The following is a 288,358-nucleotide window of genomic DNA, read 5'->3' on the forward strand; positions in this document are numbered from 1 at the left end:
GATTCCCCTCATCTATATGTGTCTAGTTGTAAACCTAAGACCTAGATATGAGACCAAAAAAATCATGTCTGTTCTAGAGCTGTTACAATGTGAGCTTTATTGTCATGGGCAAAGACTATGGCCTTATTACATCTGTTAACTCCGCTTAAAACAAGGTTTGACATAGAGTAGTGGCTCAGAAAGGTTTGAATGAATGAATGGTAACTTTCACTCACAGTTTCCACTTACTCAACAGCTAAGTCTCTATCAGTGTATTTGATGGAAATGCAATACAGAATAAAACTCCAACAGAAATAAGAATTGATCATAAAAAAATGCCAAAGAGAATTTTTATTGCATATATCTACCTCTCCCCAGAGACTTCCGTATGAAACCCGGAATATATCTAGTGAACACGGATCGTGGTACCCATCTTTAGGTGTGCAAAAAAGGGAGAACTTGTTTCATTTTTCTAAAACTAGATTTAATTTCTCCTCTGAATCTATCACCTCCTATTAAGGAAGTGGAAGATTAATCTTTGTCATCGGCGAGTTCCCTTCCTTTTCCCATGGGGTTTTTGTCTAAGTTTCCTGCGAATATAGAAAAGAGGCTTTGGACAAAGCAAAGCACTGTGTCTCCATGGCACTCTCTCTCGTCCTGGGTGATGGCTCCATGTGGGTAAATGATGAATCTTTTCTCCTCCTCCTCTGCAAGGTCCTTCCCTAATTGGTTTATTTCCTTCTTTGGTTCCAGGTCTTTCTAGTGGGTGATGCTGTCAAAAGCCCGATCCCACCTCAATACTGCAGTCATCATGTTTTCCTCTAGAACACCGCTTCTTCTCCAGGAACTCACCTGGGAAGAGTTTCATGTCCTCTCAGCTCTCAGATCCCATAAAACTACTTTTGGTTATTTGCTGTTGCCTTAGCCTTTAACTAAAATAACAATGCACAAGACCTGTCTTTCTGTCTCTGCTCTCATTACTCGCCCTCGGACCCCCTAAGCAGAGAGTCTTTGTATCCAAATATTTACCCTACGCAGTGATAGTCTTTTCTATTTTCCTATGAAGAGCCTCCACGGCTTTTCCATTTCTGAAGAAACATTCCTCTTCTGTGTCCATAAGCACAGGACCGTTGAGCTTCAACGAGTGTGGGTAGACCAAGGAGAAAGTTACAGTATTGAGGGAAAGTCAGCTAGCATTACAAAAATATTATTCCACTCAGTGAGTGTTCTGTAGGCAGATGAGTGGGACTGAACAAAGGAGGAGGGAGGCAGGGCTGGGGAGTGGGCAAAAACAGGGAACACTGTCTGGGCTGTGGAGGGACCAAGTGAAGGTTGCCAGAGGCATGTTCTAGAGTTCAAATCTTAGAGGTTGGGATTAGTCAAGGGGACACAGCAGCCAGGGAAGACTAGGGACCACTCACCAGAACTTGAGTAACAAGTTCCAAATAGAGCCAGATTTATAAGAGGAAAATTTTACAAAAACAAAACAAAAAAACAACAAAAAAATGAGACCTCAGATCCTTGCCACTTGCATCCAGAGTGCATCCATGTTTCCCTGCTCTGGAATCAGAGAAAACCTGGGATTGCTAGATCAGCTAGCTGAGTACCAGAAATAACACTTTCAAAAAAAAAAAAAAAAAAAAAAGAAAGAAAGAAAAAGAAAAAAAAAAAGAAATAACACATTCTGACTTCCAAGGCCAGGTCACAAAGAGCCATGCTGTTTGGGTTTTTGTCTGGGTTTTCGTTTCTTTCTTTCTTTCTTTCTTTTCTTTTCTTTTTTTGAAACATTTGCTCTGGAGTTTCTTCTCAGAAACGAGCCACCATGCTGGGAGAAACCCAAGCCACGTGGAAAGGCCACGTGTGGGCACTTCGGTCAACGGTCCCAGCTGAGCCAAGCCTTTTGAGTCACACAGGCCAGGCGCCAGACTTGTGAGTGAAGGAGCCTCCAAGTGATCCTAGCCCTTGGCCATTGAGTCAGCACCAGTCCCTGGACTCTTCCCAGCTGAGGCCCCAGACAACACGGAGCAGAGAAAACACAAGCCATCCCAACTACGTCCTGTTCAGATTCCTGACCTGCAGAGTCTGTGAGCCTAACAAAATGAATTTTGTTGTCTGCCATGATTTGGGGCTGTTTTTTGCCTTTTTTTTTTTTTTTTTTTTTTTTTTAATGCAGTAATAGATACGTGGAACAGTCTGGAACCAAGAAAAGAAACACCAGAAAAGTAGCAGGCTGGCTGGAGATGCCCATTGCTTTAATAGAAGGCCCACCCAAGAAAAAACAAAAAACAAACCAGCCTCCATGGCACAGAAGAGCTAACATTTATAGACTATCAGTCTGTGACAGGCACAGACCCTTTGAAATGTACTGATTCAGTGAGCTGTACGCTGTACAATGTAAGGTGTATTACTTACTGACATTTGATACAAGAGGAAAAAGAGGCAAACAGAGGTTCGATATCTTGCCCCAAGTGACTCCTCAAAGTGGAGGGCAGTGAATCCAAACCTAGTCTGTCTCCAGCACCCATGTTCTTAAACACATTAGAGAGCCTGGTATATGGGCCAGAAGCTGTGTGGGTCCCGCAGAAAAATCTGCAAACCTAGAGAAGTTTCTATTAGCACTGTTGATTTATAAGAAAAAACAACTACTGGCCTTTTCCCTCAAGAAACTCTATTTAAAGGATAGGAAAAACCACGTTTGACATTCTCATACCATTTCGAACACTATGATCAAATGCAGGTTGGGCTTTACGGCCACTAGGATATGCGGGCTAGTAAGAGTTGTGCTTTTTTATGGAGAAAAGACAACTCTGGATTCAAAGAGAACACTGGGGTATAGACACAACTGGAGAGAAAAATCACAACCGTCAAGTATGAAAAGATGTATTTTGCAATTTCTCTCATGAGACTTCACCTCAGCCCTCTGCAACGGGCCCTGTTACTCCCATCACCAGGACAAGGAAACTGAGACTCAGAAAGCTGAAAGTATTTGTCCAAGGACATATCACATACCCCATAGCCTTATACAAGGATAACAACAACAACAAAAAAAATGCCTTTCTAGACCTCTTTCCCTACAGCGAATCACAACCCACAGACAATGAGTTTGTACAAGTTTTCAATGCCTCCTGTATGATTTTCAGTTTTGTGCACTGTATGTGTGTGCGTATATGTGTGTGTGCATGTGCACGTCTAACACTCTACGCTCAGCAGTTCCTCATCTCAACCTGGATATGATTAAAGTTCTGCTGACAACCAAAGAAATAGTCAAGGCTATTATCCAGCCTTTTATAATAATCCCCATAAACAGAAAAAACCTGCCTGCAGGTCTCGCTAACCGAGGTGAGATTACATTTGCCAAGCTGTTTTGCTTCTTGCTGTTACAAAAGGACAAGTCTGTCTCGTGAGCTCCATTGTGGAAATCCACAAAATCCTTATCCAGCTTTTCAATTCTATTCCGTGATGCTCATATAAGCCACAAAGGGGGAATTTGATTTGCTGTTGCTTAAGCAGGGAAAAAAAAAAAAGAGAGAGAGAAAAACTCACTGATTTAGATGACTTGAGTAGGAAGGCCAGTAGGAAAGGGTGAAAATCCTGAAGTAATGTCATTGAAGAAAAGGATGAGGAAGAAGAGAAGAAAAAACAGGAGGACATGGAAGAGGAGAGAACATTTCTTCCTTTGAACCATAGACCACAGAGCATATAGTATCTGTGAGTATGACTAAACTGTAAGATCTCAAAATAGAGACTTGAAATAAGTTTCTCTCTTGTCCACACAGCTGTCCAGAGCCTGGTGGGGAAGCTTTACTATTGTCCTCAGGGCATCTACTCCTTCCAAGGAACGGAGGGCTGCTCACATCTTACTATCCGGAATTGAATAACCTGGTCGCACTGAGTCACAAGGAAGCCTGGAAAGAAAGCAAGAGAGCAGTGTGGCTAGGAGCTGAGTGAAAACTCAAAGCATTATATTACTAAAAGGAAGAAGAGACAACAGATATTGGGGGGAAATTATCAATTTTTGCCACGGTCCAGGGATTGGGAAACCATAGTCCAAATCGGGCCCACTACCTGTTTCCAAATAGCCTGGGAGTTAATATGGCTTTTACAGATGAATATTTACAGTCAATTATATGCTAAAGGACACTAACTTTGAACCCCAATTAAGCAAAATGTTACTCCCTCCCAAAAAGGGATTTTATTCTTTTCATGAGTAAAACTGTGTTGCAAAATTATACTAGATTATCATTATTTATACTTTGAAACTCATTCATACAAAATCCATGGAAATTTGTTTTCCCCTTCTCATTCACGTTCCAGGATCCTACCCTTGATTTTTCCTGATGGCCCAGAAAGCCTATGGTATTTTCTACCTGGTTCTTTAGGGAAGAATTCGCTGACCACTGTCCTCATCTGGACTGGACTAATTTAGTGACACTTCTGCAACGCGTGGAGGGAAGAATGGGCTGTGGGTGGTATAGGAACCCAGGAGCCTGTGATCCCAAGGAGTCTGGCCGGGGTTTCTAATTGTAGTAAAATGTCCTTAACCAAGACACAAATCTAGCAACTTCTGTTAGCTCAAGCCCTGTGGGAAATAGTAATGTAAGAGAAAACAGTCTCTTCACAGCCACAGTCAAAGCTTGAAAGCTGTTCTCTGATGGTCCTCCACGGTGCGTTACCCTCATACAAGACGCAATTCCCTTAACTGTCAATGACTTGACTGGGTTAGCCCATCTCCCAAACCCATGGCAGGACCACAGCAGTACACGGGAAGGGGTTGGGGAGGAAAGAGGACTGGGTAACAGCACTGTCTCTAGGGCCATTAATACCAGGGACCACAACCTCCATTCCAGCTCTGAAGTCCCCAAGGACACTACTGTCTTACAGCTCGGTGAAACAAGGATCTTACAGATGACCCTGGGCCATCAAGCTCAGGTAGAATTATAGTCATTATATTCTGTCTCAAAAGGCAGGGAATAACACACTTGAGAAAGTCTATCGTCAAAATAGTGAAGAGACAATTTGGGCCATTTAAAGACACAAGTTAGATTACTTAATTCATATGGAACTCATACTCTCCCAAGAACTCACGGGAAAGGATGTGATGATGTCCTTGTAAATATATATATTTTTAAAAGATTTTATTTATTTATTTGGCAGAGAGAGACACAATGAGAGAGGGAACACAAGCAAGAGGAATGGGAGAGGAAGAAGCAGGCTTCCTGCAAAGCAGGGAGCCTAATGTGGGGCTCGATCCCAGGATCCCGGGATCATGACCTGAGCCAAAGGCAGACACTTAAAGACTGAGCCACTCAGGCACCCTGTAAACATATTTCTAGTCTCAGCAAACAAATTCTTTCAACCTAATATTTTTTTTTCCAATCTTATTTATGTTGTGTTATTTAAAAAAGACTGCATACTTATTGATAATATTGTGGCAAAAATTGCCAGTACTTTTCCACTGATTGCAAATATGATTATTTTATATGTAATTGACTGGAAATCAGCTCATTGGTTTAAAGAAAGAAGGAGGAGGCAGAGGAGGAGGTGGGATAAGGTGGAACAGGAGGGGGAGGAAGAGATCAAATGGGCTGTGAAGGAAATAAACAAGATGGCGTATTAAAAAAGAACAAACAGGACTTCCTTTCTGAAAGGTGGTCAGTGACCTCTGAGGAGGTAAAAGTTAACCTGACCCTAAATGATAAAGAGTCCAGGGGTGGAAGAGCAAGAGGTAGGCACCCACACACGAAAAGGACAAGTGAACAAGGGCCATTGGAGGACCACCTTCCCAGTTTTCAGGGCTGTCCCTCTCCCTTTCAGAAGGACAGAGACCACCTGACTCAATGGGTGGAAACATGATGAGGCATGACCTATCAGTCTGTCCCATGCCCCTGGCAACAGTGATGGGTCCCAGGATAAGCACACTGGCCAATCTGGGCCAAGGAGACTCTAGGAGGAGAGAAACACCTCTTCCAGGCTGGTTGATAAACTGCAGGGGTGTGTTTGGGGCCATGAGTCATCCTGCCACCTCACCAGGAGAGCCTGCGTGTGAAGGAAGCCAACAGAGTGGACAGCTGAGGTGAGTAGGAGACACCAAACCATTCGTGATATTGTCATTTGAAGATCTGAGGTCACCATGCCAAGTTTCATCCATGGGTTTTTTTTTTTTTTTTGTTATGTGACCAGCAAATCTCCCTTTCCAGTTTGAGCCAGACAGGAGTTTGGTTTCTGTCACCTGCAAGAGAAAACACCCTGACAGCCCAGGGGGGCTTTGGAAATAATGGAAGTAAGAGTCCTTGTGTATTGAGAGGTACTTGTGCTTCGAGAGTCCTCTCAACATCTTGTTGAAGAACTTGGGTCTTAGGATCTCCATGTTGGGGAGGGGTGAGAGCTAGAGAAGTGTTTGTGGAAAACTAGCCACGAATGATGAGGAGGGAGATACAACTCGAGGGAGTGAACACCTTCTTTCCCTCCCTTTCCACCGTCCTGCCATTAAGGTAAAGAAAAATCAAATCAATGCTCGTGGGAGGAACAAGAGACTGGCGGCGGGAGAGCTTGCCCAAACCTCTTGAGATCTACACGCTGGAGTACTTGTAGTTTTGTCTGCCCAGAATCTCTTTCCCATTTTAGGCTCAGCATCACTCCTGGCAGTCTGGGTGAATTAACCCCACCTTCCTTTCCTATGGTTCACATAGTTTAGGGCGGCTGAGGGAACCTAGAGGAGTGGACTATGTGACCCAGACCTGGCCAATCAGCATGTTCCATCTTCCCGCCATGGTGCTCTTAGTGGCCTGACCAGAACTGATCCAGGGACCTGACCAGGGACACTGGGAAGGAAGTGCTGGCTTTCAGCTGGACTGTTAGGTCCACATGGAGAAGATTCACCTGCAAAGAGGAGCAGAGGATCAAGAAAATGAGAGACAGGCTGACTGAATGCCTTTAAGCCCTTAAATTCAGACACACGTGAAGTGACATTTACCATTTCAACTTTGTGGTCCTATAAGCCAACAAATTCCTCCGTCCCTCCAGAGCCAAGTTCCTCTTTTCACCATTTATTTCCAGGCAAAGCGTGGAGGCTGAAAAAAACAAATCATAAAAAAAGGTGTTGAATGAAAGAAATCTCTGATTTCTTTTGTAAGGGATAGAAAGATGTGTTAATGTGTTTTCCCTCAGACTTTGTAATATGGCTATTTAAATTCTATAACATTCTTAATACTATAATATACCAGATCCATGACAATTAATGTGGCTTTTGTGGGTTGGCCTACAACCAATTAACTGAACTTTTGAGATATAACCTATCTGATAGGATTTGCCTGCATTTAAAAAAAAAGAAATCACTGAGGATCGCCTGGCTGGCGCAGTTGGTGAAGCCTGTGGTTCTTGATCTCAGGGTTCTGAGTTCAAGTCCCACTTTGGGTGTAGAGATTACTTAAAAATAAAATCTTAAGAAGGGAAAGAAAAGGACAGGAAAGGAAAGAGCAAAGAAAAGAAAAGCAATGAAATCACGGAGAAGATTCTGTAAACTCTGAATACCATATAATTCTTCTTAACTCTCTTCCACCAATAATCAGTGAGCAGGACCCAAAGTTATAAACCCCTTGTACTGTAGCCAAGATCTGCCCCCTTCTTCCCACACATCAGGTATTTGTGTGGGATACATGCAATATGAGGGACTACTTTTTACCAGTCATAGAAAATATACACTGAGGGCACCTAGGTGGCTCAGTGGGTTAAGCTTCTCCCTCTCTCTCTGCCTGCCTCTCTGCCTACATGTGATCTCTATCTGTCAAATAAATAAGATCTTTAAAAAAAAAAAAAAAAGAAAAAGAAAAAAATGAAAAGATACACTGAATGTGAGCATGAGAAAATTTGTATTTCCATTATAAATGATGACATAAATTACTTTTTAAATTCAGGAATAATAATATTTTAATGGGAATAGTTCCCTTAACCAGAATGTTATATTTGCAATGGAAATCCAAACCTCAGCTAATCTGCTTATTCAGGAAGAATTCTTCGGTGACAATGGTTTCTCCCCATAGAATAATAAATAAATGTAAGCATACTTAGGAATAAAAGAAGTTATCTTTTATCAGCTGTATATAATTTCTGTAAGATCTCTGGAATTTCCCAAACTATGTTCTTTGGAACCATGAACAAGTGTTTTACACACACACATACACACAAAATCCTGTGGTCAAATAAGATTGTGAAACATTCAATACTACTGTCAATCCGGAAAACTCTCAGGGCATACTAGCACATTTGAAAATGTGAGAAGTCTCGCAGTACAGATACCTGTCCAAATGTGTTTCACACAGCATTTCCCAACATTAAGTTCCTCAAAATGAAATACGGTGTTTTGCTTCCTATCCCAACCTCCAAACCCCAATTCCCCAAAGCAACTTTTGGAACAGCTTGTGGAACTAGTTCCATAAAGCAAAGTTTGGGAAACACTAGTTGAGTGGTTTCTATCTACACAGATTTTGCTGTCTGAATAATATGGAAGACATTTTGAGTGACAATTACACCCATTTGGATTTAACTTCAACTGACTCCATAATTAGAAATTTAAAATGCAAATTTTTCAAAAGCAAACTGCCTTTACCATTTAGAAATGTTGCTGAGACTTACTTGGATTTGCGCACAGTTCTATTACTTTCCAATATATCTGGTATAGGTAATAGGCTCCAAAGACCTATAAATATTGAACACAAATAAGATTAGCCATGTCTAAATTTTATCTATAAACAAGGGTTTGACAATTTTAATATGGCAAATGTGCTCTGGTTCGTTTTCTTTCTCTTTCTTTCTTTCTTTCTTTCTTTCTTTCTTTCTTTCTTTCTTTCTCTTTTTTTTTGTACATGCCTCTTGGGAAAACTGGGAATGGAATGGAAGCTTTTTCATTTACATTCTGCACAAGATGTATATTATGGATTCATGTTAGTATGGGTGAGGACATGAAGCCGTTGCTATTGAGCCTCAGATGTGGTAGCAAAGAATTAAGAGATCATCACCATCTCTCACTAAATATAATGAAAATCTAACTTTACAACACTCCTCTTAAACGAGCTTGCCTCATGCTACTTGGCTATGCATTAAATCTTGGCATACACAAAAAATAAAAACAGGGTAGTTCTAAAGGTTCATTTATGTTGGCTGGATTATGAAGATTAACTCCTCAGATGGTGTTCCAAGAAAGTCATCAAATGTAAGTATAATTGAAAATAAAAACCTAAAAACCATTTAAATATTGATAGGAAAGTGAACAGACAGGATATAGTCAAGACATCGCTCTTTAGATACATAACATCAGTGTCTATCATAAAGGATTAAAAAGTTTAATTCTCTAGGGAATATAATGGAGATTTCAACTTCAGTAAAGCGCATTTCCTGGGAATAATATAGCATAATTATTCTCATAGCAGAGGCACCCGTGCAGATTATACACATTTAATACAATTTAAATTTTAGGTCATTTGTGCTGATGGTGTTTTTAAAAGGTGATAAATTGGGTTTATTATTCTGTAAAATATTCTAACCCCGGGTCCTAGATACAGGGCAGTCCTCTTCTCAAAAGCACCCTGTGGCTTCTGTCACCTTGACGGTTCACATGAATATTAGCTCTGTGCTAAAACGCAGCGTTTCTCACAATGCATGCCACCATTGACACACACGATGACTGCGTGAGGTCCAGGGAGTGGGCGCCATTTTCTTAATGGAGGGTATTATGATCATACAATCACAGCTACCATTTACTGAGCATTTACTATGTGCAGCCAAGCAAAAATTCTCATCTGTCTGTTTGAATGGACTTCACAAGACCACCACGTGGTCGCCGCTGTTCGGACCGCGGAAGAACAGAAAGGAAATTGAGGCACTGAAAGGCTAAGTAAGTTACTCAAAACCACAGAGCTGGAAATGGGCAGAGGCAAGACCAAAATTCAGATCTAGCTGCCAGTCCATGTTTCGTCACTTTGTGAATAGATTTATCGGTTAAGTGGGTTCACTTAATAGAAAATTTAATAAATCTAAATCTGTGAATATGAAATAAAGTCACACAAGCTGTAGGAAAATGTGTGATGTTCAGGTAACAAGGCTTTAACATATAGGATGTGGGTTTTTTGGGTTTTTGTTTTGTTTTGTTTTTTCCTTTCGGCAGGGGTTCGCTAAAGATTAAGGATCCTTAGAGCTTGTGAAGTGATCGTGAAGAGGCAAATGCCAGGACAGGGTTATGATTCTGCTGCAGACCTCCTGAGATGAAGAGCTCCACCCTTCAGCTTACCTGCTTTCAAGGCTGCCCAGAAAACTTCTTCTTGACATAGGAAATCTTCCTACTTTTACACGTTTTTAAGGCATCACATAATCACTTTTCTATGGGAAATATAAATAATTCAAATAACTCTGAAAAAGAAAGGCCTTGATTATTGTATATTACAATTTAAGGAAAAAAAAATCTAATTTAACAAAAAGCTGACAATCAGGTCAGAAGCATTACGGGAAGTTTCTTGCTCGTTTTCTCCAGAGGTTAAACCAGAATATTTTTTAAAGAGGGCAGAAGTTTAAGGTCTAGCTAGGGAATAAAGACATGTTTTGTCTGACACTTCCCAAGTCAAATCCAACATTTATCAAATGATTCTTAAGTGCTGTATTTAAAAAAAATACAGACAGGAGCTGGCAACCTGGGTATATTAAGCTTTCATTATTGTAAATTTGTATTTTAAAAACCCAATGTCTTTTTCGTAAATATGCAAGGGCTTCTCTGACAATTTCTCTTCTTATAAAGCCACCTCTCACTAAAACATGTTAAATAAAACTCCTGTATCTAAAATGAATTCTTGGCATCTGGGAGTTTAAAATCTCCCCCAAATTCAGAGGTAGCTGGGGGGAAGCTGTATAATTATAGTTCATCTGAGTGCAAGTCATAATCAAAAATGTTGAAAACCGAAAAGTGGTATCTTAGAATGGCATTTCAAACAAAAAAAGTACTTACTGGCATTTTAAAATTTTTCCTGCAATTCGTTATTCATTCCATCGGAAGAAAATGTGCACTACCATTTTGGATAAGGCAAACAATACTCAAAATTGTCATTAACTAAAAACAACTGGCCACCACTATGTGAAAAACCAAATGCTTTAATGAGGCTATCAAGAACAACAGTTCAATTGTTTCATTGGATACATTAATATCTATCCATAATATACAGTGCTATGGACCATACAGAAATGATTGCTGTGTCCAACAGCAGGGGACTATATTATTAACATTACAGTACCAAGCGTCCACAAGAGACAGTCATTTGTCTTTTTTTTTTTTCAAGAAATAGGGTATTTTAATATACTGTTATCAACACCAACTTTTCCCCAGTGCATTTTTAAAAAATATTAATAAGTGCATTCCTTTGTGCTTTAATTTTATATCTCTTAACTTCCTATGTATTTTATTTGTTCTTATTGCTTTATTATTTAAAAACAACCAGAAAGAACTTTGTCATCCTGTGTATGACCAGGTTGGTTGTAAGGGTTTTTGGCAAAGTCAAAAGGTTTGGTATTTCCATGGCCTTACCCGGAGGCAGATGGACAAGTTTGGCATTTTGGTCACTCCATACGGAGGCCAACCCCGAGTCACAAGTGTACTCTCAGGGACGGGGGGAGTGGTGTGGATCATTCTCTCGTGGTCACAAACGACGACCCCAAACCACCGCTTCTTGGCTTAACTAGTCCCTAAAACAAATCCACACTCGATTTGGCAAAAAAGAAATAAATAAAACCACCCCCCGAGGCTGCAGCATTCTCCTGGGCTTCCTCACCCGCCACTCCCAGAAATTGTCTCTTAAGAAGAAGGGGATGGGGAAGCAGGTGGCAGTGAGCTCAGGAGTTGCAAAGTCAGGACAGTGGTACGAGATGCCATGCTTCCTCTAACAGAGCTTTGTGTAAGGTCACTTAGCCCTGGCCATAGTCCCTGGGCCAGGGACTCGTCAACCTCGCTCCGTTTTCAAGAACCCTCACCATCAGCTAAAGAAAACAAGCATCATACCGTCGCGATCTTTGACTTCTGCACCCAGCTCCCCTCCCCCCATATAAATATGAAGAGAAAAATAGACAATGCTATGATTGTATCAGTGAACACTATGGTACAGTTAGCTGTTCATGCAGATTTGCATCACTATTCTAGGAAAAGAGCTATACAATTAAGGGGATTGAAAGAATGGGAATTAATTTTCCCTACCCCCTTTGGTAATAAAGCTATAAAACTGATCGCATCATCAATGTTTCCAAGGGTTCTCATTGCCCGACGTGCATGGGAACTATGCAGTTGATTATTTTCATGGAAGCCATCCATTCATACATCTGACAATCACACCTTCTCTTTGAACCCTCCAATATCCATCCGCCAATTCGTATTTGACATTTAAACTCATTTTCTTAAAAAAAAAAAAAATTCCTCCTGAATAAGGTTTCCTGATGAAAAAAGTTGGCACTCTGTCACTAAAATATATTTAATATGAAAAATACCATCTTGAAACTGTCTCCTATATTACGGTTCAGTCAGTGCTAGTCCAAAAAAGACTACTGCTATATTTAAGGCACTTCATTCTGAATGGATATGCTTTATGCCACTTGCTATTCAATTGTAGGCTGCTACTGAGAAATTCCATTCAACAGCCTGGCTCTTAACACCATATGTCAGCTGTATAAAACACGTAGGCCAGATAGATTACATGTAACACTACTATTATTGCAAAGGACCACACAAGTAGATAATGCACTGAAACTAACTTACAACTTTGCTGCTTGTTGAAACACTGTTACCCAGTAACAGTAATTTGCCAATACAGTTATTTCTCTCCTTCCAAAAATTCAGCAGCTGTTTGCTGAAATAAACCCTAATTTAAATGACCATAATGGGCGTATCAACGCTATGGTGATCATTCTCCAAGAATATTGCTACTTTTATATCACTAAAAATAAATATGTAAGTTTATTTTCTCTAGAAAGCCAGTTTTCGCCTATTAATACTATACCTTAAACGTGTGGAAAAAAACAGTTCCAAGTGAGACGGTAATATACAAATATTCGCAAAGCTCTCTTTAAACACAAGACCTTGCATAAAAGTTTTCTTTCACGTGGGTACAAAGAATGCAGAAAACCACCAGTGAGTTGTAAAAATATTGAAAACTTTCCATTTTAAGATGCATATTCTTACAAATTAATACAAACATATTGAAAAGAACGATGATAATAAAGAATCTGTACAAACCAAATTAACAGTAAAACATAATTTAAAAATAAAAATAGGAAAGCCAATTAGAAATGTGCCCAGTTTGGTTTTCTTTATCAAAAGTGAAATGGGAGAGAGAGAGGAAAAAAATTTTAAAAAGGACAACTTTCAGTGCTCCTCAATATTTTGAGAGGACACTCATTTCCTTTCGAAATAAAATATATCTTATGGAAAACTGAATCACACTAACTGATGAGGAAAACTGTAACAGAGCACAGAGTGAAGGACAGCAAGATTAGGGCCCATGTGTCAGGGCCTTGCTCTCTAACCCTTCAATTTCACTTGCACCTAAGTAAGGGATCAGTTACATTTTCTAACCAGACAATCCTCATGAAATTGGGTGCACTTTTTTTTTTTTTTTTTAAACAGAATATTGTATTGCCTTAAATAGCTTGCAGTAGAAAGACTAAATGCTGTTAGTATGGTACTGGATCTTTAAGGCAGTACCAATGAATCAATACATTTACAAAGTAAAAAAAGGTTAGTGTGGATTTCTTCCTTTCTTTCCTCAATCTCTTTCTCTCTGCATTTTTTTTTAAATTTTTGGTTACTTTACATTCTTTCAATTAAACTTTACATTTAATTTCCAAAGATGTCACAGGCATAAAAGAAAAAAAAAATCTCAAACCAAGTTTCCCCTGAATAAAAACGGACAGAAATTTCTCTGATGCAAAATCCTCTTGCTCAGAAAGCTAAAGTCCGGGGTGAATTCAGTTCGCAGATACTGTACACTCATTGTACAATACTTTGGAGGCATCTGTAGTTGTAAAATAGAATATACAAGTCTGTTTCACAAAATTCTAAAAATAAAATATATCCTGGGCTATTGATAAAGCATGAAAAAAACTTTCATATTAAAGGAAAAATTATCAAGAAACCCCCTTCGGGGAAATTATGAAACCTACGAATCAAGAAAGGAAGCAGTTTCGGAAAGCGCAGGGCAGGGCGGCCCGCTAACAAGCGTGCTCGGCTTCTTCCATGCTCATGCTGCTCCTTCGGCTGCTTGCTTTGGAAGCTCCGGGGGACACTGACGAGAGCAGTGGGTCAGTTATGCCAACGGGAGAAAGAGTGTCATCCATTAGGATGTCTTCCAGTTTGGATCCCATTTTCGTGGGGACGCTATAGGCTTGGTTACCCTCGGTCCCAGCGCCAAGGTTGTTGTTGAAGGTGATGGTGCCGTCTGTGAGATCGAGCGTCGTCGTGCAAGGTAGGTCTGCGTGGTGCTGAAGGAGGTCTTGGTTGCAGTTCTCGAGAGTGGGTTCTTGCTTGATGATCCGATTCACCAGGTCGGGGGAGCAGAGGCCCGTGGATGGAATAAGCGAAAGTCCGTGGGCTCGAGCCTGCATTTCAAGCTCCTAAAATGAAAGCGAAAACCCGATGTTTCAAGAGGATTTTAGGGCAATCCAAGGACTGTATGTGGTACTATAAGGGGGTATATGTGTCGTTATGTACTTGTTCAAACTCACAGGCTATACAACACCGACAGTGAACTCTAAGGTCAAGCAGGGACTTTGGGTGATGGTGTCATGCAGTGTAGGTCCACCAATTGTAGCAAATGTACCACTGTGGTGGGGGGTGTGAGTGGGAGGGGGTGGCTACCTGTGGGAGAGCAAGGAGCATACAGGGAGTCTCTTTACCTTCTCCTCAATCGTGCTGTGAACCTAAAACTTCTCTAAAAGTAAAGTAATAGGGGAGTCTGGGTGGCTCAGTCGGTTAAGCGTCTGCTGAAGCTCAGGTCATGATCTCAGGGTCCTGGGATCGAGTCCTGTGTAGAGCTCTCTGCTCAGTGGGGGTCTGCTTCTCCCTCTCCCTCTGTGCTGTCTCTCGCTCTCAAATAAATAAAATCTTTTTTTTTTTTTAAGTCTTTAAAAAATCTGACAGAGGAAAAACAATCAATTATGAAAATAATTTTTTTGCTCTTTTCAATTAATAAATGCTATTTCTTCCAGTAGAATATAGGAACCACCGGTAGTACATGACATGAGTTTTAAGTGCTACACAGATTTCATTAGGTTTTAATACAGAGACTGTCTCTCCCAGATGTTCATATTCCTGAAGATAAATTTTAAAAACACAGAAATAAAAATAAATATAAAAATAAAATTTCAAAATGTGAGCTGATTAAGAGAAAATGTTTGGTAAATAATATAGTCCTGGGGTCCCTAAACTCTGAACACATATTCAGGGGTGCTGCAGTGAACTCACAGGGCACTGTGACATTTTCAGATAACTGGAGAAATAGCATACTACTCTAAGAACTACCAAACTCAAGAAGCCTCATGGTCTCAGCAGTAAACTGTGCGACATGCTTCTCCATTGCATATCATCGTAAAGCCGGGTCTTTGGTGGTCGCTGTGATAAAAAGTAAGAACTGCATGAAAACCAACACGGGATGAGAAATGAGGACGGCACTGTCCAACTGGATTCTGCGGCTGGAGAGGTTGTGCAGTGTGCAACAGATACACACAGCCCATTAGTAGGTAATACAGTTATTAGAACATCAAATAAAAATGCTGTTTTTCTTTCGGCTTCTATGTTTTGTATTTTCAAATAGCAACTGAGTTGTTAGGACCTAAACATTCATTAAGTTGGTTGGACCTAACAAAGAAATGGTAGGTATTCTTTTGGCCTAGTGCACAGCTAAACAGTTACTAAGATACGAAGGGTATCATGACCTAGTACAGTGGGTGGGAAATGGCAAAACTTGTGGAAGTTGTATACGAGGAACTTAAATTTGAGAAGTGTTGCCTAACTCATCTTACCAGGCCCAAGGGAAGTGTTGTGCTTGGCTGGTTTGTTTTTTTAATTCCAAAAGAAAGTTTTTATAAGAAGGATGAATAATTTCTCTCTATACTTTCTCCACATCCTTCCTATTACGGGCTGAATTGAAAAATTTGTTATGTTCCAAGGTGAGGGGGTATCAAGCCCCGCATCAGGCTCCCAGCTCAACGCCCAGTCTCCTCGAGAGGCTGTCCCTCTGCCTCCCTGCTCCACTGTGCTCACCCTCTCTCTTGCTCTCTCTCCCCCTCTCTTCTTTCTCAATCTTTAAAAAAAAAGAAAAGAAAAGAAAAATTCAAATGCTCAAGTCCTAACCCCCAGCACTTCAGAATGTGTGTTTTGAGATGCTGTTTTTTAAAGAGGCAATTAAATTCAATGAGGTCATTTGGGTGGGCCCTAATCCAACCTCCAATAGGACAGATGTCCTTAGAAGAAGAGATTAACATATGATCTCACCGATCTGTGGAATTTAAGAAACAAGGCAGAGGATCATAGGGGAAGAGAGGGGAAAAAAATGAAACAAGACGAAACCAGAGAGGGAGACAAACGGAAACAAACTGAGGGTTGCTGGAGGGGTGGGGGTGGAGGGATAGGGTAACTGGGTGAGGGACTTTGGGGAGGGCATGTGATGTAATCTGCACTGGGTGTTATGTAAGACAGATGAATCACTGACCTCTACCTCTGAAACCAATCAGACATTATATGTTAATTAACTGAATTTAAATTTTAAAAAAAGAAGAAGAAGAGATTAGGACACACGGACACACCTAGGTTAAGACCCTGGAAAGCCTTTCCTGGAAAACCAAAAGGCAGCCTCCCAGAGAAGTACAGAAAAACTAATTCTGCCCACACCCTGACCTTGGGCTTCAGCCTTCAGAACTGCGAGGAGGAGGAGATGCACGTCCCCACCTGACCTGCCCCCACCTGACCTGCGGTGTTTGTTAGAGTGGTCTGAGCGGACTAATGCACTTTCCAAGTGTCACAGCCTCTCCAGGTTTCTCTTTGCAAAATGCCTTCCAAGCAAGCTCTTTGCACTCTCCCTGAGTATCCCTGGACCCTCCTAAAATGAACCCAAATGACTCTCGATGAGTGTTCTTTCTATGCTTGTCGTACTCTAATATAATAACAACAGAATATAAATGTGAAGTCATTTTGCCACACGAAGGAGGGACAAGCAGCCTCCAGCATGATCCAGCCGCTCAACCTTTGCCCACAAGCCTAGAAACGCACTTTCCTGAAAAGTCACGTCCACTGTGTAGTCCAGATTGTTCTCTGGATACCGGACACATAACAGATGGGAGCCCGAGATGTCACAAAAGTACGTTCATGTTCCTTTACTCGATCTCCAGCAACACAAGTCTCTTTGGGCGTCATTTTAAAGCCTTGGGCTGTTTAATAAAATTACGGTTCCAAAGATATTAAGGCTTCATGCTCTTTCTTCTGTGAAAATTTCTGCATGCATCACTTGGAGTGAAAATGAAAGGGAGCCCTTAGGCCCAAGCTTAAAACATGCACTATTGTAAATCTACACCAACATGCTAATACGAACAGCTCCCCCACATGTGTAGTTTGTTTTAAAAAGAAAAAAAAAAGTTGGATGAAAAGAGGCAAACATCTCACTCTGATCTCTTGTTGTTTAATTAAAAATGTTTATCAGCTGATTAAAGCATTACTTAGATTTCTAAACAATGTGCTAAGTCTCATCTGGAGAACTCAGGCTCATTTCATGGTGGGGCCTCCCTAATTAATAATGTTTTCCGTGATATGCGTTAAGTTCTACAGGCTGTCTCATGCTGTCACCGGAAGAAACCTATGATGCTGTCACCGTGGCATTTCCAATCCACATTTTTCACAATATTCATATTCCACACGAAGAGACGAGTTTGGATGCTGAAAACAAAACCTAGTTCTCTTTCAAAATAATTCCTATGTTTTAACATTTGTATAAGGAAATAACACATCAGTATACACTGCTTTTATAAAAGGGTATGTTAAGTTCAAGAGAAATGGACCTATGGCTACTTATGATCATACAAACATAAAACAAACAAAAAAAAGGATTTTCAAATGACATGCAACCTCTGCTTCACTGTGGACATTCTAAGATGCACCCCCTAGAGGAGAATGGTCTTCTGCCTCCCTGCTGAAGATCACTGTCATGTCATGAGAGAAGTGATATTGGGAAATGTCAACCATGTTCTGGGGCATTCAAAAGGTCGGAGACCATTACCATAAATGAATTACTCTGTTAAAGAGGTTGGGTGTCCAGGATTCACACCACCAGATGGAACACACTTCTGTCTGAAGGGTCAGGCTCTGCTGAAACCTGAAAATATGGTAAAAGGCGGTTCCATCTACTCAAGAAGAAGGTACTCTGTTGTCTCTTACCAGTGGACTATGCTCAAGGTCAGCAAGTAAATGAAAATTACTCTTGCCAACTCCTTTGGTCATGAACAGGGAGTCCATTTTTCTTTGTCTTCTTGGTTATGCCCTTACCCTCGGCATGAGAGCCCGAGTGCCTAAGAGGAGAACCATGAGCTCATACTACAGAAGAACTGCCCCATTTCACACTTCATACTACCATGTTTACTCAGTACACAGAATGACAGATGAATTCCACATAACAAAATTAGTATCTCTCCCTCCAAGAATAAGTAGCGTGAGTTAAAGATACAATAATTTCACTGTCTGCAACGACTTCTAAAATTTTTATCTTGGTAAGATCTTCTGGATATCTCCGAGTTCCTTACAAACATAGGCTTTGACCATTGGCTACATAGCCCCACCGAATACTGAGGCATCTTGGTATTTAACACCTTCAATTCTTATTATTTGAAATAATTTTTGCTATTGACTGAATGTTTGTGTCTCGCCCCACCCCAAAATTCCTATGTTGGACTCTAATCCTCAAGGTGATGAATTTGGAGGTAGGACTTTGGGCAGTAATTAAGGTGTGAGAGTCCTCATGAATGGGAGTCATGCCCTTATTAAAAAGAACACCAGAAAGCGCTCTCCCCCTGTTATCATGTGAAGACCCAGGGACACCGCCTCTGTCTATGAAACAGGAAGCAGGCTCTTACCACACACTGAATCTACCTGCACCCTGAACTTGGACTTCCTAGGCTAAGGAACTTTGAGAAATAATGTTTGTTGTGTAGGCTACCCAGTCTGTGGTATTTTGTTACCGCAGTCCAAATGCACTAAGCCAGTTAGGTTCTATAAAGTGGCTCTGAACCTTGAATTAGTATGTACCAAACGATTGCTTCTAAAAGAAATACAGAGTTAGGTTTCTATGAGTATCTTAGTCACATTTTCATTAATGAGTCAACATGTAACCTTGTTTTATGTTTAAAGACACCTTAATACCCAATGTTGATTTATTAATATGGAAATCACAGCCAAGAGCACTGGAACTTACCTACAAAGGAAACTTATCTCCAGAAGACACCTCCCAGCCTTTTTATGCTTAGGAACACCAGATGACTTCAGTAATACTCTTAGGAGCCATTTTAAACAGCAAAATTCACCCATAAAACCCACAGAAATGTGAAAAGCCTGGGACTAAGGACCATGAAAAGGATGCTTATGGTGTGAGCTAAAACAAGACAGTAGGTCATTGCCTTGTTCAACCTTAACTCAGATTAGCCACTCTGCCCATGTCCACGAATGACCATAAGAACACCACGAATGTTGATCTTGGGCTTACGGTAAATTTTTATGAGTGGCAAATTCACAAAGAGGCAATCCATAAATAACGAGTAGCTACTGTATTAGGATCATGTAAATCAAGTCCCCCATGGCTCATTATATCCCCTTTCCTCCCCCCTCCAAGTCAGGGATGTATCGCAAACCCGTCACGACATGTACCCATACCTGTATTCTGAGCAACAAATGCCGGTTGGCGTGCTCCAGCTTCTTCTGTCGGTTTTCAAGTTCTTTTGCGCGCTGCTGTTCTCGCTGCAACTTTCGGATATAGTCCACAGATGCTTTTAAGATGGTTCCCTTGTTCCAGCGCATGTCTCTGTAACGAAGAGGAAGAAAACAACCTTTTTCGGGATTCAAGGCACAATGAAAATTCATCATTCCGGGCATTCAATGTCTAAAGATACCATAACGATGACACGAGATGACAGGTACCATTCACTGAGTGCTTGTCCTGTACTGGACACTGTCTGCCCACCTCTTAGACATTATCCTACTTAACCCAGACAAGCACGTTGGAAGGGAGGGGCGTGGTGCACGGGCTGAAACAGACACTGTTTGGAGGAGTATGCCCTTGTTACAGAGCCACGACAAGGTGGGGTCAGGACTTAAATTTAGTTCTGTTGATTACAAAATCGATATTCTTAAAAACCATATTAAAGAGTTACAGGTTTCTAGGACTATCAAAGTTAACTCATTCAGGCAGGCAGAATAAGCTACAGTTAAGAAAAAAAAATTCCGTGAGATCCTACTACTTGACCATGTGAAGCATAAAAGTGGTATCCTTGGATTTTCTCATGAATATTCCCGGCCAAGTTCTCTAAGCTCTCCCCGTCTCCTCATCTATAAAATGGTAATACTACACATGTATGAACAGCCTCGCATGTACATTACTGAACTCTAAGGAGGCCTCTTAGATGAATGTGCTATGAAAAGTCTAGAAGGCAAATCAAGTAACAGCAGACACTGTGTTAAAGGTTCAACAGAATAATTACAATGGCTATCTTTAAACAATATTTACTATGTGCCAGGTATCTTTTAAGGTTTTTTAGAGCTCATTTGATCATATCATAACCATCTCAGTGGCTAGGCACTAATATTGTCTCCATTTTGTAGGGTAGGAAACAAAGGCACAGAGAGGTGAAGTAATTTACCCAAGGTCACACAGCTAGGAAGTGGCAAAGCCAGAAGCCTAAAGGATCTGGCTCCAGACTCCAGGCACTGAACCATTCTGTCATTCTTCTTATGTGACTGAGTCCTCAAAAGAACCAGACTAGGAAGGAATATTCTGAACACCCTTGCCTTTTTTAAACAGATGAGGAAAATCAACTGTCTTCCCCAAGATCACACATCTAGTAAGGGACTCTTCTGGATTTCAAATCCAGGCAGCGTGGGCTTGGTGCCTTTCAGTTTTTCATGACTGTAACTGTAATGTACTCATGTATCTGAGGAAATTAAGAACACCATTAAAATGTAGGTAAAAGTGAGCTGAAAAATGTAGAGCACTCCAAAAAAAATAATTAAGAATGAAATTATAATTACCTAAGTAGTATTTCTGGGGCACATTAAATTAACCTAAGCTCTTTCATTGACAGTGTTCATGATGACAATGACAAGGACAATGAAAAAATAAACAAAAACAACTTCACGGATGAAAACTCTTCTACCCCACAACCTATGGCTGCTGGAGGAAGATCGGAAGTATCAGCGGGGATGTGTGAATGGAGGGTCATTAAAACAAGTCACCAAGTAATTGATCCTCCTATGGATTAGATGAAGAACAAAACAGAAGTCCTCCCCTGAGAGGCAGACTTACAGACCTCAGAGAATTCCCGGGGGTCGATCCCTGGGGTCTGAGCACTGAAGATGGCTACCCAGGGAGGTGTCCTGAGATACGGGGAGCACGGAGCTGACTTGTTTAATGTTCAGGGCTGAGATCAGAGTAACAGACCCTTTAGAAGCCAGAGAGAAATGTAACCATAATGAAAGATGCCTTAACTAGGCCAGTGAAGTTGAAAAACCTGTACTGACCCATGACACATGTATGCAGTTACTCAGTTTCTAAGAAGTGACTGTTCCAACCAATTATCTTACTAGGTTTTGCCTCCTTGTGAGACCCAATCAATCAATTATGCTTTTAGGCTTAAAGGAAGGGTATTCAAACTCTTTTTTTCCTCGTAATTAGAGAACCACCCTTTTTTTCACACAGAAGTATTAAAAGATCCCCAATATAGAAATCAACAATAGGAGATCTGCTATGGGGGAGGAGAGCATATGGGGCAAGACACTGGTCAGCAGGACTATGTTCCTAGAGCAGCCCCAGAACCTGTTCCAGAAACTGGTATGGAAAACCCCCATTAGAGATTATAGTCCATTTATCTTAAAACAATGCCTACAATTAAAGATCATTATCAGTTCAGATTATAAACACGTAAGTATTCTAATACAATAGAGAAAGAAGATATGCAAATAGAGGCTTTCACTGCAGCCCCATAATTTCATAATACGTTGCTAAAGAGATTCACATGCTACAGTTTAAAAGAATATGCTAAAAAGTGAAAGCTGATAAAGAACAGGAAAATGGGAATTCAATTTCAACTATCATGCAAGACTGACTATAGGAAATGAAGGTCACAGCCCCTTAGTAGGATAAATTTGTGCTGCAGAACTGAGAATCTGAATGTTTTGAGTTTCAAAATGGCTTTCCTTGAAACCTGGGAAAGCAAAATGTTGATGATGGAAATTGTGCTTGAACATCCATCAAGACCACCTTACAATGGGCAATGATTTTATTTTATTTTGTCACAAATTCCCTGACAATAATGTGAATAGCAAATTTAACAAGGCTTGCATGAATAATGCTTGATTTCATCTTTACATTTTATTAGGTAGCCAAAAGGTCATATTCAAAGGCTAATTTCATCGGATGCCTGTGGGAGCCATTAAAATGTATACACTCTAGCCCCTTACTTCAAATGGGCCACTTTCTAATGGATAAAAATTGTGTATTTGTTGTCCTACTTGCTGACGTTGCTGGTAGGGAAATTATCTTTACAACTGTTATCTGTCTGAACAGGGGTGGGAGGTGAGCAGAGACTGGAAGCTGAAACCCAAATTAGCTGACGTGTACTTAAAAGAGGATGAAAATTACTTTTTTCCAGGTTGGTAAAACACAGCGAAGGCATGCAAGTTTTCAAAAAAAAAATTTTTTTTGACCTTTTATCTGTTGACTATTGTTAAACTTGAAGTCTCTAATACCAGCTCTCAGGGCCCATCGGTACTGTATGAGTTGCACACAAGTAGCCAGCAAATGCAGTCTAAACCACTACTGAAATCTCTGTCCTGCATGAACGGTGAAGAGAATTTTTCTAGCAGCTTGGGGATCATTTCCCAAAAAGTCTCAGACTTCAGAAAGCTACCTCCTTATATCCCAAGCTCAGAGCTCATGTCCAGTAACCTTTGAATGCAATTCAGTTGATTTCTCTCAAAATTTTAGTCTGATGAGACTAACCAAAAGAAAGATATGGGAAATATACCAGCCATGGAACCAAAGGCAGAGGGGGTATTTCTTGACTCTAGTTTCTGTAGCTGTGCACTTTTTGCAACATATGAATAAACATTAAGGTACCAAAAAATATATGATGCAGATTAACATGGAATTGTACTCACGGATCATTTGACTTGGGAATCAAAGTACCTAGTTCTTTAATGCGGTCATTTATGTTAAATCGTCTTCTTCGTTCAACTTCAAGAAAAGAGCACAGGAAGGGATGATTAGTAACAGGGCCACATACACATTTAGTAGATCTTGCTAAAGCCATGTGTGCCTTAACTGTGCCGGCCCAAGGCCATATAACCCGAATCGGTATCTCCCCGTTGTTGTCATGTTTTCGGTACTGAGGTTAAAGCACTTCCAAAAAATAGGCTACCTTTGCATAGAACATTATCATTTACAAAGTCCCGAGACTGTAATTTCTCACTTGATCCTGTAACACCACTGAAATTAGAGTTAGTATTCTCAATTATAAATGTCAATACTGCCTGGGGGATATTAGGGACTTGACAAGGACACCTAGCAGTTAAGTGGAAACAGCCAGGACTCAACCCTGAGTATTCTGATTAGGGGGCAGCAAATTTTTACGGGGCCAAATAATGAGTTACTTTTGGCATTGAGGGCCAAATGGCAAAATTGAGGATATTATGTAGATACCTAAAGAATGGAAGAGAAAATACATTTCCATAGACTTTTTTTTTTCTTTACTGACAAAATTCAAAATGTGGTAATATTAACTGGATACAATTTTTTGGGGGGGGGCATGCAAGTCTACCAACAAGAAGCCCAGGGAGCCAGAATTTAGATTTTATATAATTTCTACTTATCGCAGAATATTCTTCTCATGGCTTTTTTTTTTTTTTAAGCTATTTAAAAATGTAGAAAACATTCTTAGCCTCTAGGCTGTACAAAATTCCCTGCTCTGGGCCCAGTGTTGCCCAACAGAAATACAATGCAAGTATTGTATTTCCGTAATTTTCAATTTTCTAGTAGTCACACTGAAAAAGTAAAAAGAAAGAGGTAACACTAATTTGAGTATTTCTGTAAACCCAACAGAGCCAGAATACCATCACTTCAACCTGTAATCTATGTAAATAGTAATAAATTAAATACCGAACATTCTTTTCTTGGCACTACATTTTTGAATCCAGTGTCTTTCTTATACTTCCCGGTGCATCACATTCGAACTGGCCCCATTTCCTGTGGTCAACAGGCAGCTGTGTTGAGTGGCGACAGGATTGAGTAACACAAGCTTAAGAGTCAAGCCCAGTTCGTTTCACTACGCTCTGTGTCCTGGTGGCATCCCTGTTTTATCAGTTCAGTTGCATCGTTAGCTAAATTATCATCTTCTCAGGGGAAGGTGAAACAGTAAAGCATATGCGTTAATAAATGTGTCTAATTTACCTACTCTGGCAAATAAATTCCAAATAACTTAAGGTCTAACAAATTGGAATAAATATGTTAATATTTCACTTTCAAACAGTATGTCCAGATACATATTTATATTTGACCATCTAGCATTCCATACACTTAGGTAAATAATATTACATGTTACTTTCCCAATATTGTTTTTTTTTTTTCCTTAGCTGAGTCATCACTTCTAGGATTCAATCAGTTACTTAAAGTACTGCCTTATCATTAAGCTTTTATAAAATGGAAATAGTGATACTCAATGGTTCTAAAGAAGGAACTTTTAGACCTCTGCTCTTCTGACTAAGCTCCTCCAAAACTCTGATGCATGACATGTCTTCTTACTTTTCTAGGCATATAATAATCATAAAGATTCAAACAGCACTGAAATACATAAGTAAAAGTGCCTTATGATCCAGATATGACCACTGTTAAGCTGCTTATAGATCCTTTAGGATGATTTTTTATTCTCCAAACATGCTGTGTACGGGACCCTTTTTGATCTACACTCGCTTAGTGGTGACCTCATTTAGTCTCATGGTTTCCAACACCACATATACGCTGATGACCTCCCAAGTTGTCTTTCCAGCTCAGACATGTCTCAAAACCCTAGACTCATATGTCTGACTACTAGATGTTTCCACAGGGATGTCTAATAAGCAGCCACAATACACCACATACAAGCTCCTGGTCTTCCAAACTCAAATAACTCTACCTACAGACTTGTCCACCTCATTTAATGTAACTCCCTCCTTCAGTTACTTAAGCCAGAATGTTGGAATCAATTCTGCACCTCTCTTCCTCTCATATCCCGTATCTGATCCATCATCAAAGTCTGTTGGCTCTACTTTCAAAATATTTCTAGAATCTGTGCACTTCCAACGTCCACTCTACCTGAGAGAAGCCACCATCCTCTTTGCCTGGATGACTGCAATGCTCCTAACGGCTATCTCTGTGCCACCCATGCCCACCGCTTCTTACCCACTTTGATCTATTTAGATTCTGTCGAAACACAACTCAGAGCATCCAAGCCCTTGCTGAAAACCCGCCAATCATTTCCCACCTCCCCTAGAACAAAAGCCAAGTCCTACATGGATCTGGTTGGCTTCCATCCCTCTGACCTCATGTTCTCTTCCTCTGCCTCTCTGACCACACCTTCTGTCATGACCTGTGTCCCACCTTCCTTCAGTCCCATGGGCTGCTTGCGAGTTCAACCACTTTAGGACTCTCCACTTTAGGACTTCATACTGCTCTTCACCCTGTCTAGAACACTCTTCCCCCAGATATCTGAATGGCTCTGCCCTCCTGTCCCTCAGGTAGTGACTCAAATTTACCTACAAGCCTCCCTGACAGCCCTATTTAAAACTGAACCACCACCTTGTCCCATGCTCATCCTGACACTCTGTCCCATTGCCTGCACTTTGTCTCCTCACAGAACCTTCTACCATTTATGTGAATATACACATATAAAAATGCATATTTATTCATTGATGCATTCCAAGTACCCATATGAATCTGGCACCCAGTAGGCCTTCAGTAACTAAGTATTAAACAAAGAATGATATGCTTAAAGTAGGATTACAGTAAAAATGAATAGTATATTGTTGACATCATGTAACATTTAGATATACTACACTTCATTGAATGCAGTGCCTTCCCTCCCCAGTTATTTTTTATTATAACTTGTAAAATGTTCGAAAACACATAATAGTGCATAAAGAAAAAAGTAAAAGCCAACTTTTTATACCATGCAACACCTATATGCCTGAAGAAATTATCAATGATAAAGGTAAACTCCTAAATCTTCTTCCAGCACACACACACACACACACACACACACACACACACACACCCCTTTATACACTGTGATCTTTTTATATAATGAGATACTACACATATTATTCTGCCATCTGGCTCTTCTCACTCAGTCATATATTGTGGACATCCATGTAAATCAGGTAAAACAGACCAACTCCCTTCTTTTTAATAGCCACTGAGTATCCTGTATACAGACATCCCATAATATACTTACGAATACTCTAGTGATGGATACTTAGACTACTTTCAATTCCTCTCTTCCTGTCAACGGTATGATGATCATTTTGGCCGGCACTCTCATGTACATTTTATTACTGTTACAATTCTTGCTCTATACTGGTAACACCACCTTACTATATTTTTTTGCTCATCTATTCTGTCTGTCCTTGACTCAAATGGAAGCTCATAAGAGTGGGAAGCCTGTCTGTCTGGTTCACTTCTGTAGAAAAATGCCTCGTATGATATGGGAGGCTCAATAAATAGTTACAAGTAAATAAGCGAATATATTATTGTGCATGTTTTGGCAGCTACTTTCACAAGGTTAGTTTCTAGGAGAGGAAAAGTTATGCCAATGGACAATCTAACCTTGAGTGTTCATTTCTAATGGTTAGATGAGATTTTAAAAGGTTTTTTATAGCCCTCAGAATGTGACCTGATCAGGTGTATACTTTACTGACAACCCTAAACTTGAGAGTTCAGGAGCCTAAGTAAAGGCAATGTTTTTGACAAGATACAACTTAGTTTCCCATATTTCAGTCAGGAGAAGTTTTGGATAATGCTTAATGATCTTAATTCTAAGTTATCTGAAAAGAAGAAATACATTCATTTGAGTCCAATTCCTTGGAAGCTGGAGGAGACCTTAGAAATATTAGTGCGAATCTTTTGGTGGAAAGGAGCAAAGCTTCTTGTACCTGATATAGGAACTGAGAAAGGCAGAATCTATTAAAAGAAAGAACTCAGCCCCCTCTGGGACCGAGCAATTCCGTTTCTCAGTACCTAACCTGGAGAAACAAACTCCCCTGTACACAGAGAGGCATTACGCAAATGTTCACTGTGGCTCTATTTGTAGCTGGGAGAAACTGGAAGCAGTATCAACACTTGGTAGTAGTAGGATTACTGAATGTCACACAGTTACACTGTGGAATAGTATGCAACAGTTGTTAAAAAGGACACAGATAGAGACTAGTAACAGCAAAAGTTCTTCAGGATGGACTGCTGAGTAAGAAAGTCAACAGCAACAAATATGGCTAACATGACACTGGTTGTGTTACAAAAGACACCAAAAAACACTATTTATTCACTGTGTGCATATGTATGTGTGTGTCTTCTTATATACACGGGCAGAGGCTGGGAAGGCCAAGAGCAAACTGAAAACAACAACAATGGTAACAACGAGGATGATGGCTCCAGGGGCCAGAGGAGAACTCTAGTTTTATTCTATCATTTTAAATTCTGGCTCATTCTATCGTTTTTATGAGGACAAAGTATTTATATGTAACCTACATTCTTAAAACCCAATTTAGGAAGAAGAGGACAGGAGGCCGTGAGAGGAAAAATTCACACACTCGCCAATGACTTCCCACCACCAAACCCAATCTTTTTTTTTTTTTTAAACTGTGTAGCCTCTTTTACTTTTGTTTATGAAACAAAAATCTTAAGTTCTCACAGGAAAAAACTTAAGGATTTGATTGAGGAAATTAAAGACATAAAAAATAATTTTAAATATTGGAAGATTTTCTTTAAGTCACAGTTTAAGTCAGAAATTGGGGAGGGTACCTCATTCACAGACTCCCTTCCGTTTTTCTTTTTTTCCTTTCAAATCTCACTGGAGAAGGTGATCCCATAATCCCCTTTTGTTAATAAGTTCCAGTGTGAGCAACACTTATAATTGGGTAGTTGGGGATCAAGTGTCCCTCTCACCAAACACACACACCAAAACTATTACTATAGATAAGTAAACACTCTTCAGAATACTGGGGAAAATTTCAATTTGATGAGAGATAAAATACAGGAAAACCTTAGTTTCTCTGAAAAACATTTTTTCTTCCTTAAATGTACCTTTAACAGCTATGCATATCAATTTCCTCCCACAAGATTTCAAACAATTTTGATATAAGGGGGAACATCCACTTCAATATCAAACATCATGAACATAAAACCAACTTACTCAAATTGTGATTGTCCTTTTTTTGCCTCTCTTTAGCCAACGCTCTCGCTTCAGATTCTGTGGGAAAAATACACGCTGTGCACGTGAATGAAGTAATTAGAAATGGGAACTGTTTAAGGCACGCAATGACGTATACTACAAAACATCTCATTTTCTAGTTAGATATGGAAACTTACCTGACCACACTCTAATAATAAAAAAAATAGGGTTTTTAAAATCATGATTCTTCAAAAGCTTGTATTTTTTCAAAAGCACTATATATCAAATAAATGCAAAGCCATGGCTTCTATAAAATGGTACAAGACCAGTAGCAAAGGTGTCTAACATACTATGAACATACAAGAAGAAAAGTAACTAGAAAACTATGGAAATTTGCTGTTGATATTCTGTTATTAAGAGTTGAATTTTCTTTTCTTTTTTTAAAGATTTATTTATTTATTTCAGAAAGAAAGAGAGAGCATGAGCGGGAGGGGCAGATGGTGAGGGAGAATCTCAAGCAGATTGCATGCTGAGTGCAGAGCCCCATGTGGGGCTTGATCCCACAACCCTGAGATCATGACCTGAGTGGAAACCAGGAGTTGGATGCTTAAGCACTCTGAGCCACCCGATGCCCAGGGATTCAAATTTTCTTTTCATGCAACAGAACTTTTCGTTATTTCTTCCATGCCTTTGTAACACACTGACATGAAAACTGAGGAGAGAAGCTATCATGTCAGATCTCTGACGGTAGAAATGGACTCTTTTTTGTGGGAGGGAGCTTGGAGCTAGGTTCCAACAGAACTTGCTAGAATGAAACGATGACCCTGAGGAACTCAGACCCTACTAGCCTGAGTTCCTAAAAACAAAAATAGGAATAGGGTACAGAGGTGTTTGGTGGCAACTCCATTTTAAAAGATACATTTGCAGTGCAACTTCTGTGAGATCTCTGTGGCGGGATGACTTTGCACCTTACAGAAGGCAAAACAAAACAAAAGGACACTTGTTTGATTAATCCTGGCATTCTGGGACCTCTGTTACTTTCTTTTCACAAGTGACACCTGAAACATTAACACTACCATCATTCAGAATTGTACCCAAAATTAGAAATCTTTTTAGCATAACTCATAGCCACTGAAGCTTATATATGTATATATATTTATTGTATGTGTATTATGTATACCTATATACACATAAATAATTCAGAGCCTGAATTATTTCAATTGGGATGATCAGTCCAAACCATTTTCTATTTTTTTTCATCACATGAGCATTATAGTCAGCTTTTAATTATATACCCTCCCCTTCAGTATTTTAGGTTTTTTTTTCCCTCTTCTTTTCTTTTTTTCTTCAGTTTGCCAGCCCTACAACCACGGTTTTCTGCCCATCCATCTCAACCCACCAACTGTGGGCCAGCTTTGGTCAAGGCAATCCAGTGAACTTCTCCGCCATCTTGTAGCTTCACCCACATCCTCGCCAAGGAGGTAGACTCTTGGCCTTGGTGGGGGGTTGGTTCTTTCCCAAGCTTAGAGAGCCCCTCTACAGCCTCAGGATATTCTATAGTATTCTTCCTCTCCTAGTAGCTAAACGCCCATACGCGGTTAACAATCCTTCATATTAACCCTTTCTGGTTTAAATCACTAAGTGGACTCTGCTTCCTGACTAGATCCTAATGCAGGTGGGAAAGATAATTTTTCCCCTTAGGTCAGACCTGACTCCTAAGCCTTTTCTCTTTTGGCTACTTCATGCTGCCTTTCAAGCTAGCAGTGTTCAGAACCCCAATTCCTGTCCATTTATTCCTTTTCCTGGCATTTTACCTTTTTCCTGTCTGGATTGGTCATTTTCTAAGATAAAAAAGTGATTCTAGAAGTGTATAGTTGATCTGCTTCTTTAAAAAAAAAAATAAATTTATACCCCCTTACCCATTTCTCTCATTCCCACCCCTGGCCTTTGTTGTTTTGTTTTTGAACAATCACACATATAATTCCAAAGTCTACTTTGGGGGCACCGGGGGACTCAGTCAGTCAAGCTTCCGACTCCGACTCTTGGTTCCAATTCAGGTCATGATCTCAGGGTTGTGAGACTGAGCCCCACGTCAGGCTCCGTGCTCAGCTCGAACTCCACTTGAAATTCTCTCCCTCTTCCTTTCACTCCTGCCCCTCTCTCCATTCATGCTCTCTTTCTCTAAAATAAATAATTTTTTTGTAAATCTAAAAAAAAAAGTTTACTTCGCACGTAAGTTGTAAGAATTCTGTTCATGCCACATTAACCATATTTTATCATTATTATTATAGATCTCATATAGCATTATTTTCTGAGACTTCACGGTACTTTTCCTTTCTGGGAGGATAACCACTTTTTGTTGACTTTCAATGGGTTTTACACAGTAATTAACTTTTACCTCTTTTAACACCCCAAATTGTTTTTTTAAACTTCTCCTGCCACAATCTTCTGAAATATTTTTTTAAAAAAGATACCCTTGAACAAACAGGAATTTTTTTGCACCAGGTATATAGCTCATATTCTCAGACCGTTCACCTAATCCTGCAGGATGCAAGGACCAAACATTAAAAAGGGGGATGAGGTGAGGGCCATAAAACTCATCATGGTAGAATGCCAGTTCTAATGGAGTTTTGTCATGTTTTAATGGCCAAATGTCTTCCCTAAGCATTGAACAAAATGGCGAAATAGATAATTTCACACTTGCCTCAGGAACAAACAATACCCATCGCTCCATTTCATAATCTATTTTTTTCCTCTGTGTAATAAATCTTTTGCACATGATGTAGCAAAAATAACAGGAGGCATCTAAAGATGTAAGAAATTCATTCTTACCCTATCCTGACAAATGTGGGCTTGAATGTGTAAAGGAAAATTCAGACCACGGTTCTCAAACTGGAATGCCTCTAGAGGCTTGGCAAGTAACACAAACACCAGACTGGGTGGCGACATTTTATAATTAAAAGTGTTGCCTTCTGCCTCCCCCACCCCAAAGGGGACAGCAGCCAAAGACACAACGATGGGTGTCATGGCATAACAGTGATGCCTTGGAGTGACAGCAGCCCCAACTCCCAGTACCTCAAGAAATACTGGAAACCAGGATTTCCAAGTATAAATCCTCCATCTTAAAAAATGGTTTCACCACTGCGCAGATCTAAGAAGAAAAGTATGTCTACAAACTGGGAAGAGTCTAGAGGTCACAATTCTGATAACTTTGCTTGCCAGAAAATTAACAGAAAATCCCCAGGAAGAGGCACACTTGCCAGTATTTACCTGTGAGCTCCCTTTTTATGTTGGGAAGGTTGGCTGGACAGGAGTTGCTGATGGTGAGGCCTGGGGGTGGCAGGCCTTGGTTGCCATAGAGGTCAATCAGATTTCCAGAGACAGGTAACTATAGAGAGAAACAATAAGAGAACTGAACTGCTTGAACAATTCCTAGGTTATTCAGCTAGAACCCAGATCTATTCCAGACTTGATTTAAAAGAAATGGTTTGAAGTTTAAAAAAAAAAAATCATTTTTTAAAACAGGAAAGCATAATCTGTTTACCTTTCCACTCACTTAGATAATGGGGACCTTTAGCTTATTCCTCTGGAAGAAGAAAGGGCACAGAATCTCACCCCCATAAGACGGTTCTATGATCAGCTTATAGTTCTATTTTGAGCATGGAGGCAATGGACACTGTGGCAACTCATTATCTAGCACATTCAGCAGCACATAGTAGATGTTTTGGAAATGCTGGCTATTACTGTAAAATGGGGTTCTATGGCCTGACTTCTTCACCAAATCAGGTTTTTCATCAAAGTCACTTTTTTCCTTCCCTCTCTTGCCCTCTCCATTTTTTTTAAAAAATCTCTCTTTATTTTATAAGGAAAACCAAGTGCAAAGTGTTTTCTACTGGAAAAGAAATGGTTTCCTCATTGCTAAAGAAAAGCTCTTTTCCTTGAAACTGAAATCTTTCGTAGAGCCACAAGAGGGAGCCCACTGACTTTAATAAAAATAAAAATTTACACTAAAAAAAAAAAAAAAAGTAAAGAAATATCTAGCCCTCTCAAGCTAGATTAGGAGTGCTTTTTTCTCCATTCTGAATTGAATATTTTGAAGTGGTAAACTTTCTGCCCTGGATGCTGATTTCCTTTTTCCGTCTATGCATTTCCCTGCACCTCGTTCATTGAAGGAGTTTGAGGACACCCATGTTTGTGGACATCAGAAGTCCCAGATATTTCATCTTCCTACCCTCTGAAATAAAGTTCTGATTATTAACAAGAGGGACGGAGTTAAGTGACCTCACTACCATCAGTGCAAAAGTTCCCTCTTCCCAGCTTAATTCAAACAATTCCTCTATCATTACCAAGGAAGTCTTAGAGCATTTGGCCCATCCTTGATCGGACACTCTAAATTTTACTCTACATCTGAGAAAAGTAACTTGAGATGGCATTCAAGCTGTTTAGTGACCAAGAGGTATCGAGAAGAGATTCTACTACACACCTCGCCTTCCAATTTCTCCAATGGCCACTAACACACACATAAAAATACCCGCAAAATACAGATACAACTGTGTTTCCTTTCACTGGTTGCCCTCGACTGTCTATTCCCGTCACGGCTTCTAGAGAAGTAGTCCATGAACCCAACCCCAAGCTAAAGAGGAGGGAGTCGCCTGTACTTTCTGACAGGTAAACAGGACACTTGCTCTAATACAACTGGGTCTGAGAACAGGAAGGACAGACTGATCAGCGGAACGGGTCTCTCTCTTGTCCACTCCAACTTTTCTTCTTTTTGAAGGCAGGATTTATATTATGTATATGAAATGTAATACACTTATTCCACCTCACAGATGCATATAAACAATGCACTGTGAGCATTTAGAATGCCCTTGAAGCACAAGTCAATCCCCTCTAGCTAAAAACCTGATGACCAGTGACTTTGATTCTTAGCTGTCATTTTGCTAAGTGGTTTCATTTGAAGTAGGTCACCTTCCTGGGGTCAGCCTTGCTCTGCGAGTGCTCCGTTCCATTCTTGTACAACTTAAGACAGCAAAGTGAAAGGTATACAAATGTCTTAATACAGCACTGTAAAGACAGCATCAAAACTCATAAAGCCTCTAGGACATCTCGTAACCCGCTGCGGGACTCCCAAGATTTATCCTTCTGGACTTTCAGATTCTGGAGGAGCTACTGAGTGTTAATAAGCCAAGAATGTGGCTTCAAAATTCAACGCAACAAGTTAAAAAGAGATATCCATATCTCTAGAAATACGAATCATAGCTATCATCTTTTCAAACGCAAACTGTAAGCAAAACAATGCAACTGTGTTATGATGATGATTTGTTAGGGAAAATGTAATAGGCAAGAGATACATACAGTAAACTTTAAAAAACAGAACAAAACAAAACCCCTCTAATGCATCAACACTGAATGGATAGATATCTAATTATAAGCTTCTCTGGGACAAGACCATGTTCTCTAAACACATTCTAAAGGAAATGAAGTGCATGTGTACTTAATAAATGCAGAACCATATGAAGGGAGGGAGGGAGAGGGACAGACAGAGGGCAAAAGAAACAAAAACTGGGAATGAGACAGAGACAAAGACACAAGGGGAGGGGTGGAAACTGAAGTGAGAGACACATGTACATAGAAGGGGAGAGAGGCGGACAGACGGATGGAGAGGCATTCAGGATGGGGGTGGGGAGGAAGAGCACAAGACTGGGGACACCCAGACACGAATGGGATGGGCAGACGCGATTGCTGTGACTGGCATGGATTGACAGCCCTGCCTGCCTAGAAGGGAGACGAATTAAAATCTCTATAATGAGATGCCTTATCGGACACTCTACTGAGGTCAGACGTCATTACTTTCAGACAAAAAAGCAGCTTATAATCGTCTCCCAACTTCTCTAAAAGATTTCCCACTTTGGCTTCCTTTCCGATACTTGCCGATTAGGAAGTGGCAGCATACATCCTGCCAGAATATTTTGCTGTGGAACATTTCTCTGTGGCCTCCTACTCTGGGTCAGGCACAAAACTAGAAAGGCACTTTGTATATGCTGTCTTAATTGATTTTTACAAAAGAAAAACCATGGTTCTAGCTATGTCTGACTACAGCTTTGTGGTAGGAGGTTTGTATACTATGTTAATAGCAATATTTGGGGGGCAGGGTCAACTGCTGATAAACCAATTCAAAGCTGCAATTTTCAATTAATCTCCAACTAATTCTAAGCAAATAAAATCCCAGCTGCTCATGAGCCAAGTATGGACACTCAAATTTACGAATTAATGGTGCAGGCTGGCTCAGGAGGCAGAGAACTGGGTTAAAACCTGCCTGTGTTACTGACCTGCTGGGTGATACTAACCTCCCTGAGGCATGCCCCACCACACATCTTTGCAAAGCGGCAATCCTATCGCCCACCTCACAGGGTTTTGCACGAATCAGAGGTCAACTGGGTGAGACGCTGTATTTAAGTGATCAGTACTGCCATGTTTAGTAATATAATTTTCTACAAAGTACTGTATCCCTAGTCTATTTTCAATAGGCAAGCTGATTTCCGCTTTGATCGACTGCACCACGTGCCATGTTCATTGCTAAGTTAATTGCTGTCAACTTCTGCACCGATTTTACCAGACTGCAAAGCAAATCCAAACACGGAACTACAGGGTTGGGGTAACCACCCAGAGTTCGAATCAGGGTTTCTCCATTGTCAGTGGAGGGCATCTGTCAATTGTCTAGAGCCATTTTCAGGTGTCACAACTAGGGGGGAGGGTACCACTGACATCTAGTGGGTAAAGGCCAGGGATGCTGCTAAACGTCCAACAATGGGCAGGACAGCCTCACAAAAAAAGAACTATCTATCTCAAATATTAATCATGCTGAAGGTAAGAGACTCTGCCTCGAAATGTGCCTTACGTTCTTTATACTAAGGGCTGCCATTTGTTGAAGCTACTAAAAGGAAGGTTGGTGAAAAATGGCTTTCTAATTTAAAAATCAGTCACACATATTTAAGAAAGGATTGTGTGGTTTCTCTTCTGGGTTAGAAAAACTGCCCCATAAACATGATAACTGGGTCAAAATAATATCTTTGGAGCTAAGGAAGAAGAGGAGGCACCTTCTGCTAATATGGCGACGCTGTGTGTTTGCTGGGTTTTTATCCAGCACATTCACCTGATTGGCAAGACCTTACCTCCAGCATACAAGCAGTACAGAGGACGGAAGCCGCAGCCTAAGAGGGACAAAGAAAGAGAAGGTAGACACGTATCTGTGTCCCCAAGTTGTTCTGAATTGAGTTCTTCAATGTGTTCCTCCACCAAAATGAATATTTTTCCAAGTAAATGATCATTGTAAAATGTTATTATTTTTTTCTTTCTGGATGTTCCCCTTCACTGAATATCAATTGAGCACTGATAGCACAAGTAAACTGGGACTTTTATTCTTTGTTTGTAATGGTACAAGAGGGCCCTTGTGTTCTCAGAATAGTTATTTCTAGACTCCAATTCCCTTAGGATAGTTTCCTCTCTAAGTGCTCCCTCCACTTTAATTTTTTTTTTAGGAAGTTAACTTGAAATAAAGCATATCAAAGAATCAGATAAAAGGGGAAAAACACCCAACATGAAGAACATTAAGTTTAAACGCGACTGGGGGGGAAGAAAATCAAAATGTTAGTGAGTTGTTGGTAGCTTTGTTATTTATTTTGACAATCCAAACCCAGATGTATCAAGAATAAGAGCTAGTAATTAACATTTAGTAAGAACACATCAGAACCAAGATTCTTCTAATTGCTTTTTGTAGATTAGTGCTTATAATTTTCATATGCATCCTATAGTTTTAGATGCTATTATTATTCCCATTTACCAGACAAAGAAAGTGAGGCAAAGAGGTCAAACAGCTTAATCAACAGCAGGCACTGAATTCAGCTATCTGACTTAGTCTGTGATCCTGACCTCTATTGTATACTGGGTCTTCTCTAATAGCAAAATGCTAAAACGGCTTTGTCATGGGCTGGCTCTGATGGGGCTACACCTAGACTTTTTCAGGTGGAAATATAAAAAAGTAATGAATGCCTGGACAATCAGTGATATCTGAGGGTGGCTACGGGTTACTCCTCCCCAGCTGGCAATTAATTCAACTCTGCCCAGCAGATCTTTTCTACCTAAGAACACCCTTAACATGGTCCTTCTGCCCCAGAATTATCCTTCTCCATTCAAGGTCTAACAGGGTCTCCCCTTCCCAGACTGTAAGCCCCCTGAGAACAGGAAGCACTCCCTACTCATCTTCACCTACAGCACCTCGTCTAGGGCTGGTGACATATTAGGTCATTTAATAAATACTAATTAAATCCTAATGTTAGCTTAGAAGCAGTCAGATTTCCATTCTAATGTAGAATGACTGAGGAGAAGACATGGGTGTTTAGTCTAAAGGAGAGAAGCAAGTGGGGGTCTTGAGAACTGTCTTCAGAAGGGTTGTCATGAGGACAAGTTCTCCATGAGGGCAATCTGACCCATGTTTGGAATTCACAGAGAGACACACTATAAGTAATATCTGGATTATTACGTATATTGTTATTCTGAAGTAGAGTTGGACACATTACAGATGCTCAGGACTATCACCTGAATAAAATACTGTCAAAATTATTTGCTGTTGTAAGGAATTATACTGAATTGAGATATTGTTGAGTATAGCTTAGGTTTCCGATGCTAAATGCTATAGTTTATGAGATGACCATGGGAGGTAGGTACAATTATCAGTCCAATTTCAGAGATGGAGAAATGCAGAACTTTAAGAAGCTAAGTAACATGCTAGACCACACGGGGAATGGCAGACTTTAGAGAAGAACTGAGATACACTCTCACATCTCCAATTTCTTTTTTTTTTTTTTTTTTAGATTTTATTTATTTATTTGACAGAGAGAGATCACAAGTAGGTAGACAGGCAGGCAGAGAGAGAGAGGAGAAAGCAGGCTCCCTGCCAAGCAGAGAGCCCGATGCGGGACTCGATCCCAGGACCCTGAGATCATGACCTGAGCCGAAGGCAGAGGCTTAACCCACTTAGCCACCCAGGCGCCCCTCACATCTCCAATTTCTAACCTCTGTGCTTTCCAGCCTGTCTTGTGAGTTAGTGCATATCCTCCATTGGAGGCTTTCCAGAAGATGGAGGTCTAGTTTTTCTGTGTATGGGGATGGTGCACAGAAGATATGCATGAGGATACTAAGGCACTAAGTACTTGACTGGCTCAGACGACTTCCAAGGTCCTCACCATTGGAGAAAATTTTAAAGATCATTTATAAAAAATCATATTAACTTTATTGTCCTCCTAACGTACCTAGATACCACCCGACACCACTGGCAAAATGACTACCTTCATGCAGCAAAGTTCATTTGGGATGACTGGGCCATTGCTAACGATTGCTGCTAGGGCACTGAAAACACCGTAAATATACCCACGTTTCTGGGTATACTTACAAATTTCACAGTGCAAGCTCTCCCAAGTATCTTCCTCATGCTGGTCCTAGGATTCTGACCGCTGACAAGTACAGTCTGCCTCACAAGAGGCACAAAGTTGGAAGCAGGAGGGTTCTACAGAAGCAAACCAAGGGCTCAAAGAAGGTGGGGAGAGTCTGACATGGAAACATCTGTCAAGATGGCGGAACATCCAGTTCTTTCAAAATCGGAGGGTAAATTTAAATGGGCAGGAAGTTGACAGAAACTAAAGATCCTAGAAAAGACTTTGGAGTTTTAAGGGTCCTCCTTACCCTTCAGGTAAATGAACTGAAAGAACTGGACCAAGATGGAAAAAAAGAAAGTACTACCTATCAGACTTTAAGTTCACTAAGAATTTTGGTGTAAATAAGTAAGGGATATCATATTCCCTGGCTGAGAGAATTTGTCATGTGAATTTATTCTTTAAAAAATTTTCTATTGTGGTAAAAACACATATGACATAAAATTTAGCGTCTTAACCATTTTGAACTGTACGGTTTAGTAGCATTAAGTCTATGCACACTGTTGTGAAACAAATCTCCAGAATTTTTTCATCTTGCAAATACCAAACTCTATACCCACTGAAGAACAACTCACCTTCACCCCATCTCCCCTGTGGGAGTCAATCTTTGCAATACAGGTTATTAAAGGCTATGACAGTCTCATGGCATTGCTCTCATAGAAGAGAGGAAAAGACTGGACAAGGTATTCAAAGCCTACTGAGAAGTCCTAACTCTGACACATCGAAGCTACATAATCCTGTGCAAGACCAGCTGACCTTTCTTAATCCTAAAAATGAGGACAATGATACCACCCCAACTTGACTCACAGAATTACTGCAAGGACTAGATTCGGAGACTTATTACAAGGACTAAATAAGATCTACAATAAGACTTTGGTAAAATGGAAACATAAGACACCATTCATTGTAAGGAATGAAAAAAAGAGAAAAACCCAGTAGGGGCAAGATTCCTAATGACAGAGAGAAATAAGTTTAATAAACCACTGATTTATTAACCAAAATCAGAATAAATTTTGCTATTGAAGAAAGGCAAATCGAATATCAGTCACTCTATTACTCGTGAATAGTAAGATACTGCCATTTTAAAAACTGCACTCATTTTTCAGGCCAACTAGAATGCTAGTGTAAATAGTACTATCCATAATATTTCCCTGGGGGGCAGTGTACTAAGTTGGGCATTAGATGTCAGGGGGAATTGGAAGGCCTAATGTCCTATTGAAAGTGGACTTGGACTCCAGGGAATGTAGAGCTTTATCATGGGGTTACCAATAAACCCATGAGAAATTCTCAATTTCTGATGTCAAAGTCACTCATTTGCAATCCTGACAGAATTCTCTGTTATATTCTTAATAAGTTTCTCAATCAGTCACTTGAGGAAATAACCTAAGAGATCAGGAAAAGGAAATATCTGGAAATATCTCAAGATTTTCTTAAGAAAAAAAAAATCACCAATACCGTATTTGCCATTTGCAAAGCAGGATCCATCAATCCCAGGATTTCTTCATTATAACTTGATTCTAGGCTAATGATGTCATCGATTACATCATCCATCTGTAGGAAAAAGGGCAATGTAAGAGAGATCAATAAAAGCAAACACTGTGCAAAGCCACCCAAAGAGAGACCCATGGTCTTTTCTTATCCTAAGCACTAATGCTCTTCAGTTAGATGCTAAGAAATTACCTCCCTCTTCTTCCCAAATATGAACATTACTGTTAGGTCACGGACACTAACAGGGGATAAGGATGCCATCTGCAACCAGCACTTAGTGAGGGATTACTAGGTGCCTGGCACTGGATTTAGGGCTTTGGATAGGTTAAATTATTCTCCCCTCAGAATACCTCTATCAGTGCAGGTACTGTTAGTAAATCAATTTGCCAAGTGACGTAAATGAGAAGCATCTTGCCCAAAGTCATACACGGAAGAGGGTTAGAGCCACAACTTGAACCCATGCTCTCAAGTGCTATGCTTAACTGCCTTCCCCAAACAGGAAAGGTGAACCAGGAAACCTTATCTTGAACGATGGCTGCCATTTCTCTTTTTTTTTCTCTCAAGACTATACCCCATGGCCTTTGTAGACCCTCCCTTCAGTAAGACAATCCAGCTGATAGTTTAGACCTTCACTCTCTTAGGCACATAGGGGGCACTGCGGCTCTCGGGCTGCTGGCTAACCCTGCACTGATCCTGCAATGACTTGTAAAATAAGTTTCTCCTTGTACAGCTGCCAGTGTGCTCGGTACTCCCAGAGGAGTACAGCAGGACGAGGTTATCATTACAGTCATGGAGCTGACATTCCCACTAGATCAATTTTATTCCTGAAGTACCAAAACATCAGTTATGATAATAAACAACAGTGATTACATGTGCATTGCAGCAGTTGCAAAGACAAGGCTGTGAAAACATTTCTTTGTAAACACCTGATGTATTTGAGCTGGCTAGTGTGTGTGTGTGTGTGTGTGTGTGTACACGCATGCACGCACAGATCTAAATAGTGCTTCACAAGTACACAATGAAATCTCAAAACTCAGAGGAATGCTCCTTTACATGTTTTTACCATTTTCAATTAAAGGGGACAGGCTCCAGTGCCACAGGGCTTGGAATCCTCATTCTCCCACTTTGTGTATTAGGGGCAAAGCCCTCAATTTTAAAGAGCCTCAACGGGGCCAATATGGAATATGGGGTTAATAATACTCATTGCCTTACTGGATTCTTGTGAGATTTCAGGATAAACCAAATAAAGTGTTCAGAGTGCTATGGCTAAACATCCACAAAAAATGAGGGTCATTAAGTGACCCCCTTAAGAAGAGTAATTGCAGGTCAGTTTTGATTAATGCCAGTGGTTTATTAAGTTTCATTTCTAGATACACCAGTTTTGTTTGTTTGGTTTCAAGAGATGATTTTCTAATTGAGTTGAACAGGCAAATGGGTCAGAGTACTTATGATCAAGTCCTCTTTCCTTGTAAATTTTTTTAGGGAAATAAATTTAGTGGGCTTGGTGTGATTGTTTTTTAAAATAATTTCTTTTTCTTATAAAAAAGAACCACTAATGCAAATTAATAACAAGAAATATAGAAAAGCAAAAAACAAAAAGAATTTTTCAGTGCTTACTCTTCTTTCTCTTATACATCTAGACACTTATTTTAAAATACATAACTATGTTAATAAATGTAGCATTATTTATTTAAATCTATTTAATAGGCTGTCATAGAAGAATCTCTCATCACTTGGGAAAAATCCATGAAGTATTACTAAATTAATAAAGTTTGAAATGCGTGTTTCCTGAGATTCCATTTCATAAAACAATATTTAGAGCTCTCTCTTTCTCTCTGTTTCTCACACATACACACACACAATCACATGCATATCGTGGTTTTACTAAGAGCCTTTTGAAGTTGCTACCTTACAAATTTGTGTAACACATTCATGATATCTAAATGAAGTACAGCATTATTATATGTACCAAAATTTATGTATTTCAAGTACTTTTAAATGACTTGAAGCAACTTAGGGAAAGTGCATTTTAAGTTTAATTTCCCTGAGTTATTTCATCATGAGACACTATGAAGAAAATGGTCCTGTTCATAGCTTTATTTAAAAAAAAAAATCAACGAGGGGAACGAAACCCTTGAGTCATCAGGAAGGTGTGATGAGCCACAAATATAGATTCTCACTACAAAGTGTGACATCCTTGGGCTGCCGGGTCATTCAGTACCTGCATGCACGATGCTCGTGAATGCGTGTTCATACTTGGGCATTCGCTTTCCGCCCTGTTTTGCTCTTCAAACTTATAAAATCCCTGCAAAAACACAAGCAAAATCAGCCCATGACTTGGATTGGCAAAAGACTTTTCAATGACATGTTCACACGAGGCTGATGGCACGGCAACAAGGTGGACTAATAAGCTTTCAAACAAAGTGGAATCTGACCGAGAAATAAAATAGCGCAGAAAGAACTTCCACCAGATCAGCTTGAGAGATGACAATTATGGACAGAGAAAAATAAGACAGTTGGTTTGGGCACAGGGGAAAAGACTTAGTCCCTCTGGAAATTAAAACTCAGCAACTTCAGAGGAGTCACCTCTGAAATCCCATGAACATTTCAGAGTACAGTAAAACTCCATTAAAATGAGGCTTATCATCTTATAATTTGGAAATGACGGGCATTAAGTTACAACTCTTCCCCTCAGGTATTTTTAGGCTTCCAATTTTGATGCAACAATTAGCTTGAGGTGTGTTTGAATCTCGTCTCCAATCCGGCCTTTACAAAAGCAGGTTTCACGGCAGCGGCAATCTTATTACGAAACGGAATTTATCTAGCAATTAAAACCTTAGATTTTCTGTTAAATTCTCATGCGCTACATTACTCAAATCCATCCACGCACATGCTGTGCTTTTTTTTTTTTTACTTCAACTCAGAGAGAAATAAAAATAATATTCCAGACATTCACAACAAGCGGAACTTCTAAACCGCCTGTCCCACACCTTTTCTATTTTTGCTTTTCCTTCTCCACCTTGCCTTCTCCTCTCTCTGCGTTTTTCCGGCTTTGTAAATGGAAAGGCATTGAAGAGAAGAGAGCGCTCGGCTCACGGAGCGGAAACAGGGTGGGGGGGGGTGGGGGAGAAAGTGTCCTCCTCGCCTCCACGTCCCACTCTGGAGTGCCCAGGTGTCCCAACCTGAGGCACAACCCAACAGGACCCGGTGATGGCGTGAAGAGGCTGGAGCGCGGTGGCCACACGGCAGAATGTGGGACAAAGGCTGGTGCATGTGGCCCCGCAGACAGACTAGAGTCCACAGTCAAGTGTGGGAATAATAGCCAACAGACATTCATTTAGTGTAAGAAGACAGGAGAGGGGAGGAGACATGAATTACCTCTTTTTCACAGTTGGAGTTAAGTGTGAGCATAGCCATGGGGCTGTTGGGTGCGCTGCTCCCCGGCACTGGTGGCATGACATGATCGCCAGGCTGGTTTGGACATGGCAAGCTCAGGACTTGGTTGGCATGTTTATTTGCTAAAGTGGTAGAAAGGTACTGCTTTACCTGCTGCCTTTGGGCTTGCTGTATGTGGTACTTGGTGGGGTTTTCGAGGTGGGTCTGCACCTGAACATAGCCACGGAGGGAAGAGAAGACAGCGCCGTTATTTGTGAGTTTCGGTCGGCTCTTTTCTCACGCACAAACATGAGACTGGCCAAGTCCACCAACAGAATAAATTATTAAGCCCCTGTTATGTACCAGGCACTGTGCTAATGGATTTTGATATTACTGAAGTTTAAAGGCTAACACTCAGGATTTGGGGTAATACTTTGCCCTGTTTTAGTTCCCCTGCTAATTAGCTGCACATCTCTTTGAAACCTTTTGCCCTTTTTGCTCACGTCCAATAATTTAAAATTCACAACCATCTGGAGGGCAACACTTTCCCCAACACGACTGTCAGGGTTTACTGAGATCAGAAGGACAATCTAGAAAAAGGAGCCTAACAATTTATTTTACTTTCCTTGGCAAACAGAACAGCTTTCTGTTTAAAAACAACAAAAACAAACCTCCTTAAGAGCCAGCTGTAAACGGTTGTAGAAAATAAACAGAAACATTCTGATGATTAAATCAACTAGTTGTAGATTAATTCCTCCCACTTTCATTTGGACATGATTATTCAACATTTTAATTAAGATCTTGAACTCAACATAAAAAGCAATTTATGGGAAGCAGTTTCTTTCAAAATGCCTCACACTTACATGTATGTGTTTTTCAAGGCATGACTGTGAAGCCACCAGGATCTTTTTCCTCCTTTCTTAGAAAAACTAATACAGAATTAAAAATGCTTTTTTAAAAAAATCAATAATACTCAATTTAAAGTCACTTTTTCCTTGATAAACACAATTTAATCTTATGAGCTCTGAACAGGAGCTGATGGAGAGAGCACAGCCAGGCACTAGGGGAAAAAAAATACCCTACTAATATTTACTTTGTTCAAAACCACATTGAATTACCTCTTACGGTATCAAACAGTAAACAGCATTAAACTAGCAGACCTGCACTTATTGGAAAGAGTACAATAACATGAAAAGGCAAATTACTCAATTTACTGCATTACATTTCAGACACTACATATGAATAAGAATAAAGCTCACCTGATAGTGATTGTATTCTAGCATTTCCAGCATAACAACGTTTTAGGTGGCCCCAGTCCAACAAGAGAAACGGTAGACTATTCACTCCCTTTACTTTCTGTAATTCCAGTTCGAAGACTGACTGGCATAGAGAAGGCACTATAAACAAGGTATCCCGAGACACCACCGGAAACTTTATCACAGCAGCCCTGCTTATAATAACCTAAGCTAATTAGTTATGCATGTAAAAAAAAACCCATTCGCACAAGGGGCTTTTTTTTTTTTTTTCTTCTTTTGGAAGCCCTACGAGTTTGGTCTTCAATATTGGTATCAATTTTCCCCCCTGGCTTGACGTCATGCTTTTTTCATAAATATAAAAGAACCTTTTTAAGTGATGAGCTATCAAAGTCAAACTCACTGTCAGATCAAGGCCAATTCACTATTCATCTTTAGTTCCAGTAGTATTAATAGACAATGGTATTTCTCTTTCAGCAATAGGTTAAGAGCTAGATGCCCCCTTTGGAGAAGACACCGCCTAAAAGCTACTGTTACACTTGAGACTTTTCTAATGGCCACATAACGGTAACTGCCAACTGCAGGGAGAGTGTCTATGGAGGAGTCTCTGTGCTGCACTTTCAAGTTCAATGGCCTCATCCTGTACCCTGGTTTCAGTGAGCATCTTATTCTTAGCTGCATGGAAATGTAACTTCCCTATTGACCTCACGTCAGAAAAAAGGGAAAGTATTCTAAACAGAACAAGAAACACACACGCACACACGTATAGGACTGGATGTGTATTTATGCGGAGAATAAGAAATAAATGTCTCCCCAATTTAACCAAGTTGGGAAGCATGAAAACTTTACTAAAAATCTTTTATTATAATTCTTAGGGATAGAGAAAAGTAAGAGTTATCATATGCACAACTGATGTATATTTATTTACGCATTTACTTGTTCCATTATTTACTGTTACTATGTGCTGAATGCCAAGCAAGACACGGAATAGACATTGTGCACAAACAGACCTGACAGCTTTATGAAACTTGCAGTCTGGTGTGAGACAAAAGAAGAAAAAGGCAAATGAGTATATATGTAAAAGTTAGGGTAAATGATCGATATTCACTGCTGAAATAGGGAGATATCTTAAGGACAAAAATTTTGAAATTCAGTAATTTGATCCAAATGCCCAGGAAAAATGAAGTCCTTTACGTTGCCAATCTTAAATTGTTTCAAATGACTGATCTAACATGCACACAGAGGTTCAGAGAGACATTTTAAGTGTATGAAAGGGTCCAGACACGATAATGATGAGGACAACAGACATTACTAAAATAAACCCAAAATGAGGGCAATGGGTGTAATGTGCTTATTTCACTATTACACTAAAAAAAGAAAGGGCTACACATTTAAAAATAAATGTTAATTCACTGGCAGATCCTTATTCTTTAATGAATTAAAATTTGATGCTTCAGTATGGAAGGAAGAACCTGCTCTGTGTTCAGCGTTGACAGTGGGCTCTTTACTATATGTAGGTTGCGGTAATCAGAGTGGAATGTATTTTGTCCCTTTCTGCCAGTGTCTTTTTAGTTTTCAAATAAGCTAGGTACAGTTTGGCTACCAACACTATATAGGAGGTAGAACATCTCCAGCTGTTTCCAACCCAAACAGTGAAAACAGGTAACAGCAAGGAGGAAGGTGAGCTCGAGATAATAGGGGGTGGTGAGGTCTGTGGCAAACTAGGACACACACGTCTAAAAGAAAAGAGCTGACATAAGCTGCAGCTGATTGTGCCCATATGGGTATACCACCCCAGTCTAGACCTTCCAGTTTCGACATTCAGCTGGCAAAGAAAACTTTTTTCAGTTAAGTCTCCTAGATGAAAAAAACAAAACAAAACAAAACCTGATGCCCAACTGTTTGACTTCTCATCCTGCATGGGACAAGGCACACATACCTGTGGGCTGGACTCAGTCCATAAGCCAGAATGTGGTCTCCACTTCACACCGTCCTTGCGGATAATCCCCCATCTACATTCCCTGAGGCAGGATGGGGGGGGGGCAGGTTCTGAGGGGGCAAGTTACTGCCTACATCCAGGCATTTCCTGGCGCCCCCCTGACAGTCAGCATGCCTGAGAGCACACTCAGCAGAAGACTTAAGGATTCAAAACTAGTATTCTAATTAAGACTTTGCATCTTCACTGTTAAAGTGACCCTTTGCAAGTCACTAACTCCTCCAGGCTTTCATCTTCTCCCATGCTCAAGAGGGATGGTAACTGGGCCTGCATCATGGAGGTATTACAGCATTAAATGAAATCACACTTCTGACAGGCTTACCAATATATCTGAAAAACAGTAGTTCTCAAACTTTTTTTCATTTGTTTGGTTTGGTTTTAAAACCATTTTTCAGCCCTTCAAGTTTAGATTGTCTCTGTAAGTTATATCCATCAGTGGTTACCATTTTATGAACTAGAGAAGCAAGTTTTAAAAATGTACACAAGCATACATTCCACTGGCCATCAGAAGAATGACATTTTAACACTCGTGAAGTCTTCGTAAAACTCTTCTGTAAAGTCACAAGATGAGCATGAAAGAAGGAAAAGAAGCACTCTGTATTATTAAGAAAATAGTTTTGACCTGGCAGAAGCACTTGCAAAGGGTCCTGGGAGACCCTCCAGGCTCTCTGACTTTGAGAACAGCGAATCTAGAACCTTATCACCTCCCCATTCTAGCCATGCTAGTCACCACTGTGCAGCAGTGGGGTGTGACACAACTTGTGTATCTTGCCTCCCTTGGCTAGAAGACACTAGAGGAAGGCACTCAACCCTCTACCTTCCTCACAGCAATATTATGAGGCTCTAAAGTCCTATGACAATTTTAAAAGCCATATAAATAAGATCTTTTGTCTTCAACCATCCTACACCATAGCTTTTTAGTTAGTGACTTCCCCTGTGTTAGTTTCTAAATAGCCAAGCAAGCGAGCATACAAAGGAAAACATATATGTAACATTAAACATCTGAATGATTTCCTGAGAATTTCGGCATGGGGTTGAGCTTCAAACTAACTACTTGACTTAATGAATTCGGAGAGCAAAGTTAGGTATTGCTGGGCCCTTGAAGCACAGTCAACAAAATAAAGCTAGAGCACTTCTGACTCCTTCAAGAGATACTATTTTGTTGATAAAAGGGATATTTCGTATAAATCAAGTACGTTAGCTGTTTCGTTGTAGTGCAAAACTCCAAAGGCTGTGAAACTCTTTGTCCTTGTCACTGCTACTATCTTTTCGTGCCTTTCCCTTCCTTCATTCAGATCCTGAACTGATACCCAGAGAAGTGGAATGGATCACCTTCTGTCACACTAGCTGTGCCACTTCCCGGGTGACAATGACAGGTTATTTTCCATCAGTTTCATTCGAAAGAGATCCGGAAGCACATCAGTGTGAGATGGTGCCTAGAAATACTACCATCTTCAGTGACAAAAGAATTCACCACAGGGGGGAAAGTCCCATCTTAAGGTCCACGTTCTTCTATTCCTTCTATTTGGAAACCAGAATGTAAATAAAACTGAGGGAAGATTCCCGTAACTCTTTTAGCTCACAAATTTATTATTCTTTTTTAACACGTCAATGGAAAGTTCAGATTTCTCATTTAAGGTTTAGGGAGATGATGTGTCCCGTTGCTCAATAAGGTTCAGGAATCTTAAAGAGATTATAATTCACTCAATTGCTATCCACTACTGACTGCCTCCCACTACCAGTCTTTGATACTGTTTTTTTTAAATGACAATTTATAGAGATGGTCAGTTATGCAATCACCATCCCTGAAAAACATGGTAAAACAGAGAAAGCTAGCTTTTAAAAATGACTTGGGCCAAGTCTTGTCCAGGGTCACATTTGACAGCTGCAAGGCTCTTTTCAGTTCCACAACTGTAATGTTACCACTACAGAAACCTCAAGCTCAAAACACATGTTTTCAGACACTTAGTCATGTTTTTCTGTACAGACTATATAAAGGTGTCCTTAAGAGAAAGTAAGAGTGAGGATATGAATCCTGACCTAAAAGGATAAAAATATCGGATGCAAACAAAAAGCAAAACTAAAGAAGACTCACATAAAGGAGACGTACAGGGGATCAAGGCCTGATGAGCCCAAGACCCTCTCCCTAGCATGGGGGTCTGCCCATCAGCCCAACTGGGCCCGCTCCTTATTTTCGTACGGCCCATAAACTAAGGATACATTTTATATTTTTTAGTGGTTGGAAAAGAATCAGAAGGAGAAAAGTTCATGATACATGAGAATTATGGGAAATCCAAATTTCAGTGGCCATACATAACGTTTTCTTGGCACACAGGCATGCCCATTCATTTACATATGGCCCAGGGCTGCTTTCTCGCTGCAGGGCAGAGATGGGTACAGCCTGTCTGGCTTCCGGAGCCTGAAAACCTCCTACCTAGATTTTTGCAGAAAAGGCCAACCTCTGCTCTATAAGGAAGTCTTACCTAACTGGAGTTCAGCTTTCTTATTAAATATAAGTTTTAAGAAGGAAATGATGAGGTGCCTTTTCTAAGGAGAAATAGTGTATGGAGATACAATTTTGTAGTTGTTTCACCAAAAGTTGTCTAAAATGGACAAGCAGCCATGTAGGAACCCAGGATATGCTTAAATCATCCTTGTTTTAAAGATACACAGAAAATCTGAAAAGAGAGTTCAAAGACGTGCAGGGTTGGAAATCAAACCAAGGTCTTCATCATTCTGTCCCAGTGGCAAACTATAGTGTCGCCCTTGGTCACTGATGGATTTTGATCTAGGGCTTTAACTTAGTTAAGGGGAAAAGATAAAACTATGTAAATCCAGAGGTATAGTCACATACTCTATGTGTGCACACACAAATATATATAAATTTGTATACCATTTCTTTGGTCTGTATCCTTTCATACAATTTCCTATCATATCACTTTGTAGGATCATTAGGCTTCTGAATTCAGAGATATGAGTTATAAATGTGTACAGAAGGAGAGGATGGCAAATCCAGTTTTCTAAAATTATGATGTGTTAATAGAATAAACCAGATCAGCTTTACCAAAAATTCCTAACAGCTCTTTTATCCTTAGCTGATGACCTATAAAACAGTGTGCTTATTATAAATATAAACCACAAGGTGGGTATGCTTTGGGTTCCTGGCTAACAATATTTAGTAGCCTTAGGAAAAAGAGAGTATTATTGTAAGTAAATTTCTACCATATACATGATCTTTCCTCTCCCAGACTAAAATAAACCAAAGGTCTGAGTATAAAAAGAACATCAAGTGTTATCTCATCCAAATAGAAATATGAGATTTAAGAGTGGTAGCTGTCTGCCTGGAGAGTATTTATAATCCCAGAATAAAAAACACCACTTTCAGAATCAAACTCCTATGAGAGAAGCAGCAAAACCCAATAAATGTAATGCTTTACTCACTTTAATAGAAAACTACGCATTTACAGGTCCTATACTCTGAAGGTTATATCAGTCATTGTGCATGTATATGTCATAATAAACAGCAAAATTTTAAAACATATATTTAAAAGAATTAGCGTTCATTCACTCAAAATTCTCTACCCTGTACCAGACACTGTGCATTTTATATTCGCTCCAAGTTTAGGTCATTTAAAAACAAAATGAAGAAATCACTTGGATAACCACAAAGATTTCTTGAAAGCTTCTTCATGAAGTTTTTTTTTTTGTTTTAAATCATATGATAACTGATTGAATCAGAAGCAACTAAAAAGAAATCTCATTTTGATAGTTTGAAACTCTTACTTTGAGTCACTGCTATCTGAGCCTATACCCAACTGCCTTCATACCATAGAAATCAAGAACTAAATATAGGTTTGAGTGCAACCTTAATGTGTATATAAATCACCTGGGATCTTGTTAAATGCAGTGTGATTCTGTAGGTCTGGGGTGGGACCCGAGATCCTGCATCTATAATAAGTTCCCAGGGGATGCCCACCCTACTGGTCCATGGACCACTCTATACCTTGAGCGCAGTGCTGTAATACGTCCTCACCTGGACTTCTCCGCAAAAAGTGATATGTTCATAATGCATTCAATAAATATTGCCTAAGTACCAACCAGACGCCAGACAACTGCCCTCATCTTACCCAGGCTGTTCCTCAGGGAAGGTCCTACAGAGAAGGGGACAGGTAAGCACAGGCCAGAAGGTGGGGAGGAGACGGGCCGGGCAGGTCGGTGGGAGGACCATCCCAGCAAACTGCAACAGTCCTCAGGTATGAACAAAGCTCACCTGCTCCAGGAACAGCAAGAAGGCTCCTACTACACAGTCCTCTCCCGGCTTCCAATTTAACACAAGCACCTCGTTCTCCTCTTACCTCTTTCATCATTCCTTCTCAGTCTCCTTGGCTAGTTCTCTCTTCTGCTCTTAAATCTCAGAGTGTCCCAAGGCTCAGAGCTTCATTTTCTCTTTGGACGCACACAGCCCCAGAGAGCTAATCTCAGGGATTTCAACGCTCGGTTCGGGTATCTCCAAACTCCGGATTCACTTTTACCTGCCTAGACCACAGCACCATTTGGAGCACTGCAGGCATCCTGACCTTTACATGGTCATCATCCCCTCCAAACCAGCTCCTCCACCATCTTCCCCATCTCAGTAGATGGCAACTCCATCTACACAGGAAATCACCTTTTTTTTTTTTCTTGTAGATCAAAAAAGTGGTCCTCATATGGTTGGATCTAGCTGCTCATTCAAAAATTGGTCATCTTTGACTCTTTTTTTTTTCTTCTTCACACCCTCTATCTACTGCATCAAAAAACTTCAGAATATATCCAGAATTTAACAGATTTTCACCACCTCTACGTTACCATCTGATCCATGCCATCATCATTTCTCACGTGGATTACTGAAAGTCACTGGACTCTTCTACTGGCTTTTGTCTGTGCCCTCTTGCAGTTTATTTCAACACATCAAAAGAGTGATCCTTGTAAAATATGTCAGATCATATCAGCATTCTGGGGGGAAAAAACCCTCTGTAATGGTTCCCTATTGATCTCTGAGGGAAAACTTAAAAAAAAAAGTACTTACAATGGCTATTAAGTCCCTAAACCAGTGCCACCCCTCATACTTGTTAGAAACAGAGCCTCAGGCCTCACCCCAGACCTAATGAATGAAACTCTTTGGGTGGGAACCAGAAATCCATGTTTTAACAAGCGATCTGGGTAGATTCCTCTGCACATCAAAGTCTAAAGACCCTGCCCTCTTTGCCTACTTCTCCCTTCACCCTGGGATCATGACCTGTCTGATTTTATCTCCCACAACCATTCTAAGAGTTTATTCAAAATCCCAACCCATTCCCTGCCAGGGCTCCTGATCGCCATATAACCTGCTCTCCTGTGTACAGAACATGGCTTGGCACATAGTAGGCACTCAGCAAGAATTTGGTCAATCAGTGAATGAACGGAGCGACTGTGGCTGAAGGGCATGAATGTGGGGGAGAAGAAAAGCTATAGACAAGGAGTCAGACTGTGCAGGGTTGAAGGCTAGGATTCTGAGAGCCTCTAGAAATGTTCTGAGGAAATGGAGAAGTGACAAATGCCCTCTCTTCCTGACTAATTCAGGAAGCTCTGGAGGAACTAAGTACGCAGGCTAGGCAGTGATTCATAGCCGGCCTCCCTACTCAGAGAGATAAAGGAGACTTTTCTCTTTAGGGTCTTCCCAAAGACTGTCAATTCTTAGAGCTTTCATCTACAAGGCTTAGGGTCCTGAGGGTGTAGGACACATGGCCAGGAGCCTAGAGATTTGCCTCCATGTCTAAACCATGGCACACCATTAGTCACAGTTAAAGTAGAGGTCCCCAAGCACGTGGTCCATGGGCACAGTTCACAGGTGTGGCTTACAATTATCTCAGTATTTAATTAAAAACTGGGAATTTTCACACCAAATTTTGGAATTCTGGTTTCTCTGGATAAATCAGAAGATCTAGCAACACTAAAGCACAGTCTAGTGGGCCACCAATGGACAGAGTGGAACAGCAGCTTCCCTCTTTGGATGGGCCACTTACTCTTCATTTTTCCTGCGTTATACCACTCCCTGTGGCCACAGTAACAGTTGTGTCCTCCACTCACCAATCTCCCTGACTCCTGAAGGCAACTGAACTGCAAACCCTGCTTATCCTTTAAACACTTCCCATTCCAAGGGTCGTTCCAAGTCTGACAGAATGGGTAGCATACATATGCTTACAAAGCCACATTAAAGGAACAGTCTTATGTGATAGAGGAGAGAATATAAAATAAATTGGTATAACCTGAATACATAAAATAAACAGTTGTAAACTTCCTGAAGATACATGCACGCCCATTCAACAATTAAACAATCAAACACCTTTCTAAGGAAAAGATACAGGAAAAGGTTTAAGTACAAGGATGTCCATCAGAGCATTAAGAGAATGGTCCAATTACTACCCTAAAGCCCATGGCTGGGTTCCATAGTAGTTTATGAGGATACGGCCATGTCCATTTGTTTGCATGTAGTCTGTGATGGCTTTCAAGCTAGAACAGTCCTAGAGCAGACTTGAGCAATAGACCTCATGTCCCCCCTTTACAGAAAGTTTGCCAATCTTAAATCTTTAACAACAACAACAAAATGGAAACAAAAATCTAACAGCAGGCAATGGGTTAAATTAATTACAAGATGGCCACGTAAGTTCAGAGTTCCCCCAACCTTGGCCAGTTGGCCCTGGGGTCAGATACTTTCCCGTTATGGGGCTGTCCTACAAACCATAGGACAGTCAGCAGCATCCTTGGCCTCTCCCCAATAACATGCCAATAGTGTCTTCATTGCAACACCCATTGTGACAACCAAAAATGCCTCCAGACATTCCAAACATCCTTAGGGGAGCAAAACTGCCCCCAGTCGAGAACCACTGCATGTAGATGGATACAATACAGTCATTAAAAACCATATCTTACGACACGATTTAATCAGCAGGAATGTTCAGAATGTACACAGAAATCCAAAGCAACTTAGAAACACTAGATACCCTGTGATCCTAAACTGGCTTAAAAATGTTACTTATATACCAGCATAGGCAAAAAAAGACCAATTACCAATCATTCAGTGACCTTAACCATGACTATTCTGGGATGATGCAATTATAGGGGGCTGTTAATTTATAGGGGTGTTCCCCCATCTTCTATAATCTATGGGGCATCAATTGTGTAATTTAAAAAAATCTAGGGGTGCCTGGGTGGCTCCATCATTAAGTGTATGCCTTTGGCTCAGGTCATAATCCCAGGGTCCTGGGATCGAACCCCACATTGGGCTCTCTGCTCGGTGGGAAGTCTGTTTCTCCCTCTCCCATTCCCCCTGCTTGTGCTCCTTCTCTCGCTGTGTCTCTGTCAAATAAATAAATAAAATCTTTTTTAAAAATCCACAAATTGAACAAAAACTAAATTCTGCGGATCTGGATGAATAAAAATATATTCAGGCAGAATTCCTCTACTGAAAATTTTGCAAACAATACATTAATCCATGAAGTTGTTATATAATGATGAAATCTGTCTCATTTCAATTTTCCCTTGATCAGATTAAGAGGACCCTGTTATTCATGAAATTTTTAGTCCAACATTCAAGCCCAACCGTTTGAGTTTGTATAATATTTGACACATTTTTATGGTTTTGTAAAGGGCTGTGATTACGTGGTCCAGTGGTACCCTAATAATAACCCATTGTAAGGGCTCCTAACGGGAGCTGTGAGTGCAGCATTCCACGTGCTATAACTTTTCCATCTGCCCCAGTTTAGCAGGGCCTCAGAACTGCAGACGCCTTTTTGTCTTCATATTTCCCCCCCAAAATGCCCCCATTGTTTGCAGTTTATCGGGTATTAGAGATCATTATGGCACAGGCAGCAAAACTCCTTTTCATAAGGGCCGGCACTCTTAAGAAACTGGCAGTGGTCAAGTTTGTCAAAGATGAAAACATTGCCCTGGGCTTAAGCAAAAGGTCAGTCAGAAATGAGAGCTGAAGGCTGCCGGTTTGAAGGTCAAGTCCACACTAGCTGCAAACCGGCAAAAAGCAGCGCCTCCTAATGACACAGACTTCAGGGTCCGGATCATAAGACCCAGGGGTCTCCTGGTTTTTGAGGAACTGCATTGTCTTAAGAAATTCCTAAGACTCGTTGCCTAGATTATGGGAAGAGGAAAACCTGGTTTGGAATAAACTGCCCCATGGGAGGGCTTTCGGGGCATGCTGGGCTCTGCACTGAGCCCTTCAGAGGGAGGCACGCGGACTCTACCCTCCTTCCCTTCTCGGGCGTTCAGGCAACCAGCACGCACACGGGCACTCACTGAGCGTGTGGAGAACAGCAACCGCAGCTGGGCTCCTGGCGCCACAACAAACCTCTTTAATTTGGGGAAGCAGAGACAAGTGCAACGGAAACAAGTCGACAAAGAGAATTTCACACAGTGACTCAGTGCATTGCAGACAATAAAAGAAAGTTATTGGGAGAAGAGGCTGCTTGGTGGCGGTGGCATTCCAGCTGAAGCCTGCGTGATAGGAAGAAGCCAGGTACGTGGAGAAGCTGAGGAGCTGAAATCCCGGGTAGGAAGCAGCCCGGAGCATGGGAGAAGCAAGGATGTCAAGGCAACAAGAGTGCAGCGGTGCTGGAGCGGTGACCAGGTCGGCATGTGAACTGAGACAGCCAATCGGGGCCCCCCTGATATAGGATTTTGTACACTCTGTGAGGAATCTGATTTTTCTTCTCTGCTACTTACAAGAAACCTTTCTTTCTTTGAAGGTTTTAAGCAGAGAAGTGACATGGTCTGATGAACATCTGTAACACATCACTCTGGGGCTGATGTGGGTGGGAGGTAAGAACGGACACCGGAGGAACAACAGGAACAACTCAGAGCCTCCTACAGCCCCATACATGAGAAAGAATAATGACCTCGACCTCCAATATTAAGATGCCATTGAATATGAAATACATGTTACCAGGTCTTGTGTCTGGCTTGCATCCAATTTCATCTAAGAAAAGCACATACAAAGAACTAACAACAACAAAGAAGATCTTACACGATGCTCTAAAATGTCTCACACCACCACCAAGAAGTTAGGGTAAATGATGCATATAGTTATAAAATACCCCATATAGACCTGTTTGGGGCCCACGAGCTAAGTGTATGGCCAGTTGTCAGAATGCAGTGGAGAGATCTACTATGGTAAATATCTGGCTGAAATTTCAGATAGACCTGAGTTCAAATCCTAGCCAGGTTCTTAAATGCTTTGAATCTCAGTTTTCTATTTGCAAAAATGGGATCATGGATATGTACCTGGTAGCTGCTAAGCTTAATTAGCGTAAGTGACAACATAGCATGAGAAGTGCTGAGCATGAAATAAATGCTCAAGAAATAAACACTGTTCACTATTATTGTGAGCCCCACATTTTTTGTTTTCCCATTCAAGCAGACCGGTATTAGGTCATTTAGCTCATCCATATCGGGGGTAGAGGGGAGTAAATCCACCTCAAAGGAGAGGAGAGGGCAGAAGGGAATGGGGGCCATGTTCAGCCTTTTCCAGGCAAGCTTTTACGACCTCCTTTTTAGCTGACTCAAGTATCACAGATGGATACTAAAGGTAAAAGTAGACAAACAACAATCTTAGTGCCTGGGACACTTGCTGGCAGGAATGTCTCGTGGAAGGCTTTTGTGAAATTATTTCTCTCCTCTACTTGCCAAATCGGCTAGCTCAGTCACTGCTTCTTTTTTTTTTTTTAAAGATTTTATTTATTATTTATTTGACAGAGAGAGATCACAAGTAGACAGAGAGGCAGGCAGGCAGAGAGAGAGAGAGAGAGAGAGGGAGAGGGAAGCAGGCTCCCTGTCAGCAGAGAGCCTGATGCGGGACTCGATCCCAGGACCCTGAGATCATGACCTGAGTCGAAGGCAGCGGCTTAACCCACTGAGCCACCCAGGCGCCCTCAGTCACTGCTTCTTAAACTAGGCTTCAGGGAACCTGGGAACTCCTGAAAACGGCATGCAAACTTTTGAGGTGCATTTTTCCTAGGAAGACGTCTAATAAAAGAAAACAGTCAAAGGTGAAATTCTGTCTAGGATTTACAAGGGAGAGGGAGGTAGTAGGTACATGAGACCAGATGAGCCCTAAGTTGTCACTGTTGAAGCTGGGGATGAAGACGTGCAGGGTCCATTGATTCTATTTTTTTTTTTTTTAAGATTTTATTTATTTGACAGAGATCACAAGTAGGTGGAGAGGCAGGCAGGGGGTAGGGGGGAAAGCAGGCTCCCCACTGAGCAGACAGTCTGATGAAGGGCTCGATCCCAGGACCCTGGGATCATGACCTGAGCTGAAGGCAGAGGCCTAACCCACTGAGCTACCCAGGTGACCCTACACTATTCTATTTTTATAAGAGTTTGAAACAACCTATAAACATTCACGTACAACATACATATTTATGTATAAGGTATTTCATGGGTACTCATTTTTAACTTCATTTCTTATAAAAAGGCAAGTCTTATGGTAACATATTTACTAAGCAAGCACTTAGTTAATCCATCAACATATCATAAGCATAAATGTCTGGTTTTTTGTTTTCGGTTTTTTTTTTTTTTTTCTTGCTTTTCTGGACTTATGCCCAAACTTGCTTCTCAAAATGCTGATTTTATGTTCTATGAACTGATCGTGGATTCAGTATGGTCCCTGCCATTCCTCTGTGGTGGTGTCAGCTTGAGCAACTCTCAGAGAAACATCTTGTTTACAAAAGTAATTTGGATCTGTCCATGGAGTGTTCTCACTGATCAAAGCAGGAATGTGTATTTTAGCCACAAATAAGACATTTATTTGCACATAGGGTACAAAACTGAATTCAGACTGACCTTTTCAGATCAGGATCTGGACTACCTCTTTCAAACAAAATGCCCAGTGATCTGTATTTATGTCAGATAAAAAAGACGAGCAACTGAAGCTTAAGTTTATAAAGGTATTTAGGAGTTGTTTTTATTCATTAAAAAACATTTGCTAAAAAATGATTCATCACACTCTCCAAAGCAAATTCTCAGAGGGACTTGAAATGTATGTGTGTGTGTGTGTGTGTGTGTGTGTGTGTGTATAGAAGTAGGAGGCACTTATTATAAAACCAAAAAATGGGATAGTCCTGTTTGAATTTTTGTGTTTGACAAAAACAACGAATAAAGGGAATGAAGGTAAAAAGGACAAAATACTTCTTTGGGAAAGAAAGGTGAGAATTTTGAAAAGAATAAGAAAATGGGAATATACTGGGACTTCTCACAATGAGGATAAAGAAATAAAAAGTGACACCGAAATAATGATTAGCACTTACTAAGTACAGGGATTTTTTCTAAAAGTTTTCAATGGATGTGCTCATTTCATCTTTGCTCCAACCCTATGACATAGGTAGGAGCTGTCATTATTCCCATTTTAGCGAAGAGAAAACTGAGAATTCTTCCTAGCCACTGCCATGTTACGAGTTATCTACAGAATTCATTTTTCAGGGGCGCCTGGGTGGCTCAGTGGGTTAAGCCGCTGCCTTCGGCTCAGGTCATGATCCCAGGTCCTGGGTTTGAGCCCCACATCGGGCTTTCTGCTCAGCAGGGAGCCTGCTTCCTCCTCTCTCTCTGCCTGCCTCTCTGCTTACTTGTGATTTCTCTCTGTCAAATAAATAAATAAAATCTTAAAAAAAAAAAAAAGAATTCATTTTTCAATGTAGTATTTCTGGTTTTGATACTGTACAGTTTCTGTAATAACTACTTCTTTTGTATTCATGCTTTCACACTTTTTGTTATAAATAAGGCTCTCTTTAATCTTTGATCTTCTACCTAGGTGGACACGGGGCATTTAAACCAAAGTTCTACTCAGTTCCTAAATGAACAGATGCAGGCGCTCAGGCCAGCAGTGGGTCAAAGAAGACAGGACTTCACAAAAGAGAAGTTAAAGAGAACATTTGTTACGGGAAAACTGCCTCAGGACTCTGAGTAATTTAAGAGTTGATGTCTTTTCTTTCTTTTTCTTTTTTCTGGGGGAGGGGGAGGGGGCTGGGGGGGGGCAGCAGGCAAACAGAATCTCCCAGACTCAATAGGAATTTTGTTAACCAAAAGCATCTAAGTATCATGCGGTTTCTAAAGGAAAGATTAAACTATTGTACAATATAGTAATTCTTTTATGAGAAAGAAAATGGGCCACTGTATTAGAGAAATGCCAATTGCCACACACCTAATTATAAACCGTTATCAAAATAGCTAGGGAAGAAGAGAAATGTGCAGATCACCCTTTTGTAAAAAAGACCCACTGGCTGCACTATATAGTTTGGATAAAAACAACAAAAAGTGATGGTTTTATCAGTCCCCAAAAATCTATATATTGCACCCAGTAAATGGAAAGAAAGCCCTCAATGAGAAAGAAAATCCCTCATTCCTGTCCCCAAGGAGCTTATAGCTGTAGCGTTAGTGACAGTGGGAGGAAAAGGACACACACACACACAAATTTGTACTTAAGGTGCCCCTACCCTTTAAAACAGCGGTTCTCAACCACGGGTGATTTTGCCCCATGAGGAACATTTTCTGGTTGTCAGAGCCGGGGGTACCAGGGGTTGGGGGAAGGCTGCAGTCCCCCAGCGGGTAGACAGGGGCGATGATGCCACACACAGTACGGTACCCAGCACAGCTCCTCATGGGAGGGAATTACCTAGCCCCAACATCAACGGTGAGAACCCACAACTAGGAGATGGGGGGTCACTTCCTAGCACCAACCCTCTCAGAGGTAGTTTCAGGAGAAGGCAGTGAAACCAGTCAAGGCACAGAAAGGGCACAGATACCCCATGAACCACAGATGTGCTTCCTTTTGGTATCAGGGCTCCTCAGTGAGCCAAAGGTCACTTCATACCCTGTCTTGACATGCAAAGGACAACTTCTTCGTCAATTGTGAGGAGGAAATGTCATCACAGTGAATCGATTAATTCAAAATCCTTCATACTGGGCACCTGGGTGACTTGGTCGGTTGAGTGGCTGCCTTCGGCTCAGGTCATGATCCCAGGGTCCTGGAATCGAGTCCCACATCAGGCTCCCTGCTCAGCAGGAGCTCTCCCTCAGCTCTCCCTCTCCCTTTACCCTCCCCTGGCTTGTGCTCTCTCTCACTCACTCTCCCTCAAATATATAAATAAATAAAATCTTAAAAAAAAAATAACCCTTCACATCAACTAGACAATAATGTGGGAATGAAAAGTTATGCTAGAACACAGAACCATCAATTCAACACAATAATAAACTATCCCTAAAGCTATGCAGAATGAACACAGATGATTCCAATTATTCAAAAGCCTGCTGGGAACCTGCTTTGGTGTTTCTGAACATGAACTGTCAATCCCATGGAGTGTCACTCACAAGTCCCCTCTGTCCGACAAAATACGGAGTAAAGGAACATGCCAGTCCTTGCAAACAAAGTCGTTTGCTAATGCTTAGTTTTACAGGGCTTCATGTAAGTCTTCTTTCTCGTCCCAAACTGTCAATAGCAAAACAACCATAGCTCCTTGTCTATTCATTTTCTACAGAGTAAGGTGGAATTATCCTTTTCTTTTTTTTCTATTTTTGGGGGAGGGGCGGGGTTCTTCAAAAATAGTTTTATTTGAGTACAGTTAACACACAAGGTTACGTTCGTTTCAGGTGTACAACACAGTGACTGGCCAAGTCTGTAGGTCATGCTACTCTCACCCCAAGTGTCGCTACCCTCTGTCACCATACGGTACTATGACAATATCATTGCCTATATCCCCAAGCTGTGCCCTTTATTCCAGTGACTTATTCATTCCATTACCTGAACCCTGTATCTCTCTGTCTCTTTCATTTTGCTCATTCCCCCACTCCCTCCCCTCTGGCAACCATCAGTTAGTTCTCTACTTATAGATCTGATTCTTTTCATTTACTCATCTGTTTTGTTTTTCAGATTCTACATATGATTGAAATCATATAATATTTGCCTTTCTCTCTCTGCCTTAATTCACTTGGCATTATATCTTTTAGGTCCACCGTGTTGTTGCAAATGGCAGGATCTCATCCTTTTCTGTGGCTGCATGATACCACTATGTATCCTTATCGATATATTTTTGAGAACTTTCGAAAGCCATTAATTTACCATTTTGCATCTGACACACGGTCTTTGTTTTCTAATTTCTTTGAAAAGTACAAATGGAAGTGTAGAGATACTGACAACTTTTAAAGATGAAGAATGGGAGAGAAAGAGTCACACTGGGCAATTCTTCCCACTTCCATACATATTAGAAATTTTCCAGTTATAAAAAAAAAGAAAAAAGTATAAATAAACACACACACACACACACACACACACACACACGCAATGCAGCCATGTGTGTTTACATAAAATAATTTAATCCTGATGAGTTCAATGGCAAATTGTTTGTGGTCTCAAGGATTTTAGATCTAACTTTATTTTTCTATCTGCCTCCCCATCATCTACATTAAAAAAAAAAAAATCTACGAAATGCTCAGGAAGGAAAAACAAACAACTCCCTAAAGTTGTAGAAATAGCACAATTAAACAATATCCTTCCCACATAATTCGTCTCAAAGGATGTCTATAAGAGACAAAATCACCCCAATGACGTTAAATGGACTTATCTTTTAGCAAAATGACAAGAGGTTTCAACTGGCAAACTGAAACTTCTTTGTATTAGGTGTTTTATCTAATTAGCACTCCAGGAAATGCATTTGTGGCGACCAAATGTGAGCATTCCCTTCTCTTCCGTTGGCCTTAAAATATGGAGGGATGCAGTTACACCTCTAATATAAAATAGTATGCGTGTGCAAGAGAGAGTGCTCTCTTCAAACAAAAGAAATGGTTAAGGAAAAGTGCGTAATAAAAGGTGAGGTAATATAGTAATTTTGACTTGTTTTTCCTTTAGACAGAGCATGATTATTTACTTAGCAAGAAGCCTTTTTCCATACTCAACATGGTCATTGGAGTGTATGAGAATGAGTTAACAGTACAATGTTCACCTTCTCTGTTCAGGGAAAAATTATTAGGGAAGAAAATGAACTTCTGCTGAGCATTTCTTCCATGTCAGGCATAATACAGGCCTTCAAATACATCAATCTTATTTGATGCAACCAAGGTAAGTGCTCTTGCCCATCTGCTCTTACAGATAGGAGAAACAAGAGCAGAGAAGTTCAATAACCAGTCCTATCCTACCTGCTTGTTCTCATACAGTGACAGACCTAAACCTAAACCTTAGTTTGTTGGGCTCCCAAACCAAGTGAAATACCCAGGATGCATTATGGCTTCACTTCTCGGGAGTGATCAGTATCCTGCCCAAGTAATATGGTAAATATGATTATTTAAAGACCACCAAAATTGTTACTGCAAAAAGAATGCACTAGAGAAAATTCACCAAGGGAATTTTATTGAATTATTATCATCTTCAAGCCTAGGGACCAGACAAAAGTTTTATGACTTTTCTTATTAAAAATGTAGTTGAAGATAATTTAAGGAATAAAGGTGAGCAAAGGAAAGGAAAAAAATACATCACAGATAATCCCAAACTGAGAGATCAATCCTGAAAGCATGATGGTGTTTATCTTTCTATAGGTCAAAGTAGAACTATAATGTGGTCACCAGGCAACGTTAGCAGGACTAGAGCAAAATTTCTCGTGTTCAAAAAGAGCAAGGTTCCTGCCTTCTTTCCTCAATTTTTCCTAAAGGGGGATTTATACATAACTCTAAAACAGAAAACATACTTGCTAGCCTACCCCCACCGAGATCAGCTAAGATTACACTCAATTCGATCTCTGAAAGTAGAGTTCAGATTTGGATTATTAATTTAAATTACATTCTACTACTCCTGACTCTTTACATGTTGTAGGATCCCCATCCTAGAGAATACCTGGGGCTGTAATGAGCCCTTTGCTAGGTATCAAAGGAGTAGAAGTGGAGCCATCGATGTGAGGAATACAAGGAGTGTGCTGTAAGGAGAGACTTAGTGCTGAAAAATCCTGGGCTTTCCCCCAACCCTTCCACTTTTGCTAGGCTAATGTCTTTTCTACACTGTGCCATAAGTGCAACTACCCTCACCCAAGAGAGCATTACAACCTAGACCAGGTTCAAGGGCTAATCATGGCCAAAAAAAGGACAGAAACTGTATCAAATCAAATATACCCATATTTCAAAGGCAAGAATGCTGAGTAAAACCTAAGCATTTTCCTGAGTTCTCTGAGACCTGAGTTCTCAAACTATGTACTCTAACTTAAATTCCAATAACTTGAGTTTACACAGATGAGATTCTTTTGGCCATTATTCCCAGCAACAGTCCACTGAGGTTTTTCGAAAGCATCCACACACATACATTTCCGTATTATAAAACCACCTCCTCGACAGAAGCCCCTTGAGAGCAGAACAGACTTCCTTCTCATTCTTGTACTCTAGTACTCAGCACAGCATCTGGCACGCATGAGACAGGTAATAAACACATCACAAATGAACAAGTGGTGACAAGAGAAACTCATAGGAGAGAGCAAGTCTCCTAAAGATTAAAAATGGTAGACAGATTGACCAAAGAGGCTGGCTAATAAGCCATGGTATCATTTAATTCTAAAAGAACCCACTTGTAAATACTGTAATTGATTAATATCCACAAAGTAAAGACAGTATCTTTTTTTTTTAATTTTTAAATTTTTTAAATAAACACATAATGTATTATTAGCCCCAGGGGTACAGGTCCATGAATCTCCAGGTTTACACACTTCACAGCACTCACCATAGCACATACCCTCCCCAATGTCCATAACCCCACCACCCTCTCCCTACCCCCCTCCCCCTGGTAACCCTCAGTTTGTTTTGTGACATTAATAAGGACAGTATCTTTCCAATAAATGTAACCCTGATAAAAATGAACATGCTTTACTTTAAAAAATACTGAGGCAAGTGGTGATAGTCACAAGGCAGCCATAAGCTTCTTATCATGCACATCAAACTACCTCATCTAGATACAAGGTACTTATTATTAGGTCACGTATTTGTATTCCTAATATCAATTTTAAAAGCACTGCTATGTTGGGGCACCTGGGTGGCTCAGTGGGTTAAGCCACTGCCTTCAGCTCAGGTCATGATCTCAGGGTCCTGGGATTGAGCCCCGCATCGGGCTCTCTGCTCAGCAGGGAGCCTGCTTCCCTCTCTCTCTCTCTCTCTCTTTCTCTGCCTGCCTCTCTGCCTGCTTGTGATCTCTCTCTGTCAAATAAACAAATAAAAATCTTAAAAAAAAAAAAAAAGCACTGCTATGTGGTAAATGTTTGACTAACAAACAAAGCTTGCCAATGCCTGGCTGGCTTGGTCAGAAGAGCACTTGACTCTTGATCTCATGGTACTGAGTTCGAGCCCCATGTTGGGTATAGAGATTACTAAAAAAAAAAAAAAATCAACTTAAATAAAATGTTTTAGAAGTTCAAACAGCCTCAATTTTAACTCACTCAATTGTGAACCTATAAAATGTCATATCAAAAAGAGTCAGAAATGTGTCTACATTTAAATCAATTACAGAAAGGTATAAATTAAATATATTGATTTTTCCTATTAGAGAATGGAGAGGTAATAAGATACATCTCTGGGTTCTTAACCCCTAACATCCAGATGCCAGAGCTTTAGATAGGAACATCTTCACCGTCATTTTTCATAATGGTAAAAATGCATCAGCAAGTTCCAATGTTTAGAAGAAATGGCAAAGAACATTTCATTTGAATTATTATCATGATGAAATTATTTCATTTAAGTTATTATCATTATGAAATTATTAAAATGATGCATATGGAGAGTATACTGTGTAAATACACTTTATATGAAATATAAAAACACATGTGATATTGGAAAAAAACACAGTAAAATTTAAAAAGCTATGATTCCAGTTTATTAAAAATAAACTGGAAGGTTAGAAAAGATTAAGAAAAGTGCTTCTGTTGTTTTTTTGTTTTTGTTTTTATTTATTTATTTATTTGTTATTTTCAGGGTTTTTTTTTTTTAAGATTTTATTTATTTATTTGACAGAGAGAGAGATCACAAGTAGGCAGAGAGGCAGACAGAGAGAGAGGAGGAAGTAGGCTCCCTGCCCAGCAGAGAACCCAATGCGGGGCTCGATCCCAGGACCCTGGGATCATGACCTGAGCTGAAGGCAGAGTCTTTAACCCACTGAGCCACCCAGGCACCCCTTAAGTTTTTATTTTAATTCTGGTTAGTTAACATACAGTGTAATATTAGTTTCAAGAAAATTGCATTTTAAAAGAGCTTTGTATCAGAACAATAGAATACAATGACATTTTCACCTTTTCTACTTTCCAGAATTTGCCATATGACCATTATAATAACAATTTGCCAATTTCTTTTTTTTTTTTTTCCTTTTTTGTTTGTAGAGTCTGCCTCTTACTGAAGACAGTGGGGAAATGTAGTTATTTCTTTTCTGGCTTCCCTTGCCACTCAAAGTGAACACATGACTTAGGATTCACCCATCAAATGTGCCTGCACTGGAATGGGGCGCTAGAGAGAAGTAGAGGTACAATCCTGGATGTTCATGTTGCAAGAAGATTCAGTTCCAACAGAAGCAATGGAGCAGGCTCTAGCAGTAGTTCTCCAGACCAGTTCTGTGGTCTATACACTTGGAGGTTCTGCACCATGCCACACTGCTCCAAGCCTGGTTCTCCTACCTACCTCTGCAGATATCCCTACATCCTGTCTATAAATTTTTTTCTTTTAAAATTAACCAGAGTTGCTTATTGCTACTAGCTATTAAAAACTCTGACACAGGGCTAAGATTTGATTACTTTTACAGATACATGTATCAGTGTGTTATAAATATGTATTTATTATAAAATACTACATATTTAAATGTACACGAATATATGCATCTATACAAATATATTTACAAAGATATAAAGAGGAATTATTATTCATTAATCTTTATGTAGTAGGAACTTTTTACCCAAACAAGAACTGTTTGGCATGATTTATTTTTATTATGTCTGATTATGACTGTTTGGGTTTAAGGAATACAAACTCAAGTTTAGAAACATTCCTAACAATATGGGAAAACTGCAAATGAATGGGTTCTCTTAGATTTCTTCCCATTGGAAGCAACTGAAATTTGCTGTTAACATTTCTCACTGGGTTATATGTTACAATTCAATGTTAATATGTGAAAGCAGGCAGTATCTCTGATTAACATCGGAGAAAAGGGTGATTGATCATGTTTAATATCCATGCTCTTATCTATGTATTGTTCAGTGACCCACAGGACATGAGTTGTTTGTTACATAAACAAGCACACCCATTTTGGGGTGTTTACCTCAGAACTTACTAAACTAGGATTTAGATCCCCTCCTACGCTTAATACATTACACACAGAAGGTGTTCAATAAATATCGATTCAAATACTGAACTGATGTGAACTCTCCCGTATTTACTCATTACCTTTGAAGCTTAAGTCCCCCAGAAGAAGTCAAGCTCCGGGTTCCTCTTCCCAGTCTCCTATTCAACAACAGGCCACCATTACAGCCCATCCCCATGCAGACCAGCCAGCCCTGCCAATCACCCTTTCCCACACACTTTCTCATCTGCCCCTGCACAATGATAACAAGGACCCAAAGCTCCAGCGGGGCAGGGAAGACGACTGCCTCCTCACAGGCGGGCAAAGCATCCCTTCGAGCCAGTAACAATGTGTCCAAAGACCCCAAATGCACAACAGGAAGGCCAAGGGAGTGTACACTGCACGGCCCAATCCAAACAGCCTCTTCTAAAATCCACATCGTCTTTTAAAAGCAAAATTGTTCCATTCTACTAGCAAGTATTGATGAGTATGAATTGTGTGTGGGTGTGTCTGTCTGTCTGTCCAATAAAGGGACAGGAGACGAGGGCAATCACAACAGAAACACACGAAGAAGGCCAGGAAAACTGCTTCTCCCAACAAGAAGCATTTTATTAATTCACATTTCAAAAAAAGAGAGCATTCCCTTTCTCATTTAAAGTGCCGTAACCCACAGTGTCACGGTTAATAAAAAATGCAATATCAAACCGATACGGCATTCGTGAAAGCCAGTTCCAGCTTTATATCGTCCCGAACAGGGAGAGGTTGAATAGGCACCACCACCAAAACAATTCAGGGCCCTTCATTTTATCATGCTATTAACACGTCTGTTAGAATGCTATAAAATCACTGTCTTAGTTTACATGCTGATGACACCCGCGGAGCTGCCCGGCTCTCCCCTCCTGTCCAGTGAACTGTGCTACTATTTATACCTGAAGAGAATGGACTGTATTATCATAAATGAGACGCAGCCCATCACCACGCACAATGATTGAGTATCTCAAGGGCTGAAATCTGAGTCACCTTCATGCAAACTCAGCAATCCACCATTGTCATGGCTCCATTACCTCTGCTTTTTCTCTGGAACCATAGAAAAAGCTTACATTGCGAATGCAGGGCAAATGAGAGCTCTCAAGGAAGAATTCAACTGCTAAAGAAAAATAAGGACCTATAACATGACATGCAACTCGTGACGTGCTTCCTTCACATACTTAGAAATGTCACCCAACCATTAGCAATATTGGTGGGTTGTTAACACTGATAAAAAAAAAGTTCCTTAAAAAAAATCTTAAAACAATAAAGACAAACATACATCTAGAAGGAAAGCCTGTCCCACCTCCTCCTTCTCTTATTTCTACTCTCTGCAAGTGATTAGTTTTAAAGTCTATATGCATTTTCAATAGTTCTAGCCTAATTCAAAGAGAATTGCATAAAAATGTAATCACATCTACAGGATACAGGCATTTAAAACAAACACCTGGTTGGGTGATGCCTATGTTCCTGCAGTTTGCTTTCTTAAAACAATAACAATATTAACACCTTGATCTACCCCCTCCCTTTTAAAGCAGCTACCTAGTGTTTCTAGATTTAAGGACATTAAGACGGTTCCCAATTTTCACTATTATAAGCAACATGGAAAAAAAAGTAATGCAGATGTATATATCACTGCATTCATGAATATTTTATACCATTATATGAGCTTTTATCTTTAAGGTAGAGGACAGGTGAACAAAGAGAATGCCCATTTTATACTTTAAGAGATGCTGCCCAAATTCCCCACGAAAAGGCTTATATTCCTAACAGAGGATCCAAGTGCCCTGAATCCAAAAGGTTTGAGAAGCTTTCTAACAACTTTTGTGAGCACCTTGAGAAATGAGTGTCACATTTTTCCTTAGGAAAATATATGAAGTTTGACTTCAAAGAAATTGCAGGGAAAGCTCCTGCCCCAAAGATAATTACAGTATAAGGGAAAATTGCAAAAAAGAAGGCAATTAAAAATGGCACTCAAGGGAGCTAGCTAAGCAAAGATAGTATGACAAGCTTCTGTGATAAATACTTTAGTGGTTTCTTTAGTTGAGATAAGCCTCAATGCATTTTTTTCCTCCTTAAAAGGTGTTTAAAAATTTAAACAATTTAAATTATGATTTTTTAATGTTTTATTGAGATATTATTGACAAATCTCTTAGTTTCAGGTATATAGCATGATTCAGTAAACGTATATATTGTGAAAGGATCACAATAAGTCTAGATCACATCCGTCACCCCATAGTTAATTTTTTTTTTATTTTTTAAATTTGTATAGAATGATATAATAGCAATCTTCCCACTCCCGGAAAGAAAATATAATTAAAATATTCTCTGTTTGTTTTGGATTAAATATTAGAAATAACAGTAAGTCCCTCAGGTTTCCTTGTCCAGTCCCATTCCCTTGTCTTTCTTCCCAGATGCAACTGTTACCCAGAATTTGTTGTGTGTTCATTCAGTCTATGTCTTTATACATCTAAAACATAGCACCTATAAAATATGTTATTTGCTGTGATATTCTTTAAAAAAATACATAAATGTTGACCATATGTATGACTGAGCCAATTTGCTTTTTTAATCACTTAAGCATTACATTTCTGAGATCTGTCCAAGATGATATACACATATCTAATTTGTTTGTTTTCTCCACTTTATAATGTTCTGTGTAATCCATTCCTGTACTGAGAGACATTTAGGTTAACTGCAATTTTTACAATCACAAAAAATACTGAGTGAGCATCCTTGCGCATGTCTCCTTTATGGTTTCTTTAGAGGAATTGCTACATAGTAGGTTCCATGCATGCATTAAAAACTTCATTAAATGTTGCTAAATTTTTCCCAGGGTATTTGTAGAATCTGTGACCTTGCTAGCAACGTATGAAGGCTGTGATTTCTCCGTTCTGTCCAAACATGGTATTATCAAGCTTTCTAATTTTTGCCAACCTGATTGTATGTGAAATAGTGTCTGGTTATTGCTTTAATTTGCAGCTCTCAGATTATGAATCATGTTGAGCTTTTGCAAATTGTCTATGTATATTCTTGGTCCTTTCTACCCAAAGCTTTTCTCACTGATTTTCAGGAGTTATTTATTTATTTCAGGTGCTAATCCTATGCTTGTTATTTATGTTATCAACATTGTTTTCAGATTTATTGCTTGTCTTTTAACTTTGTGTTTCTATTTAACTACATCTACCTTCCTTGAAAAAAGGATCAGGAATAAAAACCCTTAGGAAGAGATCTTCCATTGTCATTTATTACATTTGAACTGTGCGTTCATCAAGCTTCCAAAGTAAAATTTTAAAGAGTTTAAAAAAACAAAGAGGGGTGCCTGGGTGGCTCAGTGAGTTAAAGCCTCTGCTTTTGGCTCAGGTCATGATCTCAGGGTTCTGGGATCCAGCCCCGCATCGGGCTCTCTGCTCAGCAGGGAGCCTGCTTTCCCTGCCCCCTCTCTCTGCCTGCCTTTCTGCCTACTTGTGATCTCTGTCTATCATATAAATAAATAAAATCTTAAAAAAAAAAAAAAACAAAGAAAGCATACCGTGATTTTAAATAATTTCCCAAAAAATATTTTTATAATCTTATTAGGAAACTAATCCATAAATATTATAATAAAGGTGTCGATCTATAAAATCTGGCTTCTTAACATTGGAAAATCAGCTTTTCAAAAAAGATTTTATTTATTTGAGAGAGAGGGAGAGAGAACACGAAGAGGGGGAGGGGCAAAGAGAATTTCAAGTCAACTCTTCACTGAGCACTGATCATGGACCTCCGTTCAGTGCTTGATCTCACCACCCTGAGATGGTGACTTGAGCTGAAACCAAGAGTTGGACGCTTAGCCAACTGCACCACCCAGGTGCCCCATCAGCATCTTTTTTTTTTAAACAAAAACTTCTGTATACAAAAAGATTCACTATTTAAACACAATCACTCAGAATGATATCCAAGCTTAATACAGAAGATTAAAACCTTATATGATAACTAAGAATCACCTCTGTGGCAACTCAATTTGCCTTTCAAGTTCAAAGTCACAGAATCATAGCATCAATGTCCCAACTTCTATAATACCGTCTCTTGAAAGTGTAACTAAAAACAGAATTTAGCAACCGGTAAAGGAAATCACCATACCCTATAATAATAAGCATCAAAGACATATTTTCTAGGGTCTAATTTCATATTAAGCATATTTTATAACATAAATAATCTCAAGTTAAAAGCAGAATTGACACTACAAAGGAACTAACTCTGATACAATCTTCAGAAATTGTGTTTGCTCAAGTACAAACAAATACTCTCAGATTGCTCCTTATTCTTTTCTCCAGAAGGGAAAAATAAGCTCTACGTGGAATTACCAGATAAAAGGATAATGTAATACTGAAGCTTTTGATGCATTTTGCCAAATTTTCACCACAAAAATACCAATTTACACTGTTACTGACAGTGTGTGAGTAGCCATTTCCCCACATCTGCATAAGAGATTGAATTGCAGTGTCGTAAACAAACCACAAACATACAGATAATAATGTGGCAAACAAAAACTCGTATTCTTATTTTATTTTGATAATATTTAACATTGTTATTTTACCATAAGCTTTTTAAGAATAATGATTTGTTATGCTTGTTAAAGAGCAACCATTTTTTTTCATTGTCAAAATCTTAAAAAACTGTACCACCCGGTAATTTTTTTTTTTTTTAAATGGGAAGGGACTAAGAAAAGGAAATATGAGTCAGTTTTGAAACTCATGCCAAATCAAGGGGTGATATAGCATGTAAAATAGTTTTAACTGGTTTTGTTTTTAAAATTCCATCAGGCAAAGCAAAAAAATGGAAACCATTCTTCACCACTCAACTGCACTGGAGATAGGGAGAAGACGGAACTATGCCCAAGGAGAGTAAGGCTCCCTCTAGAATGTTTTCCTGCTGTTTAAAATACTACGAAGTTGAGTCATGCCCCCAGAGTTAAGTGGGTGGCCTAACCAACCGCTCTGGACATTTCTCCGTTATCTTTCCATCTCATGTATCCCTCCTAGATGCCACAGCAAGACTGAAAGGCAAAAGGGAGGGACAGATGCAGCAGGACCTTCTGCAAAGGAGTATTAGAAGAAAAAAGAACTGGATATTTTGGGTTATTTTCCTCACTCTTGAGATAAAACCGTTAAGATGATACACAGATCATTTCCTTCTTCCTTTTAAAAGTTGTTTTTAATATTTGTTTTTAAGCTTCTCCTGAGTCAACTTCGAGAAATCCTCTTTGATTCCTGCAGAAATGTTTTCTCCTGTGTTCATACAGACACTATTTATTCTCAAGAGCAATTACTCTGTTTGGGGGAGTCTGCTCTCAGACATTTAAAAGGCACATACATGGAGAGATGAGTGGTCTTGAGGAAAACTCGATGCTAGGCAGTACAGCGAATGATCTATGTAAAGCAGATAGTCTACTCAACTAAAAAGAGCACTCAAAACTGCCAGGGACAGACAAGCTGGGGTCTTCTGCCTGAAATCAAAGGTAATTCCAACTTCAAGTCGCTGTAAAGGCCATTAGCCAGGGATCGGAGGAGGGTACTACATCCAGCTCACAGCCTAAGCCGGCCAGATTACCTCAAAGTTGTCTATCATGTGTCCCTCCTCATCAGAATATAACCTTCATTGAAGAAGGACCCTCGTGTTTGTTTATCTGACTGTTTCGCTGCTGTATACCCAGTATATATTTGTGCCCGGTACATATACGCTGATTTGTGTTGAATTACTCAATGAATAAATGATCCGTTTATATTGACTCAAGCATCTGACCCACAGGGCCCCATTTCTAAATACCATGAGACTTCTTCATTCAGTGCTTCAAAAGAGAACATTTTGGACATAGAAAGCAGGAATTCCAGAGATCAATGGCCTATTTAAGTTGCATTTCAAGTTTTGAATCCCTTTCATTCTTTCAGTGCAAAGGGTATTACAGCACAGTGGTTAGGAACAAAGAGTATTTGAGGAGGGAGGGGAAGGATCAGATACAGGACCCATCACTTCTAATTGTGTGGCCTCTGACAAGTTTCTTAACCTCTCTCCAAGCCGAACTGGCGGTGATGGCACCTACCTCACAGTGACAATCGAAGTATCAAGTATAGCAATTTGAAAGAAGTACTTAGCATGGTGACTAGCATATATTAAGTAGCCAATAAATAAAAGCTGTTTCTTTTATTGTATACATGTGGACAAAGAAGCAGAAAACGGAGTGCATTGACAGCTCTTATTATAAATCACACCAAACAGACTATAGGCTGCCAGTCTCCATTCTAGACTCTCTCCACTTGGGCATCTTATAAAACAAGTGAACAAAAATAAAACCACGGCCCTCCTGGTCGGTTTCTGCAATCCACTTCCAAAATTACCCAGAGTTTGATCAGTCTTATGACAAGCTCTCTGAAGTTACTTCTTAAATGTTAAGTAACTATATTGTTGTAGGCTTTGTAGAATAAGGCTTAGAGAAAATTAAAGATTAAACAAATGGACTTGTACATAACTCATTCCTCAGCTATTTGGGAAAACTCTGAAACATCTCAGAATAATAAGAAATAAATTATCTTAAGAGAAAGACACCTAGTAGAATGCCAAATCAGGGCATTTATTAACCAGAGTGATAAACAACGTTTCAATTTCACTTCTCTAAAGGCTGACATCACGTACACAACTATTAAGCATTAAATTCCACTTATAAAGTAACAACAGAAGGACGAACTCAAGTGCCGACATTACCTGTTCAAGACTTACGGTAAGACAGTCTGTATCAGTGTCAAGACAAATCAGCAGAAAAAAAGTACAGAAATAGGCCTATGCATTTATGACCAACTGATTTTTTTAAAAAGATACAAAGACAATGCCATAGAGAAAAAAGATCTTTTCAACAAATACTGAAAAAACCGGACATTCATCTGTTAAAAAAATATTTTAACCCATATCTTATAACATAGATGCACAGTAACTCAAAATGAATGATAACACTTCACATGAAACTTCTAGAAGAAAATTGCTATGATCTTAGGTTAGGCTGAGAGTTCTTAGATATTGCACCAATACCACAATTAATAAAGGGATGGATTGATAAATTGGGCTTTGTTAAATTGAAAACTTCTGTTCTTCAACAGACACCACTGAGAATGAAAAGATACACTAGAAACTGGGAGAAAATACTTGCAAAGCAGACATCTGATATAGAACGTCTTGATTCAGAACAAATAAAGAATTCTCAAAATGTGATAAAACAAAGAAGCTATATAAGAAATGAGCAAATGATCTGCACTGACATTTCACCGAAAGAAGATCTATAAATAGCGAACAAATACATGAGAAGATGCTCCACATAATCAGTCACTCAGGAGACGTGAATAAAAACCACAGTGCGACAGCATTATACACCTATCAGTAAACACACCTCTCAGAAATTAAAAAGACTGACCATAGCAAGCGCTGAAGAGGATTTGAGGAAATGCAGCTCTCATACACTGCAGCTAAGAATACAAGGGGTACAACCACTTTGGAAGAAAGTTAGGCAGCTTCCTAAAAACGTTTAAAAAGTGAAACATGTGCCTACTGTATGGTTCAGCTGGTCCTCTCCCCAGAGCTGACCCAAGAGAAAAGATAGAATGCATTCATGGAGAGACCTGTACACATGTTTAGGCAGCTTTATTTATAATATTCCAAAATGGAAAACAACCCCAAATGTCAAAAAATAAGTCAATTTTTTAAGCTATCATTTATGTTTTGTCTCTTTTGTTCACCACCGTATCCCCGGTGCTTAGTACTCTGCTCGGCACATAGTCAATACTAAATCAGTATTTGTGAGATGAATAAAAATTCCAGAAAGGACGAAAGGAGACAGTAATTAATAAACAATTATAGGTAACACTGCCTTAAACCAATGATGACAAGTTGTCTCTAGAGTTTTAATTCAAAATTTGTAGTAATAGGGTTTTAATACCAGCCATTAACAACGACGACACACTTACATTTTTACACAAAGAGGCATTATTTTGTATCTCCAACAACTTTACATCGTTACCCACAACAACCTTCCAGTCACTGTTTTTACAATGTGTTGTGTTACAACAATGATAATTATTATTGCCTTTTTGCCAAAGGAAAAAGAGAGGCTCTCAGAGGTTAAGTAATTTGGCAGCCGAGATCAGACCCTTAGTATGTAGATAGGAGAGGCAAGACTGGAACCCAGGTCATCTGATTCTAACACCTCTTGACCAGACACTCCCAAAACATACCCAACACAAAGGCAGAGTTAAAAGCTATGACTTCTAGAAGGGCATGGAGTTTCTGAATTCCAGCTTCAGTAGATACTGGAAAGAACCACTGAATCTTGCCTAGTAGCAACTCAACAACATCCTTCTGCTGACCACTGATTAAAAAAATAATAATAATAAAGAAGCCCCCAGTGATAAGGCTGCTGCTTGGCATAGTTAACAAAATGAGCGGCCTTTAGAGAAGATGACCCCAGTCACCCCCATCATCCAAGAGTTGGTCAGGGTCAGAAGCAGGTCACAGAACAGAGCATAATCAATAGGCCAACAGACAAATCATGCCGATGACCTTGAACTCATTGATCCAGTGTTCTAAATCAGACTTTGCTTATTGTCAGAAACCACAAGGGAGTTGTTGGTTTTGTTTTGTTTTGTTTTGTTTTAATAAAGATTGAAAGAGTACTTCCACATCCTATGTCTGGGCCCAGCTATCTTTACTTTTAAGAGCTCTCCAGGGTATCCCAATGATTTGGTAGTTTGGAAATCACTGTCCTCAACCACACACCATTGAATCTTCATCTCTATGGTCTCATAATAATTGAAACTAAGACCCATAAAATGTGGTCAACTTAAAAGAGCCATCTAATTCCTAAACTCTTTGAAGTCTCAGAGACCATAGCTTGTAAACTCCACAAACAAAATGGGAAATGATGAAACATGATAGGAAAAAATCTTTATTGCATTATTTTCACTATTCTGTATTTTTGTAAAACAAAACCAAAACAAAGTAACTTACATTAAAACTCAAAAACAAACTCACTTGGATTTTTTTTTGGGCGGGGGGGGGGGGGTTTCGTCTTTAAAAAAAAAAAAAAAGTATATGTTAAAATGTTCTATCCAGAGGCAATTCCACTTAAATATCATGGACCGCCAATAACCAAGTCAAAAAACAATCTCTCTAAAGACAAAGAACTGAATGTGTTACCATCTCAGGGTTCCAGAGTTTATGAGTATAACTAAAGCAACTATAAGTCGTATTTTTGTCAGAAGATCAAACTAGCGTCATATACTTAAAAAAAAAAAAAGGCCTCAGGCTGGTTTTCAAAGGGGTCTATTTTATACCAGAATAACCTATGAGCTATCTGTTTAACTTTTCCTTTGGAGGAAAACATAAATCACCCAAACAAGCCCACTGGACAACTAGGTCACTCAAACATAAAATCATGGGATGAAAAGTAAGCCATGAATTCAACTGTAATTCCACTCTGAAAACACTTATTGAGCCTGTAGTAATGCCTCAGAACTCTCTAGGCAGGGAGGCCCCAGCCATAAGCTAATCAGACAAGATCCATGTTATCATGAAGTTAAAACCAAGCTTCAAGTATAAACCTATTAAGTATAGAATAGTTATGAATTTATATGCATATAAAGAAAAGATGAAGCACAGCGATCCATCATTAGAGATGCAAAAGAAAAAAACTGAAGAAAGTAACCATCACACAACATGAATGTTTTTCTCTGTGGTAGATCTTATGATTCCAATGTCAAAGGTCTCAATTCCACTGATCTTAATTTTCACCAAACATTAGGGACACAATCTTGAAGGAACGTCTGTCTCCCTCTCTACTGCCCACTGGAATAGGGCCACATATCAATTTCCAATGCAAAACAAACGGAACTACCACCATTTGCTCCCACCTTGCCAGACTGGGCCAGGCTTCCATCTGCCTCTATTATCCCCATGTGCTCATGGAACGGACAGCTCCTGGTGAGTGCCTGCAAGGCTGACACATTCTGGGATAAACAGGTCAATTAATTGCCTATACCATGAGCAATTAATGACATGGGGATGGGAAGCTACACTCAGCATATGGTACATCTTGGAGGCTCAAAGTACTACAGATAGGTGGTGACATGTTAAAGGCCTGGATTCAGAATTTATGAATTCTGAATTCTATGATATCAATTAGTTTCTTCATCTAGCTGCAATTTATGCGCAAGTGTAGGGCTATTCACAGGATAGGACCAGCTGCCTTGTCTCAAAATGACCATGGGCCATGGGGAGAAAAACAATTAAGCAATCACTAATCTACATGGTCACTATTCATTCAGAGTAGACCCCGATGAAGATCATCTTAAAGAAATACAAACTATGGTGGGTGGGAGAGGGATGGAGGAGGAGCGGAAGAATAGCCAGTGGCACAATGGCGCAAAACTTGGATTTCTAAATTGGAAAGATTGTGCTCAGACCCATAAAATTGATCTAAACCTCGGCAAAATGGCGATGGCAAAAACTGTTATTAAAAAAGAATGAAAAAAAGACTAATAAAACTTGCATTATTAATAACACAGTTCATATTTAGAAAAACAGGCTCTGAATGAAGCAAAATACTACTGATTTTAACACACAGGCTAAAACAATTCACATGTATCAAATTTTTAAACATCACGTCAAGTCACATGACTGCTAACTTAATTAATAAGCAATTCCTTTTATCTAGCTGGTCTAGGAGTATGCTGCTTGAAATTACAACCCAAACCCAAGTAACAGATAGATAAATAAAAGTTACACTGTAGCAGCTTTCATCCAAAGAGCTCAATGTACTTCACACATATCTCACTCCATCCTTACAAGTTTTTTTTTTTTCTTTTTAATTGAAACATCTTTTCTGGGGAGACTTTAAAAGGGGCAGGGGATTTCTGGTGTTTACAATACTTTAAGCCCACTTTTCCTCTGTTAAGTATTACTTTTCCAGGCAAATTCTTCTCATTTTAATAGGTAACAAATTCAGGACTTTCACTTTTATTAAATCTAAAATAGACACTAGACACTCATTTTTCACTTATCCATCGACCATATTTGCCCTTAGTGAGTGCACTCCCCCACATCCTTTGTTTGCCTTAATTATGTTACTTTTGTCCTTGAACAAATCATCTAGTCAAATACTCAAAACACAATTTCCTCTTAATATATTCACCTAAGCTCCTTCTTCCTCTTTACTAAAGAAAGGGCTGGTTACAGGTTTCTATCTACCCTTGCCCCTCTTTTATCAGCTTTTGTCAACTTCAGCTCGTCAGCCAGTGTCACCTTCTGTGTCAATCAGGATGAGCATTAAGAACAAAGATGTGGGGGCACCTGGGTGGCTCAGTGGGTTAAAGCCTCTGCCTTCGGCTCAGGTCATGGTCTCAGGGTCCTGGGATCGAGCCCCGCATCGGGTTCTCTCTGCTCAGCAGGGAGCCTGCTTCCCCCTCTCTCTCTGCCTGCCTCTCTACTTGTGATCTCTCTCTGTCAAATAAATAAATAAAATCTTTAAAAAAAAAAAAAAAGAACAAAGATGTGGGAGGTGTTTGGTTAAACAGCACCAGGAAGGATGAGAAGAAATTCAGGTAATTGCACCACGCATTTTTTGCAAAACTAATTAAGAAGACACTGTTGGAAAAAGAGGGAGAAAGGGTTGAGGAACAGGAGAACATAGGCATGAACAAGACAGGGAGGTATCAAGATTTTTTAATTCTGTGGAAAAAGATTATCAATGACATAAAAATACACCAGTTGCAATGGGCCAGTTGAGGTGAGCCTTGACAGAGAAAAGACCACCCATCCACCCACCCACTGTGATCAGAAGTACAGTAGAGGAAGCCTCCCTACAGCGTCAATTCTCATTCTCCATCCAGGCCAATGGCGATCACATTCTCTTAACACACAAAGATTTCTTGGCGGATAGCATGTAAGTGAGATACTCTTTGTGGTTTTCTTGATTCATCAAATCTAAGAACAGGAGTGCCAGAAGTAGGGAGGGGTATAAATGCCTTTTTAAGAGAGAGGTCTTTGCTATGGAAAGAACCTAGATGTCCATAAACAGATGAATGGATAAAGAAGATGTGAAACACACACACACACACACACACACACACAGGAATACTATGCAGCCATCAAAAGAAACAAAATCTTGCCATTTATGATGGAACTAGAGGGTATTAGGTTGAGCGAAATAAGTCAATCAGAGAAAGACAATTATCATATGATCTCTCTGATATGAGGAATTTGAGAGGCAGGGTGGGGAAGTCATGGGGGAAGGGAGGTAAAAATGAAACAAGATGAGATCAGGAGGGAGACAAACCATAAGAGATTCTTAATCTCATGAAACAAACTGAGGGTTGCTGCAGGGTGGGGAGGTAGGGATGTGGCTGAGTTATGGACATTGGGAAGGGTATGTGCTATGGTGAGTGCTGTGAAATGTGTAAGCATGATTCACAGACCTGTATCCCTGAAACAAATAATACATAATATGTTAATTAAAAGAGAGAGAGAGAGAAAGAGAGGGGGGGGTCTTCGGAAACCCTTCTCTGCTTTGCACTCATGCCCCAAGACAGAAACACACCAGTAGTCAGTAACTCAAGCCCAAAGCCAATGACCCTCAAAATCATTCCTTTAAGAAGTCACCTGTATTTTTGTCTTTTTGCCTAAAGTTGGGTGAACCAGAAATTCTGAGCTTCTGATAACACTGTATAGAGTCAACATGGATAATATTGTCCTTGGGAGTATTTTCTCCAAGTGATTTCAAGAGCAATTTCCATGCTGTTTGCCAGGCAGGTAGAGGGTGGATACGAACTAGTGTTTCCCTGAGCAGCCTCACAGCAACCACTCCCAGACAATGGAACGTTCCCTTGAGTTGGGAATCTTTCTCAGGACTGTCTGCTCACAATGGTTCAGAAGGGTGTAACAGCTTCACCTTCTCTCTGTAAATAGTAAGGTATACTTCCTAAAACTTAAGTCTGGTGAAGTCTAGTTGGCCTGGTCACTCCCTTTCAATGGCGTTCCACTGCTCTTGGGATGAGAATCCTTAAGAGGGTCTACAAAGCCCTGGATGTTCTGGCCCCTGCCCACCTTTTAGCCTCACACTGTACCATTTTCACCCTCGCTCTCTGCACACAACCACCCTGACTTCACTTCTTCCTTCGTGGAGCTGCCGAGCCCTCTAGCACCAAGACCCTGGCCACAAGCTTCTTCTCTGCTCTCTGAAATGTTCTCTCACCACAGACTTCAGAGCTAACACCTCTGCTTCCTTCAGCTCCAGGATCACTTGGAGGATTCACCCCTGCCCAAACTACTCCCTTTTCCTCTGCTTCCTATTCTCACAGAACCCTTTCTTTCCTTCATAGCACTTTCCTTAATTCACTTTTTTGGGTGGTGCTGGGAAGATTATTTGATTAAGCGCCCATCCCCCTCCACCCCCACTTAACAGTTGGCCCCAGAAAAAAGACCCTGTCTGATTTTGCTCAACACTGGATCCCTAATCCATAGATGTTCAATAACTACTTGCTGAATAAGTGAATGAATGTATACTTGTTTCGGTTTCCGCTCTGCTCACTCATTCAACGAGTTGACAGCTCGACCCGCCCCCCACTACCCAAAATCTACTCTTTCAAAGTCACAACGATCTCCCAATGGAATAATCTAATGCACACTTTTCAATCCTTAACTTCTTGGACATACGCGCGGTATCTGCAGCTGGCCAGCTGTTCTTTCACCTCAAAACTTTCTGCCGTACGGATTATCCAGATTTCGTTCCTAGTTTTTGCATCTCTCCATTTCTCCGTACTCTGCCCTTCCCTCTACTGGTGTCTTCCAGAGTTCTTCCCAAGACCTACATCCTCTCTCACAACACTCTATCTGGTAAACCCATACCCTCTCTGGATTAAAATACTTACTTATGAGTCTCAAACTTGTAGCTCAAGTTCAGACTCAGCTCAGGAAGCACAAGAACTCCTGACCCTGATCACAAGAGCCCTGCCCATCTCTCCAGTCTCACCCCCAGCATAGCTAGCTTTCTCTGTGTCCTTGGCCTCCTTTCACCTGCCACAGGGCCTTTGCACATGGATCACCCTGAAATACTCTTCCCACATCCCAACACCAAATTAAAATCTACTCACTCTTCAGACTGCAGGTCAGGTATAACTAGGAAAGTCCTCTCTGGCTTTTTATACTGAATCTTCCATCTCTAGCTCCCCTAGCACTGTGCCCCTCTCTTTTTGGCTACTCCATCAACAGTGCAACTATGTATCCATTTCTGTGATTATGTGATGAACATTTGTCTTCTATTAGCAGTGAGCATCATGAGGGCATATAAAAATCCTCAAACCAAGAGCAACACCCTAAACGTTGGTGTCACTTAATAAATACTCATTTTATATATTAACTGCTGCTCAATAGCTTTATAAGAATGAGAACAGAAATAAAAGGCTGTAAGTAGGTAGATTTAACTTTGCTACTTTGCTCGTTCATTCAGTCATTCACATTCATTATTCATTAATCCAGCAAGAGTTTATTTATGAGGCCTTACCATATATTGGACACAGTGTAAAATGCTCATGATCAGAGGTGAACAAACGAGATGTCATCCCAACTCTCAAAGCCTGGAAGCCTATGTCCACAGACCAGAGGTCAACAAACTTATTTTCTATAAAGATCCAGAAAGTAATTATTTTCAGCTTCGTGGGCCTTGAGTTCTCTGTTGCACACTCATCCCTCCGCATAAGGCAAAAGCAGCCAGAGACCGTTTGAAAATGAATGAGCACGCCTGTATTCTAACAAAACTTCACAGAAATAGGCAGAAGGTAGAAAATGGCTTGTGAACATTGTTTGCCAAGCCCTGGTATAGACCAATGTCTTCATCGCTACTACGTTCAGTTCTCCTCTATATCAAAGGCACAAAGTATTACCCTACCTTCCTTCTCCTTTCTATCTAACAAGGTTTGGCTCACTTTAGCCCTTAAGGTTTTAACCACTGCTTTCTACTTATGTCTTCTAAGACTCCTGGAATCAACGCTTTCCTAATTTATTCCCCAAATTATTTTGATAGCCTCCCCACCTCCCACCGTATTCCTCTAAAACTCAACCTCCCACCTCCACCAGCTCCCAGAAGCATCTCTCTGAACATCCCTCTTTTTCTCTAAAATGAAAATATATGAACCAACCCAGAGAAACAGATAGCAATATGTGCCATCAGGGGCTCCCCAGCACCCGCACCATCAGAGCCGAGCTGGGCAGGGTCACACACAGGCCCTTCGTAACTCGGCGCCTGCTGGCCTGTCCTACTTCACCTCCCGACTCACTGTTGGCCCCACCTTCTATCAGCTCACATTTCACTGCTCCACACCAAGAACCAGAGCAGTTATGGTTGCCTCGTTCCTCTCCTCATGCCACCCTCCCTGATCTTTCTAGCGTGGCCTCCTTGTTCCTCAGGGTTCCACTCAACTTTAACCACCTCACCTTGGGGGGTGGAACCGCAGTCCCTCTGCGGGCTCACGGTGCTTCGCCACCCGACAGACCGACTGCCCTCCCAGCGCTGGGAAAGCGAAGGCTTCAACGTTAGAAGGCTTTCCTAGTGCTGGCTAATATTTACTGAGTTCCTTCCTGCTTGTCCTTCAGGCCTCCACTCAAAGGCAACCACCTCAGGCAGCCACCTCAGGAGCTGTGCTACGTACATACATTAATTCCTTAAATGACCACAGCAGGGGGGTTGATTCAGGTGTTTCTGCTCTAACTTCATCTATACAGTCCTGAAAAATGTCACGTTCTGCAAAATCACACACTGTAAACAGGGCGGCATATAGGAAAGGAGGTTCGAGGCAGACCTCTCCAAACTTCTGGACCTTTGTAACCAGAGCACGAATAACAACAATCAGTAAACCCTAATTCAACACGAGCTGGTTAAATTTCTACCGGCATTTGCGACCAGCTTCACAGACGGTTTTTAAACCCTGAGACTCCTGCTTCCACCCCTCAAAAGGTAGAGTACGGAGGGTAAGTGCTCTGATGGAGATCGTTTCTTTTCTTTTTTTTTTTTAAAAGATTTTATTTATTTATTTGACAGAGAGATCACAAGCAGGCAGAGAGGCAGGCAGAGAGAGGAGGAAGCAGGCTCCCTGCTGAGCAGAGAGCCCGATGCGGGGCTCGATCCCAGGACTCTGAGATCATGACCTGAGCCGAAGGCAGCGGCTTAACCCACTGAGCCACCCAGGCGCCCCTGGAGATCGTTTCTTTAAAAATTACAACCTGGAGCGCCTGGGTGGCTCAGTGGGTTAAGTCTCTGCCTACGGCTCTGGTCATGATCTCAGGGTCCTGGGACCGAGCCCCACATCAGACTCTCTGCTCAGCAGAGAGCCTGCTTCCCACCCCCTCTCTCTGCCTGCCTCTCTCTCTCTGCCTACTTGTGATCTCTGTCAAATAAATAAAATCTTAAAAAAAAAATTACAACCTGATCCTGAATATGGCCTTTTTTTGTGAGTGACTGCGTCACTGTAAAGAGAAATATCTTAGCGGCTGCTTCCTCTGCACGCTCACCTTCTCCGGAGAGTGGAGCATGGTGGGAAAGGCAAGCAGTTCCAGGAGCTTGGATTGCACAAAACCTCCAAGAGGGGCTGACGCTTTGTAGACAATCTGCCTATTTTAAAGTCTTCAGCTATGGCTAAGGCTTTCTCTATGATAAAGCTTGCCCTTAGCTGCTTCCAGCATTTACATGCTGTGGAGGATGAATTCCAAAGGAATTCCGTGTTACACCAGCACAAGTTCTTCATTTACCAAGAACACCAGAGGTACGCACGTTAAAGAAACATACTGCAACGGGATGGGTGGGGTGTACTGATACTGTGTCCATTTTACAGATAAGGAAGCTGAGGGTTAGACTAGAGATTAGATCACCAGACCAAGATTACTAAAGACAGAGCTGGGATTCAAAGACAAGCTGCATAATTCTAGATCTGTGCATTTAAGGAAGAAGAGAAGGAAGGAGGAATTGCAGTTTCACTGAAAAAGGAAAGCCTTTGAGAGAAAACTTGAAAAAATACACACTCTTTCTCTCTCAAGAGAATTCAAATCAGTATTAATATATAAACTAAGTAAAATTAATAAATCTATAGAAGTGAATCACACACTCCATAACAAACATCCTTAGCCTCCACTCATTTTCTGCTTAGTATAGGGAGAAAATAAAAGCTAGCTATTGAACATTCTGCGACTGCAAATTATGTCAGACAGGCACCTGGGTGGCTCAGTGGGTTAAGCATCTGCCTTCGGCTCAGGTCATGATCCCAGGGTCCTGGAAATCAAGTCCCACATCCAGCCCCCTGCTTGGCAGGGAGCCCGCTCCTCCCTCTCCCACTTGCCCTGCTTGCGCTCTCTCTCACTCTCCTTTTCTCTCTGTCAAATAAATAAATAAAATATTTTAAATAATTATGTCAGAAATGAGTTTTCACATTAGGAGATTCAGTAATCCTGAGATTTAATATTTAAAATGGATTTCAAGCAGTTTGTGCAAATAAACTTGTGGCAGTTCTGGGTTCATGCTCATCATCCGGTCCCATCACAGCTGGGCTCAGTCTCTGCTCAGAAGCCCTCGGGAACATCTCAGAGACACGGTGGAGTGATTCGTCAGTAGTGACACTGTTTTTATTATTATATGAAGGTAAATCACACATAGGCAAAAATATAGAACATCTAAATAATAATACAAGAGGTTTCCAACTCACCTTTCGCCACCCTCAAGGAGAAACTGGTCACTTTAACTACAGTGGAACTGTAAGCCTTATATACACTGAGGTCTTTGTCACAGTAGCTGTTCTGTGTATATCAGGCTAAAAACAAACCTAATGTTTCTTTCAAGGGCTTTCAAAGTCCTTTGTCCTATTCATCTCACCATGAATTAAATTCCAGCGATGTGTAGGTGGGACCTTCTCAAGCAAAAAGAGACAGATCACTGAATGCCAGTGTTAGGAGGCAAGTCTGAGACCAACTAGTCAGATGTGGAGACTGAGGCCCAGAAGGCAACTTCCCCAAGGTCATACTACAGGTCAATGTTTGATTTCATGGCTGTAGTTTTGATTGTAAAGTAGCAAATACTGTAAGTTCAGCTGAAGACAATGGCCTTTGGTCTTATCTCAAGATAATACATATCATGGAAATAAGATAAATGGTGTAATAGCAAAAAATGAAGGTCAGTAAGTAAGCTAGTGTTGGTGCAGAACACTCAAGGTGACACATGTTTCTAAAAGGAAAAAAATAAAAAGGAAAGACTAAAATTTTATCTGAATTGTAAGAGAGTGGTTAGGGACAGCAGGATCTTAGACAAGAAAAAAATAGGATGTATCATGTAAGGAAGAAGTCAGGTAAACCCAAGGCATGTGAGTCAAAAGACCTGGATACTAGAAAAATAATTATGACATCTGATTAGCAACAAAAATCTTCTGAACACAGAAGCTGGTTTCCAACAGTTGACTGGCTCATAAATCAGGGGCACTAAGGCTCATGGATGAGATGCTGTGATTAAATGTTTTGAACCTCTACTTACCTAAATATAGGAATGCCTTCAAAAGTGAACAGTTCATAAAATCATGTATGGTCACTTATATTTAACCAGAACCAAAACTGCTAAATCCTCAGCTAGTAAGTGAAAGTTTAAACTCAGAATCAGGGAGCAATTTTGATAGCCTGATACCTATTAATTTATTTAAATCTAGCCCCCGTGTATACCAGTTTCCCCAGGATTTTCCAAAAGAAAGATTTAATTTTTACTGTCAATCATCAAAACAGTTTCTAAGAAATTAAAGTACTGGGGGTTAAAGTAATTTGGGGGGAGGAGGGAGTGAAAAACTGAGCAAGAATCCCACGATCTTTCCCCTCCAAGGAAAAAGTCACTGTGAAGCGAACCAGCATCACCAGATGATTTTTAAGAATAAAAATTCCTTGCCGCGGAAACGTAATTAAAGAGTTACCAGTTATAAGGATCTTTATACATCCCATAGACCGCTGGAGAAATTAATTCCAGATTGTATGTAGAATCAACTTTCCTTGCCTTTTGCCAAAGCATTAACCTTTTAATCATTTCTCAAGCACCTATTATGTGGCTGAGTCACTGTGGATGTGGTGTGTGTCCCTGGGTGAAACGGTGACGACAGTGATCAGCAGTAACAAGTCCTGTGCTAGGTACAAGTTAAGTGCTTTGCAAGCATCCTGTCACTGGCTTCTCACAGTAACCCTATGAACGAGGGGACTTCTATTAACCTTGTCATAGAGACAAGGGAACTGTGGTTCGGAAAGGATCTGGACACTGCCGATCTGACTTGGGATCCCATGCCTTTTCCATGTGAGAACAGGAACAGCACATATCAAACACCTTTAGAAAGGAGTTCTTTGAGTGATTTTTAATTGAAAAATGGTAACTCCACTAGAAAAGCAAATTTTTGGTGCAGAAATTTGCCAGGGCATTGTAGGGTTGTTTCTGATTTCCTCCTCTAGTAGAGGAAGATAACCACAATCTTTATCTTCCAGTGGAAACAAAGGGCACCTGATGGCTCTTGTGTGAGCCAGGCCTCTCTGAAGGCTGGACTTAGGTCCACACTCTGGTTGTACAAGTGAAGAACTCCAAGCATCAGAACAAGCTTGGTCTTTCCTGTAGAGCTTCCAAAAATGAACCTTTGTTTTATTCCAACCAGAGGGCAAGTTGGCCACATGCACTGCCTATACTGCCTTCAGGCAGAAAACTAATACTGGAAAAGAAAAAAGAAAGAAAAACACTTCTGTTGATGTCAATGCTCCAGTGTGAAGGCAAAGCCAAGACCATGGTCACGTCAGTAAAGACCTTTGATGTCATGGTCGACCCATCAAGGGCCTGCTTCTTGTGAAATTATAGATGTTAGGGTCCCTTGGACTCTGAAAGGCCATTCTGTGTTACCACTTAACTAAATCCAATTTGACAAAAGGAATGTAGTTTCCAAAAGCAGATTTAAGTAACAGTTGATAGTTAATGTTTCTTAAAAAGAAATAGCTCTTAACCTTTCTTAAAAGTCAAATACCTTAAGGCCCCCATTTAATTAGGAACTGGGCTTTTCATTTTTGTTAAGAAATGAACAGAAGTAAGGGAAAAAGGAATTCCATGGTGCTTGTATCAATTTGGACTTGGTTCACACAGCAGCGTCAACATTACTTGAAGGAGCGATGTACGGTGTGTATGCAAGTGAGATATAAATTTAGTTGCCATGTACCTGTGCACGGTGGATTTTTTTTTTTAATTTCTTTTTAGTTGTACCAGAATTCATTGTTTATGTACCACACCCAGTGCTCCATGCAATACGTGCCCTCCATAATACCCACCACCAGGCTCACCCGACCATCCCACCACCCTGCCCCTTCAAAACCCTCAGATTGTTTTTCAGAGTCCATAGTCTCTCATGGTTCGTCTCCCCTCCAATTTCCCCCTATTCCCTTCTCCTCTCCATCTCCCCATGTCCTCTGTGTTATTTCTTATGCTCCATAAGTAAGTGAAACCATATGATAATTGACTCTCTCTGCTTGACTTATTTTACTCAGCATAATCTCTTCCAGTCCTGTCCATGTTGATACAAAAGTTGGGTATTCATCCTTTCTGATGGAGGCATAACACTCCATAGTGTATATGGACCAATCTTCCTTATCCATTCGTCTGTTGAAGGGCATCTTGGTTCTTTCCACAGTTTGGCAACTGTGACCAATTGTGGTTATGAACGTTGGGTACAGATTGTGGACAGTGGATTTATTGACCCTTCAGACTCCTCCAAAAGCACAGTGGTTTCTGTAACTTAAAGTAGAAACCACTGTGTAATTTTAGAATTTCTTATTTCTCATCTCTGAGGGATTTACAGGATTAATCTATTTTAACAACTTTGCACAAGTATATGCATATAATGGGATGTACCCCACATACAGGTGGCTCTAAAGGGCCACTGGATCACTGGATATTTTGCAACTTCTTCTCTTGCTCTCTCTCGCTCTTTTTTTTTTTTTTTTTTGAGAGAGAGAGAGAGAGAGCACATACATGCATGCGCAAGGGGTGAGGGAGAGGGAGAAAGAGGATCTTAAGCAGGCTCCACACCCAGCACAGAGCCGACAACAGGGTTCGATCTCAGGACCCTGAGATCATGACCTCAGCCAAAATCAAGAGTCAGGACACTTACCCACTAAGCCACCCAGGCATCCCTGTTTCACAACTTCTACTTATCTATTTTACCTAAAAGCAACATCTACTTTGCTTGCCTTCCTCCTCCCTCTCTCTCAGTAAGTGCCTACCTATTGTACCACTCTTGAAAGTTGCCACAACTCCTTACGTATTTACCATAGATCTAAGAAGTCCTACAGGAAAGAAACTTGGTTGACTTTATTGTACTAGCATTTCCCAATTTCCTCATGTTTCTTACAAACTAACTTCCAGACTCCGCAACAGTGAATTTCAAACCTGAGCATGGCATCAGAACTTTCCAGAGGACTGGCTACAACAGAGATTAACGGCCCCACCCTCAGAACTTCTGGCTTGACAGGTTTAGAATGGACTCAAGGAATTTGTGTTTCTAAAGAGCTCCCGGGCATTGCAGGGCCTTTAGGTCCCCTGGCCACACATTGAGAGCCACTGAGTTACAGAATATTCTTCCGGAAACACCATGTAGAGTTAAGTTCTACACACATTAGCTTCACGTCAAACTGAATAAATTTTTACATCAAGATTAAATGTCCTTCCAGAATGTTATGGATTTCCTCTTGTCTATGAGGTATTGTGGTCTTAAGTGTCCATAAAATGGTCACAATGACTCATACTCTTTTTTTTTTTTTTAAAGATTTTATTTATTTATTTGACAGAGAGAGATCACAAGCAGATGGAGAGGCAGGGCAGAGAGAGAGAGAGAGGGAAGCAGGCTCCTGCTGAGCAGAGAGCCCGATGCGGGCCTCGATCCCAGGACCCTGAGATCATGACCTGAGCCGAAGGCAGCGGCTTAACCACTGAGCCACCCAGGCGCCCATGACTCATACTCTTAACACTAAATGATGAAATTCTATCAAGATTATGCCAATTAATGAGTTGCGAATTCCTGAAGTATAGTGATTTTAATATAAACCTGGAATGCTATTAGGAAAATTGAAAGCACTTTATAATGGCTTATGTGTTTATTAACTTACATCAAGATGATAATAAAATAAGTAATAAACATTGAGAAAATATATAACTCCAAGCTAACACAATCATAAAATCTAACAACACAATGATTTTTCTTTCTGGAAGTCACAGCATAGTTAATATTTTTGCTCTCTTTGACTTTCGTGCTTGTTGTAATTGAACAAGAATGTTACTTTGTAGGCTTTTAGTATTATATAAAGAACAAAATTAAATCTCTCCAACACAGTTTAATTCCAGTATAATCAACTCATTGTTCGCATCAGGACTAACAAGGTATCTAATAAAATATAAATTATCATTTTAGGTATATTATTTCTGGTTTAACAAATGGTCAAAACTGGTATCAAAACAGAAAACTTGGGTTCCCAATGAATAAGAAAGGAGAAAAATGGTTTCATTGAATTATTAGCTGTGTTGAAATGCCTAAAAATATACTTCAAGTTAATGGAGAAAAAGCTGCCTTAGCAACATGAGCATGGACCGAAATCATGTAGAAAACCCCACCAAAAAACTAGTTTTCAATAACCTACATGTTAATTTAGCTTACTAACGAATATATAGTACATTAGTTAATCCTAGGATTAACCAATCTCCTTGTACTTCAAAGTCTTCTTCTGCATCAAGAACATTTTATCAATGTTAAATGCTTAATATTCCTGGGGTTTGAGACATCCTGAACATGCTAGACAGGCGCTAGGTAAGTGTGACACATAGAGGTTTGAAAAGAAATCAGGCTGAAAGCACAAATAAGACGTGTGACTCACAAGTCAAGAGCTGTTACTGGGCTCAGGCCTGAATGGAAGGCTGTTAGCAGAGGAAGGTCCAAATGCCACGTCACCAAGGGTGACTCTTCACTGTGCCTTACTGTGAGAGGCTGTTTTTGACATAAAATATCAACCATACATGAGGTATGTCAGCTAACCTGGGCTCCAAGGATTGCAAGAAGGAAAATAATGATTAAATTTTTTAGGGTCTCTTGGTGGGGAGGGAGGATGCGGGGAACCAATTTTACTGGGCAGGTGTCATGGTGGCATAGAAAGATGTCAATGTGGAGATGATATTAATTACTGTATTTTGGTAATTAGTAACTATAAATTATTGTATCATTTACTGTCAGCAAAAATAAGGCAGAATCTTTTACTGAGCACTTTCCATCTACCTGACGCTGTGTTAAATGCTTTGGGTCTGTGCTAACACAGAAGCCGCACTGATAGTGCTGGAAATGTGGCCAGTGTGATGAAAAATGAATTTTTTACTTTTATTTCATTTAAATCCAAATTTAAAGACATATACTCAATTTAGTTATCAGAAATCTGTTAAGTATGTTTATTTAACATAAGACAACTTGGGTATACGAATCTACTTTTTCAACCGTAAACCTCAGAGAAGTTAAACACAGACTGAGTAATTCTGATGAAAGTTTAGCCTCAAACTGAAATGTATTGACAGAGGGAAAATACGCACTCAATTTTGAAGACTTGGTATGAAAAAACCTAGTATGAACCTAGCATGAACCATGAAAAATAAAAAGAATGAAAAGATCTTGTTAACAATTTTATATTGATGATGATAATGATAATGAAATGATAATACTTGGGATATACTGGGTCAAATAAAATACATTATTAAATTGCTTTTCTCTATTTCTTTTCACTGTGTTTAATGTGACTACAAAGAAACTTAAATTGCCATACGTGGCTCACATTCTGTGTCTAGTGGGCAACACCAATTTCAGTGTACGATCTCATTTAATTCTCACAAAAACTTCCCCAGAGGAGGTACTAAGATCTCCATTTCACAGATGAGGTCACTGAGGCCCAGAGAGAATAGTAAACTTGCCCCGTCACCCAGTGAAGTGTTGGAGCAAACTAATCCTAGGTTTTCAACAGGGAAGCTGATTATGATTGCATCCCAAAGCATGAAGGAGCAGAGCATTTGGCACAAATGGAAACTTAGCTTCCAAATAATAATTTACTACATTGTATGGATCCCAAGACTACAGGGCTGAAGTCACAAGGTGCTGTACTTCTCATAAATGCCATCTTTTCAGATTAACCTGCCTGTCATAAATATCACCAAACACTTAACAATGCAGGAGGAGCAAAGGCCATTACTACAGCCCGTCTTACCAGACGAGGGATTCCAATTAAATTCCATCAAACCACACTGAGCCAATACACTTTGACAACCACCTCACATCCAAGACCTCCAAGAGCCTGGAATTTTTTTTTTTTTTCCTAATTTGCTCCCCCTTTCTCTTCACCGAGAGACAAAAGAAAACCCAGTAAAATGCTGAATGGGGCAAAAGCAAACACAACAAAGTTAACAGGGGCCTATAAATGGCCCTTCAGAATTTGTAAAAACACAAAAACAAGAGGGCGCATTTCCATCACTGCACAATATCGCTTTTGTTTAAGAGCCAACTCTCAGGCTTGAAACGTGTTGGTAATAAATCAGCAGGCATTATTTTAAATCAACTGGTTTTATGAAATAAGCCAAGAGTTGAAAGAGGCAGGACTAATTACCAACATTCCTTGATGAATTACTTAGCGGCGTGTGCTAAGTCAATGTGCGTCTACGTCTTGATCCCCAGTTTTATCCCATACTTATTTCCCAGGAGGTAAAAAGAACATGTGGCTAATTAAGGCACCGATCTCCACAGCCAGAAGTACTCAAGGTAAGATTTCTTTCAAAAAAAAAGAAAAGGTTCTTTGCCTGGTACTTATTAATCTAATTTTTACTACTTCACTAGAAAAACAGAGCTAATCTTGTCACCTTTAGGCAGTCTGAACTACCATGCAGTGCTCAGAAAAAAATGTTACATATTTGTAATTTAGCCAATAAGAATTTCTTAAGCCCTTCCTAACCAGCAGGAATGTCTCTGGTTTGTCGCTTCTAATTAAGTCTCAACAAAATTTCTAGCTCCTAAATTTTAATTATACAAAACTCAGGGCCAACAGGGGAGATTATGACAAAGCTATGCCTAGTGATAAGGTAGCAGAAATCTGAATTTCGCTTTTAATGTTGGGCCTCTGAACTACTTTTGAAAATTATTCACAACCTGGTGATTCAAATCCTTTTCTTCATGTTTAATTTCCAGGACCTGTACACCTTGCGATCTCTCCTGCGGGAAAGGCCATGAGAGTTACATGATGTGTGGAAGTCTAGCCACTCACCTGACAGACCAACTCTACTGCTCGGAAAGCTGTGGGCGAAGAGAACTTTGTCTAGGATCCTGAATAAAATGCACTGGAGACACTCACTTTACATTAAGAATGTATGCACACACTCTTCTAATAAAAAAAATAAAGCCTCTCACCACCACCACCTCTAATCCCAAAACCCATTCCAGAGGTGTATGCTTGTACATTTGTACATCTGTACATCAGTATATTTGGTACAGATTCATCCAGACCCTTCACTAAAACATTAGTTTTTAAAAGAATGGTTTAAAACGATTCTTTTTGCAAAATAAATCTCTGGCAGCCTCCAACTTCATCTACTTTATGTGCTCCAGTTTTGAGTCATCTCATTTGTGCAAAGTTATCAATTAATATGCAAAACATCCAAATTCATAAACAAGGTCTGAAAGACTAGTGTATTGTCAGGAACTACAGTGTCCTTAAAGTTCAAGGTGATATCCAAAGAACTCAATAAAAAGAGACATATTCAGGACAAGAGCTAATATTCTAGTCCTGATTGCAGTTACACCCTTGCATAAAGCCACAGTGCTGATTTACATAATTTTAAACACAGGTCCCACCCACTTATTTTAGTAGGGCAATGGTAAAATTAGATTGTGCTTACTCGTGTCCACAATCTCTGTTGTTAAAGGGCGTATTTATAGAAGGTGGTCTTTCAAATCGAAACCCTTCCCCTCATTGTTGGGAATGAGTAGGTAACCTTCGTGAAGAGGACTTGTGACCTTTCTGTAGAGTGATGTAAGATTTATTACAGCTGACACTATTCACTTAAAATCCACTTGAAAGCCAACAGAAAAACAATCAGAATTGAAGCTTCAGTTTTAAGTGCTAAAATATAGCAAACGCTATTAATACTGCAGGGGGGCAGGGTAAGGAAAACAATAATGCAACCATAATTGTAGGAAAAGATTCCTATTTTTTTATTTTTATTTTTATCAGCATATAATGTATTATTAGCTCCAGGGGTACAGGTCTGTGAATCGCCAGGTTTACACACTTCACAGCACTCACCATAGCACATACCTTCCCCAATGTCCATAACCCAACCACCCTCTCCCTACCTGCCCCCCGCCCCTGCAACCCTCAGTTTGTTTGTGAGATTAAGAGTCTCTTATGGTTTGTCTCCCTCCTGATCCCATCTTGTTTCATTAGGAAAAGATTCCTATTAAAAGATATGTGTGAGTCCATCGAAATCAGTGTTTCAAAAGCAATTTGCTGCAAAACAAATACATTATTAAAATGTACACAGCTATAAAGGACATGAATTGGGACAGCCTGAGCCAACAGGATCCTTAGAACATAAGCGATCCTGAGTTACGATTTCTGGATGTTGTCACAGAAACTTTCACTGTATAACTAAACCAAAAACTGCCACTGTGGTCACTGTGGCCAGGCGGTCTTTTATGAAATAAGAACATATTCAGATCTTTTATCTGGCAAATCATGGAGACTCAGGGATCCGCTCTAATTATTCAATATAGATGGCTCCATAATAATCCTAAATGCTTCAGATCATGTATCCTTCCATTAAACCTATAAAATTCCTCTATAGTTTCTCTCTAACCTCCCACTTTGTTCTAACCCACTCTGTTCCTGGTGATTCCTTAGAAATGTTTACAGTATGTCCTTGAACTTTATAGAAAACCACAGAGGATATGGATATAAGTAACAGGGTAGGGTGTGGAGCCTGTCTGACAAGAGTGCCTTAGTTTCCTCATCTGGAAGATGGGGCTTATCCCATCAAGCTCCTAGGGTTGCTAGAGGAATAAATCAGATATAGAATAGGACGTATTTAGCCTACCAGCCAATATCGATGTCTGTATAGTCACTGTCTTTCCTCCTCCAAGTTACTTTAGCCAGTACTGCATTTACACCATTCTTTTTTATTTACTTATTTATTTATTTTATTAAGTAAACTCTACCCGCAGTGTGAGACTCGAACTCACGAACCCAAGAGATCGAGAGATGCATGCTCTACTGACGCTATACTGGCTGGTACCCCTACTGGCCGTGCACCACTCCACCAGTAATTCTTATTAAAATTTTAAGCTGTGGCCTGAAGTTGTGCAATAACCATCTGCTGCAGGCCCTAGGCTACGATGTCACTCTAGAGAGTAACAATACTACTTCTCCCTCCTGAAGCTTCCCAGGCCATTTACTCTAAGAGAGGTACTACCACCAGTGGTTAAACAACCTGAGCCACGGAGTCTTAACTGAGCAGGTTCATTTCCTGACTGTACCACCTGCTTCCTCGACTTCGGATGAGCTGCTTACCCTTTGCCTCAGTTCCCACAACTGTGACAAGGGGATGCAAATGCTAACTGCCCAGAGCCGGACACACCAACCATGACCGAACCCTAACCACCCTCCTAGGGAGACACAGACTGGCTGGAATGTCAGAGTCCCATCAACGAGAGCCTTGCTAAGTGTTCTCTAAACAAAGAGAGGAATTGAGGAAAGTGCTAAGCACTCTACGGGCATATTTCTCAAGACTTTTTTTCATCATCACCCCCCCCCCCACAACAAGGAGACTTTTTAGGCATTTTTTCCCCCAAAATTCCCTCTCCTAAATCCCACACCCATGAAATTTTAACAGGCACCTAAACTTGGTATACGAGGACTCCTTAGAAGCCCAAACCACTGTAACATCTATGACTTCTTGCCTTCCAAAGACCAAAATTGGCCCCTTGCCCAACTGGGGGCAATATCATTCTTGTTGGGGGCACACACTCTACAGAGCCAAATTTTAAAAGCCTACTTCAATGTTCAGGCCCCACTCCTAGGCCCCCTACAATGCTATCCTCCGTAAGATGATACCCTAGCCTCCACTAGTCCTGAATGAGGAGAACTGTGTTAATGAACAGACACACGCCTGTCAGCATGGTTTCTTTTTTTTTTTTTTTAAAGATTTTTATCCATTTGACAGACAGATCACAAGTAGGCAGAGAGGCAGGCAGAGAGAGAGAGGAGGAGAAGGAGGCAGGCTCCCTGCTGAGCAGAGAGTCTGATGTGAGGCTCCATCCCAGGGTCCTGGGATCATGACCTGAGCCGAAGGCAAAGGCTTTAACCACTGAGCCACCCAGGTGCCCCGTCAGCATGGTTTCTTATAACAGCAGAAAGAGAGGGAGCTGAGCAGGCACCTGTGCACACAACCTATAAGAGGACTTCGGTAGCTCAAGATGACAAACAAAGATCCTTGTGCCTAAAGAGAAGGGGTCCCTCCCAAACCTGCATGGTCCAGGTGTCCACTGAGTGCATCTGACACCATCTACAGCCTAAGGAAATCGAATCACCCAGATTCTACTGTATTCCTCAGTCACATAAAAAGGGCCTTGTGGTCACAGGAAGAGAAACTACTTACATTCTGTGCTAATATTACCAGGTGAACAGGTGATCAGAGCTGATGTTTCCATGTTTTCGGAAAAGTGGAATTAATTCATATACTCAGCTGTGTCAAGACTAAATATTTTGTTTTAGGTAGTGGCTCTCCATAGGCCCGCCCATTTAAGCGATGAAGCCTAAAAAGCTAAGCAGAGATCAATCTCTTCTGTCAGCATATCATCACTGGTTCCTAGTCACTGAAAGCAGTGCAGACAGAAAACAGTATCTAAAATCAATCAATGTACATTTACAGATATTCTTACACTACTTACTTACCGTGTTAAGTTTGAGTTTACCAATCTAAGAGAAGCCAATGGAGCCGCTCCCTGTGCCAATCCCAAGATGATTAAATTCTTACCCACAGGGATTTGTAAGGCAGCATGGGAGGCAAACGGTCTGTCAGTCAGTGCCCATGGAAGCTAGCACACACCTGTGTCCCTGGAACCATCTAACTGCTTTCCAGCACAGAGGAAGAAGTCCCCACTCTTGCTTTAAGAAGAAAAGTTTGAAGCAAGAGTCTCAAAGTAGAGAGAGTCCCAGAAAAAGAAACTCTGTTTCTTTTGTTCTGTTTATAAATGTGAACAAAGAGAAAGGCAGGGTTTATGACTACAGATCAAAGCTGCCTAGGGACGCCTGGGTGGCTCAGTTGGTTAAGCAGCTGCCTTCGGCTCAGGTCATGATCCCAGCGTCCTTGGATCGAGTCCCACATCGGGCTCCTTGCTTGGCGGGGAGCCTGCTTCTCCCCTCTGCCTGCCATTCTGTCTGCCTGTGCTCGCTCACTCTCCTCTCTCTCTCTGACAAATAAATAAAATCTTAAAAAAAAAAAAAAAAAGCTGCCTACTATATTTCTTCAGACCTCGCTCCCACAAAAGGCAACTGTAGGTGGGAAACAGCAGCGGTCAGGGAAGGCTGTACCCTAAACTGCTAAGAGCAGCTCCTTCCAGGGAGCTTGAGGAATGAAAGCAATGAGGAGAAAGGAAAGAAAGAAGAGTTTCCAGCTGGATTTTTCTTCCCGCTGTTAAAATTGGTTCCATGTTAACAAACATGGTCTATGATTTTAAAATCAATAAAAATGAGTTTTGGGGGTGCCTGGGTGGCTCAGTGGGTTTGGGGCCTCTGCCTTCGGCTCGGGTCGTGATCCCGGGGTCCTGGGATCGAGCCCATGTCGGGCTCTCTGCTCAGCAGGGAGCCTGCTTCCTCCTCTCTCTTCTCTCTCTGCCTGCCTCTCTGCCTACTTGTGATCTCTGTCTGTCAATTAAATAAATAAAATCTTAAAAAAAATGAGTTTTGAAGAGAAAAAAATTTACCTTATGTGTCACGATGAGCATATCAAAATGATACAAACAGAAGACTCAAAGACCCTATAGGGAAATGAGGTCTCTGGGAGGATGAGAAGTTGTTTGAACCTGGAATCTGTTAGTCCCCCCAAAGAAGGGCGTGGCCTTCCAGACACCAACTCTGATCCAAAATGAAAGGACCCCAAAGTTTATAAACAGTTCTGAAATCGGGCTCACAGAATGTCTATGTCACACCATCTAGTGACAAAAATATATGCTGGACCACAGATGAACAAGAATAAATATGGGATGGCCCAGGACTATGGTAACAGAATTCTCAGATGTCCTTTCTTTTAGGGACAGCACCTGTAGCAACAGATTTCCTAACTAAGAGGAACAATGTGAGCCTATCTGAGACCCCTGCACCTGTTTCTGCTTCTTGTAGCCACCATGATGCTCATAAGGTTCTGTATTCCCAGCTCAATAAATCAGGAACAAAATTTACATGCATAGTGGAGTATGGAAATAGTCCCTTTTGCTAATCTATAACCCACCAACCCCCAGGAACTCCACATATCCTTTTCATGTTTCTGTATTCACCTAAAGGAGAAGCAACGCCTTAAAAATGCTACACCAGGTCTTCTTCATAAGTTATGGACAAAAGGCCAGCAGGTAAGTCACGCACCTTTCCCTGACTAGTGAAATCTTATGGAATTTCGGTGGTAGAGCAAGGTGACAAGGAAGCAGGACTTCCATCCTGACCTACCAGAGTAACTATCTAAACAGTATGCCACATTATTACACAACCAAATAAATGCCAAAGTAAATTGAGTTGACAATGTAGCAGCCCCTGGTAAACTGCTTGTACGTTCACGGGACACCAAGCACCATTTCAAATTTTGCAGCAATCTGCTCACTTCTTGGATTATCTGAGATTTTAAAAAGGGAAAAAAAAATTTTAAAAATATAGGCTGCAAATAACTTAAATATCCTAAACCTTAAATTTTTAAATTCCAAGGTGAAGAGAAGAATGGGATGGAGGAAGGAAGGGAAAACCTTGGTGATTCCCTACAAAATTCTGAACAGAGAAATGTCCTTCAAACTATAATGTTTTCAAGTTATGAGCTGTCAGAGACCTTCTTGTGGGAGGGAACGAAGGGGAAAATTCTGATGAACTTGCCAATCCAAGGTCAGGGGCAACCAGGCGCTCCTCCAATCAGTCCGTGTTACAGATGCGACGGTGAGAACACATGCGTGGTGTGTGCAGATGGTAACAGTGCATGGTACTGTGATGCCTCTTTAAACTGTGAGACCTGACATGCATCTGCAGAGTCCACCCCTGGTTCCTCCACTTTTGTTTTTAAGAACCCAGATCAAACCGCAAAACTAAGATATGCATGACTCCCATGTCACCTGTGGAAGAAAACTGCTTCCATTAATGGTTCTTAATGATTTTTTGGTTAATTCATACTTTGAAATACGAGGTGTGCTCGCTGCGACGAACAATGCATTATGTACGCTAAGTGTTGGTTAATTTATGATAAAGAGCATCCTTAATTATAATACCCAATGGAGTCCAGGTTGTTTTTAGAAATCCAGACGATATAGCTAATATTTAAATATACAGCAGTAAGACTGATCAGTCCGTATTACCCACCATGAGAGTCAGTAAGAAGAACAAAATCCACAAAGTAATTAAATAAATATAGAAACAAGAAGCTAATCCTACAAAGCTTTGTGAATTTACAGACTAAACAGCGAAAATGTGAGGAATAAGTAGTAATGCATATTTCCAACCTCTAATCTGAATTCCAAAGACTGGACCTAAGTTTACAGGAAGCTGTCAACAATTTTTAAACATGCTTTATAAAGCTCCATTTTTTTTAAGTCTAACTCTGCCAAAAAAAGGAATTAATCTGAAAACATGAAGTTAGCTTTTCAAAAATCATTCAACCCACTGATAGTAAAATGTTGGTAATGAGTTTGCGTGTGTGATCTTCCATCAGTTCTCGAAAACCAGTAGGTGATGGGGAGATTTAACCAGGATTCTCTAGCACTTGTAACCACGGCTGAGTATACATAACGACCTCCACTGAGAAGCAGGTATGTTCTGTTTTGACAATTTAAATCTTAAAAGTTTAATGAAGAATTTACTGAGACTACACTATGAAAAAATACTTGTTCAACATAATCTGTATCATAATGCACTCAATTACTAGACTTGCTATTACTCATTCCTTACAAATGTATATTTGTAGAAAGAGTCCAAGACTGAAAAAATTAACTGTTTTTAGTTAACCATTTAACTTTACAAAACTATGCTTATGATTTAAAAACCATACAAGGGAAAGAAAAAAAAAACATTTCTCTCACTTACCTTTCTATAGTAAATCTTTCATAATATTTTCATATATAAAAGTTTTGAAAATATATAAACTATTTTTAAGTAACAAATCCTCAAATATCTGGGGCCATCCCTTACATACTACCCTCCTCAAAAATATTATTTGAATTTCTTAGAATGTCATTTTATAGGCAAATTACATATTTTACTTGGTCTTTTATCAAAGGGCACTACAATTTGTCTAAATAACTATCAAACCCATCTGCAGTGCTATGCCAACTTTTTAAATATGATATATCACTACTTCATACACTGAAATATAAAAATGCACAAGTCAAAAAACTATATCCACTTGAAACACAGATATACCAATTGCTCATTTTAGTTAGATTGGGACTTCTACTTGTAATAAATTTATTTGTGCTTCAACTTTGGCATTTTTCTGTGATACCTAACTTGAAGGTTGTAGCTCCAATCACCGTTACCAGGACACAGCAATATATAAGGAAAAATGGGTGTATTATTCAAACCACATAGTACAGGTTTTCATTCTAAGCATTTTCAAAATAACATTTTAAGTAATAAAAACATTTAGGAATGATGTCCATTTTTAAGATGAACAAAAACGGTATTTCAATGCATTTGCATACCGGGTGATTTCCGCACCATCACATGTAATTGCCTGAATAGAAATACTGTTTGCAAGTAATATACTTTAATACAATACGAAACATTACCTTTGAATTGGACACAAATCACTACTAGCACAAATCCATGTCATCGCTTCTACTATGTATCCTTCAGATTTAAAACGTAGACTATTACGGTGAATAAAACAGACATATTTCTCCACATTTTATTATAATTTAATTCATATAACTTTAAATTCATCTAACCTTAAATGACATAGACAAAACATTGTGATTCCTGGAACAACCAGACAACGTAAATCTTAATTATAAAATTTCGTTTTTGTCAATTTTCACCCAAGCAGAACGGAAAGATTTAAGTATAGTCTAGTCCCAAAAGAAAATTTGGTCTTTATGGGGGCAGTGGGGAGGGGAACAAAATAGCCATTAATTGCAGCAAATATCTAGAACTTCAACCACATCAGAGTAATATTTTATGCTAAACTGTTTGGATCTCTTTTGCCCTCACCAAATTTCTGCTTGTTTTCTTCATGAAAGAGCTCATTATTTCATCAATACATCTTAATAGGGTCTATGCAAATAAAAAACAATTGACTTAAATTGTTTTTCAAGAATCTTGCCACTTCCTGGTAAGAGTGATATATTGCTTCCAGTTATAACACATCATCCCTCTATTTACTTTCCATTGTAACTTTAATAGTGGGAGATGTTTTTTATCTGAGCACACGAATGAATGCGAAGACCAACAATGAATCACCAGAGTGTAAAGTTCACATTGTTTAATGAACACTAACACTTGGGACTCTTTCGAATGAATCAATTAGGTGAATGGGTTTTAAAAAATATTCTTTAAGTAAGGAAGTTCCCTTACTTTCCTTTTAGCTTTCCTTGTCTCCATCATATTTAAGAGTTGAATGTTTATCTTTAAACAAGGAGCGTGGCCAACGTGAGGTGGAGGGCATGTGTGAGATTGGAATTCTATTCTTAGACTTGTTACAGTTTTCCCCCAGTAATTAGGAAGCATATGTCCTGATAGAATGATGTTAACAAGCTCCCTGCAGTTTCTACTCTAGCAAGAAATCAAAGAGCCCCCAAACAGACCACTTCAGTTAAAGGATTATAACATTCTGGTTATTAAGTGAAGAAAGCTCTCCTACAGTTTATATCCCAGAAGAGACTTTCTAAACAGTCAGATTCTACAGCCAAGCTTACTTACTAATAAAGAAGAAAATTAAGAGGCTCGCCATGGAATGTATGGAGGGGGAAAAAAAAAAATACATTACTAGATGAGATTCATTTCAGGTAACATGCCATTTTTGAAATTCTCCCAACGAAAAAATGGAAAAGGTATCATTACAACCGATGCCTATTCCTACCTGCTGTTTCTCATGCAACATCAACTCTCTACCCCCGCTTAGTGAGGGCTACTACTCCATTCGCATTTACTCTGCGCCCTTCCTTGAACATGCAAAGCCAGGTAGCGTCAGTAGAGTTGGCATTGACAAGACAAACAGGATTCAGATGGGTAATCTGACCAAAAACACATTCAGATAAATAAACACCTAGGAAATGGACAATGTTGGTCTGGAAGAGGGCTTGGCCCAACCGACAAGAGTGACACTCACGTACCTTGAGGACTTCCATCGGCACCTGGGTGGCGGAGGGAAGGGTGGTGGGCACGCTGACGTTTATGGCTGGGGTCTGACTCACAGGCACTCTCTGTTGCATGAACTGGGCCGCCTGCAGCTTCTGCTGCTGCTCCCTGCGCTCCTGCTCCTGCATTTGCTCACGCATGAGTTGCTGGCGTAGCAAGATGCGTGATGTCATACTGGAGGAGCTTATCGGAGGCTTGGAGGCCCCAGGATGCTCCTCGGAACTGCTGTGGGAAAAACCAAAAAAAAAAAAAAAAGGCACAAACATTAGTTTCCTAATGAGATCTTTCGTCGGCATTTTAGGGGGGATCCTAAATTGCACCAAACTATGAAATGATCCTGTGTGAATATAATCAAGTTGCAGAATGGTACTCCACATAATGAAAATCAAGAGGTGACAGGATTTAAGTCATTAGGAGTTGAATTAAAATAAGGCAGCTTGATTGCATCTAGGCATTTTTATCATGCGGCTTAATTTTTTTTAACATTTTATACCACATACTACTCATCACCACCAAATATAGCGCCGCCATATGAAGTGCCAAGAAGCAGTGCGTCTTAATGGCACCCAGATTTCCACATTTAAAATAAATTGCTTGATTTGCTTTTTGCATAACTGACTCTAACCAAATAACTACTCCTACACATTATCTAAATTCCTTGAAGATGTCCGAAGATGTTTACTAATGTGGATAATTTCAAGAAAAGGTGAACTTGTCATGCGGAGATTCTGTGAGGAAATGGGAAGTAAAACCATTAAGGAAAGAAGCATTTGGACCGGAAGGTTAACCCTGGGCTCAACTTCAGGCTTCGCGGAGGGGGCAGAGGACAGGCTGATTTGACAACGCAGTTCTCCGTCTGGTGTTCTTTGTACGGTCTTTTCTCCTGATTCATCTTGGCAAGCTCTCCCCTACACGCGTCTGCGAGGTCCCCATGCGGCCTACTTCTGATGGTTTTGGTGCTCACTCTATCCAAAATTACAGAAAAAGCTTAAACACTAGTCCTAAGTTAGGAAGAAAAGACCTCCTAATTTTCCTAAATATGGGTTTGCGACTGCTTATCTTGCCAGCTTTACGGCATCAACAAGTTTATTCAACCTCCCTCTGCCTTATTACCTTATCCGGACAAGAGGATAATAATAGTTTTTTTACACATTTACTCATTTATCAAGAAAGAGGGGGTTTTAAAAACTTCTGTTACGTTCCTTGTATTTATGGTCCTACCTCCTTCGGGATTGGAGACGATTCAGTAAATATGCACATAAATTGCCTAGTACAATGAGGGCCATGTAGTACTACTTCAGTAAGGTTTGTCCTTGCTATTATTACTAGCTAGAATTTTTCATTGATTATTTACTTCCAGCAATTTGGTTTTTCTTAAAAAAAAAAATTTTCTGCTTAGGGCAACAGTGCAAAACCTTGGTGCCTAGAAATGGAAAACAGTAACATTGAGAAAATATTCACTCTCAGGAAGTCGCTCATCAAGGGAAATAAATATGTAAGGCTTAGCTTCCTTCCTTGAGTATAAAACCCCAGTATGGTCTTTACCTTCCAACAAAAGAAACAAATAAGCCTTTAAGCCATTGGCTGTCCTCATGAACTCCTTAAAGACAAGAACCTTCAAATTCTGCAGGTAACAAAACATGCTAACAGATGAGATGTTTGTGTTTCTCTCTTACATGGTTCCAGAAAACTACATGATAAAATTAAACCAGCAGTTAACTTACTGCTCACCACAGGAATCATTCAGGGAATTATGATAGGATCAAATAAGGTACTACTATGCAGCCATTCAAAATGCTGAAGAAATAATATGTTTATGGTGTAGTTAAGTCTATACAATATAATAAACTTAGAAAAGTCAACTGCAAAAAAAAAAGTATTTACGGTATGACTCAATTTAAAAAAAAAGTTCACTACCAATACAAGTGTACCAATAATGCTAGTCTGAGCCATTGCTGGCACAATCCTTTAAGGCATATAAGAAAAGCACAAGAAAAACAACTTTATCAAAAAGCTTTAATACTATTCAGACAATCTGACTCAGAAATTTCATTGATGGATAGTTTTCCTAAAAACATAACTCAAAATGTGGAAAACTTGACATTGCAAAGCTATTTACACATTGCAAAATATTCTGAACCTGGGGCGTCTGGGTGGCTCAGTGGGTAAAGCCTCTGCCTTCGACTCAGGTCATGATCCCAGGGTCCTAGGACTGAGCCCACATTAGGCTCTCTGCCCGGCAGGGAGCCTGCTTCCTCCTCTCTCTGCCTCTCTACTTGTGATCTCTCTCTGTCAAATAAACACATAAAATCTTAAAAAAAAAAAAAAAATTCTGAACCTCCTAAATCTTCCCCCTAATATGAGAATGACCACATAAATTATTAGGGGAGAGCCTGGTCAAAAGGCACAAACTTTTAGTTATGAGGTTAGGTTCTAGGGATCCAATGTTCATCAAGGCAACTACAGTAACAATACTTATTGCACACTTGAAATTTGCTATAAGAGTGGACCTTACTCATAGCAAAAAAGAAAAAAGAAAAAGAAATAGTAACTACACGATGGATTGTATTAATTAGCTTGACTGTAATCATTTCACAATGTATACACAGATATCCAGTCATCACGTTATACACCTGAAACATATATAGCTTTGTCAATTACACCTCAATAAAACGGGGGAAAAAATAAAGCCATTTACGAGATTTAAGCATAAACTGGTTCTAAAAAAGTAAGTTGTTAATACATGAATTTGATATACTACTTTAAAAAAAACTGCACAACTACAGCGCGAGTAAGAAAAGTCTATAATAAGGATAAAATAAAAAGTAGCAATCAAAAGAGTATTTATGTTTAATTTTAAAATAAGTAAAATGTGTGTGTGTATGTACACAAATACACATGCCTAGTAGGGACTGTATCAGGGTGATCTTAGCTGTCAGGATGGAAAGCAGAACTTGAGGTTAATTTCTTCTTTTCTTTCTTGCTTTATTTTCCTTTTCTGTTATTCTTTTTTTCTTTTCTGCTCTTTCTTTCTTTCTCTTTCTACTACCCCCAAATTACAAAAAAGCCAAAATATTTTTCTCAAGGGCAGAATATGTCTTCTAATTTAAAAACATGAGGAACATGAACTAATTTACGAACATGAAGGAATGACTTGGTAATCAAAGTCATCCTTTGTCTGGAGGAAAGAGACAGGGTCCATCACAGACTGTATTTTGACAGTAGGAAGAGAAAGTGCTGAGAGTATCAGTGCCTTGGTTCTCCTGGAGATCTTCAGCATTCCCAGAAGACTTAAAATCCTCTGTCCTTTACAGTTTCCTATAGACACACACAGATTAAACAATGTGAATACCCCGCTTATTTTATATCATGTACTCATCCACACAGTAGGACACCTAGACGTTACTCAAATAATCTATTCACCAGGTAAGGCTCTATTTAGAAGAGCATAAAAAGGCAAAGGTATTTTCACATTTTTGAGCGTGTGTTCAAAGCTCAAATGCAGCTTCTGAACGAAAAACGGAAGGTTGGGGGGGAAGGAAGGAGCCGGAGAACAGCTCTTAAAAAATAAATAAATAATAACCAGCCTTACTATTCAAAGCCTGTCAGTTAAAACATTCCCAGAGAGGACTGATCCTTTTGATAAAAACAGGAGCAAACCTTTGTGCTGTAGCAAATGCAGCTGTGGAATAATCGCACTAATTAGCTGCTCAAGACAAGCCATTGGCTTGTATACTGGGGGAAAAATCCTTTCAATTAACAGTAAAGCATTCTTGAGACATCTTAAATTAAAATTACCAGTTATCAACCACAGTAAGGCTTCAGACTTTATGTTCCCAACAATATCATTTAAAAAAGCATTTGCTGAGATACCCTATCAGAAAAAAAAATGCATATTTATACAGTATACCCCTATAAATAAACTGAAGTCCAATAAGGAAAATGTAGCAGAGCTTGGCTAATTGAGATTATTTTAATAAATTTTCTAAAAAAAAAAAATGCAAAAGGAAGACTGTAGTCACTTCACTGCACACACTCCCTGCAGGGTCTTTCTACATTGTTAAAGATGACTCCCAGATCCTCAGCTTTGACATTTTTTAAAGACCTCTGTCTCTTAGAATTAATTAAATCAGCAATCATAGACAAAATGAAGATATCTACCCTTCAAAGTGGGAGCAAGACAAAGGAGCATCAGGTTTAAACTCAAGTCACGGCTTATGTGAGAACATCACATGTGGCTACAAAAGCTTATGTTTAAAATGGGGACCTGATGCTTTCGTCATTAAAGATAAGCAAGGAGAGTTGTCCAGATGAATTTAATTTTAAAAGCTAACTGCACTCATCTGGGGCGCATGGAGCTCAATCTGCATTAGGTAATCCTAATTCTGTGAGTCTGATTCCTTTTAATCAGATTATGTAAAGGTCATTTATTCAACAACTACTCAGGGAGTCTTCCCTCTGTGCCAGGTGCTGGGGATACCTGGTTTCTAACCTCACACTGTTTAAAGCCACGGTCACAAACGTTTTTCTGAGATGCCCTAAAATTAAGTCAGTTGCCCAGATTGTCTGACTCTTAAATAGTTCCACCCGGGAAGGTGTATCTCTCACTGTAAGAAATCACCCCTTCACAGCCAAGGGAAGGAGAGGCAAACGCCGTTACTAGCATTTCCCTGAAGCAGTGAACGCCCTGACACTCAACTTCCCGAGAGCTGCGACTTTCTCAACGGGATTCAAGGAGGAGGGCCATCAACTGGACCCAAGTTCTAGCTCAGTCACTGCTGAACAGCCTGATCTTCCATGAGCCATCCCACCGCTCTGACCCTCTCCAATCCCCACCTTCCTAATGCACGGCTATGACTGAGTGTGCCAATGTCACCAACGTTAAAGTCCGCAAGACAGCACCCATTGGATGAACACCAGGCAGCCACACACGTGACCTGAGTTTCCCACTTCTATGGCTGAATTTGTATTTAAACCTTCAAAGCTTCCCCCTTCTCTGGGATGGTATAGGTATGTGGATATGTGGTCCAAAATGTCTTGTAAATTCCTCAATTCACATAGTCAATTCCACTTATGAATCTGTGACCATGGCCAACTCGGTCAATCCCTTTGAGCTTCAGTTTTCCTTATTTATGAAGACTGTTTAATATACCTGCCTATCAGCATTGTGATGAGGATTAAAATCTATGACAGATGTAAACAAAATTAGCATGACTAGAACAGAGTCCATTAAACTGGAACAGAGTTTCAAAAATTAATAGTAGAAGAAACAGCAAACCATGAACTTGCTACTTCTTTTTTGATGCAAAGAAACAATTTTGTGGGATGCCTGGGTAGCTCAGTTGGTTGAACAACTGCCTTCAGCTCAGTCATGATCCTGGAGTCCCAGGATGGAGACCCACCTTGGGCTCCCTGCTCAGCAGGGAGTATGCTTCTCTCTCTGACCTTCCCCCTCTCATGCTCTCTCTCTCTCATTCTCTCTCTCTCTCAAATAAATAGATAAAAATAAAATCTTTTTAAAGCAATTTTGTATAAGCCTATATTCAGGTTCAGATGACAGCAGATTTCTCTCTTAAGATTTAGGGAATCCCTGGTTAATTCAGAGAACGGGACAAAGTTTGCAGGGGTGGAGGGAGATTATTTATCCTGCAATTCTCCCCTGAGATATAAAGTAAAAATCCTAGCATTTTCCTCCAGGGAAAATTAATCTTCAGTATAATCATTAAGTTAACAGAGCTCAAAGCTAGCGTTGCCTGTACACTTAGAGTATAACGTAACGATGTTCAGGAAGGCACAATGGCGGAGGTTCAAATACACAGTGAAAGCCACAAGAAGGCACAAGTGAGAATGCCAGGTCAAAGTCAGGTTAAGGCACCAGAGCTTCCAAATGTACGATGTGGTTGCCAAAAAATCAGTGAGAATGCTGTTCCAGTCTCCATCTCTAGAAATTCTGATTTCAGGTAGGGTGAGGCTCAGGAATCAATATATCTATAAAAACTCTGCAGCCGATTCTGATGCCTGACCATGTTCAGAAACTAAGAGTAAATTAATACCTAAGGAGTTTAGTAGACACTGAAGCTCACACCTCGTATCTTAGATGAGAACACTTTCTTCCACATCTGAGGAAATTCATGCCATCCCCCCACCTCCAGCAGCCTGCCAAGAGCTCAGAAGTCTTTATTACACTGATTCCAACATGAGGAATGGAAGGAAATGGGGACTACTCCACTCCTGCCAAATGGGCTATAAAACCAAACAATAAAAACATCCTTCCAAAAAGTGCCAGTGGATCTTATGGTTACAAACACAACTACGTGATCCTAAGAAAAAGGAACCAAAAGGCTGAATTTACAGAAAGTGCCCCCAAATCAGTTGGTTCTGTCAGCAAAAGGAAATGATTAAGAATCTTGTGTGAGTGCCTCTAAGTGCAGAAATCACTGAAGAAAGAGTTGGTCAGTGGATTTATCTTTTTAAATGACAGGTCTAGGTATTCAATACCTCAGAATGATCAGCCTTTCCATTATCTTAACCTTCCCATTCCTTCTCAAGTAATCGCACTGTGAATATAAGGATGACCTTTTCACCACTCATGGTAGAACCAAGTGCCGGTAAGAAAAGATTTTGTTACTTGTACATGTCAGAGTACTAGATTTCATAGTTCGACTTCAATACGGGGATCTTCTGGACTTCTGTCATCATCAACTCTGGGTTTTAGTGGTCAAGGAAAAAAAAAATGAAAACCTGCCAAAATGTTTCTGGTAACATTACCAGCTCAGATAATACATACTACAGGTTTCTGGCACGGAGAAAAGAAAAAGGACTGCAAAGTACAGCTTGTCTTTCTCCTCTCCTTTCCTTCACCAAATACTTGGATGCTTCCCAAAAGTCAGGTTCTGCTAGACAGGAGGAGATGATGGTGTCCTAACTGGACAGCGCTTCTGTGCTTTGAAGCTCTGTACCTTTCATTGTACGAAAGGAAGAGAACATCCTAAAGATCACCACTAATCCCATATAAATTAAAATCTACAATCTTGACTTTTCCAAACCTAAGCCCTAATTCGTTGGTAAAAACTGGAGACTCTCTGCATCTATTAGGGATTAATATTCTTGAGGCTGGACCTCCAGTATCAGGAAGGATAATCTCAGTAACTGATTAGGTCAAAATGAAAGAGAACTCTAAGAAGACTCCCAGTATATCAATATTCTTCAAAAGAGGGTTCAAAAAATGGTATTCTGGGGCTCAGAAAGATTAGAACACTTCTTTACATATATTTTAGCCATCATTTTTATTTTCTACTTTTGTACATATTGTATAATGTAATGTAATTATAATATATGTAACATAAAGTAATGTGTATAATATATAAACATTATAAATAGGTTTATAATTTATAAATAAAGTATGTGAGAGAGTTTGCTTGAAAATTTTAACTAGGAAGGATGACCAAAAAATGTTTCAAGAGACTTCTGTAACATATGACCAATGTTCTTATAGGCAATTTTCATCATCAGACTTTTTAAGTTGATTATTTTCCCCACTCCCAGAGTTTCTCACTTCTACACACTCTAACTAAAAGATGACGTCGAATGATACAAGCATGCCATTTCCTCATTTTATGACCACAAATGTTCTCCGTTTTCCACAGATGCCACTACAGGCTGCATAATCTTAACATTCAGTTCCCTTCAGGAATTGCCTCTGAGAGCCAGGCCATCAAAAGGTTTAAAGCCAGTAAAGTTAAGGTGCCCCACACTCGAGCTTTCTGTCTTTCACATCAAGCTTCCTTCCACTAGACCACATTCTAGAATTCTCGCTTACTCTGTCCAACTATGGAAGCCCATTCACACACAGCTGCCATGTTTAAAATGCTCTGAAAAACTCATCCCTTATAAGGTTTAAGTAATTTGTATGGCATGACATGATAATGTACCTACAATGTTTCAAAATGAAGAACTCTCTTGATGCATGTTTGGACATAGCTACCGCCAAGATGCAAAGGTTGCAAAACGGTGTGGAAATCAAAACAAAAGTACAAATATGGCCTCAGGAACCCCAGATCAGACACAGAAACACAACCCAAGATTAGCCAATCAGCATATCCACCGAATGGGCTTGTGCTCCAAGATGGTCAAGTAAGAGGCAGCCCTACGCCTTTGACTACAGCTACTGGGGTAAAAGACTCTCCTTATACAAGGATTTGGAAAGATGGTGGGATGTTAAGTCTACAATTTCCTGGCCAACTGAAAAGAAAGCCAGACTAGGTGAAACTGTAATGTAAACTGAAAGAAGAAGCAGAGGACGGAGAACAAGAAGGATGACATTGAGCATCTGAATGAAATGATCCTTGAAGCCCTGAAAACCCTGAACACTGGACACTGACTTGCAAAGACCAGGTCAATCTCCATTTCTATTAAGCCAGTTTGATGTGCCCTGGGATACCACAGTTGATTTTGGTGACACTTTAGAAAAATATCAGTCATACTGAAAAAGATAAAATTTCAGCCTAAAATCTACAACTCAAAAAATCCAATATTCATTTTCCTATTTTCTCTTCATTTTAGCTAGTACGCTGCTACTCATGACATTTCCCAGATTTTCAGGAGCTAGATTAGCTTCATGCCTAAGTTCTACCATCATATCTCCTGGACTTTGGCTGTAATGACTAGAGTCCAGCAGCCACTCTGGACTGTAAGGATGAGGCCCAGACTTAAGAATGGAGCTCAAATGTGCATAGTCCTTCATGACCTGGTCTCCATGAGGACAGGAATTTTTTATATTTCATTCACATATACCTTCCCCAGCACCCAGAGGACTACTTGGCACCCAGTAGGCTCAAATAAATATCTGTTCAATGAATAAACGCAGAGTTTCTATCCTAATAAATACCCCACCTCTATTAAAATCAGATATTAGAATCTTAGTGGTTGGAAGACCTTTCATCAAACCATTTTGTTTGAATCATCCAATGACAGAGAAAACATTCTTCCAAAGAGCTCTGGGCTCTAGAGACCTACTATATTTCCTAAATTCTAAGACAAACTTTCCCTCTACATTTTAAGATCTCTCAATTTAGGATGGATTTCATAATCAATGTATATATTTAGTAGATCTTTCCCCAAATAGATGCCTTCTAATTATAATCATAGTGAATTGGATATAAGGAAATATATTTGATAGACAATATGGTAGCAGTGGAGGAACTGTGCCCTCCAAAAGCTCAAATGAGTAACCGTTGGAGTAATTCAGGAATGTGTGCATTGGAGAGGCCCTCTCAATAAAAAGGCAGAGGAAGAAACATCATTCATTCAGGATCTTAAATGAAAATCCACAGAGTGTAATAACAGAGACGAGCATAAGTCCTGGAGTCAGAACACCGAAGGCTGAAAAGCTGGCTCTATCATTCTCAGGCATATGATTTGGGTAGGATTTTTTACCTGACCAAACCTCAATTTCTCATCTGCAAAATGGAAGTAGAAAAAAAGCACCTTTGTAACAGAGCAAATATAAAAATTAAATGCTTTAGTACAGGTAAGATACTTAGAATGGTGGCCGGCACACCATGGACAAAAAGTAGATATTATACTACACTATATTCTAATTCTTGATTTAGGATCCTCTGAGCATCTTCTTAACATCTCGACACTAGTGAAAACTGACAAGTTATTTTCTAGGAAGCCAGAACCCTTACAATGTTGCCTTCTGCTATGGTGTCCCTCTGCTTTCCTAGAGGAAAGTATAAAGGAAACAATTAATTCACAGGGAGTGCCCTTCCTACAAGAACAGGAACAAAGAAGTTAACAGGCAACAGCTCAGTGAAGAGTTCTGTCAAAGACATGTGCTAGAACTTCCTTCTCGGAATTTAGAAGGGAAGCCTACTCCTATGGTGAGTATTTCCTTTAACCAGAGAAAGAAATTCAGAATCAATTAAGCAAAAGGAGTTTCAAATTAAGAATTAACTAGTGTAAATTCAAGGGTGACATCATTACTGTCCTTAGGCTGCATCAGAACGGCAATGTTTTAATCCATTCATGCCATCCACTAATTTGTATAAAATTAATATTTAAACATTAGTAAGTTAGATACATTCTTGGGTATGAATCACACAGAGCAGCCATCATCTCCTTAACTATTATCTGGTTTGAGAAGCAGAAACTTATAACCTTTCTAGGATAATGGCATTTTGAATACATAATTAAAATACATAAACTGTGTTCGTAAATGCTCTATCGTTTTAGAGAGGTAAGTATTTAAACTGTTTCAATGACCTATAGAATGAAAACAGTATCAATGAAAACAAACTCAGTACAGCCAAAATAGCACAAGAAATTAGAAATCATTTAAAAAGCTACTCTGAGAACTTCTAAAGATGTGCGTACTGAACATTAGGAACTTCAACCGCACTTGAATTTGTGGGAATTTATTTTTTAAGAATCAAATTCTAAAAATAGTTCTGCTACATTTAGTATTTTTCCATGATTCTTGCCGTCTTTAAACACACCTTCACAAGCTGCTGAACATAATGCTTTTCTGACTTAATCAGAACCTCTCTCCTGACCCAGGAACGTTCAGTAAATAATTATTAAGCTCCAGAGGTGGCTTTTGCATAAGTTGATTTGCTTGAATGCCTATTCACTGAGGGACACAGCTCTTAGTATTGTTTCCTAATCTTATCACCTAACACGGAAAGTAATGTTGGGGGGGGGGCTATCATCTACTTAGTCTTTCTCTTTTAAGTATTTCTTTGAAACTGCCCATCACAAACTTGTTCTACATTGATATGCCAGGCAGATGATTCTGATGTTTGGATGTTTTGTTTTTCTCTCAAAAAGAAAAAAAAAAAAAAATCAATATACAGAAATGCAAACAAGATTATTTATAAATGCAACTGCTATTATTCCACAGTTAGGTTAAAAAAAAAAAAAAACGAGCAAGAAAGAGAGAGAAAGCAAAAAAATCCGAAGTGTTTGCAATAGGATGATTCTGACAAGTGTTATTCCTAAGCACACTCGTTTTCCTGAAGAGAACCCTTTTATATTCATGACGAGGCTGAGCTGTAATCTACCCCATAATCATAATCAAGCTCTGTTCTCAGATTTTTCCAGCGGTCATTTTTTTGGCATTATTCATTTAAGATCAACATTCAATTTTAAACAAGAAGACAAAGCTAAGAGGCCAACATTTTGATCCGTCACCCCTACCCCCACCCCGGACAAATTAGTTGTTATCCTTGTCATAGCCACATACTAGAGGCTACAGCTGAAGCTGATTAAAAGCCACAGTCACAAAGTAACAGTTCTAGTATTTTTAACTCCCAATAAAACCTTTCCGTTTCTATCCTCCCCCTTTAGAAAAAAAAAAAAATCGCTCCTGTTAAGTGGTCCCGGGATTATTTCCAGAATAAAACTTCACTTACAGATATAAGCTTTCAAAGGAGCAAGGCATGAACATCTGAACTCTAAGCGCCTCCATCTTTTTTCCTTTAAGTGTTCTGCAAGCCCTTGGCGAAGAGTGAAAGTCAAAGTTAGTTCTGGCACCGGCTGTGTCACTAGGGGTGGCTCCTGATAAGGCCCTGGAAACTCCAATCCAAACACAGCTCGTGCTAGAACGGTGCCTGGTCTCTGTCTGCAAGAGCAGACCTGTTTAATCCAGTACCTACTGTACCTGCAGGACAGAACTGCTGCCTCACCCCTGCACGGGGGGCGATGCAGGGACCCAGGAGGCCCGCAGTTCACCCCAGCAGTCAGGCGAGCATCTCAGGATGCTCACTTAGATCTCCCCAGCACAGGTGCTGGTGGGGGCTTGCAGCGGCTGTGCTTTAGTAGAGAACTTGAAAGGGAGGTAATTTCACATCCCAGTGAATTTTTAACACTTAATACAGTCCCAGAATCTAGGAGGGTTGTGAGATCACTTGTGTCCCTTTTCAGTCTGGGTGATCTCAGACATTTTGGAACTGCAGCTGGTAATTGGCCATGCTCTCCTGCTGGCAGGCAAGAGATCCAGACAGCATTCCTCACTCTCAGACCCCAAGAATATGAGGAGGATCCCTGTCCTGTCCTACTAGAAGCCAAATGCAAGCTGCTTCTAACTGTGGGCACCGTCTTCTAGGACGGACACATCTTTAGGCCATATATCTGTGTGCTTTTAGACTGTCACCCAATTAATTCTGGACACACCGGTGTACAAGAAGAAAAAAAATAACAACACATGTTCTCCGATAACACTTTAAAAATTCCAACATGACAACATCAATATTATCAAATATTGATGGAGCTCCTACAGACTCAGCATACCAAACATGTCCTGTAGAGTTATGAAAATATGTATGTTTCTCTTTACACATCATTCAAAGGTCAGAACAAAGATATGTGACATGAGCTAGCTGTGTGCCCAGGACAAGCAACTTCACCTCTCTGTGCCTAAGAGTTTATCTCCAAAGTAAATGATTAGAAAACAATGCAATCTCGACCAAGCCATAATCAAACTGAATTCCATAATGTAATGAATTACCTTTGTCTTAACTTCCCTTTAATAATAGGAAATCTCCAGCCAGGAGTCTCAGGCAAGCTACTTAGACTTTTTAGTCTTTGCTCATTTGTTCATTCATTCATTCTTTTGTTTAATAAATATTTATGGGACACCTACTATGTCCCAGGCTTTGGTAAACTCTTGGAGTTTATGGATTAGTGGGACACATATTAAATAATCATGCAAACAGATAAAGATACAAGTAGTAAATGCTACAGGGAGCTAGAAAGGCTTAAAATCTAAGGGTCAGAAAAGACTTCTCTTGGGCAGGGACCTCTGCACTGAGATCTGAGTGGGGGCACCAGCCGGGGAAGGAGGACATGGAAGAAGAGTCTTCTGAGCAGTGGTAACAATATATACATGCAAGAATCCTGAGGTGGGAATTAGGAGAATGATCCATTATGGCTGGAGGACAGAGAAGGAGGGAAAATGGTGGTGTCCATGAGACTAATGCAGTGACCAAAGCCAGACCACACAGGATCTGGTAGGCCAGGGAGAAGGAGGTGATTTTGATTCAAGGTGAACAGAAAACCATTGAGAGGCTGCATGAAGGAGAACAAAGGGCTCAGAGATGAGTTTTTATAAAGTTCCCTCTAGCTGCTATTTTGAGACTCAACTAAAGGAGGGCCAAGATTGGCTACTGCAATAGTCCTGGTAGGAGGTAATGATAGTTCATGGGAGGTGGGGAGCCCTGAGGGTACAAAGGGTGAAGAGAAGTGCAGAAAAGTGAACAGAGTACTGGCAAAAATAAAGACCAATAAATAGAAAGACAAGGGGGTAGGGTAGGGCATACAGGTTCCTAATGCAATAACTGTATTCATTAACTAGAGTTACTGAGCACTTCCTACATACCAGGTATTGTGCTGGGTAGGGGAGCAAAGAGATGACTAAGAGGCTACACTATTCCCCTTACTAACCTACCCAACCTCTCTTCTCCTAAGTCACAAATGGCATAAAAATAAAGGACACAGGTTCTGCTGTCAACTTATCCACGCTGAAATTCTACCACTTACTAACTCTGTGGCCTTGTGCAAATTTACCAAACTTTCTGTGCCCCAGATTCTTCACCTGAGAAAGGGAAATGGAAAGTGCCTATCTTATATGTTACTGTTAGAACTGGAGAAGATAGATATGGTGATATGTTTGGCATAGTCTTTGGCATATAGTAAGCTCTCATTAAAAAAAAAAACCATCTCTTAGGGTTATGACTGTGGTTAGGGCTGTTATCCTTGATTCACACTGACTGATCTAGAGAACTAAGGGAAATAGGACAGAGTGGGGGGAAAAAAAAAAAAAAACAGAGAAAACAAAGAGGAAGGGGTAAGAAACAACTATAGCAGGACCTTTAAGGGATTATCTTTAAAAGTCTGAATTGGACTCTCTCTCACTTTGGGCACTATTTGAAATTGCATTAAGTTACAAGGTACCGGGTAACTTTTAGAACTGATACCCTGATTTATTACATGCTTACACACAGGGAAAATCTGTACCCTCCATGGGCTCTCAAGTGTTGACCATGAAACCAATGGTATCAATTCCAGCCATTCCAGCAGGGACACCAAGTGGTGCGCCAAAAGCTCCCCTGGCACGTTCAGCCAATGACATCACCTTACCTTTCATCCCAGATAATGCACCACCCCAAGAAGGCTGTCCATTGACTGTTTACATTAAGTATTTAAATAAAATTACTTTTAAGAGGCATGTGTTCCACTATTCATGGTACTTTAGAAAGACCTATATTATACTAGAGTTCTTGGAAAATCCTCTTGGCCGCAGCAATGAAATACCCACCAGCCAATGGAGTATAAAGCTTGACTGAAATATGCATATATGCCACCATCTACAAAATTCACGAAACCTTACATATATCACCCTAATACTAAAATACTGGTCTGCTAAACACCAAAAATAAATAAAAATCTGATATAAAAATGGGCAGAGAACCCAAACATCTTTCCAAAGAAGATATACATATAGCCAACAGACACGTGAAAAGAGGCTCAACATGGCTCACCATCAGGGAAATGCAAATCAAAACCACAATGAGATATCATGTCTACCTGTCAGAATGGCTAGTATCAAGAAGATAAGAGGGGCGTCTGGGTGGCTCAGTGGGTTAAGCCGCTGCCTTCGGCTCAGGTCATGATCTCGGGGTCCTGGGATTGAGCCCCACATCGGGCTCTCTGCTCAGCAGGGAGCCTGCTTCTCCCTCTCTCTCTGCCTGCCTCTCTGCCTACTTGTGATCTCTCTGTCAAATAAATAAATAAAATCTTTAAAAAAAAAAAAAGAAGATAAGAAATGACAAATACTGGGAAGGATGTGGGGGTGGGCTGGGGAAGGCACCATTGGTGGGAATGTAAATCACTGTAGCCACTATGGGAAACAGTATGGAGGTTCCTCAAAAACTTAAAAACAGAACCATATGATCCAGTAATTACACTTCTTGTATCTACTTGAAGAAAACAAAAACACTAATTCAAGAAGATATATGTATGCCTATGTTTACTGAAGCATTATTTAGAATAGGTAAGATATGAAACCCTAAGTGTCCAATGAAAGGTGAATGGATAAAGAAGATGTGGGGTGTGTGTGTGTGTGTGTGTGTGTATGGAATGGAATACTACTTAGGCATCAAAAAATAATGAAATCTTGCCATTTGTAATGATATGGATAGACCTAAAGGGTATTATTCTAAGTGAAAGAAGTCAGAAAAAGACAAATAACATATAATTTCACTTATATGTGGGATCTAAAAAATGAACAAACACAAAGAAACTGACTCATAAATACAAGAAAACAACCTGGTGGTTACCAGAGGGGGAGTGGGTGGGAGGACGGGCAAAACGGAGAAGGGGATTAAACTTCCAGTTATCAAATAAATAAGGCAAGGGCACAGAAAGTGCAGCATCGAGAACAGAGTCGACAATATTATAATAACTTTGTGCAGTGGCAGATAGTGACTATACTTACCATGGTGAACACTCTGTGATGTATTTGTCAATTCACTATGTTGTACATCTGAAACTAATATAATATTGTATGTCAACTATACTTCAACTAAAAATTTAAAAATAAAATAAAACACCAGTCCTCAAGCAGCCACCCAGTTATTCAACAAATGTCTCGGAGCAGCAGGAACCATGTCCACTTGGTTCACCACTGTGTCCCTAGTGGAATAAACTGTCAGTAGTTGATGTTCAATAAACATCTTTAAAATGAATTAATCTACAGCATGAAAGTAACTCTCTTGTACACACCTATATTATCCAGATGAGTATCCTAAGTGCATCTGCATATGTATACATATGTATATATGTGTGTATCAATATATATAGATGGATATAAATATATATATAGATATATATATACATATATGCCCTAAATTTAAACATGAATTTTCAAATGCAAGTGGAGGAAAAGGAAAAATAATATTTAAAAAATAAAACACCAAATGTGGACTAAAAATATTACCTGTATTCTAATGCATTAAAATCTTAATTATTATTCCTTGCCCCAAATTCCAGCAAACCAAGAGTCATCAGAATTCTTACTGACCTCTCCAAGGATGACCTTAACTAAAATGGAACTATCAACCATCCAAGTGACAGCCAGCTTTTTCTTTGGATGCTAAATTTGGGCCTTGGAATCTTTTTGGAAGGAAAAATTCAATCACTACGTTGAATAGGTGAGAGAAGAGATAAGAGGTTTTACTTGTTACTTGTCCAAAACTTGGCTGAAGAAAAGTAGAACCATTACCACGGTCAGATTTCTCATTTTATTTGGATATCAAATATTTTATTGCCCCCCAAAGTGCACCATTTTCTTCTACCTTTTCTTTTGATAGTCATTGCTCTTTTCTGTAAAATCGAACTTCTGCTCACTGGCCTAATGACAGTCCACAGCTGAGGGCTTATGATGTGCCCAGCACCGTACTGATGCAAGAACCACCTCCCACAGCCAATTTAGGACACATCTAACCACTCTTCAAATGTTTCATTATGATCGCAGCCAACAGTTCCCAAGCCTGTCTTCCTATCAGAAGCACCTGGGAATTCCACTCCCCACACTACTCCCTTGGAGTCAACTCCGGAGCATTCAATGTCAAGGATCTTGTCCCAAACAAATGACTGAATGAGACTCCCCAGGTGTAAAGTTTGGAATTCTGTGTTTTTTAAAAGATTCTCATAAAAGCCAAATGTGAAGTCAGGCCCAGGAACCCCTAATATATAATGTATTATAACACATACAATTAAATACAGTCTATTCTATGTAAATCATGTAAAAGAAGCAGGAAATAACTCCAGAAGGTAAGTGCTCTTTATTTGTTGCATAAAGAAGTCTCTACTTGTAGAGTTTAATCCTTTAAAGCATCCAGCTGGAATTACTGTGAGTATGCTTTGAATGTTCAGTGACAGCCTTACTATGAGGTAATTCAAGAGTACCACGAACATGACTATGAAACTCAAGAAATACTCTCCAGGTAACATAGACACCCCCTCTTCTCCCCACATATCATCACGCTCCATTCTGGGAAAAGTCAAACGCACTGTAAGGCCCTGAGACACAAGCACTGACTGACTGGCCCAGCACATGTGAGAGGCTCCTTCCGGCGCTGTGTACAAGACGAAAGTGAAGAAGCAAGGGGCTCTGGTTTTCAGGGGCTCCCGCCAAAGGAACCCAAACTCCCATACACATGCCCATCCAAAGACTAGGCAGAGAGGACATTGCCAGGGGCCCTGCTTTCCCTCCTCCAGTGACTCTCCCATGGCTGGCTGCCCCTCATCTTTCAGAGGAGGGCTTTACAGGTTTGACATTTTTCCCTCAGAGAGATCTTTTCTACCCTCCCTACCACAAGCAAAACAACCCACTTCTGGTCGATTGCTCTCCAAGCAAAAATTTGCTTCTTCCTTTCACAGCATTTAATCCAACTAATAGTCATTTTATTTGTTTGTCTTTTGTCCTTGATGAAGGCAGGTTCTTTTGTATTTACTTTATTCTCAGTGCCTGACATATAGTAAATGCTCAATAAATATTTGCTGGATGGATGGATGGATGGACAGAAGGAAGGAAGAATGGATAGAGGAGTGACAAAATGAGGGAAAAAGGATCAATAAGAAAGGCCCTCCAAAGTAAAGCCTGATGGCATTTTATTAATTAGGAAGGAGGAGTGGACAGGCATTAATGGGACAATTACATACTCTGGAAGCTTCTGGATGCTGAACACAACAGATCTTCATGAGTGAGTACTGTGATACAAAGTTACAAGAAAGGGATCCAACAGTTCTCATTTGAAACCCTCACAGCCTGACTGGAGACGATTTTTAATGACTACCTATCTGGAGAAATACCCGGTAAGTACCATTCAATCACGATTATCTCTTTCATCCTGTTTCTATTTCCTTCTACCAAGAACAGATCTCCCTGTAAAAATGATGACACAGCATCTTCTGAAAGACTGCTCATTGTACCTGGCACACAAAGAAGTGTTTTCAGGTTGATAAGGAAAAGCAGACGAGACCAAGACGACCCCAGGTAAACTTGATTTAGGCTCACTGTGACCTTAGTAAAGAACTATTTAGATGCGTATGCAAACATCCAGAGAGAAAAACTAATGCCTTTCAAGACTGTTTAGAAAAATATTTCCTTTTATATATATTTTATATATAAAAATATAATTGACAGAGTCATCTCAAATGTTGTCTGAAGTCAATTTTTAAGCAATTAATGAAGGGAGAAATCCATGAAATAATAGTTTGTCCTTTCATTTAATATAATAATCAATACAACAGATTAATTTCCTCTCCTGAGCCTTCTGATATTCTCTCTCTTAGGGTTCACTTCAAAAGAAATATTTGTTCCTGAATTAAAGGAGATTAAGAGGCTGTTTCTTTGTTATCTGGGGTATTTTGCAATAAGCAGACCACAATCTACAATACGGCCAAGTTCCTGAGACAACACAAAGCTGGGGAGGCAAATACAGATGAGATTATGTCACTTTGACTGGCATTTCTTCAAAAGAGAAATTTAGTAAAAGTGCAATTTACTTTCCTTTATCTAGGTAAATAAACAGGAGAAGATAAGGCTGTCGCCATTGTGGGGGCCCAAAGTTACTTACAATGTGACATCAGGATAAATAAAATCTTCCACTTCAGGAGTTTAAAATCATGGGGTCTTTCTCTCACTTTAGGGGCTAACTCCAGACTCATTAAAAAGAAAAAAAAAATGTGGCCTTCCTTTTATTGTAGTCACTTTTTTTTTTTTAAGTAATTAAAGACTGAAGAGTGAACAGGCATGCAAGATGTCTTTGCCATCCTCTTAAGGGTGCTGAGGACTGATACAGGAGTGTGTACCAGTCACCACTATCTAAGACTTCAGCTTCTTTCTTCTTAAAAGCAAGAGTCAAGATATTAAAATATTTTTTTTAATATTTTATTTATTTATTTGACAGAGATCACAAGTGGGCAGAGAGGCAGGCAGAGAGAGAGGGGGAAGCAGGCTCCCCACTGAGCGGAGAGCCCGATGCGGGGCTCGATCCCAGGACCCTGAGATCATGACCTGAGCCGAAGGCAGAGACTTAACCAACTGAGCCACCCAGGCACCCCAAGATATGAAAATATTTTAAAGTAACATCCTATTCAGCTATTAGAAATGGCTTCCACAGACCACCTGAGATGCTAAGGAAGGTGAATCCATCCTTCCCAAGGTTCCCTCTCTGAAAGAGGTATCAGGGCATCAACAACTCAAAGAACCGCCTAAATCCTTTACAGTCCACAGAGAAGCTAGGAAAGGAGACGAAGATGAGAAGAAAGGGATGGATATTTTGTCAGCTAAACCTTCTAATCTATTCATCTAAATTTAATACTTGTATTCCAAAAACTGAGCTGAAGGTAGGGATATACTGCTTCTGTGGACAATCAGGCTACGGTGGAAGGTGGTATGGAAGTCCACAGAGTGAAGTATGGAAACTCCAGTTTGTACAAGATGCGCTAAGGCCCCAGAAAAGTGGTTTCTATATAAATGAATGAATAGTTGTTATGTCTCTCCTACAGATACAAACAGAACCATTTTTCAATCAGAGACAAAAGAGTGTGGTGGTACAGTGTAGAGAACACACACACACACACACAAACACACTGTGTTGACCTCATAGTTTTACCTAGAGTAAGTCATTTAATTTCTGAGTCTCAAAATTTGCATCTGTAAAATGAGGGCATGAATATTACCTGTTTGATAATTAATGTAATGACGAAATGAGGTAATGTATGAAAAATACTTAGCACAGTGCCTGAAAACAATCACACTCAACCAAAATTCTGCAAGGAACAGAGATTTGATTTCAGAACACTGTAAGGAATGAGAAATCAGCCTTTGGAGCCTCAAAAAACTTCTAAAAGTTATTATTTAGAGGCAACAGTGAAGATACTTTTGAAAATTGATATTTGAAGAGGTTATACAGACTAAATATTCATAAGCTCAGGAAATATTTGTGAATAATATATTTGTGATTTTTGTGAATAGTATATTCATAATGAATAACCAAAAACTAAGATGTTAATAATCTGTAACTTTTGATAGTGGACAACTTACTGCCTTTACAATGGTTGTCTTAGCTATAGGGAAAAATTCTAGCCCAAGGAATGCTCTGCTCTGATTCAGTATGTCAATTATGTTTTTAACTTGTATTTTTACTATATAAATATGCCCAGAAGTTAAGCAGGAAATCATATATTTAAATAAGCAAAACTCTAACAAATAGAACCTCTTTGTGTTCAACAGATCACCTTATGATAAATTTGTTTTACTAGTCAAATTTCCTAAACTTCTAAAACATCTCAGTACTAACTCTTATTCCAATGACATCCTGTTTGGTTATGCTGAGCAAACAGGATTTAAAATGAGAAAAATAATATTTGCACATAAATCCTTCCTGTCTGTTGATTAAATCCAATCAATCATAATAAACTCAATACAATATTAGTGTTCTGCACCTAATTTACACCCTAGGGAGTCTTTCCTATAATCAAAGTGTATATTTATGTGGATAGTAAAATGCTAAAATAACCAATATTTTAAATTAATGGCCTGTGTAATTTCAAGTAATACTGCCATAAACTAACAAAAAGGAAAAAAATTTAATCTTTGCTTTAAAACATTAAGTCATGTGTCCTTAAAAAAAAAAAAAAGAAAGAAAGAAAGAAATAGTGCCAACAAAGCTACCTAATTTCAACATCTAGTAAGTATTAATTACCTGCCAGATATTACAGGCAAGGATGGCAAAGCAGATGCAGAGAATAATAACCATTCCTAGTCAGGATTTTCTAGCTTCTAATATCAAATAACATTGGTTCATTTTTAAGAGATGTGGATGAAATCATGAAAGGAAAAAAAAAAGGAAAACTCAAAATATTCTCATTAAAACTCATTCCTTCTAGCAGTTAGGGACCATGGGAATAAGCCCCAAGTGAAAAACATTATGCATCTGGGACACTTTCTGTGGGCATCAGGGTGAAACTACTTCTCTCACCAAACAGAACCTGGATATGGCCAAGGATACGGCCCCATACACAAGCCAGACAACACTGAGGACCCCGGCTCCAAAAAGCACCAATGAGCTGCCTGAGTTACCTGCCAATATCGACCTTCCCACCAATCAGAAGCGGGCACTTTTTTTTTTACTACCTCTACCTCATTAGCATAGTGGACCAGACCCAAGCGGGAACCTACCAGAGAGAGAACTTTCTATATAGAAGCAGGGCCTCCCCTCTGTTCTAGGAGGTTGCCCTGATCATTCTTGCTGGTGCTGTTTCCCTTCCACTTGAGCTGTAGCCCCACTAAAGCCTTGCTTGTGCATTTGACTTTTGGATCTGGTCTCCTTTCCATCGATGGGGGGGTCCAGGAACTCAACTCTGTTAACAATTCAACAAATACTTTCTGAGCACCTACTATGTCCCAGGCACTGTTTGATATACTTGACATAAATCAGTACTACCAGGGACCTTAGAACCTGGACAGAGAAATGCTCAAATCATTTATTAATTTACACAGACAATTTGAAAATTGTGTGGCTTTGCAATCTTTAAGCACTATCCACAGTGATACTCCCATTAACAAGGATGTTTGCTAATACTGGATCAAAGATCAATGTATTTTCATTTACAAGTGTGACAGGCAGGGAATTTGAATATTTGGGGAAAATGACATCCTGTCTCTCTCTACCTCACTTTTAAAAAGTTGGGGGGTTGGTGGACAGAAGACAGAATGCATCATATTGTCACAATGATAACTGTACCTTGTATTTGCATATCACACCTTAGGTTTATCTAATCTTTTTTTTAATTTAAATAAAGACACTGAGGGACACTTAGTGAGGTGAGTAGCTTGCCCAAAGTCAAGATGTTAATAAGTGGTAGATGTGAGGTTTGAAACTCCAGAGCCCACATGCCTTTTTTAATGCTCCTATGTTCCAAATTTACGTGACCACCCAACAATCACAGAAGCAAACTAAGTCTATAATTAGAACTGTGCACTACAGTCGTCTCTTTCGTAGTCTATGCCCCACATCCCACACTAGATTCTGAATTCCATGAAGGCATAAACCATGTCTGTTTAGTTTACCTCCTCTCTCTTGAACCAGGTACCTTTCCAGATCCAGAGAAGGAGCCCAATAACTATTTGTCAACGGGCTAAGTGATTAATTAATTGACCATGGTGCTTTTTCTGACCACTTCTGACTATGATTTACCTTAAAAAAAAAAAAAAGGAATGAAGCGTGCTTTCCTGCTTATTTATGCCAAGCATGAATTAAATTAATGGCATTTGCGAGAAGGAAACATAAACACACAATTTTTGTCCTCAAGTTACTTTATCTATTTGGAAAAGAGAATGAGAAAATGTGGGATATCAGCACAATTTATACTTGTTAATGGAGGAAGAAGTAAGGAAGTGCTCAAAAAAGTATTATTTGAAAAGGCTTTTTAGGGGAAACAAGGCCTTTTGGAAATGAGGAAAACGATGAAGTTCCGTTGGCAAAGATGGTAAATCTTAAGCCGTCTGCCAGTGTGGGACACAGATGATCTTAAATCCAGACGCACAGACTCCACAATAAATAACCATGGAATTACACAGTAAGAAGGCCACTCACATTTCTTTCATCCCAGGAAAAGTCTCTGTTTGATGCTAAAATATGTCTTCAATCTCTCAACACTTGCCCTTTGTAACCAAAAAAACTCCGACCTCAGGCTCAGGCACTTCCAGAAAACACACCTTACAAGAATCTGACAGTTTTCTTCTAGTTTTATTTATTTTACGTGTACTTCCACTTGTGATTCCCATTATATTAGTTCTTGAAAATACAGTCCTAATTTTTAAGCCCCCCCCAGAGTCAATGGGGGCAAAAGTCATGAAGTTTGCGTGAGAATGGCTGAAATTTGGGAAATGCTGATCGAAAGAAATGAAGACTGTGCCAGGATCCTTCCGAGGAAACAAGATTAAACACAACCAAGAGTTAGGGGCCTACTCCATGGCAGTGAGAAGCTCCCAGCTACAAAAAGAGTTTCAGTGTGATCAAGAAAATCATCCAGGGTTCAGAAATCAGAGTAAGGGGGCCAAGCCCTCATCGCTCACCTAACTGTGGAAAATGAGTATGACTCTCAGATATGATTCCATACTGGAAGAGTGGGGATCTGGCCAGGCAGGATGGAGAATATCACAATGCAAGTGACATGCCATGTTTGTTGACTGTGCCTGTAAGGAAGCCCTCCATCCAGGAGGGGGAAAAGGCAAGGCTGTTAGAGCAAAATGTCAGGCATGCTTGACGCTGATGTTTCAATGTATAACGACTTCTCCTCGCTCCTCTCTCCTCTCTCGCTGTGAAGGTCATTTCTGCCTGTGTTACCTCCTAGGGCACAAGTATAACTTGTAGTTCACTTTTATTTTGGTCTATTTTTTTTTTCTTTTTCCTTATTTCATAATGAAGTACCAAGAGATTTTTAGTACAGCTTTCCCCCCCAGCTGTATAATACTTTCACACACTAGATGGAGCCAACTTTATAATGCTTTGGGATTCATGGACAGGTTTGTGTTGCACTCGAAAAAAAAAAAAATCCATGCACAAAGTTATGGGAGAGCTGTGTACACCGAAATATATTTTAATTTAAATTTTTCAGATTTTAATTTAAAAAAAATCAAAGGTTCCATCATCTTTACCAATGTGAATATTTTCCATCACTCCTAGGCCCAAATCAGTATCAAACTATCAATAATGCTATAAAATGTATACTTAAAATATGTGCATCTTATAGTTTATTGGCACTTTTAACTTTGATTTTTTAACATGTACTTAATATGTTTTTTTTAATGATAGTAAATCTCAAAAATTACATGCTTACATGCTTTTTTGTTTGCTTGGGGAGAAATGGAACCAATTCGTAAATGCAATAAGCATGATTTGCTCATCAGGCCCATAAAAACTACCTTGAAGGTGGGAGGGATTAGGGCAAAGAGAGATGCAGCTAGACAGAAAGTAGACTTATGGTCCATGGGAATATAGAAAATAGTCATCAGCACTTATAAGAGAAAAAGGACCATCTCCAGGACCAGGAAAGGTCCACTACCAAAAGACAAGAACGTACCACTGCCCACAGCCACCTGGGGCTGGTGTGGGGCAGCAAGGAAGGAAGGACGGTTACACAATGGTTCTCTCCTGTCAGTCACAGAAACTCAATGCCTCTTCACTGAATCCTAACACTTCAGAGCAGTGGCTCTCAACTGGGGGTGATTTTGTCTCTAGGGAACACTTGACAATGTCTGGAGACACCTTCAGCTGTTACAGATGGAGAGGCAGGTCCTACTGGCATCAAGTAAGCAGAGGTCAGAGATGCTACTAAATATCAGATAAAAGACAGTTAAATTATGATGAAAAGCAAGAACATGATTAGCCTAAAATTCAGGGTGGAAGTTAGCTGGGTAGGAGTTAAAGAGGAGGATGTGATCAAAGATGAGACTTCTAAAATATTCTGTGTCTGTAGATACAGTGGGTACATGTTTATTCATTTTATTGTTCTTTATAAACCAATAGGTTTTAGATATATTTAACAACTTTAAAAAAAATTACAAAGTATGAAGTGTAAGGGAAGGGAAGAAAGAGAGACAGCAAGCATAGGTCACTCATTAAGGGTAACAGTGAACTTTGACATGACTGGCTAACATACCACCAGGTCAGAGGTGTCTTTTACTCTTTGCCCCCTTAACCTTCGACTATCCAGTTACTTATCACATCTTTCCCATCAACCACCAAATTGCATCTTCTCTGCCCTCAAGGTTATTCTGCCATGATTCAGCTCAGGCCTGGACTGCTAACCTGTTCACTCTAACTGCCCTCAATATATTCTATGCTACTACTAGAGAATGCTTCCTAAAGCATGGCTTGCTGTTTTCATACAGCTATTTTAATGAAATTAATGTGTCGTCAACACAGAATAAGTGAATTTCAGGTTTCTTTTTGAGACTGACAATCAAGGCCCACTTACCTCTCTAGTCTCAACTACTGTAATTATTCCAAGCACTACAAACAACATATTCACTCCCTCATCCTAGCTACATGCTCTTGCTTGGGTTGTTCCTCTTGCCTAGAGCACCCTTCATATGCCCGCAATCTCTTTCTATGAAAAATCATATACAGTCCTCAATAAAATGAAATAGAGATGCATTACCAAACACTGGCAAGCAATGGAGCAAGGAGAACATCCGGATGTTGTTGCTGAGGGTATAAACTGGTACAAAGACTTTTTAGAAATTTTTTTATATGCACCTCTATGTGTACTTCAGCATTACTCACAATAGCCAAAATATGGAAGCAACCTAAATGTCCACTAAATGAATAAAGAAGTGGTACACACACACACACACACTTATACAAACACACATGCACAACAGACTATTACTCAGCCATAAGAAATGGATGAGATCCTGAGGGTTGCTGGGGTTGGGGGGGATAGGGATAGGGTGGCTGGATTATGGACACTGGGGAAGGTATGTGCTATGGTGAGTGCTGTGAAATGTGTAAGCTTGATGATTCACAGACCTGTACCCTGGGGCAAACAATACATTATATGTTAATAAAAATAATTAAAAAAAAAAAAAGAAATGGATGAGATCATACCATTTGCAAATATACAGATGGACCTAGAGGGTATTATACTAAGTGAAGTAAGTCAGTTGAGGGACACATGGGCGGCTCAGCTGGTTAAGCATCTGCCTTGGGCTCAGGATCCTGGGATGGAGCAGCACCTGGGGCTCCCTGCTCAGGGAGGAGTCTGCTTCTCCCTCTCCCTCTGCCACACCCCCTGCTTGTGCATGCTCTCCCCCCCAACCTGTGAAATAAATAAAATCTCTAAAAAAAAAAAAAGAGAAGTCAACTGAGAAAAACAAATAACACATTTCACTCATATGTGGAATCTAAAAAAAAAAAAAAAATGAAGAAAAAAAGCAGAATCAAAAAATACAAATACAAAAAATATAAATGACCGTTTCCAGTGGGAATAGTGGTGGGAAGGGTACACAAATGAGTGAAGGGGGGTGGGAGATACAGGATTCGTACCTGTATTGAATATCAGTTATGAATAAGTCACAGAACTAAAAGACACAGCGCAGGGAATATAGTCACTGGCATGGTGATAGCATTGTATGGTTAGATGATAGCTATGCTGGTGGCAAGTATAGCAAAAGGTATAGAGAAGCTGAATCGCTAGGTCATACATCTGAAACTAACGTGGTATTGTGTGTCAAATATACTCAAAAAAATTGGAAAAGACAAGTGAACATACGCATACCTTACAACCTAATAATTCCAAAACCTTTGGGTACATATCAAACAGTAATGGGTATGTGCATTCACCAAAACTATATGACAATAATGTGCATGACAGCACTGCTCATGATAACGCAAAACTGTAGGCAACTTAAACACCCATCAACAGAAGAGATAAATAGTGACGTATTTTTATAAGGGAATATTCCATGGGAATGAACTATTGCCACATACAAGAGAGATGACTCTCACAAAAATGCTGAGCAAAAGTATACAAACACGAGAGTACGTGCTGTATGATTCCATTTGCATAAAGTTAAATGACACATAGATGTTATTAATCGATGGCGTTAGAAGTCAGGATAGTGATTATTTGGGGGGAAAGGCTCCCTACCAGAAGGTACAAGAGCGCTAATAATGGTCTCATAGACTGGGTATTGACGACCTGGTGGAAACTGATCAGGCAGTACACATATGACTTGTATACTTTATTGTAGAAACAGTATACTTCAATTAAAGGTTTGTTAAAAAACATTTCAAAACTCTACCCATTTTTCAAGATTATTCCTTAAAAAACCTCCTACACTTTTTAAAAAAATAAGCATCCATGATCCCAATTAGATATATCGTCTACCTAAATTCCCATATGATAATTACAACCCTAAAGTTATCTTAGAGTTTTTTGCACCTGTTTATCAAAGTCTAATTGTTACACTACTAGACAAGTATTCCCTTTATGGTTTCCCATAAAATACTGCATTATAGCAGCTCATCAATATTATTTATGGGATTTGAGTGACATGCATTACCCTTTCAAAGCAAGTCCACACTTCTGAGTGTTGGGTAAATGCTGGCATTCCCTTTTTGAAATTATTTGGTTTGTATTTTCTTATACTAAAATTCATCTTTTTGGTGTACAGTTCTGCAAGGTCCGAAATATACAGATTACTATAACCACCACCACAACCAAGATACAGAACAGTTCTATCACCTCAAAACACTCCCCCGAGATGCCCTCTGGAGTCAAAATATCACCCACCCCCAACCCCCAGAAAGCACCTATTTCTGTTCCTACAATTTTGTCCTATCCAGAATGCCATACAAATGGGACCAAATGCCTGGCTTCTGAGTCCAGCTCCTTTCCCTCACGCAAGTACATTTGAGAGCTTTCATGTTTTTGCAGGTGTCAGCAGCTCCCTCCTGTTCGTTGCTACTTAGCATTCCACTGGATGGTAGACCCATGGCTTGTAATCCTTCCACCAGGAAAGGACATTTGGGCTGTGTCCAGTTTTTGGTGATTATAAAGAAAGCTGCGATCCACTTTAAGGATTTTATTTTTAGTAGCTACTTGGAAGCAACTCACTCAAGGTCATACTGTTACCAATGATAAAGAGAAACAATATAAACCTTTTTTTTTTTTTTTTTAAAGTGGGAAAAGTAGGAGTCAACAGTATTTTCCCTTATGGCAATGCATCCAGCTCACAATATATTTTCCGTAAAGAGATTTCGAGCTATCTTTTCTATATTTAGGCCACATTAATGGGCCAGAGTTTGTAAGTAACCCACTAAAGCACTTTTCTAAGGGCAGCTTCTTGCCAATGTGACCCTATGGCTGTACTATTAGAAATAATGTGTATGTCTTGATCTACGCGCAGCTATTCATCAGTGTTATGTAAATAAGCGAGTATGCCCTGCTGCCTTCTGTCTTTCATCTGACCTATTGGACTCTCCTGCGATGCGTAGAGAGGACAGCAAGCGACAGCTTTGGTACTCCGGAGCTCCAAAAACATGTGAGCAAAAGGCCTACTTCGACGATTATGGAGAGGGGAGGCTACAACTGCATTTTTTTTCTGTTGATTTCAACATAAAAAGCATATGTCCAAATCCTCAGGGGCAGAATGGCCACATCACAAAATTTCCATTAGCTGGCATTCTGGAGGGGTCCGTCAGAGAGGAGCCTAAGCCACTGCACAGCCAAGGTTGAGGCCGTGGGCAACGGGTATGTCCAAGAACATTTCTGGGAGGTGTCTGAGCTGCAACTGCCACCATGACCAGAGAAGTCATCTTGGTTTGAGCCTTTAAAACTCAAAAGCGGCATGGGAACTCTTTTTGTAGTACCCCATGGCAGTCACTAGGAGAATCATAAGAACCTCGTCCTTCAGCCCTTTTCCAGTGCTCTATAAGTCATAATAGCAGCTAATTATGGAAGGTAAGCATTTCCACACAGTACCTTGTTTTTAATCCCCAATGAAACCCTCTCGCTTAAACACTATTAGGATGTCCCTTTTACCAATAAGGAGAATGAGGCTCTGAAAGATATTAGCACTTGCTGAAGGAATTTCATTCACGGCAGTCTGAATCTGATCACATGTTCTGAACCGACATTCAGACGTTCTAGCACCCCAGAGCCCGACCAGTAAATACATTCATTCATTCACAAACTCAAAACATCTCTTATTATATCCATCCAAGGAAATAAATATGAGTAAGATAGGCTTCTCCCCTCCAGGTATTCATTACTTCGGGGACGGTGCGGAAACCTAGAAACAATAATACCTCAACCTTTTTGGTCAACTCCTTTTCTGAGACTCACATGAAAACTGCGGGCTCTCCCGAAAAAAATCACACAGGCGGACACACAAAAGTCAACCAAATTCTTGAGCCGCAACCTAAGATTCCCTGGAATACTTAAATAGCAGACTGTTCGCTGAAAAGGGTGTTGGTTAAGCTAGGAGCAAAGTGTTATGTGAACTCAAAGGATAAAGCCAGGGCACTGGAGTCCTGAAGACTGAGAGGAATTTACCAGACAAGAAAGGAAGGGAGGAAGGGAGAAAAAGAAGGAGGGAGGAAAGAAGGGGGGCTTCTGTGGAGAGATCCTTGCTTCAGAAAGCCTAGGGTCAGGGCAAAGATCCAAAGACTCTTGAAAGAGGAGGGCAGCAGGGGAATAAGCAGCAGGATACTGAAACAATCCAGGCAAGTTTCCTCTTTCTAGAAACAGTGTGGTGAGAATAAGCTGTGAGCCCAGGCTCTGAGGTCAGGAAAAAACCGGGGTCAGAAATGACTGCGTTCAAATCCAAGGTCATTCCTGTCTCGCTTTAGCTATGCACCCAGGGGAAAAGTATCATGACCCCCTCTGAGCTTCAGTTTCCTTTTCTGTAAAATGGGGACAAGGAGAGCCCCAACATCACAGGCTGCTGTGAGATAACCCGTGGAAAAAAGCATGACAGGCACTTGGCACAAAACCTGAAATGGTGCAAGCGTTCGATACATTGTAGCAGCTATTATTACCAACCTTGTCATCACCGCGGCCTGATGCTAACAGGGCCCCACGGAAGGAACTCCTCCATAACAGCAACGGAGCTGAGCTCCTCCTATGTGTTTGGGTCAGCCTGCTACATTCTTACACACATGAGGTGCTGCAGAAGGACCTCTGCCCCCCAAAATCCCAGTTCCAAAAGCCACCTCTCAAAATGCTCTCTGTACACACTCACACCTGATTTCTTACTCTTATTGATCACATCAAGACATGAGAGGCATATTCTAGAGAAGACGGTAAAAAACAAAACAAAACACAGAAATCATGATGACTGTTGGAATACCTATGGTGGGCTTGTTTTATATTTGTCACATCATCTGTGTCTGCTCTTTTCTTAAGTGCGTTTAGAGGTCATTATCAACAGCTAAAGAGATGTTGCATGCTGTTGTCATTACTACCGTGTCCATAACAAAAGTCTGAGAGAATACATTTACAAGAATACATTCTTGCAAAGTCCTTCTGCACCAGTCCATCTATGTCACTATTCCTGGCATGGCATTACTATGCAAAAAAGAAGAAAATGGTACAAATATTCTACTCAGTTCTTAGTCACCATGTGTTCAGTAATATTTTATCTTAAATTCTTCATGTGGTCTAGGAGCTAACATAAAAGTAATATATTGGAATCTGTCCATGAGTGCTCGAGGAAATGTGGAGACTATTTTGTTGTGATTCCTCAGCCATGGTAATAGACAGAACATTCATGAAACCCTTGCTCTTACAAATGTTCCATGGCCAGACAATATTTGCCATAGTGATACTGCTATATAGTCAGCACTGGAAAAATAAAGTCATGAGAAACACAACCATTCCCATATTCCTCCCAGAAAGCTGGCCAGGATATCTGCTTCTCTCTCGGCTGTCTAGGCTGACAGCATCCACAAAAATCAGAATGTTCTCTCACTTTAAAACACACAAATCAAAGGAAAACATAGGGATACCAACGATCCTTCCTGAACCCAACAGACCATTACAAATTCACCAAGCTTCCTTTCAGCTTTAAATCTGTTCTCCTGCAAAAGCACTAATGTACATGAGTTCATTACATCAAAAATAGAAATAAGCACTAGAAAACCCAATTGTCCTAGAGGCAAGCAGAAGAACGTGTTCATAAGGGGGGGACAGAAGGGAGGAATCAAGGCCGAAGAGAAGAGAGTATTTCTAGCACATCATTAAACAGAACGTGACAGGAAGAGCTTATAGGCTGCGAAGCTAGCGGAATGCGATTCTGATGAAAATACCCAGGTCTTACCAGCATCAAAAGAAGATTCATGTTATAAGGAAGGGGTTCCCAAATAGCTTCCAGAAAATCTGATAAGTTCTTAAGAAACTGAACCAAAGCACTGTTTGAAGCATGCACAAGAAAACGAGGGAAGTGTGAGTGGTGAAGGAGACCTTTCTCTCCATCCAAAACCTGTCAGATGTGAAAGGAACTTTTACCACAGAGAGCACCAGCAGTGACCAATGCCACCAGCACGGTCCACTTAGCCCCAGTGCATTCTCTTCATGCTTCTCTTGCCACCGTTGCTAGTTATACTTCCCTGTGAGCAGCACACTCTGGGGGTTAAGGACACAACCCCTGGACTCAAACTACCAGGCTGGGCCACTTCCTGGCTCCCAGGTTCTATTCATCTACAAATGGGCTAAGTAACTAAATGAGTTAAAGCAAGTAAGACATTAGCACTTGACACCATTATAGTCTTTTTGATCTTCTCTAGCTCAGGTATCTTTCTTGGGAAGCAAATAGAAGGTACAATATCCTTCCAATGTGACTCCCACTGGGTTATAAAAGAGTTGAAAATATATGCTGGCTTCAATTTTATTCACTCTTTAACAGGTATTTATTAAGCTCCTATTATGAACCCACAGGTACTATGCTAAGAGTTGGGAGATAGCATGAACACCGGAAATGAAAGCAAAGACCCAGTCCCTGCTCTCTGTCTACCTCCCAGTGTGTGCCGGGGCCAGGGGCAATATCTAGTAGAATTTAAGAAACTGGCCCCTTATTGATTAGGCTTATGCCTTTCAAAGGAAAACATCAAAGAATCCCTGGTCCCTTTCCTGGGTCCTAATAGTCCCCAGTTATACTCTGTAGATGTGCCTTGTTAAGCATAGAGACCATTTAAGAAAAATTCCTTGTACACATGCTTCCCAGCTGGTTGTGTCACTAATGTATGGGACTATGATATATATACTTAGTTAAGAGCCTGCTTTGGAAATGCTTTATATGCTCTTAAAACCATTTATGTGTCCATCTTTAATTGGACATATATTTAGCAAGAGCCAAAGACCAGATGTGACCTTGGGTAGAGACTGGAGAGAAAAGCATGATCTTTCTCTACTGTAGCATCTTAGCGTTGCAGAGATGAGCTCACAGACGTCCAGAGAGCAAAACAACTAACCCTAATTCCCACCATTAAAGAGACCCAGCCTGAAATAAAAGCCACGTCTAATGCCAAATCCAAGCGTGTTCCTTCTCAGGGATTCTGCTCTTGCTACTGTCCCCACAGCCCACGATGCTCTCCCTCAGACAGCTGTATGGCTCGCTCGACTCACCTCTTGACTCACAAGGAACCTCAGAGGTGAGGTCCAACCTATCAGGCTCAAATTAAATAGGAACCCCTCCCAGTGTTATTCTTCTTCACAGCACTTACCACAGCTTAGCAGAAGGTCAAGTCCAGTCGGGCACATATTTTTGTCTGTTTTATTCCTGTGCTCTTCGTACACAGGAACAGCACCTGGCCCAGAGTCAATGCTCCATAAATACTGTGGTATGAATGAGCCCAGGGTGCTTTTATCTACAGCTCTATCTTTATGATACTCCTGCTGAGGAAACTCACAACCCTGAGACAGTGGGGAGGAAGGGCAGTAAGAATCCAACTCAGGAAATGTGAGTGCTATGAAAACAGCTGATGGCTGGGAAGCACGTGGCATGCAACAATGGCAGGGAGAAAATGTGCCGCAATAGGAGATATACTTAAGCAACAAAATGAGTTGGAGTGGTGCCTCAATGGGCCATTAAATAACAATGGGTTCCAGATGAAGGAATTGGAGAAATTCAGGGTGATGGCGTTCTGCCTTAATGTCATCGAGATGACAGAGGTGGACAGAGACAGTGAACAAGACACAAACCCGTCCAAGGGCAAATGTTGGCTCATTCCTATTGGATCTTCAGACTTCTCAAATGAATATGGGAATCGTGAATTATATGTGAAAATAAATGTTCCCACATTAATTCAGAGTTGTGTTCAACACTACTTGGGCCAGCCTAACATCTAGCATCAAGATTCAGACCAGTGGCACCTACTATCTACTCCGGCCACTTCCCCAGGACCCACAGTAGTGCCACATGTAGGACATGAAATGATGCCTTCTCGTGGTCTTTGCAATTGGCCAACAACCTCCAAGCAGGTTCGTGGCGTCCTAATCCTCCCTCTTAGAACTGAATGAACAACTATTCTCACAGACTTAGCTTTGCAGTTCTTAAATGCAAGATCATGGGAAGTCAACCCATCTTTGGTACAAAACAATGTTTCTCGGGGACTCTCTGAAGATTCACAAGCAAACAAATGTCAAATAATTATGGAGCTCTGAAGGGTACTAGCACCAGGTAGGCACTAAAATAAGCCAGGGAAAGAACTGAAGGAATTTTAAACTCCTGTTAGATAAAAAGTTAAAAATAGGAGAGTGGCTTTTCTCTCTTCCCATTATTTTATTTTTTATCTGTTTCTTCCCAAAAGGACTTAGAACCTCTTATGTAAAAGCACACAATATGAAGACGAAACAACAACAGAAAATCAATGTGTGTGGGTGAAGGAAGGATGATTCAAGAGAAAAATGTAATGAACTTAATAAGATTAATATACAAAATACAAGTAAGAGTTGGCATGTGTTTTAGAGGTGGGTCACAAATCACTTTCTAAGAGTCTAATGTCTACAGGGGCCAACCAGTTAGAGTAAAAGAATAAAACAAACTGAGTGCCTGTTTTATTTTAAGGAAAACGGCATTATATTACTAGCTCCCAAGGTTGCCATGGAGACATATGAGCCCAGTGTTACCAGATCCGATTTTTCAATAGATGCTGGAAAGTCAAACATACTTGTGTGAAATCTTCCCGTTTTCCAATGTTGGTGAGCTAGTTTTTCTTTTGGCTAAAAAAAAAAGTATGTGTGAGTTAAAGAAAACAGGCCTGTGACCATAAAGAGGAAGAAGACATGATCAGTTACATGACTAACTATACCCATAAACTAACCCAAAGCTGCAAAGAAGTACAGTCATTTGTGGTATCAAAACCAGAAAGACACTTCTCCCAAGAGTCTAAAGAGGACACCGTAACATCCACAAGATAAGCACCCCATACAATCAAGATGTATAGGGCTAAGAGCCTTATCTCATAACGATCTTCAACAGAGGCTAAGGGCATAATACTAAGTATAATTTAGTAGAATCAACTGCCAGGGTGGACAGGTGGCAAATTCTCAGGTATAGAGACTTCTACTGATCTCATTTATTTCAAGTACAGATTTTATAGATTTCCCTTAACTGATTTTTAACCAATTACCCTTTATAACATTTGTAAAATTCTCACACCTTTCTTTACTGTTATTTCACAAATCCAAGCAAAAACCGTCTTGGAAAACAATTTTTCAAACAGCATTCTCCTCTTCCCACAGTGGTTTAGAGTATCCAAAGAAAGGGAGGAAACCTTTTTCAAACTGTAACCCCTAAATATTGTTTTTTCACAGCAGCTTTTGGTAAGTATTGAGTAATACCATGCTCAGGGTTAGAGTCCCTGACTAGGACTCAACGTGAGGTATTCTATGCAGCCATTAGGTTCAAGGCCGTTCACTTTAATGGACAGTCCATCTGGCAGTGGGACTCAACTTTGTGAATTGCTGAAGGAGCTGGCACACCTCCAGCCACTGGCCAAGGAAGGATACACACGTAGGACCAAATGTCTCCACAAAAAAAGCATTGTTCTATATCTGTCCCAGGTCACAAACAAAAGGACAATCAAGTTCTATGCCACACAGAGATGCTTCACAGAATCCCTGGGGTGGTGTGGATAGGGAGGCTACATTCCAACCTGGGCCCTTAACATACCTAGAACTAGTGCAGCTTTATTTCATCTCTCTCAGCTCTGCTAGAACGCTTCTTTCTAAAATGCAGATTTGTTCAGATGTGATGGTTATGTTAGAGAACAATTTGCCCATAACTCAAGTGAATTTTGGTTTGCCGTGCGTTGTTTTGTTTGCAAGAAACACGAGGTGAACACAGAAAATGCACCCAGCGGAATCAAGCCATGTAGGCACACACAAAACGCATGCACTGCAAACATCTACCAGCTACCATAGATCACCGTGCACACGACGCACCACACTCATCCACTTCTAGAGGCACAGTTTTCCATCGATTTCAGATAGGCTTCCTTCTACTTCTTCACGGTCATGTACAAGCTGCAACCCTTCTCACACCCACTGCCACAAGCAAACACCAGGTCTTCTTAAGGCAAACTACCAAGTTTATTGCTGTATTCATATACTGCTTACCCACTTAACAAATGTACAACTGTCTACTGTTTTTATTAGGTTCTTGTCCTTTCTTCTTCTAACAGGTCACTGACAAAGTTTGTAAGTATGATACCCCTAATCCTCTTTTTCCTATAGATTCCATGATTTTGCCAAGCCTGGTGATTTTTTAGAATTGCCTAGGTTGTGTTACAGCAGAAATGACCATCTTAGAATGTACATAAAATATCTGAAAAAAGGAATTTTGCTAGAATGTAAATTCTACATGAAGCTAACATGCTCTGAACTCCAGGGGATACCACTTACATCATATTTTATGTGTATCCTCTTTATGATCAATTAATTAACCTGGCATTCAACAAAAAATTACATGAAGCCTCATACATGTCATGAAAGTACTACGTTCCAAAGAATGTACTTGCTCACTTTGGAAAATTAAAAGAAAACCAAAAAAATGCATAAAACTAAAAATCATTCACCATCTTATAATGCAAACACTTTCATGTTTTTTTTCAGTCTTTTTTCTTCACATATGTACTACTACCATCCCTACTATGTGTGCTATTTCATTTGACCTATCTTTAATTTGGCTTAAAAATTGACTTGCCACTTCTAAATCAAATATGCTTATTTTTCTGGATGGAAAAAAAAAAGGCATTGCCAAACTAAGTCAATCACTTAACATTAAATGAGCACACACCACCCGCTTAGCACTATGCTCTGTGACATACAAATTAGAATAGTCAACAGACTGTGCTTAACAACCAAAAGAATTTCTTTAACTTTCCAAATTTGGCATAATTACAACATTTCCTGCCCTTAAGATTAATCATTATTTTCATTTGTGTTCTAAGACTTGTTAAAAATATAAATTATATAAATAGCACATTTAGAAAACAAAATGAACTTGTATTATTAGTTTCCTGCAAATTACAGCTTCAAGAATTGTAATCTGCCCTTTGCTCTGTCACCTTTTTGAATACCGTACCACCAAAATTACCTACACAAAACAAGCTGCGTTTGAGTATTTCTAAGTAGTAAATACACACGTTAAGGTCTCATGGAGACTGCCTACTAATTTTCCCTCTTTGTTTTTTCCAGCAGAATTATTTTAAGATTTGATTTTTTATAAATATAGATTATAAAAATTTAGTAAACTATGTGTAAAATATAGATATACACACATGTATAAACATATGTATATATGTGTCTATCAAATACTGGGCTCAAATATATATATTTATATATATACACATATATATATATACACAACATGGAAGATTATACATATAAATATATGCATGTATTACATGGAAGATGTAGGTATATAAGTGCAAGACACAGACAGATACAGATATAAATATACATGTATATGTATGTATGTATGTACGTATGTATGTATGTATCATTCAAAGATCAGGCTCAGATATATATATTCTTGAATTTTCTTTACTACAAAATGTGAAATATTTCTGCCACTGTATCTGTTTAAGCCAAATTCCCTAACTAGCAACAAGCAACTAAGAGTAAAAAGCTGTTTGGGATTTCGTCCCTTCTTGCGCTTTGACAAAATGCTCACAAACAGTAAGAAATGAGGGTAATAGGACAAAATCAAAAGAGGCTAAATAATCCATAACACACCCAAGAATTTTCTTGGCAATCACTGATAAATGATTTCACTCTTCACTTTAGAAAAAGGGGGCAGGGGGCTCTTGGCTAAGTCACTGGTCAAGTTGCAATCCAGGTATAGGGAGGGAACATTGGAAAAAGTCACAAGGCTGTATCTTCGGGTGCCCATCTCCACCACATTTGACTCTTCTCTCTCTTATTGAAAAAGACAACTGTCTCGTAACTATAACAATTTCAGGCGGAGGTAGTTAAACCTTTAGTCCCGATTCCTCCCTGTGTGTGCGACATGATGGATTAAGCGTTCCAGCTCCCCCTGGGCTGTAACTTCCCTCAAACCTCACAACCGTTCACCTTGTTTTACATGTTCCTGGGGAGGCTGTGTTTGAGAAGGGCTGAAAGTGAACACTGTAACTTTTCCACCAAAGCACACCTCACCGCACAGGAGACACACTCTTGCCCGCAGGGGGGAGAGCAGAGCCTGAGAGCGGGGTCTGAATTCACCGTCAGTGAAGGAGATGTCTCTTTGCAGCCTCACACTTTATCTCACATTCTAGTCCCTGATATATTCTTGCTTTTTACCAACAGGAAAAAAAATCCTAACTAACTGACCAGCTGGATTACTGCAACTTTTGCTCCCCTTCTCCAAATATTCAAGAACGACTGACGGTCCAGAGAGATAAGCCCCGTTTACTCCCTCCAACTTCACGGAGCCCTTAGCAGGGGTCTTCAGTCTTCAGACTCTACAGGCTATAGATATTTCTAGGTGACACACACAGCACTAAGGACATGGGTGCTTTAATTTTTAAAGTCTATTTTATAGTCTCCTAATGTGAATGTTTTCCTTTTTTAAAAAAATCAGCTGATACACTCATTTTTATGTACCCATCTTTGCTGAGGTAGGACCACATTTAGAACAAGATCCGTTTTCTGTTTCCTGTGTACTGAACATAAATGAACAGAAATCTTGAGGCAAAGGCCCTTCTGAGCCCGCAGAGATGTCACTGTCACTCGGAAAAGCTAATCGGCCACCACCGACATGGCCCAGGCCTCACATCACAGTGACCTCCCGGCAGCCTGAAAGCAAAAGGGGGAGAGGGAAGGGCAGCACCTCCAACCCCTGGCTGGCCAAGGATGCAACCAGGCTCTTCCACACCCTCCAGCCCAGGCTCCTCTGCAGGCTTTTCCATTTAGAGAGCGAGTCAGACCCCTCTTATTCATCAGAGTGTCCTAAAAAGATACAAGAAGATAAAGTCCTCGACTGTGCTAGGCACCAGAATGAAAAAAGCAGCCACAAAATGAAAACTGCCTTTTAAAAGTAGCTATGGTTAAACGTTAAAAAAAAAAAAAATCACATGCTTTTGCTCCCCATACTATAGCTAATGAAAAGGGGCATTTAACATCCAGTGGGAAAAGCAGTGTTTTTATAATTTCAACAGCAATTACTACAAAGCTCATTTGTAAGAGCTTGGCGAATCCTCACTTATTCTGACCTCAAGAACCCACATTCTCTGGGGTTAGAATCCAGGGACTTATTCTAATGTTGAATGTTCTCCCGAGTCCCTTTAAGAGGGGGAAAAAAAAAATGAACTTCACATCGAGTGATGCATGACACTGTTTTAATCCAAAAAAAAAAAAAAAAAAAAAAGTGCAGGTTGAAACCATTATAACATGTCATAAAGCATCAGTAATGGCCACTCAGCAATAGCTAAACCATTTTTAAGGTCATAAACAAGCACATAAAGTGTGCTACACTAATTTATTGGAAACATCCTCTTTAAAAGAAAGGGTCACGAAGGGCTTTGGCTCAATCACATTGCTCTCTCACACCAGCCACCAGCCGCAGAACTTACATATGACCTTTGCAATTCCCCTTGCAAATTCTTTCAGCACTTGGGCATTCCACTTTCAAACTTAGGGGGAGGTGAGGCAAAGCTATAAAAATCAGCCGCGGGAACACTAGAATATGCTGGAATAGGATAAATGTCTTTCTCACAGGAGAAATGCAGGCACTATTAATTTATAGAATCCAATGCAAAAAAAAAAAGACAACTTGTCAGACCTCCTTCACCACTTATTTTAAACCCAGAAAAGCAAAATCAGACTTACCCTGGGAAGCCATCCTATAGGCTGACTCAGATAAGGAGCCTGTTGACAAGCCAAAAACAGCTCCAGACCAATGCTCCAAAAACTCGCTGGGTTTAATCCTCTCTCATCCACCTACTAACCCCTGCTACTACGTATGCATCTGGCTTTTGTTAAAGAACTTCTGCAAATGTACAGTGGATGAGTAATCGTTCAGACTTCGTAAAACATGCCAAACCCATCACTAATAACAGTAGTTTCATTTACTCATCACATTTTTGAGTGCCTTTATTTTATTTTTCTAAGCGAAATTAGTGTTTTTTGCTGATGCAAATTCCCTACCGCTAGGACATGCACACATCGCCCAAAAAGCAATAGGTTGCCTGGAGTGTACCTAACTTTCTGGTCCTTGTCAGCAGTCAGTAATGTTGAACTAAAACATAAAGGCACAGCCTGCTTGACAAACTATCTTTTAGAATTAATATTGCCACTATTTCCCCAAATAAAGAAAACCTGCAGCCAATTCTACTTGTCTTTTTTTTCCATGGAGAAAGGCAACTGTTTTATCATCATCTTTATTAGAAAAACCGAACAACAGGAAGCATAAATTCATCCCCCGATGATTCCTCATCCAATCCCTGCTCTTAGAGGTAATCACTGTCAAAAGCTTTTAATGTATCATCCCACAAATTTCTACTTACATATTACACATGTGTATTCACATACACACTTCAAAGACACTCTTGGGGACTGAGAGCTCTTGGACATCAGAATTTTCCAGATTTTATAAAAGTAACCGAACATACACAGCAGAACATCCCCAGTGAGATGGGGTAACAGCTCAGAATCAACTGCATTAATATTTCTGCTGGGAAACATATGAATATTCAACGAAGTGAGATAATAAAGACTTTAAATAGCCTCATGTCATTTCAGGTCAGGTAATTCTGCCAAACGAAGTAAAAAAAAAAAAAAAACTTCAATATTCGGACTTCTGGATTTCAGAATTGTGGATAAGGGACTTTAAACCCATAGCTTTTCTCCCAGCTACTTACCAAATTTTCAAGGTTTTTTTTTAAATTCCAAATGTTCACGATAGGAAATTTAGAAAAACAGACACGAGTAAAGTTACCTGTAAAATCCTACCATGCAGAGAACTGCATTTTTATTCACTAATCTATCAAGTGCCTCCAGAGAGTACAGACTCAGTATCCTATGGGCAGGTTAAAAAATCAAAGCAAAGGTAATTCCTATTTTCATACCAGGTCCAAAGTAATACCTGTTTTAAAAAAATTAAAAGGCACCGTGCTGGGGCACCTGGGTGGTTCAGTGGGTTAAGCCTCTGCCTTCAGCTCAGGTCATGATCTCAGGGTCCTGGGATCGAGCCCCACATCGGGCTCTCTGCTCAGAAGGGAGCCTGCTTCCCTCTCTCTCTCCCCACCTGCCTCTCTGCCTACTTGTGTTCTCTTTCTCTCTCTGTGTCAAATAAATAAGTAAAATCTTTAAAAAAAAAAAAAAAAAAAAGGCACCGTGCTACCAAAGTTCAAAGGAAGCGTTAGGTGGACATGTATTATTTTTCAGGCTACCCAGCTCCTTTTAAGACACTGCCTGTGTTTTGGAGAATTCCTTTCGTGTGTTTTTTTTTTAAGATTTATTTTATTTTTATATTTTTAAAGGTTTTATTTATTTTTTCAGTGTATATCAGAAATGACTTTATTTTTATTTGAAAACAACTTAAATTTTGTTTAAAAATTTTGTCAGAGAGGGAGAGAGAGAGAAAGAACATACGCAGGGGGAGCTGCAGGTGGAGGGAGAAGCAGGCTCCCCGCCAAGCAGGGAGCCCAATGCAGGACTCGATTCCAGAACCCTGGATTATGACCCAAGCCCAAGGCAGGAGTTTAACCGAATGAGCCACCCAAGCATCCCAGATTTTTTTTTTTTTTTTTTTTGAAAGAGAAAGAGAGAACGTGAGCAAGTTGGGGGAAGGGGCAGAGGGAGAGAATCTCAAGCAGACTTCTAGCCAAGCATGGAGCCTGACATGGGCTCCATCTCATGACCCTGAGATCAAGACTTGAGCCAAAATCAAGAGTCAGATGCTTGACCAAGTGAGACACCCAAGTGCCCCTGGAGAATTCCCCTTCCTATGAGTTCAGAGGGACACAGAGATAGCTGCCACAGTGGAAGCCAAGTACTCATTTTCCCAGACTCCCTTGCGGCTAGGATGAGACAGGGGCCTTCTGTTTCAGAGATCCGATGGACCTAGGTCAGAATTTGCAGAACTGTACTCCAGTGAGGAAAGAAGCAGCTACATCTGGAAGGTGTAGGGGAGTGGGGCTGGGCTGTGTGGTTTAATGGTCTGGGGTGGCTGGGAAAATGGTGCAAGCCACAATGTCTACACCCAGAAGCAGCTACATCAGTGTCCTCACTGGATCAGTTCTATGGTATGCTGGGGTATGGGTCCTCACTATTCAGCCCAAGCCTGCTCCACTGGCCTCCCAGGGGTCACAGGCTCCTGAATATTCTGTAATAAACTCTCTTTCTACTTTAACTATACAAAGTTTAGTTTGTTAAAAAAGTGAAGAAATGTGACTGCTACAAGGAGAAAATCTCTTTTAATAAGGCAAGGCAGCGCAATGTAGTGAAAAGAAAAGATAAATGAAAGCCAAAGATAGCAGCTTTCAAAATTTGACTCCTATTTCTACCCTATGCCAAGTGTCTCTGGGAGCATGGACAAGCTCATTAGTTTGGTCCAACAGCAATTTCCCTATCTGTAAAGTAATAACATTCACCTTGCAAAACCGCTTCTGAGAAAGAAATGAGCGCTTTCATTTATTCAATCATTCATTCAGCCAAACCCTTTGTTGAGTTTCTATAATGCAAAAACACTGTGCTAAATATCAGACACTAGGGTGGCCAGATGTAGCAAATAAAACTATCAGCCACCAAATTGCATCTGAGTTTCAAATAAACCACCAATAATATCTACTATAAGCAAGTCCCACATTTGGGATATACTTATACTATAAAATGTCCTATATTGGGAACACACATATATTAAAATATTGTTTGTTTTGCTCTGAAATTCAAATTTCTCTGAGGCCCTATATTTCATCTGTCCTATATTTCATCTCAGTAAAGAACAGTGCTCCAAAGAGGCAGAGTTCCTGTTGCCATGGACCCTCAGTCCGGTAGTACGGGGTGAGAGAAGGTAGGCAGACAAGTAACAAATGGGCAAACAACTACACAGTGTGAATAAAGAGCTGCAAAGGCGATAAATTGAGCAATAAGATGGAAATAAAGAGGCAGGTATATTTAATTAATAGGATTATTAAGGAAAAGCTTGTCTAGGAAGTTGAATCTGAAGGGAAGATCACACTGAACGAAATAAAAAAACTTCCTTACGACCAGAAGACCCTGCACAAGGCCTAGCACACAGCAGATGCTCAACGTTCATTTCAGTCCTTAGCAGAACCAGGACTTCCATCTGTTTCTCACCCTACATCGGCCCCGGCCCTGTGGGGGTGCGGAAAGAGGCTAAGAAAGGGTAGAAATTGACCATCAAAGTCTTCCTGCTCCCGAGGGGATAGAAGCCACCCTCAATCCACAGCATCCTGAAAGACTCCAAGCCAGGACTTTCCAGCCCAGTCCTCCTGAATGCATGACCCACAGAGACCACAACAGAAAATGAAATGAAAGTTATTTTTTTCAGCCACTGTATTTTAACAGGATTTGTTATGTAGCGATAGTGACCAAGCATTGGCAAGAATGGGGAGCTTTCAGAACACGCAGATGCTGCTGGTTCGATTGGGACGACTGCTTTGGGAGACTGTTCGGTAGTGCTTAAGAAAGCTGAACATACATCCTCCCCATGTACCGCCTGGCTTCTACGGCCAACAGCAAGGTTGCAATTCTGATTCTAATCAATTCCCATACGACACCCCCTCCCTCTCTTTTCTGCTGGATTTGCAACACCCCCTCCACCAATTATACACAGTCCCCAGGTTAAGCTTTCTAAAACTCAACCTTCACCACACCATTCTGCTTCTCAAAAAGTCCTCCATATATATACTTAATAAGTCCTTGCTGATTGATTTCAAGATTCAAATCTGGGGAGTTTTACTAACCTGTCACTGAGGGGGGAAAAGACAAAAAACAAATAACCCAGGCATTCAGAGATTTAGAAGGCGGCTCCTGGAAATGCCCTCCAAAAAATTAAGCCTTTGCCAGAAATTGTGATCATTGTGAAACACGTGCGGAAATACGTCTCAAGGAACCACGCTAGTTAACTATTGCGATCTATTCAAACAGAATGTTGCACAAAAGGCTGAGTGCTATACGGTGGTGACAGCCACCATCACAGTACACAGCAAAGAATGAGTTTCAAACCTGAAAGGTCTTCCAGTGCACAGCAAGGGAGAAAAACAGTTGATTCCCAGCATGGGAGAGGAAGAGGTGGAGGTCAACGAAGGAATGGGAAGGGAAGGGAAGACAACCTTAATCTCCTCTACAGTTTCCTCTGATCATGGTCTCCAACTGTGTCATGGGCGGTGGTGATAATGGGTGGGAAAAGGCATAGCTGTCACAAGTGCCACTTGCTCTGTGTCTGACCTATGCTAGAAAACATAAGCTAGGGGATGGGGTGCACACAGGGCAACATGAGGACCCTCAGCTGAACTGGCCAAATTTAAGCTCCATGCTGTGTGCTCTGAAAGGGAGAGTCCGATCCCATATTTATTCCTTTATTCATCAAGTACTGAATGAACACCTACTGTGTGCCAGACATTGTTCAAGGTGCCCAGGATATAGCGGTGACCAAGAGGCAAAATCCCTGTAGAGCATCTGTGGATAATAAACTCCATAAATAACTAAGCCACCAAAGATGTAAAAGGCATACAAGTAAAGCAGAGCAAGAAGCATCAAAAGGACCAAGATGTGGGCAGGAGACGGATGCGGTTTTAAATATGGTAGTCAGGGTAAGCCCAGAGGGTGACATCTGAACAAAGGCCTAAAGGAGGTGAGGAGAGGAATTCTGGGGATGGTTGGAGACCAAGCATTCCAGATGGGACCGTGCCAGGCACACTGGAGCTGCTGGGAGGAGACCAGTCTAGTCACTGCAGAAAAGCCCAAGGGGCAAAATAAGAGGAGATAAAATCACATTAAACAATAGGGGCCAAACTACAAACAGCACTGTAGGCCCCTGTCCATCAATGATTCACCAGCCTTAGCGGTCACAGATCACTTGCAGAAGCTGACGGAAGTTGGGGCACTTACCCCAGAAAAGTGCACGTATACAAAATGCTGCTCTACGTTCAGTGTTAACACCTCCCTGGTGCTTCAGCCTAGACTCCCAGGACCGGAACACAGTCCTGCAAAAGACCATTGTTCCTCCTGCTGGACCAAAGAAATGCACTCAATAAGAACCCTATTTAATGGCATCCCAAAAGGGGACAGTGATTCAGGACAGTAAACAAGTGCCTCCCGTGTCTGAGGTTTTATGTGTTCCAGCATCCTCACCAGTCTGGGGACCCACACTCAAAAGCCTCAATGACCCTAAGAGAAGCCATCCATACCTGTCACCCGGGGACTCTTTGTCAGCCGTAGCATTCAGACACGAAGCTACATTAAGAGTGATCTTAATATCCAAACAGAGGAAGGTATGCATCAGTAGCCCAAGTGGGACTGGATGACACTTAGAACCCATCAACCAACTCGCAGTTCATGTACGTGTATACATATGTGCATGTGTGATTACAAACATATTCACATATTTTAATTCTTTTCATGTAAGTTAAGAGAGCAGGATTATACATCTGTTTTGTTATCTCTGAACTCCAAATGCTTAGAAAAGTAACTGGCACAAAGGAGATGCTCAGTAAATAATGGTTGAATGAATGCATAAACCCAAAGAATTACTTCTTTGCAAATCATTCCAGAAAATAAGCAGATCAAAATGTCACCATGAGACGGACAGAACAGTTATGCTAGAAAAGTTAGGGAATATGGCTATATTAGGAATTAGAAAAGCCCACGTCGTAAGAGTCACAGTATTCCACGTCATAAAGCATGTCTATGGAATATTAGAAATTATACCACCTTTCTGCCACAGTGATAGAGGCTTCTTACTAATGTTTCTAAAACCAATTATGTCACCAGTTTGTCTGTTTTCTCAAATACATCACAGACCAATACCTTTGTAAAAAAAAATAAAAATAAAAAAAAAATAAAAATAAAAATGAATCCTCAAACAAAAACAAAACACACACACAAATATGCAAACCCAAGTTCATATCAGATTCAACAGACCTAAAATTACTCCTTTCAATTGCTATAGACATTTCTAAACATTCCCAATTTTTCTTCTTAACTTACTGCAGACTAGCAACACACAGCTCATGAACCAGTGCAGCTCATGGGTCCCACTTAGAATAGCATGAGTCTTAGATCATACACATGTGTACACACGCGCACACACACACGTGCACATGCTAAGAAGTCCAGTATTCAATCCAGATGCAAATATTTTTGCTCTCCAGCTGATAATAAAAAAAATTCTTCTACCCATTTAATTTCTGTCAAATATTTATTTCAACTGTCAAGTTCATGATGCTCATAATATCAGAATCCAAGAATCTATTAATATATGGACTATGCCCTTCTTCAAATCAACCCAAGATTTAAACAAGAAAAATTAGGATCAGATTGTTCATTTTGTAAGAGCCTACATTTATAGTAATCGTAAGGTTGACTTTATGTACTTAAATACCATGGTGATTTTAATCCATTTACAAAATGTAATCTTTATATATTTATCTTCCATATTTATGTATATGCAGCTTTATAGAAACATATTTATTGTGTAAACTAGTAATGATGGGGTTTTTTAAATGCTATTAAAATTAGGTTCACTTGGACAACAGTGTTTTCCTTTCCTTATTCTAGGTTAGTTAAAATTCTCTACTTGAAAATTATCCTATCCAATCTAAATAAAATTTGATGAAAAATAATTTATAAATAAAACTAACATATGATTTTCTAAGAAGCAGGTTACCCTTTTTGTTTTCATTAAAATAGCTCCAGATTAATGAGGGATGCTACATAATCTTCTTAAATCATCCTTCAACTAAAAAAAAAAAAAATACAACCTTTGAAACTGCATAAACATAATCCTGAAAGCTCTAGTCATTCACAAAGCTTTCTTAGTCAAGATGAGTTCATGATTTTCCTCAAAATCCAAGTTAAACATGCATTCCAGGGTCGCCTGGTGACTCAGTCATTAAGTGTCTGCCTTCAGCTCAGGTCACGATCCTGGGGTTCTGGGATCGAGCCCCACATGGGGCTCCCTGCTCAGCGAGAAGCCTGCTTCTCCCTCTCCCACTCCCCCTGCTTGTATTCCCTCTCCCACTGTCTCTGTCATATAAATAAATAAAATCTTAAAAAAAAAAAAAAGAAAAGTTGCATTCCAGAGAAAAGCATGCTTGAGGCCATGCAAGGAGTCAGTATGGACCGACTAACTTATTACCTAGTACTCAGGAAAGCAGTGTTAGTTTTAGGCCAATTGTAAATAAAAGTGAGGATATTCTTGATTATATTTATAGCATGAATTTTCTAGAAACAGGATTCAAGACCATAGCCTTCAAGCTTTATAGAGTTTCTATCACATCATTTAGAGAAGGAATAAATATTTACTGAATAAGAGAATGAAATGGTAATTCCCCACGTCTTTCAGTCTGCCAACAAATTGGGAATTATATGCCAGACCCTATCTACAAAGGCAATGACTCTGCTGCCCCTTCTCGCCAAGTCTCTTCCTACTGACTGCTCCTTCCAGGGAGATTATATTTCCCTCCCACTGATACCAGGCTTTGCCACTGGCATCTTATGGCCAATGAAACTTCTATACAAGTGACATGTGCCACTTCCCTGGGGAAGTTCTAAGAGCCAGGGTGTGATTCCACCATTTCCCTTTTCCTTGTGTTTAAGGTAAATATGTCCCAAATAGTTGCTGATCTTGATGCATTAGCTTCAGAAGGAAAGAGGCCTAGAACATAGCCACTGCCAAGCTGAGATTTTTTTTTTAAGTCCCTAAAACTTTGCAAGGCTTTGTTAATGTGGCAAAATTGGCTGCTGACTAATACAGTGACCTTCTCTCAGTGTGTATCCACGTCTTTGGGAGAAAAGCCCGTACATGGTATTTGTTGAAGACCTAATGGTAAAGCGGAGTTTTCTTAAGCTCTTACTATAGGAATAGCTGACAGTCACAGGTCTGGAGAAGGACTACCCCATCATCCACAGGTAGCATAGATTATACTAGGGAAAAGCTGAAGCAGAGCAGTATTTTCCTTCAGAGGCTGGTGAGAGGTGAGGAGAAAGCAAGCCATGACAGTGGCAATAAGGAAGGACATCAGCAAAATTTAAGGTATGCGACTATTTGCTCAATTGTCCTCCTCTATCCACAGACCAGGAATTCCAACAAGCAAGTCCTATGCTTGATGGAATATTTCCAGAAGTATAATATGCAGTGATGGCACATGAAGTGTATTTGACAGCAAAGGACAAACACTTCAAATATTGCTACAAACTCCTTACTCCAAGGACGTTGTATCTTTGCACAAAGTACAGTAAAAGAAAGTGAGCTGATTAAAAGCAAAATAAGAGAAAACGTAAGTGAATAGCATTATAATGGTGAACCTCTATGGCAAAAACTGAGAAGATAACTTAGTAATGAGTAGTGTCTTAAAAAAAACTCTGTTCTTCGATCTCTGCCCCGATACCTGGATATAACAGGCAGGTAACAAGTGTGGCATGGAAGCAGGGAGAGGGAAAGAGAAAGATTTTAACAAATCCTGTGCAACCTCTAGGAAAAAAAAAAAAAAGAAAGAAACACTGAATACAAGCAAAAGAATGCAAGGAGTAAATTATGTGGCTGCTTTGTTAGAATTTACAAAAGTTTAATTTAAAAAACAACTTCCATTCTTTGAGTACTTATTATATGTCAAGCACTTATGCAAATCATTCATTATTTCATTCATGTCTTTCCAAAGCCCTGCAAGACTGCAATTCGTATATCCATTACAAACATGGAGACAGACTCAAGGATGTAAAAAAAACAAAAAACTTGACCAAGATCACACACAGTTAATGGTTTGTCCAATACCAAGCTTGTGCCCTTAACCTCACAGCTGGCAGTCTTCCAATGTCCAAATATCTAAAAAATAGCAACAACAATGACAAATGTTCATAGGTGCACTATTTGTAAATACTCCAAACTAGAAAATGCCCATCAAAAGTAGGATGGATAAATAAATCCCAATAGGTTCATAGAATTAAATACTATATAGCAATGAAAATGAATGACCTACAGCCACAACCATGGCAACACGGATGAATTTCACAAACATAATCATGCTTAATGGAGACTAGGCACAGGTGAGTACCTATTATATGACAATATGATATTCCATTTCTAAAAGGTATAAAGCAGGCAAAATTAACCAAAGCTGTTAGGAGCCAGGATGGTGGCTATCTTTCAGAGACTTAGCAACCAAAGGGCACAAGAAGGCAGTTTTTGGGGTGCAGGTAACATTCTGTTAATTTGGCCTGAGTGCCAGTAAACATGGGGCCAACTTATAAAAAATTCATCATGCTATACACTTACAATAAGTGACCTTTCCTCCACATATGTTACACTTCAATAAAGTATTTTTCAAAGTAAAAACATGAGCACCTACTCAAGGCATTTTCTAGTTTGTCCTTTTAATGTGTTTAGACTTAAATATTCTTTAATAAACCACATACTATATTTTCTTAAGCTTTATCAATTATAAGTATGAAGGTAAAAAATAAACCATCAGATTTAAAAGTTAATAGGTGGGAGTTGGGAAAAAATGACTGGCTCAGAATCAAAAGATCTGTCTTAGTGTCTTCTTTTGTTCTCTAACTGGGTGCATACTCTAGAGCAAGGCACTTGACCTCACCTTAGTCAGTCTCCCCATCAGAAAACTGAAGGGATCAGACCAGATAATTGTTAAGGCACCTCATTCTTCTGTCCTTTTTTTTTTTTTTGAGTCCTATACTTGCCATTATCACATTGCTGCAGCAATCACACAGAAAAGGGGAACAGAAGAGCAACCAACCGCTTGCAACCCTATCACATGATTCTCACATAGAAGGAAAGAAACTTGACATGTACAACTATCTAATCAACACTTGATTATCAATGTAGATCTGCACTGCTCTGCAGACGATTTCCAAAAACGGAACTACCACTCACCAACTGGGTCCCATCAGCAGCCCTGCTCACATATTCTAAAGCTCCCACAAAAAAAAAAAGAAAGAAAGAAAAAAGAAAAGAAAAGAAAAACAGAATGGCCAATTTATCAGACAAAATCTTTTATGGATATTTTATTCTAGGACCACGAGAACCACTAACCTCCTCCTTTACTATAGATAATTGCAAATTCCCAGAATTCCATAAGATTTGTTCATATGATCAGAAGAATGCAGAGAAATATATAATAGCCTATGGACTCTTATTTCATGCTCCTTTGTACAAATCCATTAGACACTTCTCACCTACATGCTTTTTGCAATGCAAGCAAACAACCTAAATCCATTGGTGGTACCCAGTATTAGTCAGGGTCCAATCAGGAAAGAAACTACACAGTAATTTAAATAGGAAAAGTTTAATATAAGGAATTCTTAACTATAACAGAAATAGCTAGTAAGACATCAACAGAAGGTGCATCTGGGTGGCTCAGTCAGTTAAGCATCTGCCTTTGGCTCAGGTCATGATCTCGGGGTCCTGGGATCAACCCCCGCATCGGGCTCCCTGTTGGGCATGGAGTCGGTGCTTCTCTCTCCCTCTGTTCCTCCCCAATCCCTGCTCATGCTTCCTCACTCTCTCTCTCTCTCTCAAATAAACAAAATCTTAAAAATGAAAGAAGTAAGTAGCATTCTAAAGAAGGTAAGATTGGCAGATATATGGAGCAGCCATATCCCTCATGCTGAGACACAGTGCCCAAGGGAGAGCCTTCCTCCCCAGGGCTGAGATCGAGGTCCACTGTGCTCACGCATGGTGGGGAATTCATTACGACGTCGCATGTGTGAAATTTGCCAGAAATCCATCCTCTAGGGTGCCAGGGAAAGCTCTTCACAGACAAGTGATTCAACAGAGGCAGACTGCTCCAAAACCACCTAAGTGGGGATGCCAGAGGAAGTGGCTGGCTATTGACCACGGCCCCGGCCACCATGCTCTGCGGGAACCTGACACCGCAGAAGCCCCCAAGCTGTAGGAGCCAGGGCATGGGAGGGGCATGGGAGAGGCATGGGAAAGGCATGGGTCCTGCAGGAAACGAGCACTGGCGGTGCCTCTCGTGCTGTAAGAGTCAGGCGCTGGAGAAGCCAGGAAGGAGAATTCCTTCCTCCAGAGTGCTCTCCCGACAGTGCTTAACATCATGCCAGCTGCCAGAGGAAGAACATTCAAAGTCCCGATCCATTTTCACAGAGCAGGCGAGAGAGGGTGCACCCGGACCTGAAAGGCAATAAACTGATGGCCAGCTCAGACCCTACAGCAAGCAATTGCAGTATGTTCTAATAACCCAACATGCAGGCGTGCCACTGATATGACTTGATCCCATGAGGACTACCCTGCCTACAGATGACAAACCTGATTTAGAGGGAGGAAAATTCTCGGGTCAAGAAGCAAACAAGTCTGATAGTAAGCACAGAGAATAGTGCTATTTCTGGGTCAAGTGCAGGGTTTTTGTTTCCTGGAATACAGCTGAATTGTCTCCTTCTTGACTGTGTTCTGAGTATGTACTAAATCACTTCGTAGATGGTCCTTCACCTGGCACAGACGTTGAGAATACCACTCTTCTGACAAAAGATGACAGGCTTTGAATAACAAATCGCTCACTGAGCCATAAATAATGTTGCTCATATTTTGACCTTTGCTTAGCCACTTACATGAATGTGGCAACTGTTTTGTAACGAGATAATTTCAGGCCTGTATATGTGTCAGCCGTGGCCTTTTGTCCAAGCTCCGGTCATTCTAACCAAAATGCAAGCTAGAGGGCATATTTTAAACCAGAGAAGAAATCATACTCGACTACTCATATGCTTAGAAGACCAGCATTAATGATCACGTAGAGTCACAAAGGGTTCCCAAAACAGGAAAGACCCAAAATGAAGGGAACTTGCCAAAACTCACTTTGGTAAAGATCACAAAATGCAGGCTTTACAGAGAACCTGAGATGTGGAGAAAGATCCTGATGCTAAAATAAATAAATAAATAAATAAATAATCATAATCCATTATCTCCAGAAAGAGGGGGAGGGGGGGACTAAATTCTAATAACCCAACACGCAGGCACGCCTAACTTCTAAACCCAACTATATGCTATTTGACTGACGTTCCAAACCCAACTATATGCTGCATTCAAACAGTGAATCTGAAGGAGAAGGACACAGAAAAGCTGACTGAAAAACAAAACGATGGAAATAGACCTTGTGGGCACTTACCTGAAGCGCCCCCCACCCCGGAAGCCAGGGCTGAATAGTGAATTTCAGTTGGGGCCAAAAAGCAAGTTTGGGAATAAAGTAACAAAGAAATAAGGAAATCACAGGGAAAAGCAAACAAGTGTTTTTTTGTGTTTGTGTGTGGGCGTGTGCGGGGCGAATTCAAAATCTGGGAAATAACTTAGTCACCATTTCACAGCACAGTCCAAGGGAGGCTTAACAGCCGGTGAGATGCGCAGAACTGCCTCTGGCATTCTTCCCTATCTCACACTCGGGGGCTTTGATTTCCCAGCCCTTCAGTTTCCAGTTTCTTATTTTCCCATTTGATTTGGTCAGGCTTGGTCTTTTTTTTTTCTTTTTCTCCACGGGAATGTAAGCTCTGTGAAGGTAGAGATGTGATTCTTTTTTTTTTTTTTTTCCCAACTTGATTACCCCCAATATCTAGAACAATGCTAGGAACAAAATGAATACTCAAGAAATATTTGTTGGGTGAATCAAAAAAAAAAAAAAAATCCAAGAAAGGTACTTTTCATTTGATCACATACTGAATATCAAGGGTCGAACAGCAAGCACATTCGAAACCAGGGGTCAGCAAACTATTCAGGTAAAGGGCCTGGTAATGCCTTTGGCTTAGTGGGCCACATATGGTATCTATTGCATATCTCTTGTCTTGTTTAGCTTTAAATGGTTGAAAACAACTATGGTTTTTTCCTAAATATTTTATAAAGAGAGACAGAGAGAAGGCATAAGCAGAGGGGGAGGTGCAGGCAGAGGGAGAAGGAGGCTCCCTGCTGAGCAGAGAGCCCAATGTGGGACTTGATCCCAGGACCCTGGAACCATGACCTGGGCCGCAGGCAGAGGCTGAACCAATTGAGCCACCCAGGTGCCCCGAAAACAACTATTAATTGTAAAACCATTTTTAGTTCTACGGCTGGACATAGAACATGTGGCAAGCTGGATGCCAATTATGGTTTCCTAACCCCTACTGTACACTAGCATATATAAACTCAGAATGTAAGGTCAACATATTTTCAAATACACACACACACACACACACACACAATATCAAGAAAAGCTGGCTTATACTTTTGTTCTCATGGATAGATTTTTTTTTTCCCTATTCTAAATGGGGAATTCAGGATCTCGAATTAGCCTCAATGACTATCTACTTAGGTTTTAATTTTTTTTAATCCAAATCTAACTAGATGCTATTGACGGAAAAAAATAAAGTCAAGGTCCTGAAACAGGAAAATGCGAAGTGTGCAGGTCGCCGCAGAGAAGCTCGCATCCACGCTTCTGTATGGTCCGTGCCATCTCTCATTGTTTCCCATACACCTTAGCAATTAGATTTTAAGTTTCAGCAGCCTCATTAGTTTTTCAGGCTTTATGACTCAAGCACAGGGGTGGGGGAGAGGGCAGCAACCCACAAAACAAAGACTTCAATGTCTCCAGAAGCTGAGAAAATTCCAGCATTGTCAGGGCAGACACTATTTATAACCCATGTAATGTGTACGCTCCTGAATGCATTTTCTATGGAGAATATCTGACCTACACTTCTGAATTCCTGGCTTTAGCAATGGTGAAGAAGTCAAGCCGCTAGGAGTCTGACGACTGACGGGGGATCGAGAAGGGGAGCTGCAGTAAAGAACTCCTTGCTATTAACTATTTTCTGAAATCCGGTGTCATGTGACAGAATTAAAAGTTGCCTGTTTTTGACTCACCTCTGACAAGAAAGTACCTCAGCGCTACGAGTTTTGAGTTTAAGTTACTGGGAAAATGTGGGGTCAGAAAACATCCTACAACTAGGCTGAAAGAAAAAAAAAAGTTGTGGAAAACCCATTTAACTTTTTTCTAGAAATACTCATACACACACTCACATACACAAGAATCAATGCCAAGTAATGTTACTGGATGTGTGTAAATGTGGCCTATAATTATGCATGTAGTCTATGTGTATGTTTACCCTTTTCTCTTTTTACATAAGAGTTGGGGGGGGTGCGTCTCTAGGAAGGTATCTTGACATGATGCTGCCCACAGTGGAGGGTGCTGGGCCGTCTAGCATCGCAGCAAAACCTCTGCAATGATTGATTACATGGACTCTTGCAAGCCTTGCTCATTACCTCCATTCCATTCATGGATCCCAACCAAATTAATTTTCTCCTGTGCCAATTCTATCACATCCCCAGGGTTTACAAAGAAGTTTTACCAGGCCATCAGAACCCAAAAGGGACTGAACATTTTTGTTCTGGCAGAAACTTAAAATAGAGCTTAAAAATAAAACAATGAGAATGAATTATTAGCTCTGCAAAGCTCTTTTTCTAGAAATTTCTTCTACAAAAAAAAAAAAAAAACCTACTCTTGCTTTTACTACTACATTTAAACCACAAGCTACTTACAAACTAACCTAGAAATTCTATGATTTTAATTCTGCATTGGACCTAACATATTTCAGAAAAAATAGTCAAATCAAAGTATAAGCTGGACAAGGTTTACCAGGACATCCCTGGCAAAGACTGTCCTGCGAACAGCACCGTCCAGTAGAAATACAAAGCATGACACACATATAAATTTAATTTTCTTATAGCTGTTTTTAGAAGGAAAAGCAAATTAAAATAGGTCAAATTAATTTTATTAATAATAATAATAATAATAATAATAATGTGTCCAAAATAATGTTTCAACATTAATATTAAAAATTAGTAACCAGATATTTTCATCCTTCTTTTCTACTGAGTCTATGAAATCTGATGTGCATGTTATACTCACAGCCATCTCAATTTGGACGAGTCACATTTCAAGTGCTCAACAACCACATGTGCCTAGTGCTACCATATTGGACGACAAAGCTCTTAAGGCTTCTTTTATGCTTCTTTGAGCTTGCCCTTCCAACCCAGTTGCAGTGACAAGGCTATCATTGGGAGAAGATATTCTGAGATGTGTTTCAACTTCTTGGACAAGTTCACACTCAGGCTTCACTCTCTGGCACGTCTACGCTTGGGGCCATCTGTTACAATGGAACAATGCCCACCCGAAAGAAGTTACCAGCTTCCAGAACCAGACATGCAACGACAGCAAGAAGATTCTCCTAGCTTAAGCAGTTTCAAACTCTGAACTTCTGAACCCCATTTTTCCCAGGTGCTGCATCTGGACATTTTAGCAGGGCTTAAATTAGTACCATTTTTGAGATACTGTCTTTGAAAGAGAAAAAGAAAAAAAAAAAAAAAAGAAGGCTGAACCTTTTTTAGGATGGGCCTTTGAGAAAGAAGGTTACAGGAAACACAAGCTAACCTGGGAGGAGACACTGCACACTTTATATGGCATTTTTTGAAAAACAAATCGTGACTTTAAAAAAGTCCCTTCAGTGTGAGGCTTTATTCCCATCCTCCCTTCATCTGAACGACAGCAGCTTTTCTCAAGCCATTATAAGGTTCTAATCCATAAATCTTTATTTTTTTCTTCTTGAAGGTGAATGAATCCTCTTATTGAAATTTCAACCCATTAATCAGATAGGATTAAGGAAAAGTGGAGCTGACAAATGCTGCTTTTTATTTTAAACATTCTCCTTTGATTTTTTTCCATACCATGTGCTACTAGTAAGAAATGTTTTAATTAATTTATTTCAAGAAAATTAGCCTATCAGTGCCTATGGATTCTAACAGTGCTTCCCTTGTGAGTAAACACTTTACTTCTCTGACTTTAAAACATACCTCTGACCCCAAATCCACTTTTATGTTTTATGAAAATATTCACAAAAATACTGCAAGTGTTTTATTTAAATCCAGTACCTTCCATTACTATTTTTAAATAGACAAAATATGTAAGCCAAAAGGTTAAACTGTACTTCATTCATCACAGATATCTTCATTTACTGCCTAAGTTACAGCAGTTACCATATAGGTGCTACAGAGGTGCTGGGGCAATGGAAACAAAAAACTCAACTTAAAATCTAAACTGGAAAGATGACCAACTAGTAACGCCAGTAAGGATATGAACATTAATATGGCGGAACTGTACAACGTAAAAGGATGAATGGATAGATAGACAGGGATACAGAAGGTAAGGCCTAACAGATGTAGAGCTAGGAAGAAAGTGAGGGAAGGAACAAGAAACCTGAGAGGAAACAAAAGAAGAAAAAGGAAGTCAAGGAGGGTTGGATGACAGAAAGAAAGAGGAGATGATGGTAGGAGGCAACAAGGAGGGGTGGGTGCTTGACAGCCACCCTTAAATTATAGCACTTTGTCCTCACACTGAGAATCCATCCTGGGCTTTTAAGGTTTGAAAGGTTTGAGGGAGGGTGATTGAGACTTGAAGCACAATCCAGCCCAGGAAAAGTTTCCTGCAGTCTGGATCCCCAAAATCCCAACTTAGGTAGACCACACACCAAGTTACAGAGCTACAAATACATATATGGGAGGAAAGGTGCTCTTGATCTCTGGTTTAAGTTTGTACTGTGGAAGCTATCCCAGGGTAAAACACAATGCAGAATACTGTCATAATACCCCAAAAAGCCTTGATAAAACAAGGGGTGCCTGGGGTGGGGGGTCAGTTGGTTGAGCATCTGACTCTTAGTTTTGGCTCAGGTCATGATCTCTTGGGTCATGGGATCGAGCCCCACATCAAGCTCAAGTGCTCAGGGTAGAGTCTGCTTGGGATTGTCTCTCCCTCTACCTCCGCCCCTCCTGCTGGTGCTCTCTCTCTTTCTAAAAAATAAATAAATCTTAAATTAAAAAAAAAAAAAAAAGCATGAACCAAGGCACCAAAGATTTTTAGTTCCAACTTGAACATTAATGTTATTATATTTCTTTTCTTGTATTTCTTTTTAATGTTTTGTGGTGTGTGTGTGTGTGTGTATCTCAAGCATACAGAGAAGAATTTAACAAACACCCATTTAAGTACCATCCAGATCTTAAGATGTTACTCTGAATATCTGATTCCATTTTTTTTCAGAAATAAAACATCATGAATTCAATTTAAGACCTTCTTGTATTCTTGCCTGCTTTTTCTCCCACTCATTTCTCTTTTCAGAAAGAAACTGCTTTCCTGAAGTTGATGTTTCTTTGCAAACAAAGTTTTTCATATACACACACACACTTTCATTAAGAGCATACAGGAAAGTTCTATATGTATTTTAAGGGCAACCTATCCTACCCATCATACTGCAGTTTGTATGTTTAATTCAATATTTTTAAAACATATACATCAGGACTATTTGAAGGGCAGAGACAGGCTTTTTTATTTTATTTTATTTTATTTTTTTAAGATTTTATTTATCAGAGAGAGAGAGCGCACGCACAGGAGAACACAAGCAGGCAGAGGCAGAGAGAGAAGCAGGCTCCCCACTGAGCAAGGAGCCCAATGCGGGACTCGATCCCAGGACCCTGGGATCATGACCTGAGCTGAAGGCAGCGGCTTAACCCACTGAGCCACCCAGGCGTCCCAGGACAGGCTTTTTTTAAATGATGGAACATTTCAGGTTCCTAAAAGATGAAGACAAATATAACAAGCATATCCACCGCACAGCTTAAGACATAAAACACTGAAGATATGATCAGGCTGATTTTTAAAGGCATTCTGCACACAGTGTTCAGTTTTGTACCCTGAGAGGTTATAGGAGTAGCTTCAGAACAAGCATCAGCTCTTCTTACTATCATGCCTGGAAGTCATCAGTGCATTTTTGTGTAACTTCTCTGACAGTTCTGCAGGCAGAGAAAAGGAAAAGTGTCTATATCCTCTTTTACCCTATCCCCCTTTGGTGACAACTAACAGCCAAAGACTTGCAGCACCTTGACTTTCTAACATAAGAATAGCTTGCTTTGTTTGTTGTTGTTGTTGTTGTTGTTGTTTTTTTGCCATGTAGCATCCTCCTTTAATGATGCAAGTAAAACCAAATGCCACCAAAGTAAATACCACCATCATCATCATCACCAAAAAACGAGCTCCAGTATTTGTCAGGAGCTATACCAAGCATTTTACTTGGACTTTCACAAATAAAGCTCATAAAACCCTATGAAGGGTTTTTACAGATAAAGCAAGTCAGTCAGGGAGATGTTAACAAAATGCCAAGGATCAAGAGATGGTCATGTTGGAGACAATTCTGAACCACCTATGTCCGATTCTCAAGTGCTACTCTTAATCAGGACATAAGAACTGTTAGGAAAAAAAAAAATCCACTTCCAGCAACGCAGAGTAACTGGTACCAGGTTATCTCTTCCCCTGTAATTAACCGGAAAAAAATTACTCAAAGAAAATACATGAAACAACAGTTTTCGGTCATTAAACAATAGGCATGTCGAGACGATGATCCCTGCAGGAAAATGAGATGAGCAGGATGACCAGCCAAGCTTTCTGCCTAGAAGTACTTCTCCGACGGTGAGGCAGAGGGGGTCACCTGGGCAGGGCAGAGCGTCTCAGTGCGTTGCGAGCAAAAGGGCTGGAACGTGGGGAGAATGAGGTGGTTATGGATATGTATACCAGAGCACAAGAAAGGAAGGAACTGGGCAAAAAGAGAAAAAAAGGGGGGGGTGGTTTCTAAAAATCTTCATAGGAATCTCCTTGAGTCTTTAGCTACACTGCAAGATATGTATGCAGAGGGTGAGCCCCTACAAGGCTGAGCAAAGCAACGACCAGAGAAGGAAAGACAAGCAGTAAAAAGCATCTGCTGGGAAGCTATTAGCTGAACAACCCTCAGAGCCCACAGAGGGCTGGGAGACCACCAGCATCCAAACCACCAAAGTGCAGAAGCTCCATTAAACACCCGCACGCATTCAACAGTGACTCCTGAGAGTCCCTAAATTGGGAGAAAGGATAAACTAGGCCGACAAGAAGGCTACTCTGGTTTTAATTTCACGAAGATTAAAAACAACTTTAAAAAAAAAAAATCAAGCTGCTCCTGGGCAAATTAGTTGTCTGCCAGAACAAAATTTGATAGTTCTTTGATAGAGACAACAAAATTCAGAGACATAACAGCATGACACTCACAATGCCTACCAATAAATTACTGCTAGACCTGTGGGCAGGAAAGCCTCAACTCAGCAGGCCCAGATTGCTCAAACCCCGCACATTCCAAAGACAAGTCTGTCTTCAGGACTGGCTTTGGTCGCCTCTGAGGAGATAACCTCTGAGCCCTGGAACATTCTGCTTGATCAGAGAGTGTTTTTATGCCTAAGGCCTTGGGCCATGCTGTACCAGTTTACCAGTGGAATTTCTCCCTAGAAAAGTCCTTCCTAACAAAGTGATTTAGGGTACACATCTGTTTTTGCAGTATTCTAGCTATAATCCTTCAGTATTTTGGCCTTTTGTTCATTACACTGATCAAAAACAATGACAACAACACAGCTACCAAAAAACTTGAAAAACAAAGGCACCCTCTGCAAATTACTGGTTGTTCCCTCAACTTAATTCTATAAACTTTAATTGATTTGTCGGTAAGTTTTTAAAAAAAGAATGGTATGGCATACCCCATTCATTCTTAACTGGAAATAATAAGGTTCACACCTTTTAAAGAAATCTTAAATATTCAGCAGTCAGGTAAGTCCATAAAAGCAGCCAATAAAGAAACCTGTTTTTTGGGGTAGCCTCAGTTGGTTAAGTGACTGCCTTCAGCTCAGTTCATGATCCCAGGGTTCTGGGATCGAGCCCTGTGTCTAGCTCCCTGCTCATAGGGGAGCTGATTTCTGCCACTCTCGCTTGCTTTCTCTCTCTCTCTCTCTCTTCCTCAAATAAATAAATAAAATATTAAAAAAAAGAAAGAAAGAAAAGAAAAAGAAATCTGTGTTTCAATGGCAGATCTATGAACAGCATTTGATGACCTTCCTTTTCCACTAAAGCAATAGAAAACAATTTGAAATGCAAGGAAAATGGCCTAGGTCTTTCCAGCAGTAAAATCTATCAAACTTCCTACACTTATGTCTCTTACATAAACCAAACGTGTCCATGGCTCTGAGAAAGGGAATGATATTAATGCCCAAATATATCAGGAAATGTAACAGCATTTCCAAGAGAGCAAATTATTCCACTTGGTGTCAATAAATACAAAAATGACTGCAAAGATTTTTGTACACATTCTGCCTACTGACTGATCCAATCTTCCTTTTGTTTTACCTTATCTGTTTTAGTTATCTGACTGTGTCAATGAAAAGTTATCTTCGAGAGTACCATGGAAGGATGAGAAAATCTTGCCTGAGTCAGGCTTAATGGTATCCAAATGCTAAACATATTCATTGCAGGGCCAATTCCCCTCAGTCCTGAACTCTTGATGCCCTTACTATTTCAATTATAAACCTTTCCCACTGTCTGCCCAACCCACTGAGTGGGAGACAACAAAACGAGCTTACGATGTACCAACTGAGGACAAGAAGGAAACCGACCAACTAAATCGTTTGCATACGTGACCCAATTCTTGCTCTCCAATGAACCCAAAGAAAAAAAAAACAACTTTTATCATTAACTCATAACACAAAAAACTCTGTTGCCCCTATCTACAGCAGAACTTCATGAAAAAAAAAAATGAACTATATCTAAAAATATGTATTAGAACAAATCCAGGAAGCAATTCGGGCAACAAATAAGTAGAAGTTCAGAGAATGAGATAATAAACATTGGAGAAAAAAAAAAAACCAAGCTATGAAAATTAATGACAGAGTAAAGAAGTATACCATTTACAGTTAAATCCACACTTAAAAATTTGGTCCTGTAAGCATATTTTATAACTCAGTTTCTCTTTATCTGTCTCTGAGAGCAAACACCTCAAAACTCACATTCTCCAAGTATCTGTTAACAAGGCAGTCCCCTCACGGACATGCCCCTTTCCCTTTTCAAAGCATTTCTACAATGGTAATCTAATTTTTTACTACACCATCCCTGTGAGGATTGCACCATTCCCATTTTAGACAAACCTGGACATGTCAGCCACCTTGGATAAGGTCACTGAGCTATTCTGGGACAGAGCTAAGACTATAACTTACTATCCTCATTCTTTCCACAACCGTGCACAATTTTGCTTATTCTCCCTACCCCGTTTCTATTTTTATTATGGTCCCACTTGTTTCTCAAAAGGGTCTACTAACCTAACATCCTACTCCACGTATACAAGGTTGCAAAGGGCAGAAACCCACTGGAGGGAGTACGAGGAAAGAAAATGATAAGGAAATGGCAGATGATAGCTGCCCAAGGACAAGAATTAAATACAGCCGGGGCCCTGGGGACTCGACCTGGGATGAAGTCAAAGACAAAGCTCTCCTTGCCATCACTCTCAGGGGTCATCGAGAGGCCTTACGAAATCTGTGTCCCTCTCCTCACACCTTCTTTACACAGTTTCTCCCTGTGCAGTTGGCCTCAGTTCACACACGATCCAAGGTGATCATCTAGGTCCCCCAACCCTTCTGAAGCTTCTCTGCTTCACACACTATGACCACACTGTAGCTTTACTCAAACTCTCTCAAGAGTGAATTAGCTGTCTGTTTGCCCAGTGACGGTCTGGCAGGCTCTTTTTGAGATGTCTACCACTGGTCTGGTTAGCTTTGGCAAAGGGAGGGAATAAGGCAGCAGGCCAGGAAAGTCATTCTGCTAACAGGTAATCACTACACTATAGCACAGCAAGATACAAGCACTGCCAGACACCGGCCCTATACTTAACCAAGCCCCTCCCTCTCAAGAGAAGAATACTGATGTCTGAATGCTAAAAGGACTTACCTAAGGTGACAGAAGCACTATGGCAGTCATGCCTACAGTCCACGTATCCTGATTCTCCGAAGCCACATATTTCATTCTGAAACCTGTCATTGAAATTCTACAATCCATAGCTAATGGTATAGCTCCTCTCTCACATCCAGCTATCATCTTGATATACAAACAGTAAATCTATGATTACCCATAATGTGTAAATACTCATAAGATATACCTACCTGTAAAGCAATAAGTCTCTACCAGAGCGACCCATTAGAATCATCTTAAAAGCTTTTTAAAAAATACCACTGCCTATGTCCCACCCTAGACCAATTATATCAGAATCTCTGAGGACAGCCTTGTGACACTGGTATTTTAGTTTTTTAAAAGCCCCCCAGCTCATTCTAATGTGCAGTCAGAATCAAAAATCACTACTTTTAAAACCTTAAAATTCAGGTGCAAATACATCTACAGAAATTCTTCAATAGCCCGGCTTTAATTCAAATTCAAAATAAGAAAAGTTCTTAAATAATTTAACAATGTATCTTAGACCGTAAGTTTTAGAAAAACTTTCTATAGCGATAGAGCTACCATTTGTTGATCACCCATAATGTGCTTTACAAAAAGTAAGCAGAATATAATCTCCATGAGGGTGAGGGCCTGGTTTGCTTCTATCATATTCCCATTGTCTACTATAGGGCCTTGCACAATGTAAATGCTTAAGAAAGACTTGTTGAAGGTACAAGTGAATGAATGGTCTTATTTACCTCTCACAGTGGCCCTTGAAGGTGGGTGTTATTATTTCCTAGTCACTACTGAGGGTTTTTCAAGCTCAGATAGACTCTAATAAACTTATAGCAACACATGTGCTCTATTTACACACATAATGTTGAAATTACATGTGTTTTCAGGGAGTTAATCAAAACTGATCTTTTGATAAAAGATCAAATCTGTCATGTGAAAAAAGTTATCTTGAATACTAGCTCTATTTTTTAATTTCAAAAGCTGAGCATACTGCCATCAAATAAATCTTTGGACTGTTCAGATTCATCGTGCATAATAATCAAGGAATAGAGTTTCTACTCAAGCCTTATTTCTAACTTAGTGTTTTAAGAGTTGAATGGAGGGGCGCCTGGGTGACTCAGTGGGTTAAAGCCTCTGCCTTCAGCTCAGGTCATGATCCCAGGGTCCTGGGATCAAGCCCCACATCAGGCTCTCTGCTCAGCGGAGACCTGCTTCCTCCTCTCTCTCTCTGCCTGCTTCTCTGCCTACTTGTGATCTCCGTCTGTCAAATAAATAAATAAAATCTTTAAAAAAAAAAAGAGTTGAATGGAAAAAACTAACCGCATTTAATCTAAAATATGACTCAATGCTTAGTAAAGTAATGAGTTGGCGAGCAGGAATCAAAGCCACCTGAATTATCCCTGAACCCTGGCCTTGGTCATTCTCAGTGTTAAATCCTGCAATGAGATACCAAAATCATACTAAGCTTTTGAAAAATAATATCCAATTCTTCTGGCTAGCAAATGCCAGGCTCAGGATGAAGGACCAAAGATAGATGAGCCTGTTTAAAATACTCAGTTTAAAGAAAACCAAAAAGGGAAGACACCAAAAATTAAAAGAAAATTAGAATTTTTAACAACATCCTTCCTCACCTCCAGTCACGCTAAACTGACTGCTAATGGAAACTGAATCTGTCTCAACTGTCTCAACTGGGGTAGAAATTTCATAATTTGCCAAGACATAAGAGCTCAGCAAAAGAAGTGAAAAGAAACTTCTTCCTCTTATTTAATTGAAACAGTATTTAGGAAAGAACATCTAAGATACCATATTAGGAATTTTAGAGTGCCCTAAATTGGATATTTAATATCTAAGGAGTAAAGAGAATTTTTCTTATGCTCATATAAATTTGATGTTCTTAGCATAGTATCTGAACTAAGAGTGCAGGAAGGCCCCCAGAGATAAACCTAAAAAGTGTGCTTGCCATATCAGCAACAAAGGCAGAATGAATGAAACAGGAATCCAGAATCTAGGAGGGAAGCAACCTACAATATGTCATCATTCAGCAAATATTCAAACACTAATGTTAGCCTGATACTATGCCATTTGCAAAAGCAAAAGTCTTCTATCCATGACATGATGTCCTACAAAGAAAGATATACTTAGTTCACTGGTGTTAATACACATTCACGTGACCCTGTGGGTTTTTATTTTTAATTCATAAGCTCTATTACATCACACTTCAATAAGAGCAACAACCTTATAAAAGAACCATGTAATAAACCAGTTGGCCCAAGGTCTAAGATGCACCCTGGTCATGGATGAAGCATTTGGGAATCTTTCCCTTAACCCCTTCAATGCACTAAGGTATTATTTAGAAAATTACCATCCTGGCCTCCTAAATGATACCTTAGTCCTGCTGCCCTACAGGCTAGTTGAGAAGAGATCAGGGTAAGAAATCAATGACACAGCAGTACTGGTTGGGATCACACTATAGTTCAACTCTTGCATAAGAATGTAAAAAAAAGGAGGGTATGTGCTATGGTGAGTGCTGTGAAGTGTGTAAGCCTGACAATTCACAGACCTGTACCCCTGGGGCTAATAATACATTATATGTTAATTTTTTTTAAATGTAAATAAATAAATAAATAAAAATAATTTGAGGGAAAAATAAAAAATAAAAAAATAAAAGAATGTTTAAAAAAAGAAACAAAAACTATACTCTCCCCCCACGCCCAACTCATTCCTTATGCTACTCCTCTTCCACACACTCCACGGCACCTTGGTGATCTTGAAAAGTTAAAATATCTCTGAGTCTCCTGAGCTGGGTGCAGGACCCCACAAAGGAGCATGGAAAATGTTCCTTTCGTGTAATGCCCCTGGCAGGCCCTGTACTTTAAACTTATGCTAATACTCGCCTTAGCGATCACTCTCTGCTTCCCAATTTCAGTCCTCGGTGTTTCGGTACAGATTTTTGTTCAGTGCATGGAGAAACGTTTATAGCGCATTGTAGAACTAAAAGAAAAAGTGTGCTGAACCACAAAAGGGTGGGGGAGGATATTTCTGAGTTTCAAACTTCTTAGAGATGATCTCCAGTCGCTCAGGGACTAACGGAGAAGTCAGTTAAGTCAGCTCTGTTCTGTGGTTTCTGCTCAATGCTCCCATTTTTAATTTACAAATCGGGCTGACCGGACCACTCAAAACAATTTAAAACACCTTCATTCCCCATGTCTCCAAGGCCTCTGTTTCCAAGCTCTTCGAGTTTTCCTCCTAAATCTCTCTCAAATCCATCCACTTGTTCCAACACCCCTTGCTAGTTACCAGCCCAAGGTAAAGTCGCCACAGTCTCTCAGCTGAACTGCAGGAGTTACCTAACCACCCTCCCCAGATTGACCCCTGCTCCCTGTCCTGCTTCAGTCCAGCCATCCTTGCTCAATCTTTTCTTCACTCTGCATCCAAATGATCTTCTCAAAAACCGTATCTAATCATGTGATCTACCCACCTACCTATTATATAACACCACAACCACCTGTTAAATTCCATGATGGCTTCCCATTTTGGTGAGGGTAAAGCTCTTGATGCTTCCAGGCAAGTCAAGGCCTGGTGTGGTGTGGGCTCTACCAAGCTTCCCAGCCTCAGCCCTCTCCACGCTCTGCACTGAGATCTGTGCTTCAGGCATTTCTGGTCTTCTTGTTTTCTTCCTGGGCACACATATGCCTTCCCACCCCCAAAAATGTCTGCACACTGTTTTTTCCTTCTGATATATTTAATCGGTACCTTCTTCCAGATCTCAGCACATTAATTTAATTCCTTAGGGAGGTCTTCCCAACCCCACGACTAGGTCAAATTCCCTTGTGTTACACAGTCTTTTATAATGTTTTTACAGCTGTAAATTAGTATTTATTATCTGATTATTGAATTAATCTTCACCTCCTCCACTGACTGCAGCTGCATGAGGACAGAGACCATGCCTGCTTTAACTAAGGTGACCATTCATTCCAGTTTTCCAGGAACAGCCCCAGTTTACACAGTTGTCCCAGAGTAATTATGAAGAGCACTACCGCGGCCTCTTGCGGGTATTCACTTGGGCTGAAGTGGAAATCGTTATCCTAATTGTAGTTCATCCTTAAATCAGCAACTATACAGTCAGAAAATAGCAGTTGTATTATTAGGGAGTAAAAAAGTCTAATTTTATATAGCTATATATTCATATTTTAGAAAAAATATCTACCAAGTAGCTTTCCAACAAAGTTGCTAAACAGAGAGAACCATCAAATAATATGGCCCACTCTTAAGTCTCTGGCATTCACAACAGCTAAGTTAGTTACTAACTACACAATACTTTAGATCAACTCTAGAGACACACCTTTGTGTCCATATTACTCCCAAATAGGTCACTGGAAGATTAACTGCTTCGATGAGGTCAGTACCTCAAAGGCTGTACAAAGAGCAATTTGACGTAAATAAAGGTATCAAAGTGGTTATCTACCACAGAAGGGCAATAAAGTGTCCAGCCTTAATTATTGCACCGAGTAAACAAAGGTGTTGCCTGTCTATATGTCATGGAGACTCACCAAATTCAGCCATAAGCGTAAAAGAAATTAGATTTCATTTCCATTTATTAATTGGTTTCATCAACATAAAAGGCCTTTGTTAAACAACTGTCTTAGAAGCAGGGCAATGCAAAAGTAGACCCAGTTCATGCATCTGCTTTGGGCACTAGCCAATCTCTGATCATTAATTCCATCAAAGCAATAATAGTTCAGGTGATCTATCTCCTAATATAGTTCTAAATTCCCCATTAATCAGAATGAAGAAGTAAGAGATCCACAGACAGCCCAAGGCAAGAACATAACATCCAAGCATTCCTTGGGTCTGAGGTGGACTATGGCATCCCTAGCAAGGATCCATGAGCGCTATCATTCCCCACAGGAATTTTAAATAATAGACAAGTTAAACAATAAGACCACCAGCCCTCGTGCTGGGGGAAATCATGTAAGAGAGAATCTGGCCCAGGCAGAATTAATTTGGAGGGGGGGCTCCACCAAGAAAAAGAAGACCACTGTGTTTTCCTTTAGATTGTAAATTCTGAACAATCTATGCAGCCAAGATAAGAATCTTCAACAGAGAAGTACACAGGGATGAGTGTGTAAAACCCTCTTCAAAAGGAAGCTGTGCATCAGAATTTCCTTGCATTACTCATTTTACTGGCTTGTATTTTTTTCCTGTCTTAATTACACATGGAACCAATCTAACAATAATTGTGGTTTTGATTACAAGTCCATAAGCTCACAGAGTTTTAAGGAAAAGAGCTCCGTCTTTAAACTATCACAGTTTTGCTCTTATACAAAGCTTCAGAGAGAAGAGCCCAAATTCTTAACATGTGGGTTCAAGGGTCCACATATAAAGGTCCATAAACCTTACTGTTCCATGTACACATTTACAATAGACTATTTTTCTAGGGAAAGAAGTCTTAGCTTCAAATTCTAAACTGGCTCTTGAGTTAAGAATCTTTTCATTGTTATAGGAATTCCTCACTTAAAAAAGAATCTCTGTTTAAAGAACAGTGAAATGAATCTCTCAGTTAAGAAAATTGGGTGCAGGTAGCCTGCACCCAAAATTTGCTTTGCAAGGTAGATTTTTACATAAATAGTATACATTAAACGGGCTGAATTATAATAACTCTATATGCCATGCTTCTAAAAACACCTTTCTTCACTCAATAAGTATTTTTTTAGTATCTATTATATATCGTGTATATTTTAGGTACTGAGGAAGAATAAACAAAATTTTAACATTCTTTCTGTCCTTATAGCATGTATAGTGTATTGGAAAAGATGACAATAAACAAAAAAATAAATGAATAAAATACATAATAATTAATATTCTTAATCACTAGGAAAGAAACCAACCAGCAGCTGTGATTAGTTATAACATCAAGTGGTCAGGGAAGTCCTCATTCTTTTTCCGTCCAAGCAAGAAAAGAAGAAATCTTCAAATGATTGGAACTAGAGAGGATCTTACAGAGATTCTTGGTTTTTTGCTCAGAATACCTTTAAAATATCAAGTAACGAGAAGAAAAAAGTTTAAATTAAATTAAAAATAAGTAGATAAACAAAATATCAAGTAAGCATTAAAATTTTAGCTAACTAGTTAATAGTTGTTACAATATCCATTACTTTAAATTCTAGCTTCTAGCTAACAAAGAACAAAAATTCCAAATTGGGAAGAAATGGAGAGAAGGTAAAGAAACATGTGGCCATAGATGAATGTTTTTTTCTAATTTGAACTGATTAGCTAAGAAGGCAAAAGGAAATTATATGATCATAAAAAGCAGCAAGGCAAAATTATGTCATCTTAGAGACTCAGTTTCTTATGTGTTTAAATGGAACGTGGGTGAGAAGTCAGAGAAGGACTCCTATAGCCTCTGGTCTTACAATGCAGACCAGAAAATGACAAGCTGTATTTGAAAATTAGATTTAGAATCACGAACACTACACGTGTACAAGAGATACGTGAGCCCCATGCGTAACCCAACGTGGCTTCCTTGTTCTAATGAACAGTACCCGGTGGTTTTCCCGCTTTTTCAATTCACGGGACAAAATCCCACGTGGCAAAGTCTCAGGACTGCATCATGCTGGCCTTCCACAAGACGGCCAACTCCACACCTTACTTGCACTCAGACCTCCCTCGCTGAAGACAGTCTCTGCTTCTCTGGGGCCCCTCTGAGAGCCTTCTCTGAGGCTCTTGAAAAGTAGAACCAAAAGAAACATAAAAAATACACATTAGGGCCAAATTACAAAGCTGGTCATCATATATCACAAAAGCAAGTCACATTTTCTAACTATCCACTCTCAGTTGCACCTGTGTACCCCAACTTTCCAAAATTCTAGTAACAAAAATAAACATGAGAATAAGTGCTAGCAATATACAATTTCTTTTTTTTTAAAGGTTTTATTTATTTATTTGACAGAGATCACAAGTAGGCAGAGAGGCAGGCAGGCAGAGAGAGAGAGAGGGGGGAAGCAGGCTCCCCGATGAGCAGAGAGCCCAATGCGGGGCTCAATCCCATGACCCCGGGATCATGACCTGAGCCAAAGGCAGAGGCTTTAATCCACTGAGCCACCCAGGCGCCCCAGCAATATACAATTTCTAAGAGATTTAACCATAAAAACTTAGTAAGTGCCAGACATGGAAGAATCGTAGGAAAAAGAGAAAAGAGAAGTAGGTAGTAAAGAACAGGAAAAGGAAAGGAGAAACAGAATAAAAAGGAGGCCTCAGTCCTCAAGCATGCAGAGTGCTCAAAAGAGATTAAGTGTTGACAGGAGGAGAGGGGAGATGAACCAAACCGGCAAAAATTGATCACGCAACAAAACACTTATACTAGCTGTTGTGACAAATGGTTATGCATTTTTAGAACTTCAGAAAGATCGTACAGTTGGATGCTCCACAGTGAAAAAATTCAATTGTTCAGTCAGCGCAAGTATATTCAAACGGTTTAAATGGCTCAGATTACGCAGGGGTGACCAGTGAAACCGAGCTCCATGGCGCTCAGTTCTTCTCTATGTATACCACCAGGTACACCAAAGACACACATACACACTCACATACATACAAACACACATACACACACACACACACACAAACTCACACATACAATACCCTCACACATGTATACACATACACAAACACATATACACACATACACATATACACACATACTCTCACATATACATACATACATACACACTCATACATATAAACATATACACACATATACACTCACAGAGATACACACACACACACACACACACACACACACACACACTCACACACAAAAAATATACCTACATTACCCTAGCTCATCCGTGATGAACATATGCTTCTAAAAAAGGGACTTCCCGCACTGGGGGAAGTTTTTACCTCTTCCCCACTATGGGAAAATTTGTGGTTAATAAAAAAATCTTTAAAAAAACACTGAGGTATCGGGTCAATGGAGTTCATAATAATAGCAATAGTAGCTTTTCTCACTTTTTCATGGGATAAAAGTACAATCTGTTGAGAATCAAGACCTTTTTGAGGTATGTGTGTACATATTTGCTTTCCATCAGTAAGAAAATTTCTATTCAAACAGACATATTATAAAACAACAGAATCACTTTGGCCCAATTCCATTCTTTTTTTTTTCTTTTGTAAGTGAAGCATTTGCTTTTGTGAGGGAAATTAGGTATTTGATGCTTCTGCCCACAAAACCCAGCAACGTAGCGCATGTTAAAAGTAAACGACGGGGCTCAGTAAGCATCCAAGGAGGAATCTTGCTTCCCCAAGAATTAACCTCAATTCCAGAAGTCATCTGAAATCCAGACCAAACATCTCCTGTTTCTAAAAAGATTTTTACTGGTAATGAGAATGATAAAACTGCAAATTCTTTCTGAGGGCTACAGGAGGGCTTCTGGAAAGACGAACAGAAGGCAGATTTCCTTGAGTGTACAGCATCAGGACCTAACACAGTGCCTAGCGAGAAGATGCCAGTGAATGGCCGTGTTTGAGCTGTCAATGAATAAACAAAGATTAATTGGGGGGGGGGGGGTCCCAAGCAGACAACTTCAACAACTGGATTTTCATATATTGAATATTTTTTTTCTCTTATGTTACATTTCGGAAATGTTCTCTCCCGTTTCAGGGTGATGTTTGGCTAAAGGAAGAGAAGCTGCATGAGAACAGAGACCATCAACTAGCACAGAGCTGATACTCACTAAATACTCGGAGAATTAATGATCAACACATAAATCAATAGAGGAATATCCAATCAGTACAGGAATGAAGGGTAGAAAAATAAATGAATGGCATTTCCCTCCCACATCACCTTGGTTTCTCAGGACCTGGCCTGTCACCCTCCCCATAGAGGCATATTTGAGTCTCAAGGCATGAGGCTATCTTAAAGGGACTTGTCAAAAACTTACTTCACTCCTTGGATTCTCAAGAAGAAATGGAATGGTTTCAAGGGGAAAATATAAGCATATGATTCAGAAAAGTTGGTTCAAATCCTACTCCTCTACCTAGAAGGTCCATGACTCTTCACCAGGGTTTCTCAATCTTGGCAGTATTGACATTTTAGGCTGGATTATTCTTTTGTTTGGAGGCTCTGCTGTATACTGTGGAATGTTCAGCAGCATCCCTGGCCCCTAACTCACTATATAATATTATCACAGTGCACCCCAAGTATAACAACCAAAAGTTGTTTCTCTAGACATTATCAAATATTTCTGGGGACGGGGGGGGGGGAAGAGTTCAAAATCATCCCCAGATGAGAACCACTCCTGTAGGCAAATCTCTTGATTATATATGCCTCGTTTTCTCCCATGAAAAATTAGTGTAATACTACTTTCTTCAAGTAATGATGGAAATAATTAAAATATAAAATAACAGCAATTATAAACAATTCTGACCACAACAAGGTTAATATTTATTGGGTGCCTGTGATATGTCAGGCCCCAAGGAATTACCTACAGTGATCCCCTCCAAACCTCACAACGACCATAAAGACTGCAGACACTCTCCTCTTAACCCTAATCACACAAATAGGAGCTATCCCAACCAAGATCCAATTAGAAGCCATCTGACTCCAAGAGCCTTAGCTCTCACTCTCCATACTCTACAGTCAGCCCGCAACACCACTTGGCACCCACAGGCCCTCAACAAAAAGTTGTCGCCTTCCAACATTTTTCTTAATTTTCTCCTCCCAGAATAATCAGAGTTCAGTATGCTTCCTTACTGCAGGAAATCTGGGAGTGACGCCTTCTACTCCCGCATCAAACATATCATCGTTGCCTCTTCCATCCTTATCCTCACTGGCTTCCTCCTGCCTGGTATATGCTCCAAAAACTTCACAGCCCTGTATCCACAGGAATCAGTGCCGTCTGGATTCAGCTATAGGTTCCTAAAGACCAGAGACCAGTTTCTCCACACAACTGAAGTATTCATTACATGTTTATGGGTGATAGTGGTGATCATACATAGTAACCAAAATACATAGTGTTGATTTGACATTGTCTAGGTTTATGATGAAAAGGCCATATACAGAATTTTAGGAGGGGTTATGACAGCTAAACTTCAGTGGAAGGTGAGGAATTCACTTTTTTAAAAAATACTTAACTACATCTAATGAATGCAAGCAAAAGAATCTGTAATTGTTTATACTTCCTGGAGCTGGGCCTTAAGGCATGAGGTTTCATCCACTCAAAACAACAGAATAAAAAATGAGGTTGTCTAATGTTAGCAGAGCCTTTTCTACAGGATTTAAAGGATCTTATAAGATTAGCCTACAAATGAATAATCATCGTGGTAACAGGATATGAAGATTAAGCATTTAAAAGTTGAAAAGAAAGTTAAACAAGGGGGAAAAAAACCATAGAAAGACAAATTTTTATTACCCAACTTCTTTTTTGACTTTTTTCCCCACTATAATGATAGGCTTCTGTAATTTACACATGAGAATATTTACTTGAGGCTTATTTTGGTGGAATAAATCCTAATTTGTAGGCCAAAACTACCATTTTCTGATTTAGTTACTTTCTGCAAGCACATCCTTTCCAATCCTAAAGTAGTATTTCAAACACTGTTCAAGATTCCCCCAGTCCTAGAAAAGGCCCATTTCGAAATCCAGGTCCAACAAAAAAGACAAGAAATATCGTTTGTTCTCAATTAAAGTAGTGGGGGAGAGGGACTAATCACGGCCCACCAGAAACCACAATTTAAAGAGTAAGACACAATGGCCACTCCACACACACTATAATAGCAATGATCAAAAGACTGAAAACAGTGTTGGCAATATGGAGAAACTGGAACCGGAACCAGTACCCATCTGGTGGGAATGTAAAATGGCACAGCTGTTGTCAAAAATCAGTCTCAAAGTTCCTCAAAAGTCAGAACATAGAGTTTCCACAGGACACAACAATTTTATTCCCAGGTACATACTCAAGAAGACCAAACACAAGTCCACACAGAAGCTTGAACAAGAATATTGAGAGCAGCATTATACGCAATAGACAAAAAGCAGAGTAACTCAAAGGTTCATCAATTAAGGAATGGATAAACAAAATGTGGTATATCCCTATGATGGAACATTCTTTGGCCATAAAAAGGAATGCTTCAGCAAGGAGGAACCTTGAAAACATTACACGCAGTAAGAGAAGCCAGACATAAAAGGCCCCATGTTCTGTGACGCCATTTATACAAAATATCCAGTAAACAAATCCATCAAGACAGAAAGTAGATCAGTTGGTGCCAGGGGATGGGGAAGAGGGAAATTGGGACCAACTGCTTAAAGCTTCAGGGCTTCTTCTTAGGGGGATGGGAACATTCTAGAACTTGACAGCGGTAATGATCATACGAGACAGTGAAAAATACCAAAAACCACTAACGTGAAAACATTAAATTGTTGAATTTTATGTAATGAGGATTATATCTTAATTTAACATAATGTCGAAAGGAAAGGTCAGAGACCATGAAAGAAAAACACTAAACTTCCAAATGTATAGTTGGTTCCTCCCCCTCGGCAATCACTCAGCCCCCCACAGAGAGTGAGTGGTCTCTTCCCCAAAAATGAAAGTCTCCCTGTCCATTTAAGTGACACGAACGACTGAGATGAGAAGCAAGTGCTAAAGCTTTAAACAATTAGAAATGGTAAGGAGAGCATGGTAGGGGGATTCGAATCTACTTCAGTGTAGAGAACATATATAAATTTATGCTTCTTTTTGTGTATTTTTGACAGAAGAAAAATAAGACAGTGAAAGCAAATGATAAGGGGGCAGGAGTATCCTAGCAAAGCAGGACAAAACAAAGTCTAAACTGCTATCGTTTCTTTGCTCATTTTTGGTATTTAAGTTTGTGTAAGTAAGTAGACATGGCATCCTAGGGCAAGAAAGTAAACACTGTAAAAACAGATTTAAAAAAAAAAAAAAAAAAAAGCAAAGCTGACCAATGTGTAAACCAGACAAATAAGAACTACAGCAGAGGAAACAAAAGCACAATTTTCTATCAGGTCACTTCTCAGTTATTTCCGCTTTCCAGCACTCCCCAACTATTTCCTGCCCGCTCTTTCCTTCCTCCCACATTCCTTCATTTCCATGTTTACCCTCTTGCATAAACACACTGCTCTTCCTCCATGGAGGGCCGGACCTTTAGCTAATCTGTCTTCTCTGGATGTATTCTCCTAGGATGAACTTCACACCCCACAACCTCTTCTCTCTCCTCAAAGGTCGCCCAGATATTTTCTCTTAACTGTGTCAGTCGTCCAGTTGGTCACTCCCTCCCCTAGCAAATGAGTGTGGTGGGGCACCAAATGAAGATACAATGCCAATTCAAATCTGACATCATCTCTGCTCTATCAGAACCTAGAGTCTAGGGTGGGACAAAGAATTCATTAAATGAGCACACATAAAAGGATAAAATGACAAGTGATTTAAATAATTAAGTACAAGGCAAAGTTAAGGTTAAGTACAAGGACCCGGGAGTATATTTAAAAAAGCAGGTGGGTAGGCAAGTGAAGAGGAGGTAGAAGGGGAGGGGAAAAGAGGACTGAACTAGCCCGAGGAGAAAGCATAGATAGCATATGAAAAGGCCCTGTGCAAGGAGTAGCATAACATGCTTTAAGAAATAAATGAAGTCCCTGGTGGCTGAAGCACAAAAAGAACTGTAGGGATACAACAGGGGAGCAGAGCAGGGAGGATAGGCAAAAAGACCAGTTGGGCAGGCTTTTTGTGCCAACAGAGGGACGAGGGTTAGAAAAGCTATTTCAACGATACAGGGAGAGATGATAGTAGCTGGGCTACGGAAATGGCATATATACTTAAATAATAAAAACAATCACAACAATCATAATAACAGCTGTGGCTATTATTGTTGCCAAATGCTTATTACATGCCCAGACCCGTGCTGCTTATTTTAAATATATTATTTTTTTCCCCCTCCCAACTCTAAATGATAAATATTGTGATTCCCAGTTTGCAAGCAAGGAAACTGAGACCCAGTGACTTAAATCACCTGGCCAGGACCCCATGCTGTTGGTATGTGATACACAAGGAACTGAATGAGTAGTCTATCTGCCTGGTTTCTACTAACACAACATAGTTTCCTTATCATAAAAGGAATAAAAATACCAACCGCTGTAGAGCCAAGAACTGTGCTGGGATGTTTAAAATCAGTTGGGCTTTCAATCGTCCTAACAACTGTGCCATATGGACAGCAGTAACCCCACTTTGAAGAAGGGGAAACTGAGGCAGAGCCAGGTCGGTGGTGGGGATTCGCTGGGTACTAATTGTTCCTAGGTCACAAAGTCACAAAATGGGGAATTGGACTGTTCAAGGCAATAAAATTCCAGAGGGTTTCTCCTCAATGAGGATGCTGATTAATTAAAAACTAAAGTTCTGAAGATTGCCTGGTTGGCTCAGTTGGTTCAGTGTCCAACTCCTCCTTTCAGCTCAGGTCATGATCTCTGGGTTGTGAGATCGAGCCCCGCGTAGGGCTCCATGCTAGGGCATGGAGTCTGCATAAGATTCCCTCTCTCCCTCCTACTCTCCCCCTCCTCACCTTTCTGTCTCTCCCTCTCTAAAAAATAAAAACTTTTAAAAAAAGAAAGAACGAACGAATGAACGAATGAACCTAAAACTCTGGGATATCCCTTTATCTGTTGATAAAGGGTAAAAACCCTCTGTAAAATCTAAAGTGGTGTTGCTTCTGAAATGAACATTCATATTTTTATTGTAATCTCTGACCCACAGCATCGGGAGTTCCAGATTTATATCACTGCATGTGTCACCTCATCACTGACGGCTCATAAAGATAAAAATAATCTCAGTTACAGATGAAAAACATTGAGTATTTCCACCAAAATGGGCAGAAGAAATGACTCTGACAATCAAGTCATCTATGAGGAATCATATGATTTTCACCAAATGCATCATGAAAGTATCAACGCTTCAAAATCAAGACCAAAAACAAATGTCGCTTACCACCAAAGAGGAAGATTTTAGACTGAGAATTCAAGAAAACAGAAAGGAGTGAAAGAGGCTCCCTGAATTCCTAATTCCCCTATCATAGCCTGCCCCCCTCAAAACTCTAAGGCTGCACGTGGATTTATGTATCTGTGTCCCACTGAGTCTAACAAAACAGAAAATTCCTGCTGTTTGGTCAAAAGAATCCTTTTCTTCCCCCCATAATCTGTTCACTCCCCAAAATATTTAATGAATGATCTCTAGTAAAATAACAGATACTGTAACAAATGTTCATTTATATGACTTGTACATATCGCCACTCAGGCAACAAATACCTCTGTGAATACTATTGTACAAAGTGAGAACAAAGGTTTAAAAAAAAAAAAACTACTTGGACACAGAGATTGTATTTTATGTTTCCATCAATCAGGCTAACCTTTAGCTACTGTGACAAGTATAATCCAGTTAGTTTTCCATTTACATGTGGCATTAAACTGGTTAGATGAAAGCCAAATAATTATAGGTGTACCTTTTGGGTGAAAATACAGTGCAAATTACTGCATATTGTTATTTAAAAATAATCTGTAAACTTATGAGAGCAGCAGACTTTCCCTTTGCTACTGCATTTAGCTTATATGCGAGTCAGAAAACTTACAGTAAAAACCTTCTATTCAATGGGTACGGTTTCTGCAACCTTTATCTAAACGTGGTCTTGGTTCATCTGCTTGAACAATGTAACCCCTAGGCATCTTTGTTTGTGGCATTTGCCCAAGTATTTTGAAATGTTTAGTTTATTGCCAAGGCAACAGATGAGGACTAAGTAACAAGTCAGTCCCTCCCAGTTTTTGTTTCACAACTATCTTTACTAAAGAGATGTGGCTTGTCAGCTTTGCAGACCACAGTGAATCCAAAAGGCACTGGAGTTTACTACCTGGAAAACTATTTCAAAAGATTCCTCACAAGCACTGAAAGAAAAACTCCTGCCAGACCAGATCCTCTTTTTCCATCAAGAAGTAAAACTGCCATACTCCTCAAAGGAACAACAACTAAACCCAAGCCTCAAAACGACAACAGAAAATTAAATTTTTCATAACAAAAGATTTTACATAAGTTAGGATGTCAGGGACCAATGTTCTATATAAACTGTTATGGCATGAACATGAACAAAGGTGAAGAGAAGGGGTGCCTGGGTGGCTCAGTGGGTTAAAGCCTCTGCCTTCGGCTCAGGTCATGATCCCAGGGTCCTGGGATTGAGCCCCGCATCGGGCTCTCTGCTTGGCAGAGAGCCTGCTTCCTCCTATCTGTCTCTGCCTGCTTCTCTGCCTGCTTCTCTGCCTACTTCTGATCTCTGTCAAATAAATAAATAAAATCTTTAAAAAAAAACAAAAACAAAAAAAAAAACAAAGGTGAAGAGAAATCAAAGATTACCTTAAAATTTGTAAAGTATATTTAATAATTTTAAAATGTGTGAACATAAAATATGTAAGACTGATTTATTAGCTATGTATAAACATCCGAATTTTATAAACGGATTGATATTAATTGATGTATGAAAATTATCTTTTTTAAAACAAAGGTGATCTTATTTTTTTATTATGTTAGTCACTGTACAGCACATCATTAGTTTTTGATGTAGTGTTCCATGATTATCTTTTTATCATATGAAGAGTGATTACATAATTATTTTTTTTAATTGGGATTGTTCTATACCAGGCTTTCTTTAAAAGAGGCAAAAGATCAAATATTGGTTGATTACACTAAGTTCAAGAATAGGTTAAACTAAGTCACAGGTCAGACAGGTTCAGACAAGTGGTTACTGGCTGAGAAAGGTACCTGAGAACCTTCTACAGTGCTGTAAACAGTCTAATTCTTAATCTGGGTAGTAGCTACATGGGTATGGGGAATGGGGGCTGGGGCATAAATAAATAAATCACAAACACAAAGCAGTTTAAATGACATTCCATTTCTTAAGTGCCTATAAATTGTAATGTTTGCATATTACCTTGACAACCAAACACATGACAACTGTGTCTCCACCATCTTAAACTCTCAATTAAGGCCAAAGAAGGGACATACACATGGCTTATTCCCCAGCCCATAGAAATATGAGGAATCTTTACCATGACCTATTTTTTTAAAGATTTATTTATTTTACAGAAAGAGAGAGCACGAGCAGGAGGGGCAGAGGGAGAGGGACAGAGAATCTCAAGTTGACTCTGTGCTAAATAAGCACAGAGCCCAAGGCAGGGCTCAGTCTCATATCCTGACATGATGACCTGAGCCAAGACCAAGAGTGGGACACTTAACCTGCTGCGCCACCCAGGAGGCCCTATAGTCGCCTATTTTAAAAAGGCATTAAATCAAACCAACACAAGGCCATGTGACTTTCTGTAATAAACAAACAAACAATGCTTTCATCAGGGGTCATACTTCGGATTAAGGGCCTGATGCCCAGCTTTGTTCAGATATGACAACACACACCCTAATAATTTAGCAAATCACCCATAAAATGTTATTTGCAAGATATAAAGCAACTTAAATCATACACAATGCATCTCTTTCCAGAAACAAATCATACATGGAAAGTAGGGAGCCCCTCAATGATATGCCCAAGTCGGGCTATTCTGCCCAATGCTAACAGCTGGAGTGATTTGGTAGGAGAGAGATAAGGGGCAGTGGGGGGGGCAGGTGACTGGCTACTTGAGTGCCACTGTCTCCTACACACTTGAACTATCTGGAGTGCCAAGGGCAGAACTACATGCACCACCGGAAGGGCCTGAACCCCAGCCGAATGAAATCATGCACAACTCACCTGTCATTTCCGTCTCCTTCCCATGGTTCTCTAATTTGAGCAAGTGTTGCCCCAAATACAGCCAAGAAATACTCAAACCGTTTGATAAATAGAGCACAGATTATAAGTAAGGACCCTGTTATATACATTATACACCACAGCAGTGGTTCTCAAACCAGGGGGGAGGGGAATTTGCACCGCCCCCCCACCCCCGAGAACACTGGCAGTGTCTGGTGACATTTTGGTCATTACAACTTGACATGGGGGTTGGCATGTTACTAGAATCTAGTGAGTAGAGACCAGGGATGCTGTTAAATGTCCTGCAGCGTACAGGACAGCTCCCACAACAACGAACTATCTGGCCCCAAATGACAAGAGTGCCAAGGCTGAGAAACTCTGCACTGAAGCCTAGATAAGCCAGCATGCAAAGATTCCAAAAGGGAAATTAGCAAATTAGAAAAGCTAGAGATTTAAGCTCATGAAACCAGATGAAAGTATAAATAAATAAAAGTAAAATGAAAAATAAGCCTGCCAACTTTCCTCTTCAAGTATCACACAGGGTCAAGGCTTTTCAAAAAAAAAAAATATGAAAAATAAGCAGCACTGTTCGGTGTTTTGGGGGGGCGGGGAGGGGACCTGTAAACAATCTGAATCAATCAACAGGGGATTATGTAAATAAATGATGATAAAATCATACCATGAAATACTCCAATGCCATTAAAAATAATGGTTTTTAGCTAAATGTACTGATTTGGAGAGACACCCATGAAACGGTATCAGGAAAATAAAGAAAATTACAGAACACTGTAGACAGCAGGAGTCTCCTTTTGTAAAAAATTAAACAACCAGATATAGATATAGATATAGATATAGATATAGATATAGATACATACACGCACACATAGTTTTGCATGAGCAGAGGAAGGACTGTTGATACAAACCAAACCATTACGTCTGAAGACCTAATGAGGTCTTTAGAAGGGTAGGATTGGAGATGGTGAAAAGGAAAATTAATAACTTTTTCTTCAGATGATACTATTCTTCTGTAGTTAAAAAAGCCTTATCAAGAGCACCTGGGTGGCTCAGTGGATTAAGCCTCTGCCTTCGGCTCAGGTCATCATCTCAGGGTCCTGGGATCGAGCCCTGCATCCGGCTCTCTCTGCACCCCACTCAGCGGGGACCCTGCTTCCTCCCTCTCTCTCTGCCTGCCTCTCTGCCTACTTGTGATCTCTCTCTCTCTCTCTCAAATAACAAATAAAATCTTAAAAAAAAAAAAGCCTTATCAAGTCAACTGAGCTTAGGAAAGGAGGGGAGGAGCAAATAAAGGAACGAGCAGAGGAGAAAGGAAAAGAGAGCCTCATGCTAAGAGTTCATTGGGAAATCTGAGTCTGTTGTTCCTGTTTTTACCAGTGAGTGCTGCTGTTGACCAATTTAATAGATACAAGCTGTGAAATAAAAATGGGGAAAGCAACTCCAAACATCCATCCCTTTGTTCACCATCAGGCCCCTTCAGCCAGCAATGCACGGTTTCGTTCAGCTGGCATGTTTGGTCTGGTTTCTCTGACCCACTGTTCATCTTCAAAACTTCTGCACCGCATAGTGATGGAATCAACTCTGGTCATATCTCTTCTCAAAAACAGAGACACCGACTGTGCTAGATGACAACCTCACTTCTGGCGAGAGGAGATAAGGATTCAGCACATCAGTTTTCTTGGAGGAGCAACTCAGGGCACAAGAACGTAATTACCCAAGTCTCATTACCAGAAAATTCTTTGAATACCTCTTGGCCACCAGCACTCGAAACTAAGGGCTCCTCTACTGTTGGTCACTATTAGTCAAAGCATCAAACTGTATTTTCCCAGTTCTACTGCACAAATGAATTAGACCCAGCATGCACCACAGCGGCACTCCTAGTAATACCCCACACACACGTACTTACACGCGCCCATGAACGTCAAGCAATGTGTAACCTTGAAAAATGTCTGGCCAACACTTTTCTAGTATTTTGTTCCCACTTGCAATGGACACCACTAGCCCTATCTTGAAAGGCAACATAATGAGATTTAAAAGATACAAGATAAAAAGTTGGGCCAGTTTGAACTTTTTATACTTTGCACAAGTAACCATTCTTAACTTCCCATAACAAGTAGGCCCTTGGGTCTGTGTATTTCTTTTCTTTCTTTCTTTTTTTTTTTTTAAGATTTTATTTATTTATTTATTTATTTGACAGAGATCACAAGTAGGCAGAGAGGAAGGCAGAGAGGGGTGGGGGGGAAGCAGGCTCCCCGCCAAGCAGAGAGCCAGATGCAGGGCTCGATCCCAGGACCCTGGGATCATGACCTGAGCCGAAGGCAGAGGCTTTAACCCACTGAGCCACCCAGGCGCCCCTGTATTTCTTTCTACTTGCAGACAGCACAGAAAGAATAAGAAAACACGATTTGTTTTTGCTTGTAGAAATGATTTATTACTGTACTATTAATCCAGTACTAGTAAAATGAACTAAGGAACATGTATTTATCTTTTCTAAGTTACGACAGTCAAAGAACCACCACCACGCTGTTAAGAAGAAAAACAACTTGGAAAACTCTTGAGCGGTCGCTGAGCTTTCTTTCAACCCCAGAGCTGAATCACAGTTGCGGCCGGATTTCACAATCCCCCCAGGGTCTGTGAAGACACTGGCGCCAATCATAGCATTTCCCCTGATTAGCAAACTGGCTTCAGACCCATCAAAAACTTTCACATTTGAAATTTAACACATCTATATTTAGAACATGAGTTGTAGGGCAACATTTGCTGCAAGCAAAACAGCAAAGGAGGAAAAAAAAAAAAGCACTGAGGCTGTATTTGTTCCTATGGAAAGATGGGTCATAACTCTAGAACCTAAATACAGAATGGGCCACTTAGAGATTAGGCACTGGAAAATGAAGTAGTTAGTGTAGGACCAGTGAGTGTCCCCGGTGTATTCTAAGGAGAGGCACCTGGAATTAAGGAGCTTACTATGTTAAACCTACCAGTACCATGGCCAGCAAGTTAGGATAAATCTATGAGGAGTTGGGTCTGGTATAAGAAACTAGGGAAGGAGAAAAAGGTAATCTGAATTTCATGTCCAGTCTGAAAAGAGGCTGACTATGCCTCAGCTCCAGCCACTTGGTGATTAGACAGAAATGTGGATCCAGACTTTCCAGATTTTCCAGTTTTCCAAGGGAAGCTATTTTTATGTGAAATTTCCTAATTTTTTTTTAAATGTTAACCACTAATTCATATTTTGTCAAAAACAGATTTATGGCTCCATCCGAATGTGTCTGTGGACCACGCTCAGCCTGTAGGCTTGGGGTTTGCAACTTTGACTATAGAATGTTCTAGTAACTCCATCAAGCAGTTAAATCAGCAGCAGTTTCTAAATCTGGTTGTTTTTTTTTTTTTTTTTAATTCTGCGTTTTGAATTCTGGTTAAACACACATACACACACAATTTACCATCTTCTAAGTGTCCAGTTCCGTCTCCAAAACTTTATCATCTTGCACAACAGAAACTATACTCATTTTAAAAATCCCCTTTTCCCCTTCCCCAAACCCCTAGCAACAACCCTTCTATTTCTGTTCCTGCAAATTTGACTAGTTTAGGTAGCCGTATAAATGGAAACATACTGTACTTGACTTTGGGGGACTGGCTAATTTCACACACAATAATGTCCTCAAGGTTCATCCGTGTTGGAGCATGTAACAGACTTCCTTCCTTTTTAAGGCTAAATAATAGTCCACGGACAATTGGGTTGTGCCACCTCTTGGCTACTGTAAATACTGCTGTTAGGAACAAAAGTATAAAAATATCTCTTTGAGACCCTGCTTTCAATTCTTTTTGGATATATGCCCAGAAGGAGGATTGCCAGATCACATGTTCATTCTATTTTTAATTTTTTGAGGAACCACCACAAGTTTTCCATAGCATGGGCACCATCTTACAATGCCTTTAACAGTACACGTTTCTGATTTCTTCATGTCCTTGCCAGTACTTGACATTTTCTGTTATTTTAAGAACAGCCATTCTAATAGGCGTGAGGTGATACCTCACAGTGGTTTTCATTTGCATTTCTTATGACTTGTGATGTTGAGCACCTTGTTCACATCCCTGTTGGTCATCTGTATGTCATCTTCAGAGGACTGTCCTTTGCCCATTTTTTTTAAAAGATTTTATTTATTTATTTGACACACAGAGAGAGATCACAAGTAGGCAGAGAGGCAGGCAGAGAGAGAGAGAGAGGGAAGCAGGCTCCCCACTGAGCAGAGAGCCCGATGTGGGACTCGATCCCAGGACCCTGAGATCATGACCCGAGCCGAAGGCAGAGGCTTAACCCACTGAGCACCCAGGCGCCCCCCTTTGCCCATTTTTTAAACTGAGTTATTCAGCTTTTTGTTGTTGAGCTATAGAAGTTCCATATATACTATGATATTAACCCTTTATGAGATATAGGATTTGTAAGTATTTTCCATCATTACATGGGTTGCCTCTGCATTCTGTTGATTGTGTCCCTTGAGGCACAAAAGTTCTTTAAGTTTAATATAGTCTCACTGGTATATCATTTCCTTTATTGTTGTCTGTGCTTTGTTGTCATATCGAAGAAATCATCCTTAGCTAAGTCCATGTCATAAAACTTTTCCCCCATGTTTTCCCTTAGGAGTTGTATAGTTTTTGATCTTGTGTTTGATCTTTAATCCATTCTGAGTTAATTTTTTATACAGTGTAATACATTTTTTTTGTATGTGAATATCCAGTTTTCCCAACCCCACTGGTTGAAGAGACAGTCCTTTCCCCATTCTGTGGTTTTGCACCTCTATCAAAGATCCTGTGGCCATGTGGTGCCTGGGTGGCTCAGTGGTTTAAGCCTCTGCCTTTGGCTCAGGTCATGATCCCAGGGTCCTGGAATCGAGCCCCCGCATTGGGCTCTCTGCTCAGCAGGGAGCCTGCTTCCTCCTCTCTCTGCCTGCTTCTCTGCCTACTTGTGATCTCTGTCTGTCAAATAAATAAATAAAATCTTTAAAAAAAAAAATCCTGCGGCCATACATGTGTCAGTTTATTTCTGAGCTCTTTATATTCTATTCTATTGGTCTTTTTGTATGTCTTTATGTCAGTATCACAACATTTTGTATACCATGGCTTTGTAATATACTTGGAAATCAGGAGTGTGATGGGGCTCCTGGGTGGCTCAGTTGGTTAAGCATCTGACTCTTGATTTTGACTCAGGTCATGATCTCAGGGTCGTGAGACTGAGCCCCACATTGGGCTCTACACTCAGCACACAGTTTGCCTGGGTTTCTCTCCTTCTCCCTCTGCCCTTCCCCCCATACTTGTGCATTCTCGCTCTCTCTCTATCAGATAAATAAACAATAAAATCTGAAATCAGGAAGTGTGAGCCCTTCGACCTTGTTCTTCTTTTTCGAAATTCTTTTGACTCTTGGGGTAGGTGCAAATTTTTCATGAAAGACTCCTGGCTCGGGTTTTTCCAAGGATCATGCTGGTAAAAGCTCTTTCAATCCTCTACCACTACTAATATATACAGAAGCACAGAACTTCAGAAGGACATAAAGACATAATAAAACTTCCCAGGAATTCCAAACTTAACAAAAGATGGAGCACTCTGGAAGCATCCTGGCTTTGCTGGTGGAAGGAAAAGGGGTCAAGAGACAAAAAGTGGTCAAGGATCAAAAAGATCTGTGTTGTGGCTCCACCATTTCCTGTCCACGTTATCTTGTACATATTGTTTAATCTCAGTTTCCCCATCTGTAAAATGGAAGTAATGAGAGCACCACCTTCCCAGGGCTACTGTGATGAACAAACAGAACGATTCATATAAAGTACTTAGAGCACAGTGCTTTCTAGGCACACAGTGAACATTCATTCCACTAATGGCTACTACCAGCACTCCTGGAATTTATGACTCTCGATATTAAGCATTCTATTTTTATCAGTGGTATAAATTTTATAGAATAAAATACAATGTAACCCATATGGAAACATAACTTTTTATTAACTAAAGCAAAAAGTTCACTGTCAGAAGCAAGAAGATCAATACAAAGAAAAAACAAAGTTAGGGTAATTTTTACTACTTTAATGAAACTCAGATTCATTCATCCAAAAGGCTTTTGGCACAGAGAACCACTGGGCAGATATGCTTTACAAATCAATACCAAACACCAGGAATTTCCAACAACCTAAAAGGAAGAGAATCCTCAGTTTGGTCTGGTGTAGCCCACACTACTAAGAACTTGAAACTAAATCCTTAAAATGTTAAATCTCAATCTAGGTCTTTTATTCATTAAAAGGGCAGTTTCACAAGTAACTGTTAACATGAGTGTACAAGAGAAAACTATCAGATTGTGTCCTGAGTCCCAAATGTTTATATCTACACCCATTCCTGATTTTCCTACAGGATCCAGAGCTCCTTTGAAAAAGGTCACTTCACCTTGGAATCTACGTGTGGAATAGAGCACCACTGCATTTTCCAGTCAGTCTCAACCCATTCCCACATCAAAGGCATCGGCTGATAAACAGGAACATGAGTTGAGAATGACCAATAAGAAAGGCTTGATTTCTTCCTTACTATTCTAAAAGAGCTTCCCAGAAACATGTCTGTCTGTCTGTCCTCTCTCATTTGCATACTCTTTCTTTCTCTGGATATGGATAAGGGGAGTAAGCAGCCCCAGGAGTATTTGGTACTCTCCTGACATTAAGTAGAACCAATGATACACTAAAGGTGACACTAAAGTGGACAGGATCAGAAATGAGACACATGACATTAATGCTAGGCCTCTTAGTAAAACCAACCACAAAGTTCAAACAACTCTGAAAGGACCTGGACTCTTCCTCTAAATCAAACAAGAAATCTTTTTTACTTGAGTTGGATTTTATGCCATTTACAACTACACGAATTTTTACCTATACACTGATAAACTCTAATTCTAAAACAAAACTTTAAAATAACATACACTTCCAAGAATATATGCCCCAGATATGGATTTAGGTCTCTGGCCTCAAATATTTGGACATCAAAAGGATAAGACCATACAAACAAACATATGGCTCTCACGGTCTTATGGGAAACTCAGTATCCATGTTAGGCAAGTGACTGTCACCCATCATCTCAATGCCACCCTTAAGCACTTGAAGATTTAACTCAAGGAGGCTAAAAATATTTTGCAGATATATTTCCTTTGCTCCTCTGAGTAATCTAAGGCTACTGAATCTGTCCTGCTAGGATATACATTCATTTTTCAATGTTAACCAAAATGAAGGAACTCTGGATATGCAATATGACATCAGGAAGACCTTAGACATCAGCAGCTTCTCTCGTCTAAGGAGCCCAAAGAGCCTTATGTTCATTTACTGTCAACATTCCTATAAAGTAGATAGAAATAGGTATTCATGCCCCTGGAGGCAGCAAGATAAAGCTCTGATGAAGGTCACTGGGCACTGGGCAGTTACAAAACAAAGGCAGACACTCAGGGAGTCCTTACTCTATCTTGAAAATAAACCATGTCTTAAACCTGTGTTTGAGGGGTCAGAATAAAATGATTTTCTTGTTTGCGATTTCCCAAAGTACACACTGGCAGATATTCTCCCTCCTCCAATTCTCCTCCCCCAACAAAAAAAAAGGGGGGGGGGGCAGGAGAATTCTGGAGTCAAGTAAGTCTAAGAAACACAGGGCAAAGACACACCAGTTTGTTCATTACTGCCCATTTCAGAACCTTTAATATGTTGATGTACATTATGATACTTGAGAAGGTTAAGTGAGTAAACATAAATATAAGTAAGAACTCAGAATACATGAGCACACGTATATGCGCTCAACGGATGTCACCAGAAGAGGCAACAATAGAAAGAATCCAGTACCTAGACCCAGACTGCCTTGGTTAGGCTCCCAGCTCTACTACACAAAAGCAGAATGACCTTCCTTCACTTGTGAAACTGGAATTAAAATACGGTTGATTCTAAAAACATGGATTTGGACTGTGCTGGTGCACTTAACACGTGGATGTTTTACAGTACCATGGTGTAAATGTACTTTCTCTTCTTTATGATTTTCTGGATAATTCTCTCCTACAGCTAACATTATTGTAAGAATTCAGTATATAATACAAATAACACACAAAACGTGTGTTAATCAATTATTTATGTTATTGGTAAGGCTCCCATTCAACAGGAGGTTATTAGTAGTTAGGTTTGGGGGGGAATCAAAATTACACATGGATTTTCAGTTGTGCACGGGGTGGATGCCCCTAACCCGTGTCATTCAAGGGTCAAGTGCAATGCCTACTCCACAGGGGTGGTGCATACAAAGGGCTTACAAGGAAGCAGTAAATTTTAGGTGCTGTGGGTCCTTTTACTGTTGTTGTTCCCTAAATGGGTATTATAAGCACAGTACCTTTTGTTTTGTTTTGTTTTTTCACATGGCATGAATGATTATCTGGCTGACCTTTTAACTCTAGTTCTTAAATTCTATTTACTAGCCCTCCTTCTTCTCCCTGAAGGTAGATATCACCCTGGGTACGTCCACCTGCCAATCCCCTTCTCTCTTACCCAACCCTCCTCAACCTTTCACCCCAGAGGATTCCTTTTTTCTACTGACCATTCAGGAAATGGACATGGTTCCAGGCGGAAGGTCATGCTCAATCTCCCAAGGCTGAACTTTATGCAATTCTATTCCTTCTCACTCAAAACCTGAACTCATAAAAAACAAGAATAGAGACTCTCCAGGTCCCTGGATCATTAAGTCAAAACTGCCAAGTAAACACTGATGACGATGATGTGATTTAAGAAGAGGCAGGGAACCTGGTGACATGGTGCGCTTTGGTCAAAGAGAGTATAGTGCAGCTTTGAAAGGCATGAGTTGGGGAATCCAAAAGATCAGGGTTCAAGTCCCACTTCCCCTCCTTGCTAGTCCCATGACTCTGAGCTTCTGCCCTGTGACATGGAGATGACACGGTACTCGGCTCATGGGATTGTTGCTGATTTAAATGAGATCATGTGTGTGGGGCACTTAGCAGAGTACCTGGCACGTTGGAAGCCTCAATAAATGCTAGGCTGGCGACTGCTATTAAATTGCCACCACTGCTGTTGTTATTTCGGGACACAACTGCCCCAGCACGCCGTGACTCACTGCTCCACTCAGCCTGCCCTGCCTCAGCCCTTATGAGGAATTTTTGAGCCCCTCACAGGATGACCTGAATTACAGTCCTCACCACGATGGTCAGCCCAGCTCTGCAGCCAAGAGCTCTCTGCCAGTACACAGCTTTCATGAAGAGACACAGCAGGAAGAGAATAGATTTGTACCATTAAAAAAAAAAATCCAACCGCAGCACTTTGACAAAGATAACAGGCTCTCACTTGTATTAACCAGCCCGAACAAACAAAACCCAAACAGTTAGCTGCTGGAGCCCACAATCCAGGCCAGTCTTTCCAGATTGGGATACAGAGGGTCCTTGAGGTTTACCTGGGGCAGTCTCCAACAGAAAACATACCTTGGATTTGACACTTCAGAAAAAATCATCACAAAAGTTTCTTAACTTTACAACACTTAAATTATGGTTGCCCTGTGTTGTCAAGTCTTTTACAAAGAAGGAACTGCCTCTAAAATAGTCTACATTAATATATCTGAGTATCCATTCGAATCACCTGAAAAATGCCTAACCTCTAGTAATCCAACTACTGATTTGCCATGGATGAAAGTGAAGAGTTTGCTAGTCCAGCTTCTCAACAAAGCAACTTCTCTAATATGGGGGAATGAGGGGAGGAAATTCATTTGTCTGAAATACTTTTAGTGAAAAACTTCATATTTTAAAAATTCACTCAAGACTCTAGTTTCATAACTATTTCCAATACTTAGAAATCTTAAAATCCTTAACACTAAACACTGAGGCAATCATCTATCACTATCTATTCTGAGATACCAGAAAATCCTTCAAAATGATTTCTCAGAGAATTCTGATTGCCTTCTCTCACCCTCAGAAGAAGCTTCTGTAAACCAGAAATGTCTGTACTAAGTTCTGGGATTTATAAAAAGGAGGAATCACAAATTGCTGGAAAGCACTGATCATAACACCCACTAGCAAAGAAAGCCATGGTCCATCCTGAGAAAAGAACAAACAGCATGTTGTTCCTTCCCAGAGATCTGCTATAAAGAATAGCCAGTATTTAAAACAAAACAAACAAAACAAAACAACAACAAAAAAAAACTCTTCCCCAATGGCTCCTTTTATACAGACCACAAAGGAAAAGATGGAATTGTGACATTGCTAAAATTAGCAAAAGCCTTTCATGAACAATAAAAAACATAAACCATCAGAACAACTCTTAAAATAGTTTTCTTTAATATATTTGAGGGAACGGGAAGAGGAAGAGAAACAGGCAAGAAGAAAGTAAAGCAAAAAAGATAAAATTAAATTAAATCTTCATCCTCAGGCATTTTGGACATTTTGGACCGCGGCTCTCCAATTGCAGTGGGGCAAAGACTCACAGAAGAGCTGAGCAAAATACAGTGGTCCCGAAACCCTCGAATCATAGCACTAGAGTTCCAGGACCCAGGAATTCATATTTTTAATGCATTCCCAGATGCCTCTGACACAGGTGACCTTCAAACTACGTTTTGTGAAACAACGCTTTTAGACACACAAGGAAAAATATATATTCTGGGTAGTTTATAACATCTTTTATCAGAACCTTGCAAATAAGTAAGGGATCCCATAGGCCCTAGCAAATAGTTCAGTTAGAATTGGGAAGTCGTCAGTCAATATTTGAGGTGCTGAAAGCAACATATCTGACTTGGCATTTTAACAGAGGCTATACCTATACACACACACACACACATATATATATATATATCCACAAAGGTACATGTATACGTAAGTATGCATCTGTCTGTATATGTACATACTTGACTAAGTCTACTGGAGTCAAATAAAGCACCCTGTCTTTCTTTTCTACTTGTTCAACATAGACTGTTAGTCAAAAACAATGAGAACTTTGAGAAAGATGACTCTATCATATTGTGTGCAACTTAATACGATACAGATGGGCAGGTGAGGCGAGAAGCATCCAAGCAAAACACAATTTCTGGTATCTGAACTTCGCCATAATCTGTCAGAGGATACCCTGGTCTCTGCTTCCAAACCAGCATTGTTCTCACACCTGGAAAAGAGCCTGTCTTTTTATACGCATAAACTTAACTGACAATCACTCTGACAGAGAATCGTAGCTGCTTCCTGGGAAAAAAAAGAAAGAGCATAAAGGTGCTTATCAAGAGAATGGTCTACCCCTCTCATCACAGAGCACGTTATACCAAAAGCAGTATAAATTAGATGAGACTAATTTTCCTTATCACTGGTAGGAAATTCTCTGGTGATGTGTAGGGCTCTCTTCTCATCTGTGTCAAGGAAATGAGTTAATTTTTATGTTCTCTTAAGGATCTGTAAAACACACAGCTCAAACATAATCCCACTCACTATTTGCCATTTGTAATTTCAATTAATTCAGATTGCACATTTCTAGATTTACTTAAATAGATACCAATAAAACTAAGGGAAGGCCTGGTGGTTACTTTGAAAAGAGGTAAGAATCCTGAGAGAAATAAACACAGGTAGAAAATATTTAATCAGAGAATGATCTAGAAGAAAGAAAAGGCCTCTGACAGACTAGGCTTTGAATGGTGAAGTGTCCTATGTAAGCATTCCTCTAAAAGTATAGTGCACACCCTATGAAATGGTGCTTTGGTTTGGAAATCAAACAGACATGGGATCAAATCACAGCTTGTCACTTAATTAGCTATGTGATTATGGGCAAATCACACAACCACCCTTAACCTCAGTGCCCTCGTCTGTTAAATGGAAGAATAACAGTAACTATCTAATAGAGTTGTTGTGAAGATAAAATTAGATAATGCATGCAGACTTCTTAGCACATAATAAGCATTCAATAAATGTTAGCTTATTATTATTCTATTATAAGGGTCAGGTGTGTGGGTGTACAGGTAATTTGACCTTGGCTTCCACTGATTGGCAGGGAAGATTAAAAATTAAACAAACAAACAAAAAAACATACAAACTTATGATGCTACAAATCAGGGACCCAAACGAGTAAATCCAAGTGGCTCACGTACATAAAAATTCAGCTGTACAAACACCTCTTATTTAAATGGTTAGAGCAGACTGAGGTTCTTACAGGGCATGACCACTTTGGTTGTACGTGGCCCAATGCCAGGGGCTGCCATTCCCAGACCATCATCAGAAGATGCTCTTACTACGTGTTGAATTATGTGTCCCCAAAATTCATATGATGAAGTCCCAATCACCAATACCTCCAAATGTGACCTTATATGGAAACTGAGTCCCAACTGAATCTGACTGATGTTCTTATAAAATGGGGAAATCTGGACACAGACACATACGCAAAGAGAAGTCATGTGAAGACTTGGAGTGAGGGTACCACATGCTAAGAACTGCGGGAATTCACAAAGGAGGCCTAGAACCTATCTCTCCCTAGCACTGACAGAGGGAGCATGGCCTGGCTCCCATCCCACACCTTGATCCTGGACTTGCAATCCAACCCATCCCATCCCACACCTTGATCTTGGACTCACAACCTCCAGAACCAGGAGACAAGAAACACAATGTGGCAGCCCTGTCTACAGTCCACACCTAGCTTCCAGAGACGTAGACCCCCGAAACTCCAGATCTTTAACATAACAGACCGTGCTAGTGTCTGTTCCAAATGTGCTGACGTGCCCACATATGAGACAGGCGATCCATTTTGCATGCTTCAGAAGCGGAGCTCCGTGAAAAGAGAGAAAGGGCAGTCAGGAGATAACCTGTCAAACACTAAACAACATGTACTGTCCCTGCCACACTGGTGTCACTGGAATCCAGGAAGACTGCCTGGCAGGAAGCTCCGTCTAATGCCGGCCAACACCAGTTGCTATGGCCAGAAGGTGTACAGTTTGCCTGGGAGACAGAACCGTTCCACACAAAGCTTCTACCTTTTCTGATTTGCCTGAGCAGTGCTTCTGAAACTTTCTGGGGTGTCAGCGTCAACTGAGATTTTGATTAGAGCCAACAGCCCTCTATTGGAAAGATATACTTGACCCCAACATTTGCACACAGGTTCAAGAGTCTGAGCAGAGCAGGCCTGAGGGGCAGTGAGCTGGGTAACTGCATAGGGCCTCGGTATGGTTAAATACCCTGCTGTTACTGTCTTGAAGTTGTTAATTTTTAAATAAGAGAGCCTACATTTCCATTTTGCACTGGGCCCCACAAATTATGTAGCTGGTTCTAGGTTTTAGGAATACAAAAGCACCAAGAGAATGGACCCTGTAGCTGTACCTATTAAGGGCCAGGAAAGATTTACAACTCCTATTCAACAGATTTTATTTGAAGGCTCCTTTTCTGAAGGGCTACATGGTTAGGGACACAACATTAACAAACTGGTTACATATGTGAAAAACACACTCTCACCAAAACCAGCGCAGACCTGTCTCATCACTTATTATTATTAGTTTTTTAAAGGACTGGAACCCAAATGACTACAAATGATTTATGTGTCCAAAGAAAGACCTTATACTAAAAACCAAATTTCATTAGAATGAGTTACCATAAAACAATTTTTTTTAAATGATGTTTTCTCTCAAAACTTCAGAGGAACATGAGCTAGCAAACAGGATAATTTGCCCTGTCTTTCTGGCTTATCTTAATAAGTAATGTCATCACCATGTGGACATCTTAACTTCAGCTGTAGGTAGTCTCCAACAACAGCTGGAGGTTGTCTCCAAGGATGGCCTTCAATCAACCAAACCAGGCTTCTCAGTGTTCATACCCTTGTGTAGTCCCCTCCCACAGTGATTCTGGCCTGGCCTCTTGACCTGTGTTAACCAAGGGAATGTAGCAAAGGTGATGCTCCTAGTCATAAAGGAGACTAGTAGTTTCCACTTACCTTTTCTTGGAACATTCATGGTGGAGAGGCCTGAGGCACCAGGCAAGGAATTCAGTGACCCTACTTGAGAGATCACACGGAGAGGCCATAAGAGACCATGAAACTATGTCAATTGTCTCAGCACTCAAGACAGATATTCAGATTTCTTCAACCCTGGCCATCACCTAACTATAACTACAGGAAGGACCCCAAGCAAGACCAGCAGAACTGCCCAGTCTAACTCAGTTAACCCTCAAAACTGTGAGGGAGACTAAATCATTATTGTTTTGAGCCGCTTAGTTTGGGTTGTTGGTTACACAACAGCAGGCAACTGAAATAAGCTCTAAATATTCCTTCGAGAAAACAGAGGGTAGGAACTGGGCATCCATGGGTGAATCTAGCCCACAAATGAGTGCTAGTTCACGTGCATCCTTCTCTCTCTCTTTTTTCTAATCATATTGGGTAACATTTAAAATTGGGAGATCTCCGATAAAAATCTAGATTTCAGGTTTCTGAGAAATGAGAATAGCAGGCACATTGGACCTACATTCCATCACGGTAATAACAAACAGCAGCAGAATAGTACTTGCCCCTCTACAAAGGGTTCATGGTCTTGTTAAGTCTGAGTTTCCACCTGGCCTCATCTCTGTTAGATCATCTTTTCACCCCCACAGTACTTAACAGAGTGACTGGAGCACTAGTTGGTCCACACTTGGTTGAGCAATTGCACAAAGTACCAACTGGCCTTATCATCCCACGTGATTGCCAAATCTTATTGTTCTTACCTCGGTTATCCCCTCCTTTCCAAACCCATCACCATTGTCACCATGCCCTCTCTTAGATCATTGCAAGAACATCCTATGGGTCTTCTAGCCTCCATGTTGTACTTCCAATCTATTCCAGTCCATCCCCACTAGGACCACCCACTTAAAACACAGACTGAGCATATCACAGACTGTCCTTAGAAGTCTTCAGTTGGAGGGTACCTGGGGGGTTCAGTTGGTTCGGCAACTGCTTTTGGCTCGGGTCATGATCCTGGAGTCCCAGGATCGACTCCCGCATCAGGCTCCCAGCTCCACGGAGAGTCTGCTTCTCCCTCTGACCTTCTCCCTTCTCATGCGCTCTCTCACTGTCTCTCTCTCTCAAATAAATAAATAAAATCTTAAAAAAAATTTTTTAAAAGTCTTCAGTTGGTTTCCTTGTTGTGATATTGTACAAGGTGTCACCATTGTGGAAAACTAGGCAGGCACACGGGCTCCCTCAGGATGATTTCTTAAAACCGTGTATTTTAGGAATCAGAGTCCACAATTATCTCAAAATGAAAAGTTTAATTTTTAAATCTATGAAAATGTTCAAGGTACATATTCTTTGACCCATAAAGTCTACTTCCACCAAAATTCAATTTGTACATAATTTTTGAATGTCTTTGGTTGCTCCCCTACATCTATACCTATAGAACAAAAAGTCCAAACTCACTCAGGCAGACTTCCAAGGCTTTCCTCATTTTTGTCCTTTACTGAAAACAATAAATCCCTGGAATCCTCAAACACATCCTACATGCTGTGCGTTTGCCCAGCCTAGGACCATCCTCCATCATCCAGTAAACCCTCTGCTTTCTCCAACATGGGGTTCAAATTCCCTCTGCCACAGAGCCTTTTTTAAGTTTCCAAAAAGAAATTAATCTCTCCCTATCCTACCCCACCATGTTTTGTTTGCACCAGGAGTGTGTCCCAGCCTTGTGCACAAGCTATTTCTGTATATATGCAGATGTATATCATCCAAATTCATAGAATAAACCAGTTCAGAGAGGTTAAGCAATATTCCCAAAATCACAAAGCAAAAGTGGCAAGCTTGAGAAGCCTCTTTCCAAAAATCTCTCCTATTCTGCTATACCTCAAAACCTGGAAAATAGGGGCGCCTGGGTGGCTCGGTGGGTTAAGGCCTCTGCCTTCAGCTCGGGTCATGATCCCGGGGTCCTGGGATCGAGCCCCACGTCGGGCTCTCTGCTCGGCGGGGAGCCTGCTTCCTCCTCTCTCTGACTGTCTCTCTGCCTGCTTGTGGTCTCTGTCTGTCAAATAAATAAATAAAATCTTAAAAAAAAAAAAAAACCTGGAAAGTAATTTCTCCTCAGCACTGCTGTTAACTAAAACAGTCACTAACAGAATTCTGCATATATTAGGTGAGAAGACTTTCTTGAATTAAACTAGAGTAGAAAACAAATATTTGCACCTTATGATACCCTGAATAATGTTACCTTCGAAAAAAAGTGAACAAACATTTCTCCTTTCTAGTTTTAAACACAGAATGATTATATCCTTCAAAGATACAAAAGTCATAGTAAAGGGTATGACATTTTCCATCATGCGTTCCCTGATATTACTTGCACATGAGTAAGGAAACGCCAAATGGAACTGTCCTCATTTGCTCTAAGCCCAAAGAGGTCCACTGAGAAATTAGGGATAAGATTTGGAATAAATTTGAGAAAAATGTCTTTTGTACGTTGAGAATTTTAATCAGAGAGGAAACAAGATGAGTTTAATATATTTTAAAACAATTCAGAGTTATAGGTGTTTGAAGGTAGCTAACAATTATATAGTGGAACTTACAAATTTACATGTTAATGAGAAATTGCAGCTTGGGGCTGACTGCAGAGTTGAGAGAAAACATGCCCACTGACACTTCCCACTCATGTGATTAAACTCCTCCATGTCCTCAAACATTTCATACCCCTCCACCTCTTACCAGAAACCTTGGTGAGGCAAACCCAGCAACTATTTGCAGATATAAATTCCACTTCCTTTGTTTGCTACTAACAGAACTAGAACTTGTTCAGGGTGGCAAGTGCCCAGACACAAGATGCCATGTAACACAGTTCCAGCCACGGAGATACAAGGAGACATCTACAGCCAGGAAAGCCAGGTAGAGGGGGTGGAAGGGAAAAGCGGGGATCTGCTGGTACCTGGGAAAGCCTGTGTTTTCTTCCTGGTAGAGATGCTACTCCTCTTCCTTTTCCCCTTTTCTAAGCAGATGTGATTCCTGGAGGAGAGGCAGCCATTTTGCAACCATGAAGTAAAAAACATGAGGAAAAAGCCAAGACAAATGGCTGTGAGGATGGTTCTGACTCTGGGGAGCCACTAATGGCTGTGGTCACAGACCCCCTGGGCTTCTTGCAGGGGAGATGAATGAATCTCTATTTGTTTTCAGGCATGAAAATGTAAACCTGATTGAGAGCCATTCTTCTTTCCTCACTCTCTTCCCAACTAAGTCCAACCAATCACCCAGGCCTGTGCTTCTTCATCCCCCAGTATCTCTTATTTCCACCCCCTTCTCTCCATCTCTCCAACCACCAGGCAAGTCACAGATAGCACCATCTCCTGCCTGCACTTCACTGGTCTTCTTTGTCACTACCCTCTGCAGCCCATTCTCTATGGCACTGCCACAGTGACCTTTCCAGAAACAAACAAAATCCCATAGCTCCTACTTAAAATTTTTCCATGCCTCCCTACTGGCCTTGGAACAAAGCCCAGCCTCCTAATCATAGATTAAAAGTTCTATGGCCCCTATGACACTGAACTTGAATTAATTTCTCCTCAAGGATCCAACCTTCAAACCATTCTCATACTCTCAGCAGATATTTGCACATGACTCCAAGAAAGCTCTCCCATATACTTTTGATTAAATAACTCTACGCATCCTTCCAGAACACAATGTAGGAATTTCATTAGCACTTCCATGTTTGACTTGAGTATCTTACCACCTAGGACTGGTACAACCATTTTTGCTTCTTTGCACATCCAACTGCACAGTGCCAGCTCCCACCTTCCATTAAAACACAGGGACTTGGGGTCAAATGCTTGTCAAAGTCCTGCTTTTCTCAAATGCCACTTATAGCTCTGTACTATAATCACTGTTTCTCCTTCCCTACCTTATTTTTTTAGAAAAAAGGAAGTTGAACTAAAGATATATTGCAAAACAACACAAAAGTTTAAATACAGATACTGTAGAAACAGTGACCCAAATGACTAAAATGGAAAATGTTACCAAAATTGGAATCAGTGTTTATCCATTTCCGGTGATGCACGGTTACGATGCATGGTTATCAGTCATTAGTGAGATTTAACATCAGAAATTTAAACAATGTCAAAACATTACTCTGTGAACACAATCCCAGTGAAGATATGAAATAGAAACAGACTTGATTTAAAGATGGTTAATGTAATGACTTTTTATTTCTTTATTTTGGAAATTTTAGTTCCTAATGTTTCCTAGGAGTCATTTTCCATGAATATAATACTGTCCACATAACATTGACCCTGACTGACTTCAATCTTTTGTGACCTATAAAATCATAAATGCATGATTGTAGATGTTTACTGAGTATTTTCAAGTTCCTGAAACAGCTCCATTTATATAGATATACCAACAGTAACAAAAGACCTCAACATTATTTCCTACATATGAAGCATGTTGATTTCCAGAGAGGGTCTGTGGAATCCATCTTACCATGTAAGTTCTATATAAGCCAGAGATATATTACCAGTGGAATTAAAAATAATAGAAGCAGTGACAATTATAAGAAAAGTCTTCACTGTAGTTATGACTTAATTATTTTCCACGTGCCATTTCCTACTCTAAGCACTTTACACATGCATTATCTCATAGATTTCTCATAAAAACTTGGCACTACAACTGGAATTATACTCATTTAAAAAAATAAGGAAAATTAGTCTCAAGGAAGTGACAACTTCATGTTGGTAAATCTGGTCCATAACGGAACCTGACTTATGACCCTAAACCATCAATCTGCAGGCTTCTTCATCACAACTGCAAACATTTACATAGCACTTCGCATGTACCAGAAGCAGATATTTATTTTCAGGACAACCCTATGTAGCAGGTATTATCACTATCCTCATCCTACACATGGGGAAACTCAAACATGGAAAGGTCAAGTTACGAGGTCAAGATGACCCAGCCAATAAGCACCAGATCCAGGAGTCAAACCTAGACCAGGACCTCTGGAATCTATGCCCTTAACTACCACCCTATTCACCGCACTATCCTCCAAGTAATAATTGTATCTCTAGGGCATTTATAATGTGCTGAGCATCTTGACCCTTTCCCTATATTATCTCATGGAATTCTCACAATTACCGATGTAGGTGGTATTTTTATCTCCACTTGACCAATGGAGGTTCTGGGACTCAGAGAAGTTAATTCAGTTGCCCAGGGTCACACAACCAACAAGTGCTACGCTGGGGAATGTAAAGTAGCGCTGTTTAGGTTTCAGTCCCCACCTCCCCAAATTTTTTCCTGAGGCATGTCTGTCTGGGAAACAGTAGGCATCAGATTTTCCACCTCTTTAAAACTGTTCAGTTCGTGTAATTTAGGGTGTGACTATTCATAGATACTGTTGAGCTCATCTTATGGGAGCCAGTGTAACCGCAATGCATCCTGCAGAACAATGCATGCTTTCTCTATAAATTACATATGCCAGCCTGGCTTAGGAAAAGCCCATCTTTGTGATATGAACCTGCAAGACAGTTCAGTTTTAGAAATAAAGAAGGTCCACTGTGGATGCTATTTTTCTTTTATACACACAGTAGGAAACTTTGCTCTTTCTTCTAGAGAAAGTACAACTTAGTTTTCTATTCCTACCCTCTTAAAAGCTCCATTATGTAAGCCAAAATAAATCCCTCCAAAAAAGCATTATGAATCCTATTAAGAAAAAGCAATAGTTCTCTATTCATTTTCAACAAATAGAATGGAGGAGGATCTAAAGAGAACTAAAGCTCATTTCTGGAAACAGAATTAAGGAATAAAAATGCAACTACAACAAAATAAATTGATAAATCGTAGCCCAACATGTCAAGCCTACACCAGTTAAAGAATGCTGAGTTGTATGTGTCATTGAGTTTTGGTTTTTGCAGAGACAACTTTAATAAAATTCTGCAAGGCCACAGACTTAAGCTGGAGACAAAAATCACATCTTCAGCATCCTCAATAAAATGCAGAGTCAATAACAGTTGTTACCCTTAACCAGGATAGGCAGAGACACTTAATATGAATAGACAAGAGAAAATGCAGGGTCTGCCTTTTAATCATTTTATTCTTTTACTTAGGGACTCGCTTAATCAACAAATATTTATACAGTGCCTATGTGTGCAGGCCGTGGGCTAACCTCTGGGAATACAATAGTGAACAAAATCACTGGGTTGCCTGGCCTCATGAAGTTGTTAGACACATACTGAACACACAGACAAGTATAGGATAATTATGTATGTAATTAAGTATGTGAGAAAGCGGTATGAAGAAAAAAATCAAGAAACCATAAAGGAGGGGGCCTGGGTGGCTCAGTCAATTAAACATCAGACTCTTGATTTTGGCTCAGGTCATGATCTCAGGCTCATGAGATTGAGCCCCATGTCAGGGTCAGTACTGGGCATGGAGCCTACTTAAGATTCTCTCCCTCTCCTTGAGTCCCTCCCCACCCTCTCTCTCCAGAAGGAAGGAAGGAAGGAAGGAAGCAAGCAAGCAAGCATAAAGGAATAGCACAGCTACCTCAAGTCGGGGGCAAGAAGTGGGTCAGGAGGCAACTTTTAAGTGACACTGAAATATGGAGTAGAAAGTAGAAAGGAGAGTGGTTAGAAAAATTTCAGATGGCAGGAGGAATGTGTGAAAAGGCCCAAGGTAGAAAAAATCAAAAGGAAGTAGTGTGACATCAGAGTCAATGAGTTCTTGGCTCTGTTCCCAGCTTAGGTGCTAAAGGGTTAGCTAAACTCAGGATGTTCAAACCATGGTAGCTGTTCTCAACAGCAAGGCTCCAGTGCCCCAGAATATGCCAGGAGACAGCTGAAGGGCCAGTCTGGGCAAGTGGCAGCCCTCTTATCTCCTGGGGAGTGTTTCCAGAATCCTCAACCTGGAAACTTGCAACATTTTTTTGGCTGCCCAAAATGAAGCCAGTTAACAGACAAACGAAGAACAGACTGGCCAGTGGGTGACACAACTGGGGCCCCACCGACTCCTGACAGAGCACACAATGAAGACCTGAAGGTAAAAGCACGGCGAGGGCGCTATTCCCCACAGGGGAGGTGAATAAGCTGACCAGCCATTGTCTACCTGAAGCACCAGTCTCTAAGGGCACTAAACTCTCACAGGAAATGGAAAAAATATTCTGATGGAAGGGAAAGGACTGAGATGCCCAAATTCTTAAGTAACAAAAGATGGTCCCTAAACTGCCTTAGAGACAGTTACTCTACAACTTTGACGTGCTAAACAGTGAGATGCCAAGTTTGGGGCAGAGCCAAATTGCTCAAGGCTGTGGAAGAGAAGCTGCTGGGTCCCTGGCACCTTCCTATCCCACCATGGTACTAGGTCTAACTGGCTTGGGGGTGGAACATACTTAAAAATACCAGTGTGACAGCGCCTCTGAATATTAGTCTACGTGGGACCTCCACAGGCCTCAAGCTGGCTATGCTTCTGCCCTAAAACTGCTTTGTGGGTCGTCCCTTAGCCAAGACCTCTCCTCCTACTCAGCTCCCTGAGGGGCAGAAGCTGTGCTTTGTTATCACTCTACCTCAATTGATAGTCACGGTAACACTCAATAAATTAGCTCTATTTCTGTAAACAACAACAAAATAGCATTAAGGTATATGAGAAAGCATATAATTTGTGTTTACCCACACCATTTAACCTGCAAGGAACTTTAATGTCAATACTATAAAATTACTTCATATTTGTCAGGTTTTCAATGTGAGATGTTTATGGAAATTTTCAAGAAATTTAAATAAAGGCAGTAAGATATTTCACACACTGAGGTTCCAGCTGTGCATACTCAAAAAGAAATGTAATCAGCCCACAAATATGAAAAGCTCACACACACTGAGAAGGAGGTAGGAATCCATAAATGCAGAGAGAGTATCAAAACCGCAAGGTCAATAAAACTTATCTGGTCCATCAGCTTGCTTTATAAGGAGGAAGGGAAAAAAAAAAAAACCAAACCCCCGAAGCTCAGAATGCTGAACAATCTGCCTCTGCACAATGACAAAACTTCAAAGACCTCCAAATTCTCAGACCCCACCATACTGAGCTGTGGACCTGAATTAAGCAGGTCACCTTACTCCTCTAGCTGGAGACCTGCCATGGCTCCTCATTTTTAGTGAATAAAGAGCAAGGTCTTTACAAACCCTTAGAGTATCTGCCTCCACTTGGATCCCACTTCTTTCCTGACCTCACATCCTGCCTTTCCCATTACCCTTCCCTTTGCTCAGCCTGTCCCAGCCATTACAGACAGATGTGGATCCTGAAGGAGGTACATTCCTATCCAGGGCCTATGTACTCATCCTCCCCTCTGTCTGCTGAGCTTCTCTTCCAAATGCGAGCATGGACCCACTCTCTCTCTAACCTTCTCGAGATCTTTCCTCAAGTGTTATTTTCCGGGAAGGCCTTCCTTGCTACTCTATTTTAAATTACAAGTCACCCCAATCCATCCATGCTTAATCCTCCATAGGACTTATCACCCTTTATCATAGTATATATTTATCATAAGTATATATTTTACTATTTATGCATGTATTTATTTCTACAGTCCTCCCTTCCTCCACACATAAGCTCCATGAGTGTAAGGATTTTCGGTAGTTTGGTTCATGGCTCAACTCCTAACATCTAGATGGGTGCCTGGCAAATACTGAAACCTCAATAAATATTAGCCGAAAAACTGGTTATATGGATTGATGGATGGAGTTCAAAAGTGGCCCAAATCCAGAGAATTCAAGAGCTGTGAAATGTCTGATAATGTCTGGCAGCCCCTGGGAAGCAGCTTGTGGCCTGGGTGTCATCTACTGTCGCTATGTGCCACTCTAGAATTGGCATTCACTGATACCCTGTGGAAAGTCAGGAAACTAAGAAAGGAAGTGATAGAAAGACTTGTCAAAGCAGTCCCTTTGAGGCTGTGTGACTCTGGGTTGAAGAGTGAACTAACAAGCCAATATTTTTTTAACCAGAAATGAGATGCTCTTCCATGTATAGATAAATGTATAGATATAGAATCTTTTCTGAATTGCTTCCCCATGGCCCTTAAGCTTAAGAGTAAAAAGGGATGGTTTGCTTAGATTGGGACATCCCCAAAAAAAGGACCAGATTTCAAAAACCTTTCTGGCATGAACCAACATTTGCTATAAGCCGAATGGCTGGCCACAGCTAAACCTCCATGCATCATTCTAAATATAAACACCAAGCTTCAATTATAACTTAATGACGATATATAAAGGAAGATACTAAGACGAGGCCAAAAATAAGGCCGTAAGAACCCAACCAGTAGATACTGAAACTACATAATATTTGGCCCAACCATGAAGGAAAAAAAAATAATAACAACAACATCCAACAGGACCCTCAAACAGACATAAGCAGGTGATGCTCTTTCAGGATAGGACGACGTAAGGGTTTACATCCAGGCTTCATCTTACCCACCAGTACCTGAAATAGCAAATCTACTCACAAAGCAGGACCTGTCGAATTTGAAGACAAAGGTAGTCGTAACTTTACAAAAATAATATACCAGGGGTCACTGCATGCCTTGCTAATTTCCAGTCTAATCAGAGGCTTACGGCCCAACATACACCACACTAATGAAGACTGGACTTTTCCATCCTGAAGTCTCAGTAGGCGTCTCGGGCACTAGGCAAAGTGCCCATCCACTGCTCTCAAGACGTAGCCTTTTTAATCGCTTTACAACATGAACACCTATCAGATGTTAATTCGTGTGCCGGAGAAGTTGGATGGTATGAACAAGTTCTTGAATGCTGGAGCCATTTTTTTACGTGGCGTTCGTTTCATATGTCATCATTTTAAACAACAACAACAAAAAGTACGAGGAAAGAACTGTTACAAAAGAGTTTAGTATTTCCCACAATCGCAACGCTTATTCTCCGGGAGTCCAAATGTCCGTGGCTACATCTCAGTTGGGAACAGCTCTTCCCTGTCACCTACTACGGCTGAAGCCAGTATGTGTGTGTTGCATACCATCTGCAGAAACCTTCCCTTCGGCTAATGGCACACTACAGGAGAATCATTTGGGACCATGCAAAACCATTAAGGCTATTAACTCTGACTTGGGCCAAGTCTAATAAACCAGTGTCATCCCAACAGGAAATGAGTTAAGCTGGCCTTCAAAGTCATTTCAGCAAATACCCAAAGTCAGACTGCCTCATAAGAAATCCTTCTGCTGTTTTTGCCCAGTTTAAAGCAGTGATCACTGGGAATGCATTTCAGGAAAAAAAAAAAAAAAAAAAAAAAAGTTCATTTTGTTTAAAAATACTTAAATAAACTTTCAGTTGGCTTTAAGTGACCAACTGAAAGAGTGTCTGAACTTGCTTAAGTCCTTCTGGCCACTGCATACATAGCAACGGCAGGTGCACAATAAATATTTAAGAAACCAACATGGAACAAATCCAGCTCCACCTACATAAAGTCAAGTTCCTAATCCAGAAATTCTAGAGCAGAAACAGTCACTCATGAGAGAAGAGGATGCAGCCACCTGCCATGCTGTATACTTTTTGTTTTTGTTGAGTCTAAATAATATGTTCATTTCAAAATGTGTCCACCCCCAAGTGTTTGTTAATGCTAAGCCTATACCTAGTACAAATCATTTCCCAAATGAAATCATTCCCAGCCTTGAAGAGTTCTCTCTCATATGAACCTCTAGAAAGCCACTCCTAATAGAGTATGTTCCTACTCCACTTGTTCTTTAGAATTAATCATTTCTTACATTCAACCATCTGGGACCTGGCATTACTTCCCTTAGACCCTGCCCTTATGTATTCTGTCTTTTGTCGTAATTGTTTCTGGCCTTGCTGCTCCACTGAACACTATGGTTTTTGAAGGCTGGGGCTGTCTTTGCAATTCCTCTCCACTCCTATGCAGTTGCTTTACACCCAGCAGATATTCCATACATAGCGGATGAATTGAAAGGACCTCAGTCTTGGATTTAAGTCTCTCAAAGGCTCCGAACAGTCTAACAGCTTAAGGACCAAACCTACCTAAAAATTAACTTAAATTGCAAGTACAATAAAATTATTCTAAGTTATTAACCTAACCACTTGATATGCTTATTTTCTTACCTGGAAAATCAGGCCAGCCACAGGAAATGAGATTCCCTAGATCAGTGACTCAAAGAGTAATGAGGTAATTTCCTTCAAAGATGATTACGTTTTCAGGATTCTCTGGAATGCATACCTATCCCATTAATGTGTCATTATTAATATTTCCCTCTGGGTAGAACCAACACGAGAACATTTCAGAATTTTCAAGCAACTTCGGACTATATGCTCAGGTGTCAACATAACCTCAATTTGATAGTCCTACTGCTTCTATGAATTAGGAGACAGATTTACTAGAGATACTAGGGGATATTCCATCAAATTTGGGTAACTATTTCTAGGCTCATGCTCTAAAGGTATTATTCATTGTGCTTGTCTAAGCATCCATATACATCTATCTCAGAAAAAAAAAAAAATGGATGAGAAAGTGAAGGGGTAACTTTTACCCCAAAATTAGAGTTGCCAGATCTAGCAAATAAAAATATAGGCTACCCCATTACATTTGAATTTAGATAAACAAATAATAGTTTTTAGTGTAAGTATCTCGTGAAATATTTGGGGCTTACTTATACTAAAAAACTATTCTTTGTTTATGTGAAATTCAAATTTACCTGGACATCCAGTATTTAACCTGGCAACCGTACTCCAAACCTTGAAATTTTATTTTATTCATTTAAAAGATTATATTTATTTGAGAGAGAGAGCACAAGCAGGTTAAGGGCAGAGGGAAAAGCAGGCTCCCCGCTGAGCAGGGAGTCCAATATGGGGCTCCATCACAGGACTCCGGAATCATGACCTAGGCCAAAGGCAGACGCTTAACTGACTAAGCCACTCAGGCACCCCAAGTCTCCAATTCTAAAAAAGGAAAAAGGAAAGCACATATGCAGCTTATAAAGTTTTAATTTTCAAAAAGAATATAAGTCATCAAATAGCATTACAGAATATTTTAGAATGCTCAATATAATCATGGTAAGAAAACTAAGTAAGGTAACACTGGGTCCTAACCATGTACCAGATACCATACCAAATCTTTTGTGTGCATTATCTCATTTAATTCTAACCATATCCTTATGAGGTAGGAATTACTACTACTACTCCTACTACTACTATTACTACTACTACTACTACTTCTTCACCGATAAGAGAAGCAAACTACAAAGAGAACAAGTTGCCCAGTGTCATGGAATAGTAGAGCAGATATACAAACCCAGGCGGGTTTAACAAAAGGGCTTCCAAGCTTAAGCGTGACCTCATTTTACAGATGAAGAAAAAAAAAAAAAAACTCAGTGATTTGCCCAATTCAGACAGCTGCTCATCAGTGCAGATGGAATTCAAGCCTAGAAAAGTCTGACTCCAGAGCTTCAGCACCAAGAATACACCACCTATACAAGCCAGGCCAGGCAAAATGGGAAAAGTGCACTTTCCACCTAAACCAACTGCAATTATCATTGTAGTAAGTCAGAATGCTTCCTCTTCGAAGAACAGTGTTTGAACCTAGAACGGCTTCCCCGGAATTTCTACCAGATTCCCCCAGTGAAATTTTGACTCCTTATAATCAAGAGATTATCCTGAGTTGGATGGAGAATGTGGAGATTTATGTGTGGGGGGAGAATTTGCTGTTATTGCCATTTCTGTACCAAAATGTGAACTTATTTTAAAGAGGTATTTTGGCCCCTTTCGACTTTAAAATAAGTCACTTATCTAATGTCAACCAGTCTTGCTGCCCTGAGGCAAATTGTTGCTACTGCACATGAACCTCAAACATTGGAAGTGACCTGGAACATGGACATGAAGACCAACTTGAAGCAGCCACCAAAGCCAGCAAGGACCACAAGAGCCAAGAAGAGTTAAGTTGTAAAACATGAGAGTTCAGGAATGTCAGAAGATATGTGGAGCTTTACCTGGAGCAGAATGACCTTTAGGAACCTTTATATGGCTTATTTAGGTGCTTGTCTACCACTGGAGTAACCGCAGATATCTTTAATCGGGGTGTGTGTGTGTGGGTGTGGGTGGGTGTGTGCGCATAAGCACGGGCAATACAAGGCATATACAATACAGTGCTTATCTCAAATTATCCTCAAAACCCACTCTAGGGACCAGACAGCAGGGTGGTCAGGGCATGAGTTAGCTGAAGTAAAAGGGGGTGGTTCTGTGATAGGACGGACACTTAGAATTCTTCTCATGTAACATAGAAAGAATGCATACTAATATGTTACTGTCTGTTTACTTGACCATGTCTCCATTAGAATACAGGCTCCCTCGGGGGAGGGACCATGTCTGTTTTATTGGCCATTGTATTTCCCAGGTGTGTAGCACAGAAGAGGCATGCAACTATGAATGAATAAATCAGTAGGCAATCACTACCGTCACTAGTAAGCATTACGCACACAGTCTTGCCTTGGCCTTCACTGCCTGTATAATCTGGAACCGACGTTTGCATCCTCTTGCAATCATAACCACTCTTAGGGCTGAACAGTATGTGTGTATCATCATTTTTCACAGAAACTGCTACGCCGGAACCATCCTACCCGGCCTCTGTGACACCAGATCTGGCCATCCTCCAACCCATTCTTCATTTGGCAGTCAGAGTGCTATTCCTCCGCTTCAATCCATCCGCGCTCCCTAGTGTTCCGGTCATGCTCAAAAGCTTACACAGCCCCAAAGGCAGCATACAGGGCTATACCTCTGTGTCTCCCATCTACCAGGAATGCCCTTCTCTCCTCGGCTCAGCAGTCAAATTTTGTTAATAAACTCAAATTTCATTCCTATAAGACTTCACTCTTCCCTCCTCCCCCCAGAGGAAGTGACCCCTCCATCTTTTGTCCCCAAAGGTACAATTACAAACATAGCATCATATTCATGTTGCTGTGAGTTATAAGGCAAGAGCTCATGCCTTATGGGCCAGCCATCTTTCCACTAGCATAATGTCTGGCATGCAGCAGGTGTTCAAAAATCACTCCCTAGATGGATAACCAAGCTTTGGAGAGTAAAAGTGAAAAGCCTTCTTAATTTAATCATTTCTTGATATCTTACTTGACTGGAGAAATATGGTCTGGAATCATTCATTAAGTTCTATCTGTAGCTGCCAGTTCTACCCGAAAATTTTTTTCAAGGAGAGATGACGGTGTATGCTGTTGTTATTCCATTGTTTAAGCAAACCACCTGCTCACCACGGAACGTCATAGAATATTTCCGACCTGTAAGTGGGCTTGAGGTATCAAAAAGAAAATGATCCCAAACCAAGGAACCATAGTGAGGGACCTGAGAAAGATAACGAGTAAGTCTGCCATCTAGTATCCACGACAGGTTGTGAAAGCCCGGTACGCTGAATTCAGAAGGCTCCAAGGCACCTCCTGGGATCATGGGACAGAGCAAGGTGATCACTGGCAACCTGTGCCATGGTGTAGCTGGGGAAAGGAGCAGCAGAGTAACACATGGCCACCCTGCTCCAGTCCTTACCCTACGATGTACATAAGAGGAGACACAGTCCTCGCAAGTGGTTAACACATGGTCACGCGATCAGCTGCTGGCACAACTGGGCCTGAAACCATGCTCCCAAAACATCCATTCATTAAGCATATATTCAGTGGCTATTAGGTCTTGCGTGGTGCCACTTGCTGGAATGAAACAAACAGAAACAGTGACAGCCATCAACCTAGTAAAATGTACCGTGTATCTGATGCTTCAACCACAGTTCCTCTTACTACCTCATGGCATGTTTCCAGCTCCCACCTCCCCTCAACTATTCATCTCCCAAGTTCTTATATGGAGTGGCATTTCCTAGATAAATATAAAAGCTATTTTTAAAAAAATAATTCATGCCAAACAATTAAGCTGATTCATAACTCTTCTTTCTTTCCCCCACCTGTATTCCATTTATCCAAACTTGGTGAAATTCACATTTAAGCAAAACTCCACGGTGATATTTGAAATAATTTGCTGATACCTATACCATTCTCACCTCAATTCCAAGAATTTAACATCACAATGTTGGAAGGAAGTGCTGGGTAAGAACATACAGATGTGCAGTGCACATTTTCCAGAGACTGAACAACCAGAACTTATACTCAAGAACTCAAACCAGACCTGAAGAGTTTCTACAGTAAAGAAATTCTATTTTCATTCCTAATCCAAAGCTAACCACTGAAAGCTCAACTAGATTCACTCTATCCTCAGAGACAACAGAAGAGTTCAAGTCACCATTTTGCATCTTATGTCAAATAGTGTAGAACATGTGATTCTGTCCTGTAATTCTTCTGTTTAATCTCACTTTCTCTTTCAAAATTAGAAAAATTAACAAGTGGGGAAGATTCACCAGAAAAAGAGACTGCTCTGAAATCTCAAATAATTTAGTCAAAAAAATTTTTTTGAAAGAAAGTGACCCAAAATGGAAATATAATTTTCACTGAGGAGTTTCCATTTTGACTCTGAAGTAAACATAATTTTTCAAATTCATGTTGGTTTGCAAAATCCCAAGTCACCAAGTAGCACTTATTTCCATAAAGTAAAAAGACACATTCTGGTCTTATTCTAAACAGGACACCAGAAAACAAAACTAATACTGTGAACAAACAAATCTTAGCTAAAACTCATTGAAATAATCCAAATGGTTTCCATTCCAGGGAAAATAGTAAGTCAGCAGTTTGCATACGGCTGCCTTTTCCAAATACACAAAATAAGCAAAAACACCACCAGAGGAAAGTGCAAATGCTGAACCCATTCTATTTCCGTTTCCACGGGACTGCAGTCCGATCGATACCACGGCGGTGCACTGCTTGGCCACCATTTACACATACTTCCAGGTGGCCTCTGATGTCCCGCCTAGAAGCCCAGAGAACTCCCAGGACAAGGTTCAGAAAGCCATCACTCAAACCACAAAGAGAAGGACTGGAAAGCCTGGGTCTCTGAGGTTCCAGCTGCTAGAACAAGGACTTGGAAAGTCAGAAAAATAAATGTTTGAGGGTGTCAAGCACACTGAATGCTCAAAAAGAACATATAGATTCTAAACAAGAAAACAATGGGGACAAGATCTCAGCATTCCTTGGAAAAACAAAAGGCTCTGGAAAAAAATTATAAATGAATCACAACCCTTCACCTAATACCAGTAACTGTCTGGAGTTGGCAAAAGACTGTTGAGTAAAAATATTCTATAAAAGGAAACTTACTTACAGGAAGTATTCAAAACCCTTCACCCAGGATAGAAGACAACTCAATGTGCAAAATCATGAGTGGGGCAAGTCTGCCAGGGTTATAAAAGGGCATCTGCAAGAGCATCCTTAACCCAAAATCATTTTTTGAAAAACAACATTTAACAGAAGAAACAAAAAAAAAAAAAAAAAAAGGAAAAGGAAAATTGCTGTCCTGACTTCAGGACAGGGAACTTACTTCCAAATCCCCATCCTCCTACAGGACTTGAAAGGACAATAATTAGTCAAGAAAAAAGCAAAATGAGGAAGTGGTATTCTTTTACAATTTCTGTTAATCTCCACCAGCTGTAATTTAAGAAATTCAGTGACATCAGCATTTATATTTGCTCCAGCAAGAACAAGAGCGACAGAACTACAACTGCAGAATCATATGAGAGGGGGAAAAGAAACTTGGGGGCAACTGGAAAACACATCTGAAGATGTGGAAAATTAATTCACTTTGCAGTGAATCACTTCAACAGCTTCAAACACCACCACTGCCAAAAATAACAAAAAAAAAAAAAAAAAGTGGAAAAGGAAGCTTAAGCACTCCAAACCTAATCAAATGATCCAGTGGAACTTCTGAAAAAAAGGTCCACTCCAACAAGTGAACTGAACATTTCTGAAAACAAACAGCAAGCGATCTAAGCCACTGATGAAGGGTAAGAAACCGAGACTCAGTATTATATAAAGATCACCAGTCTCTTAAAAAAAAAATCTGCTATACAAGGAACTGTCAACCGAGTGACTTTAGTTGGCGTCTGCATTACTTTCTTGAAGACAGGCATAGGATAGATTCCATGCTCCCCTTCCCCCAGGGAGGGAAATCAGTTCGTGGGGAAACCACCGCAGTGTTCTCAAGGTGCCCCATCTGAGCTCACAGACGGACCGGGAGTAGGTCTGAATTCCCAATGTAAACGCCAGCCATCAGCTTTTTACTCAGGTCAGAGTCAAAGGGAGAAGAAAACCACCCGGAACTTGACCTCCCAAACAACCTGTACAAGAGAGTTGAAAACACTCACCAGGGCCACCTCGGCCCTTTGGCTGAACATTGAGTCCGCTGAACTGTCTCAGAAAGGAGATTATTACAAAGAAGATGCGATGGCAGCCGCTCTGCCACACGCTTACACGCACCTTCTCTCAACACTAGAAAGGCTAAATTAGAGATAGGGTGATAATTAATAGGATCCTTGGCAGCTGGAGCCGGCTTCTTTAGCAAACCAGTAATTGCTGCTTACTTACAATGACAGGGGGTTGAGCCAGGAAAGGAGGGAGGCGCTAATGATGGGAATCATAAAAGGTAAAACAGACTTTACATCAACAGGTTACTTGGCTCCCATTCAAAACTACCTCTTTATCTATGGATTCAGTTGATAATGATAACAATTTATTCAAGATCAGACAAAGGAGGACTAAAGATCAATCACCCTTCCCAAAATATCATCACAAATGCAGGGAAATCGGGAGAAAACAGATCTCCCCTCCACACACTCCCCCACTCCAAAAATGATCTAACTTCCGAAGGTGATCGTGAAAATAATTATCCATTTGTAAAAGATATCATATAAGGGAAACAATTTTTTCCCTTAAGTGATATAGTTTGACTTGGACCTCCTTTGAAAACACCCAGTTTGGCGAGAAATTTTTAGTAGTGGCCATAGACAGAGTTTAGGCCCTCTATTTTGATATGAAAGTAATGTCCTAGTTGAGAGCTTCTCTAGGAAAGAAAAGGCATTGAGCTCCCAAATTGTTTACTGGAATGGCTGAAGAGGCCCAGCAGGAAAGGTAAAGGAGAGTCAGCACCCGGTGTCTCTGGTTTAAACCTCCAGCCCCAGGAAATAAGACAGCACATCAACCTGTTACACTGACGACCGACCACGTGTGCAGGCGATGTTCCATCACAGGAGGCCAGTACCTACCACACACTCCCCAGCAAGAAGCAAACCAATGTACCTCTAACATCTTTAGATGCCTAGAGAGACAGCAAGAGATGAGGATTCAATCTTCTGCCACAGGGAGATGTCTACAGATAAACCAGGGCAGCAAGGTACATAGTTTCACAATGACTCATGCTGACCAAAACTCTTCATAAAATCAGCTCCATGGGTAAAGAAACATCTCGTTTGCTCAGGACGTCCCTGGCTCTCTAATGGTATTGCAAAGATGCCCTGATGGCTCTCTTAAAAAAAAAAAAAAAAAAAAAGGAAGAAATGATTACAAAGCTAAGGGCTTTCCAACAAGATGCAGCCCAGAAGTCCCTATTCTAAGTATCTCACGGAAATCTCCAGCAATTGTGGTAGTTAGTGAAAGATGGATGTGAGAGCAGAAGCACTGGAAACTCAGATGGTTTACCTTTCTCTCAGTACGAATAAGAATCAAGTGCTCCCCCGCCCACTGGTCTTTTTCCCCTCCCACCAATAAGGAGTGAGAATGTCTTTATCTTCATTCTATGAATGTCTAGCCCATTGCTGATGGAACTCACTAAATATATAGCTCACCATTAAAGCCACCAACTAATATTTTTATAACTTCTTCCTCTCTATTAGATCATTATATCCTTTTATTGAAAATATTTAACTCAATACTTTGCAATGACTAATGCTCTTAACACCCACATGCCAAGGCAGAAGTTATGTTCATTACACAACATTATGATGTTTCAAGACCTTTGGCATTCAAAGATAAACAGTCCAGAATGGAATAAACTGGCTATAACTTTATGAAGACACACAGGAAAAGCAATTAACGAGTCAGGTTGAAGAGGGAGGGAGCGATAAGAAAAGAAAGATAAGTGAAAAACATCAAGATGTCGGGAGCTCTATGTTCAGTAGCAGACCATAAGTACGGGTAGGTAGATAAGACTTCTTGATGTCATCAGCAAGGAAAATCTGAAGATCTTTAATGAGGAATGAGGAACATCTACAACTTACATACCATATATCCTTGTGAATAATTGAGCGTCCACCATCCCATCTTTTGCTACCTTTCTTGGAGCCTTCAGCACCAAACTCCTTCCTTTCTTTAGAAACAGCTTTGAAAACAAAGGACTATCTTTAACAGATAGACCTATTTTTCTTGGATTCAGATGTTCAACCACACCCAGAGTCTCCTATCTTTACTTCATCAGAAACCTAGTCCTCTTTCTATTCCAAAATCAACAGGAGTTGTCACCCCTCATCACTTCCCAGCCTGCCTCCCTCTCTGTACCCCAATATACACACCAACCACTGCAGTATGGCAGTTACGAAGGTGAGCTTTGAAGTCAGACAGTCCTCGGCTTACGTCATGGTTCCACTCTTATTGGAATGGCTTTAGGCAAGTTAGTAAAGATGGCCAAGCTTAGTTTGTTCATCTATAAAATGGGATCTTACCTACTGCATATTAGAATTAACATTATACAAGGCATTTTAAATGTTTAACACAGTACCTGGTAGATAGGAAGTGCCTTAATGTTTGTCCTTGCGCCAGATCTAAATTATTCATTCCTTCTGCTTTTTTACTTTTCTAACACAGGAAAAACCTAGGGAAAAAATTTACATAGGTACCTTCCTGATCCCAGGCCTCACACACACACACACACACATCCACAGATGTGCACATATGTGCACACACGTGCACACACATAGAGACAAACTGAACAAGCCATTCTTTTTATCCTACACATAAATACAGTATGAAGAGCCAAAAGGCAGGCTACCTACGACAGGCAAAGCAACAGGCAACTTGAATGACTTTAACCCTACTGAGCTCATCTTTTCAAAGTTTAAGAGGTGAAAGTATCAATGCAAGGCACAGCCCACAGTAAGGACTTGAAAAATGTTAAGTGCCGCTGTTGCTATTGTTGCTGTTTGGGTTTCTTTGTTTTTATTAAATTATGTGATCTGCCTCCTAGGCAACCTAAAACCACTGGCCCCACTAAGTCTTCTCTTCTCTCCTTAAAAGAATTCCAAGAACAAGTACTCAGGTAATGTTTATAACAATGACATGGTTCCAATAACAATTGCTGATCCTTATAATATGCTAATTTGCAATACACTGAGAAGTAAGCTGAGCCCAGTTTCTTGAAAAACTGCCTACACCGTAATATCTACCTCATTCTACCGCTTTCTGCTAGGTTCTTCACCAGTGGCCCCGGTAATATCTCTGCTTTTTTTCCAGGGCCCCACTCCCACACTCTACTTCCTAAAGAACAGTTGGAATATATCAAAATAAAAAGTAACATATCTGAACAGTCCCACTCAAATTCAAAAATTTGGAAGTAATGGACCGTTTTTATTGGCAAATAAATGTAAAAATGGGAGATCGGGTCCTTAGAAAAGCTTCGTTAACGTGCCTTCACGTATAATCCACAACAACGCTGGAGCAAACACTGTTTGGAAAATATTTTCCCAAGTGAGCATGTTTTTAAGCTCAGAGAAAGAATTGCTAGAGGAACAAGACTGAAGAAAACAATTTTTTAATATAGCCAACCCTCGATGTTTGTGGAACCCCCATTTGCAAATTCACCTACTTACTAAAATTTACTTGAAACCCCCAAATCAACATTTGCAGCATTTTTGCGCTCGTTTGTGGATACATGCCAAGAGGTGAAAAAGTTGAGTCATCCAATACATGCATTCCCAACTGACATCAAACAAAGTGACACTCTGCCTACTTGCTCCAGTTCTCATACAGTAGACAAATGTCCTTTCCAAGGCTTATTTAGTGCCATGCTTTTTGCATTTTTGTCTTTCAAGTAAGAACTGACAGACAATAAGATAAGTATCACCTATCAGCCTATTTATAGGTAGAAGATGCTTGATTTCCTAAAATAGGCATCATCTTTTAAATACGAGCATCAAACGAAGTGACAACTAAAGACTGTCTTCAGAGAGTACTAGTTTACAGTACATTTCTTTCGCAGGGTAATTGATGTGACCAGCAGGTGGGCTCTTTCCCACTTCCAGAAAGAGTTCCCCTGGCCCTTGATGGCCTGATCTGGGTTCCACGCCATCCCTTGGTGGCCACCCATTTGTCAAAAGTGACAAAGGTTCATGCTCAACATTATCTCCTGACTCCACAGTGGGCTCAATGAATATTTGCTGAAAATCATTTTCACCTCCTAGGGCAAAGAACATTGGCCCAAGGACTTTGCAAATCATTCCCAAACCATGACTCTGAAAAAACAAGGGTGTCAGATATCTTAATATCCCCCTATTTAGATGACCAAGAAACAAATCTACTCTGAAAACTTCCAAAACTGCCTTGTCCATCTCCCAATGGCTGGCTCTTCCCCTACATATGGGTGTGTTAACTCTCAACTCCATCCTACACAGCTGATTCATCCTGCTCTCTCACAAAAAAGCAGAACTAAGAAGGTCTTTCAACTGTCCACATCTGACCATCCTTCCCAGGCTTCATCTTCATTCTCCCCTGTGCTTATGACTTCTCAGAGCACATTGGTTCTTACCCTAAAGCATCTAACTCTATGGTCCTTTGCTTCCGTGTGTGTGTGTGTGTGTGTGTTTCAATCACATGGAAAGAGGAAAACTGTCATTTTCTCTGTTTCTTTATAAAATTCAGGACAGGAATTATTTAACCAAGTGATTGGTCATGATAATACCAGAGAAAAGATACAAATACTCCGAAAAATGAGGCCTTGAGAATCCAGTATGTGCTGGTGTGAATGTGTGCATAGATTCTTATAAAACATGTCTCCCATTAATTGTTGATCAAATTAGTGCCATTCCTCTGCACACAACAGCTGAGAGTTGGGGAAAGTGGCCTGGCAGACTCCGGGAGAAAAATGAGTGCTGGCATGTGTCCAAAAACTTGCTGCATATATTCCCAACTTTTGAGAACTGACTATATGATCGGGGGGTTTTAAGCTATGGGGAATTAAATTATTTATTTACTCCCCAGTGACAAACAACAGAGTCAATAGCACTTGCACAGTTTAGCCACTTCTTTGCTTCTTAGGTAAATCTCTAAATTCTTTTTTTTTTTAAGATTTTATTTATTTATTTGACAGACAGAGATCACAAGTAGGCAGAAAGGAAGGCAGAGAGAAAGAGGGGGAAACAGGCTCCCTGCTGAGCAGAGAGCCCGACCTGGGACTTGATCCCAGGACCCCGGGATCATGACCCAAGCTGAAGGCAGAGGCTTTAACCCACTGAGCCACCCAGGTGCCCCAATCCCTAAATTCTAATGGCAGTGACGCGAGCAGCAGCACATGGGTGCACTGGGGTCCAACACAGGCTTCATGGTCGTGCAGCAGGAATGGTAGGGCCATGGCTCACCAGCAGAGAGCCAGCATCGACAGCACCCTTCCTACAGGAAGTCCTCTAGGTACCTCACTGAATCTTCACAGCGATCTGATGAGGCAGGTAACCCAGTACCCAGCTAACACATCAAAACTGCAATGATGAAGGCACCTACTTATGTATGCCATGTCATGCATACTTGTCTCCTGAGACAGAAAGTTACTATTTGGGCTCATCCCCCTTTCTGCTTTCTAGTGACCAGGTTAGCCACTGGTTTGGGGGAGAAACTTTCTGAGGCTCAAGAAAAGCAAGCTATTTGATTGTGGTATATGTTCATCAAAACATCTAGTTGTATACCTTAAAAAATATACGACCCTTATTTGTCAATTATACCTCAATAAAGGTAGGAAAAATAAAAGACAAGGAAGCTATCATATTGATTGGATAAAAAACATTTCAGTTTTATCACAGGATCAGTTTAACCAATAGATGGAAACCCAAATAGATGGTTAACTGAAATGGCCCATACAGATACAAAGGACTAGAGGAATCAAGTTTTCAGAAAATTCAGGATAAAGGGTAAAAAGCAAGCATGAAATGAACAATTCTTTTGAAAAAAAAAATTAAAACTTCGCCTCTAGTCTCAAAAATAGCCATACTTTGCTACAAGGATGGAAAAATCCTGGAAGAGTAAAAGATATGAAGATTTTGAGGTTCAGGAACACAAGCATCACGGCTTACTTCGGATAAGGACAGCTATATGAAGAGACTGCCGAGTTAAATGTGAAGAGATAAGGCAGGCACTCACTGGAGGCAAAGTTGAAAGCTGACAGTTAGGAATGGCAGATTCCCATGTGGAAACAGCGATACAGCTCGGCTGCTAGACTGCTCAGTGTTGTGAAATCTCCATCAGCGCATCTTATTATTTATTTTTCCACCTGGCTATAGTCTGTAATTATGATGAAAGGCAACATGTTGATAAAGACAAAGATTGTTCTGGCAACAAAGGGAACGCCTTACCTGTAAATAGCAGGTGCCATCTTTAAAAAGCCTCCCTGCTAGGCTTCCCACAGTTCGCCACTACTTGACTTGCTTCAGCTCTCAAAGATCCTTCTGTGGATTCTCCAGCTTTGGGATCATTTAAGGCCTCCCCCTTCTCATCTATGGCCCTCTCCTTTACCTCCTGGCTAAAAAGTCATTTCAAGTCAAAACCCTTATTGATGCTATGGATACAAAGGGAACCAGAATGCAGGGACCAAATACTCAGCAGCAAGAGCCAGGTTTGGGGGCTGAGCACTTCACCCACCTATTTCTTTTAATTCGCATGATTACTCCATAGCCTAGATCATATTAATGTCCATGAGCCCCATTTAGCCTGCTACTGACATAAAAACTACAAGAAAAACTTGCCATGATTTAAAAAAAAAAAAAAAAAAAAAAGGCTAAAGGTAGTCAAATTGGAATTCAAGTTACAAATCTGTCTTATTCTAAAGGTTACACCCAGAACTTTAGACTTCAACTGGCGAGGGCTTTTAACCAGTTTACATGAAGAGATGCAGGCCTTTTCTCTGGAGAAGGTCAGCATAGAGCAAAACAAAACAAAACAAACAAAGAAAAAATGCTTGGGTTTAAGTAGATTAGGGGTAAAGGTTGAGTTTCCTGCTAAAGTAAGTAGTCTGGCAGTTCTCTATAGGCTCTTTTTGTCTGACACAACCTTGGCCTTGTCCTTCCCTGTCACAGTCTATACCTCTCCATCAGATAAGTGAATGGCCCGGTGAGATTCAGAACAAGGGGAGTGACTCCATGAAGTCAGGACGCCCTTTCTGTGACAAGACAGAGGCTGGCGGGTCCCAATCATTCCATCCCCCTGTTCTGGAAGCTCCTACGCTCTGCAAACAGTCTGGAATTCATTAAGACAAGAAAACAGGCTGAAAGCCGTATTTCAAATTTTATTCAGCAGAAGTTTTGTAAAAAACAATTTGGTCATGTGGGCACACTCAAAATCATCACCCTGTTTCTCAATCAAATCTTTCAGTCATGTGACTGCACACTCTTGGAGTCTGTATCACAACCCTGTCTTGAGGTACGGGCCAGGTTTCCTTAGGGCAGTGCAGCTAGGTTAACTCCAAGTCACCCAGAGATCACATTCAGAAGACCAAGAATCCTTCCCTGGTTTCATTAGGGTAGATCTAAAAGTGAACTTTTTAGAAGGGAAAGTTTTTGGGTTCGGGTTTTTGGTTTTGTTTTGTTTTGTTTTGTTTTTAAGATTTTATTTATTTATTTGACAGAGATCACAAGTAGGCAGAGAGGCAGGCAGAGAGAGAGGGGGAACCAGGCTCCCTGCTGAGCAGAGAGCCCCACGTGGGGCTCGATCCCAGGACCCCGGAATCATGACCCGACCCGAAGGCAGAGGCTTTAACCCACTGAGCCACCCAGGCGCCCCGGGTTTTTGGTTTTTAATCAATGCAGAATGACTGCCAGGGATCACCCTTAGCCTGATCATAACAAGCAGCACCCCATTTTTTTTTACTGAATGTATTCTAATCCCGGAAGTTGTTCATTCCAAAACAGCAATATAAGCACAACTCCATATAGAGACGGAGGATTTATGGTGACAGCATTAGGGTTGTCTTTCTCAAACATGAGTGAGCACCACCAACTGTGGAGGGCTTATTAAGACACAGACTCCTGGGACTGCCCACCAGTGTCTGATTGAGTAGGACTGCGGTAGAGTCTGAGAATGTGCATTTATAACAAGCCTGAGGGCCACATGTTGAAAAGCCACTGCTCTCAGGTGGTGGTGGTGGTAGATGGGCTGCTGTTGAAGGGACCTGGGGTGGTGATTTTACTCAATGACGTAGAAGAGGAAGCCCTGCAGAAAGGTGGGATTCAGACAACACAAAAGCTTGGAGAGTGGGATTCAGACATCACAAAAGCTTGGACAGTCTCCACGCAGGTGGCAGAAAATCCAAACTAACCATGTATACTTAGAAGAGGAATTTATTGGTTAAATAACAGAAAAGTTCAAAGATAAGCCTAACTAGGCCTACCAAGGAAAGCCACAACTTGATCTGGAGGTGAAAGACTCCTAGTAGGATCACAGCAAAGATGGCGGGCCATCCACTCAAAATGCACACTTTCCTAGCACACAAACATCGCTGCCCAGCTGACATCTGTATTTCCCAGCTCCCACCCCTGCATCCAGACACAGATGGGAGTCTGGTCCTCGTCAACAGAATCTGAGCAAAAGTGAGGCCTATCACTTTTGAACCTTAGTTATGCCTTCTCCTCTTCTTCTTCCTTTCTACCACCAGACACGAAGGACTCCAGGGTCCCAGGCAAAGGGAGAACCAGAAGACAGAAGGAGTCTGAGTCCTTGATTTGCCAGGTGGAGGAAAGCTGCCTGCCAAGCAGGAATTATTTACACGTACGACCGCTGCACGCCACTTTGCTACACCAACTAACGTTAACTTAATTCGAGAACTTGCTTGTTCTCTGCCTATGAGGTATCTTTATCCTAAACCCCGACATCTCCCCTAATGTTCAAGATCAATGGAAATAAAAGGAGAATCTTTCTGTTAGCACCCTAATAAAATCCTGGGATTCATTTTCACTAGTCGACATGTACCTCCCTAAAACCAATCTCCATGATAAAGAACTGTGGCAGGGCCTGTGTCAAATTCTCCATTCCTAGAACCGCGAAACCGAAGCAGATGGGCTGAGCATGTGGGAAGGGGTTGTTACTGGAATTTGGAAAGGAGACTATGAGCAGGCAAACTAAAGGTGTCCATTAGAGAAAACACATAAAGAAAGGGAAGTTGTCTGCCAGTGAGAAGTGACTAGAAAGATGCCAAGTATATGAACCCAAGAATGAGAAAGAAGGGTACAGCGGACCAGCAGAATGACTAACTCAGTCAGTATCACTGACTCCAAAAACAAACCCCAATTAACTGTCCTTGTCATTCAGCCTCCTGCTGTTAAATCACGCCTTTCAGTGACTATGATGCTATGACCAAGTAAGTGCCATCAAAACTTCTGGCTCGTTTCTGAATCAACAAAGACTTCAAGCTTCCATATGCAATCAGTATCATTAAAACTGCATTCCAGGATCCCATCATTTAGCACGGACATATACAGCCTTTATTTAGATAAAACATCATTAGTGTTTACCTACCTAAAGACAAGTGGACAAATGACCTTGCTAAGATGATGCAAGGAATGGTTCCAAAAAGTCTACACACCAATTGTCCAACACGCAAGCCAGTGCCAATTTCTCACAGTTACTCTCCAAACATGCTTCCTTACAGCAAATGGACAAACTTTTATTTGGAATGTCAGGAATCATGCTAGTTGCTTATATTTTTAGGTACTGTTTCACTAAGCTATTGCAAACTCTTCTTTTAAAACTAAATAAATGGAATTTTCAAGAATGCATGGCTGGTGTCATCCTCTTCCCTTGAAAGTAAATGACCCTAACTGGCCAACACTATTTTAATGTTTATTCATAGTTATTCTCTGCCAAAAGCATTATAAATTAGTTGCAAAGGGTTCTACCAGCCAAGGTGCCAATGTTCTAAATTTAAATGGTGCTGTTATGCAGGCTCGGTAATACAACAAAGCAACAGCACCTTTCCATCTTTTGCTGAAAAACTACAAAGGCTAAAAAACAAAACAAAAATGTACCCGATTCTTTTGATGGAGGAGGGATTGTTGCATTATCTGTGTGGCTGTTCACTGACTCAATTTTAGAGCACTCTCTCGAGCTGCTTGGGAGAGATGCAAGCAAGACAGTGTGGCCAGATCTCACTGTGATCCTCCAGTAGGCTTTAACGGACTGTGCTAGGTTCCAAGCTCATCAGGAAATCATCTTAAGAGTTTCTGCATGCTTTTCCTTTCATCAAGTTTCAAATCTCCAGTTACAAAACTGAAATGTATGCTCTGAAAAACATGTGTCTTTTTTTTAGGATTTTATTTATTTATTTGACAGAGATCACAAGTAGGCAGAGAGGCAGGCAGAGAGAGAGAGGAGGAGGAGGAGGAAGCAGGCTCCCCGCCGAGCAGAGAGCCCAATGTGGGGCTTGATCCCAGAACCCAGGGACCATGACCTGAGCTGAAGGCAGAGGCTTTAACCCACTGAGCCACCCAGGCGCCCCAAAACATGTGTCTTGAAACCAGTTTCTATTTAGGAACATTTTACAATAAAGGTACCAAAGGAAATGCAGCATTCCTATCTGTCAGTTTGTAATTTCATAGATAAACTCTGCCATCAGGCTAAATGAATCTTCCCAACTTCAAATCTTCTTCTCACCCAAACAAGTTAAGCTTCCTAGAAGGCAAACGTTCTACAACGTAAGTTCTACATTCCCAACAGTGGAGACAACCACTTTTCCCATTCTGCCTTTGATCACAGAGGAACACAGACAAATGCGTGTGAATGATTCAGCAAGTTATCCCACTTTGGGGAAGGGGCGGGGATGGCGAGGGTAAAGGCCACAGATGCCTTCCTGAAGTTGCTCAACAAACCACAATTTTCTTATAGAAGGACAGGATTCTACCCGTGCACTCCACAGACCTGTAACCCACTGCATTGGATTAAAATGTTTGTTCTCACATGACCCAGGATTTTCCTTTTGAAAGTCACCACTGCCATGAGTACTTGAATCAAAGAACACAGTTACTGGAATTCGAATGCTTTGAAGATTTTTAAGTTGTTGAATTAAAAACGTGCTATTGCCTGTAGATGTCAACACTGATGAAAGCTTGAGGTGCTGTGGGGAAAGAGAGGCTTCTTGAATTCCATTTCTGCACTAACACTGACATTTTCACATCAGTGTGAAGAGGAAGAGTGATCTAGGGGCTGAAACACAGGACTGCAAGTCAGGAGTTCCGTAAGAACTGTTCGTGGTGTATGTATATATTGTGTTAAGCTCAACGTTTTATTCTAGGGCCTTGGCCTTCTCCTTTATAACCAAAACTTAATTCAAAATCCAACCAGAAACCGTCCTACGCAAAGCCTGGTCAAACATGAATGATCTCAATGCAACAACAGTGAAAAGAGCAAGGGGACAACTCAAGTAAGATGATCCTGGAGGAAAGAAAGGATAATAAAAATAACAAGACCATCTCCACTTTCAGTCCGAGCTTAGGTTTATAAAGACAAGCATAAATCTGTGACTCACTCAACATTAGGAAAACACTTAAATCCAAGTTATAAACAGTTACAGGGAAGATTAATGTCTGTATTTTTCTCCACTATTCATGAATGGCTTTAAACCAGTCCTGTGTGTCTCCTAACACCTATAAGGTGAAGCCTAATGTTAGTGGCTTTATAGGCAATTCCTTTTGTCCACACAGCAACCCTACAAGGTAGCTACTGCCCCCATTTTACAAAAGAAGGAACTGAGATTCAAAGAGGTTAGGGAACTGACATTTGAAGAGGTTGGGTAACTTGTCCAAAGTCACACAGCTAGTGAGTGGTAGCACCAAGATCTGCACACTTTTTTTCAGACACGCAGGTCTTGCCTCAAAATCACCTCCTCCGTGAGGTCATGGGCTCTGATAACAGACCCAATCAAAAAATCCCCTTCTTTCCCAATCACACTGTATCAATTGTACCCTATTGAGCAACAAAAATTATACTGTCCATTTATTTGGCACATTATTAACTATGTTCCCATCTCCAGAATGGAACGCCACGGTAGCTGGAACCTGGCCTGTCTGGTTCTACATTTGATTCCCTGCGGCCAGCACAAAGCCTGACACACCACTGGCACTTAATAAATAACTTTTGTAAGGAGGGAGAAAAGGAAAAACAAATAAATTGAGGTCCATCTGACCCAAAGTTAGACAGCCTCTGCTTAAAGTGACTGAGAGATGTTTTAGAAACACCTTGGGGAGGACACTAGGGTCCTCCTGATTCTGAGGTTCCATTTCCTTCCCTGTGGGTTTTTTCTCTCACCTTTGCCCCACTCTTCCCCATGCCTCAACTTCTAACTCAGGAGGAAAGCAACCAATAGGTTATCATTGGTTATATCATAGGTTATCACTGCAACACACTTGGGGAGCGCCCATTGTTTGAGAAGCCCACGGAAATTTTGAAACTCGGAGACAAGGACCTCATGGTTCTGAATCTCAGGACAGAGGTCTCGCATGAACACCGCAAAGGTGTATCCCTTTGTTCTTCGTGGCCTGCATGAAAGGCCAAAGGAGGGAAAGAAATAAGGAAGCCATGTTCGAGAATCAACCTAGAGAAAGGAGGAGGCTGGTCCTCGCCCCAAGACCTCAGGAACAGGGAACAGGAGGTTGGGAGGGGGGAGAGGAATCGCAAAAGAGATCCATACCTGCCTGCAGGTCTTCTTGCCCTCAGCCTACATCTGCCTCCATAAAGACAGACTTCATGACTCAGTGGAATCCCCCGCCCTAGAAATGTTTGCTAGACCCACAAACCGCGACTTGTCTTTACACTATCAAAAACCTGTAGTAATTCCATTTAATATCTCTGACCCATTTTCTTGATTATTTTCTCCAAATTATGCATATAACTGGAGTGGAGTCAAACATATTTTTATAATTTACTTTGGTGAGACAAATCTAACAGCAAAGTACATTTCATACTTAAAACACACATGCAAACACATACACAAAACAAATGAAACTCCTGCTTACTCTCCTTGAAAAATGCCCCCCCCCCGAAAAAAAATAGCTGAGTGTTTTTTTTTTTCCCCTATTATTTATCCTAATACTGCCAGTTCTGAAACAAAGCAGTTGGAGGGAGAAATTTAGTAACTTTGATTTGTCCCAAGATACATTTTTTTACACTGAGGTCCTATTCCTGACAGTAAGCACATGTGACCTGTTCTAAAAAAAGGATATTTTCCACTTCTTGCACAACTGGAGCAGATATAAACATCAGCCTGTGCAAACTGCACTGCAGAACTCAAAGGCAATTAAAAACACACACACATACATACACTTAAATAAAGTCCATAAATAGCCACACTCAGGAAAAGGAAATTTCTAATAACACGCAGAACCAACACTTACAATCCACTTTAATCAAATTCCCCATCTAATCATACCACAAAACTCATTTGCATAATAAGACTTGAACACCTGCCAGTGTGAGGCACCTCGATCTTGCCTATTTGGCTTCAGATTCACAGATCTATACGTATCTTAGTTATTGTCATGAAGAAGAACAAAATGTCCACGGTAAAGTAGAAAAGAAAGAACGGTGTTACTAATATGTGCTAGGCCCTCTGCAAAGCACTTTAACAGATTTTATTTCCAATTTAAAACTTATCCCAAAAGTAAGAGAATGGTTCTCTTGACCCCATTTTACCATTAAAGAAACTGAGGCCCAGAAGCTAAGTGTCTTGAACACACATGCAGCAGTCACATGGCAAAGCCTGCGCAGAGCACTTCGTCATGGCTCCCTCTGAAGCCACCACCAGGTGCTCCCAGGCCCTCAGGAAGGTTCGGGAGTCTGCTGAAACATTTAAAAGGCAACCAAACACCCCAGAAGTCCATGGAACTGGACATGTCCTCCAAGAGGTCTAACATTTTATTGAATGTTATAGAGAAATAATGCTTGGTATTGCTTGACCTTCAAGGCCAAATGCAAATAACCCTACCTGTTCCCAAAACTGGCTTCCAATGTCCCTTCCTCTGGGAAAGGCCTATTGCTGACGCCCACCTCCCCATAAGCTCACACTCTGCCTCGTATGTTTAGCTGGGGCCATGTGTTCTTTCCTTCCCCCGCTGGGAGCTTTGGAGAATGTACAGAACTATACAGTGCTGCATTTGCACTGTTGTGCGTGGTCCTCTTACGTGGCTAGTGCACAGAGCTTGGGGCTAGAGCCAGGCGGTCTCAGGTAAAAACCAGGCCCATCCACTTACTATATCCCACTTTCTTTCCCTGTAAAATAGGAATAATAAGGGGCACCCAGGTGGCTCAGTCGGTTAAACATCTTGCCTTCAGCTCAGGTCATGATGTCTGGGTCCTGGGATCGAGACCCGTATCAGGCTTCCTGCAGGGAGTCTGCTTCTCTCTCTCTCTCTCAAATAAATAATATTTTTTAAAACGAGGATAATAAAAATACATACACCCAAGGTTGAAGGGAAAACTAACTGAATTAATACAAGCAAAATATACAGTGTGGCCGGTACTAAGCACTGTACAAGAATCACCAGTTTCAAAAATTATAATTAACAACCTAGTTGTTTTTATTCATTATTATCATCTCATGCAAGTTTTTGCAAAGACTAAGTCCACATACATAAAAACAGACATAAAAACCCTGGCACAGGGTATGTGCTCCATGAATGTTAACTATGTTTATTGGTGTTAATTTGCACATACCAGAGCTCAGTAGACACGTGCTGAATATGAGGTTTGAGGCCACAACTGCTTTTTTTTTTTTTAACCAGCACAAATAAATTTTTATGGGTTGGATCAAAAATATAAAATGTGAAAAAATGTCTCTGAATATCTCATTAAGTGGTGGTATTCATTAGGAAACTGGTGGTTGTTCACCAACAACTCTAGCCTTAGGGAAGAAGGCCAAAGAGAATCAAAGGCAAACACCTTCTGGAATGTCAGAACTCACTGCTTAGTAATAAAGAAGTAATAACTAATAACCAGAACACCATTTGCTAGCATTTTACTGAACCCTTACTGTGTGCCTGGCACCATGCTAATACTCTCCCACAGTCAATGTCACAGCTACTGTTTTTAAGACCCCTAGGATGCAGGCCTCCATTAGTCAGATGAATAAACTGAAGGCAGGGGTCACCCAGCCTGACCAAGGTCACCCAGCTAGTTAGAGACAGTGATATCAGAATAATGCTGGCAGTTCCCTGCAGATCGGACAGACAGAAAAATCAAGAAAACTCTCAGAAACCAGTAAGAGATTGACAGTTTTGTTTTGCCAAGAATGGATTATCATTTCAAAAAAGTGTATTTTAAAAAATATTTTTGAAATATATTAATATTCTATATTAAATATTTTATATTAAATATATTTAATAAAATATTTAAAAATATTTTAATCAGAGAGATTTCTCTTTCAAGTAGAAGTTCGAACTGATAGATCAGACGGAGAGCCAGCTGTGTTCCACAAGTTCGTTCAGATATCCACGTTCCTTCTAATCTTGTCTTTTCAGTGTTCCCTAGGGTATTGCCCTTGGCTTTATGGTTAAGCAAAATAACTACCACCATGTCTGGGTCCCAGTCTGCAATAAGAAGGAAAGACAGAGTAGAGTACACGCAGGTTCAGAAAGGGTATTTTTAATAGGAAGACAGGAGACAAATCTCAGAATAAATCCAAGAAACAGCAATGGCCTTATACTAAAACATATGAGTGTGAGTGTGCATGTGCATGTGACACAATAGTCTTTGTCTTTCTCATTTCACCACGAACCTGTGAAAACTTCACACATCTATGAATCAGCATTTGGGAACTACAGCTGTATCCTATCTTGCCATAATAAACCTAAGACTCACTCTCATTCCCATTTCTAATTTGCAGCAAGTTAGACAACAGTTACCTAAAATGCAATTAAATTTTGGAAGAGAGGAAACTGGAAATAGATTCAGTCAATTCTGATGTCTGTCCAGGAACGGGTCATTAGTGACTACAAAACCACAGAATTTCACACCTAGTAAAGTGAACAAGAGAACCTTAAACCTGAGAGATGTGACCATGTTTTAAAATGTTTTCAGATCCCAAAGCCCTACAGAGAGTTCCTGCACTGCTAGGAACGCACTGAACAGCTCCACGTGTGTTTCCCTGATGGGACTGTGCCCACGTGTGAATTCTGGGTTCACCCTTGATATCTGGCACTTTTCCCCTGCCACCCACCGAGCTCATTCCAAGGAGAACACACAAAGGCTTCAAAAACCTTGCTGGGTGATGCAGGGGTGGGTGCCTAGGTGACTCGGCTCAGGTCATGATCCCAGGGTCCTGGGATCAAGCCCCGGGGGGGCTCTCTGCTCAATGGAGAGTCTGGTTCTCCCTCTCAACTCTCTCACTCTCTCTCTCTCCCTCTCTGTGCTCTCTCTCTCAAATAAATAAAATTTAAAAAACAAACAAACAAACAAAACCTTGCTGAGGAAACCAAACTGCAAGCAATTCTTCATTAGAACCTTCCCTCATAGAATGTGTCTTCCTCAAACACAGATTTGCCACTGAATGTGACCAAAAGGGGGTTCACGTGATCTAAACCCAGAAGCATCACACTCCTAAAGGCCAGGAGGTCTGGCTTAGGAATGAAACTGTCTTTCCTCATGAAACACCTGCACATCTGAGCTTAGCCTGAACGAAGAGTACCTAAGCTCCTCTTTGGAGAGACCTTGGCGGATACCTATTTTAAAAGGCTGCAATACTGAATGCAAAATCGGAACCAAGCACCCCATCCTAAGTGGAGTCCTAAAGGAGAAAGTAACACCTGTTCAAACAACGAACCATTACTGTGCCAGGCAATGTCCTAGGCCAACTGTTCGGAAAGAGGGGTGATTGTGCCCCTCATGGGCATCTGGCAGGGTCTGGACACATTTCCAGTGGTCACAACTGGGGCAGAGGGTTACTGGCCTCGAGCAGGCAGAGGCCAAGGTGCTGCCGAACGTCGTGCAATGCCCAGAACTGTTCCCACAACAAAGAATTACCCAGCACGAAACATCAATTGCACTGAGGTTGAGAAACTCTGCTCTAGATTCTAGGAACACAAAGTAAACAAGGAACAGACAGAAACCCTGCTCCCTTGAAGCTGGCAGTCTACTGGGGAGAAACATAAACATAACATATTAAAAACGACAGAGTCGGTTGTAATATAAGTATTATGGAATCAATAGAGCAGGGCAAGGAAGATGAGAGTCTGGAGGGAAAGCAATTGTATGTAGTGGGATGGGCCTGCCAAGGATATTAAAACTAAGACCTGAAGTTGGTGAGGAAGTGAGCGCTATGGCTCTCTGGGCAAAGATGGTCTACGCAGAGGCACCAGCAAGAACAACATACAAAGGCCTTATGATGGAGGGGTCTGGAGTGTTCCAGGAACAGCGACGAAATGAGCTAGGCGACAGCACATGAACTCAGAGCTGACAGGGAGCTTGACCATATAGGCTGCCTTTTGCCAGTTAAAGGATTTCGAGTGTTACTGAAACTAGGAGCCACTGGAGAATTTTAAGCAGAGAATGGCATGATGTAGCATGTTTTAACTCACTGTTTCTCAGCACTGGCGATGACCATTGAGGGACAGATAATTCTCTGTTGCCGGAGCTCTCTTGTGCATTACAGAATGGTTAGCAGCATCTCTGGCTTCCATTTACTGAAGACCAGTAACAACGCCCTTTCATTCAGACAACCAGAAATATCTCCGGACATTGTCAAATGGCCCCTGGGGAGCAAAAATCTGCCCCCCTCGAGAACCGATTTTAACGGGAACATTGAGGCTGCCGTGTAGAAAATCCACCAGAAAGGGTATAGAGGAGAAGGCAAGAGAGCAGTTAAGAGACTACAGCAATCACCCTGGCACAGGCTGGTGAGGACTTGGACCAAAGAGGGAGCAGAGGAGCTGCTGAGAGGTGGGCCGACTCTGAACACATTTTCAACTCCAAGACACAATCCAGAGAATATAACTGATAGACAAAATGGCTACGGCAGTCTTAACCTTTCCATTTCTGCTTTTTCCATCCAACACTTACAAGAAGGGAGGTGCCCTGGCAAAGACTTCAGACAAAAAGCCATGAGGAGGCCCCCAACAACATGTAGCCCTTTTAAAGTCACACAACAGATGCCGATGACAATAAGTTAGACAACTGTGGAAAACAGTATAGGGAAATTTTGCCAACCCCATATATTTATTCACAGATTTTATTTAACTGGTTTATTTCAAAGAGCATGTGTCTGCTCCACAGACAAGTTTTACAACAACTTTTTTAATTTAGCATTCCTCTCCATACCGGTTCTGTCCCGCACCTGTTTCTAGCTTCAACGTGTGAAGCCATTGCTTCCCACGTACCCACATTTTTCCTTACACATGCTAGCTAGCTACCGAGGACGTTCACCCTTGCAAGTAATTTTTTGCCGACTCTGAAAAAGAACAGGCCCAAATCCTTCAACATGAGTTTCATGGCACTCATTTGGGTTTTTCCAGATGGTATTTTCCTCACTCTCTCAAACTCATTTAATGTTATGTATCAGCTCCCATCAAAAATGTTCCAAACAGTCCGGTTAATTCATTTCTTTCAGGACTACACACACACACACACACACACACACACACACTCAAACACTCACTCCCTCATTCTGGCCATGTAAGCATTTGCTTATAGAAGCAAAAGCAGAGACTGCTCGCTAAAACACTGGTCCCTTCAGCCGAATGCACATAAAGCCCCAGTGAGCATAACCAACAATACCCTTTACACAATATTACTCAAAACCCCCCAACCCCCAACACACACAATCTATGCTCACACACAAAACAGCCATTATGAAGAGAAACCATCAACTAAAGGCTGGTTTTAGGCATCTAGCTGCATTTCCTTCCAATCCCCTTCAAGCAAAGAGACTGCTTTAGCAGCCCAGTCAGTGGGTATGTCGTTCCCAGATTTTCTTCTCAGACTTGGATTCAGAGTCTTGACACAGCCCTGAAGGAAACGAACCTGGTGCTGCTTGCCACCAGAGCAAATACCAGCCCCACGCGCCCCAGAAGCAAAGACTGTACTACTTCCCTCCTGATTCAGTTGCCCTTCTCTTCCTCCACCCTGATTTCTGGAACCTCTCGCCCTCTGCCAGCCAGGCCCCTTCACCCAGACTCTGCCCACTGCAAGGGGTAGGCAGGAAGGTTTGAGATGGGTACAGAAGCACTGCTGAACCTTCCCGGTAGAGCCTCATCTCCTTTCTCAACTGAAAGGGACGGACATAAATTCTTCTCTACTATCACAACCTCAAAGGACCATCTCCCCCTTGGTAAACTGTGGAAATGCCCCGAGGGACCACAGGACAGAGAAAGGAAGATACCCAACCCATTCCGACGGACGAGTGGAAATGGAGGTAGCATAGGAAGTGGGCACTCGACGCGGTGGGGCGCCAGACCAGCGGGTGTCTTCACTTCTCTCCAGAAAGTTTTGGAGCAGTCCCCAGCAAATAAAACACGTGTCGCGGCCAAGCAGGGGCCCTGCCAAGCAGGTGTGTCCCAATATCCTCCAGTTCCAAGGCTTCTTCCCCTCCAGGGAAGGCCTGGATTTGAATGGAACTCTATTGCTTAGGGAGTTTAACCTGGACGAGAGACACGCCCACCCGCGGCTCCAAACCGGCCGGCTCGCTGGTGGCGAGGTCTGCAAGGTGAGAGGCGGGGCTCAGGAAGCATCACCTGGAATCGGCCAGGGGCGGGCTTTCCCAGAGGAGCCCGACTCCTAGGAGGCGACAACAGACGAACTAATTGCTTCCCTCGCGCATCAATCCACACCAAGCACTCCCTCTCTGAGTCCTCAACCCGCTAGGATCTCCAGAAAAGGGGTTCACGAGAAACTCTTTTTTTCCCTCTTTCCCACCCGGACAGCGTCCGGGACCCGCGCTCCTCCTCCCCCACCTGCGCGCCAGGTCCCTCCCCAGCCCCCACCCGATCTCAGCAGCTGGTATCCCCAGACGAGGGACCCCTCACCTGGGCCGGCCGTCCCGGGCTGCCCGCGGCGCCCCCGACGCGCACTTGGGCGGAGCCCCCCAGGGGTGTACCGGCCCGGCAGGCGCGGCCCCCAACTGCGGGGGGTAGTTCGCCCTCTGCCCCCGAGCAAGGACACGGGGTCCTTGTCCCAGAGCCCGGGCGAGCGGCTTTCCCCGCCCCAGGGTGTGGGGCGCGGGGGCCCCCCAGCCGCCCGCCGCGCCTCCCTCCAGCTGTCACCACTCACCTGCTCTTCAGAGGTTGACTTTTGAGTTCGTAATAGGTTTTGGGCTCTTCGTGAAACTCCTCCCCGACTTCGAAATCCGGCACGATCCCCGATTCCGACTGCATGGCTCCCGCTTCCCGTCCTTCCACTGCTCGAAAGTGAGAACAGAGCCACCGGGCAAAGGGAAGGTGACGGGGCCTGGGTCCCCGGAGCGGTGCGCCCCCGCGCAGTGCCCAGCTCAGCCCGCTCGCCCGCTCGCGGCCGCCCGCCCCGGCGCGGCGAGTTTACACTCGCACCCGGGCGGGAGGGGCGGGCGGTCGCGCGCTGCCTGGGATCTGTAGTTCGGCCCGGACGGGGTGTTCCCGGTGTTCCAGGGGAGGCGCTCCCACGAAAACTACAACTCCCAGAAGGCCAGGCGGGGGCAGAGGCAACGTGGTGGACACCGCTATTGCAACTCCTGTTTGGATTCATTGTCAATGTCAGCAGCTCCTCTCGCTCTTCTCTCCCCGCTTGCTTCAAGGGTACATATTTGGCTATTTAATATTAATAAGAATGGACTCAGCCTTGCTCTCCTCCCGTCACCCCTACTCCCAGCTCAGACATTTGCGAGGGCACGCCAACTCCGTAATGAAATTATATATATATATATATATATATATATATATATATATATATATATTTTAATCGTGAAGGGTTTGGGCACTGGAAAGTTTTAGCCTTCAAGCCTGCCTTAAAATAAAAGGACTTACTATCAGGCTTCCCAGCGCTTCTGCGACATATCAGCTTGTCCTCGGATTGGAATGGAGTGAAGGTTTTTGCCTTCGTTTTATAATTAAAACATTATTGTAAAATTTTTTCTTCTGCATTCCTTTTCTATAACTCAGTCTAGGCTTTTACAATACTATTCATCCTGCTGAGTGGCTCTTTTCCCTATATCCGGTTAGCCACTTTTAATCTAAAGCAGCACTTGAAAGTTTCTGTTAATTTTAAAAGGCACGAAGTTACAAAACAACGTCGTCACTGTCTGCCTCTAATTTCTCAGTTGGCTGGGAGTTCAAACGAGATTTTCCTAACAATTCAGGAGTGAATTTGGGGGTGAATGAATTGTTCAGGTGTCTTCCTCCCGCCTGAGCTTTCTGGCACCCATTTAGGTAACAAAATAACAGGCTTAGATATGGCTCATTTGTACCTCCAGACCTTCCCTCTGATTAGTTCCAAAAGGATGTGTTGCTTCTTTTAAAAATGTCTAGAGGCATCAGGGAGGCAGTAGAGTTAGAGGGTGGCATTTAAACTTATGAGACTCAAAGTTGAAATCCTTAAATCCCTGTCTAAAGCACTATGTAATCTTGGGCATGTCACTGATGATTAGAAGCCTCAATTTCTTCATCTGTAACAGAGGAGATTGGCAAACCTGTCTTAGAAGATGTTGCAAGGTCAAATGCAAGGGAAAGTGATTTATGATCTATAGAAACGCTGCCCAATGATCATTCTTTCATCTATTGTATCTTAAAGATATTCCTCTCAGACCAACACTTCATCTGTGTGTTTGTCCTTCCAGAAGTAGTAAACTAAATGATCATCCTTGGATAAAACTCTAAGGAGGCTGGACCGATGATTGGACTTCTCCCAGATTCCATTGACCCCTTAAAGGTTATCAAGAACTTCATGTTAGAACTGCAGTGTATAACCTCTTTAGAACTGTAATGAAATAGTCCATTATGTCACTCATTACATCAAAGCACTCTTTGACCAACGAACTAGTAGACCAAATGAACTAAACCTGAAGGGGGAAAAAAAACTGTCGAGCAAGCTAAGAGCCCTGAATTTACTTCCAACAAAGTGCACCTTCCAGAGAGACCTGTAGGGTAGGGCTCTGAGCTAAGGTTGCCCTGAGGTACACACAGATAACCACTATTTTTTTCCCCCTACACCTTTTCTTCTGGTCTCATCTGCTCTGGCTTAAGGAAACGTTCTCTTCTATCACATGTGACAGAATTATTGATTAGAGTGTCATCTGCCACCTAATGGGAGTGGGTATGTGAATTAATCCTGACCAATAAATGGCCCCTTTTCCTTAGCAACAGCGATTCCTTTAGAGATGGACAGAGGACACTAACATGACTTAAAGTTCTCCTTTGAACTTTTCTGTAGGGCAACCAAGAAAGACTGATGTGTGAAAGTATGATGTTCCAAGGAAGACAACTTAAAACTAATTATTTATGGCCACATAGGGAAGCTGTCCAAAACTGAGACCATGAGATAAGATCAACAATCAGAGAAACAGATACCCTTAGGTTTTCCAGAGATACAAGCCTAAAATTCTGTCTTTTTGCTGATACTACTATGGTTTAGATTTTTGTTACTTGCAACCAAAAGAGTTTGAGTAATCACTCTAAAAACTTTTCACTCCTTTAGACACTTCCCTATGGGAAGCCATACCATTAATCCACATAATAAAAAGTTCGCCACCTGATAGATGGTACTGTAACCCCTCTTCATTAATGATTTAGCCCTAGGAACAGATACCCCTTCTTTAGAAAGGTGATAAAAGTCAGTATCTTCATACATTTCAACCAGAGATTGTGTCTATTGAAAGTACAAAAGAAAAAACATACAAAAGATTATAATTATTGTCACACTTACCCATATTTTAATACTTTACTCTTTTGCAAATGCTTGTCACACACACCTCTCACTTTTTTAAAAGGATTTTATTTGTTTATTTGACAGAGAGAGAGCACAAGCAGGGGGAGCAGCAGAGGGAGATGGAGAGGGAGAAGCAGGCTTTCCACTGAGCAGGGAGCCCATCTCAGGGTTCAGTCCCAGGACCCTGGGATCATAACCTGAGCCAAAGGCAGATGCTTAACTGACTGAGCCACCAGGCACCCCACGCCCCTTTCATTTGAGCTTGTATGAATCCAGCAATAATAGGGGTGCCTGAGTGGCTCAGTGGGTTAAACGTCTGCCTTTGGTTCAGGTCATGATCCCAAGATCCTTGGATTGAGCCCCACATCAGGCTCCCTGCTCAGCAGGGAGTCTGCTTCTCCTCTCACTCTCCCTCTGTGCGCTCTCTCTCTTTCTCTCTCTCTCTGAAATAAAGAATTAAAAAAAAAAAAATCCAGCAAGAATAGATGGACAAAAGGAGACTCTTCTCTCTCTCCCTCTGTCACTCCCCCTCTTTGCGCGCTCTCTCACTCTCTCTCTCTCTCTCTCTCATTCTCTCCCAAATAAATAAATAAATAAAATCTTTAAAAAAATAATAAGAAGAGACGGGCAAGGGTCTTCACTTTCATATGCACTGAACACACACAAGTTACAGACAGAGGCCTATGTTAAGTATTTAACCTTCTCTCTGCCCTCAAGAGACTCATAGTCCAGGAGTTGAGTCAAGGCTTGTAACCCAGGGAGAATGTGATGTGACCAAGCTTAATCTATTAAAAAAGAAAGAAAGATAGATAGATTTTAAAAAGAAAGGAAAAATCTAGGACATAAAACATGAAAACAATCTAATCAAGCCCCTAGATCTAACCACCAATTTACAGGAAAAAAAGGGAGAGGAACATGTTAATAATGCCATGAGGATGTGACCAGACAATCCCAGAAATTGAGAAATTCTACAAGACATTGGGAAATTCTTCAACAAATAAATAGCATGAAATAAAGAGGAAGGGGGAACTGCTCTCGATTTTCGAAGACATAAAAGACCTTCATCCATGTGAATTATATTGAAATTTTTAAAATAAATTGGAAAAAGAGACATATCACTCAAATACATTGTGTGGACTTTATCTGGAGCCTGATGTGAACAAACTAATTATCAAAATTCATTTCAGAGCACACTAGGAGAGTATGAACATGGACAGGAATTGGATGTTAAAAATTATTGGCAATTGTATTAGGTGTGATAGTGACATTGTGCTTATCTTATTTTTGAAGTTCTTATCTATAGAGATACATATAAAGTATTTATGGGTGGGATGGTATGATGTCTGGGAATTGCCATAAAATACTCCATCTCCTCTCTCTCTATCCCCCATAAAGTGGGGAAAGGAAGGATGAAATGTGAATAAATGCTGAAACCGGGTATGTACTATGGAAGTTTACTACAGTACTCTCTCTACTTTTGTGTATATTTGAAAATTTCCATGAAAAATAATAAGCAGAAAAAGAAAGAAAAAGAGGGAACTGTCAGTATGATTTTTTAAACAGGGTAGAATTTCTGATAACATTAGATAAAAAGGCATGTCACTCAGAAATAGAAAATGGACTTGGGAAGATGTGGAAGCAAAGTTGCCCTTGGTATGTTTACAGGGAACAGCCAAGAGCAACCGGGTATGGTTAATATCAGCAGAAAGCAATTTCCTGAAAGTGGGCTGAGGCGCTCCCAACCCTCCAGAAGGGAGGCAGGGCCTGGCACCAAAGCTGTACAACCAGGAACATCTCTAAAATCTATGCCATAGAACTGGGCTGTTGAGGCCACCACCAACACCACCCCCGTGTCATGGGCTAACCATGACAGCTTGCGCCTTTGACACTGAACATGGCATGTTGTCGAAATGCTGCCTCTGGGACCTTGATAGAGCCACAACTGCCCACCACCAAAATGGGTTAGGCTGAGTCCCGGCTGCTTCACCTATTTGATTGTCCCACCCAAGGTCAAGACTTGATGCCATTGGCAGATCGAAGTTTTGCGCCCAAACTCTGACCGCAAGAATGCATACCCAAAACCGTTTCTGCACCCTCTTTCCCTCACTGCTTTAGAGACTTAAAATAAAAACTGATTTTGCAATCTCTCTGGGAGCATTAAATTCAGTTATGTAGACAGAAACACATAAAGCTACCCTCCCGCCCCTTTTAACTTGTGTGTTTCTTACGTGAAGCACATTCTGAGGAGCACAGGATTGAACAGTAATGAGGCTGTACAGTTACTTCCAAAGAAGGTGAGACAGGCCCAGATGATGAACAACATAAATGAAAGAAAAATGCTAAGGTAAAGGATGATGGGGGAGAGGGAAGGAGGTGATCAACAGGCAAGTCTTCTGCACCACCCTTCCAGGGTATGTTCTCCTACCTGTGCCAAGGCAAGGCAATGGAATGTGCACCCCAGACATGGACCCACTCCAAGAAAACAATCTCAACTACACAAAATTCAGAACATGAAACATAGCAAGTGGAAGGATAATTTTCAAGACACAGGTCTGCTTAATGGCTTTGTATGGCTGACTTTGTGGATGGTGGATTTCTCTGAGAATCAGATGAAAGCTAGAGACCTTCTCACCAGAAAAGAGAGCATGCTCAAATATCTTTGCAACTTCAGAGGTACCAGGGACCACCCAATGGTCATTTACTACTCCTCTGGAGTCTGTGGATCCTGGTTCTTACAAGTGCTGTCTAATGCAGTTTTCTAGAGCCATTTACAGGGGCCAGGGGAGAGGAAAGCGTGCTATGCTGTGTAGACCAGGAGAGGAAAGAGGTGTGTCCTTCTCAAAGTGTTGTCCATGAACCATGTCCACCAGAATTACTCAGGGCACCAATTACGATGCAAATTTCCAAGCCCAGAAGCAGAATGAGTAAATCAGGAAGGAGTGGGGATTGAGAATCTACATGTTTAGCTAGCTCCCCAGCTAGCAATTATGCACCTGAAAATTTTAGAACCACTACTTTAGGAGATGTCATAAAGCCAGAATGAAAGAAAGCACAATAAAAATGAGGCTAGGGAAGAAAATGATAAATAACAATACTTATAAAAAAACAATAAAATAATTATTATTCCAACGCAAAATTTGTGAAATTTGCATGTGAATATAAATGGCAACATAAATGGATTAGGAAAGAGCTGGCTGGGATCTGGAGGGTGATGTAAATGACTTCAGGAACCGAAATCTGATAGGTCTCAAGAAAAGCTGATTGCAATGGAGTCACCGGGGTTATGAGCTGAGCAGCGGGCTTGGGGATAGAATTACCCTGTTAAAAGCTGTTCAAGAAAAAGTTATTCTGACACTTACTAAAGCACTCTAAGGCCAAGTTTATTCAGGGCCTACTATTGTGATATGTATAGGGACCACTGCAATGGGGCTTTGCTCTGGAAAAGAGAGATTGGACGCAACTCCAAATACAACTAGGAAAAGTTGGGAATTTATAGGCAAGAAGCAGAATGTGGGTGGGATGGGGGTGAAATGTGGATAGAAAATTATTAAATGACTAGTGCAATTCTTTGCTCAAGCGACCTAACAGGATTCTTTAAGAAAGATTTTATTCATTTATTTATTTATTTGAGAGAAAGAGCAGGAGCAGGAGGGCAGGAGAGGCAGGGAGGGAGGGGCAGAGAGAGAGGGAGAAGCAGACTCCCGGCTGAGCAAGGAGCCCTAAGCAAGACTCACGCCCAGGACCCTGAGATCATGACCTGAGTTGAAAGGAGAGGCTTAGCTGACTGAGCCACCTAGGTGCCCCAAAACAGGATTCTTGCTGAAGGCAGATGAGGGGGCTGGTGGGAAATGAGGAAGGTGATCAGATATCAAGGATGTGGATGATGTCTAAACCATCTCGACGGGATTTTTGCTAAAACTGGTCAATGTAAATGGAAGTGTAAAAGTCAAGACCTATTTAGGAAGAGGATTCAGAGAAGAATAAAATTTGGTCCAGAGACTCAAAGCAAAGAAGTACCTTTTGTAACCAGGCCAATGGCAGCAGGTGACTGTCACCCTACAGCTACAAAGCAATGGTAGAAGAGTGACTAGACCCTGGTGTGAACTTTGTGCCCAAACTCAATGCAGAAAAATCAATAAAAGGCATGCCTTTCATTCTCCTTACAGGGTATCTGCAGTCACAGAAATTAGAAATACAACACAAAATGTTCCATGAGATAATACAATGGAAGATGGAATATATACCCCCACATTGGCATTCCTGATTTCTGTCTTCCTCTAAACAGCTACCAAAGTAGCCGATTACCGGCTTTTGTGTAAAATATTTTTTTAAAATGTATCTTCTGGGCGCCTGGGTGGCTCAGTGGGTTAAAGCCTCTGCCTTTGGCTCAGGTCACGATCTCAGGGTCCTGGGATCGAGTCTTGCATCGGGCTCTCTGCTTCCCTTCCTCTCTCTCTGCCTGCTGCTCTGCCTACTTGGGATCTCTGTCTGTCAAATAAATAAATAAAATCTTTAATAAAAACTGTATCTTCTTATCATAAAGCAAAAAATATTTATTATTCAAAAATCATGGGTTGCCTGGGTGGCTCAGTCAGTTAAGCATCTGCCTTTGGGTCAGGTCATGATCCCAGGGTTCTGGGATGGAGTCTGGCATTGGGCCCCACTCTCAGCAGGGAGCCTGCTTCTCCTTCTACCTGTGGCTCCCTCTGCTTGTGCTCTCTCTCTGACAAATAAGAAAATAAAATCTTTTTTTAAAAAATACAAGCAAATAAATAATTAAAAAATAGAAATCACAAAATACAGCTAAATAAAAGAAAAAAACTGAACTTCTATCCCTGGGGCAAATAACACATTATATGTTAATCTATAACTAACTAACTAAATAAATAAATGTTTACCCCCACCAATAGGCGGTAAATTATCCCCCCTTTAAAAAAGAAAAAAGAAAAAAACTGAACATCCCTAATGCCACTATCCAGTGATGTCCATACCTAGGTACATGTTATTCAGTATTCAGTATATTCATTATACATGTATATATGTATGCACAGTCTCAATAAACATTCACAAGGTCATACTGAATATACCACTTTGTCACACTTTTCCATTTCATGTATCATGAGTAGTTTCCTTATCCACAACCTCATTTCAGTGTTTCTAAAATATACTTTCCATTTTATATATTTACTAAAATTTGTTTTTCTAATTTCTGCCTTTTTGGACCTTTTCGCTGTTTTCAACTTTTCTCTATTAAAGATAACTTCACTTCTATCTAAGTCGCTAAATCTTTACTCCTCTTCACACGAACTGTCTGGAGGTTTAATTGCTCAACCAACAAGGACACATGTTTTCAAAATTTTGCCGAGAGAGATCATTCTAGAACACAAATCTCACCTTGTCTTTTCCCTACTTTAAGACCTTTTAGGACTTTAAGACCTTTTAGGATCCCCACTGCTACCGAATAAAGGCCAGGCTCTTTAATATCGGATATCCAGCTCTCCTTGCCCTGGATTCTCCCACCCGTCTCTTCCTCCTCTCAGATCACTCCCTGACTTCCATACTAAGTAGCTGAAGTAACCCCAAACTGCTTGATGCTCCTGGAATACGTCACACTGTCTGGAGAGCCCTTCTCTTTCTCTTTTGCCCAATATCCTTCTTTAACCTTTAAGAAACAGCTCAGGTGTGTTACCTTCATCAGGAAGTCTTGCTCTACTCTGTCAACCTTCACCAGGTGCCCAGATTGATTTAGGGATCCCATGCCTGTTCCCCAAATTCATTTGCTCTGTGCAATATACTACATTAGATTTATTTGCCTAGCTTTCTATACACATCCACCAGCCCCCACCCCACTGCCACCACCACCACACACAGAAACTCAGCATACCCCTACCCTTGCCCAGACTGTTGGCCCCCATGCCCACAATAGATATTCAGTAACTGCTGAATAAACAAATGGGTTAGCCATCCAGTAAAAGAAAATACGTTTTCTCGCAAATTTACATTGTTCCTTTTTGTAATGATAGCGATGATAACGCAAATAAAAATAAGATTTTAACTTTGGTTTTCCACCATGTCCATTTGTACATCAGGCAAATATTGATCAAACAAAATAACTTTCCATCACTAGGGCTCTCTCCTAGTCTAAATTGATTTATCATAGTAGAATTTAGCCTGTGTCCCAGAGGCATTGCTGATAAGAAGGCTGAGATCTCTTCATTAGAACAACAAGCAGACAGGTTCAGACTTGCTGATGGGTGGTTTGGAGAAATAACATGCTGGAAAATAACTGAATGAATCATATTTAGCACTTATTAAAAGAACTAAAATCAGAAACTGAAATAAACCAAGATGCATGCCCATTTCCTGTCGTGAAGGTTACAAGGGAAACCTCAAGGGTTTTAATGTCCCCATCCATGTTAACCCAAAAACTTGTCAGAAAGTTTGAGAAAACAAGGATTCATTTATCAGGTTACAGAAGAAAATACATTCATCTTTGTTTTCCCCCTAAAATCCAGTAGGAGTCAGGGTTCAACAATACTGCAGTCGAATTGATTTGCACAAGTAAGATGCTAAAATATCAAGCCCCAGGAGTCAAAAGTCAAGTAATTGGAAAAACAGAAAACTTCCAGCCTGTCTCAGGGCAAGTGAAGAAAGGGAGATCCCCAGAGACTTCCTCTTAGAGATGAATTAGAGTGTTCATCAGGGGACAGTCACAGGACCGTGTAAGAACTAATACTTGCAGGACACGTAGACCATAAGCCCATGCTTGCCACATGATAGGCTCCATACAAGATGTTAGCAAAATAAATAAACTTAATTGCTTGACATATTTATTCATTTAGAATGCATCTATTTATTTTTATTTTCGTTTCGTTCATTTTCTAATCTCGAAGTCTAGTTGACAGGGCTTACTATGTCAGTCGCTGACTGGGAAATCCTGGTTGACTGATCAGCTAAAGGTTTCCTAAGTTTGTTCGATCTAGGCAAAAATAAAGAGGTGAAAACATGTAAACAGTAGTTGGACTTTCTTTTCTGCATCAGAAAGGCACACTGGCTGGCTTCAAACCCTGGCTGTAGCCAAACACTAGCCTGTGTGACCTTGGGCAAGGTACCTAAATCACCCTAATTCTCAGTTTCCTAATTTATGAAAAGGGGACACTCGAAGCAAATTAGTTGTGTAAAGAAGGGGACACTGGAAGCAAATCAGTTGTTAAACAAGGAAATCAGTATAAACAAGGAAATCAGTATAACTTACTGATATATAACAATATAACTATACTGATACATAACTTAAACAAGGAAATCAGTATAAAGCACTTAGCATTCTATTTTCCGGAACTCATAAGAACCGTTGGCTAATTGTCTATCATTATTGATGTTAATTGTTGTTGTTATTGTTACTCTTCATTTGACCATACTTTTGATTAAACTTTAGGAATCGTTGATTTACATTTGAGACCTAAAAGACAATAGAAAACTTTGTTTCTTTCTTTTTTCTTTTTTAAAGATTTTATTTGTTTGAGAGACAGAGAGAGTGAGAGCAGAGGGAAGGGGCAGAGGGACAAGCAGACTCCCCACTGAGCACAGAGCCTGGCCAGTCCTGGGGTTCAATCCCAGTACCCTAGGCTCATGATGTGAGCCAAAGTCAGACGTTTAACCAACCAAGCCACCCAGGCGCCCCTGACTTTCTGTTTCTCATGTCAATTCCCTTTTGGTTAAAAAAATTTTAAGACCATTTTCTTGCAATTATGAAATGTATTACGCTTTGGAAAAGTGCATAAAACATAAAATGTGTTCTTTTACCAGTGATCCTTATTCACTCACACCTTCTTCTTTGATGGTAATCATTGCCCTTTTACTCCTATAATTTAACACCTAAGCCTACCCCCTAAGCAATGTTGATATTTTATGCCTATTTTTGGACTTCAAAGAAATGAAATTATGGTTGCCAGCTTCCAAGATGGCCCCCAATGATGCAAGTCTCCTGATGGTCTCTTCCTGCATTGATTCGGGGCTGGTCTGTGTGACTAACTTCTAAGCCTGTCATAAAACTTTACTGTGGTTTCTGCCTAGCTCTCAGATTGTTCACTCTGAGGGGAGCATGAGGAGATTCAAGTGGTCCTTTGAAGAGACCCTCGTGGGCAGAAACTGAGGCCTCCTACCAGCAGCCAGCATCAACTTGCCAGCCTTGTGATTGAGCCACCTCAGAAGTGGATCTCCAGCCCAGTCAAGCCTTCAGATGACCGTACCCCAAAGAGGCGTTTGACTGCAACCTTCACCTCAAGAGCAAGCCTGAGGCAGAATTGCTCCAAGCAACTCCCAGATATCTGACCCACAGAAACCATGAGCAATAATAAGGGATTTCTGTTGTGTTAAACCAAGCAGCTTTGGAGTAATTTGTCATACAGCAAGAGATAACCAGAGATTATACTGTATGTGTTCTTTTGTATCTTGATTCTTTTACTCAATATTTTTTAAAGATTCATCCATGATACTGAATGTGGTTTGTTTCCATTACTGTATAGAATTCGATTGTATGGATGCATTTTGATTTGATGTTTGTGAACATTTCTGTCTGTGGGGGAAATTCTGAACGGTAGAGCTAGAGGAAAGGTACTTTTCTTAAAAAAGATTTTATTTATTTATTTCACAAAGAGAGAGAGAGAGATCACAGTAGGCAGACAGAGAGAGAGGGGGAAGCAGGCTCCCTGCCGAGCAGAGAGGCCAATGCGGGGCTCCATCCCGGGGCTCTGAGATCATGATCTGAGCCGAAGGTAGACGCTTAACCCACTGAGGCACCCAGGCACCCCGAGGAAGGGTACTTCTTGATGTGGGGGTGGATCTCTGCAGATTCAGGAGGGAAGAATAAATAGCACTGACCTGGCAAAGTCAAGCTTCTTAGAATGATCCATACTTCTCTTCACTGTCAAAAAAGTCAGCTGGAGGCCACCTGGGTGGCTTAGTCGGTTAAGCCTCTGACTTCAGCTCAGGTCATGACCCCAGGGTCCTGGGATCAAGTCCCACATCAGGTCCCTTGCTCAGCCCCTTGCTCTGCTTCTCCCTCTACCTTCTGCTCCCCCCTTGTGCTCTGTCTCTCTCTCTCTCTCTCTCAAATAAATAAATAAAATCCTTAAAAATTTTTTAAATAAAAAAGAGAATATTCACTGGCTCCATCCACCTTCAGTGAAGCAGTGTTTGCTCAAAAAAAAAAAAAAAAAGTCAGCTGGCATCCAAAGTGACAACCTTAGTATCACTCATATTGCCTCAAGTAGTCACTGGATCTTTCTGCTTCTCAAATAAACATGAGAAGAGAGGATGAGATGGAGACACGCACTCTCTCCCAGGATGTATTTTCCTCTGGCCGGTAATTAAACCAAAGCAAACATGCTAGCTGCGGTAACTCAGAAAGTCATGTTTTCTTAACACTGAAGCTGTTTGGTCAAGCAGGAATCCCAAGCACTTCCAATCTCCAGCCAGCAGGACAGCCCAGCTGCTTGCCCTCTGCCACTATTTCAGTAGGATTAACTAAGAAATGGGGTTGGCGTGACAGGTACCTGATGAAAAACTAAGACTAAGAATTACATTTCTCAAAATCTCTACTACAGAAATACTCTCACGTAGGTGCAAAGATGTAGATACAAGAATTTTCATTGCAATATTTTTCATTACACTGAAAAACTGGATCCAGGGCTGTAGATAAATTATGTTGTATCCTCACAGTTGAATTCTATGTAAGTGTTAAAAACACTCTAAAAGTGTTAAAAAAAAAAAAAAAAAAAGATGAGAGTGAGCTCAATGACCAGACATAAATGCACAAGATAAATCTTACATGGGAAAGAGAAGCACATCGCAAACCATATATGTCAATCCTCTTTTCATTTAAGAAACAAAGTGTGTGTGTGTGCGTGTGTGTGTGTGTGTGTGTAATGTTGTACATAGATTAAATCATTAATGGCTGTGACAGGGGCTAAGAAATTACAAAGAAATTTCACTTTCAAAATCACACGTTCTTGTAATATTTTATTTTGTTACAACATATACATATTGCTTTTGAAAGGGGGAGAGAAATGGTAAATTTTTAAAATGCAATTTGCATTACTAAGAACAGAAAGATTATGATGAGAAAGAGTGATAAATGACAGATATAACCCTTTGGATTCTCCTTAATGCCTGACCTAGAACCTTCTTTTATCTATTCTTCCCAATGGGAAGTAGCTTAGTTGGCTAAGCATCTGACTGTTGATTTCAGCTCAGGTTATGATCTCAAAGTTGTGAGATCAAGCCCCATATCAGTCTCCATGTTGGGTATGGAGCTTGCTTGAGATTTTCTCTCTCCCTCTCCCTCTGCCCCTCCCCCCATCCACTGTGAGATCTTTCCCTCTCTCTAAAACAAAACAAAAGAAGAAGAAGAAGAAGAAGAAGAAGAAGAAGAAGAAGAAGAAGAAGAAGAAGAAGAAAGCAAGCAAACCACACAGCAAAAAAAGGCTGAGCCATAAGTGACCAAAGCATGTATTTCCTTTATCACACCTTACTATCTTTTAAATTTCACAAATAATTTGTGTTCATTTTAGGAGGATACAAAAATAACACAGCAAACAAAAAGAAAAAAATTATCTGTCAGAAAAAAATTATCTGTCATTGATTCACCAGAGAGAAATGCTTTTAGTATTTTCCTGACAACTGTCCAAGTTTATTTCAAATGCTATTAGACAGACACACACACACACACAATTTTCTTTTCGAAATCATGGATAATAAATACTCTGCATTGCTTTGCAACCTGTTTTTCTTTACACAATATATTTGAAACAACCTTTCATATGAAAACTATACTCATATCATAATGATTAAAACTACACAGTGTTCCATTACATCAAGAGTATATAAAATAGTACGAAATGTCTCTGGATTTATATGTAAACTTTTACTGGGTTTGCAAATATCCAAAACACTGAATGCATGCAACTGAAGTTGCATGCAAAATATATGTACATTTTTCTGGAAAGAGAGCTCATATCTCTACTCGGATGCTCTGAGGATTCCATAGTTAAGGAAGAAGAAAAAAAGAGTTGAGACGTGGGCTGATAACACCTGTGAAGAGATGGTGTGACTTATCTAACCAACCTCTTCTCCATCACTTTGTTTGTTTCCAGCTTTCACTATTATAAACAGTGCCACAGGTAAATTTAGGAATTTTCAATTTTGCTGTTTGGGAAAACAAGAAAGGCACGTAATACTGTGATATCATTGAGACTCCATATGTTGAAAAACAGATGTATGTGCTGCAGTTCAATCATCCATCCAGAAGGCATTTTCTTGGTCATCAAAGAAGAAACCAGAAACCCCGTGACACTGAAACCCCACCAGCTCAGTTAAGTAACGCCCAGCATTGGCTGCCAAACCCAGGACACTGATAGGCAAAAGACAGCAGAAAATTGGGAAAATTCATAATAGAAAGTAAGAAAAATAAGGACACAGTGAGGGAAAAGGAAGAAATTCATGCAGTGAACATCTGTTTTTTATTGTGTCTGTCTTCCCTCCCTCTTTACTTCTCCTAAGAGCACCTCCCTTTGCCCTTGGGTATCTGCCCAACCTCCATCACGGGTGGGTTCAGTAGAATTGTCAATCAACAATACCCAGCTCCCTCTGGTCAATGGAGTGAACTGCTAGAACTATAAGCTTCTCTCTCCCAGAAAGCTGAGTCTTCTACAGAGAAACTCTAGGAGGGAAGGTTGTTAGACCTGAGTCATCCAATGGCAGAAACCTTTGAAACCAATCCATGAGGTCCTGCTACAGACATCCCCCAAGAAGTCTTCGTTTCTGCCCTGCCCCAGAAATGATTTTTTCCACTCTTCCCTCTGGTATCTGAGCTATACAATATTCTTCCAATTGGTTCTTTCTTCTTGCTTTGGTTAGCGAAAGTCCATGTCTGCTGTTCACATCAACAATACCACAAGTCCTAATATAGTTAAAATTAGACCCATAGTTCCAGTGAGAACATATGGCTCACCTCTTGGTTTCTGTTGTTGTTGAAAAAAAGACAAAAACATACAGAATCAGTAATGTCAAGATATTTGGCTAAGGTCTCAAAACTGTTAGTGGTAGAGGCAGGACCAAATATAGATGTTTCCTTAGGCTGCATGCAAAATATGTACAAAGTATGTATATGTATATGTTGTAACAAAATAAAACATTACAACCGAGGTGTTCAACGTTAATGTTTTTTTATGTTATTTTAATTACTTGTTTGACAGAGAGAGACACAGCGAGAGAGAGAACTAAGCAGGGGGAATGGGAGAGGGACCAGCAGGCTTCCTGCTGAGCAGGGACCCCGATGTGGGGCTTGATCCCAGGACCCCTGGGATCATGACCTAAGCTGAAGGCAGACGCTTAATGACGGAGCCACCCAGGTGCCCCAATCCTTGTTAATGTTGTGTAATAGTAGTGATAGTTGTTTCCTGATTTAAAAACAGGAAGAGGTGTCCAAGATACCTTATTTACTTTAAATAAAAAAGCAAGTGGTAAAAAATGAGCTCAAAGAGGACTGTCCACGCCACCTGTTGAGAGTTGTTATCTCTGGCAAGAGAAAATAAATGTGCAAATTGTTTTTTATGTTCCCATATTATTTGAATTTTTTGCGGTTTAAATATATCATTTTTGTGATTCAAAAATGATCATTTGTGGAAAGAGAAAAAGGGAAAAGAAAAAAATAAATGATATAAAGATAAGAAGGAAGGGAGTAAAAAGAAGGAAATGGAAAAAGGGGGGAGGAGGCAGAAGGGTCGTAACACTCTCTGGTGACATTCTGCCACAGACTTGTTATTATAGCGATCATTAGGGCTGTTCACCAGCATTCCATCTTCCTCCTTCCAGACACATGGTAAGATTGAACTTACCATACCTTTGAAGATATAACTGACCATGAGTCTTGCTTTTACCAACAAAACGTGAACGGAAGCAAAGTATGCCACATCCAGGCAGAAGCCTCTAAGAGTCAGTGTGTGCCAGCAATCACACTACAGGTAATTATCCAACAAATAAAAAAATACTCATCCAAAGGGATACATGCATCCCAATGTTTATAGAAACATTGTCAACAATAGCCAAACTATGGGAACAGCCCAAGGGTCCATCAAATGATGAATGGATTAAAAAGATGTGGAATATCATTTAGCCATACAAAGGAATCATGGAATATTACTCAGCCATGAAAAAGAACAAAATCTTCCATTTGAAACAACATAGATGGAGCTAGAGAGTATGATGGTAAGTGAAATAAGTCAGTCAGAAAAAGACAAATACCATATGAGTTCACTCAGATGTGGAATTTAAGAAACAAAACAAAGGAGTAAGTGGGAAAAAAAAAAGAGAGATAGAAACCAAGAAATAACTCTTAACTATAGAGAACAAACTGATGGTCACAGAGGGCAGATGCTTGGAGGGATGTGTTAAACAGGTGTTGGGGATTAAGGCGTGTTCTTTTATTGAACCCTGGGTGATATATGGAAGTGTTGAATCACGATATTGTACAACTGAGACTAAAATCACACATGATGGCTCCCAACCTTGGACTCCCCAAGCTCCAGAACCATGAGAAATAAATTGCTGTTGTTTAAGCTACCCAGTGTATGGTATTTTTTTAATGTCAGCCTGAGTGGACTCATTCAATTTCCTACAGAAAGTCAACGTTGAGTCAGTTTCATCCCAAGAGCCCAGAACTCTCTCTCTAGCATTGCTCGTGCTACTCTCTCTTTCACACCAGGTACCACCTCTACCCCATTTGTTCAGCCTGTACAATTCTATGAGAAGTTGCTGAATATTTAATGATGCTACAGCTATGGTTTTCACTTTCTTCTGCATGCAGCTGGACTTTATTCTCTCTGAGAAGTCTTCTTAGACTATCCCATCCACACACATACAAGTTGAACCTAGATCTCCTTCATAAGAGGTATGATTCCCGCCCCCCGCCCCCAGGGCTTGTCACTTTGCACGTTGTTCTTGGTTTTGTTTATTTAATGGGGGAGTAGTTGTTTAAATATTTGGGGGGGGGTGATAATTGCAGATCAGCAGAAAAGTTGCAAGGGCAGTACAAAGGGTTTCTATATCTCATTCACCCAGCTTCTCCTTATGTTAACATAGCTGGGGTACATTTGTCAAAACTAAGAAATGAACATTGGTACAATACTCTTAATTAAACCATAGATTTTATTCAGATTTCAGCCTTTTTCCTACTTATGTCTTTTCTGTGCTTTAGGATCTAATCCAGGATATCTCATGACATTTATTCACCAAGTGTCCTTAATCTCCTAAGGTCTGTAACAATTTCTCAGTCTTGTTTCTTTCTTTCTTTTTTTTTTAATTAAGCTTTAGACTTCTGGAGAGTACTGGTCGGGTATTTTGTAGACTGTCCTTCAGTTTGGATTTGTCTGCTATTTTCTCATAACTAGTCTGGGATTACATGTTTGAGGGGAAAAATACCACAGGATGAGATAAACTGCTCATTACATCTTATCAGGAGTGTGTAATATCAACATGACTTACACTGGCAATGCCAACCTTGATTACTTGGTTAAGCTGGTATCTGCTATATTTCTCTACTATAGGGTTACTACTTTTCCCTTTCCATATTTTTGTCTTTGGAAGAGTCACTAAATCCAGTACACACTCAAGAAGAGGAGAATTAAGCTCCACCGACATCTTGGTTGCTCTCTCTCTCTCTTTCTCTCAGCTGTGGGGAAAGTCAGCTGCCATGTCATGTAAGCAAAACAATGGAGAAAGTCATATGGCAAGGAACAGAACCCTCCTGCCAGCAGCCACATGAGTGACTTTGGAAGTGCATTCTCTAGCTCCAACCAACATCTTGACAGAACACTGATTCTGAGCCATAAATACCCAACTAAGCTGGTCCCAGATTCTGATCCTCAGAAACTGTGTAAGCTAGTAAATGTTGGTGGTTTTTAACTGCTATTTGGGGGGCAATTTGTGATACAATAGGCAATGAATTCACTAGACAATACTTTAACTTCTTTGTCTTTTCTCTCTTTGCATGTAATTCTTCTTGAATTTCATGCTCTTGGGTGAAATGACTACTTACATCTTCCCATGTAAATCTTCTTGGTTCAAGACACTAGAACCCCCTGAATAGCATTCTCTCTGTTGTAAATTCTGGGGATAAAGAAACTGGCCCCAAATGAGTCATGCAATGGACCACTCAGGTCCAATTATTGTGGATGAAGTTAAGTTGTATAAACATGGCTACTTGGGGCCCCGTCTTCTGTGTATATGGAGAGAGTCAATCCTCAGAGGAAGTGAGGTATTTAATATGGGTCTGACAAACTCCCCACCAGTATCCAGCTCTACATGCCTGATACACTCAAAGGAGTGAAAAATGAGACAAGAGTTTCCCACTGGATCCCATATTCAGGAACTGATGGTGAAATGGGAAATATGCCAAGTTGGAGGACCTCCTCAGTGTCTTCCATTTACAACCATATGGCAGAAAGGCTAATATTTTTATAAATGAGGGATAACCTCATAGACAAATGTGTGAAATGCCACAAATTATGTTACAAACTATGGAGTTCACGACTATGTAGTCCCAGTCTCCACTGACATCCAGGGATATTTTCAGCCCAAAATCTACTAAGTCTCTGATGTGTTTCTTGGTAAGGTGATACGTTCTTGCAGCGATTGGTTTTAAAATAAATACACTGTGGGTGAACTCCTTGAGCCGAAGCATGAACAAAAGAACAAGCGTCAGGATGAGTTCATACTAAGCTCAGAAGGCGTTGCCTGAGGATTTCCAGATGTTGAAAAAGTCTAGCCCACTTTTCTAGTTGGTGTCCAGCAGTAGCAGGATATTAATGGCCAGTCTTGTTGGAATCTACCTCTCTGCCATGAGGCAATGGAAATGACAAAACCTGTGTAACCAGTCACACTTTACAAGTGGATTCAACTTCTGACACTGCATAGATGAACTAAAATCAGCTTTTACAATATAAGAACTGCCTAGGATTTTCAACTGCTTTGATAATTTAATCCAAAGGCAATCAAAACACATGCACACACACACAAACATATACATATATCAGAGTGACTGGGAAGGTAATAAAGCAAGCAACACAAAAAATATTACCCAAAATTCAGAATCCATCCCCACCAGAGGTCATAGGAAAACATTTATTTCAATTCTAAATAAAATATCCTTGAGATTAAGGATGCAAGACGCATCCTTTTCAAGTGCAACATTATCTAGTTCCGTTCACAGCTAGCCTCCTGTTAATCATTCCCTCCAGATCTGGGAGAGGGCTGATCACATTGATAATCAAGATTTGCTAAAACAAAACCCCAAAAAAAAAATCTTCTGAGTCATCAGGTTGTAGCTGGAAAACGTTAGACATGAACTGCAGAGTTCTATGAGTTTAAAAATATCCTTTTTACTTTTAAGCCTATTCTCCTGAATTTGACTATGGAATTTCAGTGCTTCTCTTCTCCTCGCTCTTACCTTTAAGAGAGAATCACACCCCAAACAGAGGCAATCATACATGTCCACCTCAAGAAGGGACCACCTACAGAGAAGAGACACCCTGGAGATGCCACAGATGACACCAAGCAGCTTATATGGTTTGGCCCTTGCTGGTCAGTGCCCTTTTGCTCTGGGCTCCATTCCCTAGGGAAGTGCATTCCTTGGGTTCTGTTGCTCTCTGCCTTTCAGGTGGTTTGGCCAATGGGAGGCACTGGTACAAGACTGAAGGACAGGAGGAGGAAAGAGAAAGAATACTGCTCCCTTCTCTTTTCCATAGGGGCGCTGGTGATATGGCTGTATTTCCTTTGTAGCTTCCTTTTTGCAGGAACCTGATCCTAGTTGCCACCTGTCAGCCTATTATCACTCCAGCTTCCAGCATATGACCCCATACCCTGGGCTTTGGTAACTTAAATCCATCCTTTCTCTCTCCAGTCCTAGACCTGGTACTAGCTTCCTACCATTGCTAACCTCACATCTCTTGTTTCACTTTTTAGCTCTTCCAGGGGCTGTGTAGCTAATTCCCTATATTAAATCCTCTCTGTTTGGAATACCCAGCGCAATTACAGTTTCCTCTCTGGACCTTAAATGGTATAGGGACACAAAACCAACACACATGCATTCGAAAGTCAAAAGTAACAAAATTATATGATTAAACAAGTATATTGGCTAGCCTAATACATGTCCAAAAAAGGCAAAAATTACAGAACCCCAGAAATTGAGCTTTCCTGGGTTTCATCAGGGTTCCCAGTATGACCTTGCTTCTACATCTTGGCCTTTCAGCTTCAGTTTCTTTAAGTAATGGACTTTCCTCTGAGTATTAATAAGTCCCATTTCTGGGGACTTACTCATATCATTCTTGGCATAGGGTGCTGGGTAGTCTGTTCACTGCTCCTTATAGTCCAACCAGCCATGGCCCCAAAAGGACTGAACACCACGATAATGATAGCTGACGTTAACTGAGCATTAACTCTGTGGTCAGGAATCTTTAATCCGTTTTCTCATTTACTTTTCAAGACAACATCATAAATTAGGCTGCTTAGGCATTTAAGGCTTAGAAATTAAATAATCTGTCTTCAAACGTGGTTTCCCACTGCTGCATCTTCCATGAAGACTGCACCTGCAGTGGCCCCTTTCCTTCTAGAGGGCCCAGGAATCAAAGGTTCTAGTAGATACTGAGGACAGTGGAAAATTTGGGGATTTGTTTTTGTTTTTAATTGTACCTGTTCAAAGTAAGGACCTCTAGGGTTTTGAATGAGTCAGCAAAAAGCAAAATTGAGCTCACAGTCTACAACACACACACACGTACTTACACAGATGTATGCCTCAAATTGACTCTCTTGTTGGAAGACAGAAAATGCAAACCTGCATCTCTACCCAGTAATCTGTCCGAGAGAATGAAAGATAGAAATAAGAATTTTAAAACTACTGCCCAATGAGCACAGGAGTCTCTTATCAGTCTCAGCTGTGCAGAACCACAAGCAGTCCAGGAAAGCCGATCAAGAAGGAGGAAGCCACATGGCCAGGCTATCACTGGCAAGAGCCCTTCCAGCACCTTGGAGCAGAAATTCTCTATAGAAGGATGGGGACTCAGGTTGGAAAATAGAAAAATCCCACTTTCAAACTTGATGTGTGTCAAAAACAAAAACAAAAACAAAACACACACACACACAATGTGTCTTTTCTCCTTCTCGTAACAGGATGTCTTATCAAAGAGTCAGGGGGCATTTGAGCACCCATGGTTTAGAATTTGAATGCAATCATGTGCCATTTCATATTATGAGGGGGAATTTTAAGAAAAGGTAGAAGGTGCATCTGAAGCTGATTAATTTCAAAATTCAAGTTCATTCCCTTAATTTCCAAAATTCATGTTGTCATGAACAGAACTCTACTGAGAAATCTAGGCTTATCTTTAGCTCTGCAGCCTTGGCACGTTATTTGATCTGGGTTTATAAAATGGGCATAATCGTGCCCACAAGCAGGGAACATGGTGCTTATATATAGAGAGAAGCAGTCATTTGTACTGGCATGTACTAATATGGCTGTACCAAATGTTAAAAATTATAGATATTTATGCTGTGGTTAAACTGCATCCTTTGACCACGCGCTTGATGACTATCCCCTACCTGATACCCTAGCCATCCTGGCTCATTTCTTAGAAGCCCTTGGCCTGGATCTGGACCTCTCCACCCACTAAGGACCTGAAACTTGACCCTGCAGAGGACCCCACCCCTGAGACCCTGCTCTGCTGCCAATGCCAATGTGGGTTCTGGTCTCAAGTATCAACTTCGTAGGTTGGTTGTGCAGATGGAATGACGTCATGCAACCGGACACACTTTTATAAGCTGTTAAACACTTTTACATGTTGGTTACTGACCTAGACAAAAGCTGCTTCTTGTGTAACCTCACACATAAGAAGATTTGCTAAGTCAAAGAATAATTTGAATCTTCAACTTCGAGCCCAGTGACATCTATGAATAAGGCATTTTCCATTCTGCGAAGTCAAATAAGACAGAGTCCCTGCCTTCAAAAAGCTTCGCCCAGTCCAGAAACTAGTTTGGAGAGAGGTCATAGGAACTAATCCAGAAGAGCTCCCAATGACCAAAATGGGGCAATCTGAGCAATAAAATTTATAATGAGGCTATTGGATTATAGCTCAAAGAATAAAATAAAAATATTCATTTTATGGCTGGGGAGAAGAAGCGCATCTTCCCCTGCAGAAGAATTTCCAAATAATATATATTGCTACTCCATCTCTCAGCTTGGGGGATTCTTTTACTGCAGGGTCTTACAGTGGGCAGTGGTTATCTGGGAGCAGCTGAATATTCAGTGTTTCCCTCTCCCACCTGATCATGCATTTTCTAGGTAATATTTTGGTCTTCTTTCTAGAGGAATTCTCTATTATTTGTAATCTTGGGGATATGGAGAAGATGGCTTTTCCCAGAACCTACCCCTCACTGCTGTTTCCTATAACAGACACAGAGGAGACCAAGTCCTGCCCTCACCCCAATATACACCTGACCATGAGCCCTGTTTCACACTTGGAATCTCACATGCATGATGCAAAGATGGAAAACCCCCGAGGCTGGCAATTTGGTGATATCTTGACCACACCTAAGCTATGCGGTTCTTGCTGCCAAACCTCTGAGATTTCCTTGTTTTCTGCTTTTGAAGCCCATTTTCCTAGCCTGCTTTCAATTCTGGAAGCTCCTGATATCCTTCCAATTGATTCCCTTTTTACTTAAGATAGCTGGTGCCCGTTTCTGTTGCTTGAAACCAAGAGGCTGACAGATGAAGATGTTTTATTCATGTTTACCCACCCAGCTCGCACAGTTGTTTGCAAGCATCTCTGTGTTCCACAATCCCTGGAAGTGCTTGCTAGAAATGCCCCACTCCCAGAGAGCTCATTCAGTGGGTCTGAGGTGGCGCCTGGGAACCGCATTTGAGTAAGCTCAATGTACAATGCCATTACTTGCTGCTTTCTATTGTTATCTCTTGAGCCCTATCTAGGATCCACTGACCCATGATCTGTGCCTCATGCAGAGCCTGGCATACAGTAGGATCTCAGGAAAATACTTTTAAGATTTTATTTATTTATTTGACTGAGATCACAAGTAGGCAGAAAGATAGGCAGAGAGAGAGGAAGGGAAGAAGGCTCCCTGTTGAGCAGAGAGCCCAATGCAGGGCTCAATCCCAGGACCTGAGATCATGACCTGAGCCAAAGGCAGAGGCTTTAACCCACTGAGCCACTGAGGCACCCCAGGAAAATACTTTTAGACACAAGATTCATCTTCATTCCGACCAGTGTTCCCAGGGGAATGCAAAACTACTTCCACTTCTGTTACAAAGGCTGACCACCCCCCACCTAAATGGTAAATGGTGTAATCTCAGAATTCAAAGCCTACCAGACTGCATCCATAAAATATTATATAAAAACTAATTCTCATGGTCAACTATGTTTGAAAAATGCTCTGTATCAGCATAGCCCAATTGAAATATAATACAAGATACATGTGTAATTCTAAGGTTTCTGGTAGTCACATTTAAAAAAGGCAAAAGGAGGGGCACCTGGGTGGCTCAGTGGGTTAAAGCCTCTGCCTTCGGCTCAGGTCATGATCCCGGGGTCCTGGGATCAAGCCCCGCATCGGGCTCTCTGCTTAGCGGGGAGCCTGCTTCCCCCCTCTCTCTGCCTGCCTCTCTGCCTATTTGTGATCTCTTTCTCTGTGTCAAATAAAAAAAAGGCAAAAAGAAACGGGTGAGATTAATATTAATGATACATTTATTGAATCCAATATATCTAAAATATCATCTTAAGATATAATCAATAGAAAACATTTATTAATGAGATATTTTATTCTTCTTTCTGTACTACACTGTGTATTTTCTATTTGCAGTATATCTCAGCTCAGATCAGTCACATAACAAAGACTCAAAAGCCTTGTCGCAAGGTGCTACCAATAAGACAGTACAGTCTATGCACAACATGCTTCCATTAGGGATGTATACAGTACATTAGGGCTCTGAATAATTGTCCTAAGATCCTACTCTAAGAAGATCTGCTTAGCTTTCTTTACCACAGAATTTCTTAAACCCATGTAATCACAGAACACACACACACAGGCACACACACACACACCCCTGGACCACATAATCAAACCCCACAGAATTAGACCCCTGAAAACACTGGTTTAAAAAACATTCTTTTTGACAGATCCAAAAGCAAATCACTCCTTAGATAGCAACAGGAGCAGTGGAATCAGATAACGTGGCGAGGTGGTGCAAAGGAGGGAGGTATGCATGAGGGCTCATGTGTGTTGTCTGAGAGTATGTGTGGGTGTGAGGGTTATGTGGGAGAGTGTGCATACATGCTGGAAATTGTCAAAGAATTTTTGAAAAGCAAGTTGAAATGTGTTGTTTTTTTCCTCATGATCATCTCTAAGGTAAAGCATTATTTGATTTCATTATTTCCGCATGACAATTACATTCTTCAGATGACTACCTTAAATTTTTAATATATGTTTTCCTAGCTCAAAAGATGAACCCAAGAGCAACTGCTTGGTGAAAAGAAGAGTTGTGGCATGACTTTCTTCTGCTTTTGTAGCTGTGGAAAAATTAATATAGTTAAGGCTAATGGGGGACATTCTAGGAGTTACCCATTTGACAAAAATAATAATTAAGAAGCCTATATTAAACCTCCTTATATTTAATGGTTAGAATAATACAGTATATTCAGGACCTGGGTTTCCGCCAAATGTTCCTTCTTATTTTTAGGCTTTAAACAAAAAAACCAAACCACTACCACTTCTCAGACAAATCCTAACTCTTCCCCAAAGGCAGCATGTTATTAACTCAATTGTTTTTTTATTACAATAGAGTTAGGAATACACTCCAAACAAAATAGAACGCAACTCCTCTCAGGGAAGGGAAAATCTTTGAGTTTCCAATGCAGTGTATGTCCCTAGCTCAGTACTTATAATGGGAATGTGGCCCAGCAGGTCCCTGAGATGTTCATTAACTCTAATGGAAGGGACGTGGCCAAGGCACATAATCGGTCTGTAGCTTTTCCAGTGTTAGATTATTCAGGGAGGCCAGTTGTATCCGTATGATCAACACTTCTAGTATTTGTCATTTGGGGACCTCTTCTTTTTCAGAGAGTGTCTTCCTGTCTTTTTTAGTTGGTTTTCGCATCACCTCTTTGAAAGCAGAGTATTTCTCTACAGATAGATTAAAAATGGTAGATCATCTTACCAGAGTTACTGAGAACTAGAAAGTCCTCAAATCTTTCCCTTATTCTTTTTCAGTTCAGAAGGTGGGTTTGAAAAAAGGCATGGGATGTTATTGAATCATCGATGGCAGGGTCATCTGGACCTTACTTTAGAAATATGATGTGATAACAAAGATGACTCTTCTGCCAAGTATTTGGATCACTACGGTCTAGATTTGGTGGAGACCGCTGCTGGCACCTTGAGGTTGGGCTAGATAAAACGTAAGGATGGGACACTAGAGTATAGATGATGTGATTAAGTGTTCTAGTTCTGATATGGCCTCATGACTCATGGTGCAACCTTGAATAACTTCTCTAACACAGTTTCCCTATCTGTTCAATGGGTAACAAAGTCATACATCACAGAATATTGAAACTTCAACAGTATGCATAAACCAAACCTGGATCTCTCTTGGTGTTGTTTATTACTCAGATACTCAGATTTGGAAGCAAGGAAAGATAAAATTCACCACATCCTGAGTTAGAGGAGGAAGAATCTTCAGCATTTGGTGAGTACCTCAAACCAAGATGGTGGTTTATGATACAGTCTGACGTGTTTTGACAGTTGTGTTAATGACACTAGCTTTTAATGTAATCAGCTACAACAGACGTCTGAATGACCAATCTTCGGCCTAACTGGAAAAAATGATGGTTTTTCAACAACATAAGTGGCTAGGCTTGTATAGTTCTATAGACATGATGACACAAATGAATTCAAAGAGAAGCTTTTTATGTCATGAGTTTGGGGAGGACAGTAACTAGAGCCTAAAAATATGTTATCTAACATTGGAAACAGATCTCTGCGTTTTTTTTTTATGGCACAGACAAAGGAGCTGACTTTTAGGGCTTACTTGGCACAAATGTCTGTCTTTAAAGTAAAGGGGTTGCTTAATATGTGTGTGGGGGTCTATGGGTGTGTGCATGTGTGGGTGTGTGGGTGTCTGCAGTACCCACTGGTTGGATTTGCTTATGCTGCTACTCTACTGTAAGCACCCAGAGGTCAAGAACTTTGTTTTCAGTACCCACTGCATAGAAATAAATACTTACTGGGTGCTTACTAATGGTTTTTGTTGTTAGTGCTGTGACTAATTATAGCTTCTAAGGTCATTACTGATTAAAATAGCTTTGTCTCAGCCATTGCAGAGAGCAGAAATGTGTTGGGTCAGTGCTCTGAAGTACTCGACAAACACATGAGAAGATTCCAAAGAGGATCTTCCTAGCTCTTAATTCTGATTATTTCTTCTACTCAATCTCATTGCCCAAATTCAGGCTAACAAAATTATTCTGTTTTTCCTATCCATATCTGGCCAGATCTGTTAGGAGGCAGATACCAACAACTCAGTCTGTTTGCTACTGCCTAAGCCCTGGTCTTGCGCCCACTCCCAATTCCTCAACATCCCTTTGTGTCTCTGTGGTCACACCTGCATTTCAGGTATCTAGTTCCATAGGCCCATCTAAAACCTGCTCAGTGCCCTTGATTTCACAAGGTAAAATGTGGCAATCATGGCAATGTGAACTATAGAACTCCAACTGCGGGGAGAATTATTGACTAAGCCCAGTTGCTGTGCTCTGAAGTGCATACTGTGCTTGGTTTGAGGCCATGCTTCCCATAGCCAATGCTTGAACATGGCAAGGATACTAAGGCATGACCATTCCTGGAAAGCACAGGGCTTTTCTAAGTTGTGAATTTTGACTTGAGGACTTCCCCGTGGTCTTGCCAAACATTCCTTGTACTGCTCTTCAAACTTCCTTCTTTCCTTTATTGGAGACAGAGTTGTACGGCAGCCTGATGGTCCCCAGCATCTCCATTTTCTCTCACAGCCGTTTCCCCCATAATCACTGGTACATTTAATCTTGTCTTAGCATATGTTTTTGAAAAGACCCAGACTAACATATGGGAGGTAGGCTTTTATACTTTTATACTAGGGATGGCAAATTGTCTATAAGGGATGCCAATCCTATGAGGAGTTCTGGAAGTGAAATAGCCCTTCGGAGTCATTTCACCATCTCACTGGTATATTTCTTAGAGTCTTGTATTGAGAAGGATTCTGAAGCAACAGGGCTTTGGAAAATATGTTGTGTCTCCTCCTTTCTGTGCCCATGGTGGACAGTGCTAATTGATCATGCTTATGTGTAAAATAGAACAGTGCAAAATTAATGATGTCCACCATAGGTCTGAGTACTTATGGTAGAATGGACGCCAGGCACTTGTCATTATGTCTCAAACCTATCAGCAGAAACTAAAGGTGAAACTGGTATATCAAGATGGTTTGATTTTAGGAAGATCAGTGCTTTACCAGGATCCCTTTATCAAGTTTTTCTAGTAACTCACAGGGAATGCTCACATGTTCCATGTGAGTCTTTGTTGGCTGACGCATGCCATCTCCTTCATCTTTGCACTCCCCACTTGTCACTATCACTACATAACAGAACATTTTCTATCATTTCCTTTTTATTAAATAAATGTGTGCACATGGCTTTAAAAATCTAACATAAGCAGTACTTACGGGTTTATATTTTAAAAAGTCATTCCTTAGGGCACCTGGGTGGCTCAGTCGGTTAAGCGGCTGCCTTTGGCTCAGGTCATGATCCCAGGGTCCTGGGATCGAGTCCCACATCGGGCTCTCTGCTCAGCAGGGAGCCTGCTTCTTCCTCTCCCTCTGCCTGCTGCTCTGCCTACTTGTGTTCTCTATCTCTCTGTCAAATAAATAAATAAAATCTTTAAAAAAATAAAAAATAAAAAGTCATTTCTTGCACTGTCCTTCATTTCTTCTCCCTACGAAGCAACCCTTACTTAGCTTTCCTGGTATTCACTTCCATATTTATAAAACTTTGCATATGCTACTATCTTTTTGTTCATCGATGTAAGAAGGTATCCACTGACTTCACCATATTCTACAAAAGTACTTAGCTCATCAGCATGTCCCACCATTTTCCTTTTTCTCAACATTCCAACATAGTGATATGCTTTACTAAGTCCATGTTTATATTACTATGATTATGCAAATATTCAACTCACTAGAATCAGGTTCAAACATATATTTCTGCTGGAGTTAATAGCTTATTATTATTATTAATTATTTTGGTTCCTGGAGTCTTCCTTTCTGGAGCCTGCTGTTCTCCTGATTCTATCTGAGCCAATTTTTCTCTTAGCTTGCTGCAAGTCTGCATTCCTAAGACTGTATCTTTGCCAGCCTTCTGGATAACATCCCATATTTTCCCATCTCTTGTGTCTTTTGCTTTCTTGGTTTACTCTTTCATTTTGATAGACTGTCTATACTCAGTGTGTTGCTCTTCCCTCTTGTATCATTTCACTCTAGTATTTTCTAAAGAAAGATGGAGGAAGAGTTAGATTTGTTCAGTACTTGTCCATACGAAAATGTCTTTATGCCCTTCTTTCATTTATTTATATACTCACGAGATAGAATCTACAGTCTAAGAGTTAATCTAAATATAGGATGAAAATATTCTGCCCTCATTGTTTATTTATCTTCTTTTAAAAAGATTTATGTATTTGTTTTCAGAGAGAGAGAGAGAGAGTCTCCAGCAGACTCCCTGCTGAGCACAGAGCCCCACATGGGTCTTTTTTTTTTTTTAATATTTATTAAATCTGCTTCTTTTTTTTTTAAGATTATTTATTTATTTATTTGACAGAGAGAGATCACAAGTAGACGGAGAGGCAGGCAGAGAGAGAGAGAGAGGGAAGCAGGCTTCTTGCTAAGTGGAGAGCCCGATGTGGGACTCGATCCCAGGACCCTGAGATCATGACCTGAGTTGAAGGCAGCGGCCCAACCCACCGAGCCACCCAGGCGCCCCGCCACATGGGTCTTTATCTCACCACCCTGAGATTACAACCTGATCTAAAACTAAGAGTCGGTCACTCAAAAGGAGCCACCCAGGTGTTCCTCCCCTCATTATTTTAAAGACATTTTTGTAGATTTCAATGTTGCTATTGAGAAATCTAATGCCATTCTGTACCCAGTTCCTTCACAGTTGATCTTTTGTCCCCCGCTACCCCCCGGAAGCTTTTAGGATCTTCTTTTTTGCCTTTGAGTTCTGAAATTTTATCACAGTATGCCTTGGTATTACCTGAGCCTGGGTTCAGAGGCAGAGAATATTGTGCAAGAAGTTTATTGAAACTGCTCTTGAAAACAGCATGTGTGAGGGATCAGGAAAGTAGGATTAGGCAGAAGGAGACATTGAATAGTGATGTAGTTGCAACAGAGCCTTTAGCTAATCCTGTGGAGAGTTATGGAGCTGGAATAGCACTTCAGGGTTGTCCTACCTCGGGCAGGTAGGCTGGACCTTTATGTGCTCTTCTTCTGTGGAGCAGGCATGGATGTGAGCCATTGCCAACAAGGGACTGACCTTGACTGAAGCAGTACTCTTGAGCAAATGTTAACTGCCCAAGGGGGAATCATCTGAGAACCTTCAGCCACCAATATACCCAGGACTTGGGGAATGAGCACTTCAGTCTTGTAGGGAAATCTGGGTGGCGTGCAACAGAACCCACTATAATGTGGGTCATATTTTAATAATCATGCTGAGCTCTTGCGGGACTTAGTCTAAAGAGCTATGTCATTCCTTATGTTTGTTCTTTGATAATTTCCTCTCTTCTTTTTTCTTGTTACCTTCTTTTTTCTTTCCTATGGTTTATACGTTGTTTCTGCAGGCTTGGCTTTCAAATCTTATCTTTCTTTCATTGGCCATCTCTTGATCTTTCCAATTTATATCCAGAGAGATTTCTTCAATTTTCTTTTCCAATACACTCACTATGGTTATCTAATGACATGATGAATCTGAGAGATATGATTGGGGCACCAACAGCAACTACAATGTGGATTAATACCTTATTTATATACTTGGTGTCATTTTGCAGAATTGGGGAGGAAGAATACAAAAACACAGTTGGTCTCTCTGACGTTTTGAACAAGGAAACAGCAACTACAGACTCTCTTTACTCTGTCTGCTGGTGTTCCTCTTCAAGTGTAATAAAAAAGAATATACTCAACTCAAAGTGAATGCTGACACTAGGCTATAATGTTCAGTGAGACTTCACCAAAGATCTCAGAGAAATCAAAATGTACAACCATAGAGAGAAATTTTAAGTTAAGTGCTAAATTTGGCTTTGCTCAGAGTTCATGAATCCAATTCATCTCAAAAGGCATCAGGTGAGTGTTTAATCCACACCTTGCCCCAAATTTTGGGAAATAGCTCACATCTCCTCTTTAAGGGTCTTTGAGTACCTCTCATCTCTTCTGCCTGTGTCTATTAAAATCAAAGAGATGGAAAAGGTCATCTCACCCCTAAAGGCTTTCCAGCATAGTTCTTATTTTTAACCCAGGATCGGTCTCTTTCCATGATGACTGATGGTAGGAATTTCCATTATCTCTGTAGCTCTAAGGCCTTTGACAGGGTCATGTTTTTCCCAAGGTTGATCTCGGAGACTCTTCCATAGAAGTTCTGTCAGACATCAGCAATTTAGTCCAGAGATTCCTTTGGTTCATTTTGACAATCAAGTCTGAACATCTCTCCTGTAACTTTATGTTCTTGGCTCTCTTGCTCCAGCAGCCAATTGTTTAAATAAAAAAGCACCCTCACACACATGCATACATGGGCAGACATACCCCCCTTCCACAACTAAACAATAATATATAGAATATATATATATATATATATATATATATCACAGAAAGCAGAGATAAAGATTTACATTGAGTAAAATAGCCTTTTACATTCTCCTGCAGAACAGTTGAACTCTTCAAACCACATTTTCTCCAGAAAATGCTCTTCCATCACATGGCTATAATCCATGCTTGCACCTAACCAAGGGACATGTAGCCCCAAAGTAATTTCAAGCATCCGTCTCCTACTTATAGAAAATTGCTCCATTTGAGAGATGTATAATTACAGGGTATGTTTTTTTGTGTACTAGAGCTTAATGTTTACAGGCGATGACTGTGGTCAGTCAGAAACAGATTCAAATACCAGCTGTGTTACTTCCGAACAGTGTGTCATTGGATTAACTATTTAATGTTTTATCTGTAAAATGGGAATAGTTATAAGAACCTACCTCAGAAAGTTATTGCTAAAGTTAGGTGAGGAGATTGTGTAAAAAATCTCCACACACTACTTAATGAAAAATAAATGGTCAGTAAGTATTAATTACCATTATTATGAACTAGCATGTGCTTTTCCTGGTTCATGTGCTTTTTTGCCTCACAGTAACAATGTGTGGAGACTTTGTGAGGTATTAAGATAGGACATGTGTGATATAAACTGGAAAATCCAGACTTATATATGCTATATGAATACTACCGATTAAAAAAAAAAAACCACAGATGTCAAAGGTCAGAGTTTTAAAAGTAGGACTTTTAGCCCTAGCTAATAAGATGACTCCCTTATTTGGCTTGAATCCCCTATTTCAATGGGCTCAAGAGCGAGGCCCCAAATTCTGCAGCTTTTTTCTCTTCTCCTCCTGACATGAGGGAGAGGCTCCAGGAACCCTCAGCCAATTTAAAAGCTTGACCACTTTAGAGCTGACAATTGCCTGCCAGTCTGCACTCTTCAAAAGATGAGTGATAATGAGGAGTTTCCTAATTACCAGGGTTTCAGGCTTGTCAGATTATAAATCTCTTCGTGAGATGTAGCTAATGGGTACTGTCAAGGAGAGAAATTTAGAAAGACCTAGATAATAAGCAGATATTGAATTCAGTTAGGATGACTATTTTTTATTGTTTCTGTTCATAGGTCTCTTACATAATAAATCTTCCATCTCTCTGTTCATGTGTTGGCAAAAAGGGGATTTTGTCCTTCCTCCTTCTACTTCAGTGGTGCCCTGGTAAGAAGAGAATTCTGTGGAATATTAGTCTGACTCATCACTGGAGGGTTTTAAAAATTGAAACCTGAAACTATGTTGGTAACATCTCTCTAGATTCCCTTTTAAGGCTCAATACCATGTCTTGTGAAATGAAGTTGGGATGCTTAAGATGGAAGACAAAGTTTCAAATCTAATCCTCCTACTTATAATACATGGGAATGTGAGGGGCTAATTCACTACTCAGACACTCTGTTTCTGCACTATACAAAAGGGAAAGAATATCTATTTCACAGAGGTTTAAATAAGGTCAATTAGATAAAACCACAAGCATAGCGGCCACCCATAGTAGTAATTTTTTTCTTGATATTAAAAAAGCTGAACTCTTCCTATTAGATATATATATTTTTTAATTTTTCAGGCACTCTTTTTCTTCTGCCTTGCTGCCACTCCAAATCCAAACAAGTAAACCTGGACAAAAAATGCTAAAGAAAATGCTTAATTCAATTTTCCACCACTATCAAAAGAAATTAACTTAAAGATTGAGAAAATCCATCCCCAGATGCATTTGTACATACGAGCAGACATTTAAATTCGAGAGTGTGTGTGACGTACATGCATACATACAGCTCATGTTACAGATTAGTAACCTAACCATCCATCAATATGAGCAGTAATACAAAGGAGTATTGGGGAAGGAGTAATATTGTGCAGAAGATCAAGCTTATTAGATAGTTCTGTATATTCAGATGTCGTATGCTATGATCTCAAATATTATTAAGTGAAAAATAGTGTTAAATATTAAAAGCTTTAAAATGAGATCAGGGCACCTGGGTGGCTCAGTGGGGTAAGCCTCTGCCTTCAGCTCAGGTCATGGTCCCGGTGTCCTGGGATCGAGCCCCGCATCAGGCTCTGTGCTCTGCGGGGAACCTGCTTCCACCTCTCTCTCTATCTGTCTGCCTCTCTGCCTGCTTGTGATCTCTGTCTGTCAAATGAATAAATAAAATCTTTAAAAAAAATGCTAAGCTTTAAAATGAGATCAGGGCACCTGGGTGGCTCAGTGGGGTAAGACTCTGCCTTTGGCTCAGGTCACGGTCCCGAGGTCCTGGGATCGAGCCCCGCATCAGGCTCTCTGCTCAGCAGGGAGCCTGCTTCCCTTCCTCTTTCTCTGCCTGCCTCTCTGCCTACTTGTGATCTCTGTCTGTAAATAAATAAATAATAAAATCTTTAAAAAAAAATAAAATGAGATCAGATGTAAGTCGTTAGCAACTTCAAATACACTGTTATAGATAATAGATTGTTATAGGTAAGCCTCATGGTAACCACAAAGCAAAAACTTGCAGTAAATACACAAAAGATAAAGGTAGAGGAATAGAAGCATACCACTGGAGACAGTCACCAAACCAAAAGGAGGAGATCAAGATAAGAAGAAAGAAACAGAGCAACTATAAAAATGGTCATGAATCAATAAACAAAATGACAACCATTAATCTTTTTAGTGTCTTGATAATTTTGCCTTTTCCAGAATGTCATAGGGTTGGAATCCTCAAGTATGTAGCCTTCTCAGATTGAATTTGTTCATTTAGTAATATGCATTTAAGGTTCTGCCATATTTTGCTATGGTTTGAAATCTCATTTTTTTTCAGCACTGAATAATATTCTATCATCTGGTTCTACCAGACTTTATCCATCCATCTACTAAAGAACATCTTAGGTGCTTCTAAATTTTGGCAATTAAAAATAAAGCTACCATAAACTGTGTGCAGGTTTTTTGTGGAGACATTGGTTTCAACTCCTTTGGGCAAATACCAAGGAGTGCTATTGTTAGATCATATCATAAGAGTATGTCTTGTGTCGTAAGAAACTGCCACATTGCCTTCCAAAGTGACAACTTCATGTAATTTTCATGTGTCATGAAATGCATCTCTCCATTTTTTTTCTACAGTTTAAAATGTAAAAATCCATTCCTAACTCATGTGACATATTAAAAACAAGCGGTGGGCTGGATTTGGCCATTCTGTAGTAGTAATTTGTCCACTGCTTCCTTATCATCTAGTTTAAATGACATTTTTTCCCTCCTCTATGACATTGGACAAACTATTCATTTCTCTTAACTACAGAGTTCTCCTCTTTAAAATGGAGTGGTTAGTGGGTCCAATACAACAGAACTGTTCAGACATTATGTTGAAAGACATATGTCTGCTACTCTTGTCTCTCTATATGTTTACATTTTTTAGAGTTTTTTTAGTAAGAATTCTTTCAATTGTGAGTAATGAAAATACCAATTCATACTGGCTTCAGCAATAAAGAATATTATACAGGCAAAAAGCTCAGGCATAGCTGCATCCAGAAATTTAGGCAATGTCATTAGGAAGAGAGCTCTCTCCATTCCCCATGCTGCTTTCTACCTTGTCGACTATATTCTCGGACAACAGCTCTTCCAGGGATGGTGGCTGGGAACTCCAGATTTGTATCATCCCAGGCTTGTGTTCAGTGGGAAGGGGGCATTTCTCTCTTAGGTGCTCAGGCAAAACATCAGAATGAGCTCTGATTGGACTGCACTGGCTTGGCTTAGGGTAAATACCCATCTCTGAACCAGTCACCATGGTTGCATGGGTGTGATGTTCTATTAAATAGATCTTTGTCATCTACTTATGGAGCAGAAAGAGGAGAGAGGAGAAATCCACTCCATCTAATGATATGAACTAAGATTGGAACAAAGACAGTTCCCAGATCAAACCCAGGTTGCTATCAGCTGATAAAGAGAGCATAGATAGATGGTGAGCAGCAAAATTGAAAAATATAAACTCCAGAGTTTTACCCACAAAATCTGATTTCGCTAGGAGTCTGATCTTATTTTGATTAATATTCAAAATATATGAAGGGCTTATACAACCCACCACCCAAAAAGGCAAGCAATCCAATCAAAAAATGGGCAGAGGATCAGAATAGACCTTTTCTCCAAAGAAAGCATATAGATGGCCCACAGACACAAGAAAAGATGTTCAAAATCCTTAATCATCGGGGAAGTGCAAATCAAAAGCTACCTTACACCAGTTAGAATGGCTAAAACAAAAAAGACAAGAAATAACAAGTTTTGACAAAAATGTGGAGGAAAAGGAACCCTTGTACATTTGTTGGTGGGAATGTAAATTAACCCAGCCACTGTGGAAAACAATGTGGAGGTTCCTCAAAAAAATAAAAACAGAAATATCATATGACCCAAGAATTCCACTATTTGGTATTTACTTAAAGCAAAAACACTAATTTGAAAACATATATGCACCCTTATGTTTATTGAAGGTTTACTTATAATAGCTAAGATAATGGAGGCACCCTAAGTGTCCATTGACAGATAAATGAATAAGGAAGATGTTATATATACATATATGTGTATATACATGTAAAATCATGCATGTATTGGAATATTGCACAGCCATAACAGATTATGCCATTTGAGACATGGAGGGATCTAGACAGTATTATGCTAAGTGAAATAAGTCAGACTGAGACAGACAAATACCATATGATTTCACTCATAAGTGGAATCTAAAAAAACAAAAAAAACCAAAAAACCCACAAAAAATAAATGAATAAACAAATGAAAAGCAGAATCACACCTTAAGACAGAGAACAAACTGACATTTGCCAGAAGGGAGAGGTGGGGGCTGGGCAAAATGGGGGAAGGGAAGGCTTCCAGTTATGGAATGAGGAACTCATGGGAATAAAAGACACAGCATGAGGAATACAGTCAGTGATATTGTGGTAGTGTTGTGTGGTGACAGATGGGAGCTACACTTGTGATGAGCAGAGCATAATGTATAAACTTATGGAATCACTATGTTGTACACCTGAAGCTAAAGTAACATTGTGTGTCAGCTATACTAAAATGAAAACAAAAACCAAAACCAAAAACCCAAAGAGTCTGCCCTTGTTTCTTTCCAACTCTAGCGCAATGGAATGAGAGATATTTGTATAACGGATGGTTCTGTTTTTGTAGCTATTGGTTTTAGTGCGTGTTTTAACATGTTTCAAAGACTCAAGTCTTTCCCGTCTTTAGGTTGAGAGAAACGACTTCAGAGAAACTGATTCCTGAGATTGAATCTCCCAAAAGACCTAATGTGAATAATACTCCCCTTGTACTGTTCTTTACTCTCCACCAATCCCTTCCCTCTGACGATTCTACTGGACACTCAAAGCGCAACCACATAAAGTTTAAACTTTCTTAACCACCAGATCAAAGCAGACATCATAAAGAGCAGAAGAAATCCTAGTTAGATTATGTAAGACAGCTCAATCTTTTTCTTCAAAAGTTTCCCTACTAACAATCCTGGATCAATGTCTGACATTTAATAAATACACAAATGGCAGACCCCATCAACTATCACCAGTAATGCTAGCAATGTTGATATGTATCTTTCTTAAAAATCTCTGCCCCAGGGACACCTGGGTGGCTCCTTTAGCTAAGCATCTGACTCTTGATTTCAGCTAAGGTTATGATCTCAGGGCTGTGAGATCAAGCCCCATGTTGTGTTCCACGAGGAGTCTGCTTCAGATTTTCTCTCTCTCTCTCCCCCACTACCCCTCCCCCTGCTCACCCACATTCTTCTAAATAAATAAATAAATAAAATCTTTTTAAAAAATCTGCCCCTTTCATCCAGTAAAACGCACCCTGTCTTGGCTCTTTTCCTGACATTCCAGTTGGTCTGGGTCTTCCTCTCATACTCTCGCTCATGCTTTCTAGCTCTCTCTAAATTGCTTTTTCCTTCACCTGCCCCCTTGTTCTACCCCAGTATCACAGCTCTTCTCTTTCTGCACTTCCCCTCTATTGATTTCATTTGTACAGACATTTCGACCATCATTTCATTCATCCTCAACAGCAGCTACAGTTTGTTGAGTGTCTACTGCATATTGGCTTTTCTCAGTGGCTTGGAGAGGCCGGTGACATTACTCACATTCATGGTAAGGACTGGTGACTTACTAAAGGTCACATCGATGGCAATTGGGAGGTTTGGAGTTCAGATCTGGCCTATCTCATCCCTGGGTCTATTCCCTTTTTTATGACACCTCACTCTATTCTTTGTTTTGTGATTCAGCACAGATCTCTTGAGTCTCCATCTGCTTTGAATCAGACATAGTGTACTAGGATTTACAAAAGACCCAGTCCCTATCCACAAAGAGCTCATAGTCTAGTGAGGAAAACAAGCAATCAATTCAATTACAGTCCAAGAGCTATGACAGAAGCATGAATACATTCCAAAATTACATGTAAAGCTCAGATTCCTTGCCTGAGCTCTATGCCTATATCACCAAGGGCTCCCTGAACATTTTCATTTGAATATTGTTTTCATTATCTATTTGTACCTAATGAGTCACCCAAAGCGGAGTGGCTTAAAACAATAATTTATTATTTCTGATCAATTTTTGAAATGACTGAGCTCTGCTGAGTAGTTCTTCTGCTGAAGTCAACTGCCATGCCTGCACTCAACTAGGTATTTAACTAGGTCTGGAATACCCAAGATGTACTCACATAGCCCTGTATCTCTCTGCCATGACCTCTCCTCAGTCATTGGTCTAGCCTGAGTTTCTTTATGCCACAGTGGCTGGTTCCAAGAGTTTTGTTTGTGCCTTGAGGCACAAACACTCATCAAGCCTCTGCCTGCGTCATGTTAATGTCTCACTGGCCAAATAAATCACACAGCCAAACACAGAGTCAATATGAGAGGATCTATGCAAGAGCATGACTACTAGAGCCATGGATCACTAGGGCCACCGATGAGATGCCAACGATTGGGGGTCCAGTTTTTGCCTCCATATCTTTAACTGAGATCACAGTGTGCCTTCCAAACAATCTCTCAAGCCATTTTTATTTCTGGTATCATTCTCAAAATTTAGGAGTTACTCTCAATGGCAAAATCTATACTAACTACATCTCATTAGTTCCCAATTCTTTTCAATTTCTTTTGTAAATTATCTCATGTTCTTTTCTTCCTTATTCATATACGTCAGTACCTATTTAATTCAGGACAAGCTGCTAACTTAGAAGATGCCAGCTGTGTGCTGGTGCTCACTACCATGCTATAAAAAGAGTCCAGGTATGAGGACATGGTGGTTGTCATTTGACAATATGGGCAAGAATGCCTTGGGATGCGCAAGTCTTTGGGCTGGTCACTCCTAGCCAGGGGCTACATTATCCATTTGCCCCATCATTTTTCCTATGAGTCATAATATGAAAAATTTGGGCAACACTGTCCATAACTGAATTTCCTACCTTCTATCCATCCCCCTTAACATCACCAGGTTAATCTTTCATACTATCACAAGGTTAATGGCTTCCCACTTATGAAACCACCTTATATTTTACTCTTCTCTCAACAACATAACTTACCTATTGCACACAGTCGAAACTGGTGTCCAAAAATTTCTGCCATCTGACTTGAACCTGCTTTTCAGCTTTTTGCCCACCCCTCCACAAAAAAAAACCTACTTCTGTAAAACTGATCTGCTTAGCACCCCCTAAGAACACCTTATGATTTTCTTTTTCTTTTTTTTAAGATTTTATCTATTTATTTGACAGAGAGAGAGAGCACAAGCAGGGAGAGTGGGAGAGGGAGAAGCAACCTCCCTGCTGAGCAGAGAGCCAGATGCAGGACTCGATCCCAGGACCCTGAGATCATGACCTGAGCCAAAGGCAGATGCTTAACTGACAGCCACCCAAGTGTCCCACCTTATCATTTTATGTATCCGTGACATATGACAAGTCCACTGTCTTAGAAAACTTCCAAACCCCAACTGTCTTCTGAATCCATTTCAAGTTCCTCATCATCCATGAAGGCTACCACATTATTCTGGCCCAAAGTGATGTGTCTGATTTGCCTCTGACCTCTAAGAAGATATTGTTTATAATTCTACATTGTCTAATACAGTAGTTACTAGCCTCATGTGCTTATTTAAATTTAAATAAAACTGAAATTCAGTTTCTCAGTCACACTAGCCCCATTTCTAATGGTCAGGTGTTATAAAGCCTAGTGACTCACATTATTAGACAGGACAGATACAGAGCATGACCATCACTGAAGAGAATTCTATTGGAAAGCTAAGTCTATGCTACCTAGTTGGCAGTTAATCATTGTTTCTGACTTTGGGTTGGCTTTTAAATAACCTATTCCCAACTCTCTTAATTCTTTGTTGCTTCCTGTTATAGAACCCCAGCTGCTTCTATCTCTAGACTTCCTTGTGGGCAGACTTGTCCTTGTGGCCCAGGTATGGCCAATGTGATATGAATGTTTGTTGGAAGTATTGAAAAATACATTTATTTGAAAAAAGAGAGATGTATGCAAGGAGGTGTCTCTCCCTTGATACCCTCTTGCCTTCAGACATGGCCATGTAGGGATGTCTTACTTACATGTGCAGCAGCCATCTTGTGCCCATGAGGGGAATACCAGGACTATCTCAAAGATAGCTATGCAGAAGTCTGTGGTGGTTAAGCCCCTCAATCAACCCTGATTGTTAATCCCCAGACATCTGAGTATGTAGTTAATTGCACTGGTTTACTATGTAAGTCTCTCTTAGTTTTAATATTAGTTATGAATGCTAATTCTTTTGCACCAGCTACAGCGTTAGGAAAATTGTCTATATATGCACTGTCTCTTCAACCACATTGCAAATACAAGGAGGCAAGGACATCTTTACAACATCTGTTTGACTCATTCATGGCACATAGTAGGTTCTCAATAGAATCAGGTGAGCAGATTGATTTTTTACTGCTTTGGGAAATCAACAATGAGGGGCTCCTGTGCTGGACCAGAGCTTGTGAATTTCTCTTCTGAAACTAATCTTAGCTTATGTGAAAAACGGTGTCATTTTAACAACAGCAACACTTTAATCTATATTTGTACCTGAAAGTTACACTACAAAGGTGAGAAAGGAAGAAATACGGTCCTTCAGTTTTACCTCCACAATACACCCAAGACAGATCAATTTAAAAAATTAGTGTGATAGTGTGATGTCAGTGGTAATTTGAAAGGAAGCCCATGAGTCTCATTGAAAGATTTGCCAGATAATCTAATCACACTTAGCTTCGAGAATTATTTGCAGTTTGTGGTATGTATGGTGTAATGTCTGTGTGTTTGTGTGTGTGTGTTCTCCTCAATGGCTTATTATAAAAAATGTGTGAACTGATATAGAATATTATTGAGTTTCCTTTACATTTCTTTATGCCTTTGCTTTCCAACCTGTGCCAAAATTCTACCTCTTAAACCAAAAGGAATTCTCATTTCATTCGTTCTTCTAACATCCATTGAGAACCTAACAAACACCAAAGATCCCAAAGTGAAGAGGACACAAACTCTGCTTCATTAATGTTATTAATAGTGCTACCAGTTAGAGAATTGTCCTTTAGCCCATCCCCCAATCCTGGAGTGGGGGACTTTTTCATGTCCCCTGGACAGGGCTACCTTTAAGGCTGCAAGTGACTTGTCTACAGGTGCACAGAGAAGCCTGTCCAGAAAATCCTAAAATTAAAATTTTGACTTTTCTAAACCCTGGTTTTTCCCCCCTCTGCCATGTTGGGAGACTTAATGGGAAAAGGTTTTAGGCTTTGAGATCAGAGGTCAGATTTCCATATCTGCCATGGGCCAAGTGTGACAATGGTGGATTATACTATTTCTATTTCTTTAGGCCTCTGTTCCTTTCTCTATAAAATGGATGTAATAATGGAACCTATTCTACAAGGTTAGTAGGTACTCAGTAATACAGTAAGTGCTCAATAAATAGTACATTACAGAGTGAAGCATTTTAAAGCAACAGTTAATGTGAATCTAGACATATGGTGCAATGAGCAAAAATGTCTGCAGGAGATCCTGTGTCTTCACTCCAGATGAAGTGGACAGCAGGCTGGTCTGGATCAGGTCAGAGGTGCAACTTTCTTCTACAAGAAAGGGCCATATTCAAGCTCAGCTTCCCATGGGACCAAGAACTCCCTTTCCCTTATGAGAAAGATTGCAACATCCCATAGGCTTCAGGGTCTCCAGGTGCTGGGCAGCTGTCATTGCCAGAAAATTCCTGAATAGGGTGGAGGAGCAAGATGGCAGAGGAGTAGACCTAAATTTGTCTGGTTCCAGGAATTCAGCTAGGTAGTTATTAACCCACTGAGCCACCCAGGTGCCCCCAGCTAGATAGTTATTAAGCCATACTGAAGACCTAAAAACTCAGCAGGAGACTGAAGAAAAGAATAGCAGCAATTCTATGAACAGAAAAGCAACCACTTTCTGGAAGGTAGGACATGCAGAGAAGTGAATCCGAGGCGGTATATGGGCAGATAGACTCCAGGAGGAGGGGCCAGCTCCCAGCAAGCAGTGGAGCAGCAGAGCACAAAATTGGAATTTCTAGAAGTCTGCTCCACTGAGGGACGTCACTCCAGAGGCTAAACGGGGGATGGAGCCCTCGGGGGGACAGTATGGTCTCAGGACCTGAGGAGTCACAGAAAGACCAGAAGTGTCTGAGTGTGGCAGAGCTCCCAGGTATCAGAGTGGGGAAGGTGGGTGGCCACAGAGACACGGAGCTGAGCAGTGGGCTCTCAGCTTGCAGTTACCTTAAACCATGATCTGAGGCATACTCGGGCAGTTGCTCTTCGAGCAGGGACCCCACAAGTGGCACATCCGGGAGACTCACCTTCCTGTGGGAAGAACGGCGCAGGAGCGTGCTGCAGGGATCTGCTGGGTTTGGAGACTCCAAACAGGGCTGTGTGCCAGAGATAGAAACACTTGGTCACAGGCAGGGTGAGCTTGGAGTGCAGCTGGAGACCAGGGAGATGGGAGTGATTGAGTGCTTTTCTCTGAGGGCACACTGTGGAGCAGGGCCCTGAGCTCTCAGCTCTCCGGGCCAGAGACTGTGAGGCCGCCATCTTCATTCCCATCCTCCAGCACTCTACAGAATGCTTATTCAGGGAACAAAAGCTATGAGAGTGAACCTGAGCAGATTACTTAGCCCGGCCCTGGCAATGGTGGCACAATTCCGCATCAGGCAAAGACATTTGAGAATCACTGCCACAGACCCCACCTGCAGAAGTTCAGCAAGAACATGGAGCCAAGACCAAGTTCACTAATCAATGAGAACTGCAAAACCCCAGTACTAGGGAAATACAGCACATGATTCATGGCTTTTTCCCCATGATTCTTTAGTCTTTCAAAGTAAAATTTTTTAGATTTTCATTATTTTTTTCTTTTTCTATTTTTTTAATGTTTCCTCTTTCCTATTTTAACCTATTCTATTTTATCTTATCAATACCTTTTTAAAAATCTTTTTTAATTTTTATTTTTTAGTCATTTCTATCCCTTCATTTTATTTAACCTTACATTTTGTATATATGTAAGTTTCTCTTTCTTTAAAATTTTGGGATACAGTTTCTTCCAACAGACCAAAATATATCCTAAATCTAGTGTATGGCTTTGTTCTAGTCCCCAGTCTGATCACATCCTCTCTCTCTCTCTCTCTTTTTTTTTTTTTGCTTTTTTTCAACCAACTTCTTATCTTTTCAGTTCCTTTTTAAAAGTCTTTTTAAACTTCCATCCTTATAGTCATATTCCATCACTTCATTGTGTTTACATATATATGTGTGCATATATTTTTTTTCTCTTTTTTTTTTTTAAATTTTGGGAAGCAGTTTCTTCTAACATACCAAAATACACCCAAAATCAAGTATGTGGCTCTATTCTACTCACCAACCTAATCATATATATATATATATATATATATATATTTTTTTTTTTTTTTCCTTTCTTCTCGCCCTGGTTTTGGGTCTCTTCTGATTTGGTTAGCGTATATTTTTCTGGGGTCATTGCTACCCTTTTTTGCTCCTTCATTCATCTATTCTTCTCTGGACAAAATGACAAGGAAGAAAAACTCACCTCAGAAAAAAGAACAAGAGGCAGGATCAACTGCTGGGGACCTAATCAATATGGACATTAGTAAGATGTCAGAACTAGAGTTCAGAATGATGATTATAAAGATGCTAGCTGGGTTTGAAAAAAGCATAGGAGATACTAAAGGATCCCTTTCTGGAGAAATAAAATCCCTTTCTGTAGAAATAAAAGAACTAAAATCTAACCAAGTTGAAAACAAAAAAGCTATTATTATGTTGCAATAAAAAATGGAGGCTCTGGGGCACCTGGGTGGCTCAGTGGGTTAAAGCCTCTGCCTTCAGCTCAGGTCATGACCCCAGGCCCTGGGATTGAGCCCCGCATTGGGCTCTCTGCTCAGCAAGGAGCCTGTTTCCCCTCCTCTCTCTCTGCCTGCCTCTCTGCCTACTTGAGATCTCTGTCTGTCAAATGAATAAATAAAATCTTAAAAAAAATGGAGGCTCTTACTGCTAGGATAAATGAGGCAGAAGAGAGAATTGGTGATATAGAAGACCAAATGATGGAGAATAAAGAAGCTGAGAAAAAGAGAGATAAACAACTATTGGATCATGAGGTGAGAATTCGAGAGATAAGTGATACCATAAGACAAAACAATACTAGAACAATTGGTATCCCAGAAGAAGAAGAAAGAGAGAGAGGGGCAGAAGGTATATTAGAACAAATTATAGCAGAGACCTTCCTTAATTGGGGGAAGGAAACAAGCATCAAAATCCACGAGGCACAGAGACCCCCCCCCTCAAAATCAATAAAAATAGGTCAACACCCTGGCAACAAATAGTAAAACTTAAAAGTCTCAGAGACAAAGAGAAAATCCTGAAAGCAACTTGGGAGAAGAGGTCTGTAACCTATAATGGTAGAAATGGTAGATTGGCAGCAGACTTATCCACAGAGACCTGGCAGGCCAGAAAGGACTGGCATGATATATTCAGAGCAGCCAAGAATACCATATCCAGCTAGGCTGTCATTGAAAATAGAAGGAGAAATAAAAATCTTCCAGGACAAACAAAAACTAAAAGAATTTGCAAACACTAAACCACCCTTAAAGGAAATATTGAAAGAGTCCTCTACGCAAAGAGAGAGCCTCAAAATCACATAGAGCAGCAAGGAACAAAGACAATATACATTAGCAATCATCTTCCAGGCAATACAATGGCACTAAATTCTTATCTTTCGAAAGTTACCCTGAATGTAAATGGGCTAAATGTCCCAGTCAAAAGATACAGGATATCAGAATGGATAAAGAAACAAGACCCATCGATATGCTGTCTGCAAGATACTCATTTTAGACCCAAAGACACCTCCAGATTTAAAGTGAGGAGGTGGGAAACAATTTACCATTCTGACAGACATCAAAAGAAAGCTGGGATGGGGTGCCTGGGTGGCTCAGTGGGTTAAGCCTCTGCCTTCAGCTCAGAACATGATCTCAGGGCCCTGGGATCAAGCCCCATATCAGGCTTTCTGCTAGCAAAGAGCCTGCTTTCTCCTCTCTCTCTGCCTACCTCTCTGCCTACTTGTGATTTCTCTGTCTGTCAAATAAACAAATAAAATCTTAAAAAAAAAAAAAAAGAAAAGAAAGCTGGGGTGTCAATCCTTATATCAGACAAATTAGAATTTAAGCCAAAGACTATAATAAGAGATAAGGAAGGACACTATATCATACTTAAAGGGTCTGCCCAACAAAAAGATCTAATAATTTAAAATATCTATGCCCCTTACATAGGAGCAGCCAACTATATAAACCAATTAATAACAAAATCAAAGAAACACATTGACAATAATACAATAATAGTAGGGGTCTTTAACATCCCCCTCACTGAAATGGACAGATCATCTAAGCAAAAGATCAACAAAGAAATGAAGGCTTTAAATGACCCACTGGACCAGATGTACATCACAGATATATTCAGAGCACTTCATCCCAAAGCAACAGAATTCACATTCTTCTCTAGTGCACATGGAACAGTCTCCAGAATAGATCACATCCTGGGTCACAAATCAGGTCTCAATGCTACTAAAAGATTGGGATCATTCTCTGCATATTTTCAGACCACAATGCTTTGAAACTAGAACTCAACCACAAGAGGAAAGTTGGAAGACCTCAAATACATGGAGGGTAAAGAGCATCCTACTAAAGAATGAATGGGTCAACCAGGAAATTAAAGAAGAATTGAAAAAATTTATGGAAACAAATGAAAATGAAAACACAGCAGTTCAAAATCTTTGGGATGCAGCAAAGGTAGTCCTGAGAGGATAGTATATAGAAATACAAGCCTTTCTCAAGAAACAAGAAAGGTCTCAAATACACAATCTTACACATAAAGAAACTGGAGAAAGAACAGCAAAGAAAGCCTAAACCCAGCAGGAGAAGAGAAATAATAAAGATCAGAGCAGAAATCAATGAAATAGAAACCAAAAGAACAGTAGAACAGATCAATGAAACTAGGAACGGGTTCTTTGCACAAATTAATAAGATTGATAAACTGCTAGCCAGACTTATCAAAAACAAAAGAGAAAGGACCCAAATTAATAAAATCATGAATGAAAGAGGAGAGATCACAACCAACACCAAATAAATACAATTATAAGAACATACTATAAGCAACGATAGGCCAGCAAATCAGACAATCTGAAAGAAATAGATGTATTCCTAGAGGCAAATAAACTACCAAAACTGAAACAGGAAGAAACAGAAAACACGAACAGGCTCATAACCAATAAGGAGATTGAAACAGTCATCAAAAATCTTCCAATAAACAAGAGCCCAGGGCCAGATGGCTTCCCAGAGGAATTCTACCAAACATTTAAAGAAGAATTAATACATATTCTCCTGAAACTATTCCAAAAAAATAGAAATGGAAGGAAAACTTCCAAACTCATTTTATGAAGACAGCATTACTTTGAGCCCAAAACCAGACAAAGACCCTGTAAAAAGGAGAATTACAGACTAATATCCCTGATTAACATGGATACAAAAATTCTCACCAAAATATTAGCCAATAGGATCCAATAGTACATTAAAAGGATAATTCACCACGACCAAGTGAGATTTATCCCTGGGCTGCAAGGTTGGTTCAATATCCACAAATCAGTCAATATGATACAATACATTAATAAAAGAAAGAACAAGAACCATATGATAACCTCAATAGATGTTGAAAAAGCATTTGACAAAGTACAGCATCCTTTCTTGATCAAAACTCTTCTAAGTGTAGGGATAGAGGGTACATACCTCAATACCATCAAAGCCATCTATGAAAATCCCACAGTGAATATCATTCTCAATGGGGAAAAACTGATAGCTTTTCTCCTAAGATCAGGAACATGGCGGGGATGCCTACTATCACCACTGCTGTTCAACATAGTGTTAGCAGGCCTAGCCTCAGCTCTCAGACAACGAAAAGATTAAAAGTCATCTGAATCACCAAAGAAGTCAAATTCTCACTCTTTGCAGATGATATGATACTTTTTGTGGAAAACCCAAAAGACTCCACTGCAAAACTGCTAGAACTCATACAGGAATTCAGTAATGTGTCAGGATATCAAATCAATGCACAGAAATCACTTGCATTTCTACACACCAACAACCAGACAGAAGAAAGAGAAATTAAGGAGTCGATCCCATTTACAATTGCACCCAAAACTATAATATACCTAGGAATAAATCTAACCAAAGCGGCAAAGAATCTGTACTCAGAAAACTAAAGAGAAAGAAATTGAGGAAGACACAAATAAATGGAAAAATGTTCCATGCTCATGGGTTGGAAGAACAAATATTGTGAAAATGTCATGCTATCTAGGGCAATCTACACATTTAATGCAATCCCTATCAAAATACCATCAACTTTTTTCAAAGAAATGGAACAAATTATCTTAAAATTTATATGGAACCAGCAAAGACCCCGAATAAACAGAGGAATATTGAAAGAGAACACCAAAGTTGGTGGCATCACAATTCCAAACTTCAAGCTCTATTACAAAGCTGTCATCATCAAGACAGTAAAACAGACACATAGATAGATCAATGGAACAGAATAGAGAGCCCAGAAATGGACCCTCAACTCTATGGTCAACTAATCTATGACAAAGCAGGAAGGAATGTCCAATGGAAAAAAGTCTCTTCAACAAATGGTGTTGGGAAAATTGGACAGCCACATGCAGAAGAATGAAACTGGACCATTTCCTTACACCACACACAAAAATAGACTCAAAATGGATGAAAGACCTCAATGTGAGAAAGGAATCCATCAAAATCCTCGAGGAGAACATAGGCAGCAACCTCTTCGACCTCAGCAGCAGCAACTTCTTCCTAGAAACATCACCAAAGGCAAGGAAAGCTAGGGCAAAAATGAACTACTGACACTTCATCGAGATAAAAAGCTTTTGCACAGCAAAGGAAACAGTCAACAAAACCAAAAGACAACTGACAGAATGGGGGAAGATATTCTCAAATGACATATCAGATAAAGGGCTAGTATCCAAAATCATTAAAGAACTTACCAAACTCAACACTGAAAGAACAAATAATCCAATAAAGAAATGGACAGAGGACATGACCAGACATTTCTGCAAAGAAGACATCCAAATGGCCAACAGACACATGATAAAGTGTTCAACATCACTCAGCATCAGGGAAATACAAATCAAAACCACAATGAGATACCATCTCACGCCAGTCACAATGGCTAAAATAAACAAGTCAGGAAACAACAGGTGTTGGTGAGGATGTGGAGGAAGGGGAACCCTCCCACACTGTTGGTGGGAATGCAAGCTGGTATAGCCACTATGGAAACAGCATGGAGGTTCCTCAAAGAGTTGAAAATAGACCTACCCTAGGACCCAGCAATTGCACTACTGGGCATTTACCCTAAAGATACAAATATAGTGATCCAGAGGGGAACATGCACCTGAACGTTTATAACAGCAACGTCCACAATAGCCTAACTATGGAAAGAACCTAGATGTCCATCAACAGATGAATGGATAAAGAAGAGGTGATACACACACACACACACACACACACACACACACACACACACACAATGGAATACTATGCAGCCATCAAGAGAAACAAAATCTTGCTATTTGCAATGACGTGGATGGAACTAGATGGTATTATGCTGGGCTAAATAAGTCAATGAGAGAAAGACAATGATCATATGATCTTGCTGGTAGGAGGAATTTGAGAAACAAGACAGAGGATCATAGGGAAAGGGAGGGAAAGATGAAACAAGTTGAAACCAGAGAGGGAGACAAACCATCAGAGGCTTTTAATCTCAGGGAATAAACTGAGGGTTGCTGGAGGGGAGGAAGGTGGAAGGGATAGGGTGGCTGGGTGATGGACATTGGGGAGGGTATGTGCTCTGGTGAGAAAAAAATAATAAATAATAAAATCTTAAACTCAAAGAAAGAAAGGAAAAGAAAAAGAAAATTCCTGAATAGCAGAAAGGAAAAGAAAAAGAAAATTCCTGAATAGCAGAAAGGAAAAGAAAAAGAAAATTCCTGAATAGCACATTCCCAAATCCAGACTGCCTGGTACCAAAAAGTCAATGATTTCCCACAGGAGGAAATACAACAGAATGCCTTGATCTGGTGCGGACTTTTGTGTAATAACGAGACCAAGGCGGGTTCATGCCTTCTGTAATCTTGCTAATCTTGTCTGATGTAAGTTTTGCCTTTGTCCAACAGAAGCAATTCCGTTAGCCACAGAATTTGTCTTTGCACTCTGGTTCATAATAGATGGAGGCTTGGGGGGGGCACCCACCTTGCCTAATAAGTAGGTGTAAGATAGATGTTAACTGACCAAATGGGGATTTGTCCACAAAGCCTAGTATTTCTGCAGGAGAACCAAACAACCTGTAATAGAAAGAACATCCAGAGACGTCCTCTGTACCCCAAAAGAAATATAATTCGAGTCCCAAACTCCCTTTTTCTCATCTTGCCATACTCATGTTCACACCAAAATTTGCATTTGTGATCTTGTATTCTTTTTGTTAGATGCATCACCAAAACCATACATATTTCAGACCCTGCACAGCTTGGCTGTGATTGAGCATCTGTGCTGTTTCACAGCAGGACATAAATGTAGCCCTTGTAAGAATCCAACCTCTTCTCTTTACACATAAGGAAGCCGAGAACGGGGCTGAGAAGTAACTAGATCTTTCTTGGCCAACAATCAACCAGTGTTGACAATAATCAACCCCTCCCCTTATGTTTATTACCGACATTTTTGAAATAGCACATCCAGCCCTTCCTTCCTCACCCTTCTTCCCTGCCCCCCAAGAAACAGGTACGGTTCCTGACGCAGTCCTGGGGAATAGTTAATTGGGAGGACCCGAAGCCAGACTGGGCTTGAAGTTGAAGTTCACCACTTGTTAGTAAAGTACATAATTTCACTGTGCCTTACTTTCCTCTGCTGTAGAAATAGAGATAAGGATAACTGTATCTGTCCTATTTGGTCATTATAAGGATTCAATGAATCTAGTCACATAAGCATTAGGAAAGTTGGCCAGCAGACAGAAAGCAATAAACATTGGGAGAAGGAAGGGAGCAGCATGTTGCTTGACTCCCTTTTTCCTTCTGGTCTGGATCTGCCTGGACTTGGGATGAGATGGGTGTTGTAGAAACTGTTCCCACTTTCAGATAGGAGATAAGAGGTGAGCCTAGGACTTACTTCCAGAATCAGGTTCAGATGTCCATCCTTCTTCTTCTTCTGTCCAAGGCAGAGTGTGAAACAGATATGAAAATCTGTTTCAAATCTGAAAATCTGCCACAAATATGAAATCTTGCTCCAGTGTCATGTGCTGAGGTCTAGATTGACACCAAGTACTGACAAGGTCCAGAAGTGGCTGTGGACCAGGTTATTTTCTTCAATTGACTTTACCGACAAAACGCCTGGACTTGGGTCTTCTGTCATGCGAGTGTCTTTCAAATGGTGATGAATTGTGGGGTGGTGAAGGAAAGTAGCTCTAGTCCTTGGTCTCCCTCAAACACCACAAAAGTCACATCAACTCTACAATGTAGTGCCCCCAGAACTCACAGTTGCAGATGTCTCTATCTGTCAAAACCAAACATACAAGACTCTCAGATTACAGAGGCCTTTTCTGGGGGGGTGGGGAATGTATGAATAGCAGTTAAGAATGTGTAGCCATAAACTCAGGTGTACAAGAAATAACACATTGATCCTTTTCAATCTTCTGATAGGGAGGATTTAAAACCGAAGCAAAAGTAGATGAAACAGCATAACAAACCTCCATGTGGCTTCAGAAATTATCGAATGATTGCCAGCCATCCAACCCAAACAGTATCATTCTTCCTTCAAAAAATCAGGTAAATTTAACCGCTAACCCCCATCAGGTGAGACTGAAAGAAGTTCATTTCCTTTCCACGGGTTGTGCAAAGGTCCTGGAGTCTTGTACAGAATGAAACATTTGAGGAGGCACCTTCCATCTGGTTATAGCAGAGCTTCCCACTGGCAAAAACTAAGTGAAGTTGGAGGCTCTCTGCTTCTCTCTCATACTGCAGAGCAGAAGAATCATTGCTGTGGCCACAGCTCCACAGCCAAGTGTCAGGGTGCAGCCTCCCGGGTGCCCCTTACTTAAAGCCATTCTTTTCCGAGGTCTTACTGGCCACGCCCTCCCCCCACCCAGGGCAGAGCCAGCCAGTGGTTATGGGTCCTTGAGGTATTGGTGGGACACACAGATCTCTAGCTCCTTCCTAGTGTTAAGAGCACTGTTCCTTCTCACTTTCTACTTTTCAAAGACTCCTAGCCCCTAGCATCAACATTTGCCATGGCCTAACTTCTCTCCTACTCTAGCTGGCTGTTTTTGCCTCCTCTGGGATTTTATCACACACTGTCTATACCAACCCAACCTCCTTCTCGTTTCCTAGAGCATGGGCTCTGTAGTCAGACAGCCTGAGCTGAAACTCCAGATCTATCCCTTACCAGTTGTATGACTGAACCTCTCTGTGCCTCAGTATCCCCATCTATAAAGATAACAATAGCGCCCACCACATAGGGTGGTTGCGAGGATAATGAGTTAATATATACATATATCTATAAATATATCCATATAAAGCTCTTGGAACAGCCTGGTAGGTAACCATTGCTAATTCCTGTCAGTTAGCCTCACCTCAGCCCCAAGAGGTATACATTATAATACTAAGTTTATAGACCGGGGTAAGGATACACTGCTACTCTGGGAATTGTATAGACACTGATTTCATTTATATTAGTAGCACATTCCCATAAGGGTTTTAAAACAGGGACTTAAGCAATATCCCAGTTTATTTTTAAAGCTGGAGCAAATTATTCGCTATGTATAATTAAGCGCTTTCGAGAGTCCAGTAGGAAATGATAATTCACCAGTTAAATGGTAATCTTAGTCATTCAAGATAATTAAAAAAAAAATCTTCCTCTGACTGATCCTCGGGGAGAGACAGCTTTTTCAAACAGCTGGGAGATATTCCGTAAATCTCAGGTAATGTTTTTCCTGTAATTCATGATTTATTTAAACCCAGGAAGGCGCTGACTCAAAAGGCGGGAGTAAGCCATTACTTCATTAAATTCTCATTAATTTCATTACATTAACGTCTCATGATTAATTTCATTACTTCCAATATTTCTGTTCTGGCGACACATCCTCAGATTTTTGTGGATGGCTCCAATTTTAAAGGTCCTAGTGTGTTTGTCCCTCAAATCACCCAAATATCTCTCAAGGAAGTGCCAACACCAGAGCGTCCCTGTCCCCTCTCGGGATGGCGCTGCACACAGACATATCAGAGTCACCTTTCCCTTGTGTGTGTGTGTGTGTGTGTGTGTGTGTGTGTGTGTGTGTGGTGTGTGTATCCATGTGGGATAAATGTCCTCCCAAAGCCCTAAAGACAGTGGAAACAGTTGATCTGAGAGCATAGCCATGAAAGAGGGTGCGGTGTGTGAGGAGTCTGGGGTCCTGGCAGCTCAGGGCTCGAGGTGAGATCCTCGAGTTTTGTATTTGGGAAACAAAAGGTCTGTGGGCCCCTGCTGTGGCCCGTCTTCTACTTTGAAGCAAAATGTCCAGGTTCTTCTCCAGTCGCGCAGCAAACCACAAAAGCCGAAACGAAAACAAAATGCTGTTGTTTCCCTGTTTGGCTGAGTCCGGAGCTCTTTGGTAAGGCAGAGCTGATGTTTATCTGGTATGTGCTTCCTCTCTCGTATTCTGTCTGCTCATTCCCAGACTGTACGTAAGTATTTAGGCAATGTCCCTCTCCTCCTCTTCCTCATCCCTAACTAAGAGGGTTAACCTCTGGGGTCAGAGAGACCCGGGTCTCTCTGAGTCCCGACTCTACCCCCACCAGCTCTGTGGTTGTAGGCTAATTATTTAATATTGCCCTCCGCTTCGTGCTCTGTAAGTAGGGACATGAGCAGGCACCAGACAGCATTCCCTGAGCATTAAGCACGGGGTTTAACACAGTGCAACACCTAATAAATGTTACTATCATTACGGTAAAGAAGGGGCCTCAAAGTCTTCAGCTATAAAGTGAAAATTCAAAAGCCTGTCCTCTAAGAGGGATTAAAGGAAAAACCTCACAACTGCAGAGAAAACTCTCACTGATAAAAAAGAAAATTATACCAAGGGAAAAGTAGAAGAAGACACGTAAGCAAAAGTGACAATTGGCCTTATCAGTGATTAATGTTCACTTAATTGTATCAATGTCATTAGGGAATAGCAATTTAGCTGAATACATTGTAATAGGTCTCTACTGGGAGGGTGGGGATAGAGGAAGGAAAGATTTAAGAGATTGAAGTTCACATCAACCATAAAAGGCAGTCAGTAAATACTATCAAAATTGATTAATCAAGAAAACACCGCAAAAATATATCATTTAGAAATGTGGAGGGGTGCCTGGATGGCTCAGTCGGTTAAGTGACTGACTGCCTTTGGCTCAGGCCATGATCCTGGAGTCCCAGGATCGAGTCCCACATCAGGCTCCCTGCTTGACAGGGTGTCTGCTTCTCCTGCTGACCTTTCTCCACTTAATGCTCTCTCTCTCTCATTCTCTCTCTTTCTCAAATGAATAAATAAAATCTTTTTAAAAAGAGAGAGAGAGGGGCGCCTGGGTAGCTCAGTGGGTTAAAGCCTCTGCCCTCAGCTCAGGTCATGATCCCAGAGTCCTGGGATTGAGCCCCACATCGGGCTCTCTGCTCAGCAGGAGCCTGCTTCCCCCCCTCTCTCTGCCTGCCTCTCTGCCTACTTTTGTTCTCTCTCTCTGTCAAATAAATAAATAAAATCTTAAAAAAGAGAGAGAGAGAGAGTGAAATGTGGATGCAGGGGCACCTGGGTGGCTCGGGGGTTAAAGCCTCTGCCTTTGGCTCAGGTCATGATCCCAGGGTCCTCAGATCGAGCCCCGCATCGGGCTCTCTGCTCAGCGGGGAGCCTGCTTCCTCCTCTCTCTCTGCCTGCCTCTCTGCCTACTTGTGGTCTCTGTCTGTCAAATAAATAAATAAAATCTTAATAAAAAATAAAAAAGAAAGAAATGTGGATGCAAATATGGGAAGACACCTGGCTGGGGAGTTGGCAAGAGACAAGCAGCTGCTATTTTTTTCATTATAAACCTTTGAGCATATTGTATTATTTAGGACTATATTAGGCGGCAAGGGACAAGAGTAATAACATGCACACAGAAAACAATTGCTTAAATGTGACAAAGTGTATTCCTTGCTCAGGTGAGAGTTCACAGGGCAATGCCGAGTTCCGGAACAGCAGCTCCATTCTGTGAAAACCCAGCAGACAGTTCATTCCAGCTCACCGTCCTAACGAAGCAGTCATAGTCATGGCCCAAAGCCACCCTCCTCTCAGTGACACGGGGAAGGGACTAAGGAGAAAGCACATCAGACCGGGCCTTGTGGTCTCTTTAGGAAAGCTTCATGACAAGCCACACAGCCCTTGTATTCCTATCCTAGTGGCCAGAATTTTTCCCACCCCTGCTTTTAGCTGCAAGGGAAGCTTGGAAGCATAGTGCATATTTGGGATAGCCTTATGTCCAGCTAACAGATTTCCTACCTTGGAAGAATGGGAGATCGGATATAGGATCAATAGCACTACTGGACTTTTGGGCTACTTTAAGATTCAGATGCTTTTGGGCGCCTGGGTGGCTCAGTGGGTTAAAGCCTCTGCCTTCGGCTCAGGTCATGATCCCGGGATCCTGGGATAGAGCCCCACATCGGGCTTTCTGCTCAGCGGGGAGCCTACTTCCTCCTCTCTCTCTCTGCCTGCCTCTCTTCCTCCTCTCTCTCTCTGTCTGCCTTTCTGCCTACTTGTGAGCTCTGTCTGTCAAATTAAAAAAAAAAATCTTAAAAAAAAAAGATTTAGATGCTTTAATCAAATAAAACCTAAATGCAAACCAAATAGAATACCAGGTGTTCTGTGGTGATGAGGAACTCAATTTCTAGGGTCAGAGGCTGGGGGTTGAGTCCTGTAGGATCCACTTCATAACTCCATTTCCTTATGTGAGATGGCGATTGAAGGAGTTGATAACTAAAACATGCTTACAATCGTAGATGACGTGTGGTAAGCACTCATTCGGGGTGTGTTTGTGTGGTGGGGGTGGTCATAAACCTTTTGCAATTATTAAAATACATAAGTGCCTAAATCTCAGCTATCTGATGGAGAACAATCAATAGTAGGGACAAATTAAGGGGTACAAGGACATCTCCGGGAAACATTTTGAGAATCCTTCAGGGAATAGAACACTTTTTAAATTTTATTTTATTTTAAGATTTTATTTATTTGTTTGAGAGAGAAGGAGTGAGAGACAGCATGAGCAAGGAGAAGGTCAGATGGAGACGCAGACTCCCCACGGAGCTGGGAGCCTGATGTGGGACTCGATCCTGGGACTCTGGGATCATGACCTGAGATGAAGGCAGTCGCTTAACCAACTGATCCAACCAGGCACCCTGAATAGAACACATTTTAATAAATAAATTTAATAAATAAACTTAATAATATTCAAGAAAATACTATGTACATGAAACAAGAAATTAATGCTGACAAGGGGGCAATGAGACAGTATCAGATACAACTAACATGACTAACATACAGCCTCAGATTCTCTGGGCCACACTGATGTCACAGACACACAATGGCCTCTGGGGTCTCAGCCCACCTAATATCCCAGGAACGGAGGCCAATCCATTACTTCCTGTATTTCTGGCTCTTGCCACCACTTCTGGAAATGGCATACTAGGGGCACCTGGGTGGCTCAGTGGGTTAAAGCCTCTGCCTTCAGCTCAGGGCATGATCCCAGGGTTCTGGGATCGAGCCCTGCATCGGGCTCTCTGCTCGGCAGGGAGTCTGCTTTCCCCTCTCTCTCTCTGCCTGCCTCTCTGCCTACTTGTGATCTCTGTCTGTCAAATAAATAAATAAAAATCATAAAAAAGAAAAGAAAAGAAAAGAAATGGTGTATGTTCTAGCTTCCCCCAGAAGGGATGGATGAGAGTACTAACAGCTGGGGGGGGGGGGGGCGTGAATTCACTCCCATGGGGCAAACTTCTGACCAGTGAGTGATAAGAGCCAGGAGGAAGCTTAGACCACCAGATAGGAAATAGAGATAAGTACACCAATTTTCTGGGGTTTTTTAATGTAAAAAAGTTAACAGTTGTGTTTTAAGTTTTATGTATTAAAAATAGAAACGTTATTCAAATCTCCAAAATTAATCAGTAGAAAAGAGCTGAAAAAGACAAGGGGCACCCAGATGGCCTGGTCGGTTAAGCCTCTGCCTTCAGCTAAGGTCATGATCTCAGGGTCCTGGGATCAAGTCCCACAACCGGCTTCCTGCTCAGCAGGGAGCCTGCTTCTCCCTCTCCCTCTGCCCCTTTCCCTGCTCGTGCTCTCTATTTCTGTCAAATAAGTAAATAAAATTTTTTTAAAAATCTTAAAAAGAATTTAAAAAGTACTTGACAGAAATCAGCAGTTGTTTGGCTAATAACAAGCTAGTAAGGAGGCAATCGCTTTGCTCTGAAGTTGCTACACTAAATATGTGATCTAAAGTTATCATGGTAAATGCTGGAAACTAACGCCTCAAATATGTGATTGGCAATCCCTCCTAAGTGGGTAAGAGAAGAAGAGACCTAATTTTCATATTATGTTATTTTATACTGTTAAATAAAAATTAACCATGTTCAAATACTATGTGTAGCTTCAGATACAATTACTTTTTAATTGTGGAAGAACATATACAGACTCTCACACTGGTTGACATGGGAGAAGGGTTTTGCCTTGTTCTTGTTTCACATTATATACCTTGGGGTTGTTGTAATGTTTTTGTGGGTCACACGTGACACTTACAAATAAAGTCTTTGGGGGAGGGAAACTGATATTATCAATTCACACCATGCCTGGCATGGAGTGAGCCTACAGTCGGTGACTTCTTTCCCTCATCTGAAGCAGTGGAGCCCAGGAGTTATGGATTCAATGACATGGTGTACGTAAACCATTGACTACAGGGTTTGGCACTGCCCAGTAAGCACTGATTACTCCTGTCATCTTGATATTGACGATCTTCAAGTTTCTAGTCCTCAATTTGCTAAATCGCATCCCACCTGAAACAAGTGAATTGCACAAACCAATCTAAAAATATTCCCTCTTTCAATCAGCTCAGGGTCCAAAGATTTTCCAGAAACTTTACGGCAAATGCCGGTTTCGCCTCCCCTTGTAATGAGATTCTGAGCATCAGCATCCTCGTCTGAGAACTGAAGACAGTAACAAGACCTAGCTCCGAGATTATAAATGCAATAAAGCATTTAATGTGTAAAGCAAAGCTTCGATAGGTGAAAGCTACAAAGCCATTGCTTTTGTTACAAAGAGCCACGAAGCTGACCAACTAACATCTTGAATGAAGAAAGGGAGAGATGCCTCCACAAGCACTCAGGCCAAAGACAGGTTATCTTGAGACCCTCTGCAATCAGAGAGGCATTCGTTGGCCAAACTCCCCAAGGCTACAGTCATCACTAGGATCTGCTGCCTCCCTGTGGAATTTTATAGACACAGTCATGAGACAGACCGAGCTTCTGGGCCAGAATTTCACTGCCAAGCCAAACTCAGAAAGATATCCTGGGGTTCCTAATTGATCTGTTTGTGAATCATTAATATTCAAGTCCTTATGCAACTATAACTTTCTCAAGGAGTCTTATGCAGGCTACTCTATTTAACAGAGCAACTCACAGTTCACCTGCTCCAATTCCTTCCACACCTCTCCAGCCCCTCCCTCTTCCATTGCCTCTATAGCCTCCTAATATACTATATAACTCACATTTGGTTCCAAGTGCCTAAAACAGTGCCTGATGCATATAAGGAACTCAGTATTTCTTGAACGAATGAATGAGTGAATGAATGAATGAATGCTTTCTTCTGTAACATGACTTGAAATACTTGGGAAACTTGAGGACACGGGGTTTGGTGGTGGTGGTGTTTCTGAACTGCATAAATGCACGGAAGGCCACAGTCCATGCTACCAAGTGTTGCCCTCCTAGTTCAATTCAGACCCTGCAACATGAATCATTTCAGGAACATGATCTCTGATGTCCAGAGAACCCAAGCAAACACGTCTGGTATTCAATCAGCAATTGAAAAGCCAGTGGCACTTATGCGACTTCAGCCTGCTCTGTCCTAAGCAAATTGCTATGTGTGGGTGTGCACACGTGTGACCCACACAGGATTTTGAAGATGTAACACCTGTGGAAGGAAGAACTAGTTTCCTTTCTGATGATTAGGGGGTGAAAAGGGAATTCGATGAATCTTCAGGACTTTGATTTTATACTTTCAGCCAATGTGAAAAACATTGTAACGCCAGGTTTTTAAAAGCACAACCCAAAATGGGATGGGCAAATCTGAGTGAGATCTGAGTCCCTTTCTAACCTAATTTAAGGCGGGTCCTGGATGTCTATAATGCAAGTCTTCAAACTTAGAGCTGTGTTCAAATCACCCCCCTCCACCTTGAAACTTCACTTTAAACCCACTGAGTCTCAACATTTTCATCCATCAAATGGGTATTATCTCTTAATTTGAGAATTAAGTGAGACAGTGAATTTATAATTCAACACTTTGGTGTCCCTCCAAACCCCCAAATTCAGCTCCTTGAGTCACTTTCCTTTAAAAAATTTTCAGCTTAAGTCCTACTTCATATCTACACTGTGAATCCAGGAACCAGTCTTCTGGCAGAGAATGACTTTTCCCCCAGAAGCTTCTTACTCTGATTGCCTGTTTCCTCTGGCACGACTTGTCTTTTGCTGCTACTTTCCTTTCTCTGCCCCATGTCAAAGGAAGTGTGCAGGATTTCATTATCCTCCCCTCCAAGAGTCTGTTAACACAGACATTTGTGTGGCCCGTTCCTAATAAAAGTTGGGGACAACAGAAGGGGTTTATCTCCCAGAACAATAGTATAGTCAAGTGAACTCACCTGTTCTTAAAGTTTTATTAAGCATTCCCTCGTGTACATCTGTCACTAGACATTCTACTTCTGGATCCCTCCCCACTAGCCACACTCCCAGGCCTTACCCACTATTTCTTTCTCGAAGGTGCCTATAATCTCTTCCTAAATTTTTGTGTTTTTAGCTCTTCAGCTCCCACCTGAAATTAACATTGCAGCTACTTCTGCATTTCCAAAAGCCCACTAAGAGGCTCTTCCTAGGAGGGGTCATCTCACAAAGGGCTTTCACCCTTCAGGATGGCAGAGCCACAGAATCGAAGACATACACCCTTTCTCTAAAAAGATTTTAAACAATCTCAGGTCTGGCTCACCCTTTCCTTTGCTCTCTATGTGAGGAAGGAGGAGGTAGAAATATTTGTCCCTACAATGATATAACTTAACGCTAGTTCCATCAGAAGAAGCATTTTTAGTTGTTGTTGTATCAGAGGTGTCATCCTAACTTTTTTCCCTGTGCACATTGCCTGGCACATAGTACATGCTCACTAAACAGGAACCCTTATTACAATGCTCTTTTCCAAGGGACACTTTTGCAGTTCTGACAGAGGAATGCAGAAAGAAAAGCCATGCAAGGTCCTCACCTGAGACAGGGAAAAGAGACGGTGTCTTGGTTGGGTTCCCCCCAAACAGGACCTGAG

The 288,358-nt window shown here is 40.6% G+C and overlaps 1 protein-coding gene and 1 long non-coding RNA gene across 12 annotated transcripts; both read right to left on the reverse strand.

The window, feature by feature from the left end:
- Window positions 1-5,528: 5,528 nt before the first annotated feature.
- Window positions 5,529-9,277, reverse strand: LOC125109827 (uncharacterized). Its single transcript, XR_007130368.1, has 3 exons — window positions 8,611-9,277; window positions 6,953-7,049; window positions 5,529-6,858 (listed from the first exon to the last, which is right to left on the reverse strand). It is a non-coding gene; the product is annotated as an uncharacterized LOC125109827 (long non-coding RNA).
- Window positions 9,278-11,094: 1,817 nt separating this feature from the next.
- MITF (melanocyte inducing transcription factor) lies at window positions 11,095-229,914 on the reverse strand. Of its 11 annotated transcripts, none has more exons than XM_047746960.1 (10): window positions 229,615-229,914; window positions 100,353-100,599; window positions 43,020-43,247; window positions 41,863-41,946; window positions 39,609-39,704; window positions 31,936-32,053; window positions 28,687-28,743; window positions 23,408-23,483; window positions 19,910-20,057; window positions 11,095-14,613 (listed from the first exon to the last, which is right to left on the reverse strand). In XM_047746960.1, exons 1-10 carry the CDS (start codon window positions 229,716-229,718, stop codon window positions 14,212-14,214), a joined length of 1,560 nt encoding a protein of 519 aa, XP_047602916.1. In that variant the 5' UTR covers window positions 229,719-229,914; the 3' UTR covers window positions 11,095-14,211. The 11 variants fall into 11 exon arrangements, with proteins under 11 accessions (XP_047602916.1, XP_047602907.1, XP_047602906.1 ...); XM_047746951.1 differs by having other exon boundaries at window positions 28,687-28,761; XM_047746950.1 differs by having other exon boundaries at window positions 28,687-28,761; window positions 100,353-100,602.
- Window positions 229,915-288,358: the final 58,444 nt, after the last annotated feature.

This window comes from Lutra lutra, chromosome 1 (assembly GCF_902655055.1).
Source record: "Lutra lutra chromosome 1, mLutLut1.2, whole genome shotgun sequence".
Classification (NCBI taxonomy): Eukaryota; Metazoa; Chordata; class Mammalia; order Carnivora; family Mustelidae; genus Lutra; species Lutra lutra.

Coding starts and splice junctions, on each gene's coding strand:
- MITF (XM_047746950.1), bottom strand. CDS start 229,718: ATGCAGTCGGAATCGGGGATCGTGCCGGATTTCGAAGTCGGGGAGGAG. Junction 41,947..43,019: donor ACTCCAACTGTGAAAAAGAG/GTAATTCATGTC, acceptor GTGTTTTTGCAG/GGATTTTATAAGTTTGAAGA. Junction 28,762..31,935: donor CATAAAAAGGGAGCTCACAG/GTAAATACTGGC, acceptor TCACGTGCACAG/CGTGTATTTTTCCCACAGAA.